The sequence below is a fragment of the Glycine max genome, chromosome 2 (genome assembly GCF_000004515.6).
Source record: "Glycine max cultivar Williams 82 chromosome 2, Glycine_max_v4.0, whole genome shotgun sequence".
Classification (NCBI taxonomy): domain Eukaryota; kingdom Viridiplantae; phylum Streptophyta; class Magnoliopsida; order Fabales; family Fabaceae; genus Glycine; species Glycine max.
The window spans coordinates 42,633,382-42,893,583 of record NC_016089.4 but is presented as its reverse complement, the minus strand read 5'-3'; the positions used below and the strand labels follow the sequence as shown (position 1 = coordinate 42,893,583).

At 31.3% G+C, this 260,202-nt stretch overlaps 22 protein-coding genes, 2 long non-coding RNA genes, 1 other non-coding gene and 2 pseudogenes across 40 annotated transcripts; 10 read left to right on the top strand and 17 right to left on the bottom strand.

The window, feature by feature from the left end:
* Window positions 1-30,098: 30,098 nt before the first annotated feature.
* LOC100784160 (heavy metal-associated isoprenylated plant protein 28) lies at window positions 30,099-32,259 on the bottom strand. The gene is made up of 2 exons (XM_006575330.3): window positions 31,697-32,259; window positions 30,099-30,606 (listed from the first exon to the last, which is right to left on the bottom strand). The coding sequence occupies exons 1-2, from the start codon at window positions 31,821-31,823 to the stop codon at window positions 30,326-30,328; spliced, it is 408 nt and encodes a 135-aa protein (XP_006575393.1). The 5' UTR covers window positions 31,824-32,259; the 3' UTR covers window positions 30,099-30,325.
* A 5,549-nt stretch (window positions 32,260-37,808) lies between these two features.
* Window positions 37,809-40,886, bottom strand: LOC100783625 (heavy metal-associated isoprenylated plant protein 9). Its single transcript, XM_026126233.2, has 6 exons — window positions 40,760-40,886; window positions 40,538-40,600; window positions 40,187-40,406; window positions 39,921-40,093; window positions 39,623-39,713; window positions 37,809-38,470 (listed from the first exon to the last, which is right to left on the bottom strand). Exons 2-6 carry the CDS (start codon window positions 40,556-40,558, stop codon window positions 38,031-38,033), a joined length of 945 nt encoding a protein of 314 aa, XP_025982018.1. The 5' UTR covers window positions 40,559-40,600; window positions 40,760-40,886; the 3' UTR covers window positions 37,809-38,030.
* Window positions 40,887-49,322: 8,436 nt separating this feature from the next.
* LOC121174298 (disease resistance protein RUN1-like) lies at window positions 49,323-50,098 on the top strand (annotated as a pseudogene).
* Window positions 50,099-55,870: 5,772 nt separating this feature from the next.
* On the bottom strand, window positions 55,871-58,216 carry LOC121173325 (uncharacterized). The gene is made up of 2 exons (XR_005887942.1): window positions 57,979-58,216; window positions 55,871-56,851 (listed from the first exon to the last, which is right to left on the bottom strand). It is a non-coding gene; the product is annotated as an uncharacterized lncRNA (long non-coding RNA).
* Window positions 58,217-59,474: 1,258 nt separating this feature from the next.
* LOC100783089 (putative fructose-bisphosphate aldolase) lies at window positions 59,475-62,559 on the top strand. The gene is made up of 3 exons (NM_001354889.1): window positions 59,475-59,748; window positions 60,498-60,725; window positions 61,341-62,559. Exons 1-3 carry the CDS (start codon window positions 59,721-59,723, stop codon window positions 62,159-62,161), a joined length of 1,077 nt encoding a protein of 358 aa, NP_001341818.1. The 5' UTR covers window positions 59,475-59,720; the 3' UTR covers window positions 62,162-62,559.
* A 3,569-nt stretch (window positions 62,560-66,128) lies between these two features.
* Window positions 66,129-69,483, bottom strand: NAC22 (NAC domain protein). Its single transcript, NM_001289358.1, has 6 exons — window positions 69,282-69,483; window positions 68,562-68,839; window positions 67,551-67,856; window positions 67,119-67,415; window positions 66,540-66,902; window positions 66,129-66,452 (listed from the first exon to the last, which is right to left on the bottom strand). The coding sequence occupies exons 1-6, from the start codon at window positions 69,481-69,483 to the stop codon at window positions 66,129-66,131; spliced, it is 1,770 nt and encodes a 589-aa protein (NP_001276287.1).
* Window positions 69,484-78,512: 9,029 nt separating this feature from the next.
* LOC100792805 (uncharacterized calcium-binding protein At1g02270) lies at window positions 78,513-84,241 on the bottom strand. 3 transcript variants are annotated; one of them, XM_003518244.5, is made up of 10 exons: window positions 84,016-84,237; window positions 83,768-83,872; window positions 83,456-83,561; window positions 82,810-83,030; window positions 82,639-82,715; window positions 82,012-82,120; window positions 81,799-81,924; window positions 81,092-81,199; window positions 80,860-80,967; window positions 78,513-79,262 (listed from the first exon to the last, which is right to left on the bottom strand). In XM_003518244.5, the coding sequence occupies exons 1-10, from the start codon at window positions 84,151-84,153 to the stop codon at window positions 79,026-79,028; spliced, it is 1,335 nt and encodes a 444-aa protein (XP_003518292.1). In that variant the 5' UTR covers window positions 84,154-84,237; the 3' UTR covers window positions 78,513-79,025. The 3 variants fall into 3 exon arrangements, with proteins under 3 accessions (XP_003518292.1, XP_040864244.1, XP_006575391.1); XM_041008310.1 differs by having other exon boundaries at window positions 81,799-82,120; window positions 84,016-84,241; XM_006575328.4 differs by lacking the exon at window positions 81,799-81,924.
* An 8,847-nt stretch (window positions 84,242-93,088) lies between these two features.
* On the bottom strand, window positions 93,089-98,589 carry LOC100782551 (WAT1-related protein At5g64700). Its single transcript, XM_003519182.5, has 7 exons — window positions 98,260-98,589; window positions 97,582-97,644; window positions 95,503-95,619; window positions 94,569-94,800; window positions 94,221-94,379; window positions 93,684-93,835; window positions 93,089-93,426 (listed from the first exon to the last, which is right to left on the bottom strand). Exons 1-7 carry the CDS (start codon window positions 98,496-98,498, stop codon window positions 93,237-93,239), a joined length of 1,152 nt encoding a protein of 383 aa, XP_003519230.1. The 5' UTR covers window positions 98,499-98,589; the 3' UTR covers window positions 93,089-93,236.
* A 2,564-nt stretch (window positions 98,590-101,153) lies between these two features.
* LOC100792281 (WAT1-related protein At5g64700) lies at window positions 101,154-107,686 on the bottom strand. 2 transcript variants are annotated; one of them, XM_006575327.4, is made up of 8 exons: window positions 107,367-107,685; window positions 106,820-107,055; window positions 105,744-105,806; window positions 103,249-103,365; window positions 102,925-103,156; window positions 102,474-102,632; window positions 102,098-102,249; window positions 101,157-101,707 (listed from the first exon to the last, which is right to left on the bottom strand). In XM_006575327.4, the coding sequence occupies exons 1-8, from the start codon at window positions 107,367-107,369 to the stop codon at window positions 101,488-101,490; spliced, it is 1,182 nt and encodes a 393-aa protein (XP_006575390.1). In that variant the 5' UTR covers window positions 107,370-107,685; the 3' UTR covers window positions 101,157-101,487. The 2 variants fall into 2 exon arrangements, with proteins under 2 accessions (XP_014624582.1, XP_006575390.1); XM_014769096.3 differs by lacking the exon at window positions 105,744-105,806 and having other exon boundaries at window positions 101,154-101,707; window positions 107,367-107,686.
* Window positions 107,687-125,291: 17,605 nt separating this feature from the next.
* LOC100781464 (L-type lectin-domain containing receptor kinase VIII.1) lies at window positions 125,292-128,042 on the top strand. The gene has a single exon (XM_003519180.5). The coding sequence runs from the start codon at window positions 125,615-125,617 to the stop codon at window positions 127,673-127,675; it is 2,061 nt and encodes a 686-aa protein (XP_003519228.2). The 5' UTR covers window positions 125,292-125,614; the 3' UTR covers window positions 127,676-128,042.
* Window positions 128,043-132,609: 4,567 nt separating this feature from the next.
* LOC100780930 (uncharacterized) lies at window positions 132,610-133,430 on the bottom strand. Its single transcript, XM_003519179.5, has one exon. The coding sequence runs from the start codon at window positions 133,171-133,173 to the stop codon at window positions 132,796-132,798; it is 378 nt and encodes a 125-aa protein (XP_003519227.1). The 5' UTR covers window positions 133,174-133,430; the 3' UTR covers window positions 132,610-132,795.
* Window positions 133,431-135,565: 2,135 nt separating this feature from the next.
* Window positions 135,566-138,616, bottom strand: LOC100780390 (UNC93-like protein 1). Its single transcript, XM_041008297.1, has 4 exons — window positions 138,267-138,616; window positions 137,612-138,138; window positions 136,359-137,073; window positions 135,566-135,873 (listed from the first exon to the last, which is right to left on the bottom strand). Exons 2-4 carry the CDS (start codon window positions 138,078-138,080, stop codon window positions 135,705-135,707), a joined length of 1,353 nt encoding a protein of 450 aa, XP_040864231.1. The 5' UTR covers window positions 138,081-138,138; window positions 138,267-138,616; the 3' UTR covers window positions 135,566-135,704.
* A 671-nt stretch (window positions 138,617-139,287) lies between these two features.
* On the bottom strand, window positions 139,288-140,047 carry LOC121174297 (30S ribosomal protein S2, chloroplastic-like; annotated as a pseudogene).
* A 2,936-nt stretch (window positions 140,048-142,983) lies between these two features.
* Window positions 142,984-160,956, top strand: LOC100791225 (endonuclease MutS2). 2 transcript variants are annotated; one of them, XM_014769079.2, is made up of 22 exons: window positions 142,984-143,324; window positions 144,283-144,411; window positions 144,533-144,700; window positions 144,794-144,877; window positions 145,132-145,182; window positions 145,915-145,971; window positions 146,053-146,135; window positions 146,252-146,375; window positions 146,452-146,511; window positions 152,638-152,880; window positions 153,600-153,747; window positions 154,282-154,409; window positions 154,834-154,881; window positions 154,977-155,107; window positions 155,624-155,706; window positions 157,065-157,168; window positions 157,495-157,565; window positions 158,321-158,625; window positions 159,239-159,429; window positions 160,079-160,250; window positions 160,369-160,471; window positions 160,648-160,956. In XM_014769079.2, the coding sequence occupies exons 1-19, from the start codon at window positions 143,121-143,123 to the stop codon at window positions 159,394-159,396; spliced, it is 2,379 nt and encodes a 792-aa protein (XP_014624565.1). In that variant the 5' UTR covers window positions 142,984-143,120; the 3' UTR covers window positions 159,397-159,429; window positions 160,079-160,250; window positions 160,369-160,471; window positions 160,648-160,956. The 2 variants fall into 2 exon arrangements, with proteins under 2 accessions (XP_014624565.1, XP_006575389.1); XM_006575326.3 differs by lacking the exons at window positions 158,321-158,625; window positions 160,079-160,250; window positions 160,369-160,471; window positions 160,648-160,956 and having other exon boundaries at window positions 159,239-159,373.
* A 3,441-nt stretch (window positions 160,957-164,397) lies between these two features.
* On the bottom strand, window positions 164,398-166,286 carry LOC100790696 (uncharacterized). Its single transcript, XM_003518241.5, has 2 exons — window positions 165,869-166,286; window positions 164,398-165,406 (listed from the first exon to the last, which is right to left on the bottom strand). The coding sequence occupies exons 1-2, from the start codon at window positions 166,028-166,030 to the stop codon at window positions 164,813-164,815; spliced, it is 756 nt and encodes a 251-aa protein (XP_003518289.1). The 5' UTR covers window positions 166,031-166,286; the 3' UTR covers window positions 164,398-164,812.
* Window positions 166,287-169,675: 3,389 nt separating this feature from the next.
* On the bottom strand, window positions 169,676-171,823 carry LOC100779855 (probable ribonuclease P/MRP protein subunit POP5). Its single transcript, XM_003519177.5, has 3 exons — window positions 171,570-171,823; window positions 171,233-171,370; window positions 169,676-170,220 (listed from the first exon to the last, which is right to left on the bottom strand). Exons 1-3 carry the CDS (start codon window positions 171,745-171,747, stop codon window positions 170,072-170,074), a joined length of 465 nt encoding a protein of 154 aa, XP_003519225.1. The 5' UTR covers window positions 171,748-171,823; the 3' UTR covers window positions 169,676-170,071.
* A 1,192-nt stretch (window positions 171,824-173,015) lies between these two features.
* Window positions 173,016-176,390, top strand: LOC100527483 (uncharacterized). 3 transcript variants are annotated; one of them, XM_014763161.3, is made up of 4 exons: window positions 173,016-173,285; window positions 174,146-175,043; window positions 175,589-175,761; window positions 175,846-176,390. In XM_014763161.3, the coding sequence occupies exon 2, from the start codon at window positions 174,219-174,221 to the stop codon at window positions 174,654-174,656; it is 438 nt and encodes a 145-aa protein (XP_014618647.1). In that variant the 5' UTR covers window positions 173,016-173,285; window positions 174,146-174,218; the 3' UTR covers window positions 174,657-175,043; window positions 175,589-175,761; window positions 175,846-176,390.
* Window positions 176,391-177,395: 1,005 nt separating this feature from the next.
* Window positions 177,396-179,453, top strand: LOC100790173 (pathogenesis-related thaumatin-like protein 3.5). The gene is made up of 3 exons (XM_003518240.5): window positions 177,396-178,029; window positions 178,591-178,858; window positions 178,978-179,453. The coding sequence occupies exons 1-3, from the start codon at window positions 177,534-177,536 to the stop codon at window positions 179,153-179,155; spliced, it is 942 nt and encodes a 313-aa protein (XP_003518288.1). The 5' UTR covers window positions 177,396-177,533; the 3' UTR covers window positions 179,156-179,453.
* Window positions 179,454-192,618: 13,165 nt separating this feature from the next.
* Window positions 192,619-195,770, bottom strand: LOC100779321 (RNA recognition motif-containing protein). 2 transcript variants are annotated; one of them, NM_001255171.3, is made up of 6 exons: window positions 195,639-195,770; window positions 194,895-195,065; window positions 194,722-194,799; window positions 194,109-194,270; window positions 193,485-193,640; window positions 192,619-193,140 (listed from the first exon to the last, which is right to left on the bottom strand). In NM_001255171.3, exons 2-6 carry the CDS (start codon window positions 195,050-195,052, stop codon window positions 192,933-192,935), a joined length of 762 nt encoding a protein of 253 aa, NP_001242100.2. In that variant the 5' UTR covers window positions 195,053-195,065; window positions 195,639-195,770; the 3' UTR covers window positions 192,619-192,932. The 2 variants fall into 2 exon arrangements, with proteins under 2 accessions (NP_001242100.2, XP_006574390.1); XM_006574327.4 differs by having other exon boundaries at window positions 192,808-193,140; window positions 194,895-195,082; window positions 195,639-195,766.
* Window positions 195,771-199,675: 3,905 nt separating this feature from the next.
* LOC100778254 (autophagy-related protein 13a) lies at window positions 199,676-204,860 on the top strand. Its single transcript, XM_003519174.5, has 4 exons — window positions 199,676-199,991; window positions 200,295-201,839; window positions 201,916-202,097; window positions 204,176-204,860. The coding sequence occupies exons 2-4, from the start codon at window positions 200,550-200,552 to the stop codon at window positions 204,486-204,488; spliced, it is 1,785 nt and encodes a 594-aa protein (XP_003519222.1). The 5' UTR covers window positions 199,676-199,991; window positions 200,295-200,549; the 3' UTR covers window positions 204,489-204,860.
* Window positions 204,861-206,913: 2,053 nt separating this feature from the next.
* On the top strand, window positions 206,914-211,981 carry LOC100789113 (zinc finger-containing ubiquitin peptidase 1). Of its 4 annotated transcripts, XR_413284.4 has the most exons (8): window positions 206,916-207,397; window positions 207,502-207,553; window positions 208,239-209,125; window positions 209,222-209,333; window positions 209,650-209,745; window positions 209,823-209,937; window positions 210,090-210,176; window positions 210,291-211,617. XR_413284.4 is itself a non-coding variant. In XM_014769044.3 (7 exons), exons 1-6 carry the CDS (start codon window positions 207,333-207,335, stop codon window positions 209,904-209,906), a joined length of 1,296 nt encoding a protein of 431 aa, XP_014624530.1. In that variant the 5' UTR covers window positions 206,916-207,332; the 3' UTR covers window positions 209,907-209,937; window positions 210,090-211,617. The 4 variants fall into 4 exon arrangements, 2 of the variants coding, with proteins under 2 accessions (XP_014624530.1, XP_006575388.1); XM_014769044.3 differs by having other exon boundaries at window positions 210,090-211,617; XM_006575325.4 differs by lacking the exons at window positions 210,090-210,176; window positions 210,291-211,617 and adding an exon at window positions 211,624-211,981 and having other exon boundaries at window positions 206,918-207,397.
* A 13,745-nt stretch (window positions 211,982-225,726) lies between these two features.
* LOC100788580 (membrane protein of ER body-like protein) lies at window positions 225,727-233,340 on the top strand. Of its 5 annotated transcripts, none has more exons than XM_041008262.1 (10): window positions 225,727-226,353; window positions 227,072-227,218; window positions 227,473-228,159; window positions 228,611-228,775; window positions 229,312-229,511; window positions 229,619-229,793; window positions 230,329-230,595; window positions 231,031-231,285; window positions 231,892-231,953; window positions 232,671-233,340. In XM_041008262.1, the coding sequence occupies exons 1-10, from the start codon at window positions 225,927-225,929 to the stop codon at window positions 233,130-233,132; spliced, it is 2,847 nt and encodes a 948-aa protein (XP_040864196.1). In that variant the 5' UTR covers window positions 225,727-225,926; the 3' UTR covers window positions 233,133-233,340. The 5 variants fall into 5 exon arrangements, with proteins under 5 accessions (XP_040864196.1, XP_040864195.1, XP_040864205.1 ...); XM_041008261.1 differs by having other exon boundaries at window positions 230,245-230,595; XM_041008271.1 differs by lacking the exon at window positions 230,329-230,595.
* Window positions 233,341-235,658: 2,318 nt separating this feature from the next.
* Window positions 235,659-239,527, bottom strand: LOC100777719 (uncharacterized). 2 transcript variants are annotated; one of them, XM_006575324.3, is made up of 8 exons: window positions 239,048-239,527; window positions 238,040-238,187; window positions 237,789-237,939; window positions 237,481-237,606; window positions 237,300-237,380; window positions 236,904-237,096; window positions 236,554-236,824; window positions 235,659-236,239 (listed from the first exon to the last, which is right to left on the bottom strand). In XM_006575324.3, exons 1-8 carry the CDS (start codon window positions 239,246-239,248, stop codon window positions 235,968-235,970), a joined length of 1,443 nt encoding a protein of 480 aa, XP_006575387.1. In that variant the 5' UTR covers window positions 239,249-239,527; the 3' UTR covers window positions 235,659-235,967. The 2 variants fall into 2 exon arrangements, with proteins under 2 accessions (XP_006575387.1, XP_003519221.1); XM_003519173.5 differs by having other exon boundaries at window positions 235,659-236,236.
* Window positions 239,528-242,131: 2,604 nt separating this feature from the next.
* On the top strand, window positions 242,132-244,479 carry LOC100788042 (ataxin-2). Its single transcript, XM_003518236.5, has 3 exons — window positions 242,132-242,542; window positions 242,685-242,937; window positions 243,761-244,479. The coding sequence occupies exons 1-3, from the start codon at window positions 242,363-242,365 to the stop codon at window positions 244,300-244,302; spliced, it is 975 nt and encodes a 324-aa protein (XP_003518284.1). The 5' UTR covers window positions 242,132-242,362; the 3' UTR covers window positions 244,303-244,479.
* Window positions 244,480-251,903: 7,424 nt separating this feature from the next.
* On the bottom strand, window positions 251,904-253,880 carry LOC121173319 (uncharacterized). The gene is made up of 2 exons (XR_005887933.1): window positions 253,452-253,880; window positions 251,904-252,375 (listed from the first exon to the last, which is right to left on the bottom strand). It is a non-coding gene; the product is annotated as an uncharacterized lncRNA (long non-coding RNA).
* On the bottom strand, window positions 252,111-252,308 carry MIR319G (microRNA MIR319g). The gene has a single exon (NR_048888.1). It is a non-coding gene; the product is annotated as a microRNA MIR319g (primary transcript).
* Window positions 253,881-258,875: 4,995 nt separating the features above from the next.
* LOC102667146 (uncharacterized) lies at window positions 258,876-259,775 on the bottom strand. Its single transcript, XM_006576005.1, has one exon. It carries the CDS (start codon window positions 259,773-259,775, stop codon window positions 258,876-258,878), a length of 900 nt encoding a protein of 299 aa, XP_006576068.1.
* Between the last annotated feature and the right edge of the window lie 427 nt (window positions 259,776-260,202).

The following is a 260,202-nucleotide window of genomic DNA, read 5'->3' as shown; positions in this document are numbered from 1 at the left end:
TGCGGTAAATCATGGAATAACAACTGCCAAATGACTTGGTCTTAGTTGCAATCATGAACTACATGAAGAGTTGACAAAAAGTAGTATAGGATCACTTATGCAATAGTAACAAGTGGTTCTATACTTGAGAAGGATTTCACAATCCACTTTAATAAGTGATCAAGCAATATTAGACAAGGTTTTTTTGTTTATGTAGAGGATAGTACACACAGAACAACAATAGATGTACACCACACAAGTAGATCTATTTGACTACTTCTGCAGTACATATAATACTCTATACTATATGTAATTAGTACCTCTGGTACTTTATTTCATATTAATACAATTATTTTTGCTGATAAAAAAAATAATTGGTTCTATACTTGTTAATTAATTAAGAATTAGGACCTGATTTTTGGCTTGAAAATAAAATTACAATTAAAAATATAATTTATTTTAAAGATGAGGGTTAGAAACACATTATTTTAAATATAATTTCTCTAATTAATTAAAATATATTAAAACTTAAAATTACAAGAAAGAATCATTATATTTGATATAAAACTCATAATATTTTATCATTTTAAATAAATTTTAACCAATAAAAAATATATTCAAAATTGTGTGTAAACAAAATGCATTTCTAAGAAAGATATTTTGCAAAAAAAAAAAACTAAATCAAAGGGGGTGTCAATAACAAAAAAATGGTGCCAATAACAAAGTACATCCACCACTTATAGGCAGAAATTATCTCTTGCACCCTACATTTTACTTCCTGCATCCATAGAAAACTCAATGGCCAAAAATACCTCTTGCTTTTTTCTTTCTCTCTTTCTTTCATATCTAGTTATCATTCTAGATTGGAGACTTCGGAATAGAAAAAAATTGAGTACTTTCAGATTGTCCATTTCGAAATTATGCATACATAGTTTCAAAATGAGTAATCCAAAAAACATGTTTTTTGGGTTGCTTATTCTAAAAATATGTATGCATAATTCTAGAATGAGTAATCCTAAATTATGTATGCATAAGTTTTGGATTATGTTCTTTGGAATTTTTTTATAAAAAGTTCTATGGTGTTTAATCAAGATTTTTAAACTATAAAAAAATTCATGGTATTCAGCCAAGACTATCAGGATTCTTTTTAGAGGACAACAAAATCTTGTAGTATTTAATTAAGATTTTTTACAACTTAAAAAAGTCATTTAGTATTCAAAATCATATAGATTTTGATAGATTATTTTGTTAATTGGATTTTGGTGGATTTTGTTTGACTTTTTAGTTGTGATTACCCATCAAACAACCTCACCAAAACCTTTATCATGTGTTTGGCTTAAAGTATTTAAAGAGGATATTTGAATTGTTATTCACTAAATTGCTCTACTTGGACGTTTAATATGAGAATTTTAGTGAATTGTTATTCACTAAAATACCTCTTGCTTCTTTCTTTCATATCTAGTTATCATTTAGATTGGAGACTTGGGAATAGAAAAAAAATGAATACTTTCAGATTGTCCATTTTGGAATTATGCATACATACTTCCAAAATGAGTAATCCAAAAAAACATGTTTTTTGGGTTACTTATTCTAAAAATATGTATGCATAATTCTAGAATGAGTAATCCAAAATTATGTACGCATAAGTTTTGGATTATGTTTTTTGGAATTTTTTTATAAAAAGTTTTATGGTGTTCAATCAAGATTTTTTAACCTTTATCATGTGTTTGACTTAAAGTATTTAAAGAGGGTATTTGAATTGTTATTCACTAAATTGCTCTACTTGGATGTTTAATATGAGAATTTGAAGAATTCTTTTGGATTTTGATTTTCATTAAAATTAGGAATTTAAAAGTCCACAAAACAGGTGGGATTTTAAAAATTCCTTACTCTTTTATGTTCTTCTTATAAAACATATTTGATCTTCATCCGCAACATCATCCTTTTCCATTTTTTAGTGATTTGATGGGTGACTAACATGGAGAAGCAAGTTCGCATCTAGGGGAGGTGGGAGTTCGGCGTTGTGTCTCCACTCTACAAGCGTCTCATCCACCATCATTGTTGGCACCACAAAGAATCATTTTTGTTGCATCATCACCATCATCAACGCCACTGATGTCTGCAAGGTCCTCAACCATCTCAATGCCTCAGTCGGTTACATGAAGTAGTTGTGAATGAAGTTGTTTCTTTAATGGAAAATAACTTCAAATTTGTTGTTGAAGATTTTCAAGGACACAAATTTTTCCATGAGATTGTTGTTGTTGTAATGTTGAGATTGATATTGTTATGTGGGATTAGAGAGAAAGCAAGGAGAAAGAAGAAAATCATAGAACAAAAATTATTTTAGATTTCAGTGAATATATTTGTAAAATTTTATAATCCAAACAAATTATTTTATAGTTGAGTGAAATTTTATTACTCTTAATTGAATTACTTGGTGAGATTGGCTTGCTAAGCGCGAGTTAGTGAAATTTGGCTTAGCGAGCTGGGCGCGCTGAGCGCAAGAAGAGACAAATGAATTGTTGGGCGAGCTTGCGGCGCGCTGGGCGAGCACATCTCTTACTGATCCTCTTCTAGGGTTTCTCATAACGCTAAGCGAGCTAAGTGCCTCGCTTAGCGGATGTCACTTGCTAAGCGCATAAGCCTCGCTTAGCGGATGTCACTTGCTAAGCGCATAAGCCTCGCTTAGCGAGACACTAGCTGCTTGACCTTCTCTTCTTTTGGCCTGAAACTTGAAGTGATTTCAACATTAATTCACAAAATGAGAGTATCTACTGTATAAAATCAAACTAAACATGAAAATGTGTACAATTCCTACAAAAAGAACCATAAATTGGGGGAAAGATGCTAATTTCATGTAGTTATTCAACACAAAAGTTAGTCGCAAATAACGACTAATAATCGTCAGATAGAAAACTCACTCTGCTCCCTCTATTACTCTAGTTGCGATCCATCACAACCCACTTGACATGCTTTTTTTGTTTTTGAGGCATCTCCTTTGTTGCAATAACATTTAATTTTTGTAGGAAAAATATAAACCCTTGAAAATATTCACACTACAACTTATATATTAATATGATAGAAATGTTAGTGTTTTCAAGAACTAATAGAGAATTATAATACTTCTATCATTAATATATTTGTATCTAGTTCCTTTCCCATAATGTTTATGTGTTGTATAATCTTTGCTTAAGAGTGCTTTGTGTGTTCAAGTTTAACTTTAACAATGTCAAGTTATTGTAGTCTAATACTACCATGTTAGTACGATTAGTTTACTCAAGTTTAAATATAAAAAAAATTTGTTCAATTTTCTAGTGGCATTAACATGCTTGTGGTGCTGACATGGGCAAATTGTGCTTATTTTGGTATAAAAAAATGCATAATTGGGTGCTCATAAACATGATTTTCATTTTCCTTTAACCACCACTAAGACAAAGTTAACTATGTATACAAATATAGTAAATCATGTTAAACAATCAGTAACATGACCTTATTAACCACTTATCAAAACTAACCATATTCGTAACATGGCCTTATTAACCCGTTATAAAATAAAACTAACAATAAATATTTTCCCTTCTCGTAATAAAATATTATTAGTAGCTGGTTAACACTCTTAGTAGAAATGGTTAACTTTGTTGACTATTTGATTACTATGTTTATATGATATGCAACCTAATCTCATATGAAAGAACAAACCCTATGATAATCAAAAGGAACAAATCATAGTGGTTAAGGTTCTCGTATAAAATCAGAACACAGATTTATACAAGAAATCCTATATCAAATTAGAGAAGGAATGTACATATGAGAGATAGACAAACCTAACCTGAGAGTGATGAACCTCAACTAGCGGTAGACACAAAATCTTACAATGACAGTGACATCACAAGGAGTTAACGATGAACGTCCTACAACCTTGGGATCACGAGCACAATTTTTCTTGAGTTTTTGAAGGAAGATTAAGAGTGTGATAGGGTACCAAAACCAAACGTTCAATGAAGATATGCCATTTTTCCTTCTTTTAAGTTTTTTTAATTTTTTTCTCAATTTTTTTTAATTAATTATTAAAATGATAAAGTAATATTTTAGTCATTATAACAAGCACATGGGCATGTGTTGGATGGGTTGCTGGTAGTGTTGGGTGGTACATGTATCAATACTCAATCAAATCAAAACTAAACATACACTGAATATTAAAAGTTCAATATGAAAAAAGCCAAGGGTTAAAATAAGAAAAAAGATGTGTATTATTTGTTTATAATTTCACAGTCTCCTTTACTTGCATATACACATTTGCACTTTGTGGTGTATTAGGTCTCATCAACACATCCTAAATCCCATACTCAAAAACCTTAAACTTTCATCACAGTAACTCATAATTTAGATACTTGCAAACCCAAACAACTAAAGAAGCACAAAAACACAACTATCATTGGCACAACCACCATCGTCTCATAAGAAAAATTAATACCTAAAGTATTGAGATTTTTGTATAAACACTTCTGTAGCACCTAAGTATTTATATAGAAATCACTTATATTAGGTCGCATAACATAATTTACTAAGTTAACCACTCTAATGAATAAGGTTAACCACTTATCAATAAAATTGTACTTAACTATATACCTAATAGAGTTAATCACTAATCACACATAAGTTAACACTTTGAATTACTCTGCAATAGTTTCATACAAAAAAGAAAAAATATACCTTCAAGTCATGAGAGGAATGCAGCTGCAACAATAGTTTCAGGTGAAGTACCTCCGATGACTAATGTTGGACAACATTCAAATTAGGTGTGACGAGGGTCTAGACGAGATGTGACCAAGATAATAGAATGCAGTCACAACAATAGCTTTAGGTGAACCACCTCCGACGACTAATGTCGAACAAAGTTTTGATCGGGTGCGATGAGTTCAAACAGAGTGGGATGAAATAAGGATTTCATATTTTCTAAGTGAGCAATGCTCTCTTCTCTTTTTTAATCTTTTACAATGTGTCACTGAAAGTTGGAAGTGGTGAAATCAACTTACAATGGAGATGGAGAAACAATTTGGGTGAACGCAAAAGAAGAACCATGAACACACACAAAGGAAAGAGAAAGAAATTCTACCCTAAATGGCTCAATTCTCCATTTTTATTTAAAAATTTTCTTTTCCTTTTATTAAATATAAAATAATAATAATATATTTTATTCCACATTCAGATGAATGGTTATACTATAGATCTTATTGCTTCTCTCCTCCTTCATTGCGGTAGCACTACTAGGCGCTATTTCTACAGTAAAAAGAAAACCTTCCTATTTTCCTTGGTTTATATGTGGCCGGCTTGTATGAGTCAGAATCTCATCTTAGATGGTTTGATATGTCTACAAGATTTTTCGTGAAGCATGGATGTTGGTGGATGATGATCGTAATCAATTTTAGCTTCAATACCATGTTTGTTAAGCCAAAAGTGTAGTAGTCTCTTTCATGGTGTGGTATCTTGTGTTTTAATTTTTTTTATCTCTCGGTTGAGAATGAAAGCTAAAAAGGTTTGTGGCCTTTTGGGTGTATAAGGGGCTATTAAATTTTCGTTCCTGGAGCAGTAGTTATTTTACATGTGTAGGGGATTGCTTATTTTGGCAAACTATGACAGACCTTATAGCTTTGCCTTTGCCTTTGCCTTGTAGTTTGTATATATGTTTTCTCTCTTTTCTTGGGCTCTTTGTGCTTATCTATTTTAATAAATTTTAGCTTATCGAAAGGAGAAAAAAAAGATGTTTTGTTTTGTTTTGTTTTGAAAGAAAATGCTGAAGTTGCTTCAAGTTTAATTCGGATGACAGCATAAGTTTTATTCCAAAACCATTTTAAGGATTCAATATGTTATCTCTCTTTTTTTTTAAAAAAAAATGCGATAAAGTATAAATAGGTGATGAGTCTTGGAATAAATCTGCATTTAAATGCACATGCAGTTAACAAGAAGATGCTAATATATGAAGGGCTAAGAAAAATGTTACATTGGAGAGTACATGAAGTTCAAATTAATTAATTGCGAAAATATTTGAAAATTTTGTATTATTTTTATTTATCTTTATTCAAATCTTATCATTTATTTTGTTATATTTTTTATTGACTATATTATTTTCAATGTTTTTAAAATTCGTTGAGTTTTACCAATAAATTATTGATTCGAATGGTACTGGACTCAATTTCCTTAAGTAATATCTCATATTCGAGTCTTGTGAATCGAAAAGATGTAACTAAGAGGAGAGAATCACAGTAAAGTGATCAGTCACAAAGACATGCGAAAAAATGATAATAGATCTCGTCGTTAACATTAATTTTAACAAATTTTTAAATCGTAATTTATAACTAAATATTACAAAATTGAATTCTTATTAAAATGAAATTCAAATAATTTCTTTTATAAAAAAAATCTTTAATTAAATATTTAATTAAATTAAATATTTAAATTAATAAATTTATTTGTGTTTTCACTACTAGAATTAGAGTATTCTAAGTCGGTTATATAGGATCTTCTACGATGATTTTGAACCGTCATAAAAAGCCATGTCGTAAAATGGGCTTCTTTTGTGATTCATGATAATTCAATCAAGGGTTCACTTCACCTCTAAGAAAAAAAATATTTTTCTTAATTGGAACTTTTTTTTTTTTATCAATAACATGTATAGCAAAGTTTCAAACTTCAAAACTTCTTTTGATGTTCTGAAGTTTCTTTTTCAAATAATAGACTCTTATTCACTTCACCTCTAAGAATATTTGGGTGTACCCCGTACTATTTTTGTGTATACTCATGAACCAAATGAAAGTAAACTTGAACCTATAGCAAAAGTATACCGCTATGCTCGCAACCAAAAAAGATACAAATAACTTACACCTATATTTTAAGAATGTTCTCTTAGGTAACATAACATTTAAAACTGACACCAAACAAACTTACATTTATGTAAATAGAATCCATGTGTAGAAAACCAAGGGAATAATATGGTTACCTTATATTAAATGCTTCCTTGAGTTGTCCTTTATTGTCGAAGGGAATAACCTGGAAGATCAATGAACAGTGAATCATTCAAATACTTTAACATGACATTAAACAGAAATATATTGTCATTCTAATCTTCTAATATTTTTACAGGATGGTGAATGAGAAGAAATTACATACTTTAAACAAACCATCATACAAGTGGAGTCCAATCAACCTACAATCAAGATCAATAATGTCAATCTGCAGAAAGAGAATGGAATAATAGCTAAAATGCATTGAACAACTTTCAACTGATCCAAGACTAGATAAAGCATAAACATTAAAAATATCAATTGATCATGACAAGACATTACCTTATCTTTGAGCAAGCTTAGTAGTAATAACTAATGAAGCAGTTAGTCTATCAACAAAGACTGTGACACCCTCTACCCTTACAATTATAACTAACTAATTAAATAAATCATACAAAATTTATTTAAAAGATTATAAACACATAATAATAAAAGAAGAAAAAAATGCAAAATTAATTAATAATTTTTTTTTAAACACATTTAATTTAAATCAATTCAAAAGGGTAAAGGTTCACATCCACTTAGTGAAAACATAATAGAATATATTTTTTTTTTAATAAGAGATAAGATTATCCCGGCTCAAAACAAGGCCGTTCACTCTAAATAAATAATAAAAAGAAACTAAAGAAGAAAAGTATAACACCATTATATCATTCAGTAAATCATAATCCCTATCACAGACTAAGTCTCTCCATCTCTAGCATGTGACTCATCATATGAGGGCTCACCTGAAACAAAGTGGCAATCAGCCCAAACACAAACACACACCGGGAGTGAGTTATCACATTCGTATATAATAAAACATTAGAGCATGTGAAACATATAATACTTAAAGCTGAATTTATATAAATAGCATTACTGCACAAAATCGCACACATTATTCACACCCATTCAAGTTTACACACTCCATAAAATAACATCAACCACAATTGTTAACTCAATGAAATTCAAACACAAGCGTTATGCAACAATTACACTAAGACTCAAGCCTATATGCAATGTGGTACCATGTCAGTGAAAAACAACACTGGGGCGCTTAGGAGTACATGACAAAGCACACCACACAATGGGTATACTCGGTCACTCTCACTAAGTAACATCATAAGGTGACCAGTCAGGGTTACTCTGTTTTGCGAGAATGCCCCAACCACATGGGATCAACATGGGCTTAAAGGAGCACTCAAACCGAGTATCTTTACCCCCAAGGCCTAGACTCCGAGGAATCCGTTTGGGCCTCACCTTCCTGATTCAGGTCCAACCCCTAAAATATATTTTTTTTATTTGCACGCAGACACTGTTTATGAGTTATATAATACCCACGACCTCACTCTTATATTCCAACATATTTAACAAAATGCGCTACAGTTTAACCCTTCAGGATCCTAACTAGGAATCCTACAATTTTCTTTAACACTGCGCATAAAGGTTCTCTCAAGGTACACACTGGTCGGGTTACTGTATAACTCATAACTCACATGACAAGTAATATCTCTACAAATATCAATCACACACTCATTCACAACCATATTTCATGTCTACAGTCTAACATTTCACACTCTAACTAATTACAAAATATACTCAACAATTAGATAACAATTTATCATAATAATAATAATATACAATATTTAACTTCAAGGCTTATAAACAAGTAACTATAAAATACACGTAAAATATATATATAAGTATATTATATTCAAAATATATAACAAAATATATATATTAACGTAAACGTAAACGTACATATCACATATAACATATAAAAGTATTAAATATATATTAATATAAAGTAATCACAATAATATCAAATATATTATTAAGTAAATACAAATTATATATAACAATAAAATATATACTCATATTGATTTCTATGAACAACATGTATACCTATATTTTAAATATATTTCAACTAAGTTGCCAACATCAAGAAAATGCCTAATTACAATGTGAATACAATTTTAGTTAATTTCTTTAAATGATTTTAGCCAATTCAATTATCCACCAATCCCTACACCTATGAATTTCATGACAAGAAATTACCCACGTGAAATAAAATATACAGTTTGTAAAAAAAACAGTATCAATATATATGTACACGTATACACTGCGGTGTAAAAATAATTATCTGGACACAATATACATTAGCACAGGAAAAAGATTGAAAGGCCAACATATCTGGTATAAACAAAATCACCACCACACAATTTTTATGTTAATTATAAAGAATTCTAATTCCTAAGGTACACACCTAACAGAGAAACACATCATTCCTACAACAAACTCGCAACAGAACACCAATTGGTTCATCAAACACACTCAATCCGCGATTAAACATGAAAACATAATTAAATTCATAAACACCCCAAAATAACCCAAAAATTGATCCTCTAGGGATCCCTACACATGTTCATTCTAAACCCCAAGCGTGAGTAACTCATCCCTTACCTCGAGGTAGTCGCTTAAATGTTCTCTGTTAGCAATGGTGGCGTCTCTGGTGCTCTCTAGAGCTCCTCCTCTGGTTGCTCTGTTAGGGTTCTTGTGCGTCAGAAAAGAAAAAGGGGCAGAAGTGTTTTGTAAAAGCTGCTCTAGGTTAACATTTTGTTTATATAGTGGAGATTTATGACCTAATTATATTTTTATTTATTTATTTATTTATTTATTAACTTATTACTGTATTATTTATTTATTAAAAAAAACGACTGTTACAATTCCACCCCCCTAAAAAAAAGTTTCGCCCCCGAAACTTACCGGTATCGAATAAGGTAGGATATGCATCACGCATCTGACCCTCTAGTTCCCAGGTGGCATCCTCGCCCGAAGCACTTCCCCATACTACTTTGACCAAGGGAATCTCTTTCCCCCTTAGCTGCTTAACCATACGATCGTCGATCCTCAGTGGTTGTGTTTCATATGTCAAGTTCTCTTTCACTTGGACATTGTCTAATTCGATCACGTGCGACGGATCATGGACATATTTTCTGAGCTGAGAGATATGGAAGACACTGTGGAGATTTGAGAGAGATGGTGGCAAAGCCACCTGATACGCAACTGGGCCGACACGCTTTAGGATTTCAAAAGGACCAATGAATCTAGGTGTGAGCTTACGGGACTTCAACGCCCTACCAACCCCAGTCCACGGAGTGACTCTCAGAAATACATGATCACCTACAGCAAATTCAAGATCCTTTCTTCTATTATCATAGTAGCTCTTCTGCCTACTTTGGGCTGCTCTCATCCTTTCTTGGATTAACTTGACCTTTTCTGTGGTCTGCTGAACTACCTCAGGTCCTAAGGCAATGCTCTCACTGGAATCTACCCAACATAGAGGTGTCCTACATCTTCTACCATACAATGCCTCGTAAGGCGCCATACCTATACTGGAGTGAAAACTATTGTTGTAGGTAAACTCTATCAAGGGTAAGAAACTATCCCAACTACCCCTCTGCTCTAACACACAGGCTCTCAAGAGGTCCTCTAAGGATTGGATGGTGCGCTCGGTTTGACCGTCAGTCTGTGGGTGGTAAGCAGAACTCAACCTAAGCTTGGTCCCCAAGGCTTTATGAAGACTCTCCCAAAATCTAGAGGTAAATCTGGGATCTCTATCAGAAACTATGCTAGAAGGAACACCGTGTAGTCTAACTATCTCACTGACATACAAGCTAGTCAACCTCTCTAAAGAATATCTGATGTTTATTGGGATGAAGTGAGCAGATTTGGTCAACCTGTCTACAATAACCCAAATGGAATCTAAACCTTTGGGGGTCCTAGGTAACCCCACTACGAAATCCATGGAGATGCTATCCCACTTCCACTCAGGTATCTCTAAAGGTTGCAACTTCCCTGAAGGCTTCTGGTGTTCTATCTTAGCTTTCTGACACACTAGGCATGCAAGGACAAACTCATTAACTTCTTTCTTCAGACCCGGCCACCAAAACATCTGCCTAAGGTCCTGGTACATCTTAGTCGCTCCCGGGTGGATACTCAGACTACTTCTATGGCCCTCTTCCAAAATCGTTCTTCTAAGCTTGGGTACACTAGGAACGCACACCCTATCCTGAAACCTCAAGACTCCATCAGTTCCCACTCTAAAACTACTCTCTCTCCCTGCGACTATGGACTCTAACTGGGCTGACAAGAATGGGTCAAACTTCTGACCCTCACGGATCTCGCTCAAAAGTTCGCTGGTGACTCTCAACATACCCAACTTAATGCTACTAGAGGTGATCTCACATGCCAAACTCATGTCTCTAAACTGCTCTAAGAGATCCAACTCTCTAACCATCAAAGCAGACATTTGAAGGGATTTTCTACTTAAGGCGTCAGCTACTACATTGGCTTTACCTGGATGATAGCTAAGCTCAAAATCGTAATCCTTAAGGAACTCTAACCATCTCCTCTGCATCATGTTAAGCTCTTTTTGATCAAACAAATATCTAAGGCTCTTATGGTCACTAAACACCTCAAATTTAGATCCATAAAGGTAATGCCTCCAAAGCTTAAGAGCAAAAACTACGGCCGCTAACTCAAGATCGTGTGTGGGATAATTCCTTTCATGTATCTTAAGTTGTCGAGAAGCATAGGCCACTACCTGTCCCCGTTGCATAAGCACTCCACCCAAACCCATCTTGGACGCATCACAATACACCACAAAAGATTCACTCGGATTAGGTAACACTAAGACTGGTGCAGTGGTCAACCTTTCCTTAAGGGTACGGAAACTACTCTCACATTGGGCATCCCACACAAAAACTTGACCTTTACGAGTAAGCTTAGTCAAAGGTAAAGCTAGCTTAGAAAAACCCTCTATGAATCTACGGTAGTATCCTGCTAAGCCAAGAAAGCTCCTAATCTCAAACACTGACTTAGGACTCTCCCAACTCATCACTGCCTCTACCTTGGAAGGATCTACCGCTATCCCTCCCTTAGATATAACGTGCCCTAAGAAGCTCACCTCCTCTAGCCAAAAATCACACTTGGACAACTTAGCATACAGTCTATTGTCTTTAAGGGTTTGCAACACAACTCTCAAATGCTCCTCATGTTCCTCTCTCGTCTTAGAATACACTAAGATATCATCTATGAAGACCACTACAAAACTATCTAGGTAGGGGTGAAAGATCCTATTCATATAGTCCATGAACACACCAGGGGCGTTGGTCACACCAAAAGGCATAACCAAGTACTCATAATGACCGTAACGGGTCCTAAAGGCAGTCTTCGGAACATCTTCAGGTTTCACTCTAATCTGGTGGTAACCTGACCTAAGATCTATCTTACTAAACACACAAGCCCCTACTAATTGGTCCATCAAGTCATCTATCCTAGGCAAAGGGTACCTATTCTTAATGGTTACCTTATTCAACTGACGATAATCTACACATAGCCTCATGGTCCCATCCTTCTTCTTAACTAACAACACCGGTGCTCCCCATGGTGACACACTAGGCCTCACAAATTGTTTCTCTAAAAGTTCCTCTAACTGTTTCTTAAGCTCGCCCAACTCCACAGGGGACATCCTATAAGGTGCTATGGATATGGGTCCAGTACCGGGCACTAGGTCTATCGAGAACTCGACCTCTCTCTCAGGTGGTAATCCTGACACCTCCTCAAACACCTCTGGAAACTCTCTCACCAATGGTATATCACTCACAGGGGTTTTGGTCTCAACACTCATACTAGCTAAGATCATGTATACCTGTGCATCCTCCCTTAAAGATGCCTCAACTTGGTTAGCTGACAAAAACATATCACCTTCACTCACACCAGACTCAGGAAAGACAACAGATTTCTGAAAACAATTTAATAAGACATGATTGGAAGATAACCAGTCCATACCAAGAATAACATCAATCTGACTCAAAGGTAGAACAACTAAGTCAATAAGAAATTGTCTATCAGAAATTAAGACAGGACATTGCAAACACACATCAGAAGTTAAAACAGACCCACTAGTAGGTGTATTCACAATCAAGTCAAATTTCAAGGAAGACACAGGCAAGGCAAGTTTTTCAACACAGACACGAGAAATAAATGAATGGGTCGCACCTGAATCATACAATACAACCAAGGGAACTTGACTTATGAAACACATACCTTGGATGAGTTCATCAGACTGTGCGGCATCAGCACCACTAAGAGCAAACACTCTCCCTGTGGTCCTTGGTCGTCCACTCTGATTATTCAAACTTCCACTCCTCTTCTCCCTCCTCGGATATGGGCAACTGGTACTGAGGTGGCCCTTACCTTGGCAGTTAAAACAAGTCACCTCTCTATCTGTGCACTCACGTGCAATATGCCCAAGCCGACCACACTTCCCACACCTGAGTGGTGTAGTAACAATAGCAGGAGCACCACTACTACCACTACTTCTACCCGCAGACTGAGACACCCTGTTAATTGCCTGAGAACTCCCACCAACTGGTTGAAGTCCTCCACTAGTCCTCTGTCCTCCAGAATGGTTTCCATATTTCCCGGGAGGGGCAGAATATGGCTTAGCACGACTGTGAGTCACAGGCTTCTTATCTTTCCCATGACTAGCATTGGCATTCCTGTAAAAAGCAGTCTTCTCCCGCTGATCTTCATCAAAGATTCTACACATGTTGGTCAACTGTGCAAAGTCATGAATACCGTGATAATTTACCATCATTTTTACTTCTGGTCGAAGGCCATTGACAAATTTCACGCATTTGGACCTCTCCCCAGCTTCCCCCTGATAATGAGGAAAATATATTACAAGGTTCTCAAACCTCGCCGCATACTCTGCCACCGTCGTACTTCCTTGTTTAAGCTCAAGGAACTCCATCTCCTTTCTATTCTTCACATCTTCTGGAAAATACTTCTCCAGAAAAGTCTGTCTAAAAGTTCCCCATGGAACAACAGCACCACCTGCTCCCTCCAAACGTGGGCGAGTGTTCTCCCACCAATATTCTGCCTCATCTGCTAGCATGTGAGTAGCAAACAACACCTTCTGATGGTCCTGACATTCCATCACCCGAAAGATCTTCTCAATCTCCCTCAGCCAAGCCTCAGCACCCTCAGGATCATAACCCCCTTTGAAGGTAGGTGGGTTGTTCCTCTGAAAGCGATCTAAACCATGGTACATAGTTGCTCCTCCACCGCCTCCCTGATTGGCCATAACTTGCGCCAAGTTGTTCAAGGCCTCGGTAAGAAGTCGTTCTCGCTCATTTCTCGCAGCCATTACTTCCTATGTCACGCAAGAAACAAAACTTTGAAGAAAAAAAATAAAATAAAAATATACTACACAATAGAGTACACCTCTAATCAAACAAAACAAACACAACACATCAGAGTACACAAGGAAACACAGAAAGCTCATAACACACATGGTCGAAAGGTTCGACCTGCTCTGATACCACTAAATGTGACACCCTCTACCCTTACAATTATAACTAACTAATTAAATAAATCATACAAAATTTATTTAAAAGATTATAAACACATAATAATAAAAGAAGAAAAAAATGCAAAATTAATTAATAACTTTTTTTTAAACACATTTAATTTAAATCAATTCAAAAGGGTAAAGGTTCACATCCACTTAGTGAAAACATAATAGAATATATTTTTTTTTTAATAAGAGATAAGATTATCCCGGCTCAAAACAAGGCCGTTCACTCTAAATAAATAATAAAAAGAAACTAAAGAAGAAAAGTATAACACCATTATATCATTCAGTAAATCATAATCCCTATCACAGACTAAGTCTCTCCATCTCTAGCATGTGACTCATCATATGAGGGCTCACCTGAAACAAAGTGGCAATCAGCCTAAACACAAACACACACCGGGAGTGAGTTATCACATTCGTATATAATAAAACATTAGAGCATGTGAAACATATAATACTTAAAGCTGAATTTATATAAATAGCATTACTGCACAAAATCGCACACATTATTCACACCCATTCAAGTTTACACACTCCATAAAATAACATCAACCACAATTGTTAACTCAATGAAATTCAAACACAAGCGTTATGCAACAATTATACTAAGACTCAAGCCTATATGCAATGTGGTACCATGTCAGTGAAAAACAACACTGGGGCGCTTAGGAGTACATGACAAAGCACACCACACAATGGGTATACTCGGTCACTCTCACTAAGTAACATCATAAGGTGACCAGTCAGGGTTACTCTGTTTTGCGAGAATGCCCCAACCACATGGGATCAACATGGGCTTAAAGGAGCACTCAAACCGAGTATCTTTACCCCCAAGGCCTAGACTCCGAGGAATCCGTTTGGGCCTCACCTTCCTGATTTAGGTCCAACCCCTAAAATATATTTTTTTTATTTGCACGCAGACACTGTTTATGAGTTATATAATACCCACGACCTCACTCTTATATTCCAACATATTTAACAAAATGCGCTACAGTTTAACCCTTCAGGATCCTAACTAGGAATCCTACAATTTTCTTTAACACTGCGCATAAAGGTTCTCTCAAGGTACACACTGGTCGGGTTACTGTATAACTCATAACTCACATGACAAGTAATATCTCTACAAATATCAATCACACACTCATTCACAACCATATTTCATGTCTACAGTCTAACATTTCACACTCTAACTAATTACAAAATATACTCAACAATTAGATAACAATTTATCATAATAATAATAATATACAATATTTAACTTCAAGGCTTATAAACAAGTAACTATAAAATACACGTAAAATATATATATAAGTATATTATATTCAAAATATATAACAAAATATATATATTAACGTAAACGTAAACGTACATATCACATATAACATATAAAAGTATTAAATATATATTAATATAAAGTAATCACAATAATATCAAATATATTATTAAGTAAATACAAATTATATATAACAATAAAATATATACTCATATTGATTTCTATGAACAACATGTATACCTATATTTTAAATATATTTCAACTAAGTTGCCAACATCAAGAAAATGCCTAATTACAATGTGAATACAATTTTAGTTAATTTCTTTAAATGATTTTAGCCAATTCAATTATCCACCAATCCCTACACCTATGAATTTCATGACAAGAAATTACCCACGTGAAATAAAATATACAGTTTGTAAAAAAAACAGTATCAATATATATGTACACGTATACACTGCGGTGTAAAAATAATTATCTGGACACAATATACATTAGCACAGGAAAAAGATTGAAAGGCCAACATATCTGGTATAAACAAAATCACCACCACACAATTTTTATGTTAATTATAAAGAATTCTAATTCCTAAGGTACACACCTAATAGAGAAACACATCAGTCCTACAACAAACTCGCAACAGAACACCAATTGGTTCATCAAACACACTCAATCCGCGATTAAACATGAAAACATAATTAAATTCATAAACACCCCAAAATAACCCAAAAATTGATCCTCTAGGGATCCCTACACATGTTCATTCTAAACCCCAAGCGTGAGTAACTCATCCCTTACCTCGAGGTAGTCGCTTAAATGTTCTCTGTTAGCAATGGTGGCGTCTCTGGTGCTCTCTAGAGCTCCTCCTCTGGTTGCTCTGTTAGGGTTCTTGTGCGTCAGAAAAGAAAAAGGGGCAGAAGTGTTTTGTAAAAGCTGCTCTAGGTTAACATTTTGTTTATATAGTGGAGATTTATGACCTAATTATATTTTTATTTATTTATTTATTTATTTATTTATTTATTAACTTATTACTGTATTATTTATTTATTAAAAAAAACGACTGTTACAAAGACACTGCTTCAAAGTTATGAAACTCTCTTTTACACATTGCATACAAAGTACCCTATCTTAAACTAATTGGACTATTGCATTAAAAATTCACATTGAGATTGCTAATACCCCAGTTGATAGCTTATACAACCCCTACATCATAATTGCTTATGATTAAAAACAATGTTGATTTCAATCTATACAAAAACAATAGTGGACATAAGTAAATCCACTCCAAAGGAAAGAATAGGTGCTTCCTCACACATACCGTGTAACAAGCTCACTCGTCTCGGAATCCCATTGAAGAACACAAAATTTGTATCTTTCAGTTGCAATAAAAAGATAATCTTGTGCTTCACCCTGTTTGAAACCAAAAAAAAAACATTATGGAAGAAAAAACTACAACATCAGACAATAACTCAAAAAACAAGGATGCTTCAATTTTCTCACATGAGGGCGGAAGAGTTCAAGTGTTGCAATTCTTCCATATATCGGCTCCTTGTACTCTAATTAAGTTATTGTTCTATGCAATTCACTATGTTGTCTTATTTGGAATTATTTTATGTAGGAAGCAAGCTTAATTAGTACAAATAGTTTTAACATTTCATTCAGCCTAGATGTTGTTGTTTACTAATTAGAGTTCCAAATGAGCTCCTGACTTAGAAGAATATTTTAATGAATTTCTCAATCAATGGCTCAATGACAATATATGGTGCATTTTCCAAAACTATATAGCCTGGAATTCATATTACTAAAAAGGAAGTTAACTATAGTTTCACCTAAATAGCAAAGGAATATAGGCCATTTTATTTTTTAATGTTGAAGGATAAGTAACACAATTACAACTTATGGGTGTTCAAAATTCAAATAATATTTTTTAAAAAAAGAAAACCACATGTCTAGACTCTAATTATAACTATACTCTAAAAATATGAACCTTGAATGGGCAATGTGTGTTGGACAAGTGACCTCAATAACTTAAGACAGAGAGGTGAATTGAGTCTTACAATTTTCACTAACAAATTTTTAACCTCCTTCTAAATAATAGACTCAGAATACAGAAGAAGAAGTAACAATCAATTTAATAATGTTCTTTTAAACGTGCAAGACAAAATTGATTGCAATAGCATAAATGAGATAAGGGAAGAGAGAAATACAAACTCGATTTATACTGGTTTGACCACTTCCCGTGCCTACCTCCAGTCCTTAAGCAATCCACTTGAGATTTTTCACTATCTTTGTAAAAATCCTTTTTACAACTTCTGAACACCCAAGGAATCCATTTCCCTTATGTTCAGGAAACTCACAATTCAAGAGACAACCAGTCTCTTGATTATAATTGACTTTTTGAAATGAATAGAAAGATTTCTCTCCTTTAGAGTGGATAATACAATTTGATGTTCCTAGATGAACTCTCAATAAATTTGCAAGTGTTTCCCCAAGAGTTGTTGAGAGAGAATTTGACAATGAAGTTCTCTTAGAGTATCTCTCTCTTGCTTTTTGAAATTAGACACACATATATATAGGCCCTTCGTGTTTTTTCAAAATGGTTTGAAGAGATGTTTCTTTTCAAAAAGCTTTTTCTAAATTTTTTCACTAGTAATTGATTATAGGTTTCTGGTAATCGATTACACAGTTATATTTTGAAGGGTCATGGCTTTTGAATTTGAATTTCAAGAGTTCCATTGCTGGTAATCGATTACAAACATCAGGTAATTGATTACAGGTTTAAAATTCAAATTCAAAATCCTTTTTAACAACTATTTTTCAAAATTGTCTTTTGGTAATCGATTACACTGCCTTGGATGTCTTGGAAACACTTTGTTTTGAGGCAAGGCTTGATCTTGAATTAATCTTGAAGTAAGACTTTGTTTGTTGAAGCAACCTTATATTAATCTTGAAGCAATGTTTATCCTTTGAAGCAACCTTGTTTGATTCTTCTTTGGCATCATCAAAATCTTGTATTCATACATTCACATTCTCTCCCTTTTGATGATGACAATCATTACCAAGTGAATTCTTTTCAACATCATCAAAACCTGCATGATTCACAATGTGTCTAATGTGTTTCTCTTCCCCTTGTTGAAATGATCAATTATTGAGGTTATATAATTAATACAACAACTAAAAATGGGAGCTAGCCTAACATACACTATCAGTGAAAATAATCCCAACAAGGATGGAATGAATCAGGTGTAGAGGGTTGCAGAGAACTCACCTTTCCCAGATTTGCTCACAATGGATGCAGTAAGGACAACCTGTTGGATAAATTAAAAAAAATAGAGAATTAATGGAGCAGAGGGGAAGTGCAGAACTGATAGAAAGAGAATATACCAACCCCATTCCCAAGTGAATTCTTCTTTTTCCTAACCCAAAAGTTATAATTCATTGTTTATTTTATTTTTCATTTTTCACAAGGGAATGTGCCTGTGACTTCTGCCAAATCCCATCCCACCCTCACCATCACAACTGGCATTTGGAAAGCAAATTGCTCGTATAATCAAGCATGGCATCAATTTTGGATTACATTAAACATTTAAACATTCAAAGCTACATAGCTTAAATCAAGCTGAATAAAAACAACAAAGTGTAGCATAATCTACACGAGAATATCCAAAATTACAAGTAATTTTACCATGGAGGGGAAAAAATTATACAAGGATTTCAATTTTAAAACAGTTCAAGACATACTAGTAAGTCCCTTCAGCCTATAATTCTAGATCACAGGTTAAACTACATACATATAACGAAATTGACATTTGTAGTAAGAGATTCATGCCATCAACGTGATATACTAGCATTACAAGCAAAAAGCGACAATTAAATAAATAAATTAAAGAAACAACAAATAATCAGCATTACATAGTTAAGTGACAATTTATGAGTCTAATTTTCCTGACAAAAGCACAAATTTATGAGTCTAATTTTCCAACAAAAACTTACATAAGGCACACCAGCCTCTTCTTCGTATTCCTCTTCTTCCTCATACTATTCGTCGTCGTCGCTGTCATCGTCGTCTTCATCTGTGCATTTGAGAACTTCAACCGAGACTTCGCAAAGAGAGAGGAACAATGAAAATTAAGAGATTAAACACAGTTTTACTGTATTCAAATTCGTCAAGGAATTCTTCTTCTTCATTGTCGTCGTCGAATGAAACTTCTTGGACAATGGAAGGTTCTAGAAGCGGCTCAGAAGCAAAGTCTCTCCTTTTGCCACGTGGAATTGGAAGTAGAGGCTTTCTAGTTGAACATTTTTCCTCTTAAAGAAGAAGAAGAAGAAGGAAGACTGAGTACCTTTTCGGAATTGACGGGTTCGAGGCGAGGGTGAGAGGGGGGAGTAGGAGGAGGGCCTCTTGGCGGCGGCGGCAACGCTTTTCCACCTTGTCGTTTGTTTGACTAGGGCTTAGTGTATTTAAGACATGAGAGAATGCAAAAATGGGAACGCGAACAGCTGTAGAGAGCTATGTAGGGCTTTAATTTTGGGAATGAGAATGAAGACGATTTTTAAGTAAAACCCGTCGTAGTTTTCATTCCATAAAATTACAGGATTATCACTAACATACATTCTAAGACGGTTTTTAATAACCGCCTTAGAATGTCAGTCGTAAAAAGCTTTTTTCATTTCACTAGTTACAAAATTGCCACCGCGATACTTTCTAAGACAGTCCGCAAAGAACTGCCTTAGAAACAATGTCGTAAAACATAATATTTGTAGTAGTGTTTATTCGATTTTTTGAATTGTTTTTTTTAAAGTAGCTAATGCTAGTCATCAAACTTAATCAATGAGCTAGAATGGGTTATAAAGATATCTATATCTATATATATAAATATAGATATAGATATATCTATCTATAGATATCTTTAGAAAAAAAAAACAAATAAGACGTATCATTTTATGTATAGTAGTGGAGAATTATGGGACAAAAAATAAATCCGCTTGGTTTGAGACTTGGTCCAACTCAAAGTCATGATTTTATTTATGAGATTAATCATCGACAAAACCGATTGATACTTTATAAATAACATGGTTAGCCAAAAAAAAAATCATTGAGTCTTTTAAATTTTTATAAATCTATAAAGTCATTTGAAATCTTATGAATTCATATATTATAAATCCAATAAAATTCAAACTACAAAATTTTAATCATAAAAGTTTTTTCTTAAAAAATCTTAAAAGTCATAACATTTCTACAAAGTCTTTTAATATTCTCAGGATTTTTTTTATGTCAAATTGTCTTTTAAAATCTTAATTCAATGTACCCCTAAGAATAAAAAATAAGACAACTCATTTTTGTTCAAAATATCAAGAGAAAATGAGTTATACACTAATAATATAAATCTTTTTATATAGACATTTAATCATAATTTACCATGTATATAAATATATTAACTTTTAAAATAATTATCTTAAAGTAATTTAAATAATAATTTATAATTAAACGATGATATAAAATATTTTTATATTGTCGATACATAAATATTAAACTCAAATATTAAATAAATCACGAGTATCTAACATTTAATTTATTTTTTCATCTTATTTAAAAGATATTTTAAAAGTAAAGTAAAAAAATACTTCGAAATAAAGAAAAATATTTAAGAAATTTATAATGTATTAATTTTAAAGCTATTTTTACAACAAAAACTACGTAAATTTCAATATAACAACACTATTATTTCTCTGTACAAACATATCCCAATTTGTTTCATCGTGTACAAATGCTACGAATTTTCCTTCAATTATTTTGTTTTCACGAACCAATTTCATCCTCATTGTCACCCAAAACTTTTCCCTAGTTTTGTGCCCAAATCAGACTCTATTTGACTAACAAGTCACCCAATACCTTGTCAACCAAACAAAAGAAACTATAGTCTATCTCTCACACAATACAACAAAAATATGATTTTGATGTGCATAGATAACAACAGAATCATATTTATGTTGTCTAAGTTTTTTTACACTCTCAGATATAATAACGAAAATATAATTGCGTTATTACCTGTGTAGAACATGATCATATTAAAAAAATTGTAACCACGTGGGAGAGGAGTTGGTAAGAGAATAGCAGTACGCATGTTGAGAATAGCAATCCCCTTACACTTCTAGTGCAAAGCCCATTTGACATTCCTAACGCTACACTTCCACGCTTAAACATGCACCTTGAAATTTTATGATTGTCATCAATACGATAGATGATCATTTGATGGTTTCAGGAACGAATAAGGAGACATGATATAGACACAAATGTTAGCTTGTTCCTAAAATAAGAGTAAAAACTCATTCAATTAACTTATAAAGAAATTCTTTATTAAGAAAGTTATTTTTTATTTTAGAGAATTTTTAAATTGTATTTTATGGAAGATTTTCAAAACCAAAGGTTGTCACTCTTGATTAAAGGTCATGAGATGTGTCTATTGTTCACCAAGAGACATGAGTTATGGCTCACAAACGATAGTAAGATGTGATTTCTCACAAGAGTCGTGAGTGAGATGTGATTCTCCACTGAGAATTAAGTGATATCTTTTTGAAAGGATAAATTTTTTTCACTAAAAAATATGAGATGGTCTATAAATATAACCAATTTACATACACAAAAATATGACTAGAGTACACAAAGAATAACAAAAACAAAGAGAAATCATTCGATTGTTTGTATCCAAATCATTTTCTTTCTTCCCTTGTGCACTGAGAGAATTAGAAAAACTATTATCATGTGAAATGCCATTGACATACAGTTGATGTGGGTGTGCAAACCATGCCAATGAACTCTATTTTATATTTTATCATGAAGGGAATTTGTCAAGACACCCTATTACATCCAATTTATATAGAGATTGATGAGGTATATCGAACTCAAAGTTTAGTGTTTTACACACCCCTTGGAGAATTGTGCTCTTTATTGTTTTTTCTTTCTGGCAGGATCATTACCATCAATTATTTTTTCTTTGAAATTTTTTCATAGTTGTAGAATTATCACCACCAGAGGGCGAACCCTGGTGCAGCGGTAAAGTTGTGCCTTGATGACTTGTTGGTCATGGGTTCGAATCCGGAAATAACCTCTTTGCATATGCAAGGGTAAGGCTGCGTACAACATCCCTCCCCCATACCTTCGCATAGCGAAGAGCCTCTGGACAATGGGGTACGAAGTTTTTGAGGGCGAGCCCTGGTGCAGCGGTAAAGTTGTGCCTTGGTGACTTGTTGGTCATGGGTTCGAATCCGGAAACAGCCTCTTTGCATATGCAAGGGTAAGGCTGCGTACAACATCCCTCCCCCATACCTTCGCATAGCGAAGAACCTCTGGGCACTGGGGTACGAAGTTTTTAGTAGAATTATCACCACCAGTATACACCAACAGTCTTTAGATTGAAGTATCAGCCAATGAAAAGTGTTCCAACACATTTAGCCTGATTTTTATCTTTAGTAATAAAAAAAAACAGAGAAAATCGAGTTCAAATTTCTTTTCTCTTATAATGAAAAGTGTTCCGAACTGGATTAGAGGCGTAATTTTCTAGAGTGACCTATTTGGCCTCAATGGGTTGTACTAGCCTAAGTTGTATTAGTTGACTGGAGTTAATGTCTACACACAATATTTTTAAGATGAGCTCACAAATAATAGATTGAATCTTAAATTTGTCACTATGTCAATACAATATAATACTGTCCCTAAGAAGCCTTGAGCTCCGTGCCAAGTAATCCAACTCAACTTAAGCTCTTATAAATACAATTATTACTATAGAAATATGCATTTAATATATCTCACCACTCTAGTAAAATAGCCCCTAACTTGAATGTCATGAGTGTTCTTTGCAAGTACCTACCCCTTGTTCCCCTTGTTCATAGTGTCTTGGCCATGGGAGTTTTAACATCTTCAAGAGATTATAGATCTCCATTAATGTAAAAGAACACCTCAGTCAACATCAATCAAAGTTTAATCAAAATCAACTATCCTGTCTCAAACAATATTAAAAAGAAAAATTCTTGCACAATGATCCTATAATACAACCATTCACAATTGATGAGATTGGGTCGAGTATGTGAGATTTATTAAATTGAATATTGTCGAGGATTGAACTTACAATTGATCCTATAGTACAACGTTGTACTATAACTGATTTAGTCAAACATTTAAAATCAAAAGTTTAGAGTCAAATAGTAAAGGAATCAATCTCAAATCCATCTTCTAAAGTTTATATGACATCATATTATTCTTTCAAAAATTTTGGTCAAGTTACTTTCTTAAATTTTTAAATGTTATCAACATCTTATTCTTTTTTTTTTCGGTACACAGTGAATAAAAAGACAGAAAACAGAAACTGAAGGCTAAACTCGAATCCTCCAACATTAGACTCAAAACATCAAAAGGAGGAGAAGTCGACTCCTGCATATTGAGACTCCTATGCACACTCAAGCAAGAAAATTTATCTCTGCGTAACGTCTCCCTGATTTCCCCAAAGAGGTATCATACTTATTATTCTTTTAAAAATCTTCTCATTAAATTCGTCTTGCAAAATTAAAAATCTAAAATTTCCAATAAATATAATTTAATTAATCCATTTAAATTTCTTTATTTCTTGCTAATTAGTGATCACAATATCACATTATAATTTAACTAACTCATACATATTTTACTTGACTGACGTAACTTTACACCAATCTGAAACGATCCACCCTTAAATGTACCTTGATTGGTTAAAAAAACATTTTTTAAATAAAAAATTGTTGCTTACAAAAATAATAAGATTATATTCAATAAGATTTTCATCAAAAAACTTATTTAATTAGTTAGGAAATACATTTTTTTAAATAATTTTTTAATAATTTTTAGAGTTTTTTTAAACATTACTTGAAATATTATTTTTTAAATTTTATTTTCTAATTTTTTTATATTTTCTTTTTTTATCTTTTATATATTTATCAAACTTTGCTTATCTTTATTCTAAATAAATCATAATTTTATTTTTATTCAATTATTTCACTCTTTAACTACTTCAACGGTTATTTTTATCAAATATTTAATAAACTAACCTTTCAATGTTCCGTACCAACTTTCAGCTAACTCATCAAATCTTAATTTAAAACAATCCAATATGATATGTAGACCTGATACCAAAATAACATCATTGGTTCTGTTTTTTCCTAAAAGAATCACACTATTTTAATCCTTTATAGAGGATACAAGTGACAAATGGAGAACTAGACGTCTCATATTTTAATATTATATAATTAGAGGATACTAATTGGGCCTTTGCCCTCCTAAAAAAAAGAAAAAAAAAGAGGATGCTAACACTCGACAAAAACAATGGATATATTCAAAGGAGAAAGGAAAGGGGTGACTTTCTAGCTCATTTTTTTTTTCTCTTCTTTAACAATTTTTGTTTGAAAAGAAACATCATATATTTGCTAGTCACGATCTAGCACTGCTACAAAAACGTGGCCTATCATTTTCTTTCTTGTACTCCTTAAGTTACCATCATTTTCTTAGTAGACAGATTCTCTGTTAATACAGCCATGAACAGCATTTTGAAGTTGTGTCATAGACAAAGAATTAAAACACAAGCAAATCTCCTCCAAGGCACAACATATTCTTAATCATATCATCGTTTAGCACTTAACCAAGTCAGATAATGTTTTATTAATATTATATATATTATATATATATATATTTAAGTAATTATATATCTCAAACCTATCCCAAAACATAAAAACAAAATTCAGAAAATGGTGGAACTTGTCCAATGAATTGACGCAATCATAAGACTCCGGCACCACCACATGTCACTGCCAACACTTGACATGTCTTGTTTCAAAACAATTTTGGTTAATTATGCTTTTAATATTTTACCCTCAATCATATAGTCACATATATATGTGGAATATATTTTGACGAAATAATTAGTAAGTGATGGTGGGTTATGAAGTTATGTCAGCGTATCATGTTCAGAATCTAAATTGCTTTGCTTGTGGTATTTCTGTTTGGGCCCAAAATCACGTGATTGTTTTGCCAGCTTTGGACTTTCAAATCAACTTGTCAACTTAGGCCAGAGCTCAAAAGGATAAGATTAGAATAATTATCCATTTTAATTAGTTTATTTTTAGAAAAATCATTATTTTTGAATTTTTGAAGCATTGAAGATGTTCTAACTTCTAAGTGATGGTCACGCTAGTCCAACTTTACAAAACCATCCATTTAGGGTGTGATTGCTTTGAAATCTTTCCCACTTTTCAAAGCACATTCAAGATAAATCCATCTCAGTGTCTCATGTATCATTCAAGTTCAACATATAAGAGAAAGACACCTCAAAAACACACTTAAGGCATGTTTGGATTAGCGTTTGAAGCTTCCAAAAACAGCATTTACACTTTTCAATGGAGTAAATGGAGAAGTAAAAAGTGTTGTCATTGAGTATAACGTCGATTTATAATGGGAAGAATTGTTTTCTAAACACAATATTAAGAATTTTGATATATTTATTTTGTTGGGTCAAGTAGTTGAATTAGTTTGAGCACATCAACAGAGAGAAAGAGGATTTTTCAACAAGAGACCAATAGTACCAAATTCCTTTAATTTCAGAAGGTACCACATAATTTGTTATTTAATAATAGGAAATAAATGTAGTTAAAAAGGATGAAATTGAATGATATGTGGCCAAGTTAGGGGTAAAGCAGGACTTTTATAAATTCAAATGCTAAAATAATTCATATTTATAAATTCAAATACTAATATATATGCGTAGCTTCTGAAAAAAACTAAACCAAATAATAAATATGCAATAAATTGATGGTGAAAAATAACTCCTTTTATGACAATGCCAGTTCAATAAACCCTCTACAGAATTAAGAGGTTGGATTTTGCAAAACAGTTCAATGATGGTTGGATAGTCTTATACCACATGTTTTCATGTCCCTTTTTCTTTTCATCCTATTTCTGTTTGGAGAGAAAAGGGGAAAATTCTTCAAAAAAATAAGGACCCTTTTTTTCTAGACTTGTTGTCAATGACAAAATCATAAGTGGAGGAATTTCCTGCCACACAATGCAAAAGGGGCTTTAAAGAATGTCTTAATGAGTTTAGTGGACCTTTTGAAATAACAGGGTAACTAATTATGGTAACAACAACATAACTTGATGAAATTTGATTTGCTCCATTAGTATGGAGTATGGACAATAAGGTACTGTTTCTGAAAATAACGTGAATGGATTTTCATGCGCCTCATGAACAATAAAGTCACATATACGGACACTAGTTAATAATTGAACCCTCTTATGCGGTTCTCAGTTTTTTTCACAAGTCTCCAAACATGTTTGAGAATCTTTTACAAATTTATGTTTAAAGCAAAAACAATTTTATCAACCAATCAATTTTTTGTGTGTGTTTATTTTACTTTAATCTGTTGGATTTATATTAAAATGCATATTACATCATTTTTAATTGCAAACTTAACATGCACATGAAATATAGTGTCCTTAACTTTCTCTACACTGCCTAATTTCTTTTTCCATGGCTAACTTTTCCTGCAAAGATACATGAACTATAACAAGGGAATGTCCCTTCCAATAGTAATAATCCTTGTAGAGAGGCAAGGCCAATAAAATAAGATAAGGTCACAAGGAAACTGTCATGTTGATACATAAATAATACAGCGGCTGAGAAATGTCTCACTCTCAACAACCTATAATTGACTCTTCATTGTTTTTATTCTTACTATATGCTACCATCATTGGCTAATTGAAAATTCATATATTTTGTTTCTTACATAGACAGGTTCAAAGTATGTATGTATTTGGATAACGTCGAGAATTTTATGGTTTTTTCTTACCGAACATTATTTCAGAAAAAAAGAAGTTAATATAGTGACAAACCAAAGAAAAATGCTATGAAAATATTAAGTTTCTCTCACAAGAGACAACATTTTTCTCTCCGTAATTTTACTTCTCTTCTAATTATAGCTATTTGTTGATTATTGATTAAGAATTTAGTTTTGTGATTTTTCACGAATTGACATTCGAACCAAACAGCATTTGGTGAAACTAAATTTACTCACGGAGTGTTTGGATAACACACAAAATTAATTAGTTTTATTCTACAAAATCATGATGAAATCATGAAAAAAGTAGAAATAATTATTTGATTCATTACCTTCACCATGAAAAAAATAATCTACTTGTGATTATTAGAGCTAGCTGAACTAAGATCCAGTTTAATCTTTAAGTTTTGCTTTTTCCTAAACTAAAGCAAGAACCTTTTTCAGAATCAAACGTTATAACCATCATTGGTATATCACTACAAGAAGTTATGGTAAGCTTTGCTATTCAATCCCCTCAATAATGAATTGAACCCTTTTGGATATCATTTTACATTGATCTTTTATTTTGGACATACTTCAAGCTTCTGCAACTGAAGAATCAAAACTTCAAGGTAAGGGAAAATCAAATGAATGCCTGATAACCAAAACTACAAGGGCTAATTCTTTATTACAAAATCTTTTACATAATTACACAAAATTCAGCAGAATCTAACATAGCTTATTCTTCTGAAGCTAGCTCCTCACAGAACCAACTTATTATGCAATAAACAAATATCCTATCCATCAAGAGTTGATTGAATAAAATGTGCAAGTTATTATAAATCTTTTGACACTGTTTTCAATTCTCACGAATTAATAAAAAATACAAATATCCTAACCTAAAACACGAAAGAACTAAACACAGTTTCTATTCTGACAAATATGATTAAAAATTTAAAAGTAAACCAGAAAAGAAGTTGAATCTGAAGAAGAGGTTGTGGAAGAAGCAAAACGAAGGTTCCTCCTTAGACCACCAAAACTTATGCCGTGGCGCGGAAGGAGGCGTTCTGTGACCCTTGTGAGCACTGCTGTGTACTCTCCTAATATCTCTGTCATAACCACCACCATTATCATCTTTCTTTGCTTCTTTTTTCTGCTTGATATCTCAGAACTTCTTAGAGAGAAGAATCCTTAAGGGTGAGAGTGAGAGAGGGTTCTATAAGTAAGTCTTTCTTTAATGGATTTTGAATTGTGGGGTTGGAAAATGATGCCACACACACACACATAAAGGTTAGGCAAAAAGGATTAGAATTCTGGCACTTTCTGGTGTGTCATGTGTGTGTGTTGTGCGTGTGTATATATACACACACAACAGTGAATTAGGCACATAATAATTAGCATATTTTTACGTGGTAATCACCACAATGATTAAACAATAAGATAGATACAATAATTTGACCATATATGTTGAGGCTTTGGAAAGACACGGTTTTCACATTCAAATACTATTTATATTTATTTGGTTACGCGTAAAATGGTAATCATCGTCATGAGAACATATATATATATATATATATATACCGAATTTATTTGAATCACATTTTTGTGTGACGTTTTGGGGTGTCACATCATAGCATTTTAAGAGCTGATCTGGTCTGATTATATTGGGAAAACATTGGAGAACATGGAGTAACTTGCAAGTTTTGAGCACGAAGTTAGGTAGATGAATGCCAATTATCAGGCGGGGGAACTTTGGTTAACTTCTTTTGGAAAAAATATGATATGATCAGCTCATGTTTTTTCCTACACATGGGTTGGCAGAGCTGAATTTTGAGAGCTTCAATCCCAGATAATTGACACTGATAGCATGTTTGGATTTACCTTAGAAGATCTAGAATCACCAAGTAACTTGGAATAGTTTTTTCTTTTTATATAGAGTTTTATATTGAATTTAACTGTTAATTTACCTTTAGAATAAAAACATTCGGGGTGTGTTTAGAAAAATGTTGGGTTCAGCGTAACCCACATTTTTTCTAATTTAGCAATGTAGTTACTTCTATGTTTGTCGCTTTGGAACGCGCGAAATCGATGTTTGAAGTCTTGCAAATGATAAACCAAACACACACTCAAACATATATCTCTTCACTTTAAAATCAATTTAACTGAAATACAAAAGTAATTTTGCAAATGCTCGTCCCAACATTCATTGAAATTCATGGGCCTAAAATATTGCTGCTGCTGATAAGAATGGAATGTGATCATGATGATAATATAGTTGAATGACCAAAAGTAAAGGATGGGCATAGTTGTCTAGCAAATAATGTTGCCAAAGGGATGAATAGTATAAGATAGATTCATAGATCTCTATAAATTGGCCCACTACAACATAGGACAATGGTAGTATAAGGCTATTAGCTAAAGTAGTTTAACAAAATGTACCTTCAAGAGAACCTAGCTTGCCTCAAACAGGAAGAATCCAAATGTAGCATAATGAGTGAGGGTTATTTTGGCATAGACTAGCTAGCTGTAATTTGTAGATGCCAAGATATGACGTTGTGATATCAGATTCAATAAAAGAAAGCAAAATCTCAGTACATGTAAAAAGAAACAGGGCAAGGACATAGAGAGTCCATCCAAATGCTAGGACAATAATATCTACAATACAAATGAGATCATATTGGAACATTTCCATTTCAAAATTTACACTTTTTTTTTTTGGAGCCATTTCTTAATTATATATTCCTCTCTTGCACTGATCATTTGAGCTTTATATAGCTAGAAAGAATATGATCTAGTGAAGACCTTCTTCCATGCTTTCAAACTCAGAGATCGAACCTTGGTTAAAGCTAAAGAGGGTTTAAAATCCTTGTGAGGAAAGGGTGGTGGTGGTGAAGATGAGGGTGATTGTGATTTCTCTAATACAACATTGTCTTCTTGGTTCCAAAACTGAGCCTCTTTTCTCTTGCTTCTCACGGTTTCTAGCACATCATATTTGTTGCAAATTCCCCACACTGTCACCTTTTGTTGATAATAATCGACATTTACCGAGTATATGCCTGTAATCAATAATCAATAATAAGTTCCCACTTGCCAATATATGAAATAATTCAATATCCTACCACTATAACACATCTTTTTACTAATCTCCATATTAAAAAACTAAATAAAGAAAGGATTCAATATGTTTGTTACTTTCAGGTATTGAATATATTTTAACTTTTTCATTTAATAGTACTTTTTTTTTTTATAAATTGCTAGTAGTATTAAAAAAACACAAGAAAATTGAATAGCTGGGAGAATTTTATAAAGATAGGGAACTTGACTATTTATGTACAGTGATGGTGTCACCGAAAGTGATATGGACCCAATATTTGAGGTTTAAATTCGATGTCCAGCTCTTTAAAAGGGATGGTGAACAAGCACCATTTCTTTTTGACTCAAGAAATTGCCGAGTTATAGAACAAATGGAAAGAATAACAAGTTTGTTTTTCTTATGATCCAAGGAGCAATTTGATAAAAGATTACTTGAAGACCTCCTTGATAATTACCGTTAGATTAAAGATTCCAATGCTAGTTGTTTAGTCAAAATATTTTTCTAGCATTTTTCATTAGAAATTTAATTTAGTGAAGCCAACAGATTGTCATTTGGTCATAGTCCACACAGCCCGTTAGTTGAAAATGCGTGTTATGCAGACCCAAAAGGACCCAAAAAGCAAAGTTGCGAACTTTCAAAACCCACCCCAAGTTTGACCACATGTGACACACTTTGCAACATGTCAAACATGACTCACAACAACCAAGCCAACAATTCTTAATCAGAATATAAACTTAAAAGAATGTAAACAGTATATGTATCTATAATTATATGCCCATCTAATTACAATCATGATAAATTTATTAATTTTTAGAATAATTATCTTATAAATCATATTAATGATGAATTTTTTTATTAATTGATAGTGTAAAAATTACACTTAAAAAAAGGACATTGTGTGCTTATCTATCAAGATTAAATTGAGAAAAAATGCTAGAAAGTTCAGACTTTGGGATAGATAAAAAAAGTCCTTCCTAACAATGATGGCTGTATATATTTCAAATTAGCCACATAAGACTTGAAAACTAGCACTAAAACGGTTATTAATTTACCTTTAAGGTTGGATAAGGTTTTCTTTATTTTCTTCTCGCATCCATAAGAGTACAATGGAACCATCATTTCAACATACTGTGCCTCCACAATAGTCTTGTAAGCTGGGACAATTTGCATGTTGGCCATCCTGACTTTGCTTCAACTCACACCATCCAATTTCAAATCAATATGGTTTTTTGCTTCTTGTTATGGATGTGTGCCCAAGCCTTATATAAAGTCTTTGTTCAGGATATGGATCATGGCCGGTTAAGCTCAAAATAATCCATTTAGATTCTATTTCAAAAGAAGCTTTAGTTTCATTCAGTAGTCACTTTTTCCCTTCTTTTCTTTTACTACATTTTTTTTTCTTTTTTTCTTTATGAGATGAGATGTAGTTGCTATCAACTGCTGCATATCATTATAAATTTATAATTAAGAGGGGTTAATTAATTAGGCCTTGAAGGATAATGCCTTTGATTAAGGAAATTGAAATCATGGTTTGAATGGGGTATGGGTGGTGTGACATGGATGAGTGCAAAGCTGTGTCAGCAACTCTGGCGTTGGTTAATCAAAATTCAAAAGTAGATGCATTGCATTCTCCTTTTGTCATTGGAAATTGAGAAATCTTGGAGTTTGGCTCGCACGTGGGTTGTTTTCCTTACCAAAGAAGAGAGCAATTGAATTCAATGATTCTAAGTTAGTATTTAATTTTAGACTATTCTTTTGAGTTTTTTTTTTAAAATTTAGTTAGAAATTAGAATGTACTTAAAAAGTTAAAATGTAATTTTTTTACACTATTTGATTCACATACATATTAAGATCATGAGTAAATAGTCTCTGCATGATATATAGTGTAAGAGATTTTATACTATTTTTTTAATCACAAACAAATTGTTATATAAAATAAGTTTATTGATTTTTATAATAATTTTTTAATAAATGATAGTTATTTTTAAAATTACATATTATAATTTTTTATTTATTGATAGTATAGTTATTTTACAATTGCATAAAAATTAAACTAATAAGATTTTAAAATTTTATAATAATTATTTTAAAATCGTATTTAAGATAATTTCTAACTAGCTAATCCTGTTAAACTTTGATATTCACATTGTATCAAAATTAAACCTTTTTAATCATTAAATGAAAAGTATTGAATAATTTATATTTTTTAAATAATACTATTGTTGAAAAATAATACTAGTACTACTCAATTCCGAGTGCCAATTAGAGACTCGTAACCCTGGTTTTGAAGGCTGTGATCATTGTACCTTCTCAGTTTTAATTATGCAGAAAGGACACTTTACGCACTAATAATCGATCTTAATTAATTCCATGCACATGCAATTGTCGTTTCATTTGTGATGAAACACATAAACAAACATAAACCAAAGGAACACCTTTGTTGCAAACATAATAAAGCACTGCATATGCTTGTCTTCATTTTAAATCATAGTATTAGTTCGCCTAACTATTTTTATTATATTAATTTATGGAGTTAGATGACTTGCATAAAATTCAGGGACTGCTTTTATTATAACCATCACAAGTTTGGATGTAAAGTTCAAATGTTTTTTAAAGTTATATAATTAGTCCTATTAGACAAATTATAGTACACACTTTTTTATATTAGATATGATAAACTTAATCGAAAGTCATAGCTAGACTCCTTAACTCGAAATTTCAAACATAGCTGCAAATTGTCTTCGGTTTGGTTGGAGGATATATATGAACTCTCATCAGCCCACAACAAAAGTGTATACTACCTTAGACGAATTGAGAGTAAGTGTTAATCCATGTCATGTGAGAATCAGATCTTTTCTTTTCTTATTTTCTATTAACTTTTCAGAATGATTTAAATATGTTTTCTATCATTATAATTTAATTTTTTTTTATCGTTACAAAATTATTATTTTTTGTTTTTAGTCCTTAAAACACTTTATAACACTTTAAACAATAAAAAAATGTTGTCTAAATTAAAGTGCTATAAAGATGAAAAATAAAACAAATCTAGAAATATTTTTTTTGCAAAAACAAAAATAAAAAAGCTCTAAATTATAAGAATTAATAAGATATTTAAGAATAAGTCAGTTTAGGAATTGAACTTTTGCTTTAGGAAATCCTTACGAATTAAACATCTCAACTTCATTAGTAAAAATATTAAAATAAAAATTAATAAACATTTATAATTCGTGCATAATAAGCCACATATATGGCCTATTTTTTTCTTCTTCTAAATGACAGTATTTTATAAAAAATAATGCCCTTAATAGGTTCGAATTGAAACAGAATTAATTTTTAAATGGTAGGGATGAAAAATATTTTTTATACATATAAAAAAAATTAATTTGTTCCTTACGAATTAAAGACCTCATTTTTAATAAAAATAAACTAAAACCACAAAGATACTAATGATAAATGAAAACTCCATAATGTACTCCTATATGAACATAATAAATACATATATGACCTATTTTTTTTTTCTAATTGATAAAAAAAACTTTTTTAATTAAAATTAACATCCTTAATTGGTTCAAAACAAAGTTAAGGTCCTTCCATAACACTTTTTTTTCCCAATAATGTGTGATAATTTTAAGATTTGAGTTATTTAGGCGTTATTTTGTGTATATTATCTTGTTAATTTTTGCACGGTGTTAGATGTTTTCTCCACAGTTCTTATCTAAATTCTCTAGGTTATTCTTAAGATATTAAGATTTATTTAAGAAATTATCTCTTCTAATATATGTTTTTCTATACGTATGAACGATTGAATTTCTAATTACATGAGTGAAAGATAAAATTATCGGTCTAATATACAACACTATATTGCCACATTATATCGATAGTACTAATTAGTTAAGACTTTTTTTATATGAAAAACAAAGTAAAGATCCTTCCATAACACTTTTTTTTTTCCATATATAATGTGCAATAATTTTAAGATTTGAGTTATTTAGATTTGTGCATATTTTCTTGTTAAATTCATGTGTATTGGAAGTTCAAATTTCAGTAAAATAAGACTCCATCTAGTTCCTTAGCATAGAATATATCCCTTTGAACTAATCTCCATGTGCACACTTTTGCAGCTATATGAGATTCCATCGGGGCAAAATATAATAATTAATTTTAACTGAAATTAATCCGAGCATAAACATATGATTCCTCATTATATTTATACATCCATCATTCTTAGCAAGTCTTACTTGGGAGAAAGCATTAAAAACAACCAAAACTACTCTAAAACAGAGAACTGTATTAATTCAAAAGATCCTTAAAGAAGAATTATTTCACAAAGTCTATCTATGATATTAATTTATGCCAACATTAGGCTATAAATTTGGTCCAGTCACCAAGAAGTGGTGACAAATGAAAATGATGAGAAGGAGAATTTTATATTAATTAAAAATAAGAGTAAAAACAATGCATTAAAAATATAAAATAATTGTACACTATTATCTAATCATAAATTATCATTATGATAAACATTAGATTTAAATTTATACTAAAGTTTACCTAATTTTACCTATAACTTGATTTTACAGTAAAAACATTGAAACATAAATCATATAATTTTTAAAATCAATATTAATCAAAATCAATTTTATAAAATTAATTTTGTCAATTCTCATTCAAACATACACTTAAAATTATTTCAACTAAAAATTAATTTTAAACTTTACTCTAACATGAAATCAAATATATAAAAATATATTTAAATTAATTCTAGACTTAAAATTAATTCTTCAACGTGAAATCAAATACACATTTACTAAAAAAATGTTAAAGTATTTTAATATAATCAAAATCAATTTTACAAAATCAATTTTATCCACTCATTTAAATATACATTTAAAGTTATTTTAACTAAAAAAAAATTTAAATTTTATTTTAACATAAAATTAAATATACAAAAATATATTTAAAATTAATTCTAAACTCAAAATCAATTTTTGAGTATGAAATCAAACACATACCAACAAAATAGTATCCCAATACTTGCCAACAAAATGTTAAAGTATCCCAATATAATCGATATAAGAAGCTAGCAAGCTATATATACTGTAGCTGACAAGAAAATTTAGAATCTTGTGCATTGTTTTAAAATCTCTTTCCAAATCATCGCACCACCGCCTCTTTTTATTTTAACTAACGTCCAAATGGAAAATGGAAAATTGATAAAATATGTTTTGATTTTTTCAAAATATTTTGAAATGATTTTTAATTTTTTTTATAAAAATTTATACACTACTTTTAATTCTTACATTTTAACGAGAATATGTATTTTTAGTCTATAATAAATATTGAAATTACATCGCTTTTAATAAATATAAAAAGTAATGTATATAATTTTTTTTTTGATAGAAACTATAACTATTGCTTTAACCTTTAATAATTTAATTAATAAGATTTAGAGCCGATTTGAACCTGCAGTTCCATGAAAATAGGTATGAATCATTTCTGTTTCTGATGTGTTTATGTTCTTCGGCAACCAGCTTTCTCATCAATGTTTTCCACCTTTAAGAATCCAAGGAATTGAAGGTAGTTAATAATATATTAGTGACAAAATAGCATATAGGACATAAGACACAAATCACAAGCAATTGTCGAGGCTTCAACGTATATAGCCAACCTTCTCCATACATGGTCCCAATGACTAATGAGTATCCGTTAATCTCACCACGTGGATTGTTTTATTAGAGAAATTATGAGGTTCTTATAAAATAAGGTGTTTGTACATTTTAGAAATTTTGGATTCATAAATATGATGTAAATTAATTAAGCTACTAACAAACGTAAATCTCATTAATCACTTGATTTTTATAAATTGTGCCAAACAACTATTTTATGTTTGAATGATGACAATGCGTATTATTTGTTGGCTCAGTCTACGACAAATTAAGTTTATACAAGAATCTTTCCTTGCACATCAATAATATGTGTTAAATCAACTACATTATTGAAAATATAACTGCAGTGAAAGACAACAAATAGTCTGCATAACCTAGCAGTGGTACTATTTAATAGTAATAATATAGAACATAATAATTATCTTCCTCACAGAGCACATGGAGAATTTCTGTGTCTCGTTAGGCTTCAGTAGTTGGAGAAATGGTTAGTTAGATATATGATTTATCAAATTATTTCTAAATTATTATTTGACAAGTGTGTAAAATTTTAAATAATATATACGTTTCTCCATCATAATTGACATGAAATCTTGTCTGTCATATATAACAATTGAGTTGTGTATGATATATTGTATCCAAATAAGATGTCCTTTTAACCCTTCCGTGAATAAAATTTAGGAGAGATCAAAAGTAAATAAATTTTATAACATATAAAGTATTATATTACAGTTTATTTTTGTGTGTGTGTGTGTGTGAAGTGATTGATAGTTAAATGACTAAATTATTAAGATAATTTTATGCTTAATATTATATATTTAAATTAATATCATTTTTTCCTTAATTAATCACTCGGTTGAAATATATTTATATATTTTAATTGTTTTAAAAAACACGTAAAGTATTACAAATAGTATTAAAAGAATTTTTAATAATTAATTTTTTTTCTAAAAAAATAATAAATAGACTTGTTGATGTTGACACTAGAAAGCTCTTCTAACTTTTAAGAACTCTTTATATAATATTTATTATGTTTATACCAAATGGAATTTGGTAGTGTAATAATTTATACCAGATGCTTGAAAATTATAAGGCTACAAAAAAATACATAATCTAAAAAATATAGGTAGTGCAATAATTTTTAAAACTAAAAAATTAAGTAAATTTTACTTTATATTTTATAAGTCACATTATTTAATGAATTTCCATAATTTTTTTACTAATAATAAATATTAAATAATGTGTTAAATATACAACATTCCTCTGTATGAGTTTAGCCAATTAAAAAGATGTGGGGGCTCTTAAATAAATAGGCAGGTAACTTTTCCCCTTATTAGAAGGTTTTTGTCTGCTGTTTCATGCATGTCATCCAATCTCACTTTCATAATCATAAGTCAATCACCAATATATAAAATTGATTGACGTCAATTCAAATTGCTCAACCAAATAGAGAAAAAAAAAAGAAAAAAAAAACTTGAAGATACTCATATATTTCACAAGCATGTGCACAATGATGATGTATTACTATTTGTAATAATAATATATCGTACATACATAAATAAGACAGAACGATATATCATCAATCAGCTTGTTATCAATATGATTCCATGCCATTTCATTTGACACCTTCTCCCATTCCACCAGCCCAACTCAATAAAAAAATTTCCCATATTGGTGGTGCTTACAAACAACTTTGAAACCTTTTTCTCATTCCTATGATGATCGTTTATACAATGCAGCATGCATTAGGATTTTCATCACTGAAGAGTTGTGGAGGTGGTATTCTTTCAATGACAGAGAGTGGAGGGTACTGATAATAGTACATCATCCTCTTTAAGCCTTCATCATCAATGTTATTGTAAGGCACCACCACCACATTATTCTCTTCTTTTTTGGCTTCTTCTTTGCTTTCTTCACCACCCTTTTCTTCTTTGTTCTCACCACCCTCTTCTTTCTTTGCTTCCTCTGGTGGCTTCTCCTCTTCAGGTTTAGTCTCTTCTTCTGCAGGTTTCTCTTCTTTCTTTTCTGGTTCTGGTTCTGGCTGAGGAACTATCTTAGCTTGCTTTTTGGTGCGTCTATATACATAATCTACTAGTTTGTTTGCATCCATGATTCCTGTCACAAGAACCTTCCCTGTGCTAAACTCTGTCATTGCTGTTTGAACTCCTACATTCAACACAGGTTTTCACATTAATTACATATGAATATGGAATTACCTGAATTTTTTCCTCTCCCATTCTTAATTAATAGAATATAATATAGTCCTCTTAGAAAAAAAATAATAAAGAAACACAAGCAAAGGAAAATATAACTAACCAAATAATATTATGACATAGTATAAATAGTTTTTTACTCTATCATTTAACTAGAAGTAATCATACTAATCACCACATATTATAAGTTAAGTCATATAAATAATTATTTATTTTTGATTGGTTGGCGGTATAATTTTTTTTAATTAATAATATGTATGTCTATTAAACTCATATAACTAATGAGCCTTGTAACCATTTGTAGTGATCCTTCTTTTGTGCTTTTCTTTTCTTGTACTATTCCCACTTTAAGATGATCATATCCTCTACAAGAAAGGATCCAATACACTACTGCACTATTTTGTCCTCTACGTTTAATTAGCTCAAAGACAAAATGATGAGGCTAAGTGGACAATTTGATTTTGAAGGCATGATATGTACAAGGCCATCAAGAAAGAGTGAAAAATAAACTTTGTTAGGCGAATGGTTAAAGTTATTTCTTTTCTAATTTCATTTGTGTAAGAGTTAAAGTTATCACTCTTAACAAAATTTGGGATGCTTTTGTTTCCTATAACAACCATGTTACTTTCTGTATTCTCTTTTTGCCTTACAGAATGGTCATTCTGAATGGCAGAAAAGAAACACAAAAGCAATAGCCTAAAATTTGTGGTGCTATCTCATGCAGGACATGGACCATGGGGCCCACGTATAACATCATCACTGACCAATTTTCACAAAAGAATGCCACGCTAGATGGGGTCCAGCATCAAGTGCTGCTGATTTGGCAATCTGATGATACAATACATGAAAGCATGAATATACCCAAATTCAGGAGTGATGATTCATCCTTTATGGGACCCCTTTGTAATACTTTGTTGAAAAATGACTCATGAAGTTGATTTGTCGCATTCACAAAACTCTATTTGGCACTACAAAATTTATTCGTTAAGAAAGTATAGCTTTGTACTTCTTTCCCTTTCTTTTTTCACCTGTCCTTTCTCCATTACAACTAACAATGAAGCCATGATCATATTGAAAATTTGAAATCAATAGAGAAAAATGGTACCTCTCATTTGTAGTATCTTCCTCTTGAGTTGCTCAGCACAGGCCTCACAGTGCATGTTTACATTCAGTTCCACAGTAACTGGTCCACTAACCTGGATCACCAACAATTCTTTTTTATTGATTAACTTTTTACATATAATGTGTTTAGAAACTTGTTAAGATGGAAGAATCACATTTGAGATGTGAAAGCTATAATTCTGAAAATCACATCTGAAATGTGAAACCAAATATGTTATAAATATCTTTTATTTGTTAATTTGGTCTCAACTAGAAATTAAAGAGGAACATTACTGTGATACCTGAGAATTGACAACTTCTGGTATAGGTTCTCCTTCTGCTTCAGGCAATGGAGATATAACACTTGCTCTTCTCTTTGTTTTCTTTGTGATTGTGTTGCAGATTGCTTGAGGCTCCACTATACCCTTTATGGTCACTTCATTTTTAGCCATGTCAATTACCACTCCTTCAACTCCTGTTAGAAGATAAATACAAAACAAAATAATGAGTGCACATGAATGACATTTGGTAGCAAAAGGAAAGAGACCGTGTATTAATAAATTTGAACCTCTCATTTTCATAATGTATCTCTCAATTTTCTTGGCACATCCCTCACAATGCAAGTCCACAAACAGCACACATGGTGAAGGTGGTTTAGGCTCTTCCTTCTTCTCATCTTCTGTCTTTTCTTCTGGTTTTTCTTCCTTCTTTTCCTCTGCTGGCTTTTCCTCTGCCTTCTCTTCTTTCTTCTCCTCAGGCTTGGCTTCAGCCACTGGTTGTACTTGCTCCTACAAAATATAAAAGAAGAAACACACCTAATAAGTACTAGAACCAATGTAGACCAAGTTATAACACTCGCAGAAAAACAAAAAATATCACTAGGAAATTAATCACAATGCCAACAGAAATGTTATATCACCTGTTTTGCTTCCTCACCCATTTGTCCTATGAATCGAGACTGATGAAATGTCAAATTGTTATTCTGAATTTGGAAAAAAAGTTCTTAGACATGCAAAAGATGGAGAGGGTTTAACAAGTGTTGAGAAATCAGTGATGTTATAAGGAGGGAAGGAGAAGGGGTATATGATAGGTGACTGAGGAGTGATATGCATATATAAAGTTAAACTGAGTGATTCCTTACCACATGCAGTGCCACTAACTGCGAAAGGGAACCTCTTAGTTTAATTTTTTTTTTCAGAATTCTTTTCAATCTTCAAGGTTGTGAAGGTAGAAGGGGTGAATCAGTGGAGCAGGCTCAGCAGATTTATAGGGTGGGAGGAGGAATTAATAGTTAGGTCAAGTTGGGAAGAGGGAGAAAAAAAGAAAATAGAAAGAGAGTGGAAAAATGACAGTGACTTGTGTCTTTCAGGGTTTGAATTTTCACTAATTTTTTAGTATGAAATAAATCATATTAAAATTAAAAAATGTTAGTTTGAGAATTGTTTTATATCAATATTATTATCAATAAAAAGAAAAAGAAAGAGAGGGAGAAAAAAAGGTAGCTTTGAAAAATCAAAAAATTATAATACTTCTATTATCCACCGACTGGTATAGATTTTTCATGGTGGTGAAGTGTCATTCTGTCAGACATGCATGGCATATGGGTAAGTTTAGGACCTCATCAGGACAACCTGGAGACCTTCATAGGTGTGGATCTATAGTGTCAGCACCTATTAATTCTAAAATCTAATTCACTTACTCTTGACCTTTTTCTATGTATTGTAATTACAAAATTACTGTATAATAGCAAATTACAATGCACCACCTAGGCTAAAATAGTTAACCATGTGGGAGTAAGATTCTTTCTGTCTATTTGCATTATAAAATTCTTAATATTGTTTGTTAGATTACTCTTAAATTGGGAAGTTAGTACAGGTTATATGCTGCAGTTAACAGGTATTTAGAATCAGTCCAAGAAGTGAATTAACTTGTTTATTTTAGAGAGTACATTCGAGTAATTGAATATTATTGAGAATCTTTATATGCTAACAACATAAACGGCAGCCATTTTAAACTATTGGCTCATTGTTTATCTCAGAAAAAATAAAATAAAATTTGTTCCCTTTTGTTGCTGAGTAATCATTCTCCCCCCATTATGCATCAAGCTAGCATGTTTAAAGTTTGCTTATGATTTCAAATTTCTTGGTTTTACCTAAGTTCAAATTAAGATACTTTCATGAAAGACAAAGTGCCATTTAGATTAATTAAAGCTTAGATTAAACATTTTATTTATAGATGAATTGCATACCGCAAACATGACAACAGTTGCCCAATCAATGAAAGAAAAGTGCTCATAAAATTTTCATATTTATTTATCCTACTTAAGCTTAAGTTGGTGTGACTTGTAAGCATCCCCTCAGATGATTAGACATAGGCGAAACAGATACAATGAAATTACCTGAAACAGGATATTAGATGAATAAATTATCAATTTGGTCATCAAGTGTTACCTTTCCCTTAAGTAAGTCTTAAAACAATGAAATTATATAAATAGTTTTTAAAGTATTAAATATTTATCAATTTAGTCCGTAAACTGATATATTTTACTGTTCAGGGATGCAGAGACTAATTTGAAATATTTTTCAATACTTAATTAGAATACTATTTAATATGATTTCTAATACTTGAAAAGTTATTTATATATCTTTTTTTTTACTTGATAACTATAATGAAATTGATGGTTTATTTGATATTAAATACTTTCCTTCGAGTTATACATGAGTTTGACCATGCATAGATTTATGAGTTGATGAAAGAGTAGGTATCAATCAAATAAGCCAGATGTCGTGAATGTGGCCACAGATTCATTGTGATTTCACAAAAGTTAGCATGAAATTAGCTGATACATTTGTTTGGACACGAATTAGAGCTTAAGCAATGCATTTCTCATTTTCATGAAATGTGATTGGGATGGATGACACATGGGGATCATAGAAATCACTTTTTACATTTTGCGTGTAGAAAAATTAGTCCAATAAAGTTGATCTCTCCACGTTGATTGTTAATGATCTTTCTAGTTTCAGTGACAACGCATTGTCTGTTACATATCTTTTTCCATTTCCTGCTCCCATAGGAGTTTGGATTGTGAAATTCATTTTTCTTTTATTATCTTATCTTACCAATTAATCCATTTTTTTTTTCCTTTATTACATGTGGTAACAAAATACTATATACCAAAAAGTGATGGGCAAGCTTTCCATTGAACATTAAAAATTGTGTCCTTACCAAACTATGCTAAATTGTGGATGGTGTTAGGTTTGGTAATTTCCTCATTCCCTTTATAAGGAAAGATGAAAACCATCTTTTCTAAACTGGGTTGTTCTCAACAGCTTAATGGGAAAGTTTTTTATTAGATTATTGCTTCCTTCTGGGACAATGAAGAAAAAAGTGCTTCAACTTACTAGGTATATGTAGTAATAGTAGCACGTGGAGGTGACTCATCTTTGTGCACAATAAAGACTACTTTTGCTCCTCTATGGTTAATTTGGCAAAAGATCTCAACCACAAAATCTGAAAGATTAATAAATTCTACCAAACAACACATCTTCTAACTTATGCAAACATAAGCAATGTTCAGCCAAAATGGATTGCAACAACCCTTTGATATAAACTAGGATTAATGGATCCTAATTAAAGGTATGGACCCTTCTATTGTTAGCTTGGCCGGTTAAGAAGAATCTAGATGGTTGCTTAGCTTGATTGGTAAAGCTATTATATCCAACCACCTATTCTCTTTATTGGTGCAAAATATATTTAATGCATATTACAATTCATAATTGCATTATGGATTTATGATATGGTTTTGTGTCTCTTTGGCGTCTTGTCATTTGCTTAACAGAATATTTGCTTTATAGTCAGCACTTACTCAGCTTGTGATGCAACATTCACCAAAGGGGAGAACTCCATGTGTCCACACTGTTATTTTCACTTAAAAAGGAACAAGGCAGAATGATTAAGAAAGGATCTGGTTTAAGGTCAACCTCAAGGGATAATGAACATCATGGAATTGTAGGCATCATCAGTTTTTGATCATTCAATTCTGAAAAATCTTAATTCCTCTTCTTTTTTTTCATTAAAATTTAAACTACTCCTACGTATATAATAAGTAAATAAACTATCTATCCCTATTGGAACCTTTATTTTGTCCACCCTCAATGAATTATAAAATTAGAAATGTTTAATTACTTATGATTAATTACTTATTTAGTTTTTATTATAGTTGTACAAATTTTATCTTTTTGTCCTTATGCTTAAAATTCATTCATCTTAGTTCCTATATATACAAACACTTTCAGTTTCAGTTTGGTTCTTATGATTAAAAGAAAAAAATTAAAACCATTAATAGTGGATATGTCGCACTGACGTGGTGTTGATGTGTATTATATTTTGCCTTTTAATTTCTATGCTCGCACTACACTATTTATGTACTATTTTTAAGTTTTATCCTTATACTTGTACAATCTTACATTTTAATCCTTATATATACCAGTATTTTTTTTTAATGTTTTAGTTCCTATCAACACATTTCCTCTCCACTTTCTTCTTCCCCTCTCCCATATATGTTTCCTTCTTTTCTTTTTCCTCATCAACAGCTCCCTCCTCCTTTTAATTTGCGAGTTCCGTTCCTTTTAAATGCTCTTATATCAATTAATTCTTATTGATCCTTTAAATTGGAGATTCTCGAGGTTGTGACTTAAAGTTCATACACGCTTCTTAGACAAGATGAGGTAACCTGCGAGTACCGAAATGTGTTGACACTCCTTGTAGTGTTGAGGACTTATTGCATGTTTTGAAACAAGATTAAAAGGGTGCATCAAGTCTACAAAGATGTAAAGATTGTGCAAGTATAAGGACTAAAAAGTATAGCACAACACACGTCAAAACCATATCAGCATCAGGTCATCCATTGTTCACGATATTAAGTTATGGCAAGGACTAAGTGTATGTTTGGAAATCCAGTACAAAATGACTTTTGAAGCAAAAGTCATTTTGCCAAAGGAGGAGGACCCTTGCTTTTACTTTCATTTTATTTTTATCTGTTAGATCTACATTGGGATGCATGTAGCAACAATTTCAACTTCAAACCAAACATGCACTAAAACTAATACATATGATCTTTAAATGCAGGGATTAAAGTAAAGTTTATGCAATTATAGAATAGAAACCAAAATGAGTAATAACCAATTGGAAATTTCCTATTGAGCTATTGAATTCTGGTACTTATTATCATTGAGATCTTTCATAGTAGCTTACAAATTTACAAAATTCACGCATCATACATCACAAAGCAGTAAAAGGTAGGTGCCTGCCATTATATGACAGAGTAGAACATGAAATATACCTACCTATCTATTAGTGTTGGCCCCGCTAAGCATGCAAATGTCTGCTACTGCTGGTTCTCTGATGGAGATTTTCTTCCTTTAATCGTTTTTTTTTTCTCTCCTTAGTTTCTGGCATGTGAACTTTGAATTGCTTTTGAAGCAAAGATCTCCCATTATGCATGATTGTATGACAGGAATCTCAACGACCCAAAAAAATTGAGGTAAGGTACAGATCATTGAACGATGTATAATTGAAGACATGGGTACTAACACATCATATTCATGTTATTACACAAGAAATGCAAGAAACATTATTGAAGAATCTAACGGAACATGAAAGCATTATTGAAAGTTTGCAGCCAAATTGTTAGCTTTTTACAATACAACCCAAGAAAAAACAGAAGAAGGGATATAGTCAAGATACTGAAGCACACTACATTGTTTCATTTACGAAGCAATGAAGTATATTATTATTTAGCAATTAATGTTTATCCTATGAATTGGTTACTGATTTATTCTTTTTCATAATGTTTTAGTAAAGTTAATGTCATCTTTTTTTTTTTGTCCGAAGGACAGGTACTTAGGGGTTTACAACAACTTACGCACTCTCCTCAAACAATTGAACTAGACCCCTCAATAGTTAATGTCATATATACATTGAAGATAAATAGTAGACACTACAAAAATTCAAATACTATTAGATACTGAAAACATGAAGAGCGATAGACATAGCACGTACTATGTAATGAGTACAATAGTTTGTGATCTGACATTGATGAGGGAACAGAACCTTTCTTGTCTTAGAGTTCATTCAATATGGTCTACATTTCAAGAATGTCTCACATTGATGTATCTTGACTGGGGGCAAAAAGAATCCATAAGAGTCAAATTGATATATGAGTGCAGTGAACGTGTGTGGTAGGGCACGTGGATGTGGGTCACAGCTGTTCTAAAACCACTTCAGTGGGTATAACTAACCAACATTTACATTATTAGACCTACTATTTAATTTTATAAGGAAATATCTGCATATGTTTCATCCATAGAACCTTCAATTTCAATTAATATAATAAGATAAAATGTACTTAACAAACAGCAGAGTATTAATGCTCAACTCATCTAAAATGAACTAAACAACAACAAAAACAACAGCGCAATGCACAATGCAGCTAGCTCCTATTGGAAAGACTTCCAGGAAGCACATGTTGGTAAAATGCAAAGTCTTCATGTGCCATTACTTTCTTCACTGCCTTCACATTTTCCACATGCAATTGTAAATTTTTCATCATCTAAATGTGAAGTATTCTTCTTTCATATCAACATATGCATGCATAGCATCTGTGGTATGATGTTTTTCTTTTAATTCATTATCAAGTGCAGACTGTAGAATTGACAATTTAGCAGGTTTTATTGATCGTTTCCACTTTCCATATATTATGATATCGAAAGTTATTCACATAACTTGCTGTTAGTCCCTCTAAGTGTCATTAGGATTGGATTGCAGGTTCAACTTATGGCTCTTGAATAACTAATTTGAACAGTTACAAGTTATATGCCCCTAGGGCATATTACCATTCACAAAAAGAAAAAGGGAATTCAATTTATGTTGAAGGATTGAATCGAATTGCACATCAGTATTTGGTTAATTTCTTGCACATTAGGACTAGTGTAATTTGATTACCGTGATATGTGAATTTGTGATGTAATAGGTTTCTATTATTGCAGTGGTTTCAATCAGTATTTATGAGAAAAAAGAGTATCACAACATTATTTCTTTCAATGATTTTACCCTGTTAATGGCCATTTATAATGTTTATTCAATTCAGCAAAAATATTATATTCTAAATAAATGATTTGAATTCCAGTACAATGTGTTGCACGTATATCAAGAAAAAAAAATCAAGTTCACTGTGTTTCAATATGTTCTGTTTCAAGAATTATTGACAATCATAAATTCAGATCGATGATGCCATTAGTGTCATCTTATTGTAATACTATTTTCCAGCCCGAAATTTGCGACAACTTCTTACAGATTAATGTTAACCAATCTAAACTATTCTCAACACCTTCTCCTTTGTTGTCTTCTCATTTTTCTCTTTCAATTTCAGTCAATCTAGCTTTTCCTAGACCAGTGAATGACATTTCATGACTTTGGAGTTTAGACATCTGTTCTTTTGATAATTTTCATTGTACATAATTCAAATTGTTCCTGTCCTTCCCCTTCTTATTTATCAACAAATTGTTGGGATTCTATGTAGAAAAATTATTTTTCAAAACAGGAGATATATTTTGCAGAGGATCTTGATAAACTTTTACTCCTAGACTCTATATATATAGCTTAAGTGTAATACAAAATTCAAATACTAATAGCATCATAATCTTAAAAACAATTTAATAATATCTTTGAATGTAAATGATAAGAATAAGATTATTTTCTTATCTAAATTCAGTATTCATTTTCAAATTAAAGATATCTAGACATATTTTCAACGCTCTACCTTGGCTTAGTATGTGGACACTCAATTTGAACTACAAGATGGAAATCGGAAAATTGACTCTTCTATTATGAAGAATGAGAAGTTCTACTTCTTTCTAGTTCCATACTGATACAGTTTCATCATCTATGTTGTTTTATTATCTCTAAATATCATCGATTTTTTTTCCTCAAAACATTTCAGGAATTTCTGAGTCTATGTCTAGTTATTTCCTAAGTACATATGCTAAACCAAATATATAGAACAAAACCACTCAGTCAACTGTTTGTTTTCTACAATCATGCCAAGAGAAATACTAAAGTAGCTAAATAAAATAAGCAAGCATTAAGGAGGTGTTTGAGAATCACAAATCAAAGTGAAGCCAATTTAAGATTGTCAGCAATATTACATCTAAATGGCAGTTTCACATAGGCATAGCAAAACAGAAGTTTAGAAAGGAAAGACCTTAGGCCATGACCACATAGAGTAATCAATTTTTGGAAGAGAGATTTTAAAAGATTTCCAGCCATATCAACAATCAGGTGCATATAATTTTTAGTTTTTTTTGTTAACTTTTTAAATTATGGTTCTTTTTAATTTATTTTAAAATGAAAGCATGTATAAATTGTTGACTTCTCCTTCCTTGAAAAAACTTGGAAGAAAATCAACTATCATGAAGAATTGCAATGCAAGTCATTTTGTGTTCACAAGAATGGTTTGCTTGACTATTGAAATTCTCTATTTTAAATTTAAGTTTTTAGTTTGTCTTGTACTTTTGTTACGACTTCATTTCACATGAGCTACACATTTATCTCATTTTTTTCTCTCTGAGAAGAAAGATTTATTAAGGTGTTGGTTTTCCTTTTATTCAAATAGTCTCAAACAACGAGTTAAAAATAATCTCAAAAAATTTATTAGTTTTCCCTCTTACTAAAAACAATCTTTTCAAGTGAATTTTTTTATAAAGAAATATTTTATAATTATAGAAGACAATAATTCAAGGTAATATATGTTTCTTTATATAATTCTAATCTCTTCAAAATATAACATAAATTTCTTGACATGCTGCGTAATTCAATATCTACTTTACTCATATTTCAGCTTAAACGTTGAGCTCCTCCAAAAGTATTCACTAAAATCATCATCATCATTATTAATAATAATGAGAAGAAGAAGAATAAGAATTAATAGGCTCATTCTCTTTAAAATCTGTAGTTGATACTAGTTTGATGAAATAATTTATAATTTTACAATGCATGTTAGAAGAGCAACAATTATGTAAGAGAAAATTTTCCTTACATCTCCGTGGAAGGTTTCTGGATGCTAGTGAATAAAATCAACGAATCCATTGCTTTAATTTCTAAAAGTAAAAGCCAATTGTGAATTCCTTTACTTAATATACTAAACTAAAGAATTTCCTTGAAGGCTTCTTGATGTTTTTGAATAAAATCAGCGACATATCATTGCTTTAAATTCTAATTAAAAGTCAAAAGCAACTGTCCTGTACTACATAAAAAATAGACATATGAATGAAGCTTCATCGAAAATTCAGTAAGTTTGGTGGGAAAAAAAATGACATTTGATTTTGGACACACAACATGCCATCCATAATCATAGTGACTTTTCTTCTCAGTTCTCGCTAGCTCTGCGATCATGTTCCTCTCCTTCACCTACGATATGTTCCTCAACTTCAGAGGCTCAGACACACGCTTTGGTTTCACCGGCAATCTCTACAAAGCTCTTCATGATAGAGGATTCCAAACATTCATTGATGATGAAAAGCATTGGCTAAGCATGAGGAAAGTTTCAAAAGCTAAGAAGGAAAGGTTCAACCACAACATTGAGAAATTGGGGAAATGGAAGCTGGCTTAGCATCAAGTAGCTAACTTGTCAGGCTATCATTTCAAACATGGATGCTCTCCACTTCACCGATCTTTTACTTCATTATTTTTGTATGATTGAGTTTCAACTTTCTGAAGATTTGATGTTAAAGTTTAAAGAGAGAAGAAGTGCTAGTTAACTTTGACAAGAAACATATCAACATACATATCAAAACTTTTCTGTTTGAAACAAAGATGGGTATGAAAGCAAGTTTATTGAGAGGATTGTTGAGTTTTTCTCCACCAAGATTAATCGTGCTCCTTTACATGTTGCGGATTATCCGGTTGGACTAGAGGCACAAGTGCTAGAAGTAAAGAAACTCTTCGATATTGGAACTAATGATGGTGTCCACATGATTGGCATCCATGGAATTGGTGGGATTGGAAAATCTACACTTGCTGGAGCAGTTTATAATTCGATTACTGACAATTTTGATGGTTTGTGTTTTCTTGAAAATTAGACAAAAATCAAACAAACATGGGCTAAACCATCTCCAAAGCATCCTTCTTTCAGAAATACTTGGAGAGAAGAAAATTAAGTTAGCAAGTGTGCAACAAGGAATTCCAATGATAAAGCATAGGCTCCAGCAAAAGAAAGTTCTCTTGATTTTAGATGATGTTGACAAACACCAGCAATTACACGATATTGTTGGAAGACCTGATTGGTTTGGTCCAGGCAGCAGAATCATCATCACTACTCATGGGGTTAAAAGAACATATGAGGTGAAGGGGTCGTATGGGAAGGATGCTCTTCAATTGTTTACATGGAAAGAAACAGAAAAAGTTGATCCAACTTACTAGGAGGTCTTGGATGCTGTAGTAACATATGCTTCTGGCCTTCCATTGGCTTTGGAAGTAATAGGTTCCAATTTGTTTGGAAAAAGCTTACAAGCATGGAAATCTTCAAGCAAACAATATAAAAGAATTCTTTATAATCAAATTGTAGAAATACTTAAAGTAAGTTTTGATGCTTTGGTGGAAGAGAAGAATATTTTTCTTGACATTGCTTAAATTGATAAAGGTTGAAGATATACTTCATGCTCGTTAGGGTGATTGCATGAAAAATCATACTGGCGTGTTGGTTGAAAAATCTCTCATAAAGCATAGTTGGGATGACACCCTTACATTACATGACTTGGTTGAGGACATGGGTAAAGAACTTGTCAAGCAAGATATAATTCAAGTTTTGGAAGACAATACGGTTAGTGAAACTAATTATGAATAGTTTGATTTCTTATCTTGATTTTTCTTTTTTGACTACCACATGTTCACATCATTGTTGTTTTTTCTTATTGATAATAATATATTAATATGTATATTTATCTATATATGTGTGTTGGTCGTCTTACATATACTTTTATTGTGGTTGACTCGTGCCTTTTACATTAAGAGGGAATAGGTAAAATTGAAACCATATGTCTGGATTTCCCCATATTTGACAAAGAAATGATAGAATGGAACAGGAGGGCTTTCAAGAAGATGAAAAACCTCAAAACGCTCATTATTAAAGGTGGTAATTTTTCCAAAGATCCCAAATATCTTCCAAATAGTTTGAGAGTACTGAAATGGTGGAGATATCCTTCATGTTGTTTACCATCCGATTTTCATCCGAAGAAACTTGCCATATGCAAATTACCCTATAGTTCCTTTACGTCATTTGAGTTGGATGGCTTATGGAAGGCAAGTTTAAAGAGTACATTTTTTTGGTCTTCAAAATTAAAAAGTTTCACTTATAAGATTGTAGACTATTCATTCTGTTCTTATTTTTTTTCTTCTCTTTTATTTTTTTTCTTTGTAGAAGTTCGTGAATCTAAAAGTTTTAAACTTTGACTGGGGCAAATGTTTAACAAAGATACCTGACAATGTATATGGTCTCTCAAATTTGGAGGAACTTGCATTTAAACATTGTAAGGATGTAGTCAGAGTTCACAATTCGATTGGTTTTCTGGATAAACTTGTTAGTTTTGTGGAGGAAATTATAAAAAACAGAGGAGAGAAGAGAGACAATACGTATGCAGAGGAAATAGAATTATTCTATTCTAATTCAAATTGTTCTCAGCAGCGGTACAATAAATAGCAAAAGATAAACTAATTAGATAACAAGATATTAGCAAAACAAAATATTAAAACTAACTTGCTCCTTAAAGATAAGAGAAATCACTTATTGACTAGGCTAATCCATTAAAACTAACTTACTCCTAAAATATAGGAAATCAACTTATTTACTAAATCATATTTTAAAAACTGAAAAATAAAATATTATGCGGTTACAAAAGTATATCTTCAACACTCCTCCTTGCTTTTGGAACTGCAAACTCAAATTCTTTGAGTTCAAGTTTGTTGATAGGTAGTGACTTTGTAAACATGTCAGCCAATTGATCTTTAGACTTGTAGTAAATTAAGTTCACTTCTCCACTTTGTTGCATCTTTATCAAATAATAAACCTGGATGTTGAAATGTTTAATCTTCCCATGACACACAGGATTGTTTGCAATAGCAATGGCTACTTGATTGTCAACAAAAATTCCAGTTTTGTTCTTTTTAGAAAATAGAATGTTTGGCCTTGTTGTAGTGAGATACATTAGACATCCAATCAAGCTCCCATAATATCCTTCATCAATGTTATCAACACCTTCTTCTTTTCTGAACTTCTCCTTTTGATTCATTAGTGTGCTAGCAGATTTCCATTCCTTCATTTGAAACTTCTTCAAATTTTCTTTTGCATATTTTCTTTTTTTTCATGTTTAGCATTCTTTCAAGATGACAATGATCAAGTCTCTTGTGCTTGAATTCCGTGGGTGTGACTTGAGTGAAATAGGTTGTATGCTCCTCCTCTACTGGATCAAATGAGAAACTTTTACCTTTCATTTTAACCCTTAGAACTTCCCGGCCAAAATTGTCATAGATAAAGCAATGTTGATGTTCAAAGGACACTTTAAATCCCTTTTTAATCAACTGACCTACACTTAGCAAGTTTTGGTCAATGTTAGGTACATAAAGAACATCTAATATTAATTTGATACCTGAACACGTTGAAATTGCAACAGTTCCTTTTCCTTTTACAGGAATATAGCCACCATTCCCAATTCTGACCTTTGAGACATTAGTTGGCTTCAAATCCTTGAATAGAGTCTTATCATATGTCATGTGGTTCGTACAACCACTATCAATCAACCAACTTTCACTTGATTCACTACTCAAGAAGCATGTGGCCACAAACAGTTGGTCCTCTTCTTCTTGATTAGCAATCTGAGCTCTCTCATCATGGTGATTTTTGTTGGCGCAGATCACCGCTTCATGCCCTATCTGGTTACACTTGTTACATTTTGCATCTGGTCTCCTCCAACATCCGAAAGGTGCATGACCTTTTTTGCCATAATGCTGACAAGGTGAATAATTTTTCTTTTTATCCTTACCTTGGTTGTTTGCACTGTTTTCACTGCTTGCTGGTTGATTCTTCTTGAAAAAATCCTTTTTGCTTTCATCAACTTCATGATGTTTGGCGGGTAAAGCACCTTCGACAACACGATCTTGCCTCATCAACCTTCGCTGCTCTTGAGGTTGCAGGACATGTAGCACTTCTGTCAATGTGATTTTCGACAGATCCTTTGTGTTCTCCAATGAAGCTATAGATGCTTCATACCTCTCCGGCACCGTTACCAAAATTTTCTCTACAATTCTCGAATCAGCAAAATCACTTCCCAACAACTTTATCTTGTTGGCAATACCCAATAATTTGTTTGAGTATTCTTTGATTGTCTCTGACTCTTTCATCCTTTGAAGCTCAAATTCCCTCCTTAAATTTAGCACTTGCATGCTTCGTATTCTATCATCTCCAGCGTATTCCTCTTTCAGATAATGCCAAATTGCTTTAGGTGATTTAAGAGTCATGATTCTGATGAATATCATTTGTGAAATGTAACATCCCAATTTTTTCGTAAATAAATTTAAAAAGCTTTTTAGTAAAAATAAATAAATAAATAAATATAGAGCAAATAATAGGCTGAGTACCCTAGGTATAAATAGTTATGTTAAGTCAGCTGCCTCCTTTTGGCCTCATTTTCGTTTTTCCCCTTCTCCTCTCAAAACTCTTTCTTTTTCCCGCAGCCCACCAAATCAGTCTCAGAAAAACGACGATCTCGAACCCGTTCACCGTTGGATCGTTGTCAAATTTGAGTATCATGTTCGCAACCCAACTCCGAACATTCTCACCGTTGGGAATTTCAAAATCATATCTGAGATTAGAGCAAAACCCTTCGCATTGTAGCATTTTAATTTCCCGCAGAAACCCAAAACTGTCTCGGTAAAACTACGATCCCGGTTTCGTTAGCCGTTGGATTTTCACGAAATTTGGATATGTTGTTTGAAATTCAATTCAGCACGCTTCTACCGTTGGGATTTGCGAGATAATATTCGTGGAGGGAGAAAAAGGAATCGCATGAAGACAATACAAGTGGAGGCTTCAATCTCTTCTCCGTCTCTCTGATGTTTGGGAATTCTATCGGAGCAGTCGGAGAAATAATTGAAAGAATTTCCGGGAACCGCTAGAGATGTTGCTATCGCTGGCTGAAGACACGTGAGTCCGCTCAGAGGTAAGGGATGAGTTATTCACAGTTGGGGATTAGTGAGAACATGTGTAGGGATCCTTAGAGGATTAAATTGGGATTTTATTTTGAGATGTTTATTAAATTGCAATTTTTCCTTTATGATTATAAATAAAATATTGATGTTCTAATGAAAATTGCTTGATAAATTGTGCTCTTGATATTTGTATATTTCGACCTATGATTTTGATATAATTGTGTAATATTATTTAAGGGGTTTTAGTCCTAATGTTGTGATAGTCTTTTATATAAATTGTTATATTGAGGATATGAAATGATGATTCAAATTGTGAGTATGTGATGAATTATAGAAGAACATGTTGCTTTGAGATTATAATCTTGTTATTGAGATTGAGTATAAGTGTAAAGTTCAACATGTGTTAATTTGTGAGATACGTGTAAACATGTGATGGTGAAATTGTGAATGAGTTCTAGTTGTGGATAAATGTGTAGTTAACACTTGATGTGAAATTACTTGTGTTGTAAGCTATGAATTGTACAATAACCCGACTAGCGTTATCTTGAGAAAAGCGTTGATGCGCAGTGTTAAAGAAAAAATGTAGGTTTCCTATTTAGGAACCAGTGTTAAATTGTAGCGCAATATGTTGTACGTGCTTAAGACACGAGTGTGAGGTCGTAGGTATTGTATAATTCACTAGCAGTGTCTGTGTGCTAAAATGATTTTAGGGGTTGGACCTGAATCAGGAGGGAGAGGCCCTAACGGACTCTTCGGAGTGTAGGCCTTGGGGGTCACCGGGTTTGAGTGCTCCTTTAAGCCTATGTTGATCCCATATGGTTGGAGCATTCTCGCAAAACATCGTGACCCTGACTGGTCTCCCTATGATCTTACTTAGTGAGAGTGACCTGACAAACTCATGGTGTGGTGCGTCTTGTTATGTACTCCTAAGCGCCCCAGGGTGGTTTTTCACTGACATGGTACCACATTGCATATAGGATTGAGTCTTAGCATAACTGTTGCATATGCTTGCTAATTGATGTGTTATTATATCTTGATCGAAGTGTGGGATTCTTGTGTAATGTGATTGATGATTGAAAAGTGAATTTTGAATGACGAAGTGGTGAAGTTACGTGAGCTATGTTTAAGCAAGTGGTATATCATTTATATAACATGTATATTTAATTGTCTTGTTTCTCTATTAGTTAGGAATGTGATAACTCACTCCCTGTGTGTTGTTGTGTTTGGATCCTGTGATGATCTTGAACTTGTGTTCGGGGGAGCAGATGAATAGGTGGATGACTATGAAGAACCTCATGCTAGAGGACACGGGAACACAACGCTCTGATAGGATGTGACATTAGGATATAGGTTCTATATTAATTGTATGAAGCTTAGACGACCTTGTTTGAGTCGAGAATACTTTATTATTTATTTGGACAAGTTTGAATATGATGTAGAAGAAAATGAATGTGAGCCTTTTTCCCCTTTGAAAGACTTGTAAAAAAAATGTTTTAAAAATACTTTTAATTAATATTTGAATTTTTTTTCCTTATTAGTATATATGTGAGGGGTAGAGGGTGTCACATGAAACACCAGTGAACAAACATGACCTCGCCTTTGCCTTCTTCATCTTTCTTTCCTTGTGATTTTTAATTTGGGTCATGGTGGGATTTTCAGGTAGCGGATATATTTCATAATCCTCTTCCACAACATCCCATAAATCCAAAAACTCCATGTAGGATTGCATTTTCACTTCCCAAAGATCATAATTCTTTCCATCAAAGATTGGAAGAGTTATGTGGGAAAAACTTGCTTCACCTTCCATGGTAGAGGTCCTGTAAGAATAAGGCTCTCGATACCAATTGTTGGTTTTGTGGAGGAAATTATGAAAAACAGAGGAGAGAAGAGGGACAATACGTATGCAGAGGAAATAAAATTATTCTATTCTAATTCAAATTGTTCTCAACAGCGATACAATAAATAGCAAAAGATAAACTAATTAGATAACAAGATATTAGCAAAACAGAATATTAAAACTAACTTGCTCCTTAAAGATAAGAGGAATCACTTATTGACTAGGCTAATCCATTAAAACTGACTTACTCCTAAAATATAGGAAATCAACTTATTTACTAAATCATATTTTAAAAACTGAAAAATAAAATATTATGCGGTTACAAAAGTATATCTTCAATAAAACTTAAAAGATTGAGTGCTACTAATTGCACCAAGCTTAGGAGTTTTCCACCCCTCAAGTTGACATCTCTTGAATGATGATAGAATACGAAGCATGCAAGTGACTTTGTAACTTGAATGATGATTTTTTTTCAAAGGTTACCCGTGGTTTGCTCATGTGAAAGTATTAAAACTAAGCAACAATAATTTCACAATACTTCCTGAATTCATCAAAGAATGTCAAAATTTACTGATGCTTAGTGTGTGTGATTGCAAGTATCTTCAGGAAATTAGAGGGATTCCGCCGAACTTAAAACATTTCTTTGCAAGAAAGTGTAAATCCTTGACTTCCTTGAGTAGAAGCATGTTCCTAAATCAGGTTTGGACTTGTTTTTATTTTATTTGATTAAATAATATATGTTGTAGTTAACATTGGTAAACTTATGAATTCTTTATGACTAACAGGAACTGCATGAGGCTGGAAACACAACATTTTATTTGCCAGGAACAAGGATTCCAGAGTGATTCGATCACCAAAGCAGGGAACCTTTAACTTCTTTCTGGTTTCGTAATAAGTTATTTGAAAATTCTGTCTTGTTATTGCACATCAGGATAAGGACTATAATTTTTTTTATCCTGTGGTGTTCATCAATGGCAATAAATGTTCCCTTGGTAGATTTGACTTGTGTATGAATACAGATCATACATATCTTTTTGATCTACGACAGACAGAATTTACAAACAGTCCTTATGAGGTGCCTTTTGAAAATGAATGGAACCATGCAGTGGTTACATGTCTGGATGGTATAAACTTGTCAACCTGTACAGAAATTGGAATCCATATATTCAAACACGAAAATTTCATGGAGGATATTCGATTCACCGATCCTTATAGCAAGAGAAAACTAGACAATGATCTCTACAGTTTGGAATCACAAAACCACCGGTTGTTAAAAAAACATAGGTTTGTGGACATGGAAGATTCATAGACAATAATTGTGCAACACTTAGCCACAATGTATGGTTTTATGTTTATGTCTATTGAACTGGGCATGTAGTTATTTTTCATTTCTTCCTACTCTAGCCATCCAATCATTGTATGATAGTGTGAAGTTGGATTAGAATTCAATGGAGTCAAAGCAGATAAGTGGCACTAAGTGTCAAAAGTAAATTTATCTTGTTGCGTGTTGTACCAGAATAACTGATTTTATTTGCCCTTATTATTTTGATTTATAGAAATTGAACAAAAGAAAAGAAGTATTAGGACTAGAGTGCTCAATTGGGGCGCATTTTTTTGCTTTGGTGTTAGAGAAACTGAATGCCATTAGATTGTGAATTAAAGGTTAAATCACGTCTTGTGGTTTGATTTCCAGTTAATAAGTATTAGAGTTGTGCTGCTTAACAAAATTAGATTGTGAATTACTATTTTAGTAAATTATTTTGACTTCATAATTTGAAATAATGTAGCTAGCTTAATAATAATCCCAACATGCTGTGAAATTGTTTAAGGAAATAGGAAAATGGGTATTGGTAAAGTTGGATAATGAAGGCAATTATAAGTGCATATGCTAAACCAAATGCATCTTAGAACAAGACCACTCAGTCAGCTGTTTGTTTTCTACAATCATGCCAAGAGAAATACTAAACAGGCAACAGCCCAAATGAGCCATTAAAATCAAAACGATAAAACAGAAAACTAAAGTAGATAAATAAGCAAGCAAAGATTAAGGAGGTATTGTGAAGCACAATTCAAAGACAATTAGACATGCATTCAACTTGATTGAATTTTCATAGCTGAAAAAGTAGTAGCTGGTAGAAAACCACAGAAATGTAATCCCACAATACCAAAGCTAATTACTTCATTTTCATGCCAAATTAATTATATGCAAAAGAAAATATATTATTGAAAAAGGGGAAGAAAATAGAATGCATGGTGATTAACAGTACCTGTACACCACTCATGGGTGAGTTCAGATTATTTCTCTGGTTCCTTTATGTATTCAGTATTTTCCAATAACAGTGGAGAGCTCTTGCTATGGATATTAGGAAAAATGTAACTTGATGAATCAGGGAGAAGGTGAAACTATAGATGAGCCAGAACCACTAAAACAAGCAGATACTTATTAAATTAACCTATTTGATAGTAATAGCACTTACTATCGTACTACACATCTCTCTCCTTGTTGGAAAGTATGTTTCAAGACATTGTTGTATTGTAGGAATAGCATATTCTTAAATAAAAAATTTGCCTCATTAGACTATGCTCAATTGCTTTTTGCGTGTTGCTGCCAAAACAGGGCATTCATTATCAAATAAATAAATAAAAACAATTTTTAAATCTGTCTTCTATATTTATTAAATATACATTTTTTTTCTATTTTTTGTGATTAAATTTTCTTAAATATTCTCCCCCCTTACTTCCCTCTCCTTTTTCCCCTCGCACCTCTCTCAAATCTCACTCTAAATAATTTGTTTAGTGTTGTATGATAATTATTAATTAATTGGGATATTAGGGGGATCAGGTGAACCTCCAAATCTTTCCAGGTTACTAGTTGAATCTAATTTGAGAGAGTGTGCAAACAAAAATAATCGGTTTGGATTGAATTGAATTGTAACTGAACTTAAATTAAATTGATTTTTTTCCTGAATTAGTTGAAGAAAAAAAGATATGTATTGTTTTATAAAATAAAATCGGATTGTTTGCAATAGATTTGATTAATCTTACTGATTTTTACTTGAATATTTATTTTTATTTAAATAAAATAGTTTAAAAACTAATTCAAAACTGATAAGGCTAAATGAGTTTGACTCAAAATTAATTTTTTAAAACTAGTTCAATTTTAAATTGATTTTCAAATAAATTTAACTATTTGAATATAAAATTAAACTAATTAAAATAATTTAAAACCAATTTAGTTTAATTTTTTTTACCAAACTATTTTTTACCCAACTGAGTCATCATGCTAATTTCCGAATTGCTAGTGTTTCTAATTCCTTTGCCAAACACGGGATAACGATGGATTCATGCATTATATTCTTTTCAAGTCCTCTGGCCTTTGTCTCACAAGTAGTTTGAAAGCTGATTCTTTAGCCACTGCCATGTTTCGTTAAACTTGTCTCTTTGTTTGGGCGATTTGCCCCTTTATCTTAGAGAGAAGAAGAAAAAAAGTTTAATATTCATGCATTTACAAAGTAAAAACATTTTTATTTCTCTGTTTTTCTGTATACGTATATATATTAAAAGGAAAACTTTATTGAAAAGAAGCAGCAGACATTGCATGACTTTGGACATTGTTTGTGTACGGAACCCATCTAGAAGACAAGTGGACGGTGGGCTTTGCATTGATGAGATTGAGAAAGGCGTTGGGCCCAATAAAGGCGGGCCGTTGAATCCACGTACGCTGCTGATTTAGAAAACTAAAACCGCCATCCAAATTAGGTCACCCAAAATTCCAACGGCAATCCACAGAGACGCACCCAAAACCAAACCATAACCGAGGTCGACGCTTCGCGAGTGCGCATCCTAAGACCCACGTCTTTTTTGTTGTCGTGGCCTCAACGCAACATCATTATCACTGTCACTATAAAAACCCTACTTGGCTCTTTTCTTCACTTGTTCACTTTCTTCCAACCTCTAACCTACCTCTTTTTCTTCTCTCTCAACAACTTCACCTTCTTCCTCCTCGATCATGTCTCACTTCAAGGGCAAGTACCATGGTAATTCTCTCTCTCTCTCTCTCTCTCTCTTGCTTTGATCTATCTTAGTAGTAATCGGGACTTTCTATATCTTGTTGTTTCTTGTTTTTATCTGCTGATCCGGCTTTTCTTTGTTGTGTTTGTTTGAATCAATTTGAATTTGTCTGCGTTGATTTAGATCTGAGAGGTTCAGATCTGGCTTTCTATGGAATTTTTTTATGAAAAACTAGCGTGCGACTGTTTATCTATGTGCTCTTCCAAGGGTTTTTGTTCAAATCATCAAGTTAGTCCATGAAGTATCACTCTATTTCCTAAATAGTCTTTGATTTAATGAAATTATGTAAGCAGTACCTTAAAGTGTTTAATATCCATGAATTTAGTCCCTGAATTGATGTATTCTGCTAACATTGAGAGATTAATTTGATGAATTTTTCAAATCTTGAAGGATTGTCACATAATTTCTAATACTTTAGGGACTATTTGTATAATCTCATTAGTTTAAGGACTATTTAGGGATCAAATTGATAGATTATTCGTTTTTGTTTTAGTCATAGAATTTTGCATCACGATTGATATTCCTTTGTCTTCAACTTCTTTTAACCTCACATCCTTGTTCAACTGATGAAGGTTCAACATGTTGCTAATTTATTTTGTTCATATATACTTGGGTTTGGCTTTTTTTTATGTTTCTTTTTTGGGATTTTTTTTTAATTTTGGTGTGGTTAATGTTTGTGTGGTGCTGTGTTTTTAATTGATGGATTTGCTTGCAGATGAGCTTATCGCCAATGCTGCGTACATTGGCACTCCTGGAAAGGGTATTCTTGCTGCTGATGAGTCAACAGGGACAATTGGCAAGCGTTTGGCCAGCATCAGTGTAGAGAACATTGAATCCAACAGGCGAGCTCTTAGGGAGCTGCTTTTCACTGCTCCTGGTGTTCTTCAATATCTCAGTGGTGTCATCCTCTTTGAGGAAACCCTCTACCAGAGCACAGCTGCAGGTACGCTCGACAGTTTTGAGTATCATAATTGGTTTGTATCATTAATTGATGAGCATTGCATCATTGGGTTTGAATGCGTTGATTGATATTATGTTCATCAAGGTTTTAAATTGTGGTCACACTGCATGCTGATTATTGATATTTCAGAAAATTGCATCCTAATGTTGCTGGTGTTATTGCAATTAGGGTTTTTGACTTGAAAACCCTTACATTGCATCTGCATATTCTGTTTTGAAACCTTGTTTGCTAACATGTTTTTTTTCTCTCTTTAATTTTCCTTTGTACAAAAACTTAGATATAGTTCTTTGAATGTAGTTGGTGCAATTCTCAAATCAAAATTGGAGTTTCACCTTAGTAATCCTTTTAATTCTCTGATCAGAATTGGAGTTTCACCTCAGTAATCTGCATAATAAAGATGTGGTGTATTCGAGGATTACATAGATTACCAAGGTGAATCTCTAATTTTGATTAGAGAACAACACCAACTATATCAAGGTTTTGTTCTTTTCCAGTTGAGGTTACCAATACTCTTGTATGATTGTCTTTGTATGAATGAAGATGGATGATATTGGCATTGCTGTTACACTGACAATGGTTTGAATGGATTTTATGCAGGCAAGCCCTTTGTGAATGTCTTGAAGGAAGCTGGTGTGCTTCCTGGCATCAAGGTTGACAAGGGCACAGTCGAGCTTGCTGGAACTAATGGAGAAACCACCACTCAGGGTCTAGATGGCCTTGGTCAGCGTTGTGCCAAGTACTACGAAGCTGGTGCACGTTTTGCCAAATGGCGTGCAGTGCTGAAGATTGGTCCCAACGAGCCATCTGAGCTGTCTATCCATGAGAACGCCTATGGCTTGGCTAGATACGCTGTCATATGCCAGGAGAATGGCCTGGTTCCCATTGTTGAGCCTGAGATCCTTGTTGATGGACCTCATGACATTCACAAGTGTGCCGCCGTCACCGAGCGTGTCCTTGCAGCATGCTACAAGGCTTTGAATGATCACCATGTCCTTCTTGAGGGTACCCTATTGAAGCCAAACATGGTCACCCCTGGATCCCAATCTGCTAAGGTTTCCCCTCAGGTGGTTGCCGAGCACACTGTCAGAGCCCTTCAGAGAACCGTGCCTGCTGCAGTTCCTGCTGTCGTTTTCTTGTCTGGTGGCCAGAGTGAGGAGGAGGCATCCGTCAACCTCAACGCCATTAACCAGGTCAATGGGAAGAAGCCATGGTCACTCTCTTTCTCCTTTGGAAGGGCACTTCAACAGAGCACCCTTAAGGCATGGGGCGGAAAAGAAGAGAATGTGAAGAAGGCTCAGGAAGCCCTTTTGGTAAGAGCCAAGGCTAACTCAGAGGCAACTCTGGGAACCTACAAGGGTAACTCACAGCTTGCTGATGGTGCCTCAGAGAGCCTCCATGTTTCGAACTACAGCTACTGATCAATCGAAGTTGGTGTTGTTTGAAGAGACTAGTGCGAGTAGGAATCGGTATTATGGGTACAACAACCGAATTTCTTGTTGATAAGTATTATTGTGGTTTGACTCTTCCCAGAATAATCGTTTGGAATTTTGCTTTTTGTTTTCCTAGTGTTCCTTTTATGTCAATTTTAGTAATTCAGTGTATTTGGTCAAACCTGTGCAACAGGGAAGGGAATGTAACTTTGTTTTCTTGAAAGACACCACCGTGCTGTGAATGAGGCTTTGTGTTTATTTTTGCGATTATCTGTCTTTGTTTTCATATTTATGTCTATCATCGGTAATTTCAACATTGAGCATGTCTTGTTTATTGACAATGGTTTGAATATAAGATAAAATTATGCACCACATTTAGTAACAAACTTCTTGGTAACAAATTTAACTTATCAGAAGAGTTTATCTGTTCCTAAAATATTGGAAATTGCCAACAAAGGTCCCATGATGAAGTAATTCAGCAATAAAAATAAATAATATTTCTATTAATCTTCTATGTGATTGATATATCTAAACTATGATCTAATATTTCATGGTTCTGAATTATGAATATATGATATATCGATGATTCGATTCATCTTTATGTGACGTATAATTAAAGAATTAAAATTTAATTAATAAAAAATAATAACACTCAATATATGTCACGTGTTGCGTGAAGATTTGAAACCATGATTCTAGAACATGGACCACAATCGCTAGGTCCTTACTCTCTTGGTCCCAGAAACATCATGGGTACTAAATTAATTGCTATTGAATTTTGGGCAATTGTTTTATGAACTATATTTTTTGCTTGATGCACCTCCAAAATTCTTAATATTCCCTTCTTATCCTCCCTCTCTCAAGCCAACCCTAGCATCTCTCCCAAACCTCCATAACCACTGTATCCCACCTCCACCCAAAAACCACCACAACCATCCAATGTCAATTCTACATAGCACCAAACTCAACACTACACTGCCACCCAACCAACCACTATCGCCACATGCATTACTATGACCCTCGAACCTTCATGATGCACCAAACCAACCATTGTACCACACCACCCCATATATTTTCGGATTGAGTAATTTGTAATGCCATTTGTAATACATTTGTATGCATTACAAATTACTCAATTCATAACTATATAGGGGTATTGCGGTGCAATGGTAGGTAATTGGGTTGTGGCGCAATGGTGGATTTGGTGTGGTGTGGAGGTGCATTGGGTGGTTGCGGTGGTGTTGTTGGGTGGTTGGGTGGAGGTGGGGTGCAATGATTGTGGAGGTTTGGGGGAGATAGAGGTGACTAGGGTGTTGCTTGGGAGAAGAAGGGTAAGAAGAAAATATTAGGAACTTTGGGAGTGTACAAAGCATAAAATGGGGTGCATAAATTTTGGGACATAAAGACGTGCACTGCTTCATGGGCTTCTGTTAGAGAAACTTAGTTATGTTAACACAACTAGTTCCATTAAAAAAAATGACTGGTTCAACTTAATTTAAGAAAATAAATTTGACAAAAATAAATAGTTTTTTTTATAAAATCAAATTGAATCAAATGAGCATTTCATATGTAAGATTTGATAACCGTGTTATAACAAGATGAAACTACTATATGTGTTTCATTTTATAAATAAAAGAAAACACATTATCAAAAAAGAGGTATTTTGTTTTGTTTGCATGCCAAGTGCTATTAGAATGGTTCATTCGTGATAGGTTGAGTTTGAAGTGAATTAATCTAACCTGACTCGTTTTAATGGTGAGCCAAAAAATAATCAACTGACTCAATTCACTTGGATTAGTGGGTCAAATTAATTGGCTCACCAAAATTTAAGAAAAGGCATGAATAATAAGAATCAGGAATGAAATCTAATAAAAAGAAATATTAGAATTGCATAATCATATAAAATGGGTTCATCAAGTACTCACCACACCATATTATTATCCTTTTATTAAGATTTACTTGTATTAATTTAGTTTAATAATCTGATCAGGAAAAAAAAAAGTTGAACTAGGCTTAAAACTTCTCAATTCGTGAATTAAGTAGAACAATATGCCCCTTAACTTTAGTTAGCCAATTTGAACAACCCAATGCACTCTTAAAATAAAGTGTAAATTAGGAGTGAAAATTATCACCAAATGTGTGCGAATGACAAGTTGACAACTCATTTTAAAAGTTTTACTACCCATTAGGCATTTCGTAGTTACTCTTTCAAGGCAACTTGTAAACTTAAGGCGAATTTTTCCACTTTGCTAAAAAAGTTTGTTTCTTGTACATATAAGTGACGAATATTTTGTCACTAGTTTTCTATCCACGCACGAGTCACGACTATATGTCAAGTTCAACTACAAAGTATTTGATATAATACCAAACTCGTTTTTAATTGATGGGTACATCTGAATTGTTTATTTTGTTTCTAGTCTATGCTCAGAGTTGTGTTGTGACTTTTCTTTTGTCCCCTTCAATAAATTTTTTAATTTATGAGGACTTTCAGTTTAATGTGTGAAGTAGACAAATACTTTTACTTTTATTGAAGGAACCATGGTGACAATCTCCGTGGAAAAGAAATAATACGAAACTTTCGATGGTAAATTTCTCTTCCGCTATGAAATTGAATGAAACAAAAACATCGTTGCCACTTACTCAAACTCACAGCAAGACAAGGAAGTGTTTTTTTACAGAAGAATAAGAAGTGTTAGGTATTGTATTTCTTACACAAAACAATAATGAATTAGAAAAGTGATATGTATGAGTATTGAGTAACATTGCTGTAAAATAAAGTACCAGTCTATTAGATACATCAACATAAAGTACCAAGAAAAGACTGAACTATCAACTAGTTATTGACAACCTGCCTTATTTTTTAGTTATTTAAATTCTTTTATACATTACATCCCAAATTATATTCCAAGTTTATGTATATTTAGTTTCACTTATAATTTTACTCAATTTATATTTGTTTATCAATTTAACTCATTTTTATTTTGTATTTTACAAGGCATATAATATGATCCTTTAGATTAACTTAAAATATAGCATAACCATGATGTTAATTTATTTCTTAATTACTCTATATATTATAATATTGTAAAAATATTTAATTATTAGCAGTTCAATCATAACCATGATTTAACTAGTAAACGTTAACCACAATACCTTGGATATAACAGTATATATCAAGGTTATATTCAATTTGTTCCATTATAGTTGGGCCAATTTTGGTTGATATCACTTTGCAAAGTGCCAACCTATGGTGGATTAATTTTCCATCAACTTTCGACAACAAATTCATAACTAATGGAAGTTGCCAAAATTACAGTCACATCTTGATGCATGCAAATTGTACACATTTACATGTGTTAACATGGTGTTAATTGACAGCAAAAGAAAAAGCACGGTGGTGTAACAGATTATAACAAAAATAAACACTTAGTAGATAGACCTAGATTTTAATGAGTTGAAAATACTGCTTCTGGTGTTAGTTGCGATCTAACTGCTCTAGCATTCAACAAACTATGTGCTTCTTTAATACTTTATCTACAGTTTAACAAAAGCTACACAAAATCCTCCTTCCCAAGTTAACATAGCTAAAAAGAGATACAACAAAACCACATGGGAACAAAGCACAAGTGGTAAAGTGACACTCAAAATCACAGGGTAACTGCGTGTTATTATCACTAACCAAGAGAGAAAACTAAACTTAACCTCAAAACAAAAATGGATACGGTCAAACTGTGAATCTAACTGCGGCAACACGACACAGACGTGTCTATCATACTAGACAGCTATGCTACCATATTGTGGAATGACTACTACATACATATGCACATATATATTGTACAACATTGTTATCAACAAGTCAGAACAAGTCAATCCTACACGCCTCCTTAACCGGGCAAAAAAGCAATGGAGGCAAATTTCGCACAAAAGAAATGATCTTCCACTACATGTAAGCAGTTTAAGATCTGACATATGCCCATATATTAACAAGGAGTATTGCTGAGACCAATACAGCGGCAGAAACTGCGAGAACATTAGACCACGTGGCACGGTTAGAGGAAACCTTTGAGGTGTAGTGGACCCTTCTGTTCACTAGAAGGACTTTCGACCCTGCGACGGATTCTGCAGTTGCAACATGTTTCTCACTAATGTTTCTTAGGTCGGTTGACTCGGGAGATGCCTCCTCTGGTTCATCCACATCATCTGTAACAGTGGAACTCATGTCAGAAACAGTGGAACTCCCATCGGCAGCATGGTTTTCTGATTCTGAAGCTTTTTTCTCCTGCAAAAATAGGAACACAAAAGTCTCAGCACACATGCAGTGACATGTATAAGTTAGATATACAAGTTGAATAAGCAAACTTCTTACTGCAGTAATGATGGTTTTTGAATTATGGTCTTCTGGGGCACAAGCACAACTCCCATCCTGGGAACCAAGCGGACGCCTAACAACTCCCAATCGTATTCTCCTTGGTGCAATACCTTGTGATTGTACCATCGTGTCCATGTTTGGCTGTTCATTTCTTCCTGGACGAGTCCTTATTCTGATTCCAGTATCAGCACTAACAAATGCATCAAAGTTTCTTGGTTGCTCGCAATAGTTGACCATATTGTGCACTTGGCCCATAGTACTATCATTTGACAACGCCATCTGGAAATTGTTCTGAAATAATCCCACATTGCTCTTCTGCTCAACTGCCTCCTTAGGATAATTATGTAATGCTTGCAGATGCTGCAGCAGAAAATAACAGATATAATAAACTCATTAAATAGATATAATAAAAATTGCAATTTGATATGTCATATTACATAGAGGGCAATTAACATAAAAAAACATTTATGAATAAAGGGTGAAGTGCCACTAGGTGTTTCAAAACTAATAGAAGTCATTTTGATGGCAGAAATCTAGAATGACCAAAAGATAAAGGGGATCAGAGCTACTACTCACTGGCATATTGGTCATTTCAACATCCGAGTCACTGCCTGATCCATTGTCCGTATTATTAATAAGGAAGGATGAGCTCAGATCTAGACTGCTAGTATCATGAGAGAACGCATCCCAATTAACAACCGAGTCAAAAAATTCTGAAATATTCTCATTTGTACCATACTGAAGTTCTGATTGATTGTTAGCTTGATAATAAAAATCTGTTGGGAAATGTGCATGGACAGGGGAGAATAATTTGTCGTCTAATGGCAGATTTGTTGGGTCATAAAATATGTCCACGTTCAACGGCTGATCCTCCTGCGGTAGTCAACATCAAGTATAGTTACTAAATCAACAAATTCAGTGTTTTGAAATCAAATTAGGGGGAGGGTGAAAACAAGATAGAGGAAGAAAGCAACACTCATAGATTGAAACTCAATCAGCCAATCTAACCTCTGCAACTGGTTCTACAATTTGATCTTGTGCATCAGGAGCATTACATCCGTCACTATGAATCTCACCAGGGGTTATAATGTTGGATATTGCTTCCTCAGAGTTCTCAGAAATAACTGGTAGAGGCTTATCATCTTCAGTAACCTGTGAGGAAGATGCTGGAACCAGAGCTGAATCAGATTGTATTTCGTCTGGAGAGTAATTGGCAGTCATAGGAGTTGAAGCAGTCCGATCCACATCATCACCGTTTGAAGCTTCAAGACTCTCATCTTGTTTCTTAAATAATCGACAAAGGACATATGGATTCTGTGATAAGTCAAATCAATCAAATTGAAAAAGTCAGCAACATATCACGATCATCATCATCATATACACTATAATCTAAGATAAACATAAATTGCAGTAGCTTTATGTTAAATAATATATATAGACTTGTAGGTACTACTGCATAAGGGTTACAAGCAGTTGAACCAGAGTTAATGGAAATGCATAATAGTACATTGAACTAGAAAACTGCAACATAAGAAAACCAAGAACATTTAGAATCAAAATAACTAGGTGGAGAAGTAATTTAAAGAGATATTAGATACAATAGTCAACATGGTTTGACTCAAAGTCCAGCAAACAAGAGCTTCTTACAGACATTGAAACCATGACAAATATAGTGAAATAGCAAACCTGGGACTTAACAAACAAGACAAGAAACAAATATTTTAAAACAAAAATCTAATAGCAGAGTGAATTGACTTTGCGTTATTCAATTGTCACAAATATGTAAAGTGATCACTCTATCAACCAACCTCAAACCAAATAGGAAGAAGAAGAAACGTAAATCATCATTCATCTAATCAACCATTGAGGGATAAAAACTAGCTTAACATCTTATACACTTCAGTCAAGGAAAAAAGAATACAACTGCTACAGTTCACAACAATTCAGTGTCAAAACACTATGACAACAAAGATCAAAAGCAAAAATACCAAACAATAAAAGTAGGAGATCAGACTAGACCTGTCCAGGATTGGTACCATCAAGCTCCTTCAGCGTAGGCCTGTACTCATGCATAACCCAATTGGTCCTCTTCCCCTTGGGAGCACGACCGGTATAGAAAACAAGAGTCTTCTTCATTCCAATCAAGGTGGAGCCAGACTTAATCCTCCGATCCTTTCCCGTTGCCTTCCAATAGCCATGACTCGTAGCTCGGTTCAACCTGTGCCCGTTCGGATACTTCCGGTCCTGCGGACAGAAGAAGAACCACTCTGGATCCTTGTTCCGTACCACTGACAAATCTACAACAAACAAACCCCCAACCCCCACCAAACCCAACAAGGAAAAATATAAAAAAAAATAAGCAAATCAAACAGCATAGCCACCTTCCACATCAATGTTTACTACCACTAATTCCATATCCAACAATTCCAAACTACCCCTTTCGCCCCAAAACAAGGATAAAACTTAAATACACTACCATAGATATCTGATCTCCAATTAAAACCAACACTTTTTTATAATCTCCATTAATCAACAAGATAAAAATGCTGATTTTGATTATAGAACAACAATAACAGATTAACAGTACTTAAGTTTAGCTCAAAAGAAAAATCAAGATAAAAAAGAAGAACCAATCCATCAACAGCACCCAAAAGATGATTAGTAAAGCAAAAGACTAAAACTTTCCCAATTACACAAAAAACCGAAATCAAATTTCCAAAGAGAAGAAGTATTTTATACCAGGCAAGTCCCAAGGCTCCCATTTGCAGACATCAATCTCACGAATAACCCAAACATCATCACCATTTCCGTTGATCTTCGAGCGGAGGTAGTAGTCAATAAGCTCCTCATCGGTGGGACGGAAACGGAACCCTAACGGCAAGGTGTTCAGGGACAGCACCGCCGTGCGCGGCTGTGGGTAACACTCGACGACGGCACCCATCACGGTTTTAAGCGCGTTTTGAAAACACCCAGAAGGCGAAAGAGAGAGGAAAGGAGAGAAAGGAGAAATCTTTGAGATGAATAAGGTGAAAACTGAAGTGAGGGAATCAAAAGGGATTCCAAGGATTTTGATTTACGCTGCTTTTTGAGTTTTTCCGTCACGGGTTAAAGCGAAGTTGCTGAGAAACTGAAGGTTGGGTGGTGGGTGCGTGTGTTGGTATTTTTTTGTTACACAGTGTTTGTGAAATTGTGAATATAAAGATTATAAATTCCTCGTATATGCACTGAATAGAACGTGTGTTCTGTTCTTAACCTCGGTTTTCGACGGAATCACACGGTCGTGCCAGTGTCCGAAGCTGATGTGTCGGACGCGTGAAGATGGTGGGAGGGGTAAAATGGGAAAAGGGGGTTGGTGGAAAAACAAGCGTCGAAGGAGATTGTGACACGTGGCGCTCATCGGGGGTCGCAATTGGCAAATGACTTGGTGAGTAAGGAATCGTGAGTTACTTAGCAGTGTGTGAACGTGTGCTAAGGGGACGTTTGAACGTTTTACAATTAACGACGTAGCATACACAAAACGACAACGTCCACCAATGCCCACATCAGCGTTTTCCCTCTTTCTCTCTCTTCATTATCACTTCCGTCTATTACTTTCTATGCTTCTCTCTCTTTACACTCATGTTTGTCCTCTTATTGCTTTTTTTCTTTTGTTTTTATTTTTAAGTTAAATTATTCATTTAATTTTTATAATTTCATGATTTTTTTATTTTTAGTTTTTATAATTTGAATATTTTTTTAATTTTTATAATTTATATTTTAATTCTTTTTTAGTCTCTATAGTTTAAAAGTATTTCTTTAATTTATATTTTAATTCTCTTTTAATCCCTATAATTTTAAGATTATAGGACTAAAAAAATAAGCATAATTAAATATAAGACTAAAAAGACCACCTACAAAAACTAAAGAGAATTAAAATATAAACTATAAAAACTAAAAAGATCACTTTCAAACTATAAAAAAGTAAGAATCATAAAAATATAAGAATCAAACAAGTAATTTAACCTATTTTTTATTTTATAACATTGGTGTTTTAGTTCTTTTTTTATATTTATAAGAATTAAACACTAATATCAAATATTTATACATTTTATTCAACCAATTAAACTAAATCCTTTTCATATTAATGTTTTAGTTTCTAAGAATATATATTTATTTCTTGTATAGTTAAAATTTGAAATAAATAAATCTGTTAAGTATTTAAATTTATTTATAATTGTTCTAATAAATGTAAAATTTCACATGGTTTAAGAGTTAAAAATTAAGGTGAACGATGATTCATAAATGTTTTATCCTCTCAATCCATGAAACGTCTTTTGCTAAACATAGTTTCAGCAAACACTACAAAAAAACTTATAACTAAGTGATACTTAAATTATTGTTTTGAATTGTTTAATCTTTTTAAAAAATATTCATTTTTTAAATCAGAAAATAGACGAGTTTGTTGATATATACTCACTTCTTTCTCAAAAGCTCATTTTGTTGGTCGATAAATAAGTTTTATTTAGTAGTTTTTAATATTTTTTAAAATTTTACTTGAAATAATATTTTTTAAAGATTATCTTTTAACTTTTTATATTTTCTTCCACTTTTATCATCAATATATTTTATTAAATTTTTTTGTTATCTTTTTAAAATAAATTATGATATTATTTTTTTATCATTTTATACTTTCAACTATTTTCAATAGATATTTTTATTAAATACTTCTAACTTAATAAATTAATTTTTTAACCTTCAGGTTCCAGCTTGTCAAACATAACAACAACTACAAAGTACAAAGTGAGTGTATCTTAACGCATTATTGTGAGATTTGTTAACATTTACCTATTCTCTTAGAAGGAGTATATTGGTTACCATAAGATACACGCAAGATGCTTATTATTGCGTTCCTCCTTTTTTTTTTTTTTTTACTGGAATTATTGCATTCCTCCTTAACAATAAGTGAGTGTAAACTAGTACACCCTTAAAATAAAATGAAAATGAAACAAATATATAAATAGTTAAGATCGAGATCAAAATAAGAAAAAGCATAGATAATAGAAGGAAAAAAGTTAGCTTAACTATATATATATATATATATATATATATATATATATATATATATATATATATAAAATATTTTTTTACTGGACAGATATATAGTATCTAAAATGCATATTTAAATCATTAAAAATTACACATGGAAGAAAAAAATATTAAAAATGTTTAAATGAGAGTCTTACTTTTTTAAATTGTGCATTGTAATTTAATAGTATAAGAACATATTTATACACTATAAAATTATCTCTATTTTTACATTTATTTACAGATATAGTATCTCATACACTATAAAACTATCTCATATAATTTCTTTCTTTCTTTCTTTTCGTCTCTTTTTCTCTCAAGGTGTAGCTTTGTTATAATGTGCAAATACTATTTCTTTTTCAGAACATCAGCACCCTTTAGCTAGAGATTATCTTCGCGGTTGCTTTCTGCATATTATATAGTGCTGTATATTGTATTGTAGATTTTGTTTTTATTTTGGACATGTTATTTTTTATAATCTTACCTTTATAGAAATCGCTAATGGTCTGTGGTGGATGGCTCAATAAAGGGTAAAGCGATTGATTCTTTCCATTTCTTTTCTTTATTTTTCAATACATGTTCAGATTGGATTCTCTTCGGATCTATGGAAATAGAATTAAAGCAAACTTGAAAACATAAAAGGTTTTTCTTTTACTAATGACATTTCTAATCATGAACTGATTAAAGTCTTGTTCAAAATTACTAAATTTACTAACAATAATTATTTAATTGAAAATTAAAGTATAACTAAAAGTATAAAGGATTTATTAATGACATTCTACTCATGACAATCTTATTTGAAAATTAATAATTTTACTGAGAATCAATATTAATTATATATATATATATATATAGATATACACACACACATAATTTAATTCAAAATAATTTATTTTAATATTTTAAAACTTAGAAATTATTATTTGTAATTTTCTTGGAACGAATAAATTAAAAAATTAAGCTGCTCTAAAGAAAGTATATTTTAAATTAATATATAGAATTATATATGATTTTAAAAGAAGATAAGTCGGAAATGAAGTATTACTTTATATCCGAAAATAAATGCAGAAATTAAGCCATTTTTAGAAAAATATACACTCTAAATTATATATTGGAGTAAGTAATATTTATAGAAAAAATTCAATATTAATTGTCTTGTAATTATAAAAAAAATAACGCTAAAATTGTATCTTTGCAAATTGCATACGACTAAATTTGAAATACCGTTGATAAAGCCTTTAATTAATTTAATAATTAAATTAGAATTTTATAATTAAATAATGTTTAAATTATTTTATTTTAATTAATCTTGCTTTAAGATTGACTAAATAAATTAATCGTTTTTAAAATTAATTTGGTATTAGCTTTATTTTTAAACAAATGTGAGTATATACACGAAACGTTATTGATGTAGCATATGAGAGAAGACTTATGACATACATTGGAAAAGCATGCACTTGACACACAAAACAGTTATTTTTTTAATGTGGAAAAAAAACCGGTTTAATATTTTTGTATTTCTTAAGACAAAGGCCTTATTCTATAATCTACGTTATCATAAAAGTTGGTAGATGCCTAGATGGCTTAGATCATATATACAAATGTACAATTGCTACTCGAAAAAATAAAAGGCAATGTGATCAATAACAAATCGAGGCTGTTGGACGATTATTTAGAATTTTTTTAAAGCATATTTAAGATAAAATAAAATAATAAAGCCATATTGATACATGAGATATTATTATTATTATTATTATTATTATTATTATTATTATTATTATTATTATTATTATTATTATTATTATTATTATTATTATTATATCATGTTAAAAGTAAGTTTGAATGTTTGACAAATAAGTGATATAAAAATCTTAGAATGTGCTAGTATAATTAAAAAGTTGACAATCTTTGAATTATGCACTACAATATGTATATATAGGCAACTAGAATATACCACAACTCAGGTTATATCTTTATAAAACATGGTATGATTATATATATATCATTATATTGCGGTATAGGTGGTATCACATTATCCTTTAAATAGGATAGGAGTTCGGTTTTCAAGTTTGTACGTATAAAAAATAATATTTATTTAAAAATATCATTAATATAAACCAATTTAAATACATCAATGAATCGGTTCTTACATTTTAACTCCCTCACGTTCTATTTTTATTTTAATTTAATATGTGATGAGGCAATTGCCCTCATACTGTTATTATGATTTAATCTGTGATTATATTTTTATTTTAATTTAATCTGTGATGAGTTAATAATATGTGCATACGCTCCTGCTTTCAGGGTAAGCAAATAAAAAATCTTTTATAGAAATCGGAATGGATCAGTTGTTTCCATTGGGAATCAGTTTGGTAATCGATTTGGACATTCAAAGAAACTGTACGTATTCAGGATCGGTCAAATCTGTCCATAACGGGTGCTAAAAAATCGGTTTGAACCGATACATACTTATTTATTTATTTATTAATTTCTTTAATATTATTATAAAATCTTTTAAAGATAAATAAAATATTTCAAATATATATAAATTATTTTATCAATTATTTTTTTTTATAAAATATAATTTACTCATTTATATTAATTTACAATTTTTTGTCTTGATTTTTATAATTTCAAATTATATCAATTTTTTTATTTTAAATGTAAATTTGTTATTGTTAATAGACATTTTATTCGTTAAAATTTAAACTTAAGTGTTATAGTACATTTGATTAGAATTTTATGTATATTGTGATATTAAAAAAAGTGTTGTTATTTTTTAGTTTTTAATGTTATAAAGTTACATTATTTTATATTTATTTAGTATTGTTTTATAAATTATCTTATTAATATTGGTTCAATCATGATTGAATCATTGAACATATGATTGAATGACCAATTCAATTTTAAAAATATTAAAAAATGAGTATGAGTCTCACATTTTTATTGTATTTTTTAATTCAAATATTTTTTTTATATTTATTTTATTTTTCTTTCTTTTCACTCTACCAATTAACATACCAATTAACACGCAGGAAAGTTATTCTAGTGATCTCACTTCTCTAAATAACAATAATAATAATATAATACAATTTTAATTACATTAAATGTGAGTGTTTAATTTATGATACGATAAGTTAATAAATTTAAATTTTTAATAATATCACATAATTAAAATTAATATCTTTAAAATCATGAAAATATTATTTAATAAAAAATATATCATTTCAAAAAATTTAAAATAAATTTAAATTTTTAGTGATAAATGTAATTAAAAATTACTACATATTAACATTATATTAAAAATAAATAAAATAAACAGATAAATTGTAATAATTATATAGTATTAGATATTTCAATTTATTATTTTTAGATTATTTTTAAATTTATACTTTTCATATAAAAAAATAGACTTATTATGAAAAATAAATATTTGATCATGTTTCCCCCTTCATATTGATTATGTGAGTGAGAAATCATATAATTATGAAATTTACTCACATTATTATTATATTTTTTTTCCAAAATTATTATTATGATTATGTGCTACAAACCTAGACTCATATATTTAATGATTTTAGAGTTAACTTTATTTTTTTTTTCTTATTTGAATGTTAATAAACATGAAATATTTATTTTATAATAAAATATTTGATAATTTACTTTATTAAACTATAATATTTGATATATTTTATTTTATAATGATAATCTCATAAAAAATGATAATCAATATGCTTAATATTAAAAAAATACATATAATACTTAAAAATTTCATTTACAATGAACTATTTATAATAAATTATTAACTTACAATAATTTTATTTTTTAAATATTTTATAACGCACCGATTTAAATTTTTTTAATTTAAGTGATTATAAATTTATATTTACTCTTTTGCTTTTCACCTTATACATTTCATGTAGTATTATATCACTATTATTAGTTGGAGAAAGAAGAAATCACTATAAATCTTAATAGACATAATATTTTTTAAGATAATATACGCTCAATTAAAAGATAATTAATTTTTTTACTCAATTTTAATGTGATTATATTTTATATGATATTAAATATTTTAAAAAATAATAAACTATTTATTTATATATTTCAAATAGTACTAAGTAAAAATTTAAAGTTTATAATTTAGTCAAACATGTGAATCTCATGAATACAAAATCTAGTAATATTTACTTTTTATTATTTGAGAAAAAAAATCAAATATCATATAATATATGGACATATGTTGAAATTTGCTCTCTAAGATAGTAACCATTACTAAAATATAATATTCTTATCTCACACTTTTCAATTGAAAGGAAATTCTTCCTTCACCTTCTTGTTGGATATTATCTTAGCAAAAGACAAGATAAAGAGTTAGCTCTTTTTTCATACAACTTCTTTTCTCATCTCAATCCTAGCAAAATGAAAAAAAACAGTAAATTATATGAATGAAAAAGATATTAAGCTTAATTTTTATGATAAGTTCTATAAAAAAATAATTGATAGCATGTAAAACCCATTAGTAACATTTGCATTTTTTATTTTTAAAATGGATATTTAATTTACTTAGGGTAAACATACCTTATGTTTAGCTGTTGCCCCTAGTATTTTACTCTGTCTTAGTCCTTGGAGTAGGTTGCTACCCATATGAATTAGGTAGTCTAATTCCTTTTTTCTTATACATCTAAACTTCTTATTGGTGAAACAAATGAAACAATGTCTTCCCTCTTCAGTGTGCTATGGTACACCGCCAACTCAGTTCCATGTCACACTCACGCAACATGATCTTTCTTGTTTTGTGTTAGCAACTGTCTTTTCTTAGAATATGGGAGAGAAGTCACAACAATGATGGTGAGATTTGCCGATTTTTCTTGCTTATTGATGATTTTACTCACTAGCCAATGTGTTCTTGTGTATGAATGCTTTCTTAATTAAACACGAAAACGAGCCACTGCAACGAATAACTCAACAATTTGTAGATTTTATATGGATCATTACTATCCATGCCATCATTAGTAACAAATTTTAGAATAAAAGGATTAATTAAGTTTTTAGCCTATCAACTTTTTCATATTCTAATTTTTAGTCCTATAAAGGTTTTTTTTTAACAAATGTTAGTCCTCCATTCATTTTTTTCAACATTTTTAGTCTTTTAAAATTTATCTTACCCATTTTTAGTCTCTCCTCTATTTTTTCCGTCAAAATTAATTCTTATTTTATTTATTTTTAGTCTCTCATTTGTATATATTTTAAACTAATTTTGAAAAATAAAAATAAATGAAGAATTAAAAATAGGCAAAAAAATTTAAGGGAATAGAAAACATTGTTAGAGAATTAATGAAGAATGAAAAGTTGTCAAATAAAATTTGAATGACTAAAATTTAAAATCTGAAAAAATTGAGCACACTATAGACCTAATTAACCCTAATATTAACTTCATTACTTTAAATAATCTTGATTATAAATGTAGTATTAATGAGTTTTGCAATAATTTTACAACTTTAAATAATCTTAATTAATTACATACAATTAAATTAAACTCTCCTGTCAACATACTTAGGGGAATCCAAGTATCTACCACATTGGTCGCTTAAATTAAATTTAGTTATTCTTAAAATCTAATTAAAACAAGACATTAAAAAATATAATATTATAGTGTCCTTTGATATTATGTGTTGTTGATGTAGTTAAGATTGTCAAACTTTAGAATTTACATAAATTCATGAAGAACCCATAAACTCGACTTCTAAAAGTTTACCTACTACTAAACTAATGTTAAAAAATGTAATCTTAATATCTAAACAAAAATATTAAAATAGGTAAGACCCAACATTCCAACTTCATAATAAAAAGCTTAACATACCATAATAACAAAGTATGATTGTACAAGTTAGAATCCCACATAAGGATTTCAAGCTTATTGCAATATTAGTTTAAAGCATGAACTTCATTTTTTGGATTGACACAAAGATGAAACTTAATAACGCAAATAATGACTAAAAGATGACTGCACATCTGTTACTTTCTTTGATGCAAGCACCTCCACGATGAAATGAATTATACAACGAGTAATTGTAGAAATATTATGTTGTTTGGTTTATAAGTAGATTCTTTTTTTGGTTATAGGGATACTACCTTGTTTGGTGTTGTTTATTATTTTCAAATTTTATGAGAGAAATTATGAAAACGCCAGGATTCTCTTTCAAAGACAGAAGTACACACACAAATGAAAACAAAAAAGAAAGTATTGAGTTTGTTTTTAGTTTTCATTTTTGGTTATGTTTTCATTATTATGAAAACATGTTGCTATATTTTTGTTTACACTCATGAAAACATGTTGCTATTTCGTTTTGTTTTTTCTTTTTATTCTTTTTATGTCTGGAAAAAAAACGATAACATTCTGTTTCTGTTTTAACCTTTACGTTCATAAAAGTTAAAAATAAAATATAAGTAAAAATAATTTGATATTTTTGAAATTATTAGTTTAAACACTCACTTTACACAAAAACACCCATATATACCCAAACACCCTCTTTTAAATTTTTGTTATTATTCTAAAATTAAAACATAAAACAAACCAAACAATCCCATTGTTTGACATTATTCGGTGGTGCTAAACTAAATGTTTATATATTTACATAAGCTACCAAATTGATTGATGACTGATAGGAAAAAAAAAAAGCTAGCAAATTGATTGCCGACATCAAGGTTTTTGAAACTTAGACTAAACCAGGCTGCAAAAAATTACAAGCATAGATGTAATCCACCTAATGATTTATTGGTTCTTGTATCTATATTACTATTTTGCAATCCATTTGGTCTGAAAAATTACCTCTAGACAGTAGTGTGTTGGAAGTTAAAGTTTCACATGACACTAGCTATGAATAAAAAAAGGATATGTTAAAGTTTTATATTGATTGATAGTGTTGGAATAGACTATAAAAATGAAAATTAATTCTCACCTTACAAGCGTAAGATTGAGTTAGGTTCAAATTTTCATTCTAACACATTTTTTTTTTGAAAAAAAACAAAAAACTTTTGTTGGCTTTTGCTTAAAAGGTGTATGTACTTAATTCTTTTGGTTCCATGTCAATATGTAACAAAGACACATTTTTGGAGAAGTTATGCACCTAAGGTTTTGAGAAGTTAAATGAAAAGAAAACTGAGTCATGACTGTTGCTACTTCAAATGCCATTAATAGTGTATGGTGTGTATGAGAAGGCTAGAGTGGTATAGCTTCAAATTGGCCCTTGAGTTTCCTTATGCTGCTTGTCATGACTATGAAATCACTTCTGGTCAATGTTGGTTCAGTAATCCCAGTTTATATTTCCTTGCCCTTTTTCCTTTGTGTTATTTATGTAATGTGACGCCTTAATATTAAGTTGTAAGCTAGAGTGCTCCCAATCATTGGTCATGGAATCATTTTGGAGGATGGCATGACATTCTTGTTGGTGAGAACACTACAGTGAGTCTTGCATGATCAGATAGGGAGTAGTCTTCAGGCCATCTACTTTTTTCCACCTCTGGAGGGAAAAAAACTGCACTTTTTACATTAAAACCAATTGTTTGATCCTCTTCACTGTCATTTGCCTCATCATCATGTTGCCCATTCTTGTCATCTCTTTGATCTGATCCCGTTGAATTCCAGATTTGTTGCTGAAACCACAATATTATGACATGAATCCATGATTTAATCAGCCAAAGACTCTGCTTAGATAAAATTTTATAAATACTTATAGCAAAAAAAAGAAGGTAAAATAAATTGTGCTTGCACATAAGCTTAAAATCAACTCATACATTTAACTTTTTTATATAAAATTTCTTTTCATTTACCTTCTCCAAAACCTTAGGTGCATAAGTAGATTTTGGCTTATGAGAAAGTTGGATGTTTTTCTATCTTATTTTCTTTCTCTGTAAGTACTTATGGGTATCCAAATAAAATACAAAATCTAAAAAATTTACTTCACTAAATGGTGAGTGTTCTATGGTGTTCCATTGGCCTACATGTTATATTTGTTTGTTTAAGCTGACAAGTTGGACCAATCGTGCTTCATTAGCAATTACACACATGAGAGAACTCCATAGTTTACATTTTTTGTCTAATGACATGGCAACAATGCTACTACCCATTATAAGCACATCCTTATGTTTGGAAGAGAGGAATGAAAAACACAAAAGGTATGATTTTTTTCCCCTTGTTTGGTATCCTTATAATCATGTGGAATCCGTGCATTTTTGCTTCTCTCTAAATTAAGAAGGATAGAGAAGATGTATTTTTGTATTAAAAAAATACTTTATTTATTTATTTCTTTTATTTATATATATATATATATATATCACTTTCACTGCAACTAAACAAGAGAATGAAAAAAATTATAATTTTCTTTTCTTTCATTTTTCTTTCTAAATCAAACAAACCATTAGATTTGAGTGGATACTTTCAACTAATTACTTATCCTTAATTTCTAGTAATAAATTGTACAACCAAATAAGAGAAAGAAAAAACTACAACTTTATTTCCTCACTTTTCTTCCTAAATCAAACAAATCATTAGACCTTAAGGGACACTTTCTATAATTATATCCTTAATTTCTAGTAATGGATTGTACAACCAAACAAGAGAAAGAATAAATTATAACTTTTTTTCCTTTCACTTTCCTTCCTAAATCAAACAAATCATTAGATTTCAATGAACACTTTCAACTAATTATTTACCCTTAATTTCTAGTAATGAATTTCACAACCAAACAAGAGAAAAGAAAAATTATAACATTTTTCTTTCACTTTCCTTCCTAAATAAAAAAAAAACCATTAAATTTTAAAGGACATTTTCAACTAATTATATCCTTAAGTTCTAGTAATAGATTATACAACCAAACCAAACAAGAGAAAGAAAAACTTACCATTTTCTTTCCTTCCTAAATCAAACAAATAATTCAAAAGACACTTTGAACTAATTAGTTACCCTTAATTTTAGTAATAGATTATACTAGTCCTAATACAATTTTTTACAGAAAAAATATACCAACCTGTATGAAACTCAAATAATGGATTATACAACCAAACAAGAGAAAGAAAAACTTACCATTTTCTTTCCTTCCTAAATCAAACAAACAATTCAAAGGACACTTTAAACTAATTAGTTACCCTTAATTTTAGTAATGGATTATACTAGTCCTAATACAATTTTTTACAGAAAAACATACCAACTTGTATGAAACTCAAATAATAGTTAATTTCTGAATTACTTTACCAGAAATTCTTTATAATCAATAACACCATTCCCATTTATATCTGCTTGAACCCACAAGTCCTTTGTCTCTTCAGCACTTAACCCATGGCAATGACCAATTAAATTAAGCTGCACAAAATGGAAAATCCAAAAACTTTTATTAACATGAGGACTTCTCATACAAGCACAAGCACTATCTGAAACGTAGAAGTGTTCATCTAGTCATGTAATAGTAATGGATAACACTGCATACCTGTCTAAGTGCTTCACAGAAACCAGAATAGGTAATACAATCTTCATTGTCAACCTTTAGAAAAGCAAATGCATCTCTCTCTGTCAGTGAAGCTCTTCGCAATAGATACTGATAAAGGTGAAGTTTATTGTCAGTGACATAATTCTGTTCCACAACTACATTAATAGTAAAACCTCCTGGCACCCCAAAAATAAATTCTACACTCTTTATGATAGGTCCAAAGAAGCTCTATAGACATAAAATGCAATGAAAGTGCTATTTCTTTATGACTATGTATTGCTAATTAACAGGATCACATTAGCCTACGCAAATTATGAACAAGTAAGTATTATCTCAACCGAGTACAAACTTGATTCCCGCCCCAATCCCTTCCCCTTTCCTATTTATGCAATAAAAAAAACTCAAAGAAAATCTTCAGTTGTTGATAAAAGTTGCACATTATAGGCTTAGGGCAATAATGTTTCATTTAAATGTCCATGTATATGATGCAGCAGTAGCAGGTAGCAGGTGCTATAATAACCTCATTTTCCATAAGATTTTACTAGAAAACCTGGTCCCTTATCCTTTGTCAGGAATTTTTTTTCTTTTCAACTTTATTGTTCAATGCCCTTTTGCTCAATGGATAAAAAAGAATTAAATATAGAGAAAAAATCTGTGTTCTAAAGATATACACGTTAAAAAAAATTGCAAAGATGGTTAAAGATTACCTTAAACATGCCAAATACTGCTTCACTCCAACTTGTTTTTAGAAGTTTTTGATATTTGTCAGGATTAAGAAGCCATATAAAATCAACAGCACATATATTTCCAAGATGATTGCGGTGGCTAACCCACTGCACTGGTACAAAGTAAAACAAATATTGTGGTGATGTGAATATTATCCCACTTAAAAATTCTGAAAGCAATGTTAGTTGTATTACCTTGTGAGCATCAGCATCAGTGTAATGATGTGCTGCATCATATGATGATACAAACCCCTGAGACCTCAGGAACTGGTAAACATGTCCCCTTTTGCTTCCATTCCAGTCACTGGGCAATATAATATAAAGATTTTTATATTGAGTCAATTAGAAATAATTCTGAATTTGACTTTTAAAGTAATTATAACAAAATTTAAAATGTCAAATCGAATAAACCACCAATTTCCTCCTAAAATTATTACCCTCTCTCCTAAATAGTCCCTAAGGCAATAAAATTATTTAAGTAATTCTTGAAGTATTGAATATTCATCTGGTTAGTCTCTTAGTTGAGGTATTTCAATAAAGTTGAAGTACTAATTTGAACGATCTTTCAATATTTAAGAGATTACTTGCGTGAATTCTAATACTTCTTGGACTTCTAAGGTAATTTTTCTTAGTTTAAGGACCATTTAGGAAACAGAATAATACTTCTAGGATCAAATTAATGATTTATTCTTTTCAATTATATGACAGTATATGATTGAATAACAATATAAAGAACCTTTGTTTTCTAATTAAATTTGCAGAATATTAATAATGATTCAAATTTATTTAAATTAAAAGAATGGAATTATATTTGATGTTTACCCGCATAACATGATTGGTAAAGGCTTAAGTTGGTACTCTTTCTGATAAGATTCGACATATTGAAGTATCTTGTAGACCTGCACAAAAGCATAATTCAAAGTACATCCAAGTGAGATACCAAACGTAACATATAAATGGTGCTTAAATACCAAAAAGCAAGTGCTAACATACTTGATGCAGTCGTACAAGGCAAAGACTCGAATCATGAGGAAACAGTAGGTGAGTGTTGACAATGAGAATTTCGTGCCTAACATCACTGTTTTGGCATTGAGAAAAGGGAAAAGCTAACTCAAGATGTAGCAATTGAGCTACTCGATCACCACAATCATTAAAGTGCAACTCCTTATGGTTAACAACTGTGAAATATTCCTTTTGCACTGCTATCAGAAGACCTGAAGACACAAAAGGAAAAAAGACATATGGACATTTGTGCTTGTGCACAAAAATTCAACAACTGTTGCTAATAAAACCATGCATATGGAAAATAAAAGTATCAAAGCCTAGTTTGCATTAGATGTCTTTGATCATGTTTGGATAAACTTCTCCACAAACACTTGTAAAAGAAAAAAAAAAGTAAAATAGTTTGAGCTTCGCCTGAGTTAAAATCAACCTATGTATATTTAAATTCCCTAAAATCTAAGGTGCATAGGTTGATTAATTTTTAGCTTACGAAAAGTTCAATGCATTCTATCTTTTTTTTCCTGTAATTATTTTTGGAGAAATTTATCTAAACAAGACCTCTTCTCATTAGGAAATAAAAAAACAGAACAAGAATCCAACAGGGTATTTTTCAATTGAGGGAGAATGTCATGTTTACCATCACCACGATTGTTGGTTCGTCCAAGCTTCAAATTAATATAACCAGCATCACCAAGTCTCTTGTCATACAAATTAACAAACTCGTCGTTTCCAATCCAAAATTCCTGCGCAAATCCAACATATTATTAGCACCACCACCCTCACAAAAACAGATTTCATGCAAAGAAGAAATAAACAGTTCTCATGGAAGCAACAAAGTTTGAACTTAAGATCTTATACAATATGTTAATGTATTTTATCATAAACTATATATAATCGTTAATTTTCTAGTCAACACTTGTGTAATAAATAAAAACATGATCATGCAAACCTGAAGACAGATTATGGAAGATCTCTCATACAACAACCAATCCAATATCCTTTGATTCCTGGTCAACCAACACGCTTTGTAATCGCTTTCGCGGCAACTCTGATCCTGTTTTCACCCCACCAAAACACAAATCAGCGGAAACAAGCATCCAAATTTAGAGCACCCCATTTAAGCAAGTGGACCAATGCAAATATGCATATATATATATATATATATATAACTCGTAAGTCATAACACAAAAGAAGAACCTCATGGTTGAGACGCTTGTATATGGGTGCAAGAATGTTAAAAGTTGTGCAGGTAATGGAAGGTGGTGTTTGTTGTTGGTTTTCTTGTACTATTGAAGAGGCAATTGCATAACTCTTGGTCCTTGAAATTCTTCCCATCTTCTACAACTATGATGACTTTTCTCAATTCTTAGTCTAAGTACAAATCTAGCATTGTTATACCACCTATATATAATAAGAAATATATTCGCACAATCTCTCTCATACCCCCACCTAGTACCAATTTGAATATGATGCTCTAAACACGAGCCATTCACATAAAGTGTCCTTTATTTATTTATTAATGTGTGTCCCAAAACTAGTTTTTCTTTTCTCGGGAAGGTAATAAAATAAATTCAGCATGTTTCTGTTATTCTTGAGACTTAAGAGTGATGCACGAGTTCAATTCAATATTATCATTTCCTATTAAATTAAATTTCTCTCTTTACTCTTGACTTCTATTGGACGACTTTTTCTTAATAAGTCTGATGTTTTTTTTTTCATACATCGAATATCTTAAATTTTGTTATTTTATCTCTTTCAAATATCATTATTTAAATTTTATCAATTTCAGTTATCTGAGGTTAATATACATAAAAGATTTCAATAAATTTAAATGGTAACTTAATGAAATTAAATATTAACACCATATCAAATAAATAAATGTATAGTTAATCACACAATTTTCATCTAGAATAATCCGTCTTATCCATTAAATTTAATCTTAAATATAATTCTAAAGCTATCATTTTTTTAATTTATTCATGTATTATAAAATAAATTTTTCGTTCTTAAAAATGAAAATATCTGTATACATGTTATTTTTCCTTAAGTTATATGATTTTGTTGTTATTTCTTCACATGTTATAGATGTGAAGTATTTTTTTTTTTTGTTTTTTTATATTTATTATCTTTGTTGATGATTAATTTTTATTAAAAAATATAGTTTAACTCATACAGACAGAATAATAATTAATATTTTTGTTGTGTAGTAATGGTGATACTTTTCTTTTGTATATTTTTAAATTATATTTTTTAAGTTTTATCTAAATTTCAAAAAATTTGTACAGTGTATTAAAAAGTAAAAAGTTGTTAATATATAATATTATATTTCTTGAAAGTAATTAAGGTAACACCACTATGGGTTTATTTAGCACAAAAAGTTAATAAGCTATCTTATAACTAAAATGTTAGAAGAAAATTGGAAAAATATTTTTTTTAGTTAAAAATCATTAACTAAAAACTAAAACCATTAAACTAATTATTGAATCACAAATATTGTTTGTATAATGAGCTATAGAATTGGAGGATAAATGTAAATAAAAAAGAACACATGTTTATATTACTTTTCTTTCAGAAAAATATATTAATAAGCAATTATAATTTTAGATTTTTAATTATTTTTTTATATTTTTGTTTAAAGACCAAATATTTTATTTTAAAAAAAAGTATGGATCAAGTCTTATTAAAATATTTGGGAGAATCAAAAGCTTATGTGGCTTTAGCTAAAACCCATGAAGGAATATGTGCTTCTCACCAAGCTGGTGAAAAGATGAAGTGGATGTTATTTTAACATGCTTATTATTGGCCAACTATTTTGAAGGATTGCATTATGCAAAATCATGTGAAGAGTGCCAAAAACATGGTCCCATACCAATTTGGTTTCTCTGTTGTCCCTCCTCATGTTGTCTTTGTGCTACCCCATCAAAATAACAATGCATAATAGTTATGTTAATATTTAATGGTGATATTTAATTTTAAAAATCAAGAAAACTGTATGATTTTGAAGGGACATCACAGGAACAATATAGGAAGGAACATCAGAGAAGCCAAATCTGATCCCATACAACAAGTTCTAGCAAGTGAGTTACATTCGATAACAAAACCTTGGCCTTTTCGAGGATGGACATTAGATTTGATAGGTCAAATCCATCCACCTTCTTCGAAAGGACATAGGTACATCTTAGTTGCTCTTGATTATATTACCAAGTGGGTAGAGACAATTCCCTTGAAAAATATTGATTGAGGGTATATAATAAACTTCATAGAACCAAATATTATTTTTCGATTTGGTATCCTAGAAACACTTACAACATATCAAGGCACCATTTTTACTGGTTGAAAAGTGATTTAATATGTCAATTCTCAAAATATTAAGTTATTAACTTCTACCCCTTATTTTTCTCAAGCAAATGGTCAAGTCGAAGCCATAAATAAAACTTTGATAAGCTTAATTAAGAAACACATTGGTCAAAACGTAAGAGTTGACATGAAAGTTTAGACTAAGTTCTTTGGACTTATCGAAATTCACCAAAAGGAACCACTCATGTTACTCCAAGTTGGTTTATGGGCATGAAACGGTTTTACCTATTTAAATAAATTTAAATTCAATTCGAATTCAAAGTCAAAATAAAATCTCTGTCCAAGACTATTGGGATATGATGCATGACGAGTTGAATGTCTTTGATGAGGAACGTTTAATTGCTCTAGAAAATATTTTTCGTTAAAAAGAGAAAGTTGCTAAGTACTATAACAAAAAAGTGAGGGAAAAATCTTTTTGAATTGGAGATTTGGTTTGGAAAGTTTTCCCATGGAAAAAAAATTCAAAGTTCTTGGTAAGTGGTCATCGAATTGGGATGGGCCATATGTTATTGAAATTTTTTTTTCAAGGAATGCTTATGTGATTCGAGAAGTAAATATAAATAGCTATATTGGTTCAAAAATGAAAAGTACTTACAAACATATAGACCAACAATAATGAAGTAAGCATTCCCACCACATAGAAAGTTAAAGTACAATTTGTTTGAAAGGAGATTACATCTCTAGAACATTTAATGATGTGCAACACTTTAATTAGGTGAGATGTTATAGTGACATCCAAATAATTGCTACAAAAATACTATGTTCTCAAAAAGTAATATCCTAACACACTATTTTTAGGGGACATTTGATATCTTTGTTATGTAAAATTTGTCTAAGTTATGAAACTTATATATAGTTTTGATGAACTTGTTTCGAGAAAAACAAAATAGTGCATTTGAAAGTGATTAATATAGGAAACAAAATTCGAGAGATTGAATAGGAATTTATTTTGATAGACATAGATATTTTCAAAGACTCTATTCAAACACATGTGGAGTTTAAAATCGCTAAAAACTAAGATTATTTCGAATTTCGAAAGATCAGTTGAAACAGTTATAAAGAAGTTATATGAAGATGTTTAATAGCATTAGATCAATGTATAAATAAAACTATTGACTTTCAATTTTTGGAGGGGGGAGGTTGAAACACAATTACTTCATTCCCCGATCATCGTATATATATTCAATTCTTATCTTTTATGAATTCATGTCTGTTTATTTTTCTTAACTTTATCTAATCTTTATTTCTTATTATTATTACAATTATTTAGAAACTAATTATTAAATCAAAAATATTTTTATCAAAGTTATTCTATTATCTTATGAATTATAACATTATTATAACTCAAATGGATACTTTTATCAAAATTATAATTGTGATTTGCATTAAATATTTAAACAATTCTTTATTAAGTTAAAAATTATGAATTTATTTATTTAATAAAAAAGAACTTGTAATAAAAAAATGAATTATCTCTTATCTTTAAATATTTATTTATTAATAGAATCATACAGTGAAAATTCTTTTATTATTTTAAAAATACATTCCTTTCAAAGAATAAATATAATTTTTATGACTAACAATCGTACATCTACTGTCCCTCCTTTTTCGATTTTGATTAGAGAATTACATTAAAAATGTATAAAATGTTATATGTATGTTTTGTTCTAAGTTCTAAGAGTATTTTTTGGATGAATAAAAAAAAATCTTTAAAACTTAGAGATCATAAAAGTGGACTACATACTTTGATCAATTGTTAATGAAAACACACACATATAAAGTAGAAATTCTTTAAATTAATACTCAGTAAATTAATAAACTTTCTAAAATAATAAATTTGTCTGGTCCCGATTTAGGGCAATATAAAAAATTGAAAAATTCTATAAAATAATAAAATAATAAAATAATGATTTTTCGTGAAATCTCTTTATAATTTTCGGTCCAAAAAAATTATAAATTAATAATTCATAGAAACAAAAAAAAATATATTATACTCTATTGAAATATGATTCAATATTATTAATTTACGTTGAGTTTCAAGGTTCACAACGTAATTCTAAGAGGCATGAACTAATTTGTCTTTTTGTTTGGTATGTATAATATAATTATTTAAAAACTCTTTAAATTAATAATTATTAATTTATTGATAAATTAAAAACTCTCTAAATTAATAAATTTCTCCGACATTATTAATTTATAGAGTTTTAACTAATGAAAGTTGCTTTTCACTTGTTTAATAAAAGGATAAGTAGAGAGAGAAAAAAAATGTGAAAACTTGAAATAAAATCCACTTTTTCACTTGTTTAATTAAAAATTATAAAAGTGTTTGAGCTCATTTTTTACTACTTTAACTTTTCTTTATTTTTGTTTTTATTTTTATCTTTCGGTTTCCATTCATTTAACGAACATGTGATGATATCGTAGTGTCTGTTTGTCTGGTAGGTAATTGTACCATAGCAATATACTAATATTTCTAAGAATATATATTCTGGTTAAAATAAAAAAGAAACAAACGAGATGTTGTGAATAATTTATAAATTAAAAAAAAACTAATTGTAACTTACAATATTTAATATTAAACATGCATGGGTTAGATATTAAATAGGTTAAAAAATTAAATTTTCATTTAAATGGATAAGCATATTATTATTATTATTATTATAACAAAATATGTAATTTGTGGGCTGATATATGTAGTATATTTTGTAAAAACTAAAAATAATTTCTCACTTTTTAAAAAAAGTAAAAGAATTTGATTTTTTGTTTTTAATAGTATTAAATAAGTGAAACTGCAATACACAACGGATAAAAAAAACAAACTGCAATACACAAACAATCAAATTTGTTTAAATTGCATATTTCAAGAAATAACTTGTGTAGGCTCATGACTAGTGATTTAGAACATGTCTGCAATCCGTTTGCGCGCGGTAATGTAAACGAACATTTACACATTTCAATATATGAAATACAAAAGTAATTAAGAATTTATTTCATTAGGTTTGAAGGTGGATTTATTTTATCTTAACAAAATTAATATTTATTTATTTATGTTAAAAATGTATTTAATTTAAAAAAATGGAAAAACATACTTCAGTTGAACCATAAAATTAATGTTGCACTTCTTTACTGTCACATCACATGTAGGTTGCGAGTTATGCAACCAGTTTCTAGTTCATAGTTAAAGAGTTCCCACAAAATATATTAGCATGGGACAAAGTTTTATCCTTTTAAGTAGGTCAGAATCTAGATAAGAATGTGAAAATAGATACTGTTATATAATGAGTTTAATGCTATATATATGTTTTGTTAATGTATTTTTTTATATTATCAATTAATTAAAAATCACTTGTTAAAAATGATTATTAAAAAATTAACAAACTTATTATATATTGATTGAATGATAGTATATATTCTTTGTATAATTTATATTCTCTTCTATAATATCAAATATATTTTCTAATTTATTGGTAAAGAGCTTCTATAACTTGATACATTTTTTTATAAGGAAAAAAATAATGTTTACGATTTGGTACACTCACGAAACACTTATAAATTCATTTTCTTTGATTTCCATCAATGCTTGTTTTTATTCTTTTAAGTTAATATATAACAACAATTGTATGTTTTCTTACTGTACGTCTTCGTGCAAACAGTTTTCATACTATATAACATATTTGATTTGATAAATTAAGCACATATCAAGTACTGAGACATAAATCATAATATTCAGTAAATATTTATTACTTTAATAGTTTAAATTATATTAAATTTTTTTATTCTAAAATCAAATTCCAATAGACTCAGCTTAATTGAGACGAATAATTTAACGGTCCGAATTTTTTTTTCTCGCACACATTTATTGTTATTCTTCGCACAACCTATATGTAAAACTATAAGATTTTGTATTTCAAGAATAGTGGGAAGAGAATAATTGTAATAATTGCTGAAAAACTTGTACATGTAAATGTGTAACAAAAGCATTAGTTTAAAATAACTTTTTCTAAGTCAGAAAATAATGACGAGAATAGTGGGAAGAGAATAATTTCTCCACGGAATCTTTTAGGAAAGAGAAGTGGTGGAAAGTGGGAACCGACCCTATTGGCCGAAAGTTAGAAGGATGAGGGGAAAAAGAAACACAGAATCAATGTCTGTTTTCTGAAGCAAACTAACGGATGATATATATGAAGGATTCGACGGTCTCTTATATTTTTCTATTAAATATAAAGTATAGCTGCATGACCAAGTTAGAAATTATGTTCAATAGGTAAGCATTTAAACAAGAGGTTCAAATTTCAACTTGGGATTACATTTACTAAAATTCCACTTCAAAAGTCTTATCTTCTTATAAGTTAGGTGTTTTTTCTATGGAGAAATATTAATTATTAATTTGTTAATTTTTTAATAGTAGCAAAGATTAAGAGGGTGTTTGGTTTGATTATTTTCTGTTTTTATTTTCACTGAAAATAGAAAATGCGGATAAAAATGCGCTTGATTGGATCTTTGAAAACATTTTTAGTGAAAATATTTTTTGAAACGAACCAAAAATTAGAAATAATAAAATCTCATTTTCAATATTTTTTTCAGTCGAAATTAGAAATTTCATTTTGGGTAAAATGAAAACGCGGTGACAAGGAATATAATTTTAAGCAAATCTAAAAATACATTTCCTTTTGAAAACGCGTTTTATTTCTTGAAAGTAGAAAATAAAAAGTCAAACCAAACATGTTTTTAAAATTCCAATCTTTTGAAAATGAAAACAGTTTTCAGAAAATAAAAACAAAAAATGAAAACAGAAAATAAAAATACAAACCAAACACACCCTTAAATTTGTTTTTATCTATTTTTTTCATTCTCTTATTTTTTCATCATTCAATCAATTTTATATTTTTCTTTTTGAGTTAGATCTTATCTTCTTGTTATATTCCTTTCCTACTATCTTGTATACACTTCATTATTAAACATAGTTGAAGGGGTTAGTTTAACTTGGACATAAAAATAATACATTTTTTAGGACATAAACACTTCATTAGACAACTTCTCAAAAATAAAATTAAAAAAAAACACCTCATTTGACAAAGGGAAAGCCAGCTGAAGATTGCATTTTTTTCTCATCATAGATAATTAGTTCGATGTGAATTATTGCTAAAAGAGAATATCTTCTATTGTTTGTAAATTACAATTAGAGCAATTTCAACGGGTTGTTTATATCAAATTCTTGGAGCTAAACAACGGTACTTAGTTGGTTTTATAGTATTGAAGCAAATGAGTTGGCATTGTTTACTTTGGCATTGTATTGACACTTCATCTTGGAGCTAATAATAATGTTAGTATTTGTCTTTCGTCAACTAATTTATACAAGTCAAAACTCCACTTCTAGAGATTTAAAAACCAGAAAATGCGTTTAACTTAAGGGAGAAATAAAAATGGTTTTTGTTTACACGGTATATAAAAATGGTTTCTTCCATATGAAATGGGTGTGTGCCTTTTGGATTGCTTCCATAGTGAAGTTGAAAGAAAAAAAATCAATTAATTAAACATTAGTACAAATTGTAAAATTAAATCTGAGATTAACATCGACAATAAAATTTAAAGATGTCAGGTTCAATCCGAATTAAGTCTACTACCATATCATTAAGAATAGTAAATGACTTTGGTAGGTATTTAATGAAAATAAAATAAGTCTTTATATTAGAAACTTACTTTTCAGTTTTTTTCTTTTGAAGTGTACACTTCAGTTAAAACACCACAAAATTGTATTAAAATAATCCTGCTATAATGCCTACCAAAGTCATTTTTTTTACAGGATTTATTTTAATTAAATACACACAAAGTAGCATTTCTTTAAGAATTCTTTCCTAGGACTACGACAACAAAAAAGTCATCACAAACTGCCTTTAATTTGGCCCAACCCACATCCATCCAAATTGGGCCAACACTTTTACCCTACGAAAAAGGTGGAATCGTCCCCTAAGACTAGGACTGAACCCTACGTTACCATTATTTAAATTGTGTGAAAGATTATTCTTTGGAACAAAAGGGCTAAAACTAGGACTGAACAGGGCCAGTAGATGCATTAGGAGTTAGGACTGAACCCTACTCTATTCATGTGCACATTAACTTCTACAACGGTTGACTTTCTGTTTCATTGCTTCTTTAATGTGCGCGGGACCTCCACTTTCTGCACTCACCCAATCCTTTGCTCTCTCTGTTACATTACTATGGGAATTAATTCAAGTTCATCACTGCTGCATTGCTCTCAACTCTCAAAGTTTCATCATATTAACTTATTTTAGAAAAATGTTTAAATATACCTTTTACTTCCATTTTTTTTTTTTATCAATTTTACTCTTAACAAATTAATTTAAAATATTTTATCCCAATAAGAAATTTATAAATTTTCTTTATTATAAAGGATGGTACTAATTTTCCCTTGCATCTTCTCGGTCTTGAGAAGTTCTTTTATGCGTGGGTCCCACACTTTATTTCAAATATTTCCTTAATGTTCAGCTCAACCAAATGATGTTGTCATCCTCTCTTCCCTTCTCTTCCTTCCTCTCCCCTCCTCCTCCGCTTTCTTTCATTAGTATCAAATTAAGGCTAAAAATTTGGGATAAAATATATCAAATTAAAAAGTTGGAATAAAATAGTTTTAATGGTAAAAATGCCATTAAACCTAAAAAAGAGTTATATATATAAGTTTATATTGTATATGTAAAGCATTTCTTTCTTTGTGTTTAACTCCTTGTTAAGGTTGCTTGAAGTTAAAATCAATTTTACATCTAAAATTAATTCATTAACATGATACAAACCATGATTTTGCACCTAATTAAATTAACGTTAGTTGTTTTTCAACGTGATTTGAAATCATTTAAACCCAAAGTAATATGTACTTAGCTATAAGTTGTCCACTTAGTAAAAGGCAAAGGTAATTATGAACTCACAACATAATCCTTTACGTTTACATTTTAGTGCAGTTCTCTGCATGCGCATATCACTAGCAACTTATTTTCACCTTGCTAGACAACATCTTAACAAAAACAAACCAATCTTATATATTTTTTTCAGTTTTTATTACAAGTCTTGTCAATTTGAAGAAGCACACTAGTGTCGGTAGGAGAAGAACTTGGTGCGACTATAGATGTATCAGGCATGCTTGTTAGTCCATTTGGTTGAGGCAATCTCTGTGTGTCATTGTTTTTGCCCCACAAAAAGAAGTACAATCCCATTATGATCAAAACCATGCCCACCAACCTACATATAGATTTTGAATTAGTAGTTTTTCTACACTATCTTAATGCAAATGTGCTGTTGATCTTGAGCTTATATATAACTTCTCCGTGCATAACACTTATAAGAGAAAAAAAAATCATAAGTTCATATGAGAAAACTTCTACAAATACATAAATAACTGCAAGGTCAAAAACATCACAATGCCTACACAAGGTAAAAATAAAAAGTAAAGAAACATTGAAAATTAGCATAATGTAAAGTAGGAAAAATGTTCTTACGTTTCGACTCCTATTGGTTGTCCAAGTACAATAGCTTCTGATATGGCCACAAAAATAAGAGCCAAGGGATTGAACATTGGAGGATAACTAGGTCCTTTGATTTTAATTGCCCAAGATAAAAAGCAAAATGAAGCAGCCGTAGCGAGTGCTCCCTACACAAATAAACATCACTTGTCTAATAACGAAAAGTTCAAAATATAAGTACTCATACAAATGTTATAACATTAAGCAAAAACAAACAAAATAAAGATGAATCAAGCAATTTTTTGTGCATTGTTTGTTCAATTTCTGTACTTCTTTTTGTTTTCTGTCTTTGAGAGTAATTATTCATATTGAATTTACAATTAATTAATATGTGAACTATTTTAAAAATATATTAAATAATAAGAAATATCCTAGCAGTGAAACATTGATCAAATAATGACTAATTAAGTATTAATTTTAATATATTTTATAATTTAATTAAGCATCCTAATAAATGGTCTTAATTCATTGGATTTATATAGTAGTTTCAACTTGCAGGCATGCATATCTTACCGAATATACTATAGTGATTAGTTGTAGATCCCACTCTAATCTCCACGAAGCTTTACTGGAATCTAAGAAGGCACCTATTATTGCTGCTTGAATTGCTGCGAGAATGCATGCTATCATTGTTCCCCAAAACCTCAGTGGAAATATTCTAAGCAACTTCACCTTTTTCAATTGAAAATAGCTATTCAAGATGAATATATAATAATAATAATAATAATAATAATCACATTGCATTTTTAGAGTGATCGAGAAGATAATTGTTCATTAACTTTTTTAATTTAACATTTGTTAACTATATTAGATGCAACAATATATATAGTAGACTAATACTATAAAGAATGAGATGCATACTTGCGCAATAAACCAGGCCGTTAAAGAGAAGCAACTGCAAATCAAAAACAAAGTGCCACGAAGCATGTTGGTTTTGTGTGCTGCAGTAGCAGTTTGAGCGTGATGACTATGGTGACCAAGATAAAACTCCTTCCCTTTGTAAAGACTATTAACTAATGCTCCACCAACACACAAAATTGCCCCTACACACTTAGCTTTACCTGCCCATGTTTGCAACCTCAGTTTCTCCATTCTGCATTAATTGATTAATCATGCATCAATGCTGGTTATTATGCAAGTACTACTATAATGGAAAGGATAGAAAATATTTACTCTCTATGTTCCATAACATAGTGTCGTCATAAGTTTTTTTTTTTTATATACTATAAGTCAAGAAAAGTTATTAAGTAGAAGATCAAAAAGAGATAATTTTATAAAATTAATCTAAGTAATTAAATAATATTTATTAGAGATATTAATAAAAAAAATAATTAATACTACATTAGAAAAAACTAAAATAATCTTGTACTTATTTTTATACTTTTTTTATGATATTTATTATGAGATAGAGAGGGTATATGTAATGAAAAATAGTAACTAGTGTCTTAATATCCTTGTTAAAGAATAAAAATAGAAATTTTTTCATTAGAATGTGTAATAGTATATCAAATGTTTTTTACTTATTGAGATTTCTTTTTAAGTAATGTTTTGGGACATTAATTACCGAGTATTAGGATCTTTATTTATATAAAAAGAGATATTTTTACACTCAAAACCATTTGACACCTAGAGAGAAATAAAGAGAGTAGAAAGAAAAATATAAATATGATAGGTTATATATATATGATTTGATAGAAAAAGAGATAAAAGAAAAAATGAAAGTATCATCTACGAATATATAATGTATAGGTGTAAAAAATCCGGACTCTATATGTCATGATCAGTTTCCAAATACCTGCATATGATAGACGTAAAGAAGGTGGTTATTGGAACTAAGTTGAGAAAATTGACTGAGAAGGTAGCTGAAGTGTCTCGCAGACCATAATAGAACAATCCTTGTGCTAGGGTCATCCTGTAATTAATTACAAAACAAGTAACAATTATAGAAAAATTAGAGTTAAAAGGAATTATGAGTGTGAATTAACATGGATTAAGCATTTCAAAATGAATAACTCTAGTACTAGTTTGTTAAAAAAAAAAAAAGTATTCTAGTACTAGCGCATTATAGTAGTCATAATTATTACTCCGTAGCTTATTCATGCTATTGAAAGAAATAATTAGTATTTTGTCGTCTAAGGGTTTAAGAAGGAGTAATTACTTTTCAAAATTAATTAATGCATTTGTAAACATGCTAAATGACAAACTATTTTACTCGTGCGAAGTCGTGTCTATTACATGCATTTGTAGCACGCATGGTTGGGAAGAGGAGGTTTAATTTTTGTTTTTGATGCATTGATTATTGAAAGAGTGGAAAAAAATTCCCACCTGTTTTATATATACATGTTTCAATCCTTGTCCTTTTTATCAATTAAAAACGATATCATGAAAAAAATAAAAATAAATGAAAGTAAGATATTACCACCTGTTTTACATAAAAATAATATTATATAGTGTTTTAAATTAAAGAAGATGAAAATAGATAATAAAAAAAAATGTTAGTAATCCAAATGAAAGGAGAGATATACACGGGTGTCTGACATATAGATCAGAAAGTCATGAACTTCATTAATCTTTGCCATGAAATATTCACCGTCGAACAAGTCATTGGAAAAAGAACTTGTGCAGTAACCATTAATAAGGGGCGGTGGATATTTGTACGTACAGTAGTTAATTTCTTCTATTCATGACGAGAAAATGCTCGAATACTTGCACCATTCACGAAAAAAAGGATTCCATTGTTAATATATTACAAATTTTGTTGCATGTAAACAAAAGACTGTCATTTGTCAAGATTTTTTTTATATAAACTAAATGATTAATTCATAATATTATTTTACTAAAATATCTTTATTTTTTTTCAATTTCTTTAAATATGTTATTAAATATTCGAATTTTTGTCGTATTTTTTAAATAAATTTATTATCTATTATTATCGTATTTTTGTCTTATTTTTTAAATAAATTTTAATGTAACTTTTAGTCGAAACTTTAATTCATTAATTTCTTAATTATTTCCTTTAAAATACTGATTACGTGAACTTCTTAAGTTAAAACTCTCTTAAATATGAAATGTTAGGGATAAACTTTTTCATTTATTCTTTGTTTATTTTGGCCTATCTATCTAAACAAATAGTAAGATTTATTAATAATTCTTCTAGACATAAACAGGAATAGATTTGTTAGAAGAGTAGACCGGAGAATTTGGGACGCAAATTCAAGTAAGGTTATTAGTATTCTTCTTTTTCTTCTTTTTTTCGTAATCTCCAATGCTTCCAAATCGAAAGTGTCACTGCCACACCAACTATATTCTTTCCAGTACAGCCAAAAAAACTAATGTATCCAATCTATAAAATTAACCAATTAAAGGTTGCCCTAAAATACTTAAAATTAGATTAAGGTTAGCCTGACTTTCCCACACTTCCTTTATCTGATTTTTATAGAAATGGTGCTAATTACTAATATACGTCGAAAATAAACGGCGCATCCATAAGTTTAATTATTGTTCCATAAAAGGTGAAACTGAAACATGGATCAGCAACACCAGAACTTTTACCATAGTTCTTCAGGAAGAATTACTTCCTCTGATTGAAAACGCATGCATGCTCCTTATCATAAAGAGTTTGTATTAGGGGTCCAAACATATATCTTAAAAGAAAGATAATGGAGATTCACTGCACTTCAGCATGCAAAAAAAAAAAAAAAAAGATATTTAAATGCTATCTTGTAATTATAAGGATGAGGCCAAAAACTTAATATCACATGTCAAGAGGTTCATTATTTTCCGGAGGGTATTTAAAAACAAAAGCGTTTCTTATTATATCCATTTAAATACAAAAACTGCAGTTTTATATAGGAATTAAAGAACGCCCACGTACCCCATTAATGCATTAATGAATAGCCAAAACCAAACCTTCCAAGTGAACTTCTTTGTGAGGCCTCTGCAACCACAATAACATGGATCAAGAGAACATCAACAAGCAAAAGTGTTGGGGTAAAATAAAAATCATGAACAAAATTAAAGAGACCAATAAGAGAAGCAAATTTCAGGTAGAGCACATAAATAAATTGAGTGCATGCATGTTCGAATTGATTTTTTTTAAGAGAAATAACTCTCTTTCGAAAGTTGTTTTAGGAAACCAAAAAAAAATACTTCTAAAAAATAACAAGAACAAAAGTAACATGCACTAAGAACAAATTGAATAGGTTTGTCTTAAAACTCCAACATGGAAGATGTATTAAGTTTAGTAAAAATTTACAGATCGACTAAAACCTATTCAATAGTTTCCTATCTAAAAATTTTCCTTTCTCAATTCTGCAGCAACCGAAGTAAGAATATTGAATGTTTTTATTTTTATTTTTTAAATGTTAAATATATTTATTCTTTTAATAACTTTTAATGAAATATCAAGAAACTTAATAGAAGAACATTGTAAGAACATATAACGTCATTTAAAGTTTTTTTAAAAAAGGAACAAAGATTTATCGAAAAAGTTGGATTGAACATACAATTTGAATAAGAGCAAAGCAACTAGAAGAACATAAAAAGCTTATACCTTTCGAAGTAAAGCGCAAAGGGAGCAACACAAATTGCAGCAACAATATGACGATAAGTAATAAGTGCACCAATGAAAGAGCCTTTAACCAATATAACCCTTGACAGAAGCTGCAACCCAGTTACAAAAAGTTGCACTAGTACCATGCTCAATATAGCCTGAGAAGAAGTGAACCATTTCTTCAAAGTGTTCATCCTGATCTTTCCCTCAATTACTCCACCAAATTCTGTGTGACTCATTGTAAGTGCCTAAGAAGAAGAGGTGGAAGAGAAGAAATATTAAAAGCAAAATAGTAAGTGCTAACTTGCTGTCTTTGTTGTCTCTTACTACAAGAGAGACACGTACATATTAAGGTAGATATAAATAGGGGTGGGAAAAAAAATCTGTTCCCATTGAATCAAACTGAACTTAATTAATTTTTTGAATTAGTTAAAGAAAAAAGGAATGTATTGTTTTATAAAAGTAATTCGATTAATTGAATTATTTTTACAAAATTAATTCGATTAATCCAATTGGTTTTTACTTAAATATTTTATTTTTTATTTGAAAACCCAAATCTTTAAATTAATTTAAAATTGATTAAAAATCAGTTGGATTTAAAATTAATTTTTTAAAATCAATTCGGTATTGAATCAATTTTCAAGCCAATTTAAATATTAAAATATAAAATGAAACCTGTTAAAATAATTTAAAATCAATTTGATTTAATTTTTAAACCAATCTAATTTTTACACACTTCTAAATTTAGATGCATGAAACGGTTCTGGCTCGGCAGCGTATGCAGGTAGCTATGTGATGCACACTACACGAGTGAAAAATTAAAAAGTCAAATGCAAAAATAAATGATAGACAGCTTCGGAAAGTTCTCATAGGAAAATGAATATGATGATAAATGTCATATATTAGAGCAAAACCATTATGTCAGGAAAATCTCTCACCCTTCCACGCGCGTTTCTCTAAGTTTGTCATCATTACTTGTTATGCTATATCCCATTACTTTTAATAAGTGTAAAAATATGTTTTTAATCATTGTATTTTCGGTTAACTAATTTGATTTTAATACTTATAGTTTTAAATCCATTGATTTAATCTTTATACTTAAAAAAAATATGTGAATTTAGTTCATACATACTAATGATCGATTTTAAACTATGGTTCTATCTATTGATAATTAGAATACTAAATTTAAAACTTTTTACATATGTATATGTTGTACTAAGTATACGTTGTACTAAAAAAATTTAGTATAATATATACCTATGTTAGAAAATTTTAAATTTTGAAAATTGGATCAATCAGCTGATTTGATAAAAAACCAATCAAGTGTTTAGTTCAATACTTTCTAAAAATTAATTAAATTAACTTAAAGTCATTAAACTGATCAAAAATCAATAAAATTCAATGGATTATTGATTTTGTTTAAAATTATTTTTTTAAAAATAATTTTAAAATAATATTGTCTTGTTTTTTTAAAAAAATATTATAAGTATGATATTTTTAAGTGAAGTTTATTTTTTATTATTATCAATTTATATATATTATGTTATTTTTATTCAATATTACTATAATATTATATTAAAATATTAAAACCGATTCAATCACTTGGACCATTAAGTCTTAAATCAGTATTTTCACCTATTCAATCACAGGTTCGGTTACCAAAACATTGGTTCTTATACAGTGTGTGTTAATAAAACAAAATATAATCATATTCGCATTATGTATTTGGAAATACATGAATTGAGAGAGGAAGAGAGGAAGATTCGCCAGCTTTGAGTGGAGTGGAGGACAACTTTCAAAACTGATTAATCTGAATTTATTGAAACTTTCATGATCCTATTTAACTCAAGGGTTGGTCCCATGAACGAAACGTGTTGAAGCAAAATGAAAACCAAAACCCTAAATCAATTAAAAGTTATACCATCAATGTACACGACAAAGTGTACGGGGAATTCGTGAAGTTCGAACCCGATGAAAAGTTTTAGCAGGATGCACTCAAAAATCGCACTCACAGGTACAAAGTAACAGCGTAATGGAAGAATAAAGGGGGTTTGGAGGTTTTTTTATGTGAGAAGACAAATGTTTGAGTTTAGTGAATGAGGGAACAAAAAAGAAATGAAAATAAAATGTGTTGATTTTGATTTTTGGGATTTGTCTGACAAAAACCCTATTTAACTCAAGGGTTGATCCAGAGTGTGGATGCAGTTAAAGAATTTTATGCACTGAGGATGCATGATTTAAAAACGTGCAAAGTCATCCTTCCAATGCACAATTTTCGGTGTATTAAAAATTGACAATTTATAGAAACAAGTTATTGATTGTTGAGGGCATTTAATTAATTTTTTGTGGGAGGATAATTCTATAAACACATCTTCTCCCTTCTTCACTCATGATGCATCAAATTAGAGCATCCTCACATTCGTTGTCAAAATTGTGAGAGAGAGCCAAGAGTTTTTAAGAGAAAAAATTAGTGAGCCAATTAGTGAGTGTCATGTTCATAAATTGAAGTTACATTATTATATTTTTGTATTCTCATTATTATTATAGTGGAAGATTTAAGAGGCATACTAGTTCTATAATTTTTTCTTACTGACATTGAGAAGGTTTTGGATACTAAAAATTTACTACGGCGTTATTATTCTACGTTTACGTTTAGCGTCTATTTTTAATTCAAATATGATGACATTTGTGGTCGCCTACCTAGTCTACCAAATAAAAAACATGTATAGAGACACTTTCAAGCAGAAGTTTCTTGATTCAACCTCTGTAGGGTTATCTTTGAATTACTAACACGCAGATTTACATAAAAAAAATCACGACCCTATTAAAAAAGTCATTTGTCATTAATCCAAATATGTATGTGATCTAAATTTAAATAACAAAAAATTAACAACAAAAAAATAGGAAATTTGATTTTCCCGCTTAACTTTTTTTTTTTCAGGTGGCTAAAGTATTGTTATATTGTATGAAAAAATGTTGGGAAAATGGCTTAAGTACAGAAAATCATAATTCAAGCATTTTAGTAGGGTAATTTATATGTCAAGCATTTTAGTCTATTTTATCCACTTTGTGATGAAGGCCAAAGCTAACTATCAATTTTACAACACAATCCTTTAAATTTAAACATTGTGTTGTACCTTTCACATACTATGGTTAAAAAATATTGCACTTTTCTAATCTCTGCCTTGAACTTTAGCTCTCATACATTCAAAGGATTATTTATTTTTTTTAGTTTTTGTCAGACTTTTCAAGTTCTAGAATTACTGAATTTGTAGGTGAAGAATTTGGCACTATTGTGGCCACTGATTCTGCCCCAGTAGACAAATCAGTCACGTTTGATACTTCTGCAATTGATACAATTGGTTGTTGAACCATGCGTTTAGTCTCATTGTTTTTGCCCCACAAAAAGAAGTATAATCCTACCATGATCAAAATCATGCCTAGCAACCTGCACATAGATATTAGATTAGTACTTTTTCTACATGTATCATAAGGAAATATCAAAGCTATATTGTTGAGAAGGACAAAATTTAGATTTAATTTCTTAGGAACATTAAGTATTATTTTTAATCAGAATTGGTGTTTCAACTTTGTAACATATAGATCAAACTTTGTAAATCTACTTTAGATGAAACTTCAATTCTAATTAGAAAACAATGCCAAAAAATTCAAGGAATTGGATATAAGTTTAGAAAAGACAATCTACTTTAGATTAAATGGTCTCTTCCTAATGAAGATGACCAAGTGATTGTGTGATGGTAGCTGAATACCTAGATAAGGTAAGAATATAAAGTAACATTGAAATTGACATAATGTCTAGTAGGAGAAATATTCATACATTCCAACGGTTAATGGTTCGCCAAGTATGATAGCTTCTGAAAAGGCCACAAAAATAAGACCTAGGGGATTGAACATTGGGGGATAACTTGGTCCTTTGATTGTAATTACCCAAGATAGTAGGCTGAATGTAGCAGCTGTAGCTAGTGCTCCCTACACAAAAAAAAAAAAACACTTGTTAATAATTACTTCAAAGTGTGCATGTTCCTCTTTCAAAGTTCATGTCAAATTAAATCACATGATGAATTTCAAATTTAGAAACTAAGCTACATCTTGATTCATGATTTTATCCATTTCAATTTGTTGATAAAGCAAATGATTAATTTAAATCATAATTTCTTAGTAGTAAAATTTATTTGGTATTCAGAGTATCTTACCGAGTACAATATAGTGACCAATTGTAAATTCCACTCTAATCTCCAAGCAGCTTTTCTGGAATCTATGCAAATACCTATTATTCCTCCTTGAATTGCTGCCAAAATGCATGCTAGCATTGTTCCTGTATACCTTAGTGGAAATACTTTAAGCAATTGGACCTGTTTATTAAATTGAAAATATTCATTTGAGAAGGATAATAAATTAATAATCACACGAAAACCTTTTTTTCTAACAAAACTGAAGAAAATTATTAGCAAAGAGAGTTATGACAGTAAACTGAAAAGGGTTAATCGACTCGTCTTATACTCATATTGGATGGTTGATATGATATAAGTTAACACAATTCATCATGACTTTGTTAATTGTTATATAAGTTTCTCTGTTAAGATGCTCTTATACATGAAAATGATAAGATAATTCAAGCAAGTTATAAAACAATAGGATACCTACTTGAACAATAAACCATGTTGTGTATGAGAAGCAACTGCAAATCAAAAGGAAAGTGCCCCGAAGCATGTGAGTTTTGTGTGCCGCAACAACAATTTGAACATGATGACTATGATGACCAAGATAAAATTCCTTCCCTTTGTAAAGACTGGTAGCTAATGCTCCCCCAACACACAAAATTGCCCCTCCACACTTAGCTCTACCCGCCCAAGTGTGCAGACCCAATTTCTCCCATCTGCATTGATTCATCAACTAGTGTTAGCTATGCAATAATGCTAGGGAATATTTTTTCAGATTTATACATCTAAACTGGTATAGTCTAGATACCTAAATATGATAGAGGTAAAGAAGGTGGATATAGGAACCAAGTTGAGAAAATTGACAGAGTAAGTGGCAGAAGTATCTCTCAAACCATAATAGAATAATCCTTGAGCCAGAACCATCCTGTATTAATTTGATATCATCACATTGTTAAAAAATCATAATGACAAGCCATCAATTAGTATAAATATCCACTTTATAGAACTTGTAAATTTATAGTAAAAAAGGAACAGAGTATCTGTGTGTTGACATGGTTTAAGCCTTTCAAGATAAGGAATGTCATGATGCCTATGATATATTGCAATTATAATTTCTTGTAATTCAAATTATTTATCAAGTATGAAACACCTTTGTTTATTTGATTATTGAATGTAAAATGAAGATAAAATACTTAACTCATATGATGTTGTTCTTGTCGGTCAATCAATCAATATTATACATTTGCAAGGTGGTTTGGGAGAAAGGACTTAGTTTCTATATATATATAGGCATAATTGAAAGAAAATGATAAACACAACTATTAAACATATAGACCATGAAATTATAAGCTTCATTAATTTTAGTATGAAATTTCATAGTGGCACAATTCATTTGGAAAAAAGAACTTGTGTGATAACCATTAAGAGGGAGAAATAATATCTTTATATATACTCCTTTCATCTCATATTATTTATCTTTTAAGGTACTAATTTACATTCTTTAAAAAATATTAATTACACAAATTATGAAAAAATATTTTTATTAAAAAAATTAAAATATAAATGTGAATTTATTTGAATATATAGGTGAGATACCAATAAATAAAAGTATAATTTTTTTACGAGAAATAAAAGTATAATGGATTGTGTAATTTGAGATAGAATGAGTAGAATTCCTTCTGTTTTTGTGGCGGGGAAGAGCTACAAATACCTATTACCATCAACAATAAAATGGACGTATTTTGGTTGCATGTATAATGTTATGGCTGAATTGTCTCAAATATTATCTATTTTACCTTACCATCTAAAAAAATAACATTTATTTGTTGTTCTCATCGTAACAATGAATAGATTTACTAATAAGTGTAGATGGTACTTTAAAAAAATGGTATAATTTTGGACACAAATCTATGTAAAGTTCCATAAAAAATATATAAAATTTGATAGTCAAACCAAACAGGGTCACTAGCTACAAAATTTTATTTTCAATTAATATTTTTTTTCTTTTTGTAGTATCCAAATTTTGCCAAGTTGAAAGTGGCACCAACTTTTAAACCACAAGCTCACATTCATTATATTTAATGAACGATTGATTGGTTGCAATTAGGGATGAAAACAGGTCAGATCAGGCTTGTTTAAGTCTGGCCTTGATCTGAATTAAAAATATAAAGTCATAGGCTTTTTTTAGGCTTGATATGGCCTATTTAAAAGTCTGGCTTGACTTACGAGATTATTAAAAAATTTATTTTACAATAAATATTATATATGAAGGAAATCTAATAACTATATCGTGAAATTTTGAGAATTCATATAGTACTTTTTAAAATTTAATATAAAGAAAGACACATACTTCCCTTTTAATTTGTGTGTGAAACAAAAACAAGTTAAAATTAATTAGAGCATTCTAATATGAGATTAAAATTCATTAATCATAATGACTCAAGTAAGAATTATAATCGAAACACTTTAAGTATTTAAGAAAATATTCTAAATCAAATAAGCAAGTAAAATACCATAAGTTCCATTCGGTAATCTAGTCTTAATGTCAAATACTAAAATAAATAAGAAATAAGAATCAAGACAAGTTTTAATATATAAGCAAGTCTTAATGTCAAACCTAACATGTTTTTTTTTAAGCTTGAGTCTGACTTTTTTATTTAAATAGGCTTTTCAAAAAGTTTGAACTTGACTTTTATAATAAATAAGCCAAGCCGGGCCAAAGGCCCTTAATAGGCAACCTGACTCATTTCCATCCCTAGTTGCAATCGAAGACCTAAAAACTAGAGGTAAACCAACCTTACTCTATCACACTTCTTCATTAATTTGTATATTTAGAAAAATGGTGTTAATTAGAAATAAACTTCAAAAATAAACAACATATTCACATGTCAAATAATTGTTTTATTAATTATTGGTGGATATTCAAGAGACAACAATGGACATTCATTCAAGTTTGAATACTTGCATGTTATATATAGTCATGTCAAACATAATCTCACAAGTTACATTTCAAAAAATTCATTTTCAATCCGATATTTAAAAATAATAATCTTTAAGAAATGTTTTAAGGATACTAGTTAAGAAAAAGTTAGTAAATAATTTTTTATTAAAATTTAAAAATTGCAGTTTGAAGTACAAGAATGCATGAAAAGTGTTTCTCTCACTCTTTTTTTTGTAAAATCTTTTTACTTTAAGACACTTAGTTTTATAGATTTTTCTAAGATCAAAAGTGCATTGTGTCATTTATTAATAAATGTTTGTATATTTGATTAATCCAATTTTTAAGAAGTAAAGAATGCGTACCCTGTCAATGCGTTAACAAAGAGCCAAAACCAAACTTTCAAAGTATATTTCTTTGTGCGGCCTCTGCATTCACAATTCAGAATCATTTGCAAGTGAAAGCATCCACAATCAAAGAGTGATTAAAAGAATAAAATATATTTTTAATTTGTTAAGATATTAATTTATTTATATTTTTATTTAGTTTGTTAACTTGAGTCTTTAGAGTTAGTTTTAAGCAACTAATTAAAGGAAAATTATTAGAAAAGAAGATTTATTATATGAAAACTACATAAAATCACCTTCAAAATGTTAACAAAAAAACAATTTAATATTATTATAAAGTATTAGAAGAATTAACATGAGAATATAACATCAACAAAGATAATTTGACTCAGTTTATTTTGAATTTTTCTTTTTTTTAAAAACAAAAAATGAATCAAACACTTTCTAAAAGGTTTTAAAAACCGAGTAACTTATTTTTTATGAAGAAAAAAGTATTTTTTTAATAAAATTAGGTAAAATTAACTTTTAAAAATCCAGCTTCTATTCTTTCCACATACACTCTCCCTATTATCTTTTCTCTTTTTCCCTTTGTCTTCACCTTTTCACTCTCTTTCCTTATTCTCTCTTGAACTTCTCTCTTATTGTGATCTCTCTCTCCTACAATTCTCTTGTCTCTCCTTCTCAATCTTTTTAATAGTTCCTCTCACTTACACTCTTTGCTATCTTTCTAATCTTCTTTTTTAATTTGAAAAAATCAGAATCATAAAAAATTCTTTTTATTTTTAAAACTCTTATGAATTTTAATTCTAAATAACTTTTAAATTAAAAAAAAATGCCAAATATAATGTCAGAAAACAACCAAGTTTCACATGAGTATTAGATTACATATATACTAGATTGTAATTTCATCATATTTCTTGATATTGAATGAAATTATGAATAAATATAATGGATGCGATTGCAATTACAGTCAATTTAGAAATCTTAACAATGAGGCCAAAATCACGGTCACACATAAAACATTTCTTAAAACCTTGAGTAAGAGAGAAACAAGTTTTATAAGGAACAAATAATAACTAGAATGAAAAACAAACCTTTCAAAGTAGAATGCAAAGGGGGCAACACAAATAGCAGCAACAAGGTGACGATATACAATGAGGGAAAAGATGAAAAAGCCACGAACCAATATGATCCTTGATAGTAACTGCAACCCAGTAAGAAAAATTTGTACTAGTATCATACCCAATAGAACTTGGGATGATGTGAACCATTCTTTGAAACCTCTCTTCTTCTCCTCCATTGCTTTGTTTGTGTCACTCTTTCCCTCCCTCTAAGGAAATCAAAAGAAAGAAACAAAACAAATTAATAAGGTGTTGAACTCGCTCGATCTATAAATTATCTCTTACTACAAGAGACATAAATATATATATACACTACTTAACAAAAGCGTGTGTTAGAAGAAATGAAGAAACGGTTTTGGCTATCGGCAAGTTATGTAACTATGTGAATTATGAAACACATAATAGCAAATACTAGTGAAATTAAAAAAAAAATGAAGTGCGGAAATTAATGAAGAAAGCTAATTTGGAAACTTCTAAGGGAAATGAACATGGTGACAGATGCCACACAATAGAGCAAAACCATTGTGTTAGGAAACTCTGTGTCAACTTGCTAATGGCTTCTCCCATGTTGTCACCGTTACATGTTGTGCTGTATGCCATTTGTGATATATATGATAATAATAGTAATAATATGCTTTGTATTAAATAGTTGGGTTGGGACATTTCGTGAGGTAATTGAAGGTTACTTGGTGCCGTGTTCGAATGCTAGGAGAGTTAATATCTTCTATATAAGGAAGTGTCAATACTTGAACAAATTTCTTGTGATAATGTTCAAGTGTGAAGAAACCATGGTAAGTTAAGAAAGATGATGAAAACAAATGGTGCTAGCATTCTAGCGATAACAAGCACGACTTACCTCCTTTTTTTTTTTTTGGTACTCTTCTTATTTAACAAGTGAATGACGACATGAAATTTTCATGTTAAAACAACACAAATGTTTGAATCGTATCTATTCACGAGAAAATACACTTTAAAGAATTCTAACGTTAGAGACTCAAAATACTTTAGTAAATTATATTACGCGTCAATCTAACGATTAACACGATAGTAGACATATAAGACAAAAAGAATTCGGTTGAACTTTTATCTATTCACGATAAAGAACACACACTTTAGAAAAAGACTCAAATACTTTACTAGACTCTTTATTTTTTATTATTCATAGAAATTGAACATGATATCAAACTTACAATATTTATTATATTCAATCAACTGAGTTAAAAACCTTTAATCTTTAACGGATTCTGATATGCATAAACTAGTGACTAGCGTGATAGTGAAGATATATTAAATATGAAATGTCGGTCATCAGACGCTCCACTATCAAACAAAAAAAAAAGTTAATGCACAATTGCAACCACTATATATGGTGAGGGTTCATTCACATCATGTATTCATATTGTACTAAAATTTATTCAAAAAAATCTAAGTAGGAAGCATTTGCATGAGATAGCTTACTCTTTAAGGCTGGGGTTTGGGGGGTTAAACGGTTTGAATTCTATCTTTCTTTGTTGTTGCAATGTTTCTTGTATATAATTTTATTAGGGCAACATGTAAAAATGTCTCTCAAATTAAGGGTGTCATGCATTTTGTAATTTGAAATTGAAATTTACCAACACGAATCTTATTGGACTCAAGATTATACCCATTAACTTCTTATAAGTGGATTTTGTACATGTATGCGAGTAGGTCAATATCCACTAATCTGCATAACTATATTAAGTATCACTTCCATGATATAGGCTGGGCTCAAATTAAGCAAAATATCATTTTATGAGCCTAATATATTTACAATGCCATAGACGGTACGACATGCATGCACCTCTTTAAGACATTCCATGGTCCTCCTGAATTTAAATTTCTGTCAAACTAATGAGCTAATTCGGCTGAGCAAAGAAAAAAAGTGTTCTAATTTTCAAAAGATTTTTAAGTGTGTGAAAATATTTTATTAAGACAAGCGGATAAAATTATAAATTATTTATTAAAATATAACGGACTACTTAAAACATAAGAATAGAGACAAAAATTTTAACATGACAATTAATTGATAGACAAATCTAGGATGTAAAAAAAACTTCATTTATTGCTCTAAGTTGTGGTATAGTTTTCAAGCTTTATCATTTTCTCAAATAAAAAAAGTTAAAGGGTACGAAACAGTTTTCCTCAAAACACTCATAAGTTTTCTTTATCATCCTACGCAACTTTTCAATATTATTTTCAAATAAATATGTTATATATGTTTAATACGACAGCAAACCACTGAGAGTTTTAACTGAATAACAAGTCCTTAGACTTTCACTAATCTCAGATTTTTTTCTCCTCGTGAAATTTATTCTCTCTCTCACCCTCTCTCCCATATATATTATTCTCTCAAACTCATTTAACTATTAGCTCAGCTCCAAAACCTTAAGATTTCTTCCAGTACCATGACAACTCTGTCCCTTTATTTGATCATTGCCTTTTATAAATCTCTTATCTAGTGTGCCCTTTCAAAGAGCCGAATAATCTGAATACGTTGAATTGATTCGATGATGGTGACTTTAATTGTTTTGAAGATTTATCAAATTAAATGCAACAATGGCGATGTATTCGCAAATCTCTGCAACTCCAAGGTTTACTTATTGGACCCATTTTAAAATGTAAAACGAAATCCTCAGCAGCCTATAATATACAAAGGAGTGAAAGAAGAAGAAAAACACATATAGTTGGAATGCATGTTACCATGTATCAACATCTAATTATTTAAAATAAAACTATAATTTATAATACAAATATATAACTATATCTTATATAATATCTTAACCATTTAATGTTAAGAGAATATTTGAACCTCCTTAGCCCCTCCTAACTGCCAAAATAACTATTTGCAGTTTTTTATGCCCCCAAAGCCCAAGAGATCAATTAAGGCCACTAATGCCACAACCACAAGATTGGGTCTTTTAATTCCTACACCTCCTATTTTGCTTCCTGCACCCCCAAAAGACAAGTATTATAACTTATAAGTAATTTCGCAGAGATAGAGAATCAGTTTCCACACGAAGCTCCTCTAACTTCAAGTCGGCTGCCATATGCAGTCCATAAAATATTGACCATAACTCATCATCAACAATGGTCAATTCTACTTAGACTTATCTAAATGACACAATATATTTCTCCGTTTATTTTATTTTTTTGGTTGTATTTTGTTTCTATCTGTTTATAGCATAATAACTAGCTCTTTTACTTGTGCAATACACGGGACCATTTATATTGAGTGTAAGTTTATATTAATTAGTTAAAATAGAATTTATATTTAAAATAAATAATAATACAATAAAAAAAATTAAACAAATATAATTTTAAGAATAAGGTATAATAAAAAATAAATTATAAAAGAATATTCAATTAATTTTAACGAAAGATATAAATGTATGGAAGGAAGTAAATAAATTATACTAAAGAAAACATGTAGACAATAATGAATTATAACAAAATTAATTCATGTTTCTTAAAAAAATTAGTTAATTTAATTAATCATAAAATGTATCATTTATTTTTATTATCATTCTAAAATTATCATTTTCTCATCTTTTTATCCACTTGTTCTTGTTGATATTTAGAGAAAAAATAATTAAATAAGGATATACAAAGAAAAAAATAATCAATGTATTTAAAAATTTGGAAAGATCTTATAAAAAGGAACAAATAAATTTTTAAAAGAAGTCTTATAACTAAGCACAAGAAAAGGAAAGTACTTTTAATATATTACTTTTAAGTTTTTTTTAAAAAAAAGAGAAAATATGTGCATGATTTTACTTTTTTTTGTCTTAAAGAAAGATAGGTTTCACACGAGACAGATGTATATTTAAAATTCAAATTGGAAACCCCTGTTATGCTAGAACAAACACACCTCAATTGATCCACCACGTGTTTGGTAGTGTATGATTTCACTTATAAATAAAAAGAAAAGGAATTATAAAAATTATAAAACAAATAAATAATTAATATAGTTTTAATTATACCCATATATTCAGAAATTTCTTTTATTTTGTAAGAAAATAAAACAAAACACGATTCACTGGACTTAGCGTCTAATACACTAGGGAACGCTCAACTTCAAATAATGTAATGAAGACAAACAACAACCCATTGAAGACTAAATGTGAGACGTTGGAGAGAGAGTCTAGACATAAGTTACAAAGTTGAAATTGAGAAAGTATTTTGGTAGCCCAAGGTTCAAGATACCAATATTTCCGAGAGAAGCTATCTAAGATGCACATCACATGTTTCATGCAGTGACTAACATGCCAGACATTCATTTTGTGTTTATCTTTTTAGTTTTAACAACATCTTAGATATTTTTATGTCTATGTCTCACACCTTTCTTGTGTTAGACACTATTACCTCGAGTTCTCTCTCACACCTTTCTTGTGTTAGCTAGACACTATTACCTCGAGTTCTCTCTATATGCTGCTGAGTATATATTGTAACAAACAACATCTTATTACGCAACTGAACTCACCCCAATGGCTATAAATACACCGTGTGTAACCTTATAATAAAATATAATAGATTGGAAGGTTGATTCATTCAAATTGAGATCTTACATTGAAAACTCATCCAATCTAAAATGAATAGAATTGTTTTTTTGTATCAGTGATAACTTGTGATTAATAATTTACTTCATTTTATAAAAGGCTTAATATTTTGTTTTCTTAAGAATAATACTAAATAAGAGGTGGTATGAACACTTTTTTATTGTAAAAAAAAGGCTTGTCAGCATTATTAAACAATAAAATTAAATAATATAGAAGATATATTTTTTCTGAAATAATACAACACAATAATCATTAGATTTTATAGTATTTCATTAATAAGTTAATTAATAAATTAAAAAATGCCACACCATACGAAACCAAATTGTAAAATATTAATTTAGTTTAATTTAAATTTAATATTACATTCAAATCAAATAATAACTACTTCCTCTCATGGCCTCATGTTTTACCTATATCTTTTTGCATTTATCAAAGTATATCAATTTTAATTTAAAAGCTAAAAAATAGAAAATAAAAACAAGAATGGCCCCCACAAGTATCACTACTAGAAAACAGACTTTCTACATCGGTCAAAATCAGCATTCAAAGACGGTGGTCAATCGTTTTTAAATGTAACGTCATTGAAAGTAAAAAGTTTCGACAATTGACTATTGTAGAAATACAGTGCTTTCTAAGTCAGATCTTACGCAACCACCGTCTTAGAAAGATAATTTTCGAATACGGTGGTGACGCCAGCAACGACTTAGAAAATGTGTTTTTAAAGTCGTTGCTTACGTCATGACCGTCTTTGAAAGATGGATTTTAAAAACGATGCTCACATACACACCGACGTAGAGAGTAGGCCTTCTAAGTTGGTGTTAGCTTTAGCACCGATGTAGAAATACATCCTTTCAATATTGGTGCTCACGTACATACCGACATAGAGAGTAGGCCTTCTAAGTCGGTGTTAGCTTTAACACCGATGTAGAAATACATCCTTTCAAAATTGGTGTTGGCGTAGGCACCGACGTAGAAATATGTACTTTCTAAGTCGGTGCTCGTGTAAGTACCGATCTAGAAATATCTACTTTTAAAGACGGTGTTGGCATAAACATCATCTTAGAAAGTATCGGTGTTTACGTCAGTACCAACGTAAAAAGGAAATTAACCTGCAAATAAATTTTAGGTTAATTAATAATCATTATTTATAATTACAAAATTATCTATATCACTAATAATCAATAAATATAATTATATAATATTAAATTAACTAAAACCTAAGTATAAAGATAAATATTTCAAAATTATTATCGTCAAGTATCAATGATAAGTATTACCAAAATAATTTACCTTGTCTATACTCGTAACAATGAGTGATAATTTACTTCTACAACAGAACCCGTCTATGAAGTAGTTATGTATCTAAATCTTGCACATAAAGCCAAAATAATTAAGCATTCACCAACCAGTTAATTACAAGAATCAAGTTAAAAACAGCTTGAGAAAGAGCAGGTATGTAAATATTAGAATACTGGGCCAGTTATTTCTCTCTTCTTTTTTTGGTTTCTAAAACACAGTTGTAAAAATTAGATCAATAAAAATAAATTTTAGTGTAGAAGGTTTACAACTTTTGAATAAAAATAAACAAAAATATGTCCATAATTTTTTTTCTCGCATTAGGTTATCCTTTTATATTAAAAGCTATATAAAGCATTAAATACAAAAAGGAGCTAATCTTTACATGGTTAACGAGTAATAACTAATCCTACTCATTATACACAAGCTTAAATCTAACACGTCATATATGTTCAATAAAGCATTTTATTCTAACACATTGATTTCACATTCATCCATAAAAAAAAAATTGTTATTATGATTATACCATTTTAGGTTTGTGAAGACATTGCTTGATTAATTCTTCCCAAAGTTCATCATCATGCTGCATAGTGACAAACTCTACGGCCTGCAAAAAATTATGACTGCTTCAAACTTAAAATCACCAGAGTTCTCATTCACAAGTTAGATGTTTGTTGAAACCAAAAACCAATTCAATTGAAAAAAAATAATGTACCTCCTCTACATCCCCCAATTTGTTTATAATAACAGCTAGGGCTTGCTTCGAGTTTCCCATCCTTCCTAGGATGAAGACTTGCTCCCTCAATAGGTCTCTTTTAATGCAAATTTCGTAAGCCTGAAAAAAAAAATATGAGAATTTGATTCACAAGCATGTTGTACATAACTACATATAACTGTCAAAGTTTGTAATTGGTTCATCACCTTCTCAAGGGTGTAGTGTTGACTGCTACGGAGAAAAGGTAGCAACATCTTTGGATCATAGTCCGTATAGAGTTCTACCTAAGCACATTAGACCAAAAACAAATTATATTAAGTGCTAGAAAAAATCATTTAATCTCATTTACAAAGCCATTATTATTCATGTTTAGCAGTAGAGGGCAGATATCATGGCAACCAGGAAAAAAACATGTGAGAAGAATAGAGTAGTAGAGACTCAGCAATCAGCATTAATATGCTATTAGCATTAAAAGACTCAAATGCTACACTTGGAATACCAAAAAGAAATGCATAACAAAAGTAGGGCAAATGGATCATTGCCTTAGACTATTTACGTGTTTTTTCACGTAATAGCTTAAGTGGTCACACTCGCAGATTTGATCCTTGTTACCCCCATTTTCCTAATAAACTAATACAACAACAAAACCTACTAAAGTCTTTTTCCACTGAGTGGATTGGTTACATGGATCAAACACCTATGTGCTTTATGATAAACCTAGCATTAACACAATCATATCGCCTCTATCGAGTCAAACAGATTTGTCAAAATTTTGTGTTTGTTGTCAATTGCATAACACAAACCTTTTCTTTTTTATTAGGGCTTGGGACCAGTTATGTAATAATTTTCATCAGGCAGGTCATAGGGAAAATTCTCCTAATATAATGTTAAATTTCAATTGACATACATAAATATTCTCCTAATAAAGAAGGCAACCTAGTGCACAAGGCTCCACCAACTGTGGTCTGGGGAGGGTACATATGGAATCTTACGTCTGCAAGCAGAGACACTGCTTCCAAAATTTGAAAACGTGATCTCCAAATCACATGGCCACAACCGTTGCACCAAAGCTCATCCTCAAAGCCTCAACAAGTGGTCTGATCTACATTAGCAAAAAGAACAAAATCAAAATACCCCTTGATTCTTGTTAGTATGGTATTGGTTAGCAGGAGGAGAATTTGAATTATCTAAAAGCCTGAAACAGCAATGAAAAATCAGATTTGTCAGCTCAATTTTGTGGTGCTGTCATGGTAATGCTAACCAAAGCGAATCTAATTTTACATAGGCAGGTTTGAAACACGCATGCACACGAATCTAATTCATGCTACATAGACAATAAGTACAACAACTTAGAAGTTGATGGAAGAAATCTTATGGTCATCATTTACTGTTTTGAAACACTATGGGTCAGTGGTGGAGCTTCTTTAGGGCAGAGAAGGAAAACTTTGTTATATCATCATTGCCCCTAACTTGTTAATTGGTAACTTATGTCAAACATAGAGTAGCCTCATGGGCTTGAACATAAGCTAGCTTAGAGACAAGTGCAAAGCCAGACCAATAGATAATAATCCCCTACTTAATACTGGCTGTTTCTTTTTTATAGTTGCTAAGCCTAACTTAAGAACTTCCCATGGACTTTATGTTTCTGTCATCGAGGGGTGAAGAAAGCCTGTTCCATCTTTGAAATCTCTATAGCTTCGTTACAGTAGAAACCCCCTCTAAAGTTTGTCTCTTAGTGAACAAATAAGGATGTACACACCCTTAAATTTAAGTAGATAAAGTTCATGATGCACTTTAGATTAATAAATGAAGACATCGTTACCTATTCAATTTAGAGACAAGCTCAATTTAAAAGAGCTTAGTCTCCTACTTAAATACCAAACTTTGATGAGTTATCCAAACAAGGAAAGATATGTTCTTATGACTTCTAAATTTTAGAATGAGAACAAACTTATTAGAGTTTAAAGAAGGAAGAACTCAATTTTGTTGAAAGAAAGTAAGAGTGGAATCATAAAACATCATTGGCAATGATGTCCCAAAAAGACTGATAGAAGAAACCTTCATAGCCTTCTGGTCCAGGGGCACTATTTTCTGAGTTTTCCTTTTAATGGCTGCCATTTTATGGAAAAAAAAAAAAAAAAGCCATGTTTCTATCCCCACAAGTATGCCACTACACTCTGGACTTTTCTTGCCATAAAGTATGTTGCATGGAGAAAGCTTATGAAGAGTGCTATAAGAAAGAGTCCCAACAATCTAGGAATTCAGCATTGCAAACAGTTCTATCTAATCAGATATCAATAGCATTTTGACCCCTTCTACCATTAGACCAAGTAAAAGGCACACCTACTGTTTGAAGGTGAGTGAGATTGCAAATATCTGTTCAGAACCTAAAATCATTGCAAGATCTTTGGGATGGTAGACAACCTCTTCTTTTTCCATGAGAACATAGGACAACATTAAAGTCCCCAATGTAGCTCCATGGGCCTTTCAGAGAGTCTTGAAGGTTAGGTAGGTGCTCCCTAAGATCTTTGCGAAAAACATAAGATGTTGAGGTGTAAACTGCTGCAGAATGAATTAAAGATTTGATTAATTGTGACATAGAAAGCCACAAATTGCTTAGGGCAACAAGTGACATTTATATCTATATTATCCTTGCAAAAACACCAAAGATTAGGTGAGGGAGGATATGGAATTGGTGGCAAACGGCTTTAAGTGTAGCTTCTGCCAAAGATATGAAGAAACTTTTGATAACTCAGTCATGGGTTCAACAATAAGCAAAATGTCTGGAGAATGAGTATTGCACAACTTCTCTATATACAACCTTGTGTCAAGGTTTTGGACCCCCCTAGCGTTCCAAAATATGACCTTCATTGACGGGTTTTCTTGTTATCAATCCCGGAGGGTGTTGCCTGGGTTCCTTTACCATGAGAATGGAAAGATATGTCCTTAATATGACCTTCTAAAGCCAAGGAAAGATATGTTCAACTTAAAAAAACTCTTTGCATTGGGCTGAAGATTTCATACAAAGTCTGATTACAAACTTACATTTAAGAAACAAATTTTCAAACAAAAACTTCAATACAAATCGATATTTAAACAAAAACTTCACATCTATTGTAAGTTGAAAATTGCAAGTGGAATCATGTACATACTTGTATCCTAGACTTCCTAATAAGTTGTTCCACAAGTACTTGTTCCTGAAACATAATACAACGAGGGAATAAGGTTAATGACAACATATCCATATATTAGTTAGTGTTGAACTGAAGTGGTTCAATTTAGTAATTGATGCAGATGAGAGAAAAATAAAATAATGAGCATATTTACAATCTAATTATCAATCTCAGATAGCAATAGCAGCAAGTAGCAGCCAACTCTGAAAATGCTATAATGGAATAGTAGAAAGCAGGATGATTGTTATTTTAAATGTTATAATACAAAGTGAACAATTTATACTACATATATAAATACTTGAAAACAGAAACAAAAAAATTTAAGAAATTCATAATAAACAAGTTGACACACACAGTCACCATCAATGTAGGAGCAATAAGAACAAGTCATGATGTCAACATTGTTTCAAGGGTTAAAATGGGTTTTGAACCCTATATCATGGTAGGGAGTAGGGTCGGTATAACAAGCAAAAAACTGCTATTATGGCTGTTATTTGAATTCCACAGCAACCTAATGTCGTCCCACTCTGCTATTCCACTATAGTGCTACACATTATAAGAAAATACATCATTGATCTAGTCAGTTGCACTTAAAAGGATTAAACTGTTGCTATGCAGTTGTTCAAATTAATATGAGCTTTGTCATGTCAAAGTTCTTTTTCATTTTTCTTTCAGAAAAAGTTTTTTTTAATATCAAAATGCATGAATTTGCTATACAATAATGTCTGAGTCTAACCATATTAACAACAAAGGAATAGAAAATCAAGTAAGGATTAAGGAGATGGCATCTCAAATTAATACAACCAATTACTACCAATTCAAACGAGCATGGTTTATTTTACTGTTTTTATCTATATTTTCGTGTTGCTTATGCACAAGTTAGTCCAACAGACCCTACAGTTGGAGGTCAACTATAAATTTGCAGAGATGCCTTTGAAAATAGTCTTAAAACATATATACATGTACTCATCACCTATCATTTTTCAACATTATGTTCAATCACGGGAAGCAGAATCCTCGAAAATTTTAAAATGGCAAAGCCTTTTATCTTTTGAACTTTCCTTGGTTCTATTCCAAACATTCAAAACTAAGTTGTGCTTATTCTAACAAGAGGTAGGATTTTACTAGTGTACACACACACAAAATAATTACATGCATCAACCTCTACAACGCTATTTTTCAATGCAATGCAGGAACTGCACGACATGTCTGTCCAAACCATTTAAAATGATCTTCCCACATCTACATTATGTATTTTAACTACAAAATCACGTAGCAAAATTAATTTATTAATAATTTTTAAACCAACATGAGGGCTCTGCATCAAGTTGCCATTTTCGTTGTCTTGTTCTAATTTTTCTATTGATTTTTTTCTTTGTCTTTGACTTAACAATCACAACGCCAGCCTCAAAGTAGAGCATTTATAAAACTTTATTAAGTGACCGAGCTACTAATAAAAAATGACAACCAAATCATTAACAAACTTTACTTACCTCACCAACAACCTAGGCTGGACACGTTATGCACAACCCACGAAATGCGGAAGCCCACGACGGAGGCTAGGTAACACAAAGAACCAAAAAACTTTTTTTGAGATGAACTAGGTTACGCGACTATGGATGAAGGGCACAACGAAAAGAAGCAAGGTAATGGCGCCACAATTTTTTCAGAGATGAAAAATAATTTAAAAAATAGTAACAACGACGGTGATGTATTGAGAAACGTCGTTGTATTGAATGCGTGTATTCAAATACGACAATGTTTTTTACTGAAACGCTGTCGTTTAATGAACCGCATCAAATACCACTTCGATTTTTTCCAAAAACGTCATCGTTCATGTCGTGGTATTTACAAAAATGTCACTGCGTGTATTCTACGACGGTCCTCCAACCACCGACGTCGTACTGTAGTCGTAGAATGTTGCTTTTCTAGTAGTGTACATGCATAAATGTCTTTTGGATAAATAGTCATTTTTGTTCCTAGATGTATAATTTGTTGATAAATGCGTTCCCGAAAGACGAAAATAAAAAATTAGGTTCCCAAAAGTGTAAAAAGTGTGACAAATATATCCTACCAATAACTTTTGTCCGTCACCGTTAATAAGATAGCCTACATGGTACAGAGGGACGAATTTGTCATTAAAATGATTGTCAACGTGATCATGCTAACTAGATTGGACGAAAATGTCAGTAAGATACCATTTTTGGACATAAATGTCACTAATTTTTTGTTGAACGAAAATATCAATATTTTTTATTAGAATAAAATGTCAGTAATTTTTTTTTACCTAAACGCCAGTACGTTCCACTGGACCAAAATGTTAATAAGTTATCATTATTGGATGAAAACGTCAATAATTTTTTATTGGACCTAAATATCACTATATTTTTATTGGACTAATTTATTAAATCGAAAATTTCGTTTCATTTAAGGGTAAAATATAATTTTAGAATAAATTTTTGTTATTTTTTATCGCTACAAGTATAACATTACAATAATCACTTAAAAAATATATTGACAAACATAATTTAATACAAACATAATAATAATGATAATATTGATTATCAACTAAAATTTGTTTATCACAATATAAAATTATCCAAAATAAACATTGTACTAGTTTACCAAAATAATCATTGTAGCATTGTACCAATCATTACAAATTTTTCCAAATTATAATAATTAGTCACGATCTATTATAAATAAAAGATTAATATATCTCATATTTGACTTCTTCGAATATTGATTATTTTATTAACGGTGACAGACGAAAGTTAATAAAAAGATATATTTGTTGCATATTTTACACTTTCGAAAATTAACTTTGTATTTTCATCTTTCAGAGACACATTTGTCACCGAATTACACATTCAGAGACAAAAGTGGTTATTTATCAATTAGAGATGGGAAGACAAAAAGTCTAGAAAATATTATATGACAAATATGTGCCTATGTTGGTAATTAGAAATGACCACGTTGACAATTATTTCAGTGACAAATTCGTCCCTCTATACTACATAGGTTATGTTATTAACGATAACTGATAAAAGTTAACGGTCGTATATACTTATTGCTCTTTTTACACTTTTAGAAACTATATTTTATATTTTTATCTTTTAAAAATACATTTATCAACTAATTACAGATTCAAAAATAAAAATGACATGTGTTTTCTATCCAAATATTGTGCATGAGATTAGTGCCCAACAAGTCATGGGCTCGTTACCGTCTAGGAGTGACATGGAAGCTGACTTGTTGGACATAGTTTAGTTTTCAAATGGTATCATGATGTTTTTAGGTGCAATTCATAAATTGGTTTTCAATTTTTATACATGATCTCTAGCATTGTTTTTGGTTTTTTTAGGAGGACTAGAATCTTGAGTGCTTTTTAAATTTATGAATTATATAAAATAATCTTGTGCAAAGATTAAAATACATTTTGTAGAATGGCTTTACCTAGAAGTTTCATTTTTGTTTTGTGACCCCGTGTTCAGAATTATTTTCAAAACTTCAGTGTTAATGTTATCATTTGTTTCCTTTGTATGTTATTTTTGTTAGATAACACAAATATTCTCCATAAAAATAATAATTATGTGTATATTATTATGAACAAAAAACTCTCAAGAATATTTAATGCAATATACTCAAAAACTCAAATTTGAATTTAAGATCATTAATAAAACTAAAATGATTTCATGTCAGTTAATTGATCACTTGATAGTATTTGATTCCTTTGTGTGACCACTGTACTTGCCCCTTAACTATCAAAGAGTCTGACTGAAATCTATAAGATATAAAGTTAGTGACACAAATTATAGCATGCATGAATACCGAAGTTTTGAAAATAATTTAATATACGCGGCCAGAAAACAAAATAAAACCATTATTTCTTGATCACACATGAAAATGATATTTTTTTTAATAGAAAATGATAAAATCAAAAAGCATTCAACACTTATAGTCATGTATGAATTACACCCAAAACCACCATGATATGATACAATTTTAAAATTAAACTATATCCAACAAGTCAGTTTCCATATCATTCCTAGACGATTGGGTTGGGCCCGTGACTTATTCGACACTAATCCCATGGCTAAGGTTTGTCCTTTGCCTAACAATCATCTTAATTCTTATATTGATGGTTTTTACATCATCATCATCATCATTTATAGTCTTACAGAAGTGTTTAATTGATTGCTTCACTGCCATGTAATAAAATGAAGAGCTAAAGTAACTACATTTATGTTATAAGTGTTTAAAATTTAATAAGTTAGTTTTACTTGAATATATCTTGACAAGTGCTTATAAAATTTAATAAGCTATTTGTGATTTATTTATCTTTAAAGTTTTTAAAATGAGACAATATCTCATAAGTGCTTATTTATATTTACATATATATAATATCAAAAGTAAAAAAATTCTAATCACACTTTATTTATTTATAATTTTTAAACACAAGTTTAACTATCATATATAATGTTTTTTGTTCTAGGTGAAAAAACACAAATGTTTTTTAATTGGTTCAATGATTAATTTTGTTCACGGTAAGTAATTATCACCGGCCTAAGAAAATTAATAATTATAATTTGATTTCTTAGGATTTAATATTTATATATATTCATTTGGACGAAGAAATAAATAAAATAAAATATTTAATTTGAAGGAAGAAATGAAAAAAAAATCGTTCAAATTAAGTGTTTAAATAACATAAAGAATGATTAGCTGATATAATTGATTAATTTTTTTAAAATGTGAAATTGAAAGTAATAAATGTTATAAGTATTAAATTTGCAACTGACATCATCATTGAATTATGGTAGAAGCACGTTTCCCTAGAACCATAAAAGTCAACAGGAAGAAAAAAAAAAGACTGAAAAAGCGAATCAACATTCTCGTTGCATTTCATACATCTTACTATATTGAAAGGAAATCAAAATGACATAAAAAAAAAACTGTAACAGAGAAAGACACCTCGTTGAACAAGTAGATTTTGTGAAGGTTTTAAAAAATGTTGTGACCACAATTGTGGTCATAACACATCTCTATTAGCTTGTTTGCAAATTTCTATAATACAAGTGTCGTGACAAACCGCAACCGCATGGATTCATTTGAGAAGGTTTTATAGTTGAATTCTCTATCACATCTTCTATTCTCCTAATTCATCAATTAATTATATTGATTATTGACTACACCAACCAATCAGATACCATAAAATAATAAGCAGACGGTGTTCTGCTTCTTTGTTAATTTGATCCACAATTGTTTTTCTCAATTGTTATCATGCACATATCACAGTGAATAATATTCCTTAGACACGTTTTACAACTTGTTTGATCTAACTATATATCTTAAATATTATGGTTTTGCTTTCGTTTTCATCCGAGTTACGGCAAATGGTATAGTTGCCCAATACAAAATGAGTGATGTTTTATTTGCAAATAAAATATTTGTTTACATGTGAGTGTGACAGTACACTAGTTTTTAGTTTTATGATAATAAGTGGAAAAAAATCAAAACAGTTAGGTCATTAATTAAATCAATAGAAATTCTAGCGTTACACTATAGAAGTTAAGAATATATTTAGGAAATATAAAATTAACTTGCTGATGAAATTAAGAAAGAAGGGAGGAAAAAAAAGTTCATATGTTCGAATTCTCTATTGATAAAAATTAATAAATTAATATTTATTGATAAAAATTTAATATATATTTGATTAAGATATACAAGATTCAATGTGTGATTTAATTTTATAATTTATTTTTATAAAAAAATGTTCGTCCACAATAACTACATAAAGATAATATAGTATGTATTGCTTTACTACTAAAAAAGCTGCTACTATCTACACCGTGTGTTCAACATCGGTTACTTAAAAACGTCATTATTTAATGTCCGAAGGCATTTTGATAAATATGATATCATTTTAAAGTCGGTTTCATAAAACCATTTTTGAATAATGTAAAATAAAAGCGGTTTTTATGAACCCGTCTTTGTTTGTGTTTAAATTTGAAAGGTGTCGATAACCGATGTAGAAAGTCTATTTTGTGCTTATTTGAAATAAAAATATATTAAAAGAGATAGAAAAAAATATTTTACCAATTTTTTTCACTCATGATTTTTAAAAAAATGACATTACATATATTCAACAAGTTCATTCATTTGAGAAATTAGTCAATCTTTTCACAAAATTAGTGTTAATTAAAACATTTGAGTAATTAATACACAAGATGAACCTTCAACGTCTTAAAGATAATTATTTCCAAGGAGAAAAGAAGTAAATATGTTTTATAATCTTTTCTCTTTGTTACGGTGTTGTCCCATAGAATTTGATTGAAAAGATTTTTAATGAGATAATATATGATAATGTATTAATGAAAAATGTAATCTTTTTTCTTCATTACATTTTTGTTTCACAAGATTATTTTAGCAAGAATTTAAGGAAGCAGTTACAAAAGTAGACATCTAAGAAAGATTATTATTGATGTTTCAACATTAATTTATTTATAGGTTCTTTGTTTATAATTACTATTATAAACAGATATAAATAAAAAAATAATTAATATTATATTAAAAATATAAAATAACATTTTTTAGACGACCATTATTAAGGTGTTGAAGGAGTATACAATTAAATTATTAACTTATGTAATAATTATTTTAGAATTCACACTTATAATGGTTTTTAATGGGTTGATAATGATAGCATAAAAACTTTAATCAGAGTATAAAAATTATTTCCTTTAGTATTAGCTGTAAGGTCACAATTCCATTTATTTATGTTACGAGATGGTCCACATTTGATATGCTGAATTACACCCGATGTCGTAAACAAGTGACCTAAGTTTGAGAATGTGTTCCTTGGTCGGTTTGTGATAATTCTTTCGAAGAGATTTTCTTGCATTGTCTCCACCTTTTGAAGAGATGGTCCACCTTTGATTGGATTGAGGATATTTTCTTACATTGTCTTGAATTCATGTTTTAAATATATTGTTACATTAAATATTTGAAAGAAAAATTATATGATTCATTATTGTATGATCTTATTTAACTTAAAAAATTTACTTGTGATAAATAATGCATGTGGTCTAAAAAAAAGAAAGAGGATCTATAAGTGTAAGTATTTGTAGAGTTCTTTTTTTATGCTTTGTTTATGAAAATTTGTTTATGAAATAACATTTGTAGAATTCTTTTAGTATTTATTGCTTTTATTTTCATTTTTTGAATTAAGAAAGTATTAAAACTAGCTTCTCGTATTTTTATGCTTTGTTTAACAAAATATTTCATTAAATTAATTTTTTTAAATGTTCCTTTTAATAACTTTGTTTTTAATTTTCCGAACAAAGGAACTCTAAGTTAATCATTTTTTAAATGTAGCTTTTTGAAATAACCTTAGTTCGTTTGTAAACTGTGATTTATTTCTTAATCGACAGGGATAAGTTCTGACATCTATACTAATTCTAATCAAATTTAAGTTCACGTTAATAACACTGTTTTAGGATGCACGTTAATCACATAACTAAATCAAAAGTGTTAAAATAACATGAAGAATGATTAGCTGATGTAAACGACCAATTCTTTTAATATATTTCAAGTAAAATTGAAAGTTAAATGTTCTGAAATTTGCAAATAACATCATCCTCACTGTATTATTATAGAAAAAACTCGTTTCCTAAAACCGTAAATTAACGTCAACAGGAAAAATAAAAGCAAAGACAGAAAAAGCGAGTCAACTTTGTCGTTGCATAGCATACATCTTACATTCTTACTATATTGAAAGGAAATAAAATGCACTAAAGTGTAATTTTAACATCTATAATAAATTTGTTGAGTTTATTATTGCTTTAAAAATCATATTTATCATAATTTTGGGTCACCATTCACCATAATATTTATGGATAATTATTTTAGAGGAAATTCTTCTAATTATTATATTCTTTTTTCATCGACAACTTTTAAATATGATATCTTAGTTAATAGTTTGAAATATCATTTAAATGAATTATTAGTTAATATAAATATGATTATATTAAGAGAAAAAAGACCGTGTATTTGCAATAAAATAATTTTATAAGTTTATTGGATTTTATTAAATTATCTTAAAAATCATATTAATTATAAAGTGTAATTATATAACACTCGGTAAATCAATATTGAACTCTTATATTAATCACATTTATTTGAAATTTTCTGCAATATCAAAGATAACAACAAAACTGCAGCTGCAAGTTGCAGCCTTATTTTGACAAGGTTTTATAATTGAATTACTGAATTCTCTATTCTATCTGCTCTTCTCCTAATCAATCAATTATATTGATTATTGGCTACACCAATCAGATCCCGTAAAACAAATACCAGACGGCACTCTGCTTGTTAGTTTGATCCACAATTATTATTATGATGCACATTTCACAGTGAAGAATATTCCATAGACACGCGTTAAATCTTCGTTGATCTAACTTTATTATTTATTATCTAAAATAAAATACTATGATCTGAATTTCATTTTCATTCATATGGGTTACGGAAATTGGTAGGTTGAGCAAAAACAAAACGTGAGTGGACCTGCTATTCTGAGGAACCAATTTTGCACCTGTCATATCTCTACTGTCATATCATACCCCACATAGCAGGTTGCATTGCTTCCGTAATATGAGTGATATTAATCAAACTTTCGTTGATTACCCTCCATCATTTCCCTCTTCAAATAATTTATATCACATAATTTCAACTACTTTATTGTCTTAAACTTAAAGTCCAATTATTTAGTCTGAAGTATCTATTTGGAAAAACTCATTCAATTTCTTCTTTATGTAAATTTTTTTTTTGTTAATGGTAATCCTACCACGAGCAAAATTAACTTAATTCAAAGGTTGAAGAAACACTTATGATTTTTAACTCAAGGGAAAAAAAAAAAACTTCAAGTCACCATCTTCATAGCTTTATCCTGTGGCATTACTACCACCATTATTAGCAGTAGCAGAAGCCATATATCATCCAGCTGAATATGATTGGAATTTCCTTTGTTCTCTCACATGCTGCTATGGCTTCCTTATCCAATATCTTGCTTATGTTTTGTTTGTTGAATCTTCTAGCATTCCCAGTTTCAGTTCATTCAGCTGGTGAAGTTCCAATTAATGTGACCAAGCACTTTTCTTTCTACAACTTCAGCTTCAGCAACAACCCCAGATTAGTCCATGATATGAAGCTCCTAGGCAGTGCCAAGTTCTCAAATGAAAAGGGTGCTCTTCAAATCCCAAATGAATCAGAAGAAGACATAAGACACCAAGCTGGAAGAGGCATCTATTCCTTCCCAATTCGCCTGCTGGATCCAAGCACCAAGACTCCAGCTTCATTCCAAACCACTTTCTCTTTCCAAATGAACAATTCCACTGCCTCTGAGCAAGCTGCTTATGGAGGAAGTGGCCTCACTTTCATCATTGTCCCTGACGAGTTCACCGTGGGAAGGCCGGGACCGTGGCTCGGCATGCTCAATGATGCTTGTGAGAATGACTATAAGGCAGTGGCAGTGGAATTCGACACGAGAAAGAACCCGGAGTTCGGAGATCTGAACGACAACCATGTTGGCATCAACTTAGGTACCATAGTGTCTACTAAAGTCATTAATGTTTCTGATGTTGGACTGTCCCTTAATGATGGTTCTGTTCACCGTGCTTGGATCACCTATGATGGCCCTCAAAGAAGAATGGACATTCGTCTTGGAAGGGCAAACCAAGAGGATTATGATTATCCTCCAAAACCTCTCTTCTCAGAATCTATGGATCTCTCTCCTTTTCTGAATGAGTACATGTTTGTAGGGTTCTCAGCTTCCACAGGTAACCATACACAAATCCACAACATACTCTCTTGGAACTTCACTTCCACAAGCCAAGCTTTTCTTCGCTTGCCTTCATCTGAAACCTGCCAGGGTAAGATCTTACTTGAGAATAGCACTGCTTCCACAGAAGTACCACCAACTTCACACAAGTCTTCTAAGAATGAACCACCACGAAGCTTTTTGATTTTCGTGGCTGCTGTGGCATTGGCTCTGGCTCTTTTCCTTGGCTTTTACTTCATCAGCAAGCACAGAAGAAATGCTGCTAAGTTGAATACTTCAGTGGAGGCAGAGCTTCACATGCCAAGGCCTCCCAACAAGCCACGACGCTTCGCCTTTTCTCAACTTTCATCTTCAACAAGGTCATTCAGTGAGATAGAGTTGCTCGGCAGTGATAATAGAGGAGAGTACTACAGAGGGAAGCTTTCTAATGGCAGCCAGGTGGCTGTGAAAAGGTTCTCAGCTCAGTTTCTCAGCACACATGGATCGGACAAGAAGAGATTGTTGAAGGAAATCAAAGGCGTTAGCCACGTTCGCCACCCGAATTTGCTTCTGGTTAGAGGGTGGTGTCAAGACAACCATGAAATCATGGTGGTCTATGACTTTGTCCCCAATGGCAGCCTAGACAAATGGCTATTCGGGGCCGGTGTTCTTCCGTGGACTCGACGTTTCAAAGTTATTAAAGATGTAGCTGATGGCTTGAGCTTCCTCCACACTAAACAACTAGCCCACAAGAACTTGAAATGCAGCAGTGTGTTTCTAGATGTCAATTTCAGAGCTGTTTTGGGTGATTTTGGGTTTGTGTTGATGGGTGCAGAATCAAAACACTTTGAGTCACAAGTGTGCCAAGGTGCTGATGTGTTTGAGTTTGGTGTCCTTGTGTTGGAAGTGATAGCTGGAAGGGTAAGGGATGAGAAAGAGGAGGGAAATCCAGAAGAGAGGAACCTACTGGATTATGCTTGGAACTTGCATCAGATTGATGAAAAGGTGAAGCTGGTGGACAGAAGGATGGGGTCATTGATCAACTTGGAGCAGGCAATTCGCGTTCTCGAAATTGGGTTGCTTTGCACTCTAAATGAGAACAAAGGAAGGCCCTCAATGGAACAAGTGGTGGAGTTTCTTCTCAACATGGATAAGCCTATTCCTGAGCTGCCAAGAACTCGCCCTGTTGCCTTGTTCCCCTATAATAGCGCCAACACAGGACTTTGTAATGCATATTCTTGCACTTTTTAAGTGGAGCCATGCATGACGTTGCTGAATGATTATGTGGGAGGTGTATGAATAAATGTGAAAAAAGACTATTCTTAGGCCTGCAACAACGGATTGATTTTCCAAATGCTGCAAGTGCTTAAAGTGCTGTGTATCTGTGAAGATGGTAGATAAATGTTATATTGTATTAGCCTTGGGGATTCAGTTTCAGTATGCTTTACCATCACAGCCTCGATGTAGGATTATTTGTGATTCTGTTTAGGATCCTCTTGTTATATGGCAAGTGAAAGATGGTTGATAATGGTGAAAAGGGAAAGTAGAGTCAATCTTATTATTGTTATTATTATTTATAAGGTTAAATTATATGAATCACGGCTCAATTGTTCTCTTCTCTCTGCATTTTCTTTTACTTTTGCCCCCCTCTCCTCCCCAAATTTTTTCAGCCCCAAGGCTATTACTCTGATTATTTCCTGTTTCTGGTTTGTGCATGAAATTATATTTGGGCTAGAATCATGTGCTAATAAACAAGACTGGTTGCCTTGGAATACTCTAGTGATCATTCTATCATAGTGATATAGCATATGGGTTGGTGCCAAATAGTAGGAATAAAATAAAAAATATTGTTAGATTTTTTTTTGACAAAAAAAAATATTAATATTGTTAGTTAACATGTCATTATAACATTAAAAAAAAAAAAGCACTGTGAGAGCTATGCTATCTGAGTGAGTTCATCTTTCTCCTTAGCATTTTAGTGATTTCTTTCTTTCATTTCTGTAGAATGCAAATTGCAATATAGTATGCTTATATTGATAACATTACATCCAGATAGAAGGAACTTTTACAAGGGTGAAAATATATTATTTTTGGTGGTTGGTTGGTGGTTCCATCTAGCATTTAAATCGCATGTGTTTTAGCTTAGAACGTACGTACTGTAATGCTTGTTGTGAGATGCTGTTGCATGTTTTAGGTTTTTGATTTGGTTAAGTGATTATTTTATTTAGTTGTGGTCCTACAATATCTGGTGTTGGTTAGGGTGAAGGGCATATTATTGTTTTTTTTTTTGTCGTTTACATGTTAGGTTTAAATTGTTTGTTATTTTTTATTTTTTTGGTTGTAGATATGTCTAAATGTTGTGTTGAAATGCACCTCAGTGGACAGTTTGTGAAGTCCCCTGTAAATGCTGTTGTATGGGAGTGTGATGAAGATTTTTGGTCTTACTGGGAGTGTCTTGCTGAAATTAAAGAGTTTGAATATGCTACAAATTGATACTATGTGGTATAAAATAGGTGGGAAGAGGTTGAATGTTGGTTATGAAGTGGATAGTGCTGCTAAAATCAGTTTTGGTGACACTGAAAATGATGCAAATACTGATGTTGATATTTTTGACAATGTTAACCAGAAAGCAGGGTTGGGAGGGAAAGAAAAAGCTAAAAGTGAAAGAGGATTTAGAAGGGCAAGAGGGAAAAGGAAGGGCAATTCTAAGAGTATATAAAAGGGAAAAGAAGTGCAGGAAGATAAGAACAAGGGAAAGGGAAACAAATGCAGGAAGAACAGAAGGGGAAAGGAAAAAATAGCAAAAAAAGAGAGAAAAAGAGGTAGAGAAGGGAAAATCAAATGAGAAGGTTAATGATGATATCATGAAGCAGTTCAGAAACAATCAAGGGAAAGGGGTGAGGCGTACAAAACAAAAAGGTTCCATCTAATCCATTTGAAGATAGTGACATGAGTCAAAAGGGATGATAATGACTCATTAGGGAATGAACATGAATAGACCATGTCAAATGGGCACTTCTAAAGCTTGGATTTGACTCCTCTAGTTAGAAAATAACATGCACATATAATAGTTGATTAAGAAATCTTAACTATTAATTTTTAATCAACGAATGTAAGTGCACTTTAGCTTCTAAAGTGTATTCTTCATACTTTAGAGAAGCCAAGTCTGTGAATTTTATGATGATGACAAGTTCAATGTTGAAGTTGAGTATTTATCTGAAGAGTTTCACAGTGGGGGAAGTTTTGATGAGGAACCTAGCAGAGAAAAAATGTGGAAACATGCCTTGTTCCAAATGCCAAAACAGATTATTGATCACAAATGGGAATTAGGCACATTTTACCTTGTTTGCATCAATGGAAGACTTCAACGATGCTATCAAGGCATATATGCAGTACATAGTGGTAGATATTTTCAAATTCAGAAAAAGGACAACATTAGAGCAAGGGTTGTCTGCCAGGTTGGGAGTGAGTGGATGGCATTTTGTGCCAAGTTATCACCATAGGACACGTAGAAGTTCAGGAAACTTGTAGACACACAGTTGAGGTAAGGAGTACAAAGTCTAATTGATCAGTGCAAATTGATTGAGTAGTAGTGATTTTATAATCCATGATAAGAATAACAACGAGCTTTATTGTTGTTGTTGTTGTAGTAGTGATTTTGTAAGGAAGAATGGATGTGAAATACTTGAGTAGCAGTTAAGACTACGAGCATTTGTCAATGTGTCTCTTACATGCTTTCTAATGCACTCTAATCAAGTAAGGAGATGGTACTATTTTCAGACACTCTTGAGTGTCACGTTTTCAATGAAAAGCTTAGTGAAACCGTACCTCTAGCAATGACAGAACTAGAAGGTGATTCCTCTGATGAGGTTAAACATGTGTTCAACAATTGGTACCATAACTGTTGAAAGTCCAAATTATCATAAAGAATCAGGATTTTCATTTCAGAGTCCGGAAAAAGGAAATATAGTATCTGATTTTACAAATATGTCATGCTAATGAATTGATCTATATTATTTTGGTTTTATGGATATTACCGTGAAATTTGAGTTCGGAGAGGGAAGAAAATGGTTTTAGTTGAACTTCAGTCTATTGGTAATATAGTTAGCATTAACAATGGGATTACAAATTGTTTCAACATTTCTTATGAGTAGTATGAAAATCAAGAGAATGCAAAGGCAAAAAAGTTATTCAGCCTCACTTTTATGTTAAACAAAATTTTCCTCCTCATGTTGTGTTCGATTGGTGTGACGGAGACAAGTTACGGAAGACAGAAATGCGACTTTGTTCAAGCCTTAGAGACGGGGTTCGGTTTATGCTCCGGTCTCTTTGTATTTGCTTCTTCTTATTATATTTTGGTGGCTTGTTTACTGTTTAGCTTGGGCAGTGGAGTAGGTGCTGACTTGGTTAGGACGTCCTTCACTGCTATTTGCTCTTGCATGTCTGCTTTTGTTTTAAAAAAAAAGTTTGGTTGGGACCATTTTACAGAGACTTAAGTTATGTTCTTGTAGGTTCCTAGTGTTTAATTTCTTATTTTATTCGTCTCAAACAACATTACAATATTATTTATATTCTATTTCTCATGTATTTTTCTTAAACCAAACAACAAAACATATCAGTTTATTTTTATTCTATTTTTTCTTTTTCATATTATCTCTCCTATTAAAGTTCACTTTATTTTTCTCCTTTAAATCAAACACGACCTAAATAATGAATTGATGTTTGCTTACACAATAAGCTTGTTGCTTCACATCACATGAATGCCGATCATTTTATGCTCCAAACAAAGAAACAAGTGAATACGCTCAAAGGACGTGTTCACACTCCACACATTCGTTCACAAGTAACTCAGTTTTGATGATCACCAATTAGAAAAGCAAAAGGTATACTGATCTACAATGTCTGGTTTTTTTATTTAAACAACGTAAAAATATAAAATTCATAAAAGCTAATCATATGCAAGTAGGCCAGCTCAATTTCGCAACAAAGTAGTTTGTCTCAAGTACATTAAACATTGTTAAGGAAACAGAATCCGTCAACTACTCTACAAATAGTATATCCTTACTAGTTTTGAGTGCATTAAAAAGCATGTAGGAGACACTTGCATTGGCAAATGCTCATACCTACTATTCAAGTATTTTGTATACATTCTGCCTTAAGAGAATTACTAAACAGTCAGTCATTCTAACAAGATAATTTAGATTTAACATTTACATTTTTGCAGTAATTCTAAGTTTTAACGTGCACCGTTCAAGTTAGGATGCATTCATGTAGCTTGTATGTGTCTTTTGATCCAAACAAATTTTGTTCCGATCGAAAGGACACATAATGTGTTCGGATCCAAAGGATACATATAAAGATGCATGAATGTACCCTAACTTAATGGGTGTACACATTCTTGCCCATGTCTTTTTACCAACATGGATTATCTCTAACTGAGTTTTTGTCCAGCAATCAAGGAAGAGAGACAAAATCTTATTGGAGAGACCAGAAGATTTGAACTTGGATCGGGATACCTGGAGTTCCCACATTCATCTAATCTGAACCATGGTTCTAGAAAATGGTCTGCAATCACATCAGCCACCACAATGTGAAGGATAAAACCACAACTGCAATTCAAAACCTTGATCAGAACCATTAAATGAAGATTGGATGACTCATATTATATCTCAACAAATCTAACTTCAAATGCACATCTAAAATGTGAACCATCCGATCTTCATCTAAACTACAACCTTGATTCATGAATGCATGAATGTGAGAATACAGGGAATCAACCTGTTTCAATTTGAACTCGTTTTTCTACACTTACAAATGCAATACATACTTTTTTTTTTGGTAACCATGGTATTTGTATGAAATTGTCCATGCCAAAAGTAAAGACAAATTTTCGTCGGAAACCTTGAGCACACACAAGGTGAATATATCCTTATCATCACGATTTATTTCATACCTAAAGGCTAACCAAGATTTGAGCCCTAGAGCACTTAGATAAGGAAGAGAAGTTGCTGGTAATGCAATACATACATTAAATACAGCAAACAAGAGTCTCTTAAGTTTGATACGGTATAGATTTAAAGATGCTTAAAATGTCATAAATTAAAACTCATGTTGGATATAACTTATAATTATTATAACTATAACAAATTAACAATTCTTTTCAATTATACCACAACGCAATCATAGATAGAAAGTAAGTGTATTCCAATTCCAATTAAAACCACAGCAACGTCATCATGAATCAAGAAAGTTGTGAAATTACAATAGTAACAATAATCATACATACAATACAAGAATGGCCGTGTGATTGATTTACAAAAGAACCCCTCAAAGAATTGCAAAGAACTAAAACCACATAACCCCAATTTTAACTAAAAAAGACCGAACAACACGGAGAACCCCAACACAATGAGCCAAACAATGTGCACCAAAAGCAGAGCTTGCCCAGGAATCGGCGCCGATCCACCGTTCCCCACTTCACAGAACCCGAATTTCGCAACCTCGACGCCGGCGCACGCCGCTTCCGCGCAGCCGCACCAGTACGTCACGCCGTCCGCGCCGCAAACGGGGTCGGCTCGGAAGCATTTCGCCGGGCACGATAACGGCATCGTTTTGCCGCACAAGCTCTCCGACGGCAGCTGCAGCACGCCGGGGTCCTCGAGATCCACCGCCGCCGCGACGGGGAGGATCACGCAGAGCGCGGCGACAGCGATCGCGACGACGGCGAGGAATCGTGAGAATTTTGGCATCGTTGGTTTCGGAGATCGCGAGCTACGAGGGCTCGCCGTGGCGGATTTGAGGACCCAGTTGGGGAAAGGTTCGGGATTTGAAGGATTCTGAAGAGGAGGGTTGGGGAATTGGAATTTGGATTGAAACCCTAACTGAGGCAATTTGGGGGTTTTGGTTACCGTGTTGGCGAGGAAAAAGGGAAGGAAAGGAAGAACCGAAAAAGCAGAAAGAATCTTTGTTTGTTGTCGTTGGACGGTTGGAGGATGGGTCTTATTTTTTTTTTAACGGATGAAAATCAATTTAAACCTAATTTAGGACAAAAAAAATGAAAATAATGAAACTGTGTTAATGCAAATTACTTCCTTCATTTTTTATTTACAAAAGTCAAGGGTGGGTAAACAGGTCCAGGTTCATGGACTGGCCCGTGAGGTCCACGATCTGCGTGGATAATAGACCAATTTTTTTAAATGGTCTATGGTTATATCAAATTTTTGGGTCCGTCTCACTTAACACTTAACCCGTGGACTATGCGGGTTTGGTCCGCGGGTTATTCGCATTAGAATTTTATGGCTTCAAATATAAAATCATTTGTTGTTGAAGATATTTAAGTTTCATATTTTAGATTTATTGCTTGAATTTTTTTTTGTTAAAACATTATTTATTTTATTGATGTAATTGACTAATTGTTAAAATTTTATTTACATTTATATTAAACTTAATTTGATTGTGTGGACCGGCCCGTTTGATCCTCGGGGATCGGGACGGACCAATTTATTTGATCTGTGTAAGAAAGTGGGGTGGGCTGACCCTGCCAGCTGCCAATGCGGGCGGACCTTACGTGGGGCGGGTCGATCCGCTTACCCACCCCTAGTCAAAAGATTCAATTTATAATATTTTTTATTAATTATTTTTATATTAAAAATATTCAAAAAAAAGAAAATATATTAACAATTTAGAAGAAAAAAAAGAATTAATTATGAGAATAATTTTGAAAAAAATATAAATTTATGATAAATTTATAATTATAAATTAAATTAATTATTTATTTAATTTTAATAAATTAATTAAGTTTTATATATAGAAATAGAGAGAATAAGTGTGTTTTGACTTTCAATTAGTAAGAAAAAAATGCGTGTGTTTGAACGAATCAAGCAAGTAATGTATTAAAAAAAATAATAGTAAATAATAGCTTCATGTAAAATAAAATGTGGAAGTTTCCTTTTTTTTTTATAAGGAAAGTAAGTATGTAGTATAAGAATCAAGATTGTTTTCTGCAAAAAAAAAAAAAAAAAATCAAGATTATTTAGAAGAAAGAAAAAAAAAAAAAAAGGAGTGCCATGTACGTGGTACTTAAGAGTTAGTGAAGGAAGAAGTTATATAAATGAGCCACGTATTTTATCATATTTTCGGCTAAATACATAACTAAGTGTACATTTTTGTAGTTTCTAATAATTGTGAATCACAGTTTGGATGATGAAGAATGGAGTAATTTGTTTATTTTGAGATGGATAGAAAACAACAAAATCATTAAATTAAATGAAAGTGTAAAATTGTGTATGATGTACTTCTTTCTTAAAATTATTTAAAATTGATGGCATTTATATTATGTTTTTTCATAAAATATTTATTCTATTCATAATAATGCATTTTGAAACACCTGTGAATCAAAGCTTCCGTGTGTCTAACATGCTATACAAAGAGCAATATTTTCTAAGAAATCCATCAATACAAACAATCAGTTGACAATTCCATCTTTTATTTTTATTTTATTATCATATCATAATTCGATCTCATTTATTTTTATTTTATTACCATATCATATCACTTAGTGAGATATTTAAATTAAACAATGATTAGTTTATTATCACTATATAATCAGGAATGGATCTAGAGACGGAGGAGTAAAGGCCCACTCCCTTTTCTCTTAAAACTTTTCATCTATATACATATAAATTTTTAAGTTAATTAGTATAAAATTAATTTTGTATTTGATTATTATAGTAATGATTAATATTAATGAGTATAAATTGAGTGAAATTAATTTTATTTATTATTTTATTTGTAATGATTAAAATAATAACTAGTATAAAATTGTGTGTTTGTTGTTATTATAATAATAATAACTAAGGTTATCATCATTTAATATAAAAATTAGTTTTAATTTTCTGTGTAAAAATAATAATTTTATAAAAAAATATTATCTATTAAAAGTTAAATATTTTAAAAATTATAAAGGAAAAAAAATTCATTTCCCCTTTATAAGGTTTCTGAATCTGCCACGGTCGATCTATTACATATATATCACTAGTGTCTCTTCTATTTCTTTATGTGTACATGTAAACAATCCCTGCGGTGTGAAGGAACATTTTCCTGATACAAAACGAGTTCCACAATGTCATGAACACATTCATATGGAAATTTCAGTTTGTTTCAAAGCCTGAACATTAGTGACTAGGGAAAGTACAAGGCAACAAGAAGACATCAACAAACTTTCTATATATTGACTTTCCCTTACAACAGGAATATTGTTATTATATATCCAACCTTATTGTCATTGATCTTTCACAGCCAACATGACCAAAACAAACAGTAATGGATAGCTTATTGTTGTGAGCACCCAATTCACAATCAATTGGGACATGAAAGACACCTTGTGTTCATCTACTTGCCAAGCAACCGCAGCACCAGCACTTTGTATTCCTTTAAAGAACCCACTGTACCTGTAAAAGTTGCAGACAATAATAGTTTTGTTTTCCAATTTTCCAAGCACAATCAACATAATTAATAATTAACTACCTCTTTTCATTAACCAAATATGCTAGAAATTAGAAAATAAAGCACACAGAAGAAAGAATGAAGCAACTAAGATCAGTTGATGACTACATGCACAACCTCTACTTGGAGGAGATCTTATGTTCGCTAATAATATGATCAAAATAGTGTATATAAATGAAAGATAACTTTAGTTTCATTAATTATAGCTAGCTTCTAAGATTAAGCAAGGCGTAAATCCAAATTATTCTAAAATGGTTTCAGAACTTATACATCTTAATAGTTGTTATTTGGTCTATCATGTCGTCATCATTTGTTATCGATCACATCACATGAAAATGTTCAATTCGCAGTATGAAGGAAATGTTTTGAAAATTCTATGTGATGTGATTAAAATATGTATAAGTGAAGGATAACGCGTGGATTAATTTACCTGCTAAGAATCTGAGAATCATCAGCCAGGGCTCCAATAACCCAATAGACCAAGCTTTGGAACATGGCATCTAGCAACCCAAAACTAAAGTACAAGACAAAAGGCCCAGCAAAGTGAGACCCTGACTGCTCAAAATCCAATTTTTCAGGCAAATCATTGGAAGAATACCTAAGCTGATTAACAAGTCCACCCCCCCAAATCACAGTCCCAAGAACACCAACCACTATAACCCCAACCATTCCCCTAACTCTTCTCCTCTTAAAACTAAAATCCATAATATAACCAATCCCAACCGAGCCTAGCATCTGAGCCCCCCAGTAGAACACACTGTTCAACCCTCTAGTCCTCAAATTGAACAGAGCCCCATTCACATCATTGAACTGGTAAGGGTAAAAACAATTGCTGGACCAAGCTGCTGGAACCATAAGAAGCACCTTCCAATTGGAAAACAACTTGAGAACCTCCACACACTCGGTGGAAACATCGGTGTAAAACATGTTGGTGCACCTGCTACCATCATCACGAACAACCTTGCATGCAGGCAAGATGGCTAATGACAAAAGGGTCCCCAGTGACATGAAGCACATGAAGCCTATGTAGGTTCCATCGTTGACTGAAGCAGCCTCACTACGATGGTAGTTCAAGATGAAAGGAATCAAACCACCAATGACTCCACCCATGTTGAAGATACTCCAAAAAATAGATATGTAAGTGCCTTTCGTTGGTAATCAAAGAGGAATAGAGATCATAGGCATAAGTCAAACAGAGAGAATAAGTCTTTGGAGATAACATATTAATTGATTATAAGATGATAAAATAAATTACAGATACTTCTCTCTATAAATCAAGTGTAATTGCTATGTCACTGTAAAACCCCATTTCCAATTTTATACTAATAAACACTATTATTGATATTGGTTGTTTGTCAATTTCAGTTCAAAAATTTCTATACAAAAATTTGTTGCTAGTATTTTTATGTGTATCTACATATCTTTCTATATCTAGATGGATATAGATAGGATAAGACTAAATTTATTCATCATTTGATCATTACATACAATCCTATTAAGACATTGTATAAGTTTTATAACGTTAACCAATAGTTTTTGTAAAATCAAACATAGTTATCATATGTTAATTTGTGATTGGATGGCACTGAAAAACTATTTTACACTATCACTATGTATACTATTTATTCTTATAGATCTTATGGTTATTTAACAAACTAACTAATCATATACTCTGGTTAATACCTTTTCTATTGGTTGGAGGGTAAGATGTCATTATTGCACCTTGTGCAGCCCACAAGAGGCCTGCTCCTACGCCGAGGAGAGCGCCGGCGAGAATGACGAAGGCTTGGTGGTGGTGGTGATTGTAGTAGAGGAAGGAGGATGTGTAGAGGACATAGGAGGAACAACCTGCGAGAAGGGTGAGGTGGGGTCCGAGGATGTTGTAGATGCCGCCGCCGAGGATGCCGAATATGGCGAAGGTGGTGTAGAGGGCAGTGAGGGAGTTGTTGGAGGCAGTGTGGTCCACTTGGCCTCCACCACCCATTCCTGAGAGGGCGTTGAACATGCCGGGGCAACAAAAGCAGATCACACCAATGAGAATCACTTGAACTAGTGGTGAGTTGTACCTGAAAAAGGGTGAAGGTGAATTTTTTGTTGTGGTTTCAGGTAGTTGGACTTGTGTGCCTGATTCTTCATCTCCATTGGAAACCATTTAGAAAATTGGAGGAGTTGAATTTGGTGGTGTGGCTATGTATTTGGTATGTGGTGTTCTGTGTAATTGTGTGAGAGAAAATTGGAGTTGAAGATAAAATCAGAAATGGTATAGGGAATAAGCAAAAGATATAAAAGGTTAAAAGAAAATCCTAGAAAAATAAGGCATGCCTTGCCTTGCCCATACTTGGCATGATCATAAGCTGCATGATTTCCTTCTCTGATGCAGACAATATTCCATTGCACATATTCCAGTCTTGAACACAGGATTCGACCTCAGTAAGTCCTATCACAAGCTGTCATGGAATCCAATTCTTTTTTTGTACTAACCATATGTGTTCTATGTGAAAGCCGGAAAGACAATTTTGTTCCAATGGAATAAAATAAAATTATTATGAAGAACAAAACTTTAATTTAGGAATATACTTTTAAGACTTGATCTTTAGACAATTGGTTAAATTGAAACAATTCTATAACAATGCAATTGTAACCTTAATTAATGGCCAATGTCCATGAAGAATATACCCCATAATTCTACTAGGACAAAGTACTTGAACCCCAGCTCTTGACATATCTCACTGACGAAAAAACTCTTCAATGATGATGCAAAGGGAAATTTATTTTATAGGAATCCAAGACACGTACAGACAGTTTTATAATAACTTATATATACACTTTACTCAACCAATTAGATTAGACTCCCTCGTTACTTATTTCTCTTATTACATATTTATTAATGGAAACAAGTGGGCATCATTATCGGTGTTAGATTTCTTTCTACTAAATAGCATAATTGTCATGTAATTTTCATTATTCGTGTTAGATTTCTTCTACTAAATAACATAATTTTCTTGTAAAACATTTGGGAGAACACTTGCTCTTTTTTTAAAAAAAAAAATACACTCGCTCTAACTAATATATATATTAGTTTTGGACTATTATTTTTATCCTGAAATTGTCACTCGTAATTTTAGTTCCTAAAAATTCTGAAAAAAGTCCCTAAAACTGTGATTTTGAACTCATTATAATTCCTCCCTTGAGTGTGTTATAGTTTCGTTAGGGACTATGAAGATGGTGAGTTATACAATTTAAGGACTGTAATGATAGTAATTAAGTTGTACATGTGAGGAACTAATTACAATTTCAATTTTAAGGATTTATTTAACATTTTCCTAATATCAACTACAATTATATATGATAGTGAAGTTTCATGAGAAATTAGTCTCATTGATTAATTCAGTAGGCCTCTTGAATGACAAGTAATGAATCTTTAGGTACATCAATATGACAATGTTAGATAAGGATGTATATTCTTCTTGTTCATCAACATTATTATAATATCAGGTAACTCCATCATATATTTAATGCTGTTAAGATATGTTTTCAAATGAGCTAAATGTCTTTTCAATATAATCACATCTCTTTTTGGAAAACTATTGAGTGTTCCCGTTTTTTGTTGCATTCTCAAGTCCATAAACTTTTGAAGTTGTGTTTCTATAGTATACCAATTCGTTAACATATCACCGAGCCATTTTTTATTAACATAATGACATCGAGTTCTTATTGCAGCAAGTGCTATTGAATCATTGCTTCTTTTTTTGTACCAACAATTAAGAATTTTTTTCCCCTCACTTGCTACATCAAAAACTAAATCACAAGCATCTGATAAAAACTGAATAGTTCTAATAAGATTTGTAATATGAATACCCTTACGCTTTGCAGATATATAAGGTGACATTTTATGATTCTATTTTCTAGTACCGTGGCCAAAATGAACTCCTACTTCCATCATCTCTTCCAAGATTATGTTCCAATATCTTTTTGTCATTTATATTTATCCCCACACTTTTCTTTCATTTCAAAATCGAAATTCTATAAATTTTTTGAAATGAAAGAAAGAGACCTGGTATACTAAAATAGAAATAAATAAGTGTTCTAAAGGAACCTTCTCTTCTACTGAAGATTGGCCTTTGACAACTGATCGGGCCATTTTTTCTATTAAATATTTAATATGATTATTCTCTTTATTATCTTTCTTTTATTATACAAAATAAAATGACCGAAGATGAATCCGCTCTTAAGAATCATTATTTTAGGAATTATTAAATATTAGATTGTTGTGATGTATCACATAAATTCTTTGAAATAAAAAAAAGTATTCTTTGTGGTGAAACCAAATATCTCTCATTTCGGCCTCAAATAAATTAATTTTTTTGTTTCCGAGGTCATCTTGTTATATTGCATTTGTTTTGAACGGTGCATTATTCTTTTGAATCCAGTACCAATAGGTATCATTCTCCCTAAAACAACGTTTTCTTTCAGATCTTTTAACCAATATATGTGCCCCCGGAGAGCGGCTTTTGATAAAACTCTAGCCGTTTCTTGAAAACTTGCTTCATATATGAAACTTTGAGTATTTAGAGATGTTTTTGTTATCCCCAATAATAGAACTCGATAGCAAATTGCATCTTCTAAGGAACGCCCTGCTCATTCGGCTCGCAACAATCCAATTATTTCACCGGGCAAAAAAACATTAGACATTCCATCTTCGGAAACCAATACTTTTGATGTTATTTGATGCACAATAATTCTATATGTCTATTATGAATGTGAAGTCCCTGGGATCGATAAATTTTTTGAATTTTATTAACCAAAAAAATATGACTTTGCACTATTGTTAGCTCATCACCAATCAAGAATCCCCAAGGAATGCCAAGAATTTTTGTTATACACCCATTCCAAGTATCAACTCTCTTTTCTAGGTTCATCGATATTGGATCAATCAAACGAACTTCTAATACATGTTCTACTTTTGGAAGACCTTGTGTTATATCACCCGATCTTGGTTTTTCAAGGATAAATGTAACTAATATATCTCCTTCAAAAATTATTTTCCCATAATGGTCATGAACTGTTGCTCCAGGAGTCGCCAAATAAGGGTTAGCCAATCTTATTCCTACATAATCCATTTGAACAATAAGAATTTGACCCGATTTTAAGTGTGGTGCATTTTTCGTTTGAACTATAGATACATTTTTGCAAATAAATTGACCAAGACTCATTATTGTAAACGTTTTTTCATAATAATTATGGTGGAGAAAATGTCAATTCAAATAGAATGGATTTAAAATGATGTTACTACAGGTTTATAAATTATCTCGTTTTCGTCCCGGAAATAATATTTGAATACTTGAAAAGTTTTTTTTAATTTGTCAAGTTGCCAATTTTTAATTATTGAGATCTGATTATGAGTTGTTAAATGATAAAAATAAAAATTGGCAACTTGAGGGGCTATTCCTAAAGGACCTAACAACTTTTTAATTGGAATCACAACATCTCTTTGAATTTGATTAATTCCCTCTTTTATTTGATTGTAATATTTTGCATGGTTGAATGATCATATTTGAAAACAATTCGATCTCGATAATAATTTGGACCTACAAATAGGGATCCTTACAAGAATTGTCTTGTATGGGGTCTCGCAGATGGAGATTTTTTTCCCACGGATGAGGATAAATATTCTCCCGTGGGCACAGCGGGGACGGGGACATGGATCACACCCCCGCCCAAGGAAATTACACAATTATCTTTATATTAATTGTTATTTTATATTTTAAATATTGCATGATTGTTGAAAATATTGTAAAAAAATACATTTGTAGGTCAAACTATTTGTATTGTTATTGAATAATGTGTTTGTATTATTTCAAATTAAACTAGCTGTCCATGTTTATTTATTTGAGTTTAACATTATATCGATTATTTGAATTTGAATATTATGTTGGTAAAATTTTTTAAGTCTTTTTTAAATTTACTTGTATTAGAATTTAAAAATAATTTTTTTTTTAATTTTGGGACTGGCGGAGGCTGGGATAGTGGAAAAAAATCTTCCAAACAGAAGGTTGGGGGGGGGGGGGTGGGTGGTCCGCCGCGTTTCTTTCTATTGTCCCAAATTCTGGGAAGGACTCCCGTCCTTGTCCTGACTAAGTGCTTAATCCACAAGTTCAAGAATTTAAAGTAACAATTCCAAAATATAATTTTTCCTATTTGTAATATGATCTCACACTCGTTTTTTTTTCACGAATATCTTAAATTAAAACTTCGAGCAACATAATTTTTGTTGGTAAAATAGACACAAAAATTCTCCATTACCATGTGAATATAGTGAATGGTTTAGGGTAAAAAAAAGGCAAAAACTAGGAACTCAAAACCAAGAGTGACAAGCAATAAAATAGCGATGAAGAGACCATGACAAAAAAAACCTCGAGCAAGTAGTTGAGCATGATCGATTAGAAAGCCTATCATTAGCCAAGAATACAAAACCTTGTGTGCAAAGAACTAAGCAAGTATTATCTATCTATTCTATCTATATATATAAAAAAGCAAGTAGTTGAGCATGATTCTGTAACAAAAATGAGAAAAAGGAACCAAATGTAGGCACATGATACCATGTTAGGAAATTTGGTTTAACGCCTTCTTCCATTCTGATTTCCTTCGTAAATAAAAATAGAATATATCACAACTATTAATTATTAACAAATATTATAATTATGTACAATACTGTATAAATTAAGAATTCTAAATAAGTATAATTGATGAGTTGTATCTTATTCCCAGTTAATACAAAATATAATAAGAAATAGATCACAACATTTTTTTTTGACTGAAAAATAAATCACAACATATTATTCCCTTATTAACACAAAGTACATCTTGTTTATAATCCATAAGAATAATATGTTTTTTTTCACCCTAAAATCTTACTATCGTCTTTTTTCTTCACAAAATTAGGAAATTAAAACATTTTCCTGTCTTTTGTCTATTTTTTTAAAAATCTAATTAGTATTAAAAAAATGATTTATCACTTCTTTTTTTTTATTCCCAAAACTGGTTACGTTAACCAACCAACCAACCAACCACTGTTGTTGTAATCCACGAAGCTCCAACTGTTGTGTTGCTTCCTCTGCTCCTCGTGTCAGCAACAACAACACCGTGCAATCTTCAGAACCCAATTGCCAGAAGAGTTACCCATAACATAAAAATGCTATCTTTCGCCATAACCACTCATGCTTTCCCCGTTATTGCCATTAACAAATGGAAGCAGAGACATATGCAAAGGCAAATGCAAAGGGTGTCACTTTCAGCTTCCATTCACCATGACAGCTTGAGAGTGCTCGAATGGGACAAGCTTTGCGACTTGGTCGCTTCCTTCGCCACCACTTCCTTGGGCCGTCAAGCCCTCAAGGTCCCTTTTTTTCTGCCTTTTCTCATTGTAATTTGTATAAAGGAATGAATTAAATGATATATTATGTTTGATAAGATGATGTAAAATAGAACTGCCATAGAATGTGTTTTATTTTGTCCCGTTTAAGTGTGTGTTTGGTTTGGCGTAGGGCAACTGATTCCGAGTCTAGAATTGATTTTGAATACATTTTCACTTGGTTTCATGTTGGAGAAGAATTCAGAATTGATTCCAGGTTCAGAGTTGATTATGGATTGAAGCAAATTTAAGTAGCTTCTGTGTTAGATTAAAAATTTTGTACTGAATTTTACTCCTAACATAATTTTATAATAAAACATCCAAACATAAACCACATCATTTCAAAATCAATTTTAACAAAAATCAGTTCCATTTAAAATCAATTTTGCCAACGTCCATCCAAACACACACTAAGACCTTCTATGTGTTCGGGTGAAAGTTTGCAAAATTGATTTTGGAGTGAAGCAATTTATGTTTGGGTGTTTTAATCATAAAAGTTAAATAGATAACTTGGTAAATGCAAAAGGCATCTAAAGTTGCTTCAGTTCAAAATCAACTTTGAACTCATGATCAATTCTCCAATGTGGGACCAAACATGTGAACATTTACCTAAAATCACGTTAGATGATATTTCAACGTGATTTTGGATGATACAACGTGAAACCAAACACTTAAAGTTGGAAAGAATTGGATTTTGATAAAGTTGATTATGCATTTGAAATGTGATTAAATTAACCTCAGTACCATTTTACATTGACTTGTGTGCAGTGTTAGAAAATAATTTCCGGTGTAAAACAAATAGGCTATCTAAATAATGAAATTATATCTTTATTGTATTTTACTCCATTTTGTTTCATTCAATTACATTCCACTCATTGTTACTCTTTTATTTATGTAAACATGGTCTTATTACATATTATGTTTTGGGATGTTCATGTGACAGGATCAGCTATGGTCTCTTAATCAAACTTTTGAGGAAAGTCTTAAACTTCTCGAGGAAACCAATGCTGCCGTTGAAATGAACAAGCATGGCACTCTCAGATTGCACTTGGGGCACCTTGATGCTATGCTGGTCAGAAATTAGTCTGTAAAAGATAGTTCTTTTTATTATAATATCTGACAATTGAATGCAAGACAGTTTTTCATGTTTCTGTTTTATTTCCTACCTAGTTGCTGATTCAAGGTTCTTGTAGGTCAAAACCGCCATTCAACATGCCCGGAGAAGTATACCAGTGAGTGGTTATGAGGCACGGGCCATTGTGGCTCTTCTGCAGTGTGCTGAGATCGTGCAGGGTGATCTCAAGGCTGTAATTAAGGAAGACAAAGATTGGCATAATCGTTTCATGCCTCTTACAGAAGTGGTAAATGGTGAAATAAGATTTTGAATATGCCATTTCCTATAATTAATATTACTATGTTTCTGACTTTTTTTACCCACCTAAACATGCTTGTAGATAATGGAGTTTGTCATCAATAGATCTTTAATTAAAGCGATAGAGCAAGTGGTTGATGAAGATGGCTCTATTAAGGACTCTGCGGCATGTTTCATATCTCATTCAAGTTTCCTTTTTCTAACTCTGCATATTGTGACAGTGATTAGCTGCTCATTTTATTTGGCTTGAGATGGCATGTCTTGTATCTTAAGTTTTCATTCTTCAGTACATAGCATTCAGTGAGAGAGAATACTTCAGAGATGTATCTCTCCTTTCTTGCTGCCATACAGCTGACTGTCAGTTTCTTTTGTTCTCTTTTTGCAAACACATGTATAACATAAAATACATTCTTCTTACAGAGTCCAGCCCTTAAGCAGGCACGGCAACAAGTTCAAGTGATTGAGAGAAAGGTAATTCCTGTTTATTTTACTATATTTCATACTGTTGGTTCAGGAGATACTGGCTGCATCAGAGATGTATGGAGTTTTAATGGCTTATTATAGTTTAGTTTACAGCAACCAATCTAGTCAATGTCATTTGAAAGTTTGACAAAGAAATTAGACAAAAAACAGATATATTCCTGGCTATCTCATTGACATTCACATCTTTCATGAGTATTCTAAAGGGGTGTCTCAAGATTAGGATAATAGGACTCAGTCACAATAGTTGTTGGCATAAGCTGAAAACAATCTACCTAAGGTTTAGGCTAAACCCCATAATAAGTTTGCTGAAGCCATGGTGTAATTAATAAATTGGCTCAAAATGGCCAGAGGGTCAAAACTGTAACCGTATCATTCAATCCTATGCTGATAAATAAAATTTATTTCTTTAGGGCTCTGTTATTGTTTGTTACAGACAAGTCCCTGTTGGAATATTTTCGTAGTGCATGCTAAATATCATGGTTTTTTTTTTCCTTTTGTAGTTATATTTGTTTATTTATTATTATTTTACAATGAATTCTATCATACACTAAATATGTAAGATGCTAGATTAGTAAATACTCTCTGCCTTATATTTTGACTTAGTCGGTGGCTCCTATGGTTATCTATTTGGTCAGACATACTATATAAGTTGTTAGTTTAATTTAAAAAAGTTCATTGTATACATTCCATTATTTAGGATTATTTGTTTCCTATGTTCAGGTACAACAGTTAATAGAGAGCATAATCAGGAATGAAAAGAGTGAAACATCAACCCTTGTAAGATTCACTAGACTCTAGAAGTATTTCTTTTCCTCCTGCACGTTTCTTTCTCTATTGATTTTGTGATAATTCGAACAGGAAGTGAATAACATTGATGGCAGGTGGTGTGTAAGAGTAGATTCTGGACAGAAGACCAGTTTTAAGGGTCTATTGTTGTCCAGGTGCCTAAAATTTGTCAACATAGCTTTGCTTATTCATTGTTCATGAATAATGTTTGTCAATAAAGCTAGTAGGTAGGCATAAAATTCCTTTCCTTAAGGATGGTATTTGTTGGCAGTGGATCCGGAGTTGGAAGTACTATAGAGCCACTTTCTGCTGTTCCTTTAAATGATGAGTTGCAGCGAGCAAGAAGTTTGGTGGTAAAGGCTGAAGCAGATGTGCTTTTGGCATTAACCAAAAAGGTTACAACCATGATCTGATAAACATTCTTCTGGTCATGTTCTTTTCTTCTCTTACGATGTCATAATTCATGTGCAGATGCAGCTGGACCTTGATGATATTGAGAAGACATTGAACAGTTTGGTTGAACTAGATGTGGTAAATACCCTGTAATGTTTTTGAAGAGAAGTGGATCACCATTTCTTGTTTCATCTCTCTGTATTCCTCCCTGTGTACTTGTTCCCCTGTGAGATTTTCTTTTGTTGCCTTTCAAGGAGTTTGCTTACTGGTTTTCCTTTCAATGGTCATCTTCTTGAGAGTTTGCTTATTTCTCATTTCGTGAATAAAAACTCATTCACAATTTTTTATTGAGAGTTGTAGTTTAATCAACTGAGGTAACTAGCTGTAGCTCCACAAAATTGAAATATGCATCACTGGTTGATTAAAAAAATCCCAACTTCATTAAGTCATGGCGATATAAGTCAAAGGAAAAAGTCTCCCACAAAGGGTCTGGGTTGCTGTTTTCCTCTCCCTAGTTACACTTTACATTAAATCATTTGAGTAAATAAGGTAAGTTGATAAGCATAATTGAATTCAGCAAGTGTATTACAATATCTGACAGGTAAATTACCTATATTGAATTTGAACAAAAATTATGCATCTGGTCCACTTTTTATTGCATCATCAAAAGAGCTAAAATGGAATTGACTATGCATATAATTACCCTTGAAATGATCTTTTGCTACCATATAAAACATAAACCATGGTATTGGTGTAAATTTGGGATTTAGTTCCCTATAGAACTATTAGAGTATATGTAAATAACTGTAAAAACAGTTTGCTAGGGCTGTTAGCTTTTGCTAACAGCACTACACTTGTATCAGGATGTTAGTTTACTTACTGAATTCTGTTATTCAGTTATCCTGTTATAACAGAATTCTGTTATTCTGTTTTGTGCTTAGGCTGAGGGTCTAGAGGTCTATAAATACCTCTTTTGTAACTAACTTTGTAACTAAGTTTCAGACTCAATAATATCAGTATCATTTCTCAATATTTTTCTCTCTTTCTCTGTTCTCTAAATCTAAAATGGTATATAGAGCCAATTTTTCGTGAAAGCTCTTCTCTTCAATTTTTCCAGTTTCTTCTTTCACATCCATGGCTTTCGCGTCTCAAGGTTTTGCTTCGCACTCTTTTCCGACCTCCATAGCTGAGAAGCTAGATGATTCCAACTCCCTACACTGGCGACAACATGTTGAACTAGTAATCAAATCACACAAACTGCAACGTTTTGTGGTCAATCCGATTGTTCCGCCTCGATATCTCACGGGAGAGGATCAAATTTCCGATCACGTCAATCCAGAGTACGAGGCCTGGGAAGTTCAGGACCAAGCGCTCCTCGTTTGGCTCCAATCCACTCTTTCGAAGTCTGTTCTCTCACATGTTTTAGACTCGAATCACTCATATCAGGTGTGGGAGAAGATTCACAAGCATTTCAGTCTTCACACCAAATCGAGAGCGCGCCAGCTGCGAACTGCGATGCGTGCAGTTTGGCTTGAAGGAAAATCAATGGATGAATATCTCCATAAGATTAAAGGCTATGTCGATGAACTTGCGGTGTTGGTGTTCTGATTTGCCATGAGGAGTACGTTGATGCAATTCTAGAAGGTCTCCCTTCTGATTATGTGCCAGTTATCTCAGTGATCGAAAGCAAGAAATGAACTCCATCCATTGCTAAGATTGAAGCTCTGCTTTAAGTTCACGAGACTCGTCTTGTTCTTTACAACAGAGACACTCAATTGCTCACTTCTCCATCCTTGAATTATACTCAAGGTTGTTCGCATTCAAGTTCATATAAATTTGGTGATTCTATTGGCTCTAGAGGGGTGTATGGTCGAGGTATCGGTGGTCGTGGTGCCTTTTCTAATCGCGATGGTGGCCACAGTGGTCCCGACAGGGGTCATGGTGGTGGTAGATTTGCCAACTTCCAATGCCAAATCTGCCTCAAATCTAGACATACTGCTAATGTATGTGTATGTCATTTTCGAACTGACATGAGCTTTCAGCCTCATGAGTCACTTACTTTTTTGATCCTACTACACTCCAACCAATTCCTTATTCATCTGGTTTGAGCAGATCTTCAAACACTTGGGTTAATCCTAATCCCAAGCCTGCTGCTCAGCCAACCAATCAACCTAGTGCTATGCTTACAAACTCAGCTTCTCATGACAATGATCAAGCTAGTTCAACCTGGATTCTAGATTCTGGAGGTAGCTTCCATGTGACTGGTGAATCACAGCATATCAAACAATTTGCACACTTTGATGGACCTGACCAAATCTTTATAGGAAATGGTGAAGATTTGCGTATTTCTAGTACTGGTTCCTCATCCTTATAGGAAATCTTTATAGGAACTACTTGTGTGGTGTACATCTATTGCTGTTCTGTGTGTACTACCCTCTACATAAGCAAAAAACCTTGTCTAATATTGCTTGACCACTGATTAAAGTGGATTGTGAAATCCTTCTCAAAGTGTCTAAGCCAAGTCCAGACTACAAAAATAGCATCTTCAAAAAGCCGATTAGCGTCAAATTTTGCATTTGCAACCAGAATTCTGTTTCTGAGCTTCCAAATAGATCATGTTACCGCCAACCACCAATACCTCCATCGCTTAGCCCTTATTCCTTCGATCTTGATAGAAATGTGCTGGAGGAAGTGCTGTTTCGGGCTGAAAGGGAAAACACCTTTTATATTCATCCATGACATCGATTCCCACCAAATTGGTTGGATTTTGATACAGTGGATAAATAGGTGAGATTCGTCCTCCTTATGACTCTCATATTACTTTCAAACTTAATAAGCTATTGCATGTTCCTTCAATTTCCAAAAATCTATTTAGTGTGAGTTAGTTTGCTAGGGATAACTCTGTTTTCTTTGAGTTTCATCCTCACTTTTGTCTTTTGAAATCACAGGCGACCAATAAAGTACTCCTTCAGGGTTTGTAGGTGTTGATGGTCTTTATTCATTCCATAACATCAGATTTCAAGATCACTCTCCTCAGCTGTTGTCAACTTCCACTTCTACTTCAATCACATCTCCTACTGTTAATAAAAGTTTTGTTGTAGCTTCTAGTTTTGTAAATTCACCTTCTAGCACTATTAGTCTATGGCATGCTAGGCTAGGCCATCCCAATAGTCATGTACTGAAGTTAGTTTTCAATCAGTATAATATTTCACCATCTAATAAATGTTTTCATACTTTTGTGCTTCTTGTTGCATGGGAAAATCTCACAGGCCGTTATTTCATTCTTCTACTTCTTTTACTCTCCTCTAGAACTTATCTTTACATATTTTTGGGGGCCATCTCATTTAACTTTCTATTCTGGCTTCAAGTACTATGTATCCTTCATTGATGCTTTTTCCAGATATACTTGGATATTTCCTATTGAAACCAAAGTTGAAACTACATCTGTTTTTCAAGATTTTAAATCTTTAGTTGAATTGCAGCTTAATACCAAAATTAAAAGTGTTCAATCTGATTGGGGGTGCATATATCACACACATCATCAAAATGGTGTGGTTGAGAGAAAACACAAACACGGTTGATCTAGGTCTCACTTTGTTACATCATGCAGCTTTACCTCTACAATTTTGGGACTATGCCTTTACTACTGCTGTCTACCTAATTAATAGACTGCTTACTGCATCTCTAAACTTTGTTATTCCCTTTGTCACTCTTTTCAACAAAGATCCTGACTTCCATTTCCTTAAAACCTTTGGTTGTGCCTGTTTTCCTATGTTAAGACCTTATCATACTCATAAACTCAATTTTCATTCTCAGGAATACGTGTTCTTGGGGTACTCCTCATCTCATAAAGACTATAACTGTCTGTCTTCAACTGGCAAAATTTATATTTCTAAGGATGTGCTGTTTAATGAGCTAAGATTTCCTTATTTGGACCTATTTCCTTCATCTTCTAGCCCAGTACAAAACATTACCTCCTATTTCAGTCTTAACCCTGATCTGTCTCCTCCTTGTGTAACTCCTACACCTTCACTTTCACAACTGCCTTCCTCTCACTCACTTTCTGCTCCCTCTGTTCCTCCTAGCTTTGCTTCTGTCTCAAATCAACCTTCATCTAAGTCTACTTCATCTCGCACTCAGTCATCCAATACAGAGTCTCATAATGAATCTATACCTGCTCCAACTTCAGTTCCTACTAATACTCATCCTATGCAAACTAGATCCAAGTCTGGAATTCATAATCCTAGACTGCATCCTTCGCTGTTTCTTACTCATTTTGAACCTAAAAATGTCAAACAGATCCTAGAAAATTCAGATTGGTTTGCAGCTATGCAAGAGGAGTATAATAATGCTTTACTAAAAAACAGAACTTGGGACTTAGTTCCCTTACCTGCTAATAGACAAGCTATTGGGTGCAAATGGATTTTCAGAGTAAAAGAAAATGCTGATGGTTCCATTAATAAGTTTAAAGCCAGATTAGTTGCTAAGGGTTTTCATCAGATTCATAGTTTTGATTTTCATGAAACATTCTCTCCTATGGTAAAGCCTATTGCAATTCTTGTTGCTCTCACTCTTGCTCTCTCTCAAGGATGGGAGTTATTTCAGCTTGATGTTAACAATGCTTTTCTTAATGGGTTGCTAGAGGAATCTGTTTTTATGACTCAGCCTCTAAGCTTTGAGGTTGGAGATAAATCCCTGGTCTGTGTAAGCTTAATAGGGCTCTCTATGGCCTGAAACAAGCTCCAAGGCAATGGTTTGAAAGGTTAAATCTACACTGCATCAGCTTGGGTCTGTGGGAAGCAAATGTGATTCTTCTTTGTTCATCTACACATATCTAAAGCATACTGTATATCTTTTAGTTTATGTGGATGACATCATCATTACAGGTAGTTCTGTCTCTCTTATTCAGCAACTAACTTTCCAAACTAAATACTGCCTTCTCTCTTAAGCAGCTGGGTCACTTGGATTATTTTTTGGGACTGGAGATAAAATACCTTCCTAACAACTCTATACTAATGACTCAAAGCAAATATGTTCGTGATTTACTTCATAAAACTCAAATGGCTGAGGCACATTCTATTTCTTCTCCCATGGTTTCCAACTGAAAACTGTCCAAATATGGTGCTGATCTATTTCATGACCCAACACTCTACAGATCAGTAGTGGGTGCTCTGCAGTATGCTACTCTTACTAGGCCTGAAATCAGTTTTGGTGTTAACAAAGCCTGTCAATATATGGCTAGTCCTCTGGATTCTCATTGGGCAGTGGTTAAAAGGATCTTGAGATGTCTCAAGGATACCTTGTCTCATGGTTTACTTCTTCAGCCTGCTTCCATGATGAAACCTTTGGCTCTTTATGCTTTTTGTGATGCTGATTGGGCATCGGATGTAGATGATAGGCTTTCCACTTCAGGGGATGCCATCTTTCTTGGCTCCAACTTGATATCTTGGTGGTCTCGCAAGCAGAAAGTCACAGCTAGGTCCAGCCAGTACTGAAGCTGAATATCACAGCTTGGCTCAAACCTCTACTGAATTAACTTGGATTCAAGCTCTTTTAACAGAATTACACATTTCCTTCAATACTCCTGTTCTTTATTGTGATAATCAAAGTGCTGTATCCATTGCTCATAATCCAGTGTTCCACGGTCGCACGAAACACATGGAAATTGATGTCTTGTTTGTGAGGGAGAAGGTTCTGACCAAACAACTTTCAGTCTTGCATATTCCATCTTTGGATCAGTGGGCAGATGTTTTAACCAAATCACTTTCTTCAGCAAGATTTCAGGTTCTAAGGGACAAACTCAATGTGAAGATTTTTTCCTATGAAAAATCTTCCCCTTGAGTTTGAGGGGGTATTAGAGTATATGTAAACAACTGTAAAAACAGTTTGCAAGGGCTGTTAGCTTTTGTTAACAACACTACACTTGTACCAGGATGTTAGTTTACTAACTGAATTCTGTTCAGTTATCCTGTTATAATAGAATTCTGTTATTCTGTTTTGTGCTTAGGCTGAAGGCCTAGAGATCTATAAATACCTCTTTTGTAACTGACTTTGTAACTAAGTTTCAGACTCAATAATATCAGTATCATTTCTCAATATTTTTCTCTCTTTCTCTGTTCTCTAAATCTAAAAAGAACCCACTTAGTTGCTTACAAATTAAAGAACTTGCTTTGGTAGGTGACCTCTGTTAACAGTTTATATTTGACATCATGCTAATCTTGCTTTGTGCAAAAGATGGTCAGTAATGTGGTTCCTATTATGCAGATCAATGCTCGTGCTACTTATGGTCTGTCATTTGGAGGGTCAAGTCCTCATATATTTCTGCCAGATAGGAGTAGCTCTTCTACTGCAGAAGCATTCTTACCAAGGAGCGAAAATCTCTATGGACCATTACCCAGCAAAAGGGAATGGACGCTATATCTTCTAAAAGCTTATCATCCTTTATTGCTCCAGAGACATAAGGAGAAATTGCGGAAGGCCAAAAAGAATGTCAATCTTGCTACTTCAGTTAAGTCACAGATGACATGTGTTGAATTTGAAGGTGGAGGACGAGGAATAAAAAGAAAATGATCTAGAGAATGAAACGCCTTTCTTATTCAAAAGAAAGTAGTGCATAGTTTCTGCATTGCATTCATATATGTAGACTCTTATAGACTTAGTCGAGACTATTCCGTAGGATTATAAGTGATGCAACCCTTAGACACTAATACCATGAACACTAAATTCATTTAAACATGAGATACATGAAAAACTATTTCTAAGTACATTAAGTTCCATTGTTTTGAACAACACAAAACTACTGTTTTCTTTCACTATTAATTTGTACCCCCTATTTTCTGCTTTATTTGGGGATGGATAGGAGAGTGTTTCTTTTCCTGGGTTGGGAATCTTTGAAAAAAAAAGGCTTCTGCGGTGATTGTCCGTAATACTGTGCCCTTTTCAATCAAGAGATACTTAAAGAATAAAGCCTCCTGATTGTTGCTTATACCGACCCATTACTTCCCTTTACCTCTTATTTTCTTCCCATGGGAAAACATCAGGAGAAAACTGGACAAAAAGAATATATCATAAAGGGGAGAAACATAACTTGGGGGATTAGAAAGTTGGGTTAGGGTTCTTTCATTGAAACCACCGTATATCATATTTTATTTTATTTAAGGCTTTTCTTTACTACTGCTTATCATGCATTTGGTGATCATTCATGATAAAACACTTCTGGTATTCAGGATGCTGCACTGGACAATGCTCCGCCAGTACCTGTTGATTTTTTGGTATCTCAGAAAACTCGTGTTATAGTTATAACTGGCCCTAATACTGGTGGTAAAACCATATGTTTGAAGACCGTAGGATTGGCTGCTATGATGGCAAAATCAGGTGTGCTCATTGTTTCAACCACCCCCCACCCTGTTTAGAATTATTATATGCACCTAAACATAATAATAAAATGATTGTTGTAGGATGTAGGCTCACAAAGGCCTTGAACTCTGACTTTGAGTCTAATGTTGGTAACCAGTGAAATGTAAATGACTAATATTTATTCCCCAGATTGAAGGGGAGGGGTTCAGAAATCAATCATTTCAATTTTTTATGTTATGCATGCAATTTTGGGATTCTTAGTTAACTCTGGGAATATCTTATTTTATAATTTCCTTTTTTCTTTTCCTTTCTATATAATGTATCTCTGCACACATGAAATAATACAGAGATGAAATAATTGTCTTTATAATCTCCTCAGAGTAACTTATTCTTGACAATTGAATCTTCATTTAATTTCTTAGACTACCATTGTTATTCATGAATAAGCTATGCAGGGTTGGTTAGTGAAGCCATATATTTGCATCAAATAATTTTTCTGCTAACTCTGTTAAAATACTTGAATTTATATGCTCTGAACCTGTAATGTTGCAGGTCTCTATGTTCTTGCTTCTGAATCTGCGCAAATTCCTTGGTTTGATTCTGTTTTTGCTGACATTGGTGATGAGCAGTCCTTATCACAATCTTTGTCTACGTTCTCTGGCCACTTGAAGCAGATAAGTGTAAGGAATAATGGTTTGATTGTGTAGAATGTAAATGCTGAAGACACCTTTCAATTTCTTTTGTTGCTTTTCTATATATTTTATACCTCGATGCATGATAGGGTTATGATGAAAATAGTGTTGTTAAATAGCATCCATGGTGGAATGGCGTGACAGATTTTTTTGCCAACCACCATAGGCAATTTGTGAAGGGAAACCCACCATGGTGGCACCATAAGGCACAATGGTGTGTTTATATGGCGGAATTTTGGCCTTTGCCATCTGCTCATGAAATTTAGTAACTAGCAAACGTTTCAGTTTGGTTTTATCAGTACATTTTAGATGTTGATTTTTTTAGGTTATGGTTAAGAGTGACATAGTTTTCCTTTATTATTTTTATAATATAAAAGAAATTCTTATTTCTTCTTTTAATTTTATCTTGCAGAATATTAAATCACAGTCAACAAGCCAGTCGCTAGTGCTACTAGATGAGGCATGTATCTTATGAGTTTAATTAACAGTTTGAACATGTAATGTCATATATGTGTGTGGCGGTCTAACGGATAGTACTTTGTTTGAAATTGTTAGGTTGGTGCAGGAACAAACCCCCTTGAAGGAGCAGCACTAGGAATGGCATTATTGGAATCTTTTGCACAAGACAGTTGTTTGTTGACTATGGCTACAACTCATCATGGTGAATTGAAAACACTAAAATACAGGTACTCATTGATGAAGACAACTTTTCTAAAAAGAAAAAAAAAACTTTCATTTATTATGTACTACGTGAAACTATCTTCCCTTGTAAAATAGAAAAAGAAAAAAAGAAATTAAGAAATAGAATGGAAATGATTTAAATTCAATTTTGTTTATAGTCTAATTGGCATGTACCCATGTTTTTTTCAAGGGCACAAATACCTAAATTTGATCCATTGTCACTGCAACTTTTACACTATCAAGCATCAACAAATAAGAAATTCCACATCATTAAAGTAACTAAGGTCACTAGTAATAAAAGTTTTTAAACAAGTAGCACCTTTATAGTTCACTGATAATTTTAAACTTTGTACGGATGGATCAAAATTAAATTAAATCCATTGTTCTGATGTTTAATTTATATGTATCTTTTCTCTTAATTCATTAAAAATATATTATCCTTTTTGCTATTCTCTTATGAAAAGTACAAAACTGCAGCCCCTACTTTTGCTTTGACATTTCTGAGTTTTATTCATGAGCAGTGATGAGGCCTTTGAAAATGCATGTATGGAGTTTGATGAAGTGAATTTGAAGCCAACATACAAGGTTCTTTGGGGTGTACCAGGTAAGCACTCTTAGACTGCTGAATAATAAAAATTTATACAATTTTCTTGATGCCTTTTTCACTTGCTTTCAAATACCCTGTTTTATTCTTTGATTTGTCTCCTTCCTTTGTGTGTATCTGTGCTCATCTGAAGCATCTACAAGCTAGAGATAAATCTTGGAATATTACAATCCCAAAAAGATGGTTCAGTATGAAGTGCTAAGCCTAAAAAGCAACTCCTTTTTAAGGTTACAATGGCTGGGGATATCATGTTCACATGGAATTATACATTTACATTTTTGCATTGCAAATTATAGTCCTTCTAACTGAAATAAAATAAAGTCAGTGCATGGCATACCATAAGAAGGTACCATTCATTTGCTGGTAAAAAAATTTATTGCAATATTTTCGTACAAAATCTAGTCATAATAGGTGGGTTGTGACAGTTATTATTTTTGTTCCTCTTATCCAAACAAAAGTATAAATTTATTTTGAGTCTATAGAAATCACAATTATCTGATTGTTTCTCAATCTGAATTTAGGACATGAACGAGGGGAGGGATTCTATGGCAATGTTATCAAAACTGAACTGGTTGTTGTTATGATGAAGGCACCAGTTCCTAATTCAACAGTAAATGAAGCAATAAACTAACATGAATTCATAAGAAATCAAGTTAGGTTAGATTTTAAATTAACTTAAAAGGACCATATTGTATGCCTTACAAGGAAAAAAAATCAATAGCTAGAGTTGAATTGAGAAATAAATGTAACTTAAGTAAATATCATTAGTAAAAAAATACATATTAATTTTAAATACTCTTTATATTATAAAGAATTTGCCCAGCAAATAACAATTGTTAGTGGAGCAATGGTAAAAAACATGGTCAAAAGTCAAAACGTCTCCAATCCTGAAAGACCAAGGTTCAATACTCAATGGAAGAAATTTAGTGTTTTTGGTGAAATAAAGCTTGAAGTGATCATCAATTATACCATGAGTGGTTCATATAGTTCTGAACGGCTTGCATCTGGTTTAGTGATTCGATTGATAGTTTTTAAACTAAAGTTTTAATTTCTCATCAATTAACTTATGACCACTGTAAAATTCAGGATGGTTTGCACCTAGTTAGTTCAGCAGTTCAGTGATCGGTTTTTAAACTGATGATTTGAGAGACTGGACCAAACCAGCTGATGGACCAGTATCTGGTTTAACCAATCCTGACCAGTTTTTTTTAGCTATGTTCGCCGTATATTCTGTGAGAAGCATTGTATTAAATTTTAGGTTCTTAACAGGAAATTGCATATCTCACGGATCATTTTAAATGATATTCAGATTTAGTAGACACTTAATGTATATACTCAAAAAGAGATTTTAATTGTAGGCCGCTCAAATGCAATAAATATAGCCGAGAGGTTGGGACTACCATCTGTTGTTGTAGATACTGCTCGTATGTTATATGGTTCTGCTAGTGCAGAGATAGATGAGGTATGCATACTTTGTAATATATCTTCATTGTATTTATTATTTGTTAATGGTGGTGTACGATGTCGTTAGAACATGATTTGTATTTATATTATTGTTTCAAACTTTAATTAATGAATAGACCATTGATTTTATGCTTTGACTAAAGTGGATATTTTAAATAAATTGACAATACATTTGTGGTATAGTTTTTCAAAGATATCATATAAAAGTTGGAATTATACAGGGCTCTGCCCCTCCATCTATTTTGCACCTAATAATCAAATCTAAATCTTTTCTATGCATTACAAATATTTCAATTTTTTCAACATGGTTTATTTTTCATGTAGGTTATAACTGATATGGAAAGGTTAAAACAAGAATACCAAGAACTATTGGATGAAGCACGTCATTATCTGAGGTGAGACACTTTGCTTTAAAAAAGTTAAATTCATTGCATGCTTTTTCCCCGTTATATTTGCATTTCGCATACAATTTAAGGAGAGGTCATTTCATGATGATAATATAGGCATTTATTTCTAAATCAAACAGATAATGGAGTAAGTTCATTCAATTGTTAATGCATTCAAGGAAAAATGGACCATGTAATCATATTTGCATATTGCTCTTTATTCTTGATAGTTAGTATTTTACAAGGCTTCTATCCGTGTTTTACAAGGAAAAATGGACCACGTCATTCAATTTTTTGTTATAAAATTTGCCAACACGGCTTAAACTAGAAAATAACTAAAGCACGTCATTTATCAGAGCATTGAACCAACCATATATTTAGTGACAAATTAATGATTAGTAATAAATACAAGAGTTTGTGCTGTATATTACTCAGATAATCAATTCCATGTATAAATTTTGAAAAGATAATCCAAATAAACTAACTCAGATTCTTGTAGTAGGGTCTATCCATATTGCAAGAATGAGGAAGGTGGGGGAAAGAAATTTTAATGTCATCTTCCAATTACTTGTAGTATGATGACTTATTGTGCAAAAATTCTTTATAATTGACATAATTTTCTTAATTGTCTCATGCCACCCGATACTGCAGTTCTCCTTTTTCTTGGCTGGTAATAATTAATTATTGCAGATAATTATTAATAAGATCCACCATACTTTGGAGCATCTGTAAATTTTTTATTGGGATTTCTTTTGCTTTTGTAGGCACTCCAGAGGACTTTACAATAGTCTATTGAACACCAGAAGGAAGATCATAGAATATAGTACTAATCTAAGATTTAAGAAGATGAGAGATGTGTCCGAGGCTGCAGCGATGGCAAGATCCATCCTTCACAAGAAAGTGAGGGAATTGGATGCATCAGCTAAGCAACCTTCACAGAATAATAAAACCATTAGCAGCTCTAATTTATCAGCAACCAACAAAAGCCAAACTGTTGCAGAGAACAAAGAACCCACTATTGCTGATAAAAGTGCATCTTCTGTTAAAGTTTTTAATCGATCAAGATCAGGTATATGCAAAGATAATGAAACATGAGGGAAATAAAAGGAAACCAAACAGTGTTGAGATAATATGCTTTCGTGTTCAATTTCTTGCATGTGGATTAAGTGTACAGCTCTACTTTTTTTTTTGCTTAAATATATTTTTAATCCCTAATAAATACCCAATTTTTGGGTTTGTTCCCTAAAAAAATTTTGCTTTGCGTTGAGTCCCTAATAAAATAACACTTTTCTTTTTTATCCTTAATATTTTGTTTTAATCCCTAATGAATTAGAGAATTTTGTGTTTACTTCTTAATAAATTAGCAAATTTTGTTTTAGTCTGTATTAATAACAAATGAGAAATACTTATCATGGAGCAAACACAAAATTTGCTAATTTATTAGGGGCTAAAAATAAGTGTCAAGGAACAAAAACAAAATTGATGTTTTATTAGAGGCTCATTGTTTATTAGGGAGCAAATGCAAAATAGGATATTTATTAGGGATCAAAAATATATTTTAGCCTTTTTTTTTACCTGGTGATAGCATAGTGCACGTGAAAGTTGTGCTGTCTAGTCTTGTAACTAGGAATAATATCGTAGGAATATTGATGCAGTTGTCATTCACCTTATTGATGTTGCAGATAAATCTGGGCCTCCCAAGGTTGGTGATATGGTACATGTCTCTTCCCTCGGGAAACAGGTGACTGTTTTAAAAGTGGATTCATCCAAAGGAGAAATTGTAGTTCAAGCTGGAAACATGAAGTTGAAGCTGAAACTAACTGACATTCAAAGATCATAGAAGCGGGGGAATCATGGCCATGGTTAGAAATGTGTAAGTGTTCTCTTTGTGCACAAGACCTTATGTTGTGCCTTTTTTCCAACTGCAGAATGTAATAATAAACCCAGCACTAAATGAAAATCCATATTTTCATAGAAATTGTGAAGCATCAAGTTTCAAGAATTAAAAGTTGATTATATATATTATGTTTGATTTCAGTTTAAAACCAATTGGCCAGTGAAGTTGTCCAACAAATATATAAGCTGCACCCTGAGAATTGAGACAGACAATATGAAACTTCCTAACATATTACAAGTCAGCGAATTGTATTATCTATTGTGCACCTAGTTATAGATGGTCCTTCCTTCATCTCTGTGATGAACCGACAATCCCAAATGCTTAAGTTGTTAAGTGAAGAAACATGAATAGTTTTATATTTAATCTCTAATGTGCTCCCTCACATGAGAGCCCGTTGGGATTAAAGCATGGATAATGCACAAGCCCACCTATCTTGTACTAAAATTTAACTTTTTTAATATATTTTTTTAACTAGAATTTTGATAGTATGTCATCGACCATTTATCCCCAAAAGATTAAGTTGATAGATGAAGACATATGAATGATTTTATATTACATCTCTAACGTCCCTTACCCTCTGGAACTTCAAAATATCTTTCTAACTTATTTGTTTGCCCTTGAAAAGGAAAAATGTGCATTGAAACTGCTATCATATGATAATGACGTAAGATAAAGCAAAGGTGGGGGGCACTTTCAGCTTCAGAAACTAAAGTTCCTAGATTTCTCCGGATGTGTCAAGAACTACAGTTTTGCAATGTCATCAGCAATACAAATAGTTGGCGTGCTAGTTGTGCAAGGTACATTTTTCTTGGTGATGCGTATAAAATTACCTGTAATGCAATTTAAGCAACTCAAACTGTTAGCAAATTGAAATAAAGAAACATTACCCTTTTATTGCCTTTGTCTCCATGTCAGAATAAATTAAAACTGCCAAAAAAAAGAGAAGAAAACAAGCCATTCAGTTAAAGAAAGTTATGGGCAAGTGGTGGTGCTTGCTTAGTGGAAAGAACAATGACAGGTATTCATAGAAAACAAAAAAGGTTTATGTATTCTTCCCTTTGTTTCTTTTCACTTTATATAGAAATGAACCCTCCTTTGAGAATTTGTTAGGTGCCCTTTTGTTTTTGGTACACTATGTCATATGATCATATGATTACTTAATTGTGCTAATTTGTTTGTATTATCTATTTTTAGGCCTTTTGACACTGTTGGAGGTGAATGGACTGCACCCTCTTCAAGAATATACTAACGGATTCCTATGATGTCCTAGGATTCCTTTAATTAAGAAAACACCTTCCACCCCCTAAAAATCAATTAATGAAAAGGGAGCTTAGTGTGACGTAGAAAGACTATGACACTGAGTGTGGTAAAAGACAATACAACTAGTTTTTTGTATAAAACTTGTTTACTTTTTTTTTTTTTCCTAACACTTTTGTATAGTGTGTTTGGTCGTGCATAAAAAATGTATGAGACATACATCTAGTGTGTTTGGTGTAGCATTCACTTGTTACGTTTTCACATTAATCTTCCACATCAAAGCAAAGGCTACTCTTTGTGACTTTTCATATTCACGTAAATTATGCACGTCCTATGGTTTTTAACAAAGAACCTAACATGACCGATCACTTTGGAAGCAATCCGGTGTAATTTCTACATTTTTTAAGTGTTTGTTTCCCCGTTTTATTATTTTTTTTATTCGTAGAAATTGAACACATAGTACCAAGAAGTTTATAACACTCATAGTCCATGTTCAGCCAATTGAACTAAATCCCATTTGCATCCCTGTTTTACTATGTGAGCACACAATCCAAAGCTCAGTTTTGTGAGAAGTTACAAATTTCAACTTTTTCAAGTGAACATGGGTCTTAAACGGAAATACAAACATGTTATAAGAAATTCATGTGATTTTATGCTTCTCAAACATGTGCCCTAACACACATGTAGTGACTCTAGTGTTGTTTCCCCCATCAAGTAGTTTAATTATTACTTTTTATTGGTATTATCAGGGAAAGAGAGTGTTTTTTGTTTTTATTTTATTCAAATGGTCAAGTTGGAGGCAATTACCTACTTGACTTTATTATAAAACAACGTTGATCAAATTAAAAAATGCAAAAATGTTGCATTCAAAACATCCACCAAAGTTGGTGGAACTTTAATCATCAAGCACTAATGGGTAGTTAAAAGGAAATTGACAAGTGAGAGAGAGCTTACTAGGTTTGTGTTTTTGCAGGTGCTAATGGCATTTCGTGTTGAAGTATTGCTTATAATTTTCCGGTTGAAATCTTCAAATTTTACTATTATCTTTTCATTTGGGTAAGATTATAATCAGATTTTTTGTTTTTATTCTACAAAGCTCAAAATGCTTTTGGTTAAGTTTTTTTTTTAAAAAAAAAAAAAACAGGAGTCACGTCAATACTTTTTCCATAAACCAATGAGTATGCAAGAAATGTAATATCGTACTTTAGTGGAACTAGCATTTTCTTTTGAATTTGCATTATGTTTTGACTTGGCTTCCTAACAAATATTGCAATGAACGAGGTATTCCCACTTTGCATCACACACCACTAATGGAATTTGCTTTTGTATTAGTCGTTGTACTTTGTGGCATTGTTTATTTGTTCTACATCATACACCACTAATGTTAACGTGCACAGATTCAACTAAATGTTCAAGCTGTTAGCAATAGACCATAGTTTTTTATTGGCAAACCTTGTTGATTATTCTAAATTATACAACATTAACTGCTATAGTAGCTAGTAGCAACTCCCCACAATAAAAATTAGTGACATAATATACATTCAGGAAAATGTTATATGTATTTTAATATTAATTACTCTAGACGGAGAGGAAAAACTCACGTGAAAATTGATGCCGCTTCCAAAGTGAAAGAACGAAAAAAGAATAATAATAATAAAAAAAGCCCGAATATTTTTTTAAAAGGAAAAAGCCAGAATATTTGATTCACAATATTATGAATGAGAACTGATAGTTTACATAAATTTCCTTAACATAGTCTTAAAAATTGACTTATATGAATATCCTCTTCTTTTGTAATGCCATGGAAAGCTCTTTTGTCTTAGGACTTGATAGAGGAAAGGTCCTATTAATCATGAATAATTGTGTCCTGTATTCCTATTCGTCACATCATTCATTTTATCATATACTTCTCTGTTTTTATTCTTATCTATCCCTCAAATTACAATAATTGCTGTGAAAAAATTGTGTGGCACTCAAATTAATCTGGAATTATACGGAAAAAGAATACATCAATTTTAGCCAGAGTTTACATCTATGGCTAAAGACAAGGGTCGAGATGCTATTATCTGCGTCACTTGATTTTGACTTTGAGTCTTCTTTGGTAATTAACATTTGGTGTTGACAATATGCCCTTTGTCCGTGTGAAAGCTAAAAACCATTGACCCACAAAAGAACAGTAATAATTGAGCCACCAAATTGTCCAAAATGAAGAATACAAATTGGATTATTCATCGATAGTGCAGTAGAGGAATTTGTCTTTAAAATTAACACGTTTTTTTAATATTTTACAGGTGTATTTAAATTTTTAAAAGTATAATTTATAAGAAAAAGCATATAAAATAGATAAGTAGATATTTTTACTATTGATCATGAATATTCTATTATATTAAATAAAAAAATAGAAGAGTCAAATAATTTAAAATTGAGAAAGAAAATATGGAAATAAAATATTAAAAATCAAAATACATTATTTTTATTAATACAGTGTATCAAAACTCAAAATTTAAAATAAAATTCAAATTCAGATGAATGAATATTACAATGATATTAAAATTATATAAGAGAAATATGTTTGTTCACATATATGCAGTGTATCAAGATTTAAAGTTTAACTCAAATTAAAAATTAAATTAAATATAAGAAGTATATTTGAACAAAAAAAAATAAAAATATTTAATCTAGAAAATCCGTGTGGCTAATGATTCTTAAAAATGCTTTCATTCAAGAATAATATTTTTAAATTTATCTTAAAAATTATGCAAACCATCATTTATAATTAAAGAACAGTTTAAAATTATTTTATATGGTTAATAAATCACCATTAAAATGTTAAAATTAAGTCGGTATAGTTTATAAAAAGTTTACTGATATGAGATAAGTGTCATCAGTATGAATCCTACATTTGTAGTATACAATCGACAGAAATAACTGTTATAACTTATAAATTGCATACTTAAAAAAATCTCATTAATGAAATATAACTTACCTTATATTGACAAATTTTCAGAAACTTGTTTGATACCTTTAAAAACATATTTAAAAGTTGAAAACGATTGGCGTCATAATATCAAAGTTTTATGCCAACTGTAGACGTCCGTACTAGGGTATTTGTACACGCTTTTTAAATTGAAAGTTTCTGCCAACCTGTCTCAAAATTAATATTATGTGTGCTATTTTTTTTAACAGCAATATTATTTGTGCTATTATATATAATTTTTTTATTTTTTAATATACACACATCTTTGAAATAATTTTTTGTTGTTTTTTTAAGAAAAAAATATTTCATATATTTTAACAAACACAAAATATTTCATGTGTATCTTCCCATGGATCTCTTGCATTTATGAGGATGAGAGTTTTGTGAGAGATTATGGTTAGGTTGAAAGATATTTTAACTAGTTCGGTAAATAATTATTTTAGTAAGTTTTAATATTTTTTGAAATGTGATTTAAAATATAAAAAAATAAACGTTAATTTTTAGCTCTAAAAAAATAGAATTAAAACAAAATGATGTTTTTAATTAAAAATGAAAGAAGAAAGAAATCCTCAACCTAAATGGAACGTGTTGTGCATTTGTGTTTGTGCAACATATCGATCTATCATGTGAAACAGAGCAAAGTGAAAAGGATACAAATCTCTTCCTCTCGATCTCTTGTACCAATTACATTTAATAATATTACCAACAAAAATACTCATTCCATAAGCTTTAATATAACCATCTAAGAGTTCTCAAATCGAGTTTACATGAAATCCAATTCAACTTTAGTTGAATTTGAATCCCCATTTCTACTATCAAATACATTGGAAACTGCATTGTTACACATTTTACTACCCTACAAGCTAACCAATACAATCAGCCAAAGGTTAATTAAGTACATACGTACCATCACAAACAAAATAGGTTACGCACTAATAACATAAATTAGTTTTATATTAAATCATCATTACAAATTATTATACATGATATATGTTTGTTGGCTTTTATGATAAATATTAAAAGTTATATCAACGATCATTTCTAGCTTTGACGGGATAAAAGGTTTAATTTACAAGTGTATAGCCATTACGTACCCTCAACAAGTTAATTAACCTACTTTAATTTCTAATTGGCCTTTCCAATTTCCACATCAACATTGTGCTTGTTCAATTCAACAACTTGAACACTATCATCAGTATCAGAAACCCCAGCACATCCACGCTCAAATGTAACATCCAAGAAGTATAGCATGAAAACAAGGGCAAAGCAAGAGAAGAACACAGGAATGGGTCCAAAGAGCCACATGAAGAGAGGGAAAGAGAAGTAGAAGGCACGCAATCCGAGGGACCAGAAGTAACTACCTCGGTTCACAGTGTTGGCAACATACTCAGCTGTGAGCATTTGATGCCTTAGGTTTGGGGACACTTTCTTGAAGGGCACGTTGATTAAGATGCTTGCATGGCTATAGTATCTTATGGACTGCACATTCAGCAAAAATGCCAACAAGAAACACACCAATATGGAAAAGAACTTTATGGACAAACCAAGCTCAGTTCTATCCCCAAAAACCTCAGAAACCACGGTTTTTCTCTCATTGCCACTGCTCATCAACACAGCAATGAGGGAACTCAGCATTATAGCTGTGGATGCCAAAAGGGTCGATGCCATTATGTTGTTCCTCAATGATTGCACAGCTAGAATCCCATTCTTGGACGCATCCTTCACATCACATACATGATCCAAAATCAATGTTAATTAGTACACATAAACATAGAATTTAATTAGAACACACTCATAGTGAAAAAATCATTTAATTAAAAATATACCAAGAGTATAAAGATATCTTACACAATCTATTAATCTCATACAAACATATTGTTTGAAAATTATTATTTTTTACGATAAATATTTTAAAAGTGATAAGTAAAGTCGTGTTTGTTTTCTATTAGGAATTCATGTTTATAACAAAATCACGTTAAAGATAACACAAAAAACACGCAAGTAACTATTAGTTGCGTTCACGTCCTCTAACATTGCTGAACGTGTTTCTAAACACGCTATAAGTGCTATGTCGTTATTGGTTTGAACCCATAAAAGAAATGTTAAAATTAATGAAAACCCATGAATCCAAATCCAAAGTTTTTGGCATTAATTATTGTGACAACATATATACATACATACCTCCATCATGGCTTGGACCCAGAAACGGCGATTGATTGCATTGACACCAATGACTGTTTTGGTGGGTTGTTTCATGACTTGGTGGAGAAGCCAGAAATGGTAAGCCAACAACACAAGGAAACCACTTGGGACTAATATGAGATCAAGGACTTTCTTTTCCATTTAATGGCAATGTGTTTAATTAACCAAAAGGAAATTGCGCAAAAGAGACAAAAATATACATGCACAAAATGGATTTTCGAGATTGAATCTGATCTCCTTTTCTCTCTTCCTCCTTTTTGTGTCCTACTGTTATTCAATTGTGTGGAAAGATGAAAAGTGGTGGAAGATTGAAGAAATAGGAAGGAAGAGAGGGCAAGTGCAACACGGGTGTTGCCGTGTGTGTGTGGGGAAAGAGTGAAATTGGTATAGATCAATCTCTTTGCACCAAACGTGGAGGGGTTTATATGCACACACAGGCACCAAACAAACACATGGCATTGCATTGTGGTTGGCTAAATTTTAAATTAATAATATTTAGGTAATGTACTATATTCATAGTACTGGTATACATATGCTAGCTTTGATCATTATCTTTTTTATAAAAAAATTGCGATTCCACTTTTTATGCAAATGTGAAACCTTGTTGTGATCCTGCTGTCTTGCTACATAGGAATGTTAGTTTCCGAGAAGAAATATATGGGATCCACGTGTACTTCTGGAATGGCTGCAATGTACATGGCCACGGCCAACCCACTATATAACTTCGCGAGAATATTCACATTTGAAGGCTCCTCTTATTTGATAACTGTATTTGTTGTTATTAAATGAAACAAATTGATATAGATTTCAAGATAAACTCTAATGACTATAGATAATAAAAACAAAGTGTTGGTAGACATGTGTTAATGAGTTGTGTCTAAGCGATCTAATGTTTAAATTTTAATTAATTGTTGGGTATAAAATACTTATCAGAAAAAAAAAAATTATAGATGTGATGGATAGAATGTCGTACTGTCAGGACTATAGCTTAATCCACTTAAGACTTGATCCGACCCGTTTCATTTAAAAAAAAGGTCAAACTTAGGATTAAAAAAAAAAACTTGTTTAGTTAAAAGGATTAAGATGGGTCTTAAAAAAAATAGATTTGACATTAAGATTCGTTTAATAACAATGTTTTTTAATATCTTTGGAAGAGAAAGGTGTTATTTGTTTCACAATTCATCTTTTACCCTTGCCATCTAATGTTACATGAGTCAAATTTGGTTTTAATGGTAATATTTTAATTTGCTTATAAAAAAACTAAAAACATGTGATTAAAATGAAACCAAAGAGTGAACAATATGGTGGCTTGAGAGTTAAATTTGATTTGGTAAAGGTGATATATATGCATAAAATATGTGGTGATTGTTTTATTAAATTGTTTGTGTTTTCAGTTTTGGAAAACAAAAGAAAAAGGTATTATTTGATCAATTGACACAATTTAACTTAATGTCTTAACATTAAATAAGCCTTTAAACAAGCTCTTGGATCGTGCGAGCTTATATAATCAAGTCAGGTCTACAAATAAGCTCATCACAGTTAATAAGTTTGAGTTTGGACTATAAAATTATAAAAATGTCAAATCAAACTTAAATAAAATATGACTTAATTCAATTCATTTTTATCCCTATTAGTCAATTAAGTTTTCAATAGAAATTAATCATCAATAAAATAAATAAATATTTCATACATATTACATATAACATTATAACATAAAATTGAAATATTAATTACTCTTTTAATGTTCGTAGTTTTTTAATTTTTAATCAGTATGTATGAACAAGTTGCATTGGAGTCAGCTTGAAGTTCAATTATCAAGATATTGCCTTAAATATTTAAAAAAAAAAATTATTCCTTATAATTATCCTATCTACATGTTTTTTTTTCCGTTAAAGATAGACGTCTCCTACCAAAAAAAATTTCTTGAACAAGTAGTAGTATTTAATTGTTAACATTTCTCTTTTTCAAATTGTATATACGTAAAGACTAATTAATGACTGCTTAGTTAGCATGTTAGAACAGTTCCATTGGAGTCAGCTTGAAGTTGCTTTTGGAATTTGGACTTTGACTTTTGTATTTCTTGATTAAACGGCAGGATATGATTTTGCTTAATCCAAATCCATAACTTTTATGTCCCCGTGAATCATTAATAATGGGTTTTTTTTATTGAATGGTGGAGTTATTTAATGTGATTACTTTATTTTAAATATAAGAAAAAAAATTAAAATATTTTTTTAATTTATTTTATTTTATTTAAGATTATTATTTTAAGAATGATTAGTTTCAATGATTCTTTTTTATTCTTATATCAAGTTTCAATGAAATCAGTTTTAAAAAAATATTTTTAATTAAAATTAATATAATTAAATATCATTAATTAATTTTCATAATTAGTGTGATATTTTTTTCTTATATTTAAGATGAAAGTAAATAATTTCTTTTCTTGTTTTGAAGAACTAATTTCTTTTTTTGTTAATGCTTATCTAACTGTACTTTTTATATGACAAAAACTTATCATCTACATTACATAGTCTTGTCTTTTATTTTTCAAGAAAGAGTACTATCTCGTTATATTGATCGTTTTTAAATATTTTTCTGTTTAAATTATTTGTTATTATTGGATATTAAGAAAGTACTAATTACTTTTTCTAGTATCTTTGAAAAAATAAATGCATTAATTGCATAGCTGTAACTGCACAGTTTAGTTACTTATTTATTTATGGAATAAGAATACTAATTTAGTCAAATAAAATTATTTTATCATAAAAGTTATCTAATCAATTACTATTATTTTAATTTATATATATATATATATATATATATATATAATTAATGAGTTTAGGATAAATGAGTCTTACCTTGATTAATGAATAATTTAATTCATGGTTATCTAGTGATAAAGTCTTGATGATGACTATATTACTTTTAAGTAGTGTTATGAAAATCGATCTAATTATTAATCTAGTCGAGACACTAGGTTAGTGAGTCAGATCCAATTGGAGAATCACTTTTTAATGTGGTTGGCCCAATATATATATAATTAAAGAAACTATTATTTTCAGTATTAAATATAAAAGTTGTCGAATGATCATAAACAAATCTAACAATGATTTATAAAAACACATAAATATAATATTAAATCATACCATGATTAATACGATAAAAATTAATTATTATATATTTGTTGTTATTTAGATAAAAATTAATATTAAAAGAACATATTATACATTATTCAATAATTAATACTAACAATTTAACATGTTATAGAAATTATATATAAAAAAAAAAAAACTTTTCAGCTGGATCAAACCGAACCAATATGGTTTGGATCACTAGATTATACCAAATCCGACGAGATCAAATAAAACCAAACTGGGTCAATTATATTTCCGGTCCTACAACTTAATTGGACCCCTAAGACAACAGATCCCAGTCGAACCGGCTGGGCCAATTCGATCTTTATAACTAGGCTTTTAAGTAAACTTTCTCTCATAATCTTCAATAGAGTCCATGTGTATGTCAACGTATATTCAAGTGGAGTCTGGGCATGGCTAATCGAGGACTGTCTAGCTATGACCAGAGGATGTGTTTCAATATAAACCCAATGTGTTTCACATGATTTAGCATTTGCCAAGTGATGCTAATGTTATAAGGGGTGAGGTGAGAAAAGTGAAGTTTCATCTAAGTGACAAAAAACTAGTAATCTTAACAAATTATAGTAGATTGCATCTCTTCCTAGTTCCTATACATCTAGAAAATTGAAGTGAAACAATAGAAGAAACTAGCTGCAGGCTCAAAAAACTACTTTCCTTTGTAATTATGTGTTCTACAACTAGAAATAGTCTAGTAATTTACAATGAATATGTAATAATCTGACCACACTTAGGTGCAAATTTACATATTTTCACAGGCCTCTTCTGTCATGGTTGAAAGCTGTTAACTCTATACCATACACTAGGTAATGTCACTTCACAAAAATTGGTATGTCAGAGCACAAACTAAACAGGAGCCGCATCTTCTGTGAAAAGAGGGTGCACTGAACTCACGTAGATAACACACACACACACTATGATTCGTGAGATTAAAATTTAACCAATAATTGCAGGCAACTTGTGATTGAACACAAACTAATTGCAAGAAAATTGAGAAATCTCAATGAGACACTCCTCGTAGGCCACTTATTCAATGCTCCAAAACTTTGATCCTGTCGAGATAGGTATTCATGCGATGAGTATGATCAGAAGAGAATCGATCACCAAGCATGAGTTTGTACTGCTCAAATTTTGACTCCTCACATTTCAAGGCAGCATTTTTACAAGCCCTTATACTTCCTGAACCAAAAGGTAACATTCCATATCAGGATTTATAATTGTGTGTTCAGCATCAAATCTTTAAGTGAAAGAAAAGATGGAAATCGTGAATATGCCCAATGGCTAGATGCAATCAAATTGATTAAAAAAGTCAAAAGATTTTTGGAGTTTCATTTATATTACTGTAAACACAATGTTTTATTAATCAACCAAAAGTTCCTTATTCCTCCTAATCCTAACTGGCAAGTAAGAAAAGCAATGCATAACTAATCTATATCCACATATTACAAAACACAATCCATGTCACGCCAACCATTGCACATATCAAATTCCTGCAAACCAACTTCCCTCCAACTCCAAAAGCTTCACTCCCCTCTTTATTGGAAGCCTCATATCCACAAATTCAATTTTCTTTCTATAATATTATAAGGAACATGTCTTCTGTTTTCATTATTACAGACTCTATTGGTGCCCTGATGAGTTGACCTTCATTTAGTGGTTTTGTATCATGTTATTTGATAATAAATAATAAATTTCATCATAAATGATGATGCCATAGCAAGATGGGGTCAATGCATGGTTCTAAATTGCAGTCGGCCACCACATCCGTGGCCACAATATAAAGTTTTTTCAACCGACCACAACCGCATTGCAGCCACATCAGCTGCTTTTTTCTGCAATGTCAAGGATCACAACCTAATCGCAATTTAGAAACAGGGGTCAACGTACTAGTTATGAAACATGAAGGCATTATCTAACACACTAATCCCTCGAAGTATTGAAATCTAAGGGACTAACCTCTACCAACAATTTTTTTGCGTACACACAGACCTAAGGATAAAACTGAATAACAACAAAGAAGCAATAGCACAATGCAAAAGTACCAGAATTTCTCAATTTTCTTTTCCAATAAGATATTATCTAACACACTACATTTTTCCTTTTTTTGTTAATTCCAATATATCCCCAAAGAAATTCACAAAAAATAAAAACTAAAAGAACCAATGAAGCAGTATTTTTAATTTTGCTTTACCAGATAAATCCAGCAAGTTAAACATGACCGGGCAGTTTCCAATATTTGTGACCATTGTAATGGCGGACCATACTTTCTGATACTGTTCCCTTGAAGCCCTAATTATACACACATTAGTGATTGGATTCACATACTTAACTGCAAACACACACACACGCAAATTGTTAAAAAAACGGTCCACTACCGTGATTTGAGCCGCGTTTTTTAACTGTCCGCTACCGTAATTAGGACCGTATCGGCCGCATTTGTTCATGATTTTCCACGATATCAACAAATGCGACCGATATTTAAAAGAAATTGCATAAAACATCAAGAAATTGAACATGTTAATACTAACCCTGAAACGATCCCAATGACGAAGCCAAACCACACTCCCCAAAATTCACCAATATGCTGTCTCTTACAGCTTTGGAGACATTAAACTGTGTAACTATAACAGAATCATCCCCACCTTTGTCCCTATTAGGGTTCAGAAAAACCTCCATAACCATGTATCTGTTTCTGAACCCCACCATGATCCTTCGCGAACGCTCAAACAAATCCTAGATTCGAATTCTCAGAACAAAACTCCATTGGCGCAAGGAAGAAAAATAGAAACCCTAGAAGATAAGATCCGATTGTCAGAGACGGGTCGGGTATTTCTCGTGGGCCTTTTTTTAGTCCGTGAAGCCCAATAGTGCGACGTGGGCCAGGTGTGGCCCAGTGGCGCTTTCGCATGTAGTACTACTGTGTGCGGCGAGAACATCGCACGTGCATACACGTGTTGAGTTGTAATAAGACAACGAACGAAGTCTTCGAGTTCGTTTGAAAAAATTCGAAGACACTATGAATTGTGATGCGTTTAAAACATGATAGAGAGAGAGGAAAAGATCCGTTGCGGGACACGTGCACAAACAAACTTAAAAAAAAAAAAAGCCATTTAATTATGTTTTTTTTTTTTACTTTCTTTCCGGATGTGTTATTTTAAATTTTGATTTGATATATAATAAGATTTCTAATTTTAAAACTTAATAAATTTGAATTCTTTAAAATTTTGTGTTTTTATAAATTTTCTACCGAATATATTTTTTTATTTAAAACTTATCAATCAAAATATCTTTTTAAAATTTTTCTTATTTAAATCTTATTTTTTATATTATACAAATTTATAAACTTTATAAAATTTTAACTATATTTCTTAATTAATTTTTTTAGATTTTTTATATTCCAATTCTATCACTAACTCGCAAGTATTTAAACAGAAAAAGTAATTTAATTAAAATAAAATGAACGAGGACATCAATTTTGTTTAATTTAAAAATAGAAAAACTTAATTAATTTGAAACAAATTGTAGATCAAAATCAAGACAAAGAAAGGAAAAATAAATATTTTTAATTAATTTTAAAATAATAAAAAGAAGAAGTTTCTATTTTTTACAGATAGATATATTTCTTTATGATTTTTAAGATAATTTTCATAAAAATTAATAATTGAATAACATTTTTTTATATAGGACCAAAGATATATTCGATAATGATAAAAAAAAAAAATCTTCGATGATCCTATACAAACACTCGCATGGAGTATTATTTATTTCGTTTTAATTAAATATCTTTTATAAAATAAAAAAAATTAATTGGTGGGTGGAGAAAAAACGTTGGACTTAGATCCGATAGTTAATGCAAAATTGAAGGAGACGCCGCCACCTAACAAGTCCCGACCCGAATGTGACATGTTTTTGCATTTGGGTCACAATTTGCCCGAAATTTAACTCGCATTTCTTCCGGTTGTTCGTTTTGTCCTACGTTCGAGTGTGTCCCACAAGTGCACAGTGTCCATCACTGCTGGTTTCTATAAATACTCAAACCCATTGTGCCTCATTCGTTGCTTATTTTAATTTTTCTAGCTTTTGCTTTGCTTAGATTCTGTTCTGCAGAGAGAGAGAGAGAGAGTTTCAGAATTTAGAGAGAGAATTTTATTTTGTTTTTTCGGTTATCTTTATTGGTTTCTCTTACATCGTTTTTGTAGGCGCTGAGGAAGAAGCTTTGGCAGCATAACTTTGTTGGGGAGCATGTAAGTTCATTTTCTCATCTGGGGTTGGCTCCGCTTGTCATCCTAATTTCATCTTCTTTCCATTTTATCATGTTTGTGTAAAAACATTTTTTTTTATTCATGTAATTTCTGTAATTTATTTATGAGAATAATTAATTAATTATTATTCATGCTGGGGGTAGATAAGAATCAGTATTGTTGATAGGGTGGTTTTAACTTTTATGTGCATGAGAATGATTTATGTTCCCTTCACATGCTCACTTCTATAGTTTCCTGTCTCTATCATTCACATATTCGTTTCTATCAGGGGTTATAAGATGTTAAAATGTGGATGGCTTATGTTGTTTTGGCAATCTTAATTCGCCTTGGTTTAGATCTGCCTTATGGGGGTATTTGGTTGGCCCCAGTATAAATATGGTTTTGTATTATTGAAATATGACATAGAAAGTTTGGAAATGTATTTATTTATTAATTTATCAATTATTTATGTTTTGTGAATTAAAGTTTTAATAAGAAACCATTGGAATTTGCTCTTTTTCGAACTGCTAAATTCCATTTTTGTCTATGCTTGTCAAAAGCATGTTAAGTTTTTGTGTTTGGTTTTCCTGTTTCCATAGCCTATTACACCAACGGAATAAGATCTAACCCAATTGATGAAACCAGTTTTCTTTTTAATTTTAACACACACATGTTAGAACATTTCTCTGAATGGGAATGAGTAGTTTCATAAGATTGTGAAATTTGTTTATGTTGAGGGAAATTACTTTGAGATAAGGTTGGTTGGTTATAGAAGGTGTGAGTCCTTACATTTCTTTAGAGCAAAACAAGTCAGTTTCTGTTGAGTTTGACTGAATTATGTATTGTTGTGGTGGGCCATGCAGAAAATTCAGGCAAGCCCTTGAAGTTGGAGAGTATTAGATGGGAATCTTAGAATTTTCTCTTTAGACCAAAGAAATGGAGGTATATGGAAATTCTATGGTTGCAGCTCCTTCAAATGTTATTTATCTGTCCAGTATTTTGGGCCAAGGCGGTCCAATTCCCGGTCACAGATGCAACTGGAAATGTGAAAATGAACATGTTTGTGGAAACATGTATCGCTGCAAGCTAACAGGGCTGACTCACATTTGTGATAAAAACTGTAACCAGAGAATTCTGTATGATAACCATAGCTCACTTTGCCTAGCAAGTGGTCAAATTTTCCCCCTTACGCCGGAAGAGGAACAAGCAGTGAGAGGTGTTCGCAGGAAGCTTGACATGGAGAATTCGCCCTCTGATAGCTGTGGTTTTAAGCGTAGACGAGATGCTCAATTCCATCCTTCTCCTTTCGAGAGATCTTTCTCTGCTGTCAGTCCTATCTGCAGCCAAGTTGGAGATGGCATGGATATGAAATAGTTATCTATTATATAACTGCAAGGACTCTTCTTTATCATTTCTCTTGTCCCTTTGAAGTTTTTCACTTTTTTCTATCGGATGAGTATTGATAACAGAACTTGAACAATTATGGATTATTTATTGGTGGACATGATGTGTCCCCTTCTGCTGTAGGAAGTCCTTATATTTCTAGTATTAATGTAATTGTATCCTTTAAAGTAGCTTGACTGTTGAATGGGGATTTGAGGCAGGGTCTTTGTACGCGACACGTTTATGACACTTGAATTGACTTCAGTTTTCTGCTAAACCTAGTGAGAAGCTGATTGTCGTAGCTGACTATGGAATACATTCTGGCCTTTTACATTGCTTGAATTTGATTTGGACCTCAGTGATGCATATATGAGCAATGTACTTAACTGTAATCCTTTTTTTAGCTGACCATCAAGTTTCTAGTGTATCTGTAATCACAAAGCAGCCTATTAATATATTCATTACTATTACTACTGTCATGAGCTTGTATTCCTTAATTCTGTATGAACAAAAAACAGTTATTTTGTCCCTGCTGATAAATCTATTGAGAACCTTGACTTCTGAGGCTGAGGTTCTCTCCAGTTTGTCATATGAACAAAGTTATTGGTATGCTTTTTGGTGAATTGATTTTGGTTTTGCTGCTTGATTCTTCCTATTTCTGTTACAGGCTCAAGGGAGATGATCTAGTTCTCATTTTCATTCCTCTTAATCATTTTCTGATATCTTTTTTTTTTTCTGTGATTTGATTGATGGTTGGCTGTCTGAGGTTAACGTAACTTGTGCAGGTTTTGAAGCATATGCTAGGAAGGAGCGTTCAAAACTTTATTTGTGTTGCATTACTGAATTAATTCTTATGATATAAAATTGTTCTATGTTTGAATATCAATTATTGATAAATGTCTTGTTTTCATGAATGAATGCAGGCATTGCAACTTCTGCTCGAGTTTTTCTTTGCTGAAGTTTGGACAAGCCAACTGTTACGGGACTACAAAGAGTTTTAAAGACTAAGTAGGAAATCCTAATTAGTAGGGATGCCTAATCAAAGAACATTTATGATACTGTACAGATACGACAGACACTATTCAAAGATGAAAAAGTAGGGATGCCTAATCTTAATTATCAATATACTTTGAAATTGTGGTTGATTTCCTTTATATGATTTATTTACTTGTGTTTGTAGATGTGAGGTGACAAGGGCAAATAAAGGGGGACCTTATTAGGGATACTTATCAGCACAAGCACCAGCAGCATCAATCTTTCTAACATGCATATTGTTCCTCTTTGTATTCATTGTATTCAAAGATTGAAAATGAATTCTCTCCTAATAGCCATGTTACTGTTTTCTGCAAAATTTTGTACTTGTAATATGTTCTAGGCAGATGTGATCAATCTAATCTTGTATCGGTTTATATAGGCTGATGAAGGTTTTTATTTTGAATTTATGGTATTTGTGAAGCTAGAGGTTTGTAATGTTTCATTTTCTAACTTTTGACTTGTGATTATTATTATTAAGCTAAATATGTAATTAGGCTTGTAATTGGATCTTACACCTCAACTCTTTTTTTTTTCTATAGGCATCGTGTTTGGGGGGAGGAGTTGCTCAACTAATTGAGTTACACCCTTTCGGTTCTCGTCCGAGCTACTGATATTTGTATAAGTATTATAAATTATAAATCTTGGACATGCAGTAGCCTATGTGACAATTGAACATGTTTATCTCAGACATACACAGTGACAATCGAACATGTCTACCTTCACACATGAGCGATGAAGATCATTTTGTTTTTTTTTTTTTTATCACAAATCAGAATATCAATTAAAATAATTCAAAATTTTTGGCAAAAATGGTTTGGCATTGGATAGCCAATGTGGCAATGTCACGTGTCTTCATTAAACACGTCAACGAGAGTAAACGATATGAATGCAATGTGGAATTTTTGGAAAGGTTATAGATTTAAAATTAAAAATTAAAATAAATAAAAACTTACAATGATTAAAAATAAAAATAAAAACAATATGAAAAGATATGCCGTAAGTTACGAAACCTGATTACCGTGGAGTGGAGAGAACTTTCTATTCTTTCTCCAAAGTATGGAATTTAAACGAAAAAAAAAATGTGATGAGATTCTGTGGAATTGTAATTCTTTTTTATTACAATGAGGTTATATTTTCATTATTAGTATTACCTATAAGTTGTTTAAACAAAAAAAACAAAAACTCATACCAAAATTCCACAAACTTTATCAGTCTCCTAACGGTAGCCTTCTCAGCTCCCATTGAAACATTGATAATAATTTTAGCGTATGCTTAAAGAAAATTTTGGTCAAATTCACTGTTGGAAAGTTTGTTCTTTTCTTCCCATGATGAAAGGTCAATAGTTGGTACATGTCAATGTTCTGAAGTCACTGCACAGAAATCAAGCGTTGTTAATGTTATTGTTAGGTGTATAGGAAATAAAATATGCATAATTTCACACTGAAGTTTCCCTTTTACGTATTGCCTAGTCAATATACTTTTTTATGTAGGAGGAATCATAGGTCACTTCTTTTTGGGATCATCCTATGCAATTTTCCTACATAGATTCTTTGAAGGAAATTCATGTTATATTCTAAGGTCATAGAGATTACATAGATAATTTCCTTATTTGTTCAATTTCCCATGAAACAGCAAAGGCAAAGAATAGCTTATGAATTAGGCCATCCACAATAAAAGAAATACTAAACCCATGTAGCTGGTTATTGTGGCTGAGAATTTCATATAGCACACAATTTCTTGATACAAATATGGGGAATATTAGTCATTCTTGGCACATCATCAATTCCCTCATGGACACAACACAATAAAACCAATATTACTAATCATTGAAAAATGCCTATAGTGATGACATCATGGAAGTTCCCAAGTTTTCTAGCTATTTTGTTTACTTTGTTATCTTATTCTTTCTCTTCAATATTCACCATAACAAACAACTGCTCCCATACTATATGGCCCGGGACACTCTCCGGTGCCGGCTCACCGCCACTTCCAACGACCGGATTCCGGCTGGACTCAGGCCAAATGATGAAACTCACAAGTGTGCCAGGGTGGTCAGGAAGGATATGGGCTAGGACTGGCTGCACATTTGATGCAACAGGAATTGGTAAGTGCCAAACTGGTGATTGTGGTGGAAGGCTGGAATGTGATGGAAATGGTGCAGCTCCTCCTACCTCATTGTTTGAGATAACACTTGGTAAAGGCAATGATCAAGACTACTATGATGTCAGCATGGTGGATGGCTACAATCTGCCACTGCTTGTGCAACCAAGAGGTGTATATGGTACTGGGGTCTGTAATGCCACAGGTTGTGTCACTGACATCAATAGAGGTAAGAGGTTTTCTGAACATGAAGCCATATGTTATAACTAGGTCCATTTAATTACCGTATACGGTTGGAGTTACCATGAAATATAGGGATCAAAATAAAATTAAATCTTACCTTCTAGGTATAAGTTTTTTATATGACATGTTATTACTCCAATAGAGGATTTTATAATAGTTACATGCACTATAGATTAAATTGAAAATAAGAGCAAATTACACTGATACTAAATTTTTTTGAAATTCAGATATTCTCATCTATATTCCCTTAATAGTTTGAAATATATTATGCTAACACCTTCAGTTATCCAAAAAAACACATTATAAGAGGGTTAGTATAAAATTAAAAAGACGGGTATTGTGTGAATTTCATAGAAATCACAAGAGATATCAATGCAATTTGCTCCAAAAACAATTATATTTATAGGCACTAAATTACGTTTTCTTTGTACAAAGACCAAATCAAAAATTGGTACAATGTACAAGGACTAGAATATACTTTAAGCATTACATGTGATAGAATGATTACAGTACTTCTTACATTCATAAAATGCAATTTTATTTATAGGTTGTCCAAAAGAACTTCAAGTAGTTGGTGGAGATGCATACCAAGATGGTGTAGTTGGGTGTAAGAGTGCTTGTGAGGCATTTGGATCGGATCAGTACTGCTGCAGTGGAGAATTTGCCAATCCAACGACATGCCAGCCTTCCTATTATTCAACCCTTTTCAAGCAGGCTTGTCCAAAAGCCTATAGCTATGCATTTGATGATGCCACCAGCACTTTCATTTGCAAAGCTTTTGAATATGACATTATTTTTTGTCCCAATGGCAACAAGTATATATATCATTCCCCATTAGCTTTTCATTCTCTTTCAATTTATTACCACATGTTTGCAAAACAAAATCCTAACACTCAACTAATTAAACATTTTATTTTGCATGACCACAACACAGGGTTAAAAAACCAAATGGTGCATTTCCACCTCCACCACCATCAATTGGATGGCCAGATCAGAAGTTTCAGCAGCAGGTTCATTCTTCTTCATATATTCTCTTACCCTGTACAGTGACATTCTTTCTCTTTGTTGCCACTCTCTCTGTGCTTGCAGCAAAGACTCAGACATTAATATGAGAAAATGTCAGAAGAGAATACCACACAAGTGTTTTCTTGAAAGGAAGAGAGAAACAAAAAAGACAAGGAGATGAAAATTGTGAGAACAGAATTGTGTGGAACACATGAGGGTCCTAAGGAAACAAATAAGTGCAGAAATTACTCTTCCAAAACTCCAACAAGTTGGTACTGATTAATAACCAATGGCCATCCACTAGACATCTAGCCATAATTTCAGTTTTCCCACTATCCTCTCAAGATAACTTGTAAATGCAAAAAAAAAAAAAAATCTTTGGAATAAAACATCAAGTCATGAAGTCATTTGATATGTAACCAGGAATATGAGAACCCTCAAAGTTGTTCTCCCATGTGTTATATGACCAAATTTAATATTTGAGTATAACAATTCATGGCATAAAGAATAAACTATGGAACTTCTTTAATTGACTCATTTCTGAATCTTTCTCCTTTTCCTTGTTAGTTTTGGGTGGTTGTGGTTTGATTCTCTCTAGTACTACGTCCTCTTTTCTTTGCAACATTATTAAACAATTTAATTATCATATAGTTATTAAATAGTCAAATTCATTATCAAAAGTGTGATACAGTGATAAAAGTATCACTAAAAATGAAAAATATAAATTTAGTCTCTTAATGTGTAAAAGTACAAAAAAATAATTATACTCTTAAATTTGAAAAATTATTTTATTATTAAGTTGTAATGTTTAAAGATCAAATTGATAATAAGTTATATTTTTCGAGGAGTAATTTCGCATGAAGTTCTAAGGTTTAGAAATTAATTTGTCATCAGACTAATTTATTATATTTTTTTACACATTTAGAGACTAAATTTAAATTTTTCATCTTTCAGAAACTAATTTATAAGTACTTCACACTTTTAAGAACGAATTTAACTATTTATCCGATAAAGAAATTTAACTCATAGAAATTAAAAAAGTTCATTAATTTTATTTAATTCTTATAATAACATTTAAAAAAAATTATTTTTCATTGGAACCTGTTATTAAAAATAAAAATAAGTCATTAGAATTATAATCATAATTGATTAAAGGATATTTTGGGATGACATTATTAAATAGAATTAAAGTAGTTAAAATTTATTTATATTTGAATTCAAAAATATTTTTTTCTTATATTTGCGTCAAGAGGTAACAGTTCTCATAATTATGCATTTATCTTTTAAATAATCATTGTTATTTAAATTAAATTATTCAAGAAACCTATGGAATTTGGAGTTTGGATTCCGAGTCTCAATGTTATTTTATCTAAGGCAAATGCACCGTCTCTCAGGATCATTAAAAAATAAATTTTGTTCAAAATATTATTAGTATACTTCTGATTTTCAATGCATTTTTAATATGAATTTTAATAAAAATATTTTTTAAATTTCTTAACTAATGTTTTTAATATTCATCATCATCTTTTTATTTTTAAGAAACAAGTTAACAAGACCTTTATCTCAACTAAATATAAGAAAAAATCATTACATATAATGTGAAACTAATACCAAAAAGAAATTATTATGCATGTCCCACAAATTTTTGTAATTGTGTTTAAAAGAGTGTGTGGCTATGTTTCTAGCATTTCTCATTTAATACTCGCCCTCATCTTAATTTTATTTTCAACATTAACTTTTATCTCACTATTATTTTTTTATTTTATATACTTTTAAACTTTTGAGTAAAGTACACTTTTATTCCCTGTTTTTTTTTTTTCAAATTATATATGACACCACTCCTTTTTTGTCCCCTATTAAAATTCTCCTTAATTGTTTAGTTTACATTACACCCAGACCTCTCTCTCCTCCTAAACACCACTTAATATTTTAACAGAAAGTAAACTAAATTAAGTATAGGCTGGTCACATGACTTTTAATGAAAATTTATGTCAAAAATACTCTCATCTTCTTTCTCACACTCGTACCCCCTTTGTATTTTCCAAATTGCGTCCGGCATCCCTTTTGCACCCTAAAAAAATCCCTTAATTTTTTAGCTTACATTACACCCAGACCTCCTTCCTCCTTCCTCCTTCCTCCTAAACACAGTTTAACAGTAAATAGGCACATGCTCGTCGCATGACTTTTAATAAAAATTTATATCTAACATACTCTCATCTTCTTCCTCTTAACTCCATAAAAACATGACATCATTTTCAACCTAAAAATATTTTAACACTCTTTCTTCTTTTTCTTTTTTCTCTAATTAGACGTGATCTCAGTTTTTTGTTGGACATGAACTCACCTTGTCAATACACATGTGTTAACACCCTTCCTTCTTCTTCTTCTTTTTAGTTCAATATTTTTGTTGTGTGTTGGGTCGTTTGGTTGTTGCATTTTTGTTGGACGTGTTCCCAGTAATGTCTATTGATTAAATATGATATCTTGCTTCAAATTTTAATGTTTTGTTCCTGCTTTTGTATTTTTAACTCCTTTCTTTGAAATATTTATTTTTGATAACTAGGTGTTTGATATAATGTCTCAATCAAGAGTTACATCTTTTTCAAGTGTTAGCAATAATGAAGTAAAAGTCAAATATTAAAAGAAAAACTGTTATTGTCTTAAGAAAGATCCATCCACAGGGCCAATTGTTAACTTGTTGTTGAGTATTTAATAAAGATGTTAGAAAAATTTTGTTTACTCACATATTTCAATTGACATTGGTTAACGACGTTAACTGAAGGGGGTAAAAGTAATGTAAAAAAAGGAGGGATATCAGGTGCAATTTGAGACAAAACACACGAGATGTGAGTGTAACAAAGATATTAGGACAATTTCATCTGCTCACATATTTCAATTGACGTTGTTTAACGACGTTAATAAAAGGAGATTGAAAGTAATGTAAAAAAAGGAAGAAGTATCATGTGCAATTTGAGAAAAACACATGGGATGCGAGTGTAATTTACTCTAAATTTTTTTTATAATTTTTAGCTTTTGCTAATTTATGACTTCCTATGATAGAATAAAATATATCAAATATGAAAGTAGGATAATGATAAGAAAAGATGAGTAAGATAAACTTTAATCTTATCTAATATTTAATTCACAACAGATAATAAACCAAACTATATATTTTGCTGTGTATAATTTTGATCTTATTTTGTTTGTTATTAACTCATGGTGTGTTTAATTTTGATCTTATTTTGTCATAAATACTTGCTATATGATTGGTTAATATTTATATATTGTTTGTCAAAATATATTAATTGATTTTTTTTTACTGCAAAATATATTACTCCACTCGTACACTTGCCTTTGCCCTCCACTGATTGCGTTACAAGTTGTTATGGATTGATACTAGTTGTAATGTACGATAATTTATTTTAAAAAAATATATTTTAGAATAAGACATTTAAAAAAATATAAATTTATTTTTCAATAAACATAATTATAAGTTTTAGCTTCTTTCTTTATGTTATAAATCAATATAGTTAACATTTAAAAAAGATAAAAAAAAATTTAAGGTTTTAATGTATTATAACAAGTTTAATATAATAATATTATTTTTTATCGAGACCAGAAGTATCATATATCAAAGACAATATTGTTCAATCTGAAAAGATCATTATGGACTACAAATGTACGATTTAAATATATTATAGAAAATTAAATATAATAATAAAAATAATAATTTATATCAATATAAAGAGGATACAACTTTATGTAATTGTTTTCGATTTTTACATTTTTTAAATCATTTTATCCTTATTCTTAATAATATTAAAGTAGTAACCCTAGTTTTTTAATTTTTAAGGATTTAAATACATTTTTAGTCTTGTAATTTAGTTTTTTTTTTTGTATTTCATCCTAGCAAAATTATTTTTTTATTTTTAGTCTTTGTAAATTATGTTATTTTATTTTTCGCCCTTATAGCACTCTAAATAAGTTTTTTTTTCACTGTTTAAAGTGTTACCTAAAGTGTTTTAAGGACTAAAAATAAAACAAACATAATTTATAAGGATTAAAAAATGACTTTAAAATGTTAAAGGTCCTCGATACATAACCAAATTTTGTTATGGGTCTCTAATAAATTTTTAGGTTGTTTTGAGTCCCTAATATTTTAAAACGTTAGTTTTAAATCACTATCATCAATTAAGTGATGGCGTGACACCATCACCACCGTTGAAAAGGTTGGAAAGATCGGTTTGTAAGGTGACATGTCATCACATAAATGATAGCAGGAACTCAAAACAAAAATTTTCATATATCAGAGACTTAAAACAACAAAAAATTTATTAGGAACCAATAACAAAATTCGATTATTTATCATAGACATTAAATATATTTAAGCAAAAAAAATTACAATGAAAAGGCTAAAAAAATGTTAAATTACAATAACTAAAAAGATATTTAAACTTTTTTTTAAATAGTCAGCTTGTTAGGTCCAAATACTTTTTGAATAACCTATGATCGATCTGTTTAACAAAATAGATTTTATTAAAAGTCTTGATCTAACTTGTTTTCTAAAAAGATCTAACATGATCGACCAAGTCATGACAAAGACTAGGGTAGAAAAGGTTATCTTGTTTTCCACCGTAGGAAATAAAAATATGGTGTAATATGATGCATTAGATATAATCAACGACTAAAATAATGGGAGACTACAATAGGCATGATTGCACCAAATAAAAACATAATGCATCATCCTCTTTCCCTTTGTCTTCCCCGTTGCTACTTTGATTTTTCTCATAGGAAAACCTTCCCCCACTGTCCCTAAGCTCGAACCTATAGACAGATGGCTCAACGCCCACACACCTCAACAACAAGAAGAACAACAACCTTTCGACAAAAGCTCGAACCTTTTGTGTCGACGTGTCGAAGACTGCCACCTCAGTCACCATCATTGCCGCAAATCAGATTTGGAAACGCACTCTCACCTCACATACATAATCCATGGCCTCGAACACACACAGATCTGGAGTCCCCAATAGTGCGCATGGGCCCACCATAACCACAACCCACATCGAGGATTATGTGGTTGGGCTTGGCCTCAATGTAATGCCCTTCATTAAAATTAAAACTCATACTAAAAAGGATATAAAAATTCAAATTATATTAGTCTCAAAATACCTTATCTTAATAAATAAAGTCAAATAAATAAGACTTTACATAACAAAATATTATTCTCAAATATGAGCATCTAAAACTAACCAATACTAAAAGTATGATGTAATCAACCACATTCGACATTTATTTTGAGTACTAACAACCATAAATTTTGGAATAAAAACCCAACTTTCTCTTATGTTACAATTCATTCATCTTAGAGTATAATAATAATTTAATACTTATTGATTTTTTTTTTAAAAAAAAAACTTGTTTCTCTCTCCTAGTTCCCACTTCTCCCCACATTCCCAATCCCTAACTTTCCATTGCAACCTTCTCAAGTTAGTCCCGTACTCACCTCTCCATTCACACCCATCGATTTCTCACCATTTTTCGATGTCGTGAAGCCTTCCAAAATTGTCCATCAGTGACCACACCACCACGGTCATGCAAGTTGGAGTTTCCATTTTTTATTTAAATTTATTTATTTATTTTTGTCTGCTAGTGATGGATCTCGATTACTTGTTGATGCCAATAATTTTGGGTTTCATCCAAATGATAGTATCATCGGATCTGATCTTTAACATGAAATGAGAAACCAAAACCTTTAATTGTTTGACACCTAATAACAACAATTCTCAACTTGTTTTTCTCCTTAATGGCAACAAATCTATGCAATTGACATTAATTTTTCACAAATAATCACAACCACAACTCATCACAAGATCTCGTCATTACAGGAGCTTGGAAAATGATAATTGCTATGCTTATGCAATTTGAATATTTAAATCACATAGCAATTATCTAATTTTCCTCTCTTGTATTGCTTCTTTTGTGTTAAAACATTAGGAATTTAGCTTCTTTTGAGTTTTTGTCCAATAGATGTTAAAGTTAGATAATTTACAGTGTTTTTGGGTGTATTTTTTTTAGAATTACACAGCAGGAGTCCTGGAAGAGGGTTGACGAACTAGAGCAGCACGCTCAATGCTTCAACAATCGCTCAGCGCAAGGAGCCAACTTGGAGGCTAGGCTTAGCCCACATCTGACGGTTTAGACTACATCTTGCGGCTTAGCGCACAGTCACTTATGCCAGCTGAACTTTGCATGTGCGCTTAGCGAGCACATGCAGGCTTAACGCACAGTCAATGTCGAAAAACATGATTGTGTTACGTTTTAAAGGGAAAAGAAGGAAGAAATCAGTGAGTTCTTTTAGGGAACCAAAATAAGAGGCTAGGGCACGAGAGGGGAGAGAGAACCCACTCATTTGGGGACATTTTCCTCCATTTTATTCCACATCTCTTTTTTTGTATTAGTAATGAGAGGTTAAACCACCCATTGTTGGGAGCTCAGCAACCAAACACTCTTGTATATATTTAATGTTATTTTGATATTATCATCTCTTTTTTGTGCTTAATATCATGTTTATGGCTTGATCACCCATGTTCATGTAGTGTTATAAGGTTTATGGATTGGACAATGTTTATGTCCTAAAAACTTGAAAAGAGCATCTAGGTAATTCATGTCTAGGGATAGAATGATATTATTTAATCTTATTTATGCATCTTTATTCTTAAAGCAAATTATTTGATGTAGCTCTTAAGGGATTAGGAGTGAAATTAGGTAATTTAGGTTCTTTCACATGAGGGATCATGGTTAAGGTAGGTTAGTGGATGAAGGTAATAATCAAAATAACTAAAAAACCCTTAATCTTACATTAAGAGTGGTTTCGGTAGGCTGAGTCTCAACACGCTCTGTAATTCTACTTCAACCGGCAACTCACCCCTGAGTGTTTGTATTCTATCTCTTTAATGTGTTCTGCTTAATTATCTTCATTTATGTCGAATTTTCTATTTCATATCATTATTTGACAAATATTGAATTCAATTTATTGCTTAAAATTGGACATATACAAACTTTGAGTACAGTCAAAGTCTCTGTGGACTTGACACTCGGTCTTACCTTTTTAAAATATGACTTGAACCAATTGATGTACTTATCAATCAGTTAATAGAATTGCAACAAATGAGTGGTTGAGGAGAGAGAAAATGAGTTTTGTTATATTTAAAAAATAGATATTATATTATTATTATACTCTTAGATAAATGAATTGCAACAACCGGGAAATTGATTTTTTAGTCCAAAATTTATGGTGTTGGTTGCTAATGCATCCATATCAAAAAAACTCGGCCTTACCTTTTTAAAATATGACTTGAACCAATTAATGTACTTATCAATCAGTTAACAGAATTGCAACAAATCAGTGGTTGAGGAGAGAGAAAATGAGTTTTATTATATTTAAAAAATAGATATTATATTATTATTATACTCTCAGATAAATGAATTGCAACAACCGGGAAATTGATTTTTTAGTCCAAAATTTATGGTGTTGGTTGCTAATGCATCCATATCAAAAAAAGTATCCAGAGTGCATTAGCAAACTTCATATATATTCATGCAATGACGTTTTAGTATTTTCCTCATCATAGATGGAGATATTTAACATTATATTTTCATAAATATACATCATCATTTATTCCTAGAAAGTGATGACCAACTCATAGAATTATAAAAATACCATTCTAAAAAACTATCAATTGCCTCAACATAATTTTCCTATTTTCTCCTTTTTTTTCTCAATCTTAAGCAATCTATTAATATCAAAAGAGATTGCATGTTTACGTGTGTTATTCTAAAACAATAAACTATTTATTATTATATAAGTATTTTATGTAATTTAAAATTAACCAATCTTTCTTTATCTCTTATTTTTATTATCTTTACAAGTTATTATAAATATAACTAACATCTCTTTATTATCATTATTTTTTTCCTAATTGTTTAGGTGAGTTCACGTACAGTTATCTCAAAATTGACTAAAGCAAATTTCTTGTTTTTTCATATTATTATTATTATCTTTAATTCAAAAAATTATATTAACTTCTCTTTAAAAAAATTTAATAATCTAATATTTTTTTTTCAAAAAGATATATTTAGATGATTTTTTTATCTAAATAATTATTAAGATGTTACATTTAACACTGAAGAGGAGGAGTGTGGAGAAGGCCAGCGCCGGCGAAGGGGACAGCGATGAAAGAAAAAAAAATACTAATTTCTTGTTCCTTCAATGTTGTCGTCACCTAATTTGTGTTTGTTATAAAGCGTCATGTTTTATATCTCTATAAATATAGTATTTTTGCTTTTTATATTCCTATAAATATAGTGACTTTTGTTTTTAATCCTTTCAAATGTAAGTGTCTGTAGTTTCTGCTTTAATTTTACAGCTCTACAAGTCTCTGTGTTACTGCGGGAACCAAAACAAGTGACATTGCATATTGCAGCAAAAAATTAATTGTAAGAACTAAAAACAGAAAGCACCATATACAAAACATAAAATATATGTATCCTACAACCCAAACGTGTCATAAATATCTTTGAACTATACATAATATTAAAAATGGGTGTTGAACACCGTCCCTTAAGCCTTAAGATCATGATTTTCCCATTATTAATTTATTATATTCTGGTTTGACACTAAATCTGCACTAACTAGGTGCATACGAGCTTTCAACTTTGCAAATTGAAATATATAGAAGAAAAGAATCACTGCAACAGTTGTAAAACCTATGAATGCTCTCAAATTTCACAGGAGGAATGACTAATAACATAACTATATTGATTTTTAATAAATAAATAAAAACAGTTAAAAAAATGTCTTTTTATCTATGTACCAAAAAGGAAAATGCAGTAATTAACTTGGCACCCCAAATTACAAAACAAAATGAACCGAACACAGAGATATATAAACGGCTAAAAGATCGAGATTCCTTCTAAAATAAATGTGATATTTAAATATCTCTCTCTCTCTCTCTCTCACACACACACACACACATATATATATATATAAATTAATTATGGCGGCTTCTGATATGTAAATCTAAAACACAATGGAGAAGCCACCACGCCATCAACGAATCTAGTAATGTGGTAGTATAAGACATAAAATAGTTTATTCGTAATTGCATCAATTACTATTAATTACTTTGCAAATTGGTACTTAATATTTAAATAAAAGTGAAAATCTAATACAACATTATCCTTGTATGGTAGTGGTAGATCATCTGATTCAATGTCGTCCTAGGGCCACATGTCCTCTATGCTATGGTTCATTGACTAAAATGAGGTAAATTATAAATAAATTGTTAAAAAGCAGTAGTTTTGAAATTTATTATTGATTTAGAGTTGTTTTTGCCTTGTCATATGTAAGTGGTTAGGCAATGAAAATATTTTCAATGCAGCGTAACTTTAAGAGAAAAAAACACGTGGGATGCATTTAAATAAATAGAAATATAATATCACGTAGCTATTGTTAGTCTATGTGACGGCTTTTTTCAAAATTAAAAAAACTAAAATAAAATTAAAAGACTTTAAAGTAATTGAAATTAAAATAAATAATAAACTTAAATAAAATATTGATCATATATATATTAGTTATACAATGAATAACAAAAAATTGTATGAATATTTTAGTTATATAAACACATTATATTAGTTATATAATATGTTTTAGATGTATAACTACTCAAGGTTTTTGGTATATCCATTCTTTTTTTTTTACTAACTACACTTTCATTTGTTTTTTTTTTTTGCTATTATCATATATATTCCCTTTATATCCATGACGTAAATAACCATTATTCTGGATTGCGTTTTCTGAAAAAATGTTTTGTTTTTAACATTTCAAAAATTACTTTCTGATATACTGTTTTTGTGTTCAAAAAAGTACTTTTGGAAATGTTAAAAAATCAAAGGGTGTTCCAAAAAAAATGTTAAAAATAATATCTAAAAAAATTCAAGAACATTAGGACCATTAAAAAACTTATATAAAGAAAAAATTGTATAATAATAAGGCAATTGAAATGGAGAAATCACATATATGAAATTGGTTCTTCAATCTGGATGACTATAAGAGACACTTGGTTACAACAAATAAGACAAATTTAAAATCTAACACTACATTGTCGCATATATAAGATGAGAGACATCAATATATATTATTTGAGTGGACAAAAATAAAACAAGAAAGAAAAGTAAATGAGAATATTAATGTAGTTATCCGTTGATATAATTCTACGTCTAACTTTAATGAAGAATTGTTAGTTTTTAAAACTTAATCTTTTATATATTTTTGTATAAAAGATAATAATGATTTAGTGCCTTTTGATTTACTATTATTAATATTTTTATATATTTATTAAATAGAAATTGAGAAAACTAATAAATTAAGATAGTGTAGCCTATTTCAAAATAATATTCGTTCTCATCCCCCCATAAGTGTTATTTTGGTGTTCTCATTTATTTGATAAAGATAACAATAATGTTATATAATTTTAATCATGTTAAATGAGAGTGATGCCATGAGGTAACATCACAAAGTTAATATATTTAAAATCATTAAAATATTATTTTAAAGTAATTAACAATTGTATCTATTTAATAAAAAATACACTATTTTAACAAATTTAAAATAAATTTTAATAATAAATACATTTAAAAATTATTACATATTAACATTATATCAACAATAATAAATATATTATTTATACAATTATCAAATTACTCACATCATTATTATCATTATTTTTAAAATCATTATTATGATTATTTTTAAAATCATTATTATGATTATGTGCTATAAAACTACACTCTTATCTTTAAATATTTTAGAGTTAGGTTAATAATTTTATATTTTTCTCTCTTTTCTTTCATGTAAATGTTAAAAAATATATAAGGAAAATGTATGTTAAATTACTTTAATAAACTATAATATTTTGATATAATTTATTTTATAACAATAGCTCTCGTAAAATAAATTGACAATTAATATGCTTAATTTTAAAAAATTAGACCATACTTGAAAATTTTATTTACAATGAATTGATTATAATAAATTATAAACCGGTAAATAATTTATTTTATTTTTTAAATATCTTATATACTTAAATTATCTTCTTATATTTAAATAAACACATGAAGCATAAAGTTTACAAAAAAATTAATTTCAATAATTATAAATTTATATTTACTATTTTAGCACTGATCTCAGCATTTTTTTTCGTTGTATTTTTGTTGTTTTCGATTCATAAAAAAGGTGCTTCTTAATTTTTTTTGTCAAAGTAATAAATTAGTGTGAAGTGACAGAAATGAGCATGTTTATATAATTCTTTTTATATGAAATTTAATTAGTAAAAATATATTTGGAGTATTTATAATTTTTAAGTTTTTTTAATTATTTTTAATTCTCTTATAATTTTTATTTATAGATCAATTATTTAAGGTTTAAATATGTTTTTTCTTTCAAATTTGGGATCTATCTTTTTTAGTAGGGATCAAATTTTCGAAGTTCCACCAATCTTCAACCGAACGTTTACAGTTAGTTTACTTAAATAGATCACATGATCTTCCTCTTTTTTTTAATTTGATCTCCTAATATCAATGGTCAATTCTATTAGGCCTAAGTGAATTTTAGTAGTGTGCCTGCACTCAATCGCATGATAGATGAGGATCTCAAGACAATGGGTATTATCAATGGTATTGTACATCATCAAGGGGTACAGATTCCTCACCCACACTAATTCCTAAATTCATATTTATCTTCTGCCAAGTATGCTTTAAATATACTAATTACCTTGTGGATTATTAACGAAGCCCAGACTTTGTCGAACATATGATTGAAATTAGAGGGAAATTGGAAAATAGAGCAGTGGAGAAAGAGCCTACATAATCAAGAATTGAGATTATAAACAAATTTTTTTAAAAAAAAATAGAAAGATAACAAACGATGTTGTAACTTACGTGATGAATTTGACGTAATATGCTAGGATGTATGCTTGAAAGGTCGAGAAGGTGGCAAGAGGTGTGGTGTGAGCTTGCTTGATAGAACTGAGATTAGAGAGATAAAATTGAATAAGAGAGTGTTTATAAGTAAAATTATAAAAAGTGTTGGATTAAAATAGAATACACGATCCTATTTGGTGCAACTTTTTTAAAATTACACGTGTAGTTTAATTCCTCCTCATCTTTTTTAATCCCAAAATTTAAATTTACAGTTTAGTCATTCAAATTTAGAAAAAAGTTCTTTTTTAGTGTCTCTAGGAAAAACTTCCCCAAACTGTGTATCTAAATCACCAAAATCAGTCTAGAACTAAAAAAATAGTATACTTTTAGTGACAACGTTAATAAACCAGATTATATAATTTGCTTTTCTTATCATTTCTTATTATTTTAATTAATCATTTTCTTATCATTTCTTTATTATTATTTTGATTAATCATTATAATTTTGAATGCTTACAAAATAAGGTCCTTTAAAAACTTATAATTCTAAAATCATTTCAGATCTTTTGCCCTAGATATTTACATTCAAATTAAAATTTGTATGAACACGTCCGACTTATGGTATACAGAGTAAAATATTAGATTCAATTTTTTGTTTACTTCATAAATATTAGATTTAATTTAATAACAATATAATAGTGATAAAATCAAAAATCCCTTTTAGATATCAACAAAAACTTAGTAATGAAAATCTTTTGCCCTCAATTTTTCGGAATGCGGGAAACCAAACACCAAAACAAAGACAACTAGTTTAATGAACTTTTAGAAAAGCTTTGATCCCAACTTATTTAATAGATTCTAATCAACCCACAAATACTCAATAAACTTTTAACAAAGTTCTAATTAAGGCTAGTTTTAGTTTGATGCCATGACACAATAGGAATAGGAATTGGAGGGTTTGGTTTGATGGTAGTGATTGATCAAATGCTGACGGAACTCACATTCGTGATTTGACTCCTTTCTGCAGATGTTTCACTTCTTTACAACGCATTATTGACTCTTTAATTAGGGACAGATCCACATCAGGTGTTCAAGGAAAATTACGTTATCTGACTATAACAATTATAGTCTACTGCATCTAACTATCTAGGAACAAGCTAATTTTTGAAGATTATTAATTTTCTGTAATAGAGGTTATTAGCAAGATTAAGTTTCTTACGTATAGACAAGCGCACATGTTACATTTGTTTTAGCATCTTGATATAAACCTTCTTGTATTAGAGAGGCTTTTGATTTTCTCTAGCTACGAGATATGCCCCGTTTATTGTTGTATCATTTTGGGTTTAATATAATTTACATTTTTCCAAAAAAAAAGTGCTAACAACCCAAAACTTACATCAGCATGATTTTCGTTTTCTCTAAACCATGAAAGACCTGAATTTACATCGGTATCATAAATTTTCTTATCTTAGATACCAACCATCTATATGATCTATATGATTAGATATCATATGAATAGACCCGGCAAAAACCTTGTATAGCTTCTTCGATTTCTTGATAAAAAGAAATATGACCAACATTGGTTTGAATATATATAGAACAAATTTCTTACCATCAGCCACATTTAAAAATACCAAAACATACAAATAGAAAATACTAGCAAAGTCTCAATATCCAACTAAAATTAGATAAAAAAATAGTAATCAATTTCAAAATCAAAATATAACTAGGTCTAGACTTACCCACCATGTTTAATTCAAGCAACAAAGATAACTGGTATATGAAACAACAAACCAAAATCCAATTCCATTGTGTCAGAGTTCAGACAACATTAAACAGAAGTAATTTGCCCAATATGAAGACCAAATCCAGCATATAATAGTCCAGGACAAGTCTTATCCCATGCTCACTGACTGGGGGACCTACCTCGGGCTGGTTCCCTTTCATCTCGATTCAGACTCGGACTCCTGCTCCGGCCTGGGCCCTTTGCTGGACTCTGACTACGGCTCCTTGAGCCCCCATTATAAGGTGGGGAACGTGAGAATGACCTCTCTCTATTATGCTGTGAATATGATCTTTCTCGACTGTACCTTCTACCCTCAGGGGAGACAGATCTACAAAGCAGGAAATGCATCAAACAAGTGCAAAACTAACTTCAGATATATTGGTCTTTACCACCCACATTAGCCGGTTATTGCATCAAAGGCCTTATCAACAAAAAGGTAATCAAATTTCAACCACAAATTTTGGAGAGATAATCATATCCATAACCATAGTCCACCATGGCACAAACTCAAACAAATACCACACAACAGGGTCCACTGGCCTATATTACAACTATTTAACAACACCAGCTCTTTCGTGTGTTAAATAAGAACCAAATCAAAAGTAATGACGTTTAAAACAATTACATATAACAAAAATAATTTTTAGTTATCGATTATTACAGGCCACATACCTTGAATACTCCCTTCGTTTAGGAGAATAATAGTCACGACTGTGAGAACGAGATCTATGACGTGGTGGTGGAGACCGAGAGTAGCGAGGTGAACGAGAGTAGCGAGGTGAACGAGAGTAACGAGGAGGAGACCTCCTACGATCAGAAAATCGACCCCTGTGAAGAGACATAAAAATAGACAATCAGAATTTCACCTGACCTCATAGCTGCAATAAGCAGAAACTGAAAATTTGGCAGAAAATAAATGAAGGTTAAAATATAGAATTTTTTTTCAAGAACCCTTTGAGGAAAATGGTAAAAATACCAAACATTAGGAAACAAACAGACAGTAGCACCAACAATATCTACACTACTTTCCAAAGAGCAAATTTCTGGTGGGCATTTCATTCACATGGACCTTTAGGGTTTAAAGTCATTTTGGACAAATTAGAACACCCTAATGAAATGTTAACACAAATAAAATCATTTGTGATAATAAGATCTATATGCTGACAGAACCTAGTCAGTGTTCAGGTTAACTATGATTATGTGAAAATAGATCAGACAGAAGTGAAAGCAAAGTAATTTAGTCAAAAGTCAAATACATAAGTGGCAAGAAAAGTAGATAAAGACAGATCCTAGTACCTTCTCTCTCTTGTCCTCATCTCAGTTGGCTTCTTTCTATTCTCTTCAGCAAAAACAACAGTGAGCTCCCGACCAAGAAGAACTTGACCATCCATATGATATTTGGCATCAGCAGCATCCGCAGGATCCACAAATTGGACAAAACCAAAGCCACGGGGTTCTCTGCAAGGAGAAGGAAAATGCAAAAGCAGAATGAGAATAGGGAGCAGTAGGGTTAGAGAGGAAATTGGTAATGAGAAGTGTGCGCAGTTTACGTGCCCCAATGATGTGGGATAATAAAGCAAGCAAGCACTAGGCTGCTGACCTTTGTGTCAGTTTAAAGATGAGTGGAAAATCTTCAAGACTTGGAACATCTTCATAATGTAATGAAAGTGAAATAGCTTGAATTCTTCACTACCAATAACATCTTCTACTTACTTGATTGATTGATGTCTTCAAAACTCTAAATCACTGCTAAACCTAAGAAATTGGCTATTATAATAATAGTAGCAGTCTCAAAGAAAAGACAGACCCTAATTGAATCCAAATTCTGTATTGTTTAAAAATATGATAGAGAATGCATGATACATGGAGGAGTGAAAAGGAAAGAAGGGAAGGGAGTATGGTAACTCACCCAGTGTAGTAATCCTTAGGAAGGTAAATGTCCTTGAGAGGACCAAATTGACCAAAAGGTCTGCGAAGATCCTCAGGCCTGCAAAATTGCTCACTCGTTCGTTGGAATGATATATACAGATAAGGTACAAGTAAAGGGAAGGGAAAGAGAGGCGAGTGTGAGTCCATGTGTACCTACAGTCATGACGAAGGTTACGAACAAGAAGGCTGGTAGGGAGATCTTGTTGTCGGGGACGGGGAGGATAGCGGCCCCTAGGGCTGGGACTCCTCCCTCCTCCTCTTCTGCTGTAACGTGGAGGAGGAGGCGATGGACTATAGCTCCTTCCTCTCATTCTCTTCTCTTCTCTGCACCAACAAAAAAACTATAACCAGCATGAGAGCATACACTAAATTGCTATCACATATAACCTGTCCATATTCTCGTTATCACTAATAGGAAATGGTTGCAATTCGTCTTTGAAGCCTAACTCCCCCACCTATCTCTCTCTCTCTCTCTCTCTCTCTCTAAATAACTACAAACCCTCTGGAGATATAAGGTTAGCCCAGTGGTTGGGGAAGGATGAAGGGATAAGGGAGGGAGTTAAGTCGCGGGATCGAATCCCTCAATTGACCTTTCTAACAAAACAAACAAACTAACATTTGCCAATAAAAAAAAAGTAAAAAATCTACAAAAACCCTCTTCTCTTCTGCCTATAACTACAATAAAAAAACAATAACAATCACAGAACAAAACCCTCTCTCTCTCTCTTACAAAATTCAAGCCAAAAACTAACTAGGGAGTTGATACCAATCTAATATAAGGATTATCTTACAAAATTAAGATTTAAAAATGCATTTTTTTAAGTTACAACACCAAATTTCGCAAGGCTAAAAAACCAGATATTGAGAATAGAATCAAGAAGAGGCAGAGGCACGCACCTGTTGAGAGTGTGAGCAACTGAACGAACGTCGACAATGATGTGAACGGCGGAGGACACAGAGTTTTAGGGTTTCAAGCGTTTTAGAGATTTAGTCTCCGTCGTTTCGTGTATACAAATACCATTTTTTGATGGCATCGTTAACGAAACACACAATTATTTAAGACAGAAGAAGAAGTGGATTTGGGCCCAATACTAATTCGGCCCACGAGAAACTTTATTGATACAATAATAGAATAGAAAATTTATCTTAACACGTTAAGAACTAATTAATAAATAAAAGTTGTGTTATTTGGTACGAAAAGATGGCTTAGGAGTTTGCAAGAATCTACATATACGTATTTATTTGGTTATTTAAAATAAATAAATAACAAATTTATTAGTTTGTCGACTTGGTAGTCCCACTTAAGAAAATACATAGTTGGATCTTATATATACTTGGTAGTCCCAGTTAATTTATTGAGATTAATAAAAATAGTTAAGTCAATTCATTTTAGTTAATATAGTATTATCATAAATTTAAAAATTTTATTTTAAAAATATCCATATAATTATTGATTTAAGTGATGGTTAAATATAATGAGACTACTCATAATTAAAAATAATCTTTTAACCAATGGTACAACTTATATGGTTTAGTTCAATAAATACGTTTATTTTCATTATTAATAGGCTTCACACTAAATTAATACATTTAAAAATTATCGTATATTTCTTTAATTAGAAGAAGAAAAATACTACTATTTTATACTTATATAAGGACCATTTACTTGTCTCAATTTAGAAAAAAAACCATTGACTTGTCTCAGAGGGATATGATTTCTCTGATATACACCATGAATTATGCTGTTTACTGATGTAATTTTTTTCTAAAATGAAAATTTACTGATTATCTGTTGTTATTTGGGTGCTGGAAAAATGGGAGTTAAGGAAAGCTACAAGGGGGAGCTTGCATAGACTGACATAGTTTCAACTCACCCGAGAGATTGTATAAGGCTACATGTTTGTTTCCTCAATCTATACCTCTCAAACTAGGGTTAAACCAAAAGCAAAAAAAAAATATTATTTCTTATATAATATTACTTTGAAATGTGTGTCCGTTCATTCAGATGATAAATTAAACACACACACTAAATGATAAAGCTAATGTGGATAATGAAAAAGTGCAAACAACTAATTGGAAGGTAGTAGGATATTAGAGCATCTCAATACAAGAAACTCATATGGATTTCTTAATCATCTTTTTGTGGTTCTTGCATCATTTTTGGTGGTCTCCACAGTGTCATGTTATTAATAAGAAATTCATATAGAATTTTATTCTAATACAAGAAACCGTAAGAAATCCAAACATTAGAGTTTTTTATATAAGAAACTATTCTTAGCAATGAAGAAATCCACTTTGCTATGTCATTATGCTCCAATGTAGAAGAACTCATAAGAAACCGTTTCTTAGCCTAAGAAATCATAGAAGCACCTCCCATTGAAGATGTTCTTAATGTAATTGGCTTCACTGTAACTATAACAGTAGGTGGGATTAAGCTTCTATATGATGAGAACATTTATTTTTTGTGGGATTAAGCTTCTATATGATGAGAACATTTACACTTTTTTAAATTCAACAAAAAGTAACGAGTTATGAAGGAAAGGATAGGAGGATATGTTTCTTTTCCTTGTTTAACTTGATCACTGGTTCTTATGTCTTGTATGTGGGTTAGATACCCCCCTATTCCCAAGTAATAGTACTATATTTATTTTGTTTTTGGCTGATAAAATAAAAACAGAGGTAGCCTTATATTCGCCCATTTTTTTTCCAAAAGCAATTAATTGAACAATATCAAATGTATTAGCCATCATATAATCGTAGTATTACATGAATAGTAGACCGTAGACATACTAAGACAAAACCAAAATGAACATATTTAACTGTAATATATATTTCTCTTAAAAAGAACTGTAATATATATTTCACCTATATAAAAGATTATATAATAATAGTTGGCATGTGCTTTTCAACCCCCCCCCCCCCCCCCCCTAAAAAAAGTTGGCATGCATATTATAAAATCATAATTCCAAATAAATAAATATTGAGATGAAAAGTGAGAATGACAAGCCATACCATGATCATGCTGAGGAATAAATCCAATTTATTCTCCATAACCATAACCTTAGTGATTACTTTTTTTTAACAACCATAACCTTAGTGATGCAACAAGCCAACAACCACATAGGGTACATCGAGGAACATAGATCATAGAGACATTTGTCATGGTTTCAGAGTTTATATTGGAGATAATGTTGAAGACAAGGAGGTAAAAGTCTCAATGTTATGAACTAATTTTAACATTTGCATAGGAACATAGATCATAGAACATCGAGGCCTAATTTTATTTATTACTGATTTTAAAAGATTAAAATTTAATTTAAATATATAGATAAAAGAGGATAGATTAAGATAATTGATTGAGATAGTTACTAACTAATTGTAAAAATAATATGCGAAGTATGCTTCAAAAAGAAAGAAGAGATAATCTTATAGTTGTTTAATTGAGAGAATGAAGAAAATGAAAGCCTCACTTTTATTTATTTTAATATAAAATGCAAAAGTAGATAAATAGATATTTTATTTTTTGGATCAATAATTAACTATTAATACCAGGATAGAAATATAAAGAATAAAAACCATCAATTTTATTCTTAAATTATTACTTTACTTTCTCTCCAGCAATATTGTCTCTAAAATGAAAAAGAAGTTATATACATAATTTCTTAAACATTTCTCTTTGGTAATCCTTGTACCTTATTATCTATCTATAAATATCTTCTGGCTGATTAAAAATAATTTCTTAAATATTAGGAATCATGTCAAGTCATTTTTAAAATTTTAAAAACTGTTTCAAATTGATCATTCAACACAAAGAAAATACTATATTCAATTTTTATGAAAAAAATAAATACATTTTTAAGAGATTAATTATATAACTCAATTTTTTTATATCATTTAAGAGAAAAAAATAATTAGGAATTAATCCGATGCCAACGTACATCCTCCCAGAGTGTGCATTGTTGATTTTCATATAGAAGAAATAAAAAGGGAGAAATGGAGCCAGGAGCATTCGCGTGAATATAATTTCTAGCACAGTGTTACGGCAACAATTAATAAAGTCAAAAGGTCATAATTGTTTTTCTAGACCAAAGTGATAAATGTGTTACCCTTTAATTATAATCCAATTAATATCTATGATATATGGGTTTCTCCTTCCAAATCCAAAGTATCTCATAATTCATAATTTCAATTTTTTTATCAACACTAATGTGTTAAAAATCCGTATTCGATGGATGATCAAATAAATTATTTAGAACCAAAAAATCTAACAAGTTTAAATAAGATAAGAGAAAGATTTTATCTTCTATCAGACAAACAAAAATAATCATAAAATTAGAAATTATTTATTATTAGAGAAAAAATTAACCTATAAAAAATTAGAGGAAAAGATAGCCTTAAGAGGAAAAATAACACAATATTATATATTTTCCTATTTCCATTTTAGAAAGAAAATTGAGATTTCACCACAAATAAAGAAAAGAAATTGAGACCTTACCATAAAACAATTTCATCAACTCACAAAATTATTTTAGATTTATTTCAATAATGGAAGATAGTTGTAATCTAAAAAAAGTTATACTAACACTCTACTTAATACTATTATGATACTTTTAAAATTATTATTTTACATCAACCATTTTATTTGACACACTCTTCCTTTTTTTATTGTACATTTTGTATATAAAAAAATTGTGTAAATACAAATTTCCACCTTAATTTTACGCAAAATAACCTAAAAAAAATCCAAATAATCTTTTGTTGTTGTTATATGCCCTGCAAGGTGAAATCTATACCATCACTCCACCAACCAGAATCAGTCCTATTTTTTCGAAAAAGAAAACCAAGAAAAAAAAATGAAAAAAGCACCAATCAATCATAGAGTTTGGAATTTGGATAATAAATTTGGCCAAGTGAGTGAGAGAACAGAGAGAAGCTGAGGTTAAGAAAGAAATATCTTTCTTATCTTCGTGCCTGCAATTTTCAACATTAATCTAAATTCATATCATATACCTTTAACTAATACTACTAGCATTAAACATGATCAATTAAAATAAACACTAGCATATCATTGTTAATAATTGTTATTAATTTATTAGATAACAATAACAATGATAATAATTAGGAGTTGAAGAGAGAGAACGCTACGGCACTGTGTGTTTCTACGCAACCTTTTTCTTTTCTCCAATGGCGCCTCTCTTCCAATGCCACCATACCCATCACCCCCTTTTTCGTCTCCGCTTCACCTAACATGTGAGTTCTTCCATTTCCCTCTTTCTAGAGATTCTCTGGTGCTACCCACATGATAAAAATTCATTCTTTATTCTTTCTTAGATCTCCATGTTGTTCTTGATGATGATGATGATGTTTTTTTTTTTTTTTGGAAAATTATTAAGTTGTGTTAGTTTGTTGCTGATTGCTTAAAAACCCCATGTGATCTGTGTGTCCAATTGATTTTTCTTTCATTGGGGTGTGTATATCTGCATTGTAGTTGGAATTTGCTTGTTGGTGATGAGTGTGGACATGCTTGCTGATTGTTGTTTTTTGCATTACCAGAGTGATCCAAGATTCAGGTTTTGCTTGATGCTGATGGGGTTCTTTTTCACTTGTGGTGATCACTGAGGTGGTGATGCTGTGAGAAGTATATGATTTGGTCTTTATCTCGTGTGTTTGTGGAGTTTGCTATTTGAAGAGAGAGGTTTATGAATTTGACAAGTGGTAGATTTTGTTCTTTTTGTGGTAAAGATATGTTCTTGGGTGGAGGGGGGAATTTTTAATTAGGAATTGAATCTTTTTTCCCCTCTGGGTAGGATGGATTTGCATAATAATGTGCAGCCTGAATTGGGCAAATTGGAGCAAATTGTTCATCAATTTCTTTTGAAGTGCTTGCACATCATTTTGGACTCAAGGGTACCTTTGTTACGCCCGCATGATAGAAGCGGTGGTGACTTGTCGATGGGTCCTCGCGTGAAGAGGAGCGACAAGTGGTTTAACTTGGCTTTAGGTGATAGGCCTTCTGCTCTGGATAACTTGCACTTCTGGCACAGGAATTTGATGGATCCAATGATAATTGACATTATACTTGTTCATGAAGAGGCTGGCTCTTCTGTTGAGACGGTTATAGAGAGGTGGGTTGTTCAGTATGATTGTCCTCGTGTGGTGGCTCCTCAAACCAGTGACATTGCTAGCTCTTACAAGAAGACATACCAGAAGTCAATAGTGCTTTTCCGTGCTCTTTATTCTCAAATGAGGCTTCTCCCGGCTTATAAGATATTTAAGCAGTTAAGCACATCTAGTCATATTTGTAATTTTGATATTATTTACAAGGTCTCTTCCTTTAGTGATCCATTCTCTCGAGCAGAAGGGGGAGTGATAGAAGAATATAATTTCACTCCTGTTGAGGCCCTTCCAGGCCGCCTTTGTATATCTGTGAACTACTGCACTGTGCTATCTGATTTCAACCTAGAGTGTTCAGCTTCATTGCCAACAAAAATAATTACTGATTATGTTGGAAGCCCTAATACTGACCCTTTGAGGTCTTTCCCAGTCTTGGATAAGGGTGTTAGTGCCACTTCCTTTCCACTAAGAGGGAAAGCACCTCCGTCTTCTATGCCACTTGATCGCCCTCATAGCTGGACATGTGGCTTCCATAAAGCAGCACCTTTTGTACAGAACCATCCTCATGTTGGCTCCCCGCCGGTGTATCGAGGTTCTCCCAGGCCATATGATTATCCATCCCCACCTACTGATAGTTACGGTGTCAGATTGCACAACTATCGGATGCAGAATAGGCAAATATCTCCAAGTTACGATGAGTATCAACTCTCTCCTCCATTCTCACCCTCACCATCTCCATCGCCACCTACATACTTCTGTGGTGGCAATCCAATGAAAACTCGCATGTGCTCTGAAACAGCCCCTGTTACTATACCTCATTCAGTAATGGGCAAAAGCTCTAGAAATCTTTCTCCTAATTTTTCAGATCCTAGTCGAAATTCTCTGCCCCCTTTATCCCCCAGAAGGACTGATGGCTCATCACAAGAGTCTCCATCTGGAATCAGGTCATTCAGGAAATTAGAAGCTTCAAGGACTGGTCAAAAGGTAACCTTGTTCCTTCATTTCTACTCTACAGTTTAAATCAAATGTCTGTTTGATAATCCTTGTATTTGCTTCATAGTTTGTCAGAGATAGCAAGGAAGATTCTGGGAGGTTCTCAGGATTGTTATCCTCAAGTGACTCACCACGCATTGGATTTTCTAGAACCTCAAGTAGATTATCATTTCAGGATGAGTTGGATGATGGTGACTTTTCATGTCCTTTTGATGTTGATGATGTTGATCCACCGGATGCTCAATCTAGGTACTGTGATAGACTTTATCATTCACAGCTAAAGTCATACGCATCTTTAAGCATACTGTGAATTTGTATGATATGATCACTGTTTTACTTTTGGCAAAGTTCCTTCCTCCATGATAATTTCAGCAATGCCTCCTATAACAAATTTATAATTTTTAAAACCATTCCTGGTTGTTAAAGATTATAATGGATGTGTAACCTGTGCCACATTTGAAGTTAGTGTAATCTGCTTACATGTTCAGAATGGTAAAGAAAATCTGCATTTTCAGTAGATATTTTTGAATGCTGAGTCGCTGACCAGGTTCTAGACATATGTATTTGATGGACAAAAACCCTATTGATCCATGGAATGCTAATGAATAAGAAAAAGACCAAAATATTATTTGATATTATGGATTTGTTTTGTGGAACTTTCTGGATATGTTTCCTTGTCATTATTTCTGAGATTCTGATAGGTTTTAAAATTAAGATTTAATTAATTAATAGAAAAGTTCATATGTGGAGGTTTCTTAATCATCATAGATTTATTTTATAACTCTACAATCCTCTTCCAGTCAAAGTAATTGGGCATAAGGTAATTAAAAATTTCCAAGAATACTTCCTAACATTCTTTAATTCAAACAAGTGGTCTATGTTAGCCCTGTAAACTAAGAGATAAAAAAGACTTCATGATTATAAAGAGCTTAATTCCTATAACAGAATTCAGAAGAATAAATAACTGAAGTTTCTCATTGCTGATCTAATAGATTCCTCTGTTTTAGGTAATCTGTCAAAGTTAAGAGTCAGAATCATATATAATTAGAATAAAACTTTCATATATTAACTCTTTGCTTTACATACAGAGGTGTTTTCAGAGTTTAAATCCCAGGAAAACCAGAAAATTATTTTTGTGAGCAAGTAGCTCATCCCCAAAATCCAAGTTTGTCATAGTCTCGTACTAAATCTCTAATTTATCCCCTGGCAAGTTTGGTTGTAGATAAAAAGTTTGACAGAGTAGTAGTTAGTGACATTCATATCCCTAGATGGATATACCTTTTTCACCTGTTTGTCCATCCACTTTAATAAAAAACCTATTGCTTGTACTTCTGTGGATAAAATTGGGATCTCCTGGTATATTTTGAGAACAACAGGATGGTTGTCCTCTTTATTTCTCTAAATATAGATGAGCCCTACTTATTGTTAAATATTAGATCATCTTATTTTAGAGAGATTGACACCGTCTTTTATGGTATAGTTATTTCTTGACTTGCATGTGGCTGCCAGAACATGGCTTTTAATGGTCATTCTTTTTGATCCAATAGCTTGCAAAAAAATACTAGGCAGTTTTTAGTTTTTATTTGGTTCGGTTAACATATGATTGCTTACGCACCAAGAAAATTTGTGATTGCTCAAAAGCAAGGTTTTAAAAAACAGCCCACGACCGTGATTTGGGCTGCAACATTGTTTTTAAACTGTCTGCAACCGCAATTGGGGCCACGTTTGTCCGCTTGCTACGATATCAACAAACACGACAAAATCGCAACGTGACTGCGACCGATAATTAAAACCTTGCTCAAAAGCATTGATATCTCTTGGTTGCCTTACTTTTTAATATATTAGTACTAGGGAGGAGGTGAGTCTCCAGCTAGATTTGCCAGTGCTTGGTATCCAGTACTACACCTCAAATTTACCATGATGGATTCTACTTTAGCAACTTGTAGAGTGGTGCTGGCTTGCTATACGATAATAGGAACATGTAGTTGCATGTCATTTATCTGCTGGTAATATGATCCCAGAGTTCCTTTTTTTCTAAGCCTTTGACTATTATTAACCCAATCCTTTTGGCTTTTGGGAACTAATGATAACTTGTTGGATTATGTTTTGCTATGCTATGGCTTATGGCCATTTGTATATTCTCTATTAGTATGTTTAATTGGAAGAAGAAATTATACAGAATGGGCAAATTGCTAGATGTTTGGGAATTCTGTTTCATCACAATCACATTACTCTTATTTAATCTTCTCTAATATAATGATTTGTACTTTAGTATCTAATCATGTTATTTTGTTTTCTCCTTTTTGCACTATTTTATGCATAAACAGTCAGAATGCGGATGTGAAGAGTGCTGCAGAGATCACTTCAACATCACTGCCAATGGGAAAAAAATCACAAGATGCTGAAGTTGGTGTTCTTGTGCACATGCTCAGGACAGCGCCTCCATTGCGCCAAGATCCAAGTTGTTATTCATCCCATTCCCCAAAGGCTGAACTTGAGGGAGGAGTTGCCACTGCTTCTGGATTCTTCATGCCTCGAAAGACAGCGGATGCACTCGAAGAGCTCAGGGGTTACAAAGAGATGAGAGACCTTCTTCTTTCCAAGAGTGGCACTAGGATCCTGGACAAACATAAAGCTTAAGCATGCTAAAATAGTTGAGGGAGGTGATGCTGACTAAAGGGTGGTACTAATTAATTACAGTTATACTACATAACAAACACTTCTTTTGGGAAAGAGAAAGATCCAATGGATTTGTGTACATATCCTGACTGAATGTTGGTTGGCTAGAAACACCATTTTTATATAATGACCAAAGTTATGCTAATCTGCTCTCAATCTTAATAGACATTGTAGTTATGAAATGAGGAACTTGCATGCCTAGTTGTTATTTGGCAATGCTACTGGTGTTTTGAAAGAAAGGTTGTTGAATTTCTTTGTAAAGATGCATGCAGGCAAACACTGCTATGTATATTGGCTTCTTTAAGATAATCAGTCACTGATTATTTATTTGTATTAGCTGATTAATGTCTCGAAATTATTGCATATTATTTATAAAAGTTTAATTTCTATGCACTACACTGTCGATTAATAAGAAATTACATTAGATATAAATTTTAAGATAATTATTATAAAAATTAATGAAGTTAGCATATATGACAATTTATAATTGGACTAAAGTATAAAATATGAATATTTTGGACAACTATGTTGAACGTAAGATATTACTGGCTTTGCTAATGATTTTATTAGTTCGAACTTAGAGACCAAGATCTCCTATTCTTATTTTCTTTTTATAATGGGGTATTAAATCTTGTGATCTTGTTTAAGAGATTCAAACTTGATTATATATAAATATATACATACTGTACTATTTAGTCAAATTATAATCATTAATCAATATTTAACCATCATTTAATACCATTTTGCCTTTGAAGTTTCAACTTAAATCAGTAACTTGATTAAGATTTTTCCAGCAAAGATTGAAAAGTGGATTCACCACACAAGATGTTTTGGAGCAATACAAGGATTTGCTTCGACAATGTCCACACCACACGTCGCCTTTGTGGCATCAAATCAATTATTTTTCATAAGGATTTAACAAAATTGTCTTACACCATACGTTTGCTCCGTGGCATCAATTCTATTATTTTCCAAAGGAATTATTTTGTCAAAATTGTCTTTTAGTCGACGTTGTTGGACGTGGATGGCAGATCATTGTTAAGAAAATGACCTTTAACGCATAGTGGACGTTGCTGATGGGATTTTAAGAAGAAAAAAAGTGGAGAAGTAATTGATCTATTTTTTTTTTTAAAAAAAATACATTTTAGGGATTAAACCATATATATTACAAAAGAAAAATAGAAAATTTCTTGTATTCTAAAAAATAAAGAATTTTATTTTATTTCGTAGGACTTAACTTGTTAGAATTAATTTTTTTTAAAAGACTCGTGTTTGAGTTCACAGTTAATTAGTTTTTTTTTTATTTTCAATATTTTGGTAAAGCTTCTCCATTGTATCCATTTAGTATTACACTATTTATTTTAATTAACACATTATTAATTTTATTAAAAATATTCGATCTATAAAAAATTATAAGAGAAAGTCTAGTCTTTTGGTTGGATTTTTGGTTTCTAATCTTTTGATGGCATAGGGGACGCAGAGAAAGCATAACATAAAGCTATCTTGTCTGATCCTCATTTGGCTTGAGAACATGATGTTTGCCATATATGTTGTGAATTGGATAATGGTGCTACACATGAAATCTTGGAGTCTAGGGTTTTCCCTCCTTTATATAAACATGTATATCTTCTCCATTTACAAGAGAGGTCTAGGAGAGAAATAGAACCATTTTAGCTTCGGTCATGTCTGTCTCTCCTGATCTTTCTATTAATTAAAAAAAGAGTTAGACCCCATATCTTATATGCATAATTTTAAAGCTCATAAATTGAGATTGTCTCTTTTCTTTGTCGTGTGTTAGTGGGGAAACTAATAATGTAACTTAGTATCTTCCTAGCTAACTATGGAGTGCATCAATCTCAGCCTTTGCTTGTCTGGGATGTTCTATCTCCTCACTTAAGTGCAGTGCCCTCCTTCTTAGGTAGCTTAAGGTAAAGTTTCCTCATAATTTTTACTATATAAAAAAAAATCATCAAAATATCTTTACAAATATTCATCAACATTCACGACATCTCAATTACACTATAGAGGAGAATAATCTCGGTCAATAAGAAACATTTCTCAATCAAAGATAATCCAAAATTCAGTAGAAATTAACCATCCTAGCATAACAAAACTTGTTCCAATTAATGATTAATTAAACATCAATTATCACATTAACACCATCATTCCACTTGATTTTGAAGTTTTCTTTTCTTTTCCGAATCCTTCATCTTTATGTAATTTGAATTCTTTATTATTTTATTATTAAATTTAATTTTAAATCTTATCTACTTTTTTTTTACTGAAAATCTTATCTAATTTTACAAGTTCTAAGATTAAAAAATACAATGGCTGAATTCATAAGGGAGGCACGGTGCGAGAGGAAAATTCTTGAAAGGTACGTACCGTGCGAAAGCAATTGAAACCGTTAGATCTTTTAAATTTTAATCAATGGCTGATTTTTTTCTTTTTTCTTTTTTCTTTTTTCTTTTTCTACTATTTTTTTTTTCTTTTTACTTTGTAAAAACTTACCTTCGCACCTAAAACTTAACTCTTGCACTGTGCCTCCCCTGCCAAGGTGACGCACTTCTTTCTGAAAATTTCCTCAAATCACAATGTTTGGAAATAGTATTAATTGTGTTGTTAATATTTGATGAAAATTACATTCTAAATTAAATCACAACAATATATTTGAAAAATAAAAAAAATAAAATTTAGAAATCAGATGCAAAAGCTAACAAATATAGTTGCCGCCGTTAACATTTGAAAGGAAGAGGCTTTCGAGTTTCGGCGTCGTTGTTGTTTCGTTTCTTCAATTTTCATGTCATGAACATGGATTCAGCCACTTGCCCTTTCTGTAATCTTTCGTTTCCTTCTTCCCAAATCCAATGGTATTTCTCTCTCTCTCTCTCTCTCTCTCTCTCATCTTTCTTCGTTTCTTCACCCTTTGATACATTACATGCTCAGTGACGACACTGCTTCAATTCAATTGCAGGCACGCAAACACCCACTTCGACAATGACGATGGCAATTATCGTTCTCCTTCGGTACCCCTTTTTTTCCTTCTCATTCTCACTCTTCACCCCACCATCGTTTTTTGGTTTATCCGAGAAACTCAAAAAATAAAAATTGATTTTTTTTTTAACCCTTTTCGAAAGTGATTAACTTTTCGTTTTCTGTTTATTTGAGAAACTCAAAAAATAAATAAAAAATGTTTTTTTTTAAACCCCTTTTGAAAGTGGTTCACTTTGTGGATGGTGATGAAAGTAAATTTTGCCCACATGAGCTTACAATGTGATTTTGTGTGCATTTGCTGCTCAAGTAGATTTAGAGTCCAATAGTTTATTATCTTTTATTTACCCCTTTTTTTTTGTTGAAATGCAAGTTTTTATTATCAATGGAAGTAAATTTTTGATGAAGTAAGTTTTTATTATCTTTTACATTTAGAGGGGCGAGGGCATATCTTATGAAAGAGTTAAGATTTAATGTTAAACTCACCTGACTTTTTAAGTGGTTACATGATATTAAATCTTAATCATTCATATTTGATTATAAGGTCCAGATTTAATCATCTTACTCTCATGTAAGATACTTTCATCTCATATGATATGTCCTTTGGAGGAGCCAAACCTTTTACATTTATGATCAAAAGTGGACCACTTTTTCATCTGTTTGTCAAGAGAAGAATGGCACATAGGTATTTGTTTTGTTGTGTTTTTTCATATTCTTCAGGTTAGTGGCTTGCATTTTGATGCAACTTCTGGAGATTGTAAGAGTTGGTGTGGTGGTAGAAATAATGGGGCATGGAAAATGGATGAAAAGATCTCTTGCTTGGTTGATTTGCAGAGAAGGGGAGAGTTTCACAAGGTTGAAAGGGGTTTGATGGCCTTGTTAAGAAACTGTTTGGAGTCAGATGGTGAAAACTCACGAAGCATTTTGTCAGGATATGTTGATCATTTCCAGAGCATTCCGTTTGAGGACGTTGGATGGGGTTGTGGTTGGCGTAACATTCAAATACTTAGCTCACACTTATTGGCACAAAGGCCAGAAGCAAGAGAAGCTATGTATGGTGGTTCAGGGTTTGTTCCTGATATCCCATCACTCCAGAGGTGGCTTGAGGTTGCTTGGGAAAGGGGTTTTGATGCTCCTGGCTCGGATCAGTTTAACCATGCTATCTATGGCTCAAAAAAATGGATTGGAGCTACTGAATGTGCTGCCCTTTTGCGTTCTTTTGGTCTCCGGGTGAGGGTAGTGGATTTTGGTCCTAAGGAATCTGAATCACTCTATCTATCTGTCCCTAGTTCAAGTGTAGGGGCAAAGGAGCTAGTGAGAATTAATGATGCAAGGAAGAGGAAAGCACCAAATACCCATGGACCAATGGATAGATATATGTCTCGTGCTGTTGCTCAAGCTAGTTGTAGCCAAGATGCAAAGCCATGTTCTTCTCTTATCCGGATTCGTGACACTGTGGATAAAGAAAGTAGTGGTGATAGAGTGCTAAACAGTACTGAAAGACAAAATGAGGGTCATCGAGTTCTTATGGATTTTGTGTGGAACTACTTTTCTCATAAAGACACAGTTCAATTTGGCCAGAGGCGTGTTCTTATTAGTGACAAAACGTAAGTGGGGGTGCATTTTAAGTACACATGTTCTAACCCAGCAAATAAATTGTGTTTATTATGGTGTTTTAAGTCTAATAAGCTTTTATTGGACAGGCCCTTGTACTTTCAACATGATGGGCATTCAAGAACAATAGTTGGAATTCAAGTCAAATATCAACAGTCTGGAATTCCACAATACAGTCTCCTGGTTATGGATCCTGGTCATGTAATATATTTGCATGCTAATGTCTATTTTCTTGTTATTTAGATGGATGTGAGTAATTCTGTACTTGCATATCATATGAGTTCTTCTTGACCAATTAAAACACGGATCAAATTACAAAGCTTAACCAATTTTCATGACAACTCATTATATTTATGATCCTTTCTGGTAACTGGTTAGTAGAGCTCTACAAGTAAGGATATACAATTTGAAGTAGGTTTAGATATGTTTTCTTCTACTCTCTTTTTATCTTTTTTTTTTTTTTTTTTCTGTGTGTGTGGCATAACATCCTCTCATATGTTGTGACTTATCATTATAGAGAACGGCTGCTCTAGAAAGATCACTTAGGGAGAAAGTTGGATGGCAGAAATTCATAAAAAGAGGAGTGCACACACTAAAGAAGCAACAATATCAGGTTTTTCTTTTAACCGAAGTTTGTAATTGCCTTGTAACATTGTATAATGAGACTTGATGGTCTTGTTTCTATTTCAGTTGTGTTATGTTGATCCTGGAATTGCCAGTGAGGAGGAGATGGAAAAACTCAAGACAATTGATAGCGTCTTCCTTGAATTTTAAAGAACCATACAAAGGACCTTGCTAATTCAAGGTACCATCTATATTTCACATCACATGACTATTTTTATTGTCATTTTTTCTGACTATGATTTCATTACAACAAAGAAGTTGGAGACAAAAAATAGTTTGTTGTTCCTCATAGCCCAATCTCCTCTTCATTGCAAATATTTTGTTTTTCTTGAGGTCTTGGGCTCAGACATCGTAAACCTGATACGTAGTTAGTTACTGCTACTGCATTATTAAGTTGGGCAAGCAATGCATATGGAAAAGGTAATTTACAAATTGCACCTTTCGAAAATGTGGATCAATTTTTGAAATTATTGAAAATAATATATCAAGTTGCTTGTCAGTAAGGTTTTGTTGAAATTGTCATCTCTTTAGCAGGATTTTAATTCACCGAGGATCTTCTCCTTCATGCTTAAGATTCCTATTTCGATGGCCTTTTATTTGCTCCTTTCCCTAATTGTCTTGGGCCAACCAATGCAACAGTGATCCATGTAACATATATGCAGATGAAACACATCAGATTTGGATTTTAGTTGCAATTGCACTGTAGATTCTGAACCTGTGTGGGGAAAGAAAGGAGGTTTCAATTGTATGCAGTTTTATTGAATTTACATTTAGGCGTTAAGAGATTTTAGACTTGCCTCCTATACTTTTTAGTACTAGAATAACTTCCATTATTTATTCAGAAATGCAGTGCATTTTCGAAACATATATGAATATAGGATGAGAAGGTCATTCTTATGTTTGTTGATGTGTCAAGATGAAATAGCGCATTAACTATGATCATAGTTATTCGAATCTTACAATTTGATATGATTAGGCAATTTTGGCTACCTATTGATTTGTATCATAAGATAAACCTCAAATGACTTTGAATCTTACAATCCATTAATGAATCAGTGCAATTTCGTATAATCAATACAAATCACACGATTTAATGATTCATTATTTCTTTTTTCTTTTTTCTTTTTACTTTTCTTTCATCAATTATTGTGAAAGAAATTGAAAATTCTTATAAGCTTAAATTGTTAAATGAAAAGGAATTCAAGGATCACTTCTAAACTTATCCTATTTGATTATTCCTCTACTTTATTTGTCGCTCATTCAATGCGTGCATTCTATCTAGTTATTTCATTGTCTTGTTTTGGTTCGTGTAAACTAGGAGCTTCACAAACTCAAATATAACTCATCTTTGTTTTATCATACTTATGGTTAAGTTGCTTTATCTATTTCTAGTTTAAAATTATTATTTTAAACACTAATAAACTTATGGTTAAAGTTTCTTTCTGACATATTTGAAGTTATTTTTCATTGTCTTTGAAGCTTATGATTTGATACAAATTATGTTTCACGATTCCAAAATTAGCTGATGATTTATGATTTGAATCTTGATTTGATAACCTTGAGTATGGTTAATTAGAATGAGGTCATAGTTTGTGCTTGAGGATGTGTCAAAATGAAAGAAAATGAACTCAAATCAACTGATGAATTTACAAGAAGTCATTGCTTTGGTTATTGCATCTGATATTACTTGATTCATGCAATATTTTTACTTGATTAAGCTCATTTGTTAATTGATTAACTGCTGATAATACTTGTATCAACGTTTATATTTACATTTTTAACTACTTTTTAAATCATTCAAATCAATGAAAACATTTATTTTCCCTAGTAAAAGTTTAATACCTTTCCGTGCTGTGTTACATTTCAGGATCTTGAGCATGCTATTGCCATATGCCGGGACCAGTTAATATTGGAACCAGAATTGGAGCCAATAAAGGAAACAACTGAGGGTGTGAAGATATGGCATTGCTGACTGCTTCTACAATCTACAAGCACCCTCTTGAAAATGGTCTACACTGATTGTTATTGGGGCATTAGTTTATGCTTTCACTATCAAAGCTAATTTAGATTATATCATATTTTGATCTAGTCATTTTAGAAAATTTTAATACAATGTTACTTTTGTTATATAGTTTACAATTTTTATTTTTGTTAAGTATGTAATTTACAGTTTTACTCAAACTATAGGATTTCAATATATGAGATTCCCCCTTGAGTTATTGTGGTTGTTTAGCCTTTTATTTATGCTTTCTAGAGGCACGTCATTCACTTGAACCATTCGTGTGTAAACCCAGTACAAATTTGCTGATTGGAAACCAAATGACAATACTAATTCCTTCCCTCCCAGTTATGAACACAATGATGATAGAGTTAGCACATAATGTTCAGCAGACATCAATGTTAAGTTAAAGAATTAATATAAGAGAGAATTTAAGATACAAGTTACAATATTTTCAATCACTTATCAATGGTACATTAAGATACAAGATATAAGGATCTAATTCAATAGATTGAGTATGATATGTAAATTATTATATAAACTCGATACCTGTCCTCGAGTTGAAGTGAAAACCCACTAGAGTTAGCCTAAGTGATAGGGGTTGAAGTAAATGCATAAAGAAAAAAAATGTAATGAAATTTAAGTGGTACGTATTTTTATAATTATAAAAAAATATATCAATTAAAAATGAAAAAAAATGAGACAAGGGGCGTGTCTTTATTAAATACCATATTTCTTTGATTTCATATCCACGGTTTCACATACTAACATTGGAGCCGTCCCGACATTTGTGGTACTAAAATTATGTATTATATTGTGAATTGGGATCACAAGTCATATAGAGCATCTTGAAAATATGGACCCTCTGGTCATTCTAATTTAATTATGTGCTGGACGCAGTCACATGTAATTTCCATCTGAGTTGGACGACTTCCACGACTCTACATGTTCCTTGTTTTAGGGACTTGGGATGAATACAATTATGGATAATTTGAAATATTCTTTTCAATGCAAATCATAGATATCTATCATATTTTAGGTAAATCATATATATTTAGTAATCTTACTTTAATCGAATAAGACTATTATTAATAATATTTTTTTTCTTCTGAATATTTAACTCAATTATATACTCAAAATTTAAATTTAAGATTATCAATCAAACTAAAAAAATGAGTTTTTCTAAATTTTAAAATAAATACTTGTTTAATAAACAAATATGATTTACTTTTTAAAATGTTTTTTTTAGCAAAACTAATTCAAACAAACACTAAAAAAAATTAACAATTTTATTTAAGTAAATATTTTTTTAATAAATAAATTTAAACAAACCCGATCAAATATGTGTAAATTCATCCATACATTAGAATATGATTCCATTAGATGTCAAATTCAATATATTATTATAGTTAATACAAGCGTTGTCAAATCTTATTATCATTCTTAGGAGTTGGGACCTATAGCGGGCAAGTAGACTTAAATAGCTGATACGTACACTTATTGATATTTCATTGTGTGACTATAATGTGTAGACAAAATTTTTGTGACTATAAGGCCATTCATGTTTGTCTGATTAGAAAATTTTCATTGAATCAGGACCCTCGTGCATTTATGTACACATTAATTGCATGGATGATATTGCATATGCAGATGATAACACTACTAGAACATGTGGGCTTTCAACTAAATCTTGAGACAAATTATATATTACATTATTTGAGATTTTGTAAACTTGATTAATCTTTAATGATAAGATATTAATGTGTTGTACTTAGTCAATGTTGAACAAATTATTTTTTCATGTTGTTGCAATTTGTGGAATATTAATCCTTTTAAAAAATACTTTATTCATGAAAATTTTGTCAATTTTTTAGAAGAATATTTTTCTTTTTGAGTTAACATGATGATCAATCATGTCATCGCCTAATGGTTAAAATTGATGAAAAAGATCAAAATCATAAATATCAAAAAGTTTGAGGACTAAAAATATAATTTATCTAAAAAATAGAGGAAAAAATTAATAAAAAATGTAAAATATATTAATTTGAATTTAAAAATAGTTAACTAGCTCATCAAGTTAGTTCAGATTTAAAAGGATAAATTCAAAACTCGAACCAATTATTAGATTGAGATTTGAAGTAAAAATAACTAATTAACCAAACTAATTTAATTAATTTGATTTAGATTATTGACTTTATCATCATCTTCTTATAATTAACAATTTTGTTTCTTAAGGATCGACTTAAATAATTTGCATCAAATTAAAATTCAAACATTAATGCATTATATATATATATATATATATATATATATATATATATATATATATATATATATATATATATATAAATCTTTCAATTATCTTCAAGTGTGAATCATTGGTGATTTTCATACGTTTAAGTAGCTGTCACTTCCCTGTTTCCACTTTCCACTCATGAGAATATTGTAATATGAAGGCAGTTTGCGACAACTCATGAAATAATATTGGATGTGATTAAGGAGTCCAACTCTATCTAGAAGAGATGGAGACATTTGTGATGCAGAAATACTATTATCTAGTATTGTATTACGTAGAGCATCTCTAATCTAATTTGAATGTTTTATGAGTGGCTTAAAATTAAGTAATTTGTTTTATAATTTTTTATCATTTCAGCAGAAGATGTGATAATACGTTCCTTAACTAAATTGCTTATATAAAAATAATTATTGCTTACTTTATTTTACCAATTAAAAAAATAGTTTTTAATTATAAAATTTAAATTGACTCAAGTTATGCAATTATTTTAATAACTTTATTATTAGAACAAATTTTTATATAAAATTTTTAAATCTATATGATAATGTAAGACTCACAAATTTAACAAACAATTCATTTAAACAATTGTATCCGAAATGTTGTTAGAAAATAATGCTCTTAACAGCTGAAAATTGATTTGTGATCAATTAAATTAGTATTTACAATTCACCGATTATCTATAATTATACATAATTTAGTAATTGATTATAATACTTTTATAAATTTCTCCATCTCAGGGCTTCGTAATGTGATGGCCAACCTGTGCAGCAACTATGATGAGGGAGGGAAGCTATTCTATCTCTTCCTTTTATTGCTTTGGAAAAAATAATATTGTTTTATTTTATCGCTTATTTTTAATTAAATTGAAGAACTATTACTTGTTTTGAAAAAAGTATTTACCTAAATATAAATAAGGGAGAGAAAAGATTATATGTACAAATATTAATAATTTTTATACTATTATTTAATCATAAATTATCATATTAGTTATTTGTAGACTTTTATAATAATTAGTATAAAAATTATATTATAATTTTTTTATTGATTGACAGAAGAATATATATATTTTTATGTTAACAGGGCATAAAAATTAAACTCCTATTTCAATAAATAATAAAATATAGTTAAATGCAAATTGTTACACATAAACAATATTATCTGAAGACTGAAAGGTGTCATATTTTTTCTTTTACTAACTTATAGTGCAACAAATAAAATAGAATGGAAAAAGTACGTGACAGACTCCCTAAATGCAAGTAAACGGGTTGGGTGAGAAAGAAATATCTCAACCAGAAATAATAATGTTCAGACTTTGCAGGTTTCTATATAGTACACAAATAATAGAATGAAAGAGTGCTTCACACATTCCCTATTTTTGTTTTTTTGAATGGCACATACTCTCTATAATTAAATGCATGAGCAAAGGGGATGGGTGAGAAGGAAATATTTCAACCAGAAACAATATTGTTTTTCATCAAACTTTGCGGGTCTTTGTAGAGTAGATGATATACTCAATGGTTGATTTTAATTCATATGCATAATGCCTCAAATTGAAATAAAAATGTGTGCGTTTGAGAAGTTATTTCACTTAATTTATATTTTATTTGCTAAATTGTACAAGTTTATTTAACTAGATGTGTTCATCTTTATGTAACTAGGTAGCTTTTTCAGATTCCAAGCTTGTAGTGGATCTCGTCAATGGAGGGTGCTCTGTCCATCATCCTAATTTTATGGCTAGGAACTAGGGTGTTCTGCCTTGCTTCAGCCTGATGCTTTAAGTGTGACATACACCAGCCTGTAATTGCTTTTGTTTTCTGTTCTTTCTCTCTTTTAGCTTTTGCATTTATCAAAAGAAAATCTTTATATAACTATCTTAGATGCAATATCTTTATGTTACATAAATATAATTTAAATATAAACTAGCTCTTTTTATATTAGTCAATTCAATGACTAATTTTACCGAGTATTTGTTGTTTATTAAATTAATTTAATAGTTTTTAGTTAAAAATAACTTTGTTTGTTAATTTACTTTGCCAAACATAATATGTTGGAATTGGGGTGTTTCATATAAGAATAATTTTTTTTAGAAGAAAATGGGAATAACTAAATTTAGTGGTTAGATTAAAAGACGATCAATATTATTATTTTAATTGTAACTACATAGTATTGCTGTCATTGTCTCAATAACTAGCACCACCATCATTTCCTAACGTCAAGGATGGATCCAGAAAACAATCAAAGGGGGAGTTGTTTTCTTTTTTTACTTTAATTATTTAAATATCTATAATAACTTCTAAAGAATAATATTTAATAAATAATGACTTTTATAAAATTATTTATTAGTTTTACAAATAAAATTATTATTTTTTATTTCAAATGATAAAAAAAATAAATACATGTGCTATACTTTATAACTCAAACAATTTTTTTCTTCTAAGTTTTGATTTTTTTATCACATAACAACAATAACAATTACACCTGTCTTACAATAATAATATCAAAATAAAAAAATAAGCACATTAAATATAATAATAATTAAAAGTCATCGAATTTCTTAACAATTATATAATATATAAATATATTTATAATATAATATTAATAATAATTAATGTTAATAATTAGATGTATATATAAATAGATAAGACGTATAATAATACATAAAGTATAATTAGCATAGATAATAACAATTGATCAAAAGTCATACAAAAATTCAATTCTAATTAGATCTATTAATTAATATATATGACACTCTTTATCTTGATATACATATAATGAAAGGAAACATAAAATAAGATGAGTAATTTAAAAAGATTTACTTCACAACTTAATATAAATCTTCTCAATGGAATAAAATATTTACATTCACAAGTTAACCAAATTAAAACTTATCAATAAGAATATAAAAATATGTTCCAACTCCAAACAAAGATCGTATTGATATTACAACTGAAATTTCAATGAAAAACATAGAAGTAAATCATGTTCAACTACATATCTCAAACTAGCATATGATAAAAACAACATAAGACCATAAGTCCCGATGTCACATCCTATTAGAGAACGGTGTCCTAGCGTCCTCTAGCATAAGATTCTCCATAGTCATTTACCTAACCATCTACTCCCACGAACACAAGGTTCGAGATCATCATAGGATCCAAACACAAATAATACACAAGGAGTGAGTTATCACATTCTTAGCTAATAGAGAGAAACGAGACAACATCATATAAATGAAATATAACTTACCTAAACACAACTCACGACATTCTGTCACTTATCGTATAACATCACGTCTCAACACAACACGTCTCACACATTTTCACATCATCCGCGTACTCAAGGATCAAAATACAATATCACTCTACTAGTCAATAATGATTAATACATGAGCATTATGTAATAAATATACTAAGACTCAATCCTAGATGTAATGTGGTACCATGTCAGTAAAAAACCTTGTCGGACACCTAGGAGTACATGACAAGACAGACCACACACATTAGTAAGTTAGGTTACTCTCACTAGGTAAAATCATAAGGAGACCAGTCAGGGTCACGCTATTTTGCAAGAATGCTCCAATCATGTAGGATCGGCATGAGTTTAAAGGAGCTCTCAAATCGGATGTATTTACCCCCAAGGCCTAGACTCCTAAAAGTTTATTAAGACATCTTCATCCTGATTCAGGTCCAACCCATAAAACATTTTAACACGCAGACTCTATCTATGAACTATATAAAACACATGACTCCTCAATTATTCTTAAAATGATTTTAACTCGTCGCATCTCAAAGTGATTCAACTCGTCGGATTCTCACAGTGGATCTCATTACAATACTCGTCATGCAAAAACTCGTCATCCTCAAAGGACCCACAATCGTGTGATTGTACGATTCATAGTTCACAACTCAATGCACACAACATCTCAATACACGCGTGATCTCACAATTTAACACATACTCAACTTGTCATTTACACACAATTCATCACAATTTCATAATCCCAAGACAACACATTATCACACCTCATGCACCATATACATATCACACAGTAATAATATTAATATGTTATGTTCATATGATTAATCATCTTATTAAAACAGACATTTAAAATCATATATGTGCCACTGGAGTTTTAACTATGTCATACACTACTACTTAATTATTTTTAAAATCATTTTAACTCGTTACACCTCAAAGTGATTAGACTCGTCCGGTTCCCACAGTGGAGCCCATCATAAAACTCATTGTGTATTAACTCGTCGCTCTTAAAGGGTCTTACAATTGTGTGATTGTACAATTCATAACTCATAACTCAATGCGTACAAAATTTCAATACACATGTATCTTACAATTCAACACATACTTAATTTATCATACATTTAATCTCAATCACAATATTATAATCTCATGCAATATGTTATCACACATCATGAATCATATAAACATCACACAATATTAATATTTACATGACACAAAACATGTATAAATTAAATCGAACTATATTATTTTCAATTAAAAAGAGTTAATAAATAATTAAACTAAAAATGCATTGAAAGTATTTATCTTTGAATTTTAATATATTAATTTCCTTCGATTTAATTTTATTATTTGAACTACTAATTCCTAATTTATTTTAACAATTCATATACATATATATGTATTATAATCATCAACACGTAATAAACTTATAAAACCAAAACAAGACAAAGAACATTTTCAACAATCTAATTCTCACGCTGATCTAGTAAATCTTTTCCTATTCTTTATATGGCTTTATGATTATCCAATTGATTCAAAAGCAAAGTGCAACCCTGCACATTTGCGTGGTATCATGGAGTATTATAGAAAAATATTTCTGATTGTAGCATCCCATTTTTTGTAAATAAATTAAAAAAGATTTTTATTTATAAATAAATAGAGTTTTAGAAAAATGATAAGATTTTTATAATTAAATAAATAAGGAAAAATAGTTTTATTAATTAAAATAATGGTTTGAGAGAAAATAAAAAGGATATTTTATTTATCCATTTGATAGGAAATAAAATAGAGTTTTTTTTTATAAAATAATAAAAATAAATAAATAGAGTAAATAATAGACTGAAAGTACCCTAACTATAAATAAAAACATGTTACGATATATCTTTACACTTTTTTCTTTCTCTCGATTTCGTTTTTCCTTCTCTTCTTTCAAAACTCTCTCCTTTTCCCGCATACACTCAAACTTATTTTAGTAAAATAACAATCCAGAACTCGTTAACCGTTGGATTGTAGTGAAATTTAAACACAAGGTTTGGAATTTAGTTAGGCACAGACTCACCGTTCGGATTTAGAAGAAAATTTCTTGGGTGTAAGAAATGTCCCTCTCACTTAGCTTTTTCTTTCCCCACAGATACCCAAAACATGTCCGAGTAAAAATATGATCGAGAACTTTTCAACCGTTGGATTGTAGTGAATTTTGGGTACAACCTTCGTAACACATTTTTGCATGCTCTCACCGTTGAGATTTACTAAATAATCTTTCTGCATAGAGAAATTAGTCTCGCAATTTAACAATAAAATGGAGGCTATAATTTCTTCTCATTCTCTCTAACGCTTGGAAATCCTAACAGAGCAAACAAACATAGGAAAAGCTTGAGGAATCTTAGGGAATTGCTAGAGACACCACTATCACTTCTGACCTACACACGTGAGCCCGCTTAGAGGTAAGAGATAAGTTTATCGCAATTGGGATTAGAATGAACATGTGTAGGGATCCTTAGAGGATAAAATTAAGGTTTATTTTGGGATGTCTATTGAATTATAATTTTTCCTTTACAATTATAAATACAATATTGTTGTGTTTGATGTGCCAATTGATGTTCTGATGAGAATTGATTGATAAACTTGAGTGCTCTTAATGTCTTCATGTTTTGACCTATGATTTTGATTCATTGATTTTAATATGATTGTGTGGAATTGTTTAAGGGGTTTTACTCCCCATGTTGTGAGAAACATTGTGTATAAATTGTTATAGTGAGATTATGAAATGGTGATTCAAATTGTGAGTTAGTGACAAATTGAACTTGTGATGAGTGATATGTGTATTGAGATGTTATATGTATTGAGTTGTGAACTATGCACTGTGCAATCATACAATTGTAAGACCCTTTAAGGGCGACGAGTTTTTGCGCGACGAGTATTGTGATGGGATCCACTGTGGGAACTCAATGAGTTGAATCACTTTGAGGCGCGACGAGTTAAAATGATTTTGAAAATAATTGAGTAGTTGTGTGTATTACATAGTTCATAAGTAAAGTGTATATGATTCATAAGGTGTGATAATATGTTAAATTAAGATTATATCATTATGATTGAGACCGAATATATGTGATAAATTGAGTATGTATTGACTTGTAATATATATATGCATTGAGATGTTGTGTGCATTGAGTTGTGAACTATGAATCGTACAATCACACGACTATAAGACCCTTTATGGGCGATGAGTTAATGCACAACGAGTATTGTGATGGGAACCACTGTGGGGACCCGACGAGTTTAATCACAAGCGTGACGAGATAAAATTATTTTGAGAATAATTGAGGAGTCGTGTGTTTTATACAGTTCATAGATAAAGTCTGTGTGCTAAAATATTTTTTGGGTTGGACTTGAATTAGAAGGGAGAGGCCCTGACGGACTCTTCGGAGTGTAGGCCTTGGGGGTAAATACACCTAATTTGAGTGCTCCTTTAAGCTTGTGCTGATCCCACATGGTTGGAGCATTCTTGCAAAACAGCGTGATCCTAACTGGTCTCCCTATGATTTTACCTAGTGAGAGTGACCTGACTTACTAGTGTGTGGTTTGTCTTGTCATGTACTCCTAGGCACCCGACGAGGTTTTTCACTGACATGGTACCACATTGCATATAGGATTAAGTTTTAGTGCATTTGTTGCATAACGGTTGTGTATTGATCGATATTGATTGATTTAGTGATATTGTATTTTGATCCTTGAGTACACGAATGATGTGAAAATGAATGAGACATATTGTGATGTGATATTATGCGACAAAGAGGTGAAATGACGTGATCTATGTTTATCTGTGTGTGTGTGTGTGTTGAAATGATTTTATTTAAATGTATTTTAAAAACTTTTAATAAATTTTGATTTCTTATTCTTGTTATTATTAGTACATTTATGTGTGGGGTAAAGGGTGTCACACCGACCATCATCAGTAAGCAAAATACGAAGATTGTCGGCAATTAATTGAACAATAATATATTAAAATCAAATAGATATTTTGTGACACAAATATATTGAAAGCACACTCAATTCACCACAATAAAACAATCAAATGTATAATTTATAGGTATGAGAAACAAGAGAAAGATACATATTATAATCACAAATAAATTTTTAAAGCATGAAACAAGGGAATATAATAAATCAATTTCACATTGGGACATAAATTAGTTAGTCAAACACAATCAATTTGAAATTAAAAGCATGAGAATAAAATTGAATTTCATAAAACAACCAAAAATAATCCAAAATTGATCCTCTAGGAATCCCTACACATGTTCATTGTAATCCCCAAGTGTGAGTAACTTATCCCTTACCTTTAAGTTGACTCACGTGTGTAGTCCAGCAACGATAGCATCGTCTTTAGCAGTTCCCTAAGATTTCTCAAGCTTTTCCTCTAGTTGTTCTGTTAGGGTTTTCAACAGTTAAGAGAGAAAGAGAAGAGATTGAAACCTCAATTTCATTATTTTTGTGCAAGGGGTATATCTCTATTTACAAACATTATTTCACAAATTCCAACGGTGGGAACAGGCAAAAATGAGTTCCGAAGGTGGTGTCTATATTTCAGGATGATCCAACGATTAACGAGTCTGAGATCGTAACTTTACTGTGACAAATTTGGGAGAATGAATTTGGGAGAAAGAAAGAGCATAAAGATGTATCGTAATTGTAAAAATTGACCTAATATATCTTTATTTGTAGCTAGGATTCCGAGTCTACTATTTATTATATTTTTTTCTTTATTTTATTATTTCATAAAAAGAGAGCTCTATTTTACTTTCTATTAAATAAATAAATAAAACATCCTTTTTATTTTCTAAAAATGCATATTTATTTTATTTACCTTAAAATTATTATTTAATTAATAAAATTATTTTCCCTTATTTATTTAATTACAAAAACCTTATTATTTTTCTAAAATTTTATTTATTTTTAAACAAAATCTTTTTTAATTTATTTTATGAAAAATGAGATGTTACTGTATGTATATCTTTAGGTTAGATTATAGTAATAATTAGTGATAATATATATTATTAAAAATATTGATATTTTTTCAGTATTAAAAATATCAGTATATAATTAGTGTTGTAAATATAATAAAACATGTTTGAGGGGGAAGGGAGCTAAAGCCCATGGTTGCCCCCCTCTATCAATCTTGTGTTGCTATCATTGTCCATAAGTGAGTCTTTAAATTTCAATTGTTTACAAAATTTAAGGTTAATGTATTTTTTGTTAAAAAATAAAAATTCATACTTATATTTAATAAAATATGTGACTACAATATTTAGTAAATTCAACACATTATACATTAAATTTAGATTTTAATGATAACACACTAATAATAAAATGTAAAATAATTTTATATTCTCATTTAATTATAAATTATCATTTCCATGACTTTTAAGGTATTATTTTTTAAAAATCAATAAAATTACCATAAGTGATAATTTATGATTAAATGTCAATGTCAAATATTTCACATTAATATATAATTATTTTTTTTCTTAAATATATTAAACAAAACGCCATGTCCATGTGAATAGCAAGGAATACATTCACACTATTTTATTACGGGTAATGGTATTGAAATAAACGAGGGAAGAAAGTTGACAAATTGAATAGATGAGTTTCCATTTCCAACATGTTTTATGGACACTGAAATTGAGCACAGCACGTATTTGGCCATTTCACACACGAGATAATGTAGGCAGCATATTGGTGTAAAACTGAGTTACGTGACAATGACATCAAATTCAAAACCAACAGCCAAACTATTATTATAATAATTTGTCTGAATCTTATTTGATCCAAACCCAAATGCCAAAATCCTTCATGGCCCGCGTACGAACCATCTCTCTCAACTTTGCCATATCCAACGACCAATTCTTGAGAATCTGAATCACACCACAGTCAAATATGCCAACTTTAATTTATTTATTAAAATTTATTACAAAGCACTACTGCTATTATTATTTTAAATTATTTATTTTGAAAGCAGCACCATGTGAACCCCACTAACGCCCCACTCTCCAAGGTGTGTGTATGGATCACACAAGGGTTAAATTAAGTCAACCATGATAATTTATTTTAAATTTAAGATTAATTAATTTGAGTTTCTATAATTTTTTTAATAAATTTTCTGTTTAACTTTAGTTTATTATTCATTTAACATATGCAAAAGAGATCGTTATCATTAATTATTTAGTATTACGTGATGATTAATATTTATATGATTAATAAGGTGTTACATTAATCATTATCACTCAAACATGATAATATGAAGGATTAAATAAGTATTTTTTTACTCTTATAAAAGTAACGAATTTTGATTTTTGTCCTTTTTTTCCACCCTTGATTCACGTGAAATGTCCACAACTAGTAATGTTTTCGATTTGTAACTCTAACTAGGTTCATTTATATTATAGACTCCAACTTCACAAGGAACATTATTTAGTCAAAACAAATTGATTAGTCATAAGAGCGTAAGATAGAAGTATTATCTATAGTCATGAGTGTAATAAAAGATAAATACGTACTAAAGAAGGGTGTCACATATATGATGATGTAACAATTTTCATTTAGCTCAAAAAAGGCAACATTATGCTAGCATTGGTAGGGTTGAGTTTGATGATTACGATGAAGAAATGTTTGCTTACTCAAGTAAATTCAAAAGGATGATCTCATATGTATTGACGTGCTTAGTAATATATATAGAGTACTGACCTGGACATCTTAAACTTAATTAATAATAAGAACTAATAATTAATATTTTAGATTAAACAGGGATTAGTATGAAAAAATAGGAATCAAAATTGAAATTTCATAATTTTCTATAAACAAAAATATAATTTTTTTTGTCACAAATGATATAACAATTGGTTAATCATGCCAACATTATGTTAACATTAAACGGCACGCAGTTAACGACAAATATTAATTTTACATATATTAAATTAATGAAGTACAAAAGTTAAGTGGAATTTTTAATAAAAAATAAAATCAAAATTTAAGTATTTTAGAAGCAGCACCCACGTGAACCCCACCTTAAGGTTACATCATTTATTTTATTTGTTATTGTACCTTCCTGGCATGAAATCACCAGTACTTGGTACAACATTTTCTAGCTGTCACGTTTCCACTGAATTAAAGTTTTCCGGCTGTGTTTGTTTGTTGGGATGTTTTGTTGTGTTTTGTGGGCAACAATGGTTACAAGATCTTGATGCTTAATGCTTACTTTGCTTATGCAGACATGAGTTTCCACTTAAAACATTACCATCTTTGTGTATGAATGCAACTTTGTTTTGATACTGTATGTTATGGTAGTTAGTACACTCTGTGGCAAAAAAAAATAAAAATGGTAGTTAGTACAGTAAAACAAAAAATTTATAACAAAAAAAAAGGAGAATATGGAGGATTTTTTTAATATATTTTCCCTTTTCCATTATTTGTTTATTCTATAAATTCCCATTTTCTTCTACATTTCTTTTTACTTAATTACATTCAAATAGTTTACAATTTTAATTCTTTATGTATATTTAATTAATTTTTTTCCTATTTTTTTAATTAAATAATTTTGATCCTTTTATTTGTGTTTTCCTATTAAAACTTTTAAAGTTCTTATTTTATTTAATTTTTTCAAATTAAATTAATTGAAATGTTTTAAACCCTCTGTAATCCAGAATTAACGAACTACAAAATTAAATTTCATCCAAAATAACAACAAATATCTAATTTTTCACTCTTTAAATTTTAATCTCACATCGTAAAACTTTTCAAAAAAATTCAATGTTTTATATTTTTTGGCGTATAAACTTTTTAAATCTGAATTATTTGAATAAGAAATAATAATTATTTTGAGAGTTTTAAATAAAAAAGCTGCAGAACTAAATTTACCTAATTGTATAAAATAAAATAATCTAATTAACTTAAAAAAAACCTAAAACGCCTCTTAAAAAAAAAAACAAAACTAAAACGCCCCCATTGCCATGTAATTAAAACTAAAAGACATGGGAGTCATGGTCATGAAGATCCAAGCCGGTCCCATTACCATCTGAACAGTTTTGTTTAATGTTCAGATAAAATCAGAAAAAAAACAAAATGGATAGAAAATGTATAAGCCATAAAATTCTTGTTTCGAATATTTGTAATTATATATCCAAAACTTATATTCAATATTAGTAGTTAAATGAAAATAATTTCACATTAAATTGATCAACTTATTCAATGTTGATTAAAAATGATTTTAAATATACTTTCTAAAATAGTACATAGAAATAAATAATTTTTAATTAAAAAAATTATGATTGAAAAGGAACATGCTTTAGTTAAGTTCTGAATTTCTTATATATATTTTTTCAGCTTAAAACAAGTTGACAATTGACATAAACACGGATAATATATTTTTCTTCAATAAGAGCAAATATTTTATATCTTCATTTTCCATGCGCGTACTAGTTGGAAGGTGGAGTCTAGCATTAATGCAAAAGACTCAACACTCATAGAGTTAGGAAAGCCTTTAAATTAACACCTTTTGCTTCTCCCAAAAAAAAAATCCAATCTTTCCATAGTTTGTGTGTCTGTTTCCTCCACCATCAATGGAACAAGAAGGACATCAATGGATAGTGCATCCTCATGAAGAAGAAGAAGAAATTATGGAAGATGGTGCTTTGATAAGAAAGCAAACTGTGTCACATAACAAGGGCAATTTTATTACAGATGAATTAACTTTCTCATCTTCATCTTCATCTTCTTCTTCTAGCAATGGCAGTGAGCATAGTAATGGAGTTTGTTCAGTGGTCACAGCCCCCCCAGATGGATATCCTGTTCAGAAAGAGGAAGAAGTTGCAGAGATAGGAGGTGTTGGTGAAAATTGCAACCATGTTAATGGTGATATAGTAGATTATGCAGCTGTTGGGCTTGCACAAGTGGCAGAATTTGCAGGAACAGAAACAAATGGAGAGGCCATAAGTGGTGTTGTTATGTCACAGAATAAGAACAGTGTTTACTTTGATGAGCAACAAGGTGCCTCTCTCTCTCTCTCTCTGAAGTTTCTTTCTTTTTCTGTTCTATAACATCCTATTTTTGGAGAAAGGATCAGTTTTTTGGTTGATAGAGTGCAGCCCTCTTTTGGCTTGTTAAATTGTATGATACATTTTTCAGGAAATCACTGTTGAGTGTTCATTGCTGCATCACTTTCGTTCCTAATGCTTAAGTTATCAAGTTGTGGTGTGAATTGTAATGTGTGCATTAGTTCTAGGCTTCTAGCAAGGTTTTAAATTGTGGTTGCAGTCATAGGTGCAATCTTTTATGTTGTGGGAGATTGTGAATAAATACCCCTGATGCAGCTGCAATTATGGTCAGGGTGACTCCAAAAACCTTGACTTTGTGGCCAAAATCACGGTTACGTACCTGTTTTTAAAACCTCGAGTCCTAGTCTAGTTGTTCTGAAGTTCTGTCTCTTTCCAAGGTTTAGGTTAACATTAGTCTGTGTCTGGGTAGTTGAAGACAGTAATTGATCCATATTGGTGTTGTGGACCTCAAGTTGTGTTTCCTAGCGCATGAGTACCAATAACTTGTGAACAAAGATATACCAAGTATACACAAGTTAACTGGAACTAACCCAAAAAATAGGACACAAAATCTGCTTGGCTGAAATGTTTTTCTTTTATCAAATTTATGGGAATTAGTTTTTTATTTTCTGATGTTTAGTAAACGTGTTGTCACTTTTTTATGCTTGAAGGAATGTGGAAATGTCACCACTGCACATGGACCAAGCGATTTGACAGTCCTTGGACTGTGCCAAATTGGAATCTTAAGGGTTACCCTGACTTGATGACTATCAAAACTAGGATTCAACATGGACCATGTTTTGTTTGTGAAACTAAAGGTCAGTAGATGCCAAGATTCTAGAACACACATTGGCAGTTCTGATCTGACCAGAATAGTTGAATAGTCTTTCAATGGGATGGATTCTCCATATTGATTTGCAATATAATGTTAGCTATGTATGTATAGCATAGAGGAATCCTGTAATAGCCATGCCTTTGAAACTCATTTTGAGCATTTATAATTATGCGATCCTAATTTTTCTTTTTTGTTATCTATTTGGTATTCAAATGGTTATATGTGCCATGCTTGCAGATGATGAAGTTAATGGACTTAATGGAGTTCAAAATGGTGATGCTTCTGTGTCTGTCCATCTAACAAATCTAGGGGAGAGAGAATTTGATGTACAAGCAGATCAGCTAGTTTTTCAAAATAGTCTATGCAGTGAAATCAGTGATCAATGTATGAAAACCGTGGACAACAAGCTCCCTTCCACTACAGAAATATCCCATTTACATAATTCATCTGACATACAAGCTACAGCTATTACAAATTTTCCTGAAGAAACAAGTACAAAGGAAGCTCCTATCCTGATAGAAGAGATTGATGAGCAACTGGAAGAATTCGATGTTGAGGCAGTATTGGCAAAACAAGAGACGCATGACTTGTTTTGTCCTAACTGCCGTTCTTGCATTACTAAAAGGGTTATCCTCAAAAAAAGAAAAAGGAACACTCAAAAATCAGGCAGCAAATCCAAGCGTGATAAGCCGGAGAATACTCATAATTTAGACAACGAAGCCAAGTGCGATGAGTTACGGACTAGAGGCAGCTCACAGCTGCTAGATAGTACTGCACAACCCAAAGCCAAGCAAGATGTTCATGCAAATGTAACGCCTGAACCTGATATTGTTAGTCCAGAGCCATCTGCTGATAATAATCAACCTCATGGAGAACCAGAAGTTTTCAGATGTTTAGCATGCCTCAGCTTCTTTATTCCTAGTGGTTAGTGGATTACCTTTTCTGGGATCAAAGCATAGTGTGGTCTTTGGTTTTAAGTTTTATTCTTTTTCTATGGGCTGGAAGGCAATAACAACAGGAGGGAATCTGAACTTCTTTAGGTTTAGTGACTTAAAGCTGTAATTTCAAGGAAGCTTTACTGTTAACTTAGAAGCATAAAAATATACCATTTAAAGAGATCTGATTATGAATTAAACATTCATATGTTTTCTGATATGCTTGAAGGTCATTGTCAAGTACCAGCTTAACCTAAAGTTTAAGCTATTAGGTGAAGGCTAACAAATTTTTTATATCTCTAAAAATTATGGTTGTAATATTAGTGCATAAATTACTTTACTGCAAACTAGAAGTTTTTCTTTTGATATATCTTGATTTATCTGTGATGATTATATGCTTGTCATCTATGTGAACTTAATAATCTCATCAATTTGGACAGGGAAATGTTTAGATATGTTCCGTTTTGATGGTGCCAGTAAGAGTGAAAGTGCACGAAATCCACCAATTATACCTGCAAGCAACTTGCAGAATCCTTCAATTCCACAAGGCTCTAATGCAAATTGGCTCACATCTCTATTTACTTGGAAGAAGGGTGGAAAAACTAGTAAGTTTTTCTTAATAATTATTATTATATTGACTCTTCTAAGAGAAGTCGCTTTCACAATGATGCTTATTTGAAGATTGGCCCCACCAAGGGGTGTGCTGTGGGGCTTCCACCCTAACTATGCTACTGTTATAACTTAATTCATTTCTTGTTTGAGGTTTGCAATAATAGTATTTTGTCAGAGCATTTGTGAAGATATTTTTACAATGGAAAATGGATAGCATTCCTTCAGATATATTTACATATTTATTTAAATCTGATATTTGAGCTAACTGAAACCTGTTTCTGAAGCATTTCAATTTCTGTACACTCCTTGTGGTTTACTTCCCTGTTGAATCTCCTCCTATTAATTGAGTTTCTCATATTTTCCTTTCCAAAATTTTCTTGAATAGTTGAGCCATATAAAATGTAAACTGAGAAACATGGTTAGAAAACATGCATTTAGTTTGCAGTGAATCCTCTCTTCAGTTTGAAACTTTTTGTTATGAAATCTTTCTGTCTCCAATTTGCCCATTTTCTTGATATAAATTACGTAGGTGATGCACCCCTTGAACATTCTGGAGCTGGTTCTGCTGAGCAGCGTAACTCAACATTAAATTCTAATGATGAACCAACCTCCCTTGAAATTGGTCCTTCAAAAGGTCCACTTGCTGATACATCTGATATTAAGAATGTAAAATCTACGTCAAATATTAAGCATGGACATGGAGGGATGAATTCTCTGATTTCATCAACAGTAAGTCAATACAGATTGAACCATGTATAGAAAATGGTATAAAATTCCATACAGCATGAAGAGATGAACCATTGGCTGACCAAAAGTGTCTTGACTCATTGTTTCAGAATGATTTGTCATCTATACAATCCGGTACAAAAGGTGCTGGTGATTTGATGAACGGAGTGCAGAGTGATGTGCAGAATTCCGTAGATTTTTTGGCAGAGAAACAATTACTGGCTGGAAACCAGATATTCGGTAAGGAAGAGAAAAAGAATGCATCAGTGGACATAATTAGGACAGGTATGCTTGAGATAAGAATTCCTTGAGCTTTTTTTGTTTTAAATATCAGGTCCTTTCAAAACAGAATCTAGCAAAATCATAGACTTAACTCAATTGTGCAATATGAATATAGCAATAAAAATATATTGAAATAAATCATGATTAAAAAACAAAAAAAAAACCAGCCAAGTCTTTATGGTTATACACTATAAATTTTTTCCCTGTTAATATAGCAAAATTAATATGTTCAAACTCCCAACCTGCATAATTTTCTGTTTCTTGTTGAATTATGCATGTCTACCTTTAAACTTGTACAAAAGCAGCTTGCCCAGCTGTCCAAGATAAATGCAAATATAAAACATTTGGGCACCTATTGATTATACATGATGTACATTTTTTTATTTTCCTACGTTATGTATTCCATCAATAATCAATTCATTTCTTGCACACTTTTCTAAATCATATGAATCAGATAATGCTGAAGTTATGTTGTCGGCTGCTACTACAACTGAAACAATTGAAAGGGAACCTGAATTTCTTGCTTCAACAACTGTAGGGTCTCAAGTCCTTAAGGAGTCACCAAAAGATGGAGACAAGACACCAGAAATTGTTAAGAATGGTTATTATTACTCTTTAGGACAAGGAGCACAATCACCACTTCAATCATCTGGCAGTGCAGTACTAGCAAATGGTGTAGCTAGTAATAAACAAAATTCTGGAATAGATGTTATCTTGCCATCAAAACCAAATATTATACTACTTGATAATGTGAAAAAGGAAATTGAAAAGGGAATACATCATCCTACCGGAAATGAAAATAAAGGTTTGTGCATGAAATAAATATCATAAGTTGATCACCAGTATACAGCATTCTTGCTTACCTGTATCACTTGCAAAATTTGTTCCCAGAAGAAATGTTGCAGGTTTGCTTTTGTGTAATACTACCTCCGGTCTTAAATATAAGAGAAAAAAAACTAATTCACGCTAACTAAGAACGTTAGTTAATCACATTTAATTACATCAATCTCAATTAAAAATTAAGTTTTTTTCCAACTTACCCTTCATTGGAACTTGGTATTAGGAATAAAAAAGAGTAATTGGAACTAAAACCTCAATTACATGATGGGTATTTTAGAGATAGTAGCATTAAATGAAGTAAATTCAGTTGAAATTTTTTTATATTTGAAACCAATAATTTTTTTTTCTTCTGATATTTGAGACCGGAGTAACAATAACCAAAGTTACTATCATGGTGCAGGTGGTGATGTGATACTTGATGTAGAGAGAGGAGCATTTGAATCCACAACATCTCATACAGCAGATAATATTCCAGCTGAAGATGCTATTATAACAGAACTACAAACTCAAGTACAAAATGGTGAACAACCAAGAGATGAAGTTGGTGAACCCCAAGGATGGGAAATACTTAAAAGCATTGTCTATGGTGGTTTAGTTGAGTCAATTACTAGCCTAGGAATTGTGTCATCTGCAGTTAGTTCGGGTGCTACCCCATGTAAGTTTCTCTCTTCCTTTACTTAAATAGGTTGATTTCTTAATATTAAAAGACTTTTTAGATGGCCTAAAGCCTACTCTTTTAGCTAAATGGGCTTATAAAAAATCTTTGGCCTAACTTAGTAAATGGGCCTAGGCTAGGCCATAGGCCCCCTGACAGCCTGACATTATTGAAGTATAAAGTTATTACATGTATATCATATAAAATGTCAAGTGCCTTGTGGTAGATGAAAAGAGATTCATGTCTTATGTTTAAACAAATTACATGGTTACAACTTACATTCTGCTTATGATATGACTCCATGTGTTTGGTGTCCACAACTTCGCTAAAAAATATCTAAAGATAAAAGTGTCATGGATGAAACCATCAACTTTATATGCTTATTAATCAAATTCAAATCTGTGTCCTTAATGTAATATTTTACTTATATTTATAACTGCCTACTGTCTTCTGTCTTCTGGTTTTATGAGAAGGTTTGCTGAATTGCTAGGATTAGTATCTATACATTTGAGGGTTATTTCAAATTTGCAATTTTTTTATTTCATATCTTAAAAGATGAAAATTTGGTTGATGACAAATTAATTTTCTGACCTTGTGTTATTGTAGTGAATATTATAGCATTGGGATTTGCAAATATCATCGGTGGACTTTTCATCCTTGGTGATAATGTGAGTGGTCTTCCATGTACTCCTCAATCTCATAATTACAATTTCTATCATCATATCTCTGTGGCATTCTCTTATCACATATTTTTCACGCATGAACAAATTATATTTGAAATATCATGTTGAGATAGTCTTATTGAGAATGGAAGTAGGAACGCCTAATATAATATGGTAGGTTAAAATTAAATCATAGCTTCTCTGGTAATCTGTCTTTAAACATCTTGCAGTATGTGTCTCTTCTATCCTAATAATACTGTTTTATGTTAAGATTAGTTATTGGTAAGGATGACTAATTTTTTATGTTCTAGTTCTACATTATTATGTGTATCACATTTTAGAACATAATGCATGAATGTATAATCTGATAGCTGAGATCGCATGTTTTGAATATGATTACCATGTTTTTCAATGTTCAGTAACAACAGAAGTAGAGAAATGTTATTTCACTATTAACCTTGATTACTCCATGCAATTTCAAAACATGGTGGCATGTCCTTGATGCTATGCAGTTCCATTTCCAATTGTATTTCTCTCTGTTTATAACTTGTTCAAGAACGCCACCTTAAGACAACTTGGTTGATGGAGCTATTTGACATGCAACTCGTGTGTGTTCAAATCCTGAAATGCACTGTGGACTCATTTCAGTCAAGCCTTTTCCTCTTAAACTAATCCAACTCAAAAACTTAATCAAGGCTCTTCATTTTTTCCCCCCTTTCCCAGCTTATTGACTTGAAAAAAGATAACTCTGGAGAGGATCAAATGCAAACGAATGCGCAAAATCGGTATCAAGAATCACTAGGGCGCAGAGAGAACTTCTTGCTTCATGCTGTTGTAGCTGTTTTATCATTCCTGATATTTGGTGCTGTTCCTCTTGTTATCTATGGCCTCTTAATCAATAAGAATTACCACACCGAAGTTAAGCTCGCCACAGTAGCAGCTACATCTATTGTGTGCATCATTCTACTTGCTATTGGGAAAGTTTACACCAGCAAAGCACCCAAATCCTATATTAAAACTGTGTTATACTATGTTACATTGGCAATTTCGGCCTCAGGAGTCTCGTACATAGCAGGTAACCTAATCAAGGACTTCCTAGAGAAACTTAACCAGCCAGAATCAGGTTTTGCTATTACCATGCCCATATCAGACACAAGTATGGGATCAGCATGGATGTCTTACTGAAGCAGTAGGGAGTAGGAATTTTGGAAGGAGTTTGAGCTTCTTCTTATGCTGAGCTTCAAAGTTAGTACCTAGAGGAACTTGGTTAGAATAAATATATTTGTAGCAAGACATGAAGGTTCAAGCAACCTTTTTATTTTATGTTTTGTGACTCAATGGAAATTAGGAAAAGAAAATTCAATAAAATCTTTGTATTCCATCTTTGTTCCAAGTTGTGATTTTGTCAACAGTTTTGCTGTGCTACTTGTCCAATGGCATTACATTTGTGACAATGACTAAGATACTGATACACTGTATGGGAAAGGAGTGATACATAAATACATAACATAAAGTCTAGGTGAAAAATAATGATGAAGATTTTTAATGCAATTAGAGATAGCCATTCTTAAACACAAGTATTTAAGAGGTTAATTGATCATCCATGCTGTTTTTGTATAAAATTGAATGTGTTGATCCATCCACAAGTGAGACATTAAATTAAAGCAATTGATGCATAAAATTTTAAGGATTAATCGATGGATTTACCTAGAAAGAAAAATAAAGGATCAATCTATGAGATTAATCATCACCAGCGAGGATGTTATCATTAGTCGCAACGTTTATTTCTGCTTATTTTCACTTTTTTAGAACAAAATCATTTTATAACTTTTGGATTGAAGTAGCATTTCGATATACTTTGACACAACATTTTAATATTTTTTTATCTGAATAGAATCATGCAAGGGAAGTGAACGACAAAAAAAGAAAATATTGTTATAGTGACGTTTTTAAAATCGCTGAAGTTTGGTACACAAGCTTCTATTTCTTGGATAAGATGCTTGTAGGTTAAATTTTTTTTCTAAATGTATAAATAAGATAAGATCTTTAGATTTTAATAGGTTAAGATAATCATATATTCTAGAGTAAATTACATGGACTGCCCCCGATTTAGGTATGTCTTTATTAGACTCGATATCCATTTGTTTCTAATCTTATAGAAAACTAATTTTTTGGGCTTTCGTTGAACTGATCCCCTTTCTATTGGTCACTTATGTTGTACTTTTGTGTGTTTTGAAATAGTTGGAGTCTATGATTTTCAAGGTAATTTGTGAAGAGGAGGAAATAATTCGAAACTCATTGCTTACAAAAATAAATTTTACATAAAGACCTTTGAGAATGAGACACATGAAAATATTGCAATGATTTTATCTCACGTCTTTACTTTCTCGCATACCTTAAAACACTTAAGCATTGCATGACATCCTTCTTATGTATGAACTCAAGTTGGAGTTATTAGTGTATGTTCGATTCTAATTCATCTTACACTAATTGGATCCACGTCCATCTGAAAGCTCTTAAGAGTAGTTTTCACATTTTTATTCATTTTTCCGTGAAAAATGGAAAACACATCATTAACACTAACCCAAACACAGTTAATGGGATTTGTCCATAGTGTATAAATTGACAATATCAAATATTTTCCATTTTTAATTAGTTATGTTTGGTTTGTATATTAAGGGGATTATTACAAGGTGTTTTTGCCTTCATTTGATAAAGTAGTTGTTTTTATATGTAATTATTGACGTATTTGTGCCTTCGGCCAATGAGCGTACACAAAGATTTTTATATGGTATGTGACAAGTTAGAACATAGTTTTCACTTAGGTGTTGAAAGATAAGCATGTAAAAACATACTATCATACAAGTGAAATGGGTAAAACTTGTTGAATGTCCCACTTAGAGGGAGAGAGAGCTTGTTGCAAGATCAGAAACTGATTATAATTAGTTTGGGTTGATCACGTGATTAAATCGATTCACATTAAAAAAGATTAATTCCAAAATCAAATCAACTACAAATGATTTACTAGTTTATATTTGAAATAAATGGACTAATTAATTAAATTAAGTCAATCTAATCTAATCAACACTCATTTTCTAATAAATTTCAATCAATATGAGGGTTTTAAAAAAAAACTTATCAATAATTTGTCAAGATTTTCCATATGCAAAGGCATTTGATCCATGCCAGCAACAAAGCATGTTTATTATTAATTATTTTTTAAAAAACCATTTTTTTTTTTTACTTTTAAAGAACATTTTAATTATTTTGTTGGAACAAAAGAATAAAATAAACTACGTACACATAATGTTACCAATATAATTGCTTTCTCAAGTTTGCACTATACAAATAAACTTAAGTCTTGAAATTAAAATTAAATAGTACATTTCAATTATATCAAGATTCAAGAATGATCTTCCACTTGCTGAAAGCAAATTCATTTTATAACAATGTCCTTTTCTATTTGGCTTGGCAACTGACTTGGATAAAAGCGATAGAAAAAAGTTAAGATACAACAGAACAAAAAAATTTGAATTGATTGAAGTACCATCAGAAACCAGAGTGTAACAGCTACAATACAACACTATCTATTGCTTTCTCCCTTTCCTTTTATCCCCACACAGATTTGGCACTACGGCTCTAACAATCCATGTGAGAGCAAACAGGTTAATCCACTCTAGGCCCCAACAAGGCAAAGTATCAAAGAAGGAATGAACAGAGAAAAGTGAACATTTATTCACATATTTCACTACATAGAGCTGACTCCATAAATGTAAATATAGATTACATCTTCAATATTGTGGAGAGGTACCAACATACTATCACTTTAATACAGGGGTGTTGCCACCTACGGATTAAACTGGCCTAAGACATGACAAAAAAACTAAAAAACGAATGATACAATAACACTTAATGGTTACAGCTCTCCCAAAGGTTATTATTATCAGGTGAGGACTATCACCGCAACCATGGATAAATGCTAATGAGAAAACACAAGGCAAGAATAAGCTTAACAGTGCATTAGTTAGACCAGACATGAACCAGACCGAGCCTATTGCCGGTATAGATCTCGTTGCGCTCTTCATCGTAGAAGAGAGCAGTAATGTCTTCCAAGGCTTCCGCAACTGTGCTCCTAATTCTGGAGGAACGCTTTCGTTTCCCTGAATTGCAAGCACTACTTGAACAATTGTCATCGCTGCAACTGCATTCCTTCACCATGGGTAAGCCATTACTTGCTCTTATCTTTGCAAGACACTTGCCAGTTAAAATGTTGCTGACATTAATAGAACCTGCTGCGTTAAAGAAGCATAACTTGTTAGTAACCTTCAATGATGGTGCTTGCTTAGAAATACATAATGATCACTGACACGTTGGAGAATTATATATGATTTGCTACCCTGTATTACATTTTTAGTTTATCAGGTCAACATGTAAAAGACTTGGCTAAATCAGCTTTTAGTTAAAAGACTAAAACACATTTCAAAATATTCATCACACTGAACCTCCAACACCACAAGGACAAAAGTGCATAAAGGGAAAACAAAAAAATAATTTAAATAAAAAAATGTGGGCGCAACTAGGAAGGGATAAAAAAGAAGAAAAGTACCATTTCCTTCGGACAATGAATCATCAGAATCGGCCTTGCAATATGATATGATAAGATCCTGGTCACTGGTTATATATATGTTGTTTGTATTGCAATCAGGATGCCACAAGAGGTGATCCTCAAAAGAAGTTACAAGTTCTCCACGGAAGTTCCACACAGCCACAGTTCGGTTTCGAAATGTCAGGAATAATTGGTTCTCATATAGAAATATAAATGCAGATGGTGTCATAAATTCGCTTCTGCTAACTTCTGTTAGCTCAGAAGTCCTTACCTAGATTTAATTAAAAAGTCAGATATCAGGGTGTCAATACATACAACTCATCTCATGTATAAACCAGAAAATTACTTACATCAAGAATTTGGAGATTCTCATTTTCTTGTTTAACAAGAAGCTTTTCATTGAATTGTTCAATGAAATCCACCTTCTTATTCCGATGAAGGAGATGGTTGAACGATTTCAAAACAGTACCATCTTCTATTGAGAGGATTTTCAGTGGGACATGGCTACTTGATTTAGTAAAAATCAACAACATGATCCCTGGGCTGATAAAAAAATCACAAAACAAAGAGTTAAATAGTGTAAATCATGTAGAGCCACACAAATATGAAAAGGGAAGAAACTTTAATACTATCAAGAACTAAAGATAATGCAATATAATTTTAAAAAAATTGTGAAATACCATAGACCATATATTTATCCACAGTAGAGTATTGTAAATGTCAGGAAAATCAACAAGAAAAAATACCTGATCTTAATCTCTTGTACATTTTTATCTGAAATGGAGTACAACATGGAATAGTTTTTCAGGTCAAACACTTTGTATATACTGTACAGGGAAAAAAGAAGATATTTATCACAACCAAGAAGCTTTGAAATATTATATAACAATTTCACCATACCAATGCATAAAACAACAAAATATTTACCTATCTTGTGCAGAGTATGTGAGCACCTTCCCATTTACATCATCGAACTCTACAAAACCTGGCCACTTTAATGACTCGGATTCAAAAAGAGCAAAGCCAGCATCCGGTTTAACCCTCCTTATATATCTGGAAAGGGGAAAACAGATATTTTAGCATAGAACACATCAGCACAAAATTGGACAGGCAACTATTGCTATCAGCTGTTTTTTCTTTAACTCTCCTGACAAATTTATTTTTCCTAAGGCTTTCTTTTGTTGAGCAAGGAAAACAAGGGTAGGAGTTACAAAGCAATAGAGAGTTATACTCACTCAATCCTTGTACTTCGGCATTTTAAAGAACTGTAATTGTCTGATGCATAGACAGAGACTGTGATAAGTGAGTCGTTATTTTTATTATAAAACAAACTCCTTATAACTTCATCAGGACTGACATTCAAGAAGCATATTCTTTCATTGGTCTCTGCAGTGAAACAAACATGTAACATATATCATGTAACAGCATGTTCAAATATAAAATTATAAAAAATATATAAATACCAGTAACCAGTTACAAGAACTACCTCGGCTAAATGCTGCACAAACACCGGATTGTGCAAGTGCAAAAACAATGTCACGTGCTGCAACGATCTCAATTATCTTTGACCTCTTTCTCAGAAATTGCAATACAGCAGACGAAGGACCTTTTGGATCATGTGTATCATATTCTTCCTGTAAATAGATCCATAAGACACAATCAAGAGAAGTGGGACAAAGGGGTATAGTAAATCAAAGTACACATCTCACTAGAGAAAACAGGAGACAGGTAGTTTCCTCAGCATCCAACGATTAAAAATAGTGGTTTCAAATGATGCATTACACAAATATATAGGGAATTTCCACAAACAAAGTAACACAATACGTTTGCATTAACATTGGAAATCAAATTTTCTACTACATATTCCCCCAGAAAATTTTCTACCACATAATCATCTTGCTCTCTCAAACACAGTTTTCTCAGCATCCAAAGATTTAATAGAGTGGTTTCAAATGTTGCATTACACAAATATATGGGAAATTTTCACAAACAAAATAACACTCGAAAATTTTCTACCACATAATCATCTTGCTCCCTCAGCAATGACCATTCTTAACCTCAAGACAAATTTATGACCTAAGTAATCACACATCCACATTAACCTAATTATCTATTCCTACTCTCTTATTTGGATTGCCTGTTGTTTTGCACTGCATACGGATCAAGCATATGACACGCCCACATTAGTCCTTAAAATCTGTAAAATCACCATAGACAGTAAAACTATATACAATAACACCGCCGACAAAATCTTAACGGACAATCATTTAGACGCAAAAGAATTCATAATTCAAGCAACAACTCGAGACTTTCGAGTACAGTTTCTGCTAAGACAAACGGACAAACCAAATAACATTAAACCCTAGAATTGTTCCGTATTGAAAAATTTCACAAAACACTCCGCAACTAATTGCTTATGTTTGAATAAATTCATCACTCTTACTACGCATATAAATTCAATTTATCACTATTGATAAGCGAAATTGAAACGAACCTGCAAGCGAATGTTGCGAAACCTCTCTTGCGCGTCCGTCATGGAGAAAGCGCGGTCGCGGTTGGAGCTGATTTCGCGGCGCTGAAGCTTCTTGACGCTGTTGACGAAGCCGTCGACCAGACGCGGCCTCTTCTTCGCCACCACGCGCCGGCCGCAGCACGGCCGCGGACTCACCGTGATCCGCCTCCCGCCTCCTTCCATATCTCAGCGAGCGAAGGAGACCTCCGCCGCCGGCACTCTACGCCGCACCGAGCGCGGGAAAAGCCTAAATCCGGCGAGAATTTTACCGCGAAAAACGGGGAATTTAGGGTTCGGAGAGCGCTGGTCGCAAAGTGCTTACTCTGACTCTCTTAGTTCAAGTTTTCGATCTGGTTTTCAAATTTTTGGAAGGGAAACGGAAGAAAATAAAAGAAAAAGAAAAAAAGAGAAAATAAAACAATATTTAACGCGAGAGACAGCGCGTGTGGAGTGCAGATGATTTGAAAAAAGTGTTGTGTCGTGAAGGGGTTATTATAGGGACACTGTGTCGTTACTGCCGTAGCAAATTTGGTAATGATAATGACTTAGGCCTAAACTCGTTCACAGGCCGGGCCCACCGGCCCAGCATGGTTAACCTCCTCTCAGCCCACCTTATTTTAAATTCGTAATAGAGTATTTTATTTTGTTCATCATATATTTTTATTAATGATCTAAACATGTTACCCTAACTTTATTCTATATTATATGTTACTAACTAAAATATTAAAACAAAAAAATAAAGTAAAAATTAAGTGGTAATTTTATTGTTTACCATACATTATAAATTTAAGCTTTCATTTATAGATTGGAGTATTTTTTAAAAGTCATTTTAGTTTTTTTTTTAACTCGTGTGACTTCTCATGCATTAGGTGTTTCATTTTATTCTTTTACTTGTATTTTTTTTTATCCCTCTCAAATATTATTACTTAAATTTGGTTACTTTGACTTTAAATTTAAATTGTATTTTAATTTTTTATTAAAATTAAAGATATTTTCTATAAAATAATTTTTTTAAGGTTATTATAATTTTACTTAATCCTAATTTAAAAACACCCTTTATTAATTTTGACACATTATATTATATTAATAAATATAAATATGAAGTTTTTAATTTAAAAAAGTATCATATCTTAAATAGAATAATTAAATGTTTTCTTTATTTTTAAAATTTTAGTTAACTTAAAAATTCCTATAAATAATATAAGAGAAATTAACATAAATAAAAATAATAAAAAAATCTCACTATGCACACATGCATTGATGTGAAAATCGATTCGAACTTACTAGTTAGATTAATTTGAGTTGGTTATTGATTATACAATTAGCCCAGATTAACTTGATTTTTTTCATCGGACTTTTTTTATATAATTCTTGAAAGGATGTAGCTATTTGAAATTCTTTTCCATTGTACCATTTTAAATTTGAAACTTAAAACCCGTGAATGGAGCTTAGTAATTCAAATGTTGTATGCTTGGTATCAGTAATATTATAATGAAGATTTTTTTTAATTAAAAAACATTCTAACGAATCTTTTTAGAAAATAGAAAGATTGTTAATAGTGAAGGGTTGAATAGTATAAAATAATATAATAATATGTTTCTATAACATATCAAGGATGTATTTGATTCGTTTATTATTATGATACTGGATAAGACAAAATCTGTAATTTTTGTTACGCAGAAAACTATGAGACAATTTTTTTGTCCCATACAAAAGACATATATTTATATTTATGTTTATATATCTTTAATAATAAAAAATAATAATTAACCTATATAATTATTTTAAAAAGAAAATATCCTATTTTTTATTATAATCTCTCTCGTGTTAGTTTGGTAAACACATTAAATTTGAGATAAATTATATTAAGTTAATTAATATTAGTTATTTTAAAAAAATTTATATTATTTTATTTGTATTGTCTATTATTTATACAAGATAAAAAAATTATCCAGTAATTTGTATCTTTGTCCATGTTATTTTTTTTCCATTTAGTACCATATTTTTAAATCAAACTGACGCTAAATTGTTTATAGCTAATTTTTTAATATTATATAAAAATATACTCTTATAATATTAATTTAATCTTGATAATATTATGTGTCCTTTATTAAAAAAATATTAATATTTTGAGTTTGATATGATTTATTATTTATGTGTCTTATATATCTTTATAAGACTTGTTCTCGAACCTCCAACAACTTTTGTACTCAGTCATACAAAATAATAATAAGAGTTTTCTAATTAGTAATATTATGAAAATACTCAAGAAAATAATTTATAATAATAGATGATTATATAAATCATGATTTATTTAATTATCCTTCAATTTTCATTTACTTTATCATGATAGTTATTTTAAATTTAAAATATGAACTCATCACATTTTGTTAGTTACGTTATATATCCTTTTAATTTTTAATATATACTAGATTATCTCATTCAAATTTTTTATTTAACTACTAATCCATCAATCCAGTGTTGCAATCATGTGGATAGCCAGATGATCAATTTTTACAACCTAATCTCTTCTTCTATTTTTTCTTATTTCTCATGTACCATATGGACCCATCATAATTATAAAAATAAATTAATCTTCACTCAAACCTTAATGTGTCATTGGTAACTTTTTATAATTTTTTAATATAATTTTTATAAACTTCACTTACGTAACATTTGGTATTTTGGTTACAGTTTCGACTATACCCTCCCCTTCCCTTCTTAAAAAGAAGTTAGACTATTAATATTTCTTTTAAGAAAATAGATTTATTTCATATAAGTTAATTTAATTTAAGGAATTTTCACTTGAAGAAAGCTCAAAAACTTAATTCTAAAGTCTAAACCTTAACAAAACCCAATAGAAAGACCGAGATCGCCATCAATAACAAATTATTATAAAATTTATGACGCCCGTGCTGAACCTTATTTTCAGGATGAATTCAATAAAACTTTATCATATACAGTACTACTAGATATTGTTATTTTTTTCTCAAATTAAAAAAATTAACTAGATATTACTCCAACAATTTTTCATATATACATGCTTTCTTTCATTTTTCCCAATGTACTTCATATTATAAAAATAAATGTAGACAGATTCTGCCTGGCTGTGATGCACTTAACACTAAGAAAAAGATGGCACTCAGAAGGGCAACCCCTAACACCGTTCATATGTATAGGAATTTTTCTTACCACCACCTAAAGTAGTAGAAGCCTTTGAAAATTTGACACAGTGCAACAAAATCCCTTCACCTTATCTCTTTTTCTTCATGCACAGTCATCACCTTTGTCTTTTCCATGGCTAAAATCTGGATTGAGGTGTGCTTGATATCTGCTCGTGGTGTGAGGGGTTCTCCCTCACTTTGGAAGCGTCAATGGTATGCTGTAGGGTGGGTTGATCCTAAGAGCAAGTACTGCACCAAAGTTGACGCTTCTGGGAACGCCAACCCTGTCTGGAGGACCAAGTTTGCCCTTCAGGTTTTCTCTTTTTTATCCGCAAATATTAGTTATTAGTTGTTAGTTTTTTGTTACTCAGATTCGAACTCATCACGACTTTTTTCATATTTTTTTTCTCTCTTAAACGCTAAATCAATCTTATATTATAACTCTTGTTTGTCAGGTTGATAACTCTGAGCCAGATCTTGCACTCCACGTGGAGGTTTACAGCAGAGATCCTGTGTTCTTAACTGAGAAGCTTCATGGCTCAGCTACCGTTGTTCTCAGAGAGTTTCTGACTAAGGAGGTCCACAACAACTCTGAGGAAGTGGGGAGCTACCAGTTGAGAAAGAACAAGTCTAATAAACCAAGTGGCTTCGTTGATGTTTCAATCCGTGTTTCTGAGGACAAGGAGGAGCTTAATTTCCACCCACAAGGTATGTATATATATGTGTGTAGAGAAATTATTGAATGATCTGATATCATCACATGTTTATATTTTCAACCATTTTTTTTATGTGATTTGTAGCTGAGTTTTATTATTCTAACTCTTTATTGTAAAATGAAAAAATTAATTAGTTATGTGTCAAGTGAAGATCAGTTAAGATCATAGACATATAAAATAGTATCCTGTATGCGTTTTTATTATTAGTGTGTTTCGAAGCTGTTAAAGAAGGAGCAAATGGGATGTGAAAACTATAAAAGAGAGATAATTTTAAAAAGTAAAAATAAAATGATATGTTGTTGTGTTGATTGGATTAAGAGAAATAAATGAAAGATAATAATTTTTTTGTCTTAAAAATTGATTTTTGTACCTAAAACATTGATTCTTTTGCTTAAAAAACTAATTTTTTTATCTAAAAATCAAAGAAAATTGATTTTTTGTTATTGTTTAGTTTCAAAAAATTGACTTTTGAAGTCCAAAAAATCGATTTTTATACAAAAAAAAAATCAATTTTACTATAATTAGAAATAGAAAATTTTGTAATTTTACTTCAAAAACGCAAGAACCAAACATACCTACTTCATTTCTGTATTGTTAACTTATTTCTTTCTTTTAAACCAAACACAACCTGAGTTTCTTTAAATCACTTCTAAAATGTGAAAAATCAGATCCAAGATACAAATCAAATAAGTTTATTTTTTTGTAAGTCCTCTTATGTGAGTGAGTTTTTGATTCAGTAAGCTAAAAAGGGTTCCACATTTTAATGTCAAAGCTGGCAACTTTGAGTGATTGGAGGCTTTATGTCTGTTATGCAGGTGATGGGGGAGGAATAATACTAGATTATGGCAATAGTACTACTCACTTGACCACAGGGGCTGGATTTGGGCAACCCTATCCACAGAAAAGGGCTCATGGTTCATTCCATGGGCCTCAAAAGCAGGCCCAAACAAATTTCCCCTACTCACACCCAGTGCCATTTCCTGCAGACTATGCTACTGACCCTTATATGGGTGGACCAAGCTATGCACCTGCTGGACCAAGTTATCAACCACCCAGAACAATAACACCTCCACCACCACCACCACCACCACCCTCAAATGTTAATTACGCTCCCAATTTTTTCCCAAGTAGTGGTGGAATGGCACCTAGTTATTTCAACATGCCATCATCATCATCATCATCATCTGGGGCAGGTCCTAGGCCAAGGGGTCCTCCAGGATTTGCAATTGGGGCAGGTGCTGGAGCATTGGCTGCTGGGGCTGTTATGTTTGGTGATAACTTCATGTCAGGATTTGATGTTCCTTCTGGTTTTGGAGGTGATCCAACTCTTACCATTGCAACTGATCCTCTTTTCTGAACTAGAATTAAGCACTTTTGTAATTATTATTATGTTGGGCTGCACATATATATGGTCATTGTGCCATATAAAAGAGTTCTAGCTACATGCTTTGGGATTAACACTAACCTGTTAGAGAAAATGCATGAAGAGTTTTCTTCTTCTGCCCGAATCTGAAAAACAAATTTTTTGGCGGTATTACTGTTGTTTTTTCTTTAGTTTCATGGTGCACTTTGGCTAAAAGAAAAAGAAAAATAGGTGCCTTGTGTTGGGTTTAGGGGAAAATATAATTAAAATGTATACAATACTGTCTTGTTATATAGATCCTAGGTGAACGTACCTAATAATGTTGGTCCAATTGCATAACCGCGTGTTAGGATCCTTATCCATGTACAACTTGATCTCTCTCACGTCATTGAAATAAGTCAAATAACTATTAAATGTTGCCCTAAAAAACTATATTTTTTTTTTTTTTGTGCATTGTGGGTGATAATGTCTGAGACGTGGATCACGATGATAATTTAAATATATGCACTAAAAAAAGTTGCAAAATCTTTTGCTGGATGAAAGTGCTACACCCGTCACGTACCATGAAAATTTGCTTGCAACTGTTTTTCTGCTGACCGAGGTTTTCTTCATGTTGGAAAACTTCTTTTCTATAATGACGACAGAGATTTAGCATCTTTAAACATGTGATCGAAGAAATGATTATAATACCAAAATGAGTTTTAATGTTTATATATTATTTACTTGTCAAAAAAAATTAACGTGCAATTTTTGTGGAGCTGGTTTCTTAGAAATTTTGTGCAATTAATGTGCAACTTTAAATCATGTTTTCAAGACATATCGATCTAAACATCATGGTCAATGAAAAATTAAGTTTGACCTTAGGCCATCCAATTATAGCCAATCTCATACAAAAGACCAAACTATCCATTACTAGATGAATTCTAGTAGTTTAGGCAGGTTTTAAATTGTCCTATTCCTTTTCTTGTAAAATTTAAATCTTATATATTGGAATTACATTTTTAAGTTTAATATTTTTTCTTTTAGTTGTTACTTTTTTTAAGAGTAACTATTAGTGATAACTTTTTACATTAAATATTTTCTTAACATATGTATCATTTTCTTTTATCTATTTTTTCTATCATATTATATCATCTATCACATTTATAATTTTTTTTCTCTCTCACCAAGTGCCATTTAGGTATAAGGGCATCCACCAATCATTTTTTATTTTTAGACATTATATATTTTTAATGAAAAACCAATTGATATTGATGAGGAATAATATTGAATTGGATCAACTTGATGAACCAAAAAGATTCAAAAAAAATGATGAACCAATAAATAAAATTGAACTTATTATATTTTTTCCCAAATTGAGTTTAATTTATACTAAATAAATTAAATTTATTTTAAGGGTTGCTCTATAATTTAATCGTCCTTGTCTAGTATTAAGAATGCCATCAAGACAACTACACCTGCTAAGTAAGGGAGGTCACATGTTTTAATTAGAAGCTAAATCTAATCAAGCTTGACCTTTTATCTGGTTGATTGGGCTTCATTAACTATATCATAACTTTTGTCACTAAGAGCATCTTTAGTGATGGGTTTGTCATAATTCGTAACACGGATGAACTCACATATGTTGCATTCGACCATTGCAACATCGAACGAATGGTTCATCACCACGAACGCGATCACAGGAATAAAAAATTAATTCATTTCAATTGTAAAAAGCAACTGAGAAGAAGAGGGAAAATAACCATAAATGATCTAGAGAAAAACCCCAAATTTAAATGAATCAACAAAAACAGAGGAAACCATGGATGAACAACAAATAAAAAATAACCAAATCTGAAAATTAAAGGATCAATCTAAATTAAGACCAAAAATCAACAAGGAAATAGAAAATTAAAAATCAACCCCAAAATGATAAAAAAACCTCAACTGCAAATCCAAAATCATAACCATTATAACAACATAAAGAGGATTAAAAAGAGGGAAATTTCAAATCTAGGTAGAGGTAGATCTGGGTCGTAGAGGTGTGTGGTGGTGCGATGGTGTTCATGGCAATGCTGATTTGGGTTGGAGTCTTCCCCTCCACATCATCTTCGACATCATGGGCACAACTTGGCGATGACGATGCACATCATTTGTTAAATGTTTGGAGGGCACATGGGTTGGTGTTGAGGAGTGTAGGTGGCCAGGAACTTTTTTCCTTTTTTGCCTTTGGAGCGTTGTTGTTAGAGTGAAAAAAAAAAGATTGAATGAAATGATCTTTGTGGAGAAGCTATATATTTTTACCGTTTCCTAATGTTTGTAGTTGAATTGTTAATATTTCCTATTATGTACAATTGATGTAAATTAAAGTTACTTTAAATATTTATTGAAATTAAAAAAAGTTATTTTTATAAAATTGTAGCTGTTACTTTTATAAAAAAAAAAGTTTATGAAATATTGTACTAGCTTTTATTTTTATTAAAATAACTTGTTATTCAAACTAGTTGTTATTCAAACTAGCCATTATTTAAAGTGTTACATATACTTTAAACAAAGAAGCAAATTTTCATCCCATTCAATTTGTGCTATTCTCTTCTTACCCAATTGTACTAAACATCTTATGGATCCAAGCAATCCAAAGTACTACAATATGCTGGAATGACAAGGAAAAAGAAATTATGAACAAAAGTGAAGAAGAATACATGAGGAAAATAATTGAGAGGCAAAAACAACGTGAAGCTGACAACTCTAGTAGACAAATACATAGAAGAAAGGTGATCGATCAAGGTCGTGAAAAAGGACATCAACGATTGTTCACTAACTACTTCGCTGAAAATCCCATATACACAGATGTTAAATTTTGGCAAAGGTTTCAAATGTGAAGACATTTGTTCCTTTGAATTATAGATGCATTGGACAATCATGATGTGTACTTCCAAACAAGGTTCAATGCAGCTGATAGAATGGGTCTTTCACCATTGAAGAAATGCATTGCCGTATCCATGCATTGGCATACGAATTGCTTGTTGATAGTGTAGATGATTATGCTCGAATTGGTGAAACTACTATAGTAGAATGCTTAGAGAGATTTGTAAGAGGTGTGAATGAAATATTTGGGGTTAAATACTTGAGAAGACCTAATAACAACGACATTCAATATCTACTACAAATGGGGGAGGCACGTGGCTTTCCAGGTATGTTAGGTTCAATTGATTGTATGTACTTGGAATGAAAAAATTGTCTGATAGCTTGGAAAGGTCAATATACTCGAGGTGATTATGGTAAACCCACAATTATGCTCGAAGTAGTTGTTGCACAAGACTTATGGATTTGACATGCATATTTTGATGTTGTATGTGCAAATAATGACATTAACGTCTTAAATGGCGTTTAATGACATCATTTAAGACGTTAATGTCATTATTTGTGAGGAGAAGTTGTTTAATGACGTTTTGTGAGGATATATTTCATATGCTAGATAATACAAGACTTATGCTCAAAGCAGTTGTTTAATGACGTTTTGTGAGAAGTTCCTATCGTGAATGGAACCAAATATAATATGGGATATTATCTAGCATATGAAATATATCCTTAGTGGGCTATGTTTGTGAAGACGATCCCAATGCCACTAGGAGAAAAGAGACAATTATTGGCCCAATGACTAGAATCAACTAAAAAGGATGTTGAGAGGACTTTTGGAGTACTTCAAATTATATGTGGTCTAACCTGTGGTTGGAAAATGAATACAATGGAAGATATAATGTATGCATGCATGCATCATATTGTATAATATGATTGTTGAGGATAAATGACACATATGATGATAATTTTGAGCATTCTTATGATCATTTAGACAATGACATTACAACTATTCCAACAACTAATGGTCATCATTCTGATTTTTGAAAAATATCTACAAAGGAGAGCACACATGCGTGAAAAGAAAATTCATCGACAACTTCAAACAAATTTGGTAAAACACATCTAGACATGTTATACAGAAGAAGAAAATGCTAATTAAATTTTATTTTACTTATTGTGATGTATTTTTGTTAATATTTTTAATTTATTGTGAACCCAAAGTTAATGTCATGTATTTGTTTTTTAATTCGAAGAAATTAATTATGCTTTAAGAATATATGTTTTTAGTATATTTATTAATTAAATGTAAAAATACAAATGAATTATTTTAAAGTAAAAATATATAAATATAAAATTACAAATATGTGGAATTCAATTGAAGTTATTAATAATATCTTCATTAGAGTAAAAAATTTACTAAAATCTTAAAAGTTAATGTAACACATGGAACCACATAAAATAACTTAAGATCCAAATAGCAACATGCCTATCAAAATGCTCTAATGAACCAATTGTTGTGTCTGTTGGAAAAGTTGCTCACCTCCCTCAATATGATGGCTTAGCTATCATATATAGGGCTGAGACGAGGAGAACACATGCGCAACTCCTGGATAATGAACATATCTCAACCACACCATAGACACCTCCTTGAGTCTTTCCTCATTAGCATCAACCTACAAATTGACATAGCTAGGTTGAAAATTAAGTCAACCTGTTTGGTCCCACTTTTATGCGACAATTGGGTCGTCTATGCTGGCTCTAATTGATAACGAAGTTAGTGACTTTTTTTATCCATTAAAAATAAACTCAAATATTAAAAAATTTATAATAATTCATAGACATCTCAATCAATTAACTTAAATCTTCATGGTAAATCAATAATTATGTTCAAATGAAAAACAAAAAAATAGTATAATATTAGTCATTACATCAATATCATTTAACTACTTAGTGAGGAAGTTTGAGTAAATTTGCATGAGGTTTTAGCTTTTAACCTTAGTGATGCTATTATACAGAAAGAAAAACAATATTATTTGTAATTAGTAAATATGAAACAATTTTCATTTGACTTACATATATATGTTTTCTCCGCTCGACTATATCAACCCCAAGTCTATCCTTCTTTCATGTGTGTAACCCAATTGGGTAACCTTAAAAACATAAGTTAAACATGCGTGACATTGACTAATAACATTATAATGTTCGTAATCATTTGATTAAAATTTATTTCGATCAGCATCAGAACCACTAGACACCATGGGATAATATATAGTCTAACAAAAACGTATGATGGATAATGATGCTCACATATATAATGGAGGAGGTAAGAGGGGAATAGTAGATAAGACATTTTTATGGTATAACATTATATATAATTTAATTTAGTTCTCATTGTTTAAATTAAGTTTAATATGTTTGTTTTTATTTTATTTTTAATTCTAGTTTAATTCTTTAGGATACTTTTAGTCAATTTTTCCATTTAACTTTCAATTTATTATTGGCATTAAAAAATAATTTAAAAACTAAATTGAATAAAAATATGGAAATATGAAAAAACTAAATTGAACTTTAGATTATATTAGGACAAAAATTAAAAATTTTATCTCCACACTTGATACTATTTTTTGTTTTAGTTTTTATAGGAAAAAAATCTACATTTTAGTATCTGCCTGCAAAAATACTCGTAACTTGATTCCTGTCATTTGCCAAAATTATAATGGTATTATATTGATTTATTTGACACCCGTTTTATTTTACTCTCCGTGAAATAATTTACTTTATTAGTTTTGGTCCTTACATAAAAAATTTAATTCTTACATTTGATATATATATATATATATATATATATATATATATATATATATATATATATATATAGTTTTTTGTTCATGTATAAAAAGTTCTAATAACATACAATTTCAATATATAATATAAACCAATTTATAAACGTCACTTTTTCATGTAAGGACCAAAATACTATTTTTTTCATGTAAGAATTAAAACAAAAAAAATGTTGAATATATATACTAAACTTATAATTTAGCCTTTATCTATGTTTATCAATTTTAATTAAAATGTTTTTTTTTTTTTGTGTTCAACTTAATTAGATGTCATAAATATTAAAAAAAACTTAGATCAATGCCATGCATGTGGAAATACTTATTAGTAATAGATAAATACTAATTAGTATCATTATATCATTGATTAAGAAATTAAAAATAAATTATTTTTATTAAGATATATAAAATTACAATGTTTATAATTTTTTTATATTTTCTTATAATTTTAATATAAATACTTATTTTTTTAATCCCTTAAAATAATTAACGAGATCCTTAGTTATACTATATTCATATACATTTTTTTACCACACAAAAATAAGTAGAAAATTTAATATAGGGTCAGGTCTCACCTGACTGTACACTCATTCAAATGTTCACAGTCTACTTGAGAAAACAAGAAGTTACAGCTTTATGCTGTAAACATGTATCTGGATTCTGGACACAATGTCAGAACTATTTACCACTAATTTCCAAGCCACATTTTGAATAAAACTCATTATTTTATATAGACAACTATATATCCTAAGCAAAAAGACATACTGCCAGATTACTGTTTAGGTTTAATGTCAATTCAATATGTTAATGAAAATTGTGCAGGTGCAACTTCTCGAGGTGTATAAGAGAAAGTGGTGACCAGTGAAATCGTGATGGCTTACACAAAAATATTAACTAATGCAATTTGCTCTGTGTTAAAGCAGGAACATCAAAACGTGGATATATATCCATTTGTTAGTGACATACTACCTTGGAAAATGAAAGAGACGGAGCAATTGGCGCATAGGAATGAGAAATATACATACCCCCAATGCCTTTGATCTCACTCCAAAATAATTTGCTGCTGTCTTCACACTCAATAAAACATGTAAATGCAACTATAATGAAGTACTCTCTTTTATTATAATTATCGTTTAGATTATTTTATATAGATGAACAAAAAAAGTTAATAAATAATAATAATTTTAAATAAATAATGAGTACTTATGAATTATGAATTATATATTGATTATAAATGAATAGTATAATTTTTTTGATTTAATTATGATTTTAATTTTGTATACTATAATAGAAAATTATATTATCAATTAGCATATTTGAATAATTATTATAAAAATTGACACTTTTATCGTAAATGATATATAGTTTGTGACTAAATAGCAAATAGTAGTGTAATATATATATATTTTTTGCTTTCAGAATATACACTAGTATTTACTCTTTAATTATATTCCATTTATATTAAGGTAAATGAATAAAATTATAAGATGGATAAAAAAGAAAGATAAACACAAATATAAAGTGAGTGAAAAAATACTACCTAAACCAAAGTTCAAAACCAAATAATGATTTGGCATATGTTAATTATCTGTAAGGTCACGGAACCTAAAATGGAAAAGAATAGACAGCTGCAACGATTCCAGTGAGTGGTACAGATACAAGTGAACTGTTAACCAACTTTGACCTAAAATTTTGCTTTCCCAACCCCCAAAGAAAGAACTCAGAAAAGTGTTGAGAGAAAAAAAAAAAAAAACTTGTACCTAATAAAAATTAACAAGCAAAGTGACACACTGTATCATTATCTACTTCACGAAAGAAATTAATATATATATATATATATATATATATATATATATATATATCGGAGATCATGATTTTTTTCGTGTAAAAACAGTACCAAGTGGGGTGACAAGGCTATTAAACTCATATGCAACTGTTCAGATGCTTGCTGAATCTATGGCAGTTGTGCTAGAGTAAATACTTACAAAGAGCTACAAGACAAAGTGTAGCATCAGCTACAGTGTACTGACCTCACCTTTTTTGTGCCGAGCATCATATTATGTAGATTAAGCTTTAGACAACAACATGCATAAAGCCCTTTGAGACATGGATGATACAAATGGAGGGAACAGAAAAAGAAGGAGCTCCCTTCAGTCCAAGCACAGAGAAAGAGGGGGTTCCAATATAGATACTATACTCTCTTCATTCACACAATATTACCCTAATTGAATACTATTGTATGAATGAATCAGTTAATTCAGCAACCCAATCTTTCATTATATCCATGAATGGGCTGAGGGAAACTCCTTCACTCTCTTTCCCTCCCAATGTGACTAGACTAAGCTGCAATATTAATAGAACAGCTGCACATGTACATTTTTCCTTCTTCCTGACACAAGATGAAGAAAGTATAATCAGATCAACCAATTTAAATTCCAATAATGAAGGCTAGTTTTCTTTTGTATTAAAAGAAATGAGAATCAATTCTAACAAATTAATCCAGACTCAGATATATATAAACTTTATGCACACATATATGATGAAGTGGGAAAGAGGGGTATGAGTGTACAACATCAAATTAAAGGTTATGACAGAATGGACAATTAGTAATAGTTGACTTACAAGTAAATAATATATAGTAGATTCAATGGAAGGAATTTCTTTAAGCATGTTTAATTACTGACTTTGTCAAATAACTCAGTGAATTAATGTGAAGTAGATAAGAAAAATGGAGTTTTCAGAAGTTAGAACTACATATATTTGATCCTGATCTGAAACCAAATCCGAAGTTATATTGCAAAGCAAACTAATTAATATGAAAATAAAGATAGAAATACACTGAAAAGACACATGTTAATTGTTGGCCCAAACTTCCACAAAGTATTCAAATAAAAGAAAACTTTATCAAAACAAGAAATAGGAGAGAGGACGTACTTGCAAGGGCGTGAAGAAGGGAAAGAAAGGTACCATAGCAGAAAAAAAAAATCAGATTCTTAATAAAGAAACAAGCAAGGAAATATATATATATATATATATATATATATATATATATATATATATATATATATATATATGTGTGTGTATATGTATATGTATATGTAGATATGTCCATGCAAGTTTGTTATAAGCTCAGAAAATAATAAAAATATGCAAACCAGTTTTAAATTGATAAACTTTTTCACAATAATTGGTACCAATCAACCCATTAGACCATGCTACAATTAATAACCAGTGGCACAGATCACTAGAGATTAGAGAAGAAACCCTACTTTTGAGAACTGGGTAGAGATCGGGTCAGCGAAGATCATATAGAGGGAGTGAAAAACAAACAAAACCAACATCATACAATTTACATCACAAACGAAATTAAATCTAGAAAAAGAAGAAAAAATCTCTGATTTCCTTATATATACGAGAAAATCAACTTGAAGTTGAGTAATTAACTATATAGCTAGAAAGACCAACCTTATTAGAGCTAAGAACTCAAAAGCAGGTGCTACCAGAAACCCTAATTCTGGTATTGTTGTATCGATTCCTGCGCTGAGGAGAAGCAAGACAACCAGAGTTATTATAAAGACATGAAAACTGTAAAGACGAAAAAGGACTCGCAGGTTGTAATAAGTGACCATATGAAAAAAAAAAAATAGAAAAAAAAAAAGATTGAGAGAGATTAATTAATTGTTTATTTTATTTATTCAAACGTTTTATGTTATTGAAGAAAGAGAAATTCATAGACATGATGATGGGTCATTGTCCCCATGAGAGTCACAGACAGGAAAGTGAATCCAAGAAATATTCTAGTGGAAGAAAGGTGCAAAGGAGAATGGGTTGTGACAGATGAAGATGTGTATAACAGTCACACATTTTCTTTTTCTGGTAAAAATTTGCACTCTTCTCCTTTTACAAAGTTGGATATCACATATTGATTAGCAAATTCACATTATATAATGGGATGGTTAATTTCTCGCATAATTTCAAGTGTAAAGCCTCATAGTTTCTGCACTTTATTTTCCCTTAAGTTAAGGTTTTTTTATTGATCGCATGTATATATGATGTATCTCTATGTTCATTTAGGTAGACTATTATAAACGGGAAAAATATTTAACGTGAGTTTGTTATTTGAAATTCAAATTAGAGATTCCTTCTTAACTCAAATAAGAGACAAAAATTATATACCGATAGATTAAAATTTTTTACACCGTCATTCAATTGTAATTTATCATATATGATAAAATTGTTAATTTTTATGATAATTATTTTAAAATTTATATCAACGACGATTTATAATTCGATGAGTGTAAAACTATTTTATACCATTTGTACATGACCATTCAATTTTTGGAATAGTCCTGCATTAGTTAATTCATACATTCGATAGAAATATTTTTTATAAAGAAAAAAAATACATTTTTTAATTGTAAAATAATTTTTATAATAATTGAATAAAAAATTATCATATTGATAATACATCAAATTTAAAACTAATATTTATCATGATTTCACATTAATTTGAGAGTATAAGATGTTTTATTGTTTATAATTTTTTTACTAGTTAAAAAATTATTTAGTTATTCGATAAATAAACTTTTTTTCATAGTTTTTGAGTAATTTTTAATATTGTTTTAGACTCTACTTGAAGTATCATTTTTAAAAATATTAATTTCTAATTTTTACTTTTTATATTTTCTTTCAATTTTATTTCTAATATATTTATTCATTTTTTATTATATTTTTAAATAAATCATAATTTTATTATTTTTCTAATATTTTAGACTTTTTAACTACTTCTACGGCTAATTATATCGAACATTTCTAGTTTAATAAACATATTTTTCAATTTTCAGCTTTAAGCTTTCAACTTTTAACTATTAATTAATTTTTCAACTTCTAATTAATTTGTTAACTTTCTATTAACTTTTCAGCTAGCTTATATTGATAATACATAATTTAAACTCTAAAAACTAACTATAAAATTTAAGAATATTGACCATAATCCTTACACTGTCTGCCAAAAATCATAATATTGATAATATTCTTCACACTGTCTACCAATAAAAGGACATTGTTGACATATTTTTCATTTGATTGTCAATATAAAAAATACTTTACTCATTGAACTCTAAGTTTAATAATTTATTTTCTATACACATTTTGCTGGTACATACTTTATGTACACGTAGACGTACACGTCTATTGTATATAGTTTTCTAATTAACGATTATTATTGTATTTCATCTTGTAAAAATACGCCCAAGAAAAGCCAAGTCCTCCTGTGATACTATTGGCCGTGAATTAGTAATTAAAAATCCGACAAACTTAACGTCATTATCGGAACTACTGTTCATACGTGATCAACAACTTCTCGAAACCCCTCGCCTCTATTTTAATAACCGTGATTGTTAGGTTTATGTGGAAATTAGCATGTGGAAATACATTTTTTTTAAAGATTTTGAACACTTATTTGTTTTCAAATCCCTTCTTCCAACTCACAGGATTCACAAAATTGTATGAGATTCTATAGCATTCACATGAGAAAAAAATTATCTATTTAATAGGATAATCTGTATTTGATTGTGTTATAGGGACAATCACACAAGAATAAAATTGATTTTTGATTCAATAAACAAGAAGATAACCGAAATCTAGGGAAAAAAATCCCTTCTTCCAAACAACGACAATAATTGAGGATTCATATGGTGACTGGTGAGACTGAATCATTTTATCCGTGTAATTTTAATACACACACTTTCTTATTATTATTTCTGCATTTTACTACATTTAACTTTGTTTTCGGTTTTTTTTACCAACAGGGGGTATTTTTTTAGATGGGTAATTTTTGAATTATTTTTCAAAAAAGAGTAAATAGTAACATGTGTTACAATTTTAAATTATTTTAATTGAAGTCATAAATAATTTTACGATTTTAGTGTAATTTATTTTATATAACTTTTTTTTTTGCTTTTACAACTTTAGTGTAAATCTTTTTTACGACTTCGAAGTTGTAACTATTTTTTTTTTGTTTTTACGATTTTGAAGTCGTAATTTTTTTAAAGTAGTACGACTTCAAAGTTGTAATTAATTTTTTTTAAAGTATCATGACTTCAAAGTCATAATTATTTTGTTCATTTTTCATGCAATTTTTTTTTCAATTTTTTAAAATTGTAAAAAAAACTATTTATTTAATTATTAAATAATTTATTTTAATTTTACTTGATATTAGTTTTATTTAATATTTTGTAAATTTTTTGTGGTTTTATTTAATATGTTATATATTTTTTTAATGTTTTTTTATTTAAAATATATTTTTTTATTTAATATTTTTTGTATATTTAAAATTTAGATAACCTTTTAATAATGTTATGCAATTATTTTTTTAAAATGAAATATAAAGTAACTTAATGACATTTAATATATTTTTTTGAATATTTGTTTTATTTGAAATACTTAAATTTTAAAATCTAAAATTTCAAACCAAATATTAATTTTTTTTACTAATATTAAGTTATAATTTATGAAATAATATTATTTATTTTGTGTAAAGGAATTTATTTTTAACAGCATGTAATAATTTAGTAATAAAATTAGTTATTAAATTAAAAACAACATAAAACATTAATATAAAATAAACAATACAAATTAAAGAGAAACATAAAAAGTAGAAACTATATTAGTCATCTACTTGTTTGTATAGGCAGTTAGTACGATTATGTCTTTCACTTCTACACAATGAGCATTTCTTAGGCCTATTTGGAATTAGTTCATCCATCTCATTATGTATACGAGTAGTGACTGGTCTTCCCGATGTCTATCGTCGTTTCGAAGGATCAAACATAAAATGTGAACCTAAATATTGAGGTCATTTGTCTTCACTTCCAAGAGAATGAAAGTGATGCTGATAAACTTTGAAAATATTTTTCAACTTGTATACAGGGTCAACAAAGTCATCATACTTTAAATTTCCAAAAGCGCACACTGCAATCGCATGTGAGCAAGAAATTTGAAGTGCTTGAAATTATCCACAATCACACGACCATTCATTCAATTTGACAGTACATGCAATTGCTCGTTGACCAAGCTGCGTATTTACAATTTCTTGAACCTCAAACTCTCATGTTTCTCGAACATAATGTGAGGTAGCAATGTGTTGATTTCCTTGCATCATAACATATACGTATTCAAAGTACCTAGGTCTTGCCTTTATCACAATGTGGAAAGGCCAAGAGAGAATGATTCGTCTGAAATATAATTATGTCTAGGCTTTTACACACTTGCCTTCATCATCTATTGCACTATCAAGAAACATATCATAGTCTTATACTCTTGTTGGCAAACTTCTAGTCTTTGTGGATCTTCTTCCCTCTACTACTTGAACTGCACCTGTAGGTTTAGCTTGAACTTCACCTGTAACATCATCAGGTTCTGGTTCACTCAATGTTTCTATGTTGATCTGTATTATTGGCTTCTTACTTGGATCATGCTTGTCCTTCATCCATGTGTTTAACTCATCAAATTGCACATCCCTACTGAAAACTATTTGATTCGTTCTTGGATTTAAGAGTTTGTATGACCCTGTGGGATTGTAGCCAACAAAGATCATGTGTTCACTCTTGTCATCCAATTTCTTCCTTGTTTGATCAGGAATATGTCTGTAACATGTTGAGCCAAAAACTCTCATATGCTTCACAGATGGTGTTTTCCTTGACCATACAACTTTTGGTACTTGATTTTTAAGTTGTTGTGTGGGGCACCTATTCAGTACATATGTTATTGTGACAACTGCTTCTCCCTATAGGGCTTTAGGTAGGTTCTTTCCTCTCAACATGCTTCTTACCATGTTCATCATGGTCCTGTTTCTTCTCTCAACCACACCATTGTGTTGTGGTGTGTAGGGGACTGTTACTTCATGTAGGATGCCTTTGTCTGTGCAAAAGGCTTCAATTTCTCTAGAGTTGAACTCTCCTCCTCCATCTGTTCTAAGGATCTTCAACTTCTTCCCTGATTGTTTTTCAGTCATGGCTGTGAATTTCTTCAGGTTCTCAAATACTTCACTCTTAACCTGGAGTAAGTATGTCCACATTTTCCTACTAGATTCATTAACAGAAGACACAAAGAACTTGTTCCCACCTACAGAGGGAACCTCAAATGGTCCACAAACATCAGAGTACACTACATGTAGTAAATCATTGGCTCTAGTGAGTGTGTAGTTGCTAAAGGATGCACTTGTTTGTTTGCTAATCATGCCATGGTCACAAACGAATTTGGGGATTCTAACTTGTGGCAAACCATTCACCATATCTTTTGCATGTAGAAGGTTTAAATCTTTGAAATTGAGATGTCCGTACCTCACGTGCCAAAGCCAAGACTCATCTGATTTGGTTTTTGCATTTAGGCACTGAGAATCAAATGCTCCTAGCTTTACTTGGAAGGTCCTGTTCTCTAAGATTTTGGCCTTCAGTATTTTCTTTTGCATTCTGTCAAAGATCTCCATTGTGCCATCATGGAGGTTCATGCTGAATCCTTTTTGCAGTTATTGACCAATGCTTAACAGATTGTTCTTCATTGTGGGAGCATACAAAACCTCTGTTATCAAGGCTTGGCCTCCATCTTTCCTTTAGATAAGCACATCACCAATTCCTTTTGCTTCAATGACTCTATTGTCTGCGAATTTGACCTTGCTTCTCTTCTTCATATCAAAATTCACCAGCCACTCTTTATGTCCAGTCATATGATTGGAGCATCCTAAGTCAAGATACCAAGTATCATCGTTCCAGCCTCTATATTTGTTGTCATCATCAATAACAAGGTGTTGTCTTCTACATCAACATCTTCACCTTTTGCCAAGTTTGCTTCTGGATCTTGTCTCCCCTTGGATTGATTCTGATTTGGTGCCTAGCATTCTGCAAAGAAATGCCCAATTTTACCACAATTGAAGCATTTAAGCCTCTTTCTATCAAATCTTTTCTTTCCTCCTCTATACTGCCTATACCCTCCTCTACCATTGGATGATTCAGGTTGTTCTGAGTCATGTTTTTCAGGTTCTTGCTGATGAGGAGCCTTTCTAGCATTTGATCTTGGATCTCTACCCCTACCTCGTGTTTTGTTGTAGCTTCTACCATTGCTTCCTCTTCTTCTGTGAGTTTGTGCTTGCAATGCTTGATCTGTGTGCCTCTCAGTGGTTCTTTCATTGAGCCGTTGCTCATGGGCTTCAAGGGATCCTTGAAGTTCTTCGATCCTCAAAGACTCTATCTTTCCGGATTCCTCTATCGCTACAACGATATGATCGAATCTTAGGGTTAGAGTTCGCGATATTTTTTCAACAATCGTGGATTCTGTGATTGTTTCGCCACACAATTTCATCGAATTCGTCAGCTTGATAATCCGATTGAAGAAATCTGCAATCTTTTCTGTATCCTCCATTTGCATTAGCTCGTACTGACGCCTCATGGTTTGCAACCTTACTTTCTTCAATTGATTTGCACCGGCATTTCCCTTTTCCAGAATGTCCCATGCTTCTTTGGAAGTTGCAGCTCTTGCAATCTTCTCAAAATAGGGAATATCCACACACTGGGGAAGAAGACACATTGCCCTGCAGTCTCTCTTCTTATTCTCCTTGTGGATAGCTTTTTGCGCCTCCGTGGCCCTTTCAGGAAGGCTTGGGTAGCCTTCTTCCACGATGTCCATGACATCTTGATAGCCGAGGATCTCCTTCATTTGGATGCACCATCTTTCCCAATTCTTGCCATCAAGGATGGGGAGGACGGTGACAAAGCTTCCGGTGTTAAGAGCCATTCTTGCAGCAGAATCTCCCTGGGATTCTTTGCTCTTGATACCAATTGTTAGAACCCAAGAAAAGATAGAGCTAAAAAAATAGAAATATATGAAATGTATTATTGAGAAGTTATATCAATTACAACATGTATTGAGTCTATTTATAGACAACAATAACTATGCCTATTTACAAGATTAACCAAAAACCTTTTGGTTAAAGACTAAAGGTATTGAATTACCCTTTTTAATACTTGGAGTATTGTAAGTTTATGATATCATATAATATAATGAATGTTGATGAAATATTTTTCTTTCTCCCTAAATTATTATAAGATTTATGATGTGATAGAAAAAAAATATTAATAAATTTTTTAAAATAAGTGAGTATTTATGTATCATTATTTTTAATATTAATGTAATGTGATATGGTAAAAACTAAAAGACATCA

Excerpts from the sequence above, each read along its gene's own strand:
- LOC100780390 (XM_041008297.1), bottom strand. The coding sequence starts at position 138,080 with ATGGTTTCCAATGGAGATGAAGAATCAGGCACACAAGTCCAACTACCT. Across the intron at positions 137,074-137,611 it reads CCCTCCAACCAATAGAAAAG|GCACTTACATATCTATTTTT; the intron begins GTATTAACCAGA and ends TACCAACGAAAG. Across the intron at positions 135,874-136,358 it reads GATTCTCAGATTCTTAGCAG|GTACAGTGGGTTCTTTAAAG; the intron begins GTAAATTAATCC and ends CAACTTTTACAG.
- LOC100779855 (XM_003519177.5), bottom strand. The coding sequence starts at position 171,747 with ATGGTGGGGTTCAGAAACAGATACATGGTTATGGAGGTTTTTCTGAAC. Across the intron at positions 171,371-171,569 it reads GTCATTGGGATCGTTTCAGG|TTAAGTATGTGAATCCAATC; the intron begins GTTAGTATTAAC and ends GTGTGTTTGCAG. Across the intron at positions 170,221-171,232 it reads TAACTTGCTGGATTTATCTG|GAAGTATAAGGGCTTGTAAA; the intron begins GTAAAGCAAAAT and ends CTTTTGGTTCAG.
- LOC100792281 (XM_006575327.4), bottom strand. Across the intron at positions 103,157-103,248 it reads TTTACCTCTATCATATTTAG|ATGGGAGAAATTGGGTCTGC; the intron begins GTATCTAGACTA and ends GAATCAATGCAG. Across the intron at positions 102,250-102,473 it reads TGGTCACTATATTGTACTCG|GGAGCACTAGCTACAGCTGC; the intron begins GTAAGATACTCT and ends TTTTTTGTGTAG.
- LOC102667146 (XM_006576005.1), bottom strand. The coding sequence starts at position 259,775 with ATGGCTCTTAACACCGGAAGCTTTGTCACCGTCCTCCCCATCCTTGAT.
- LOC100781464 (XM_003519180.5), top strand. The coding sequence starts at position 125,615 with ATGATTGGAATTTCCTTTGTTCTCTCACATGCTGCTATGGCTTCCTTA.
- LOC100784160 (XM_006575330.3), bottom strand. The coding sequence starts at position 31,823 with ATGGCCAACATGCAAATTGTCCCAGCTTACAAGACTATTGTGGAGGCA. Across the intron at positions 30,607-31,696 it reads AACCTTATCCAACCTTAAAG|GCATATACTCGGTAAATGTC; the intron begins GTAAATTAATAA and ends TATTGATTACAG.
- LOC100780930 (XM_003519179.5), bottom strand. The coding sequence starts at position 133,173 with ATGCCAAAATTCTCACGATTCCTCGCCGTCGTCGCGATCGCTGTCGCC.
- LOC100788042 (XM_003518236.5), top strand. The coding sequence starts at position 242,363 with ATGGCTAAAATCTGGATTGAGGTGTGCTTGATATCTGCTCGTGGTGTG. Across the intron at positions 242,543-242,684 it reads GGACCAAGTTTGCCCTTCAG|GTTGATAACTCTGAGCCAGA; the intron begins GTTTTCTCTTTT and ends CTTGTTTGTCAG. Across the intron at positions 242,938-243,760 it reads GCTTAATTTCCACCCACAAG|GTGATGGGGGAGGAATAATA; the intron begins GTATGTATATAT and ends TCTGTTATGCAG.
- LOC100783625 (XM_026126233.2), bottom strand. The coding sequence starts at position 40,558 with ATGGGTGAGGAAGCAAAACAG. Across the intron at positions 40,094-40,186 it reads ATACATTATGAAAATGAGAG|GAGTTGAAGGAGTGGTAATT; the intron begins GTTCAAATTTAT and ends ATCTTCTAACAG. Across the intron at positions 39,714-39,920 it reads CAGAAGTTGTCAATTCTCAG|GTTAGTGGACCAGTTACTGT; the intron begins GTATCACAGTAA and ends TTGGTGATCCAG.
- LOC100790696 (XM_003518241.5), bottom strand. The coding sequence starts at position 166,030 with ATGGAAAAGAAAGTCCTTGATCTCATATTAGTCCCAAGTGGTTTCCTT. Across the intron at positions 165,407-165,868 it reads GGGTCCAAGCCATGATGGAG|GATGCGTCCAAGAATGGGAT; the intron begins GTATGTATGTAT and ends TGTGATGTGAAG.
- LOC100782551 (XM_003519182.5), bottom strand. The coding sequence starts at position 98,498 with ATGAGTCACACAGAATTTGGTGGAGTAATTGAGGGAAAGATCAGGATG. Across the intron at positions 95,620-97,581 it reads TTCATTAATGCATTAATGGG|GATGACCCTAGCACAAGGAT; the intron begins GTACGTGGGCGT and ends AATTAATTACAG. Across the intron at positions 93,427-93,683 it reads CAACCAATAGGAGTCGAAAC|GTTGGTGGGCATGGTTTTGA; the intron begins GTAAGAACATTT and ends ATCTATATGTAG.
- LOC100791225 (XM_014769079.2), top strand. The coding sequence starts at position 143,121 with ATGCTATCTTTCGCCATAACCACTCATGCTTTCCCCGTTATTGCCATT. Across the intron at positions 145,972-146,052 it reads AGAGTGAAACATCAACCCTT|GAAGTGAATAACATTGATGG; the intron begins GTAAGATTCACT and ends TAATTCGAACAG. Across the intron at positions 154,882-154,976 it reads CGCTAGTGCTACTAGATGAG|GTTGGTGCAGGAACAAACCC; the intron begins GCATGTATCTTA and ends TGAAATTGTTAG.
- NAC22 (NM_001289358.1), bottom strand. The coding sequence starts at position 69,483 with ATGGGTGCCGTCGTCGAGTGTTACCCACAGCCGCGCACGGCGGTGCTG. Across the intron at positions 68,840-69,281 it reads GGAGCCTTGGGACTTGCCTG|ATTTGTCAGTGGTACGGAAC; the intron begins GTATAAAATACT and ends TGTTTGTTGTAG. Across the intron at positions 67,416-67,550 it reads TTGTAGAACCAGTTGCAGAG|GAGGATCAGCCGTTGAACGT; the intron begins GTTAGATTGGCT and ends TGACTACCGCAG.
- LOC100792805 (XM_041008310.1), bottom strand. The coding sequence starts at position 84,153 with ATGGGAAGAATTTCAAGGACCAAGAGTTATGCAATTGCCTCTTCAATA. Across the intron at positions 83,562-83,767 it reads CTTCCATAATCTGTCTTCAG|GAATTTTGGATTGGAAACGA; the intron begins GTTTGCATGATC and ends GGATTTGCGCAG. Across the intron at positions 81,200-81,798 it reads CAGTATTTGGCATGTTTAAG|TATCTATTGCGAAGAGCTTC; the intron begins GTAATCTTTAAC and ends CACCTTTATCAG.
- LOC100779321 (NM_001255171.3), bottom strand. The coding sequence starts at position 195,052 with ATGAGAGGAAGGAGCTATAGTCCATCGCCTCCTCCTCCACGTTACAGC. Across the intron at positions 194,800-194,894 it reads AACCTTCGTCATGACTGTAG|GCCTGAGGATCTTCGCAGAC; the intron begins GTACACATGGAC and ends GCAATTTTGCAG. Across the intron at positions 194,271-194,721 it reads CCTAAGGATTACTACACTGG|AGAACCCCGTGGCTTTGGTT; the intron begins GTGAGTTACCAT and ends TTCTCCTTGCAG.
- LOC100790173 (XM_003518240.5), top strand. The coding sequence starts at position 177,534 with ATGCCTATAGTGATGACATCATGGAAGTTCCCAAGTTTTCTAGCTATT. Across the intron at positions 178,030-178,590 it reads TGTCACTGACATCAATAGAG|GTTGTCCAAAAGAACTTCAA; the intron begins GTAAGAGGTTTT and ends TTTTATTTATAG. Across the intron at positions 178,859-178,977 it reads TTTTGTCCCAATGGCAACAA|GGTTAAAAAACCAAATGGTG; the intron begins GTATATATATCA and ends ACCACAACACAG.
- LOC100777719 (XM_006575324.3), bottom strand. The coding sequence starts at position 239,248 with ATGGAAGGAGGCGGGAGGCGGATCACGGTGAGTCCGCGGCCGTGCTGC. Across the intron at positions 237,097-237,299 it reads GTACAAGAGATTAAGATCAG|CCCAGGGATCATGTTGTTGA; the intron begins GTATTTTTTCTT and ends TTTTTTTATCAG. Across the intron at positions 236,825-236,903 it reads AGAATCTCCAAATTCTTGAT|GTAAGGACTTCTGAGCTAAC; the intron begins GTAAGTAATTTT and ends AATTAAATCTAG.
- LOC100789113 (XM_006575325.4), top strand. The coding sequence starts at position 207,333 with ATGAACATGGATTCAGCCACTTGCCCTTTCTGTAATCTTTCGTTTCCT. Across the intron at positions 207,398-207,501 it reads CCTTCTTCCCAAATCCAATG|GCACGCAAACACCCACTTCG; the intron begins GTATTTCTCTCT and ends ATTCAATTGCAG. Across the intron at positions 209,334-209,649 it reads TGGTTATGGATCCTGGTCAT|AGAACGGCTGCTCTAGAAAG; the intron begins GTAATATATTTG and ends TTATCATTATAG.
- LOC100527483 (XM_014763161.3), top strand. The coding sequence starts at position 174,219 with ATGGAGGTATATGGAAATTCTATGGTTGCAGCTCCTTCAAATGTTATT.
- LOC100788580 (XM_041008261.1), top strand. The coding sequence starts at position 225,927 with ATGGAACAAGAAGGACATCAATGGATAGTGCATCCTCATGAAGAAGAA. Across the intron at positions 227,219-227,472 it reads TTTTGTTTGTGAAACTAAAG|ATGATGAAGTTAATGGACTT; the intron begins GTCAGTAGATGC and ends CCATGCTTGCAG. Across the intron at positions 231,954-232,670 it reads TTTTCATCCTTGGTGATAAT|CTTATTGACTTGAAAAAAGA; the intron begins GTGAGTGGTCTT and ends CCCCTTTCCCAG.
- LOC100778254 (XM_003519174.5), top strand. The coding sequence starts at position 200,550 with ATGGATTTGCATAATAATGTGCAGCCTGAATTGGGCAAATTGGAGCAA. Across the intron at positions 201,840-201,915 it reads CTTCAAGGACTGGTCAAAAG|TTTGTCAGAGATAGCAAGGA; the intron begins GTAACCTTGTTC and ends TTTGCTTCATAG. Across the intron at positions 202,098-204,175 it reads CCACCGGATGCTCAATCTAG|TCAGAATGCGGATGTGAAGA; the intron begins GTACTGTGATAG and ends ATGCATAAACAG.
- LOC100783089 (NM_001354889.1), top strand. The coding sequence starts at position 59,721 with ATGTCTCACTTCAAGGGCAAGTACCATG. Across the intron at positions 59,749-60,497 it reads CTTCAAGGGCAAGTACCATG|ATGAGCTTATCGCCAATGCT; the intron begins GTAATTCTCTCT and ends ATTTGCTTGCAG. Across the intron at positions 60,726-61,340 it reads CTACCAGAGCACAGCTGCAG|GCAAGCCCTTTGTGAATGTC; the intron begins GTACGCTCGACA and ends GATTTTATGCAG.